This window comes from Camelus dromedarius, chromosome 18, assembly GCF_036321535.1.
Source record: "Camelus dromedarius isolate mCamDro1 chromosome 18, mCamDro1.pat, whole genome shotgun sequence".
Classification (NCBI taxonomy): Eukaryota; Metazoa; Chordata; class Mammalia; order Artiodactyla; family Camelidae; genus Camelus; species Camelus dromedarius.
The window spans coordinates 826,291-1,100,825 of record NC_087453.1 but is presented as its reverse complement, the minus strand read 5'-3'; the positions used below and the strand labels follow the sequence as shown (position 1 = coordinate 1,100,825).

General features: G+C 59.0%; 10 protein-coding genes across 21 annotated transcripts; 7 read left to right on the top strand and 3 right to left on the bottom strand.

Annotated features, from left to right (window-relative positions):
- The first annotated feature begins 6,543 nt into the window (after positions 1-6,543).
- On the top strand, positions 6,544-9,378 carry LOC135318545 (neurotensin receptor type 1-like). The gene is made up of 2 exons (XM_064475973.1): positions 6,544-7,351; positions 9,328-9,378. The coding sequence occupies exons 1-2, from the start codon at positions 6,629-6,631 to the stop codon at positions 9,376-9,378; spliced, it is 774 nt and encodes a 257-aa protein (XP_064332043.1). The 5' UTR covers positions 6,544-6,628.
- Positions 9,379-40,823: 31,445 nt separating this feature from the next.
- Positions 40,824-44,104, top strand: NTSR1 (neurotensin receptor 1). Its single transcript, XM_010987877.3, has 3 exons — positions 40,824-41,022; positions 42,639-42,729; positions 43,837-44,104. Exons 1-3 carry the CDS (start codon positions 40,833-40,835, stop codon positions 44,084-44,086), a joined length of 531 nt encoding a protein of 176 aa, XP_010986179.3. The 5' UTR covers positions 40,824-40,832; the 3' UTR covers positions 44,087-44,104.
- A 20,662-nt stretch (positions 44,105-64,766) lies between these two features.
- Positions 64,767-69,543, top strand: MRGBP (MRG domain binding protein). The gene is made up of 5 exons (XM_064496925.1): positions 64,767-64,964; positions 65,362-65,483; positions 67,561-67,642; positions 67,943-68,017; positions 68,515-69,543. Exons 1-5 carry the CDS (start codon positions 64,817-64,819, stop codon positions 68,700-68,702), a joined length of 615 nt encoding a protein of 204 aa, XP_064352995.1. The 5' UTR covers positions 64,767-64,816; the 3' UTR covers positions 68,703-69,543.
- Positions 69,544-72,819: 3,276 nt separating this feature from the next.
- Positions 72,820-80,252, top strand: OGFR (opioid growth factor receptor). Of its 3 annotated transcripts, XM_064496923.1 has the most exons (8): positions 72,889-73,018; positions 74,262-74,392; positions 74,959-75,027; positions 75,649-75,727; positions 76,592-76,670; positions 77,365-77,431; positions 78,055-78,203; positions 78,901-80,252. In XM_064496923.1, the coding sequence occupies exons 2-8, from the start codon at positions 74,309-74,311 to the stop codon at positions 79,919-79,921; spliced, it is 1,548 nt and encodes a 515-aa protein (XP_064352993.1). In that variant the 5' UTR covers positions 72,889-73,018; positions 74,262-74,308; the 3' UTR covers positions 79,922-80,252. The 3 variants fall into 3 exon arrangements, with proteins under 3 accessions (XP_031289343.1, XP_064352993.1, XP_064352994.1); XM_031433483.2 differs by lacking the exon at positions 74,262-74,392 and having other exon boundaries at positions 72,820-73,018; XM_064496924.1 differs by lacking the exons at positions 72,889-73,018; positions 74,262-74,392; positions 74,959-75,027 and adding an exon at positions 75,041-75,396.
- A 1,608-nt stretch (positions 80,253-81,860) lies between these two features.
- On the top strand, positions 81,861-103,225 carry COL9A3 (collagen type IX alpha 3 chain). Its single transcript, XM_031433485.2, has 32 exons — positions 81,861-83,099; positions 83,681-83,749; positions 84,943-84,978; positions 85,621-85,692; positions 86,384-86,437; positions 87,581-87,616; positions 87,865-87,888; positions 88,112-88,165; positions 88,471-88,524; positions 88,933-88,974; positions 90,142-90,198; positions 90,612-90,665; positions 91,257-91,310; positions 91,570-91,623; positions 92,064-92,117; positions 92,496-92,549; positions 93,330-93,383; positions 94,307-94,360; positions 94,452-94,505; positions 94,674-94,718; positions 94,834-94,887; positions 94,959-95,012; positions 95,430-95,483; positions 95,593-95,664; positions 96,857-96,892; positions 97,484-97,528; positions 98,548-98,580; positions 98,791-98,937; positions 99,091-99,145; positions 99,604-99,786; positions 101,518-101,595; positions 102,539-103,225. Exons 1-32 carry the CDS (start codon positions 82,800-82,802, stop codon positions 102,727-102,729), a joined length of 2,277 nt encoding a protein of 758 aa, XP_031289345.2. The 5' UTR covers positions 81,861-82,799; the 3' UTR covers positions 102,730-103,225.
- A 142-nt stretch (positions 103,226-103,367) lies between these two features.
- Positions 103,368-121,340, bottom strand: TCFL5 (transcription factor like 5). 2 transcript variants are annotated; one of them, XM_031433482.2, is made up of 6 exons: positions 120,682-121,340; positions 119,612-119,798; positions 119,163-119,325; positions 117,279-117,525; positions 115,480-115,621; positions 103,368-104,140 (listed from the first exon to the last, which is right to left on the bottom strand). In XM_031433482.2, exons 1-6 carry the CDS (start codon positions 121,338-121,340, stop codon positions 104,018-104,020), a joined length of 1,521 nt encoding a protein of 506 aa, XP_031289342.2. In that variant the 3' UTR covers positions 103,368-104,017. The 2 variants fall into 2 exon arrangements, with proteins under 2 accessions (XP_031289342.2, XP_064352991.1); XM_064496921.1 differs by having other exon boundaries at positions 117,279-117,522.
- An 8,746-nt stretch (positions 121,341-130,086) lies between these two features.
- On the bottom strand, positions 130,087-182,192 carry DIDO1 (death inducer-obliterator 1). Of its 7 annotated transcripts, none has more exons than XM_064496918.1 (17): positions 181,917-182,192; positions 161,865-162,052; positions 161,271-161,385; positions 159,662-160,493; positions 158,716-159,037; positions 156,643-156,855; positions 155,427-155,643; positions 146,520-146,991; positions 146,218-146,377; positions 145,225-145,341; positions 144,988-145,092; positions 144,648-144,783; positions 143,935-144,439; positions 143,472-143,625; positions 142,785-142,874; positions 141,775-141,970; positions 130,087-134,724 (listed from the first exon to the last, which is right to left on the bottom strand). In XM_064496918.1, the coding sequence occupies exons 4-17, from the start codon at positions 160,489-160,491 to the stop codon at positions 131,525-131,527; spliced, it is 6,717 nt and encodes a 2,238-aa protein (XP_064352988.1). In that variant the 5' UTR covers positions 160,492-160,493; positions 161,271-161,385; positions 161,865-162,052; positions 181,917-182,192; the 3' UTR covers positions 130,087-131,524. The 7 variants fall into 7 exon arrangements, with proteins under 7 accessions (XP_064352988.1, XP_010986161.3, XP_064352987.1 ...); XM_010987859.3 differs by having other exon boundaries at positions 146,520-146,994; positions 181,917-182,191; XM_064496917.1 differs by having other exon boundaries at positions 146,520-146,994; positions 161,271-161,355; positions 181,917-182,191.
- Positions 182,193-182,274: 82 nt separating this feature from the next.
- On the top strand, positions 182,275-188,297 carry GID8 (GID complex subunit 8 homolog). Its single transcript, XM_031433480.2, has 5 exons — positions 182,275-182,378; positions 185,105-185,234; positions 186,200-186,396; positions 186,712-186,909; positions 187,697-188,297. Exons 2-5 carry the CDS (start codon positions 185,117-185,119, stop codon positions 187,868-187,870), a joined length of 687 nt encoding a protein of 228 aa, XP_031289340.1. The 5' UTR covers positions 182,275-182,378; positions 185,105-185,116; the 3' UTR covers positions 187,871-188,297.
- Positions 188,298-194,616: 6,319 nt separating this feature from the next.
- On the top strand, positions 194,617-209,899 carry SLC17A9 (solute carrier family 17 member 9). 3 transcript variants are annotated; one of them, XM_031433469.2, is made up of 13 exons: positions 194,617-194,854; positions 200,717-200,914; positions 201,344-201,483; positions 203,384-203,483; positions 204,749-204,879; positions 205,411-205,507; positions 205,692-205,788; positions 206,325-206,412; positions 207,123-207,157; positions 207,539-207,654; positions 208,261-208,316; positions 208,475-208,622; positions 208,979-209,899. In XM_031433469.2, the coding sequence occupies exons 1-13, from the start codon at positions 194,796-194,798 to the stop codon at positions 209,229-209,231; spliced, it is 1,518 nt and encodes a 505-aa protein (XP_031289329.1). In that variant the 5' UTR covers positions 194,617-194,795; the 3' UTR covers positions 209,232-209,899. The 3 variants fall into 3 exon arrangements, with proteins under 3 accessions (XP_031289329.1, XP_031289336.1, XP_031289332.1); XM_031433472.2 differs by having other exon boundaries at positions 194,620-194,854; positions 208,475-208,504; XM_031433476.2 differs by lacking the exon at positions 208,475-208,622 and having other exon boundaries at positions 194,619-194,854.
- A 23,619-nt stretch (positions 209,900-233,518) lies between these two features.
- Positions 233,519-234,214, bottom strand: BHLHE23 (basic helix-loop-helix family member e23). The gene has a single exon (XM_031434398.2). The coding sequence runs from the start codon at positions 234,203-234,205 to the stop codon at positions 233,519-233,521; it is 687 nt and encodes a 228-aa protein (XP_031290258.2). The 5' UTR covers positions 234,206-234,214.
- Positions 234,215-274,535: the final 40,321 nt, after the last annotated feature.

Here is a 274,535-nt window from a genome sequence, read left to right as displayed (position 1 = left end):
AACACCCCCAGGCCAGCCAGGCCCCAGCCCTCCTCCCATCACGCCCCATACTCTCTGCACACACAGCTCTCCGTGTGGCGGACTGTGAGTTCCTGGAAGGCAGCCCTCATGACACTCAGTACACATTGGACAGATGGACAGCCGGACAGCAGACGGCGGGAAGCCCCAAGGAGAGGGTGGCTGTGCGTCTCTGCGGTGTTCAGCAGGGAAGCGGAGATGCCAGGATGCTAGTTCTTGCTGAGGTCCACAGTCCAGCAGGTCAGAGAAGGACCACACCTCTGGCAGCACTCCCCCCCTCCTCTGGCCCAAGTCTACCCCTGCGTCCCTCTCGCCCCACACCCCCAGGTGTCAGTCAGCTGCGGGCACTAGGACTGCGCCTCCTCCATCCGTCCCAGGCTGACCAGTCACCCGAGCCCGCCCTCTGGCCTCCTCCCACCGGAAACACCGGATAAGGAGAGGGTGCCTCTGCACCTCTCAGCCGCGCCCACTGTGGTCCTGGTGCTTTTCCCCTGGAAGCAAAGGGAAGGCCATCTCTGCAGGTCAGAACAGTCAAAGGGCTGGGGTGGGCCTGGGCCCCGGAATCTCAGCCTCACCCAGGGTTAGAAGGGAGCCGTCAGGCGGTGGAGACTCCGCGGTGGCGCATGCCATAGGCCGGACTCTGGTGCTCTCCCCCCACCTCACCAGCCCCCACCCTAACTGTAATTCATTTATTCATTCAGCAAATCAGCACTGACATTCTCTGGTTCCCCTGCTTCTGAACCGAGAGCCTCTGGCCAATGGAAACGAAATGCCTTTGTCAGGGTTTGTCCACAAAGATCCCAGGCTGAGTGGCTGCAGGGGCCCAGCAAGTGCTCCTGGGAGGGGGACGCTCCCAACCTGCCCCAGCCCAGGGGGCAGCCGGGTAGGTCCCCTGACAAGGCCTATAAACAAGACTGTCAGAGCCTGGGCACCTACTCCCAGGGCCGCCCTGGGCAGGGGGCAAGGGGACGCTTCATGGGGAAGATCTGTGCCGAGTTGCAGGTGTGACTCCCCACCCGGCAGCCCTCCAGCCTGGGATGCCTGACACCCAATTGTGTTGGAGCTGAGTCAGCGCCCCACCCACCAGCCTGCAGGCGCCTGCCTGGGGCACCCCCAGGGATGGCCAGCTTAGGGGACCTCAGATGTCTGTGTGGCCACCCTTCCTCCTGCAGGGTCCTACCCCACCTGGCCTCCTGGGATGGGCGGATTCACCAGTGCTGGAGCACACATTCCACTGTCCTCACTTGGCCCAGACAAGTGGGCCTCGGCCCCGCATGGGAGCACCCCTCCCCACACCCTTCCTCCATCAGCGACCCCTCATCGAAGCTTCATACCCCTGGTGGGCCGTCCTTCTTCAAAGAGCCACGTTTGTGGGTGCTGACCAGGCTGGGCACCACTCGGAGCACCTCACATGCTGCTGTAACGGATGACTGAAAATCCAGCAGCTAACAACCACACGGTCCTCAACTTGCACACGTCCCCCTGGGCTAAAACCCAGGTATGGGCAGAGCCGCTTCCTTCTGGAGGCTCCAGGGGAGAATCCGTTTCCTGGCCCTTCCAGCTTTCAGAGGTACCCAAATCCCCGGTGCATGGCCCCTGCCTCGTCTCCAGCGCCCACAGTGACCTGCCAGGTCTTCTCTCACTGCGATCTCTCCACCCTCCTTCCCCGTCTAAGGGCCTGTGACACCCCTGAAACTTTGGACACCCACGGAGAATCCGGGGTCATCTCCCTCCTTTAAGGCCGGCCTGCCACATAGCCAAGTGGACTCACGGGTTCTAGAAGCAGAGCATGGTCATGGCTCTCAGGACATGAGAAATTCAGGGACAAGGCTGCTTTTGCCTGCCCTTGGCAAAGCGCTCCTGGCTGATGGAGGGAGAGACGGGTGCCTCTGTGGGTTCCGGACAGACAGCAAAGATGCACATAGTGGTAACTGCCCAGTGGCTCCTTGAGTCAGACCACTGGGCAGAATCAGAGCTTGGAGGAGACACGTGGGTTACACGTGGGCCCTCAGGCAGAGCAGTCCCTCTCCTTTGAGCTAGTGTCAGGGTTTGAACTAGAAGATTCTTGGCATTTAAGCCACAGGAGGTGAAGGAACCCTCTGGTGATTGAGGATTTGGAAGGAGAGGTGGGAAACAGTCCCGGCAGGGGACCCGCCGGACCTGGGGGCAGGCAGTGGAGGCAGGAGATCAAAGCCCGGGGTCTGCTCAGGAGCTGGTTTGAGAAGAGGCAGAGGTGGTCCTCAGGCCCAGGACCCCCGCTGCCAGCACACAGTGCCGCCTCCTGCAGCCTGGGACTGAGGGGCTCCATGTCTCACATCTAAAACTGAGAGAATTCCAGGAAAACCAGGACGGTCATTGTACCCTGACCCTCCCAGCCCAGCACCCTGCTCACTTTGGGCCGGGGCAGGACCGCCCTAGTGTCTGTGCAGCTGGACGGGGCCTCCCTGTCCCTCTGGTGGCTAACCTTCCGTCCCTGGCCACATGCTCGCCACAGTCAGGCACTGTGCTGGGGACCTGTGTGCCCCATGCTGGGCCAGCCTCCTCCCTGAGCAGCCTCTGGCCCAGGACGGGGTGCGCCCAGCAGCTATGAAGCTAGTGTTTATGCTGCAGGGACCTCCACGTGGCAGGAGGCCACGCGCCTTCACATGGTGCCCACAGCAACCCAGTGATGGGGTCTCATTCCACGGGTAAGGAAACCGAGGCTGGGTCAGTTGATTTACCTTCTCCTAGAGCACGTGGTCAGGGCCTGGTGGGCCCAGGACTCAAAGCCACTCCTTCCTACACAGCCTGACACCCCAGGCCGCAAGAGGCCCTCCCGGCAGCCACACTCTCCCTTCTTCCGGCTCTTCCTTGTGAACACAGCTTCCGTTTCCAGAAAGCTGGCCAGGGCTAAGGGTCGAGGACGATCTGGGCACGTGAGGGACAAGGATGTGATGGTAGAGGCTGGTGCCCAGGCTGGAAGGAGGCCCCAGGGCTGCTGCTCGGCTGGTGACACTCGCACAAGCATTGCTCTGTGTTTAAATCCTCCCTGAGATGCTGTACGTTCTGACATGTGCAATCTCCATGCTGTGAGTGGGAAAAGCCATGGCTAAGCTCTACAAACTATGCATATTACGTGTCCCTAATGACTCTAAATAAACGTACACTTCTCCCCACCCACCTGTAGCCTCATAGGAAAAAAACAGTAATAATAGTAACACTAAAATGTTTGTTTTGCTGCTAAGTTGCTAAGTTTGGGCTTCCTTGTTACACAGCAATAGGTAAATAGATAATCGATACAGGTATTGCTGTGAACTTATTTATTTTTTAATTTGGGAAGAAGCCTTCTTCTTCTCTAGCAAGAGTGGCCTGACGGTGGTATGGGGACCACAGGAAAGAGAGGGACCATGACCTAACGACACGTCTCCAAGAGGGGAGGGACCCCATGACATGTGACTCCAAGGACTGAATTCTTGTAGCCAGGAAAGCAAAGCCCTTTTCACAGCCGCTGCCTCTCCTCCTGGCCAACCGTTCTCCTGAGATGATTAAAGGCCCCTAGTCCTCCCACAGCTCTAGGCCTGAGGGTGCAGCCCAGAGGGGTCTGTCCTGGGCTCCTCAGCGACACCCTCATGCATTTGGAAGCTTGTTGGAAAAAGACAAAGGCCGTTGCACATTCCTGTCTCACTGTCCACTAGTTCAGCAAAGGTCCACGGAGCACCAACTCCCTACTAGGCAGCCTTGCAGGGGCTTGGGAGTTGTTAGCAAGTGAAGCAAAGCAGGACCCCTGCTGCCCTCACCGTGGCAGTGGACATCCGGGCATCATCCTTCCTCTGGTGTCTCAGCGATCTTCGTCCGGGGCCCAGGAGATCACCCTGGTCAGCAGCCAGGACCCCATCCCGCCTGCATCACAGGGAGTCCCCGGAAGCCGGAGCCACCCAGGTGCCTGCCATCATCTCAGCCGTCACACCTGCTTCCCCCAGAAACGCAGGCCCCTCGTTGACGGATCTCAGCCCTTGGCCTGCAGGGACGGGCCAGCTCCCCGCCGACATGCGGCATTTGGAGTGGCGGGAGCGGGGCAGCAGGCCCCCAGGCTCTCGGGCCGGCCTGGGGCAGCTCCCGCGCAGGGCCCGGCCAAGGGTGCGGTCCTTTCCCTGGTGGACACAGCCGGACAAGCTCGGCCTCTCTCCAGCGCCTCACCGGAGCTTTCCTTAAAGGGTCCCAGCTGTTTGGGAAGCACCCGTGTCTCGGGAAATCAGAAGAGAAAGGGGCAAACATCTCAGAGCTGGAAGGTTCCGGCTGCCGCGTCGCCCGGGCTCCTCTGTGCACAGAGGGGTTCGAAGCCACCGGGGGCCCTGGACGAGGGCCTGCTGCCCACTTTGTAAAGTAAGGCCTTCTGAGTGACATTTCCTCTGTGGTTTTAAGCAAATGCCTTGTCATAATATTTGCACTAAGTTGCCTTTTATGATTTTTTAAAGCTAGACTGTCTCAAAAAGAAATCTTTGAAAAGAAGGCCAGCTTAGTGGAAAGGTCAAGGGGCTGGAAACCAAACAGCAGGCTTAAAGCGCCCCGGGGGGGGGGCACGTTTCCGCTGGCAGCGACCTAAGCGGCTTCTGCGGCTGGTCGGCAAAGAGGCCCCGGGGGACGCTGGCTGCTGCCTCCCCCTGCTGCTCCACGCGGAGGCGAGCACATGGCACGGTCCATGGTGGGACCCGCCGTTCCTGTGGGTGCAGGGATGAGCCCCTGAGGGGCCAACACAGTCCAGCGCCATCATCACTTCTTCTGAGACCTGGACACTCAGGTCCCAGTCCCAAGACCTGTTCACTGAACTGGTGGGCTTGTCTTCCAGAGAGCAAAACTGGGCTAATTTGGTGGATTTAAAGCAACTTTTGTTGCCCTGGGCTCTTGACCCCCCCACCCTCTGAAGTCCCCGCACAACCCACTCCACAGCCTTCACCGCCCAAGTCCTCACTGAGGGCCTGCGGCTGTGGCACTGACAGCGTCCGAAGCAGCCTGGCCCCCGGGAGCATCCATTCTACCTCTGTTCCCATTTTACAGACGGTTCAATCAAGTACAGAGAAGCTAAAACACTCTCCCAGATATTAGCAGCAGGTTCAAACCACGCATGTCGCTCTGAGCCTGCGTGCTGGCTTCCAGCAAAGGGACGTTGGTGTTTCCTTTGAAAGCTAAATTTTTAAGCACATACGTTCTCTGCAAGACTCCATGCGTGGTGAGAACGTGAGGTCTGGGGAGCAGGCAAGCCCAGAGCCAGCCGGGAACAGAAGAGATTAAGAAGGACTGAGCCTGAACTTCTCCCCCTGGATGGGGCCGGGGTCTGGGCAGGGCTCCTCACTCCCCACAGCAGGCTCCAGCTTCTGATGTCCCAGTATACCCCTGCAGCCAGCCAGGTCCACGGCAGGGACAGGCACAGACCCTGGGGCTGTGACCCCAGGGCCATCCCTCCCACACCCTGAGAACTGGGCTCTGCGGGTGATGTCTGATGACCACGTCCAGGAGGTGATGAGGGAGCCGGAGCATATGACACGTGCCCACAGTGGCACAAGCCACCGCTGGATGCCAGGCACAGGACCCAGCCTGCAGGGGGTTGGGCACTGCTTTGTTCTCTGCTTTCTGCTCCCCTTATCCCCCCTCCCCCCACACTCAGTTGTGCTTCCAGCAGCCTGTGGGCAGCCCAGGAATGAGAGGCGACCCAGCCATCCCCGCGGGAAGCCTCCTCTTTGGGCCCTGCCCTCCATAACCTCCTCTCCCCCACCAGAGGGGACCTGGGGGCAGCTCCCCTTGAAGGAGTGGGTAAGAAGTTGAGAAGACCAGGGAAAGGAGGCTGTGCTGCCTGAGGGTACCTGGAAAGGGCCAATATTCTCCACGCACCCCGCTGGATTTCCAGTTCCCCGGGGGCGCCCACCCCAGCCCGGATTGCTCCCCTCCCCACCCCAACCCGGGAGCGCACAAGGGCGACCGGCCAGCCCTGCTCTCTCGCGGGGCGGGGACAGCGGCTGGGGCCGCCTCCCGTCCCCTCCACCGCCCCCCACGGCTGGGCGCGCCCGCCGCCGCCGCCGGCTCAGTGGAGGCGCGGAGCCCGGGAGGGCGCGGGCGCGGCGGGCGGTGTGCGGGGCGGGTGTGCGCCGAGAGCGCGGGGAGGAGTGAGCGCGCCGGGCACCGGGCGTGCGCTCCGCGCGGCGCCGCAGGCTCGCCCCGCACAGCCGAGCCGGCGGTCGCTCTCCGGGGGAGACGGCGCTGTCGCCCCGGAGCCCGAGGAACCGCGGGGTCTGGTGTTCGGAGGCAGCCCGGCGAGCGCGCCGCCCGGAGCCGCGAGTCCGGAGGAGGAGCGGAGCCCTGAGCCCGGAGCCCGGAGCCCGGAGCCCGGAGGAGCCCGGAGGGACCCGGCATCCCCGGAGAGCGCGAGCCCCAAGCGCTGCAGGTGTCACGGTCCGCGTCGGGCGCTTCCTGGCTGGACGGCGTGCCCACCGCCCTCTCACGCCCTCCCCGCGGGCTCCCTCTACGCTGCCCCTGCCTGAGACGCGCCCACCCTCGCCCGGGGTTCCAGCCGCGGAGGCGCCAGACGGAGCCTCGGATCCCTGGGAGCGAGGCACCCCGCCCGCCCGGCGCATCCACCATGCGCCTCAACAGCTCGGCGCCGGGCCCCCGGGTCGCACAGGGCAGCGACCCCTTCTCGCTGCTGCCGCTGCCGTCGTCGGAGCTGGAGGGGGCGCTCCTGACCTCGGGCTTCGGCAACAGCTCGGGCAACGTGTCGGAGCCCGTCCAAGCAGCGCCCAGCAGCGACCTGGATGTGAACACGGACATTTACTCCAAGGTGCTGGTGACCGCCGTGTACCTGGCGCTCTTCGTGGTGGGCACAGCGGGCAACTCTGTGACGGCGTTCACGCTGGCGCGGAAGAGGTCCCTGCAGAACCTGCAGAGCACGGTGCACTACCACCTGGGCAGCCTGGCGCTCTCCGACCTGCTCATCCTCCTGCTGGCCATGCCCGTCGAGCTGTACAACTTCATCTGGGTGCACCACCCCTGGGCCTTCGGCGACTCCGTGTGCCGCGGCTACTACTTCCTGCGTGACGCCTGCACCCACGCCACGGCCCTCAACGTGGCCAGCCTGAGTGTGGAGCGCTACCTGGCCCTCTGCCACCCCTTCAAGGCCAAGACCCTCATGTCCCGCAGCCGCACCAAGAAGTTCATCAGTGCCATCTGGCTGGCCTCCGGCCTGCTGGCCGTGCCCATGCTTTTCACCATGGGCCAGCAGAACCGCAGCACCGACGGCCAGCACCCCGGCGGCCTGGTGTGCACGCCCATCGTGGGCACCGCCACCATCAAGGTCGTCATCCAGGTGAGCAGCCTCTTCAGCGGCGCGGGGCCGGGATGGGGGCGGGAGTGTGAGGGCACCAGGCTGGAGTCTGGCTTGGGGGCGAGGGTTGAGGGCACACCCTGGGAGGCCTCGGTGCTTCTCTTCCCCTCCCCCCAGAAGTAGTTTCTGGTCTGTATACACCCTGAGTGGGGGAAGTTGGGAAAATGTCACAAAGGAATTTTACTCCTGGGAAGCTGAAAGGGGCCAGGGGCAAGGGAGGAGGGGCGAGGGGCTTGAGAACAGCCTGAGTCCCACTTCTTCCCTCCTTCTGCTTCAGGGTTGCCAGGTCTCAGCTCCCCCCACCCCCGTCTCATCCCTTTCTGCCATCAGAGGGGACTGGAACCCAGATCACTGACTTCTCCAGGGGTGGGTGGGGGTCTGTGGACGGGCCTCAGGTGTGTCCACTCCCTGAGCTGGAACGTAAATGTGTGTGCTGGCTCCAGCCTCTTTCTGAAGAGAGTCCCTTCCATCAGCATCTCAGAAGGCACGTGGTCCCCCGAGGCCGGGTCCCTGTCCTCTGCAGCAGGACTGTCCCCAGGCCGCTCCCCAGAGCCTCCTGGCTGCCTGCCCCAGCCTACACATGGGAAGTGGAGCTCGACCTGAAGCTGCCTCCGGCCGGGTCCTATACTGAGTTTAGACTCCATTTTCCCGTCTGTGAACTGTGGTCATCAGAGCTCCAACCTCAGAAGGTAGAAATTCAAGAGAGAATGTTTGGGAAGGGCCCTCTGGGTTCCCCGCTTGCAGAAGCCCTCAAGGTGCTCTTACTGGTGATGGCGGTGACAACATTGTTCCTGCTGGGAGATTCTGAGGTATTTGGGCGTGGTGGCCGGCAGTGGACCTGTGTGAGGTGAACGACCCTGGAGCCGGGTGACCAGTGGCTCTCCGAGGGTCTGGTGGGAACCCAGCTGGGAGCCCTCCCTGGGAATCGGCTTGGCCGAGGCAGCCTGGCAGGGTAGGGGGCTTCTGGTCCTGGAGAGAAAGAAGTCTTATCAGGCAGGGCCCTGAAGTGGGAGGAGGGTGTCCGCCGAAGCTAGTCCTGGCAGAGATACCACTTTGAATGGCATCGTGGCTGAGGGTGTGGGCAGAGGTGGAGGCGAAGGGGCTTCCTCCATCCCAGGGTGGGAGAGGGAAGGAGCGTCTGGGCGGGACCTCCACACCCCTGCGTGGTAGGGGCGGGATGTGCCAGAGCAGCTGGCTGTCCCTGCTGGCTGTCCTTTCGTACCCCAGCCGCCAGCAGCCTCCCAGCGCAGAATTTGTGCCGCTGCCTCGGAAGCCCAAGTCTGACAGTGGTGCTGGGAAAGGGGGGGCTGGTGAGCCGGGGTGGGCAGGCCAGGGTGGGCGGCGCTGTCGCCTGCACGACCACCCTGGGCTGCAGCTGACCCTGCACAGGCCACTACCAGTGTAGACCGAGCGGGCAGAATTAGGCTCCAGGCCTCCCTTGCCTGCGCTGGAAACTCGTGCCTACAGGTGTCCCCGCTTGGAGTGGTCCCGGAAGCCGCAAGCGGCAGGGAGCTGGAGGCCGTGCCTCTGTGCTGACACCTTCCCTGCGCTGGAGGCGGAGGCAAACAGGGCGTGTGCAGTAAACAGTGGGGATTACCTTCTTGCTTCCTTTGAGGGCTTGATGGGCTGTGCCCAGGTTGGGGGCCAGCAACCACGACACCCGCCTTCAAAGGAGTGACATGGCAGGTCTGGGTCAGTGGCTCGGGGCCGGGGCACTCACTGCCCACCCAGGAGACGCCCCCGTGGGCTCAGCCAGGAGCAGCCGGGGTTGGGGTCAAGGACAACAGTGGCCGCAGAGGGGCACGACCCCTCCACAGCACCCTCGGCCTCGACCCCGTGGCCACCCCGCTGGTGCCGCAGACTCAGGCACCACCGTGACGTGGTCTGAGTCTTCTTGGTCAGAGGCTGTGACACCGGTACGGTCCAGGGCGCATCCTGGTCATTTGTCCACTTGGCAGACGTCTTTTGAGCACGCGCTGCAGAAGGTCGGCTTCTGCGCCCGCGGCTAGGGCCGCCTGAGCGTTTGCTGAGTGCTTGCTGGCTTCCGGGCGCCCTCGGAGAGCGGAGGTGCCATTTTTCTTTGAAGGTCATGGCACGTGCTTGGGAGAGACGCTTGGGAGAGACGGATAGGCTGATTATGAGAGACGCTCTTTGCTCTGTGAACCGGCTGCTCCGTGTGCCTGCAAGAACATTCCTTTTGGGCCAGCTGGGCCCTGGCCTTGCTGCCCCCCTCCCTTCTGCACCGCCATCCGCCATCCCAGGAGAGGGTTCCCAGGGGATTTTTCCTTCCCTACCCGGGCTTCTGGGCCACTTGGCAGACCTGGGTCCACTTCCACTGTTTTTAAACAGTGACATCTGTCCAGAGAGGGGCTGGGTGCCTGTATCTGTGTGTCTCCCTCTCGTGGACCATGTGTGGGAGGGTAGAGATGTTGGCCAATCAAAATGGCTGTCACTCAGGAGACGCTCATGTCCATGGTCACATGGACCCCAGGCAGCGTCCTGGACGCCCAGGCCATTAAAGTCTGACGTGCTTCCACGGAGGCAGAGGCAGCTGAGACCTGTCTCCGCAAAGTGCAAGAAAATTGGTTCCGATAAAATCAGGACATGGATCATTTCCCCAGAGTTTCTGTCCCTTGTCATCAGCCAAGCCCGGTGACCTCCTCCGCCCATCCGTCCACCGCCCACTCCCCATTCGCTGTTCCTCTTTTCCTTCCCGAGCCGGCTCAGCCTCAGTGATGCTGACACTCAGGGCTGAAGTTTAAGTCACAGGGTCCCCACAAGAGTGCTGTTACGTCGGGGAGACGTGGCAGACCCTGGAGCAGACACCCCCAGGGCTTGTGCCACCATGTGGCTCCTGCTGTATGCACCGAGGACCTGCACCCCTGCCCACCAGGTCGTAAGGCGGAGACAGGGCGGGGCTGTTCTGTATTAACGGGGATTAAAGAGCCGCAGCTGAGCGCAGGCGTGGTTTCCCAGCAGACCCCGGGCCGGAAAGGAGAACCACTGTGAGGACGTGGTCGAGACCGTGGCCGGGTTCAGCCCAAGGGTTATGTGGTGACGCTGTACCGACGCCCAGTGGGACGCCCTGATGTGGGCACCCGTGCTGTGGTTCCGTGGGAGAACGTCCTGTCTGAGGACGGAGTCCGTCCCAAGGCTCCTCGGGCGGTGAGTAGGGAAGGGACCCCTGCAAGAGGCCATCCCAGGTGACGCCCATGGGCTCGGGGACGCAGCCGTCACCTGAGTCTAGAGCCTCCGCTGCGGGAAGAAGAGGACTTCGGCCACGAGCTTTGGTGCCAGCACAGGACGCTCGCCTTCGGGCACCAGAAGGGCGGGGGCCTGTGAGGGGAGCGGGGCCAACCTGCTCTCAGTGCTGGGGCCCTCGTCCCCTCCTCCCGAGAAGCACGGCCAGACTTCCCGCCTGGTTTCCTAGTGGTTTGTGTTTCGAGGGAGGAAGGAATCGCAAGCCTTTCTTTTTCTCCATTATGATAAGACAGATACAAAATGTACCACTTCCACCGTCTTGATGGACCACCACCGCAGCCGTCTCCAGAACGCTCCTGTCGTTCCCACTGAACACCAGCTGCCCCTCCCCCCAGCCTCGGCTTTCTGTCCCATCTTTCCGTCTTTCCGTCTGACTGGCTGTCAAGCCTTCCTTGGTCGGGGGGACGCGGTGCTCACGAGTGAATGCTCTCCGCCTGGAGAAAGAAGCCAGCCCCCGAAGGCCTCCAACCGTGCGACTGCAGTGACAAGGTGTTCTGGGAAAGGAGCGTGACGGGAACAGGGGACCAGCGGCGGCCGGGCGGGAGGGTGGGGTGGGCGGTGGGTGATGGATGCTCTGCGTCTTGGCCGTGGGCTGGTTGCACGACTGAGCGTTTACCAGGACTCCCGGAACTTAGACCGAGGGTGATTTCAGGGAGTGTGAACTGTGTCTTCCTGAGTCTCAGCCGCAAAGGAGCAGGAGCCTGTGAGGCTGTGGGGTGCCAGGTCCTCCCCCTGGGGGGCTCCGGGCAGGAAAGGACCAGGCGGGCCCTGGGGATGTTCCTGGGGAGCACAAAGGCCCTGGGCAGCCCCTGAACGCCCCTCCCTGCCCCCCGACCGCTCCCACCTTGCCGCCGCCGCCGCCGGGAACCAGGCAGGTGCTCAGCAGCCAGGAGGCAGAGGGGGGAGGGCCTGAGCCCGCACCTGGGGGGGGGGACAGTGCTGCTGAGCTCACAGCTGTGGGGACCGCCTGGCCCCCGAGACCCCTGCTTTAGCCCGGCAACACCCTGGCATTTGACCTACCAACTGCTGTCCCTGGTAAAGGCACAGCCCCTGAGAGGAACCCGCCAGGGTCCTCAGGTCTGAAGAGGAAACCAAGGCCCAGAGAGCGTGGGGACACCCGAGCCAGCCCGCACCCGCCTGTCTGTCCAGTCTGTCTGTCTGTCGCTGCTCCAGCAAGGGGCTGGGATGGAGCCGCCCACCTGCCCTGAGCCCTGCCCCCTTCGGAGACTTCTCCTGTGGGGGCCACCTTGTCCCCCCAGGGCCAGTGCTGGAGAGGAAAGGGAGGCCTGGGAGCTGGGCAGAGACGGGCAGTCAGTCTGGAGTTTCCTGACGGTGGCAGCCCCAGGACCCCAAATCAAATCCCAGCCTCACCACTGGCCAGCTATGGGGCCCGGGCAAGTGATGTGACCTTCTGTGACCCAGTTTCCTCCCCTGCCAGGTGGAGGTAACAGTTCCTCTGTGGTCCACTGGCCAGGAGCCTGGAAGCTCTCAGTTACCCACACAGATCAACGGCGATTCAAGGAGAGATGGGCCCTGATCTGTTGTTTTAGGGTAACAAGAGCTGGCGCCTCCCAAGAGGGCCCCCCTCCAGATCCAGGAGCCGTTCCTGCCGCCCACGGCCCTGCCCGCTCCGGGGGTCCGCGCGACCGCGGTGGGGCCCTGTGGGAACCCCCGAGCCCGGCGCTGTTCCCATGCCTGTGGGGACAGGGGCCGCCCACAGCTGGGCAGCATCTGTCCAGCTCCTCTGAGGAACATTTGCTGCCCAGAGGCAAGGTCTCCCCAGCACCGTGTGTGTGACGAACCCTCTTCCAGTGTGATAACGCCCCTCCTTTCCGCCCTCCTCGCTGCCCGAGCACCACGTGCCAGGTGCAGTGGCACAGCAGGACGGGGCTGGCAAAGGCTTCCACCCCACGAAGCGCACATCCCAGCAGAGAAGTCCAACAATCAGCAAAACAAACACGTGCAACACACGCATGGCCTGTGGTGACAAGGGCGACAGACGGAGTCCATGGGAGGGGGCGGGGACGCAGTCTCCGGCAGGTCCCTGAGGGTCTCTCAGAGGCAGTTAAGAGTCAGGTGTGCCAGGTCTGGGGGAAGAAGATTCCAGGAGAGGGGTGGCCGGGGGAACTCGACACACGGGGCAGAGCGAGCGTGGCCGGGTGAGCACCGGGCTTGCAAGGAGTAACAGGAGGGCCTCAGAGAATACGCAGCATCTCTTCCTGGAGGAAAATGGGCACCGTGGGAGGCTTACTTTGAAGGGGTCCTGCCTGCCTTGTTGAGAGTGCATTGCGGGGGGCAGGTTGGGGAGGGTGGCTGGAGAGGTGCCATCGTGCTCCAGGTGCGCGATCGAGGTGACCCAGACTTGTGCTTATGGGGACGGTGGAAAGATGACTGGAGACTAGATACACACTTTTCTTTTTCCTTAGGTTTATTTTTAAGTTTCCATCCAGTAAAAGTCACTCTCCTTTTGTTTATATCCATGAGCTTTGACAAATCCGCAGTCCTGTAACCACCACCTCCAAAGACACAGCCCCGTCCTGTCGCCCGGTGGAGACGGTGCGCACCCCCCATCCCCCGCCCCGGCCCCTAGCAGCCGTGCTCTGCTCCCCCCACCACCGCCAGCCCTGGGCCTGACTCAGGGCCACATAAGAGGGCCCTGGCGTCCTTCGCTTACGTAATGCCTTGAGGCTCATCCGTGCTGTGGCCCGGGCCAGCAGCGTGCTCCTTTTCTGCGTGGAGTAGGAGTCCGTTGCACCGATGGCCCGCCATGTGTTTATCCGTTCACTGGCTGAAGGACACTTGGGTTGTTTCCAGTTTAGAGCGATTACGAATAAAGCAGCTGCCAGTGTTCACGCGCGGGACTGCGCGTGAGCGCACGCTTCCGTTCCTCTCGCGTGACCACTTAGGAGTTGGATCGCTGGGTCGTCCTGGAGTGTATTTAACTCGGGGGGAAATTCCAAAGTGGGTGTGCCCTTTTGACGGCCCGCCAGCAACGTGGAAGGGCCTGTTCTCTGCCTCTGGGCCAGCGCCGGGGCTTCAGTTCCTGGTCAGGTTTTTTGTTTTCATTTATCCGTCCTGGTGGGTGTGCAGTGGCATCTCGTTGTGGTTTGAGTTTGCATTTCCTGGATGGCTCACGACATGAAGCGTCTTTTCAGGCGCTTACTTGACACCTGTGTATCTTCTTCGGCAAAGCTGCCTGTTCCAGAGGTTTGCGTGTTTTTTACATTGGGTTGTTTTCATACTGTTGACTTTGGGGAGTTTTTATATTCTGCACACAAACCCTTTGCCGGATAGGTGATCAGCAAGTGTCTTCTCCCCTCGATGGCTTTCCTTTGCATTTTCCTAACACTGCGTGTCACAGAGCAAAAGTGGGAACTTTGATGAAATCCGGCTCATCAAAAAAAGTAGTGGGCCATGCTTTTGAGTTGTGCCTAACCCCAGGGCACAGGGATGTTTTCCTCTCTTCTGCTCTAGAATCGTTATAGTTCTGTGCTGTATACTCAGGCTCACGATCTGTTTTGAGTCACTTTTTGATGGGGTATGAGATACGGGCACTTTCTCTGCGTAAACACGTCCAAAGGGTCAAAGCCACTTGTGGAAAGATGGTCTTTTCTCCTTTGAAGTTTGTTTGCATCTTAATCAGAAGCCACCTGACCGTGTGTGCGGGGCTGCATCCAGACTCTCACCGGCCCCCTTTGCCCCCGTGCCTCTGCCGTCCCCAGTCCCCGCTGCCTTGATTTCTGTAGATTTGTAGGAAGTCTTCCAAGTACCATGAGTCCTTCGATTTTGTCCTTCTTTTCCAAAATCGTTTTGGCCACTCTAGGTCCTCCGCTTTCTGTGTGGATTTTGGAAATAGGTTTCCAGTATCGACAGAAGACCCTGCGTGGGTTTTGATTGGGATTGTGTTCATCTGTAGATCAACGCGGGGAGACCAAGGTGGCGTCTCAACACCGAGCCTTCCAACCCGCGCGGACACCGCGTCTCTCCGTTTACGCAGGTCTCTGGTTTCTCCCATCCGTAATTGTCTTCTGTGTGCAGACCCTACACCACGTGTTTTGATACATCTGTATCTAAGCATTCGTATTTGGGGAGTTACTGTGCATGCACTTCGAAAATTCTTTTCTGTTCCCAGTTTCTCACGGCAGCTTGTCTATCCCTGATCGATGTTTAGTTACTGACCTGGTAGCTTACAACCGCGACACACACACTTACTAACTCTAGAATTTCCTTTGTGGGTTCTCTGGGACTTTTTTACGTAGACAGTGATGTTGTCTGTGAATAGAGGAAGTTTTATTTCATCCCTTCCACGCTGCATACCTTTAATTTCCTTTTACTGTCTTATTGTATTTTTTAAAAAATGTAAGTCAGCTGTATTTCAACTTTAAAAATAGTTGATTTACAGTGTTGTGTTAGTTTTTGTTGTCCAGCGTAGTGATTCAGCTATATACGTGGATATTCCCCTTCATGTTCTTTTTCATCATAGGCTGTTGCAAGACACTGAATAGGGCTCCCTGTGCTGTACAGTAGGTCCCTGTTGTTTATCTATTTTACGTATAATAGTGTCTGCAAATCTCAAACTCCCAAGTCATCCCTCCCCACCCCCTTCCCCCCGGTAACCATAAGTTTGTTTTCTATGTCTGTGAGTCTGTTCCTGTTTTGTAAATAAGTTCATTTGTATCATTTCTGAGAGTCCACATATAAGAAATATCATATGATATTTGGCTTTCTCTGACTTCACTTAGTATGATCATCTCTAGGTCCATCCATGTTACTGCGAATGGCATTATTTCAGTCTTTTTCATGGCTGAGTAGTATTCCATCGTATAAATATACGCCACAGCTTCTTTACCCAGCCATCTGTTGATGGGCCCTCAGGTTGCTGCCGTGCCTTGGCCGTTGTAAACAGCGCTGCTGTGAGCACTGAGGTGCAGATGTCTTTTTGAATTAGAGTTTTCATCTTTTCCGGATGTACGCCCAGGAGTGGGGCTGCTGGATCACGCGGTAACTCTAGTTTTAGTTTTTTAGGGACCCTCCATACCGCTCTCCGTAGCGGCTGCCTCAGTGGACATGCCCACCAGCGCTCACACACCTGCCGCTTCTCTTGCTCGCTGCCCACCTGGAGGCCGGCTTCCCGTGTCTTTTTTTCTTATCGGTGGGTCTCATCCTAGCTCTCTGCCTCCCTAGTGCTTTTTCACTTACACCGGACCCTGTGGACGACACACTGAAGAGACTGGATACTCTTACCCCCCTTTGAAGGGTGTCAGCTCTTACTTTAGCAGGCCGCTCAGTTGCAGACTGACAACCTTTTGCGGGGGGGTAAGTATGTTTTCCTTTATTTTTAGTGGAGGTCCTGCGGGTTGAACCCAGGACCTTGTGCAGGCTGGGTGCACACTCCACCGCTGAGCTGTGCCCTCCCCGCAAGACAGATCATCTCAAACCTGTGCAGGCCCGGCTTTCGCGCCCCAGCCCTCCTACCCTAGGAGGACCCGCGTCTGGGCTGAGCCTCCTGTGGGGCTTTTGTCCGTTAGCGTTTGGTCTTAGTGAGGGCGGGCCTAGGCTCAGCCTCCCTCTAGGGTGCGGCCCTCATGCCTCAGGTGCGGGCTCGCTGGCGCCTGGGCGGGTGCTCAGAGTGTCGCGGAGGCCCCTCCTCCCCGCTCCAGCTCTGCCAGAGTGCCAGCTGCCCTCCCACAAGCCCGTCAAGGGTCCGGTCTGCGCGCACAGCCCAGGCGGCCCAGGGAGGGCCCCTCGCCGGCGTCTGAGGCCCCACCAGGCGGGCGCCCCTCCCCAGCGCCTTGTTCTGCAGCTGGAAGCCCCTCCTGCAGCTCCAGGCTCTGACTTCTGCCTCTTTAGCTGGAACAGCCACGCTCCACCCAGACCCCAGCTCCTAATGTCACGATCAGGATGGTGTCCCCAAGAAGAAAGCTGGGTGGCAGTGGGGCTCAGCTCGCGACTTCCTGTCTCTCAGAGACGGCAGTCGCCCTGTGGCTTGTCCAGTGTCTGAAAACAATGGCCTGATAAATTGTGCCCAGTTCTATGGTTGTTTATGACAAGAGAGCTAGTCCAGGACCCCAAGTGGAAGTCAGCAGTGGATTTTAAACACTGCCTACTTTCAAAAATATCTGAAGAAGCTTATGACGAAGGACTTGGTTCAAAGGGATTATTAAAACAATGTTGCAAAAGAATACATAAAAACAAACACAGCTATCCTAGAAACAAAGTTGAAGACAGCCGCCGTGTTTGAGTAAATCTCGTGCCAGCGCTTAGGGAAAATGTGCCATGTTATTTGGACTTAAACATTTTTAGCTTACTGTCTGCTACAAGGTGGGTCTATCGTAAACTTCAATAGCTCTCCCCTGACATATTTAAAGGTTAAGAGCATTCTTCAGCCAGTTCTGTGCTCTTGTAACTCAAAAGCAGTTCTGTTAAAACACAAAACAAAACAAATTCACTCCACTTCCAACCTCCTGAAGTTCGGAGAGTCTTGGGGTTATCTGGGAATATTTAAACTGTAAACCTTTTTCACACTCTTGCACACAGAAAGTCCTGTTTAGGGATTATTAAGTTGTAACTGCCCAGCGCGGGCTGCGGGGCGTGTTGTCTGGAGTGTAATGTCCCAGTTGCTGGGCAGGACCACAGACCTCCAGCTCCCGAGGGTCAGGAGGGAGGGACAGTGCATCTGGGCCGTATCACTTGGGAGCCCCGCACGTTGAGCCGTCCAGGACATGCTGGTCTGGAGCCAAAGACTCGCTCATCTGTGAACCGGTCAGCGTCGGGCCCTGTGCCCGACAGGATGTGCACCGTCGGAAGCGCCTGTCAAGGGCCACTATTTATGGCCCAGGGATGAGGCAGAAGCCGTTGCATCTGTGCCGACCCCGTCTCCCGATCTGGGCCCACGAGCCGCTCCCGTCACTACCGGTCCCTCCCAGGAACCCCTAAAAGGAAGATGCACAAGTTGGGGCAGAAGTCCTTCCCTCCCAGGGACCCTCTTGGACATACAGTCCAGAGACGGCTCCCCCCAAGACTGTCCGCAGTGCGGGAAGCCCCGTCACACCACCCCTTCGCTTTCCCCACCCCAGTGATGGGCGGGGGGAGGCAGGGCCAAGGCTCAGCAAAGCACTCTCTCCGGTGGCCTCCGTGTCTGCCCATCTCCCCATCACAGCAGGTCAGGAGCACGGGCACCACCAGCCAGGGCAGGAGGCAGGATGGAGAGGCCCGTGAGCCTGGATCAAGCAGCTGAGTCATGGCAGGTCCCGTGCTGACGTCTGCGGTGTTGCCCACGTGGACTTTGCAGGAGGTGGGAGGGAGAGCGGCCAGCCCTGAGGCCCCTTTGTCCGCAGAGGCTGGCACTATGCCTGGGTCCCCAGTTCTGCCCAGCCCCAAGGCCCATTTTGCCAAGGTGGACCTGAGCCACACCCGGGGAGACATCTGCTCTGCCCGAGGCTGGACGGTGTTTGAGGGCCTGGACGGGGCAGGTCTCCTGGGGGCTCTGAGGACAGCGGGCTCTTCTCGCCCTCAGAGACCCGGAAGATTGGGAGAAAACACCAGCCAGCCACAGCGAGCTGCCGAGACAGTCAGGCACCCCAGCCGAGGGAAGATTTCTAGAACAGCAAGGCGCCTCCGAGGCCCCCACCCTGTCACACTCGCCTGCAGACTCGACACGGATAATTGCAGGGCACTTAGACAAGGGTAACACCCGTTAGACTTCCTGCAGTTCATTTTCCTGACAGCTTGTTTAAGAGACGCCCGTCTAATGTATTAAAAATACCTACGTTTGTGTCAGATCTGGAGATCGGCTGGAAGCCGCCCAGAAAGCTTCCCGTTAAAACACCCAGGAGCAGGTGCTCGTGTTTGGAAAAGCTCTAACCCCAAACACCTCTTGTACTTCTGTTTGTCACAAAGGCCATGGGTCTCGTGAACAGATAAGTCCTGGGGTCATGGCAACAGAGGACCACAGACCAGGCCTCTCAAAATGACAGAAATCTATTCTCGCTCAGCTCTGGAGGCCAGACTCCAAAGGCAGGATGTGAGTAGGGCCAGGCTTTCTCTGGAGGCACGGGGGACGGTCCTTCCTGCCTCTTCCAGCTTACGGGGCCCCAGGCATCTCTGGCTGGTGGCCACCTGCCTCCCTCCTCTGCCTCTGTTGTCACATGGCTTCTCCCCTCTTTGGGTCTTCCTAAGGGCACTGTCATTGGATGTGGGGCCACCCCAGACCAGGACGGCGTCGTCTTAAGAGCCTTAACTGCATCCACAGAGACCCTTTTTCCAAATAAGGTCATGTTCACAGGTTCTGAGGGTCAAGACTGGACATATCTTTTGGGGACCTCCAACAACCCCGGTAGTCCATGCTGCAAGGGACCAGGGCCGGCTCTCCCTGACAGAGGGCCGCCCCTGGCGAGCTGCCTGCCTGGGCCGTCTCGCCCCGGGCACAGACACCGAGCTCTCTCCTGAGCACCAGCCGGTTCCCCGGTTCCAGACAGGAGCCAGCACGGGGGCCCCTGGAAATGCTGGAGGAGGAGCAGAAAGGGGCCGGATGCAGACCTCGCAGCCTCCAGCGAGACTGCACGGGACAGCCTCAGGGCCGGCCAAGACGAGGCCTTCCGTGTCCTCAGTCCAGGGAACGCCCCTGAACCTGCTGCCAGGATGCGGCCCGGGTAGGGGTGGGGCTGGGGGAGGAAGGGGGACGCGGGTCAGGCAGGCTGAGAAGCCCCTTTCCCACATAATCCCACTTGCCCCCGTGGTGACCCTGTGAGGCAGGAACAATGAGCCCGTCTTAGCGCCGAGGCGCAGAGGGGCTGGGGTTAGGCGGCAGCTTTCTGTCCCCTCGCCCAGATCCCCTCCGCCCTCTCTGTCCTGCCGGAGACGCCGAGCCCAACTGTCCACGTTGCTGGCCCTGCCCCAGCCGGGCGAAGCCCATGGGAGGCGCCGGAGGGGCAGAGGGCGGGGGGTGAACTCGGGGCCCGGGCTGCCCTGTCTCGGCCCTGCTGCGCGGCGGGCGCCGTCACCCTGCACGGCCGTGGGTTCCGTCCCTGCAGCTCCCTCTGCCCCTCGGGCTCCCCAGGGTGACCCTCAGAATCCTGCCTCGCCCTGGCCAGCTGTCCTGGTCAGGCTGTCCCTTGGCTGGAAGCTCTCCAGTCGCCTGTGGGAGTGTGCTGGCTGGTTCCTGCTGGCTCCTGCCCAACGCTGTGATGAGCCAAAGTTGAGCTCAGGTGGATGTGCTGACCACACGTGAGCCCCTGTGGGGGGACAGGTGCCTGTGACAGTCAAGGGGGGTCAGATGGGGGAGCAGCTGCGGCAGGGAGGGTGTGGCGAGGTCTGTGGCTCCCGGGGCCATGTTTTCTACTCCCAGCCAGAAACCTTGAGCACACCCGTGGGGTCTCTGAGCCTGGGCCAGGGTCCACGAAGGTGGCCCCCAGTGCCCCAGGAAGGCCGAGGGGACTCATGTGCAGAACAGGCCTGGGCTTCCTCCTGGGACCCGGCAGCTGAGACGGCTCTGATCTGAGGGGCTGGTGTGGATGCGGGACCCTGATCAAGGCCGCAGGATGGGCTGGGAAGGGGGTGACGGGCAGGGAGGCTGGGCTGCAGGCAGTTCCCAGGCGCATGGGTACCCTGGCCCCTGACTGGAGCTCCTTGGCCCAGGCGCAGGAGGGCTCCTGGTGGCTCTGCCTTAAGACCTCAAATCCCTGCTCCATCTGCCGGGGCCCTGGTGGTTCCGGAAAGAACCAGGAGCTCCCCTCCCTGTCCTGCCCCCAGACAGGGGCCCAGAGGAGCTGCTGGGCAGCCGCCCAGGGGCTGGGGTCACCGGCAGCCTCGTGGCAGCCCAACGGGGAGCGTCTGGTTGACATTTAAAGCATTTAGAGCCGACCCCTGCCCTGCCTGGGCCGGCTCCTGCTGAATTTTAATGGAATCCTTCCCTGACCTTTTTAACTAATTCACAAAACAGATGGGGCACCCCTGGGTCGACTCCCCGACATTCTTCCAGATGCTGTGAGCTGGGGTCATGGTGCAGGAACCACAGGTAAAACCCAAGCACTGACGTGCCAGGAATCAGACAGAAGCGGATCTCCAGGGAGGCCTTGTCTCCAGGAGCGGCCGCTCAGGCCACAGCTGCCTGGGAACTTCCACTTCTACTGCCAATAAATTAAACTTATTTTCGTTCCTGCTGCTCTGGAGAAACAGCCACTGTCAGAGAGTGGAGCCCAGGAGGGCGGGCTGTTCAGGAAGGAAACCACAGGGGTGCCAGGATTCAGCAGGCCCCAGGCACCCCCCTTCTCCACACTCCGTGGCACCTCCCGTGAGATGGAGCCGGGGGCCCCCGCCGCTGCGTGTGGGTCTGGGGGGCCCCTGACGGTTCCCTGAGGTGCTGGCTTCTAGAGCAAAGGGGAACACTGTACAAATGTCGAGGAGTTTGTTTACTGACTCGGGGCTCAAGTGGGGCTGTCTCCACAAATAAGGGGGGACCACCTACAGTGCAAAGCCAGATGTCTGCTCGTCCCTTAACCACTGAATGAGGTGACAGATGCTGGAACCTAACTACTCCCAACCCCGTATGATGCTCGTGACCCACGTGCATCCCTGCCAGGGCTCAAGGGCCACGCCATCAGCTCTGGGATTGCTTTGAAGACCAGATGCTGTGTCCAGTCGGGAGGCTGGGTCCATCAGCGGGGCTGGAGGCGTGGGCTCCAGTTCGTCAGGAGTGCCTGGTAGGGAGGAGAGGATTTCGGTGTCACCTGTGTTCATTGGTCCCAAAGGCTCCAGGTGCTCCTGGAGTCCTGGAGAGACCATCGAGTTCAACGGGGAAACATTATTTCATGAAGCCAGGTCAGGTCACGTTGGCCCCCTCCCAGGAGTCGTGCAGGCCCCATCAGCCCACGGTCAGGTGCAGGGCCTCCGTGTACACACACTGCCCCACAGACTTGTCACCGTGGGCAACCGTGCGTGTTGTGGACCCTCTCTCTGCAGCTGAAACCAGGGCTAGGAGAGAGGGGGACCCCGGGGAGTCCCAGCCAGGCGTTTGCTGGGAACAGGTGGGTCCACGTGCTGGAGCGCGGTGAGGCACGAACAGCTTGCCTCTGCCCCCGAAAATAAACAAGGCCGTCACTGCCTGGAACCACGGCGCCCTTCCCTGTGGCCGGGCCCATCCGGCAGGCCGGGTTGGAGCTTCTGCGCGAAGCAGGGCTGCCACGCTCGGCAGAAGCGGCTCTGACGAGCATCCCTGAGGCTGGCCGCTGAGCGGTGGCCTGGAGCCCCGGCTGGCGGCGGAGCGACTGTGGCAGGCAGCACAGACGGGGCAGCTGGACGTGGGTTTCCTCAAGGACATGTGTCCAGGGTGGCTGGAGGGAGCACCTCGGGTGGGAAGAAGTGGACTTTGGACTGGTGGTCATCTCTGGCTGAAAGCTTTTATGGAAAATGGCTCCTGGACCTCGGGAATCCAGGCCAACAGCCCAGGGCAGACCTCAGTCTGCAGGAGCTTCCTGAGGGCCAGTGGGGAGCTGAGGCACTGCCCCAGGGTGGGCAGGCATGGGTGCCCAAAAGCTGTCCCGAGTTACCTCTCAATGCACCTGAGTCCTTCCCAGGAGTCTGAGGGGAGAGGCTTCTGGGCAAGGGCCAGCAAAGCGGGCCAAGGGACAGAATAGCTGTGTCCTGGGCGGGACCAACCCAGCTCCCAGCTTCCTGCGTGGCTCACCTCGTGTCACAGCAGACAGTGCCAGGCGCAGCACGGCCTCAGATTGCCCAAAGCCCACAGTACACATGGGGCCAAAATAGGGCCAATCCGACTCCTGGCATCCCTGCCAGGGCTCCCCGTGAGGACAAGGAGGAGTGACATTGCCATACGAGCAGTGTCAGGCTTCTTGAAGCAGCGAAGTTTTCCTGGAGGGGGGGCTGAGAGGCTTTTAAGTCTGGGGAAGGGGCTGGTTTGCTGTCCCCCAGGCTCTCCAACCACCTGAGCTTTGATCCTATAGGAGGGAGGCTTGGCTTCTTGGTTTGATGCTCTCACCTCCCCACCATGACCACAGTCCCCTCCTGCTCCGTTAGGCCCCAGGGTTGCCTCCTCCATGAAGCCCTCCATCCCGCAACCTCACGGCTCCCGCAAAGGTATTTCCTCCCAGCCTGTCGCTTCTCATTCTCTTGGCAGTGTGTTTGCAGAGCAGAAGCTCTAATTCTGATCAAGCCAACTCATCTGCTTTTTTTCTTTCCTGGATCATGAAAGATCCAAAAACTCGTCACCAAACTCAGGGGCACCTGGATTTTTCTCGTGTGTTATTATGTAGAAGTTTCCCGGCCATTCTGAGTTAATTTTTTTAAGGTGTAAGTCCCAGCTGTTCCCGCACCGTTTGTTGAAAGGCTGTCCTCTCTGCGCTGAGCCGCTGTGCACCTCCGCCAAAGGCCGGCGGCTGTGCGTGCAAGGGCCTGGTCCAGCGCTCCCGGTCTGCTCCGCCCGCCTGTCACCTCCTTCGCCATCACGCGCTGGCTGCGCTTTACAGCGCCGTGGGTCCTGGCGTCGGCTGGCGGTCCTCCAGCTTCCTTCCCCTCAGGGCTGTGTTGGCCATTCTGGTCTTTGGCCTCCTCTCCGTGTAAACCTTAGAATCAGCTTGTCGGTATCTGCGAAGTAACTTGTTGAGATTTTGATTGCGAGTGAGTTGAACCTGTAAGTGAACTTGAAGAGAACGAAGTCGTAATGACATCGAGTCTCCCGACCCAGGAGCGCGGGCTCTCTCTCCGCTCGCTCGCCCTTTTGTTTTTTGTTAGAGCTGTGTGGCCTGCCTCCTATGCACCCTGCACGTTCTTTGTTAGATTTATACCTAAAGGACTTCATCTTGTGCTGCTGGCTGCACGTGGGGCTGGGCAGGGCGGCCCGGATGCATGCTCCCCCCTGCACTTGCTTTGCCTCCGCTTCCTGTCGGGGCCGGGTGAGCCGACGTCTGGAGGACAGGGGAAGACCCTGTGTCGGGATTTGGAAGTAAAGGCCGTGGCCCCCAGCTCTTCATGCCGAAAATTTCCAAACTTCCTTCTTCGACTGGCGTTAGCAGTTAGACCGTTTAAACAGGAAGTCTGCCTGGGGCCCAGCTCAAACCCCTTTGCTTTGGTTCAAAAGGAGTATCTTTAACTGACTCCCACATTACTGGGCTTTTGACTGGGAGCACATGAGTGTTTTTACCCCACAAGCGGGAGGGGGCTGGGACCCATCATGGGGCGGGTCACCCAAGGGCTGGCCAGGCCATTCAGCTGCCACAGAACTCCAGACGCCCCTCCTGGTGTGGACCCCAGGCTCCCTCCGATGGTCCAGCTCACAGACAGGCCACCGAGGCCCTCCGTCCGTGCCCGGGGCCCGTGGGGAGAGCTCCCGGTGCCCCCGCTCCGTGTTGGGTGATGGGCAGGTGGTGGGTGTGTGTGAGGTGTCCCGGGGGCCCGGGACCTCGTCCTGCTCCCACGGCCTGGCCGAGGCCAAGGGAGCCCTCGGTCTAGGTCCCAGCTGCACAAAGCCACCTTTGGCTCAGAAAGAGGAGGGCAATCAGACAGGACGTGGGCGGCCCTGCTCCTCCCCACCCCCGCTCCGCAGGAGTTCTCCAGCAGCTTCTCCCCTTCTCCCCGCCCGCCCGCTGGGATCACGGGGGTAGGGGTGGGGGTGGGGTGGTGGCTGGGGTCCCTGACGCTGCTGACATCTGGGCTCGTGGGCGTCTGCTGGCCCTGCCACATCCCTGCAAGAGACGTGGTGGCCCAGCCGGGCTGTGTCCCGGGAGCCGTGGAAAGGACAACCTGCAGGGGAATCACGTGCCATGAATATTCATGCCAGCATGCGACTTGCAAATCCCAAGTCATTTAAATGTCATCAACAGTGTGTGGATGTCTTTTCGGGATAAGATCTGTCAGAGAAAATGAATCTTGATTACCAGTCACAACAGGGAAACAGCCCCTACGTCCTGGTCCGCATCCCTGTCCTCGCAAGGCAGCCGCCTGGAGGCACATCGTGTGAGCATCCTTCAAAGGCTCAGCTCAGGGGGCGGGGGCTGGAAATTAGTGCCGATCTGCAGAGGGGAAGCTGTGAGTTCCCGCAGGAGCTGTGGGCTGACACACTCGCCCACACTCCTCCCCGCGGGCTGCGAGCACCCTCTGGGGACAGTGGTATCTCTCGGGCAGGGACACTCCAGGCTCCCCGCGTGGGGCCAGCCGGCGTCCACTCCAGTGCCCCAGGCTGGGAAGAGAAGTCCTAGAGCACGTGGCTGCCGCTGACCGGCCCAGAGCCTCTGCCCGGTGATGCGGGAGCTGGGGGAGGCTTGGGGAGGGCTCAGCGTGGTGGTCTAGCCTTTGAGACAGAGGGGCACGCCACCCTCCAATGGCCACTCTTGATCTGGGGATCTCAGCTGATGAGGGAGAAGGTTCTGGGCTGGGTGAGCAGGCCTCACACGCTGGGCCAGTACCGAAGATGTAATTGCTGTGTGGGCCGAGTAACCCGTGGTGACAGCCCAGACGTGCTTGCCCATGTCCCTAAGGACAGTGTTGAGAGCCAGCTCTGACCCCCACGGCCACCCTCTGGGCTGGGGACCCTCTACCGTCCCCGTTTGTGGGTGAGAAGACAGGTTCGGGTGGGGAGGCCACCAGCTCAGCACGCCCCTCCTGGTAGCCATGCGACCCTGTCCACCTCTTATCCTGGCTGCCCCCACCCATCCCAGCATCTCGTCCTCGGGGCTTAGCTGCTTGGGGTGACTCTGGTTCACTTCTGAGTCCTGGCAGGTGACAGGGCAAGAGAGGAGGGGGCCTTCCCTGGAGCCTTCCCTGTGGGGCAGCGGATCTGTTCACTCACATCTCGGTGCACCAGCATGCTTCATGGGGATGCCGAGAAGGGGAAGGTCTGCTTCCGGAAGCTGTGACCCCAAGCACGGGCTGCCCGGGGGCCCTGGCACTCCTGCGGTGTTCTTGGAGGGGCCTCCTGTATTAATCAGCCCAGCTGTTCTCACAGCTTGTTTTATTAGGAAACACCCCTCCTTGACCTCGTGCAGATTCTCATGCACCCTGTCTGGGTGACGACCTGGGGGCCCAGGGGCTGCTGACCCCTGCTGACCAGAGTGGGTACCAGGGGAGCGTGGGCACCAGGGAGCCAGCCCGATGCCTCCACGCGGGCTGTGGGATGGACGCCGCCTGGAAACCATTCTGCAGGGCTTCTCCTTAGAACTCCGGCTGCCCTGTGCGTGCGGGGGCCAGGCCGAATCCGCGGGAGCTTGTGGTGTGAGGTGTGCACCCGTGATTCAGGAGCGCTCGTAGGAAGGGACGCAGGCCCAGTCTCTCATGAATGCTTTTTATACTGGCTGCGTGTTGGAGCGACAGTATTTTGCACAGATTGAGCTCAATAAAATACATTAATGACGTTATGTTCACCTGTTTCTGCTGTTCTCCGGTGGCTAGAAGAGTTTCTCTCACCACTGGCGCAAACCACACCGCCTCCGGGGAGGCTGGGCCTGTCTGTGCGCACAGTTCTTTTGTGCATTGGGGCCGTTCTCCAGCGCCCCCCCAAGGTTTCCCCCAGGTTGGGGGCCCCTATACTGGGACAGCTCATCCGTCCATTTGCCAGCTGTTCTGGACCGAATGTGCCCCCCATTTATGTGTTGAACACCCCCGAGGCGACGGTATTAAGAGGTGGGGCCTTTGTGGGGGGTTGGGCCAGGAGGGTGGGCCCGCTTTGGGATCAGTCCTCTTGTAGGGAGAGGCCAGAGGGCCCCGCAGCCTCTTTGAGCTGCTTGAGGACAGAGGCGGCCTCAGCAGAGCCCGCCCACGCCTGGCCCGCCAACCCTCAGTGTCCAGAGCTGTGAGAAACAGGTGCTACCGTTTACCTGCCGCTCGGTCCACACAGCTGGATGTCCCTTCACTCGCTCATTCACACAGTCAGCATGTGAGTGAGTGGGGGGCACAGGCTCTGTTCCCAGGCAGCCCACGGGGTGAGGGGTGGTGGGTGGGGACAGCAACCAAGAGACAAACACACCATCACGTGTGCCAACGGAAGGGACCGGGAGCTCTCCCTCCGGCCTCACCGGCTGCGCTGGGCCCCCGGGGGTGGAGGGCAGAGGGCAGAGGGCAGCACGGCTCTAGGGGGGAGGGGGAGGGGAAGGAGGGCTGCCGCCCCCACGCGGTGCACCTGGCGCCCAGGCTGGCCCCATTCACAGTTATGCAAATCACCGTCACTGCCATTACGGGGGCGGGGCCGCCAGAAGCCGGGTGGCGGGAGGGGACCGGCGCCTCCTCGGCTCCATGCAGGCTGCTCGTGGTTCAGCGGGATCCCACTTCTGCAGCGAAAGCCCGGCGTCGGCGGCTCCACACACTCCCGGTCTAACAAATGAACACATTACGTCTTTGTGACAAACACAGTGTCAGGAGGGAGATTAAGTTCCTTTCGTGGGTGGAAAAATGATGCAGAGGAAGTGGCCCAGGACCAGATGCCCGCTGCAGGGAACGGCCCCCTCCCTCCTTTACGCCGCGGAGGACCGGATGGTGGCCACCGGTCCAGGTGCCTCCCCAGGTGGGCGGCCACTCTGCCCATGGCTCCCTGGGGGCGGATAACCCCCAGGAGCTGTCTCCGTTCCCCCTCTCCTGCCCCGGATGCTCTGGACAACCAAGCTGGGGGCATCTCACAGCCCTGGGCGGGAAGTCCAGGATCCAGGCACCAGCAATGACCGTGTCCTCACGTGTCTTGGGGGTTGGGGCAGGGGCTCCCTGGGGCCTCTGATCCCATCCTGAGACCCCACCCTCAAGACCTGATCACCTCCCAGAGGCCCCACCTCCTAACACCTCATCTTGCCATTAGGATTCGACCCGTGACTTTGGGGACACACATTCCGTGCAGGAGAGTCGCCCTCTCTGTGTTATGTGAGGCAAGTCCCCCTCCTCAGGGCAAGTGAGAGTAAAAGAGGTGACATGAAGTAAATGCATGGTGACAGGGAGCTTCACCCGGAGCCAGCGAGCCTGTGAGGCGGGGGGGCGGGGGGCTGGGAGCTCAGTTGATCTCTGTTTCTGGTTCGGAGCTTTTTTCAGAGGGGTCTGGTCTGAACGCCGAATTTGCGCTGTGTTCAACCACGCTTCCATCAGAGTCTAACTTTCAAGGCTGTAACTGTCGTCTGAACCTGCTAACGTTCATCCCAGCACAGAGACCAGTGCGTAGTGGCCACGAAGCCTGGGTGTCAGCTGAGGGGCAGTTTGTGCAGAAACACGACCCTCGGTGGCAGCAGACCCCTCAGGAGGGGTGGGGTCTGCTCTGAATCTGGGGTGTGGCAGCTGGACGGCCCGGATCCCAGCAGCCTCCTCACTGGCCACTTTGTGGGAGGCTGAGGCCCCCAGGCCTCTCTCCACATGAGGCCCTTCCCTCGTTAAAGTGACCGCCCGTGTTCTCTGTGAGCCAAGAGCAAACGGACGGGACCCGGCGCCAAGCGCGTACACACGTGGCCAGGCGCACTCACACACAAACACACACAGACACTCGGGCACACGCACACAGAGACACACAAACACACACGCACAGTAAGCCAGCCGCAGCACGGCCGACGTCTGGGGGCTCGAGGGAGGGCCCCCAGACACGTCAAACCGCAGGCCCCGTGAAGGACGCCAGGCCCCGCCTGCACCTGGGCTCGGCTGCCCAGGGCCCACTTGCGTCTGGCTTCACACCCACCTGAGTCTGAGCCAGCGGTGCAGAGCCAGCTCTTCTCTCTCCAGGTGAAACTGCACGCTGCTGGTTTTTCAAGGGGTTAGACTCACAGTCAGACTCTCTGATGGGACTCTCTTTACAGGAAAGAAAAAATAACACCGCCCGCCCCCTCCCCATGCTCCTTACCCTGCTCTGCCATCTGAGGGAGGGGTGGGCCACCAAAGTGGTGCCCAGCTGCCTTTATGACAGCAGTCGTCACACCCCCACAGCTGGCCACAGCAAACTGCCCCTAGAACCAGAGTCTATAAAGAGGTGAAGAAAAACAGTCCCCAAGTTCCAGGGGCAGGATAGCCCAGCCAGCCACACAGACTACCCCTGCCCGCCACCCCCACTGCACCCTCCTGCCTCCTCAGGGCTTCTTGTCAGTGCTTGCAGTGTGGGGGGTGTATTTTATTTAAGCAAGAGATGTTCCCCTCCAAAGAGAAAATGTAATAGTGGGACAGTTAAATTAAAAAATACAGTGCTCCGTAAGACAGTGTATCAGGTAGACTCTGCCACATAACAAAACAGCCCCAAACTTACTGGCTTAAAACAACAGCTATTTATTTGCTTGTGATCCATTGGATTGCAACTTGGGCTGGCTCAGCCAGTCTCAACTGCAGTCACTCATGTGGCTTTGGTCATCCTGTGGCTTCACTGGTCCTGGATGGGTCTGAGATGGCCTCATTCACCTGTGTGGAGGGTGGGGCTGGGCCCCTCTCTCCAGGCTAATCAAGGTTTCCTCACGTTGGGGCAGCCACATCCGAGAGTGGGGGCAGCAGGGCTGGGGCCTGGCCTGGGAGGCACACATCGACTCTTCCACTGCATTTCACTGGTCAGAGCCAGCCCGGGCAGGGGGAGGGCCCAGGCCCCACCGCTTTTTGAGAGGAATAGCCAAGTCTTGTTCAGGAGAGTTCTGGAAGGAGTTGCACCGCAATCTGAGATGTCTGGGGTTAGCACCTCGGCCCTCAGATTACACCGCACAGCTCCGGGACTCTCCATGCTGATTAGACAGGCTCAGCCCCTGGAGGTCCTGGTGACTGCGGGTCATCACGATTCTGTCCGAGGGCATGCCACTTAGTGGCATGTGGCGGCCGGTGGTGGCTGAGCCAGGGACAGAGCAGACACAAGGGGCCAGAGCCTAGCACGGTCTCAGGGGAAAGCGGCCACATTGATCGGATGTCTCCCGGCCCAAAGGGTGACCTGGAAGCTGTTTTTCCCATCACAGGAAAGCTCCATTCCCACTCAGTCCGCAGCAGCGCTGTGGGCCTCACCTTGCTCTGCGTTGCTGAGAACTTGTCTCCTTATTGCTGAGTTTGTGGGGAGGATGGCAGACGGGCCAGAAGAACCAGAGAACTCCCGGCACCGACTGAGACACCACCAACCACACTGGTGCCTGCGAGCGGCGGACGGCTGCGTCCAGCGCAGCTCGGGACTGTGTCTGAGGACGGGAGACGCGAGACTTAAGAAATAAAGAGACAAAGTAAAGAGCAAAGATGGGGCCAGGGGACTTGAGAGCTCGTGGATCGAGAGCGCCAGAAGCCTGGTCGGCATCATGTTTATTAGGAGTATACGGCTCAGAAAAGCTTGTGATGGGGCGGGGGGGGTGTCTTTAGATGTTCCCTGCAGCAAGCACTGAGTTCTGCTTGCGAAGGGATTGATTAAATCCAAGCCGATCCCCTCCAGAAACAGTCACCCTCCTCGGGGTATGTAAGATTTATGAGCGTATCGTGTTATTGCCTCTGGGACACCTCGCGATAGCAAACATCTCCTCTGGGTCAAACCGCAAGCTTTCACGCCAGAACAAAGTTCTCTTAATGGATGACCCGGCTTTCCAGGACCGTCCATCGTGTGCCCTCCCTCGTGCCCTGATGGTCAGTCTCAGGGTAGCTCACCACAGATTTTCTTTAGCGTGGTACATGCTGTAGGTCATTTCCCGTGTAAAGCATTAAAACAGAGAAAGCATGTGTGTTTGAAGCAAGCAAGTGTGATTATAGTATTTTAAGCGCACGGAAGTTTAGGTGCGGCTTGTTTCCCAGCAGCGGACCTGCCTGCCGGCTCGGTGCCGGCTCGGCCACGCAGGGACCGGGCCCACACAGGGCGGCCGAGGCCCGTAGTGCCTGCAAGCGCCCACTGCAAAGCCGTCAGAAAACTCATCTCGCCGCAGAGAGTGGGTATTGACGGGAGGAGGGGACAGAGTTAGGCTGAATGAGCCTCAGTCAGTGAAGTCACATCATCACACATCTGGGACCATCCAGACGCAGTGATTAGCGCCCAGGATGATGGTGGGAGATGCATGTTAGCACCACAGGAAGAAAGGACTAGCCTCCGGTGTGGCCAGAGCTGACAGGTGACCCCAGTTTGCGGGGACTTATGCACCCACCTCAAGGGGGAATGGGGGCCCCGAGTTCCCGCCCACCCCCACAGCAACTCCCCACAGGTCTGCATTTGGCTGGGAGGGCAGCCTGGAGATGCCCCCACCTGAGTTCACCCTGTGATTCTGCTGAAGGGGAAAAGCCCCATTTCAGGGATGCCCCATACGTGCTCCACAGGGAGTCATTGTGAGTGGGGAGGGGCTGGCAGCTCACGGTGGCTCCGGCGGAAATCAGGGTGCTGGTGACCCCAGGCAGATGGACTTGTCCGATGACTCAGGAAAGCCTCTCTGTGCAGGACATTTCCAGCGAAAAGAGCCTCAGTTGTTGGAGGAAAGACACAAGGAGGACCCTCTGACACGGGGGGTCATTAGCAGCAAAGACAGACACGCGGGGCTCCCAGGGACAGGAGCCGCGCCGCGGCCGGGAGCCACCCACACAGCCAAGGGTCTGGGGCACCTCCTCTAGGTGTCACCCTTGCCGCCTTCTGCCTGCCCTCGCCCCCACATCCTCCTATTCCCAGGCCCCCCCGGGCCCTCCCAACCCTCCACGTGTCCATCCCCGCAGGTACCACCCTAGCACAGGCTTCTTCACGTCTCCCCGGGGCCTGGGGCCTCCCTGGTCCCCCTGCCCCCAGGGCCTGCCCACCGTGCCAGCAGAGCTCTCCCTAAACGCAAATGTGCACCCCTTCCTGCTTCACCTCTGCCCCACTTCCAAAACCAGGAGGAAACTGCCTGCCCTGTGATCTGACCCTGCCTGGCCCCCCGGGCTCCCCTCCCTTCTCAGGCCCGTGGGTGCTCCTCAGCCCTCAGGTCTCCACATACAGGTCCCTCCTCCAGGAAACAGCCTCCTTCCCCCACAGGCTGCACCTCGCGTTCACCTCAGTGCCACGTTTGGGCACCTGTCCTGTGCACTCAACTCAGTGCCTGTGCAGGGAGCCCTGCACACAGCAGGTGCTCTGTAAATGCTTATGAAGTTTAGGCAAGGAGGGTCGGTGCCCAGTGCATACAGCAGATGGAGCGTGGAGGCTGGTGGGCCAGTGGCAGTGGGGATAAGCAGGAGGGAAGGTGCAGCCAGTAAGTGCAGGAACATTCCAGAAGGGACGCAGAGCCTGTCCGTGCTCAAGTCTGAGGCTCCCCGGCTGTGAGGGGAGGAAGCCAGCTGCCCTGGGCCTGTCTCCAGGGCCTGAGTCACAGGAGGCCTGCGCAGCGCAGCCTCGTTTCTGGAATTGCCTGGGCTGCCCCCAAGTTCCCGCAGGACAGGAAGGGCTAGTGAGCCTTGAGTGGAGGCTCAGGAGGCCGGTGCCTGTGAGCCGCCGTCCTGGCTCTCAAGACAGCGAGGCCTCCCCAGGCCCATCAGCCCCCTCTGGCCCTCAGCTCAGGCTGTCACAGCACGCCAGGCGCCCAGGGCCCTCAGGTGAAGGGCAGGCGGGGCGGAACCGGGCTGGGGGCCAGGATCACATCTGCCTCGGCCTCGCGAGGCCCCGGGGGTCAGGGCCTTCAAGGTGGCCCAGCCCACCCCCGCGCTGTAGGCAGAAGACAGGCCCAGCATGAGGCGAGGACACACCCTGGTCACGTGGCAAGACCCCAGCCTGGGCTGCTTTGCTCTTCTCTCCAGTTCTAGAAAGAGTTCAGCCCACAAGGCCCGCCTCTCACGCGTGTGTGGAGAACGGCAAGCCTCGTGGGCCCTGCGCCGTTCATTACACGCGCAGACCGCCCTCTCCTGCAGAGGCCCCTGCGCGGCCGGACAAGAGCGGAGGGGAGCCCCACGTGGTCCGCCGGCCGCGCTGAGGCCCGCGGTCTCGGGACAGGGCACGGATGGTCTTGAATAGATCCAGTCACTGGGGAGTGTGTTTGGGAGACGCGGGGCAGCCACCAGCGTGCCCTCTTTACTGATTGACTTTGTCTGAGAGAGAAGGGCAGCCTGGCCCCCCTCACTGGCAGGGGCTGAGCGGGGGCGGTGGTGCAGGACCCTCCCTCTCTCTAAGGCACTTGCCCATAAGCACAGCCATTCTGGGCAGAAGCCCCAGGAGGCCCAGCCGGAGGAGCACCAAGTGTCACTTCCCAGGCTCAGCCTAGAGCACAGGGTCCCCTCCAAACACAGGGCTGGTCAGCTTGGGAAGAAACTAGAGCCAAACGCTGGCCGAGCGGAATGAGTCCCATCCTGCTTGGGGGCCTGGGGCACAAGGGTGGCCGCTCCCAGCCCCCTTCCCTCACACCGGCCACTTGGCTCTGGGTCAGCCGTAATCAGATTCGCCTAAAGCAGGCAAGGAGCTCCAACTCTATTGAAAGGGGCCAAGATGCTGTGTCCAGAGCCAGAGGTCCTCAGGAGCACAGGGACCACTTTGCCAATGGACGGTCATTTGAAATTGGCAGGGAACAGGATATTTGCTTAGCCGCCCGCACAATGACATGGCAAGAAAACACTGAAAATTGTGGAGCTGGAGATTCATCTTCCAGTGGTGACAGGAACATGCGATGGGGCTGCCCCCTGCCACCCCTGGAGGTGGGGGACAGGCCCCCGGACTTCAAGCTGTGGCCGGGGGCACAGTTCTTTTCCAAGCACTTTCTGAATCACAGTCAACAATGGCTCAGACCTCTCGATCCCAAAGCATGTGGGGTCCAGTCTTGCAAGTCTCACTCTCGGGTACGGCAGGGATTCGCACAGTTCCCTGGAAATCCACACCCAATCCATGGCCCTGGGGCTCTTGATTAAGACCAGGTCCCCAGGTTTACCTGGCACGGAGCAGAGAACATTCTTTGATGGCTTGAATTCAGGGGCACAGGCAGAGCCTCCAGAACCCTGTGGTGAGTCGGCACCAGTTTTAATCCTGACTCAAATCAGTACCTACATGTTAGAAAAACAGAAACAGGAGTCGGCGACCTGACCACACGGGCTCAGGTTTGGACAGTGGGATAAGCAGTGGCCAGTTCCTACTAACCCGAAGCTGCCCTGCAAGGCAGGCTTGGCCACAAGCAAGAAGGCAGCCACTGCCGCCATGTGAGGGGCAGTTGGGGTGAGAACTAGGGGCATCGCCTGCGGGCTGTGGTCTCCAGGTTAGGTGACCACTCAGGGGGCTTCCTGCCCCAATTCTACGGGGCCCAGAGGTGGGGCCCATGCCCAGGATCGGACTTCCACTCCCATCCTGTGCCTGTCCTTGCCAACGGTTTTTAAAACCCCATTTATTGCGACTGAGCAGATGTTCCACTGATTTGAAAGTTCTCATGGGCTTTTTAGCCAGAAGATATTTGAAAACACGGCAAACAGGCCTTCAGCCCATACCCTGAGGCTTGCTGCACTCCACAGATGGCTTCAATGCAGTTTTGAGAGGGGCTGGCATGCCTGAAACATGACTCACCACCCCATTTGCCATGCCCAGGGCAGTTAACTAGCCCTCTACCTCCAACTCACGCAGAAGTCAGGCCCCCCGCACCTGCCCTGTGTGCTGCCAAGGGGAGGGGTCGCATCCTGTCCCTCTAGGAGGACAGCAACCCCAGCACAGGTGGAGGGGCAGGCGCATTGGGAAGGCCATTTCCCTAATCCAATTGAGGGTCTCCCAGCAGCCTGGCTGGTGCCAGGGCTGCAGCACAGCCGGGAGCAGACAGGATGTGGCTGCAGGGACCGGGGGGGGGCTTCTGTTTCACCAAGTTCATGCTCAGACTGCGGCCTCTGTGGCTCCAGCAGGGAAGAGGCTCCCGCGTACAGGGCTGCTGGCTGCACAGGCAGTGGGGCTGTGGGCAGGGTCCTCCTGGGGAGGCTACAGGCTGCTCACCTGCCCCTCATCAGAGGACAAGAGGGGTCTGGGGAAGAATGGAGTATTCATGACGGCCCCTGCCCCCACCTGGCTGGGGGGGTCCCCACCCCACTCCCCAACCCCAGTTCTTTCCGAGCCCAGTCTCTCTCCCCATCAGGGCAGCCCTTCCCTTCGCCGGATACTGTCCGTGGTGCTGAACTCCAGGCGCCCTGGGGCTCGTGGCTTCTCTCCACCCTGAAAGTCCCTGGTCCGTCCTCTCCCAGAAATTCCAAGCCAGAAGAGGAGCTCGGGGACCGGGGCGGGGGGCAGAAGGGAGATCAAAAGGAGGAGAGCAAGATGGACAGACGTTCGGTCTTGGGAGATCACCAAGGGGTCGTGGCCTTTGGATTAGAAGTCGTTCTCATGAATTTGCAGTCACCCAAAGTGTCCCCTCTGGGAAGATGTGGGTGGGGCACGCACCCACCGAAGCTTCACCAGTGAGGACAAGGTCCCCCTGCTCTCGCCCACAGTCAGTGGGTGCCCCACTCGTCTGCTGTCTGCTCGCGGGTGGCCCCACGACACAGGAAGTGGGAGCCGGGCTGTGGTCAGACTGGGTCTGGACTTTTCCCCCTGTAGAGCGAGAACAGCCACTACGTCGTAGATCTGACGTGGGGATTCCATGAGGTGACAGGTGCAGAGCGCTGCCCGTGGAACGTGCTCTGCCAAGAGTCAGCTAAAGGTGCGTCAACCAGAGAGTGGAAGTTAGGGGGACTTAAAATGCCCTTTTCCGTATTGAGCCAAGACCCAGCACTAACGCCACCTAATGGTGGGATGGACTGCGTTGTGAGGAGCGGAGACTGTTGTCCCAGGGCAGCAGGCTGGGCCCCCAGCCGCACACAGTCCATGGAGCCCCCTCCCCGTGGTGACCTTTCAGGCACTAAGGTGACTCACGAGGTGCCTCAGAAATGCAGGCAGTTCTGGGGGAAGTTTGGGGCCCCTCCTGGAGGCACACACTGGGTGGGCTTCTCCGCAGATGCTTGGGTCTGCAGTCAGGACTGACCCACAGCCCCCGGGGCCCTCGACGCTGGTCTGTCCTCTTTCCCAGGTGCCTGTCCGCCCTGGACCACGTGTACCCTGCTGGGTGGCAGAGCTTTGAATGCTAGACCCCAGCAGCATCCAGAGGGTTGAGGTTCTCATGAGATGGGGGTGCTGGAGGACAGAGGGTCCCTCCGGACGATGTCAGCCCTGGGGAATTCTGGGACCTGTCACCTTGAAGGACCTTTCCTGCCTCCCAGCCCTGGTGTTCCACCTCTGAAACGAGGGTGGATGCACTGAGCTCTGGTCCCAGGGCGGCAGGGTGGGGCGTGTGGCCCTCCTGTAACCGTGGGGGCAGGGACTTGGGCACTTGTCAGAGGACACACGTGTGTTCCATTCAGGTGCTCTGGCTTCAGGAGGATGCACCAGGAGCCTCCCAGCCCCCCAGCCTCTCCCTGAGTCGGCCTGTGTCGGCCTCAGCTAGGCTTCTCTTCAGAGGCCTGCCCTGGGCATAAAGCTGTCTCCTTGCTTCGCTGACCTGCCAGCTGCTCTCTGCTTGTTCTTTTCACTAGACCATGACCTTGGCCTGCCTTTCGGTCATTCTCCATGTGTGGATGCATCATAACTTATAAACCAGCCCGAGGGGTGAGTGTCAGAGCCGTTACTGGAGTTCTGGTTTTTGAGCAAGTCTGCACAGAGTGACGGCGACACTCAGGGGCTCTGGAGTGACTTACATCGCTGCTCTGTCACCAGCAGTGGCCAGGAGGGAGGGGGCTTTTCAGCTGGGGGTTAGAGGGAGGTGGCCCCTAAGGCCTGGGCCTGGCTGGGGTTGGTGGTCTGCTAGGGGGCCGGGCCAGCAGGGCTGTCCCAGTGGCTCCACAGGGGAGAGTTTGGACAGGAAGCCCCTCCTCTCAGCTGCCCCCCCTCCCCCCCGCCAGAAGCCTCTGGAGCTACTGTATAAGCCTCTGGGTTTTGCAAACACCCTGAGCGGTGTTTTGATATTTTGCACCTTCCCACTCACCAGGGGCTGGTTGTTGAGCCGAGATGCTCAGGGAGCCCGGGGGCCGTCTCTTCTCCTAAACACAATGGGATCAATTAGAGAGACAGGCCGGTACAAAACAAGCGATCGCTCCTCGGAGGAAGGGTAGATGGGACGACAGCCATGAAAGAAGGAGGCGGCAGAGCGCTATCCAGGCATGAGGACCCCTACCCCCGGCTGCGGGCTGGGGCTGGGCCAGCTGTGTGCATTCCACTGGCAGCCGCACCTGTCTGCAGGCACAGTCGAGGCCAGCCCTCCCTCCCAGGCACACCTGTGTCCCTGTTCACTCTTTTTGTTGTTCAATCATTTCACTCTCTCTCCTTCAAAACATTACAAATACTGGAGGGCAGAGACCAGGCCCTGAGTCCCCAGCAGGACTGGCCCCTGGCAGTGCCCTCAGAGCACCCACCCCAGCTCCCAGGCTGAAGTACTGATCCTGGGTGCCAGCGAGCATGAACCCTTCTCTCAGCACCATCATTGTCCCCTTGTTAGTAATGAGAACGCTGAGGCCGACAGGCCCCTCTGGAACTGCCTGAGGGCACAGCTGGTCAGCGGACAGGCCAGGGGCTCCCGTCTGTGTGAAGCCAAAGTCTCCAGGCCCCAGGCGCTAAAAGCCCCAGGTTCCTCAACCCACAGACACCCTCACCCCCAGGTTCCCCAACCCCAGGCATCCTGGAACTTCCTGGTGGTCCTACCCATCTCAGAAGTTTTCAGCTCAGGTCAGGGAGAGGGAGGGAGGCAGGGAGGCATCTAAACATGTCACCTGGCCCTCAGAAGATCTATCCTCCCCCAGGCAGGCTGCCTGGTATGGTCAGATCTTGCCGAGTGGTCAGTCCAGACAGAGATGGAGCATGCCTGGCCGCTGTCTCAGGGACAGAAAGATGGGCTCTGAGGTGAGATCTGTAGCTGCCCCATGCCAGGACCTGGATTCTCGAGGCTCCAGCTCTGGGATCTGTGTCCTCCTGGGCAACCTGGGGCCCAGGGCCGAGTCCCTGCCCTCGACATCCTACAGTCTGAGTGAATGAGACAGGAGGGCCCAGGGTCATAGTTACAGGTATATTTGGAGGGCAAGGTGGGACAGGAATTCCTCCCAGGATAGAAAGAATTTGGTTTTTTTTCCATCAATTAGTTTATAGCAAAAATTTACAGCAATGCCTAAGCCACTTCATCTTTTAAATTCCAACATACATAGTGAAAAGCAAAAGTTTTACGATTTCTTCTAGCAGTCTTAGAGCTTTTATTTCTATGTTTTCATCTTTGCTCCATTTTGTAGTGTGAGATCTCTGTGAGTTAGGAGTAAAAGTTCCAGGAACTCACTCAGATTGTCTTAAGGGGAATAAAGGAATATTTATTTTGCTCAAGAAAGACTTCAAGTCTAGGAGTGATGGCTGCAGGCATAGCTGGATCCAGGAGCTCGAATGACGTCATCAGGGAGCTTTCCTTTAGGCTGTGCTGGCTCCATTCTTAAGCAGGCCCTAGGGAAAATGGCACTAATGGACACAGAAGCAGTTTTCCAGCTCAGCGGCACCCTCCCCCCTTCCAAAGGTGGTTCTCTTTCCTGGGGCTGACCCTCACACGGCAAACATGATTAGTGCAGGGTTGAACACGTGGCCTGCATTTGTCCAATGAGAGCCCACTTGGGCCTTTTGGAATGTGCTCATTGGCCAGGTCTGCAAGGGGGCGGACAGTCCCGGAGAAGCGCAGGGGAGGTCCTGGGAAGGGGCGGGGGGTGCTGGGCGGGCAGAGACAGCAGGTCCTGAGTGTCCAGGCCCCGGGCTGTGCTGGCCGTCACCCACCTTCTCCCACTGGCTCAGACGCCACCTCTACCACGTTCCACGTTTGCCTCATCGGGAGCGATTTCTGGCCTCTCTCCTGCTCCTCTGATTTCTTCGTGCCAAACTGTTCTCATTAACGTCTTTCTGGTAGCTGGTAAGGCCAATGCCACCCCGTCCCCTACTGACCTGTCACCCTTCCTTTCCAGAAGTTTCCTGGCTAGTCTTAGATTGTTTTTTTCCACTTGAATTTTAGAGTCAGCCTGTCTGTTCACAAGTGTTCTCACCTGTAACGAGCAGACGCACAGAGGCGGCACAGCCTGCCCGCGTCCATGCGTCTCTGTCCCAGGAGGGCCCTGGCTGCCCTCCTAACCCTTCTGTCTCTCCTGCGACAACACTTGCCGTGTCTCCTGGGGACTTTGCGCAGGGGTGGGCTTCTCCCCTGTTCCCAGAAGTAGGGGACAGAGTGCGGAAAGGGGGCACAGGCTCCCTCCTCCGAGCTGTGAGCCTTGGCAAGAGAAGGCGGACCCCAGGAGAGGGGTGGGCCCCTGGCACCCCCACAATCCAGATTCACTCCTCATCTCCAGGCCGGAAGGGACAGGGTAACCAAGGGAAGTCACCCCCACTCTGGAAGCCTGTGCTGGCCCGAGCCTCTTCGGGGGGCACTCTCCCTGCTCTGGGACCACAGGATCCAGGGCCTGGACTCCTAACTGGAGGAGCCACTGGGGGCCTCAGACCAGACCCCACAACCTGCCAGCCTGGTCCACTGCTCATGGCCCCCAGAGGTGGCTGTTTTTGCTGCCTATGCACGGCGAAGTATGGTATTTTAAATGTTTTGACATTTAAAATCTGTGTTGGAGACACTCGTTCTGTTTAAATTATATCCAGCAGTAGTGACTCACAAGGAATCAGTTTGTCTCCTGGGCCGGGGCCCGGCGTCCCCCGCACCCCTGCCCAGCCCCTGGTCCAGAGCTGCCCCTCAGCCGCGCCAGCCCCTCAGTGTCCCTCGGAAGGTGGACTCCAAGCGGGGAGTGGAGAAACCGAGGGAGGTGGGGTGGGCCCCCGTCTCTGGACCTGTAGACACAGGAGAGAAGGGTGCCTGGCAGAGATGCTCCCGGGACCCAGCAGGGTCCCAAGTGTGGAAAAGGCCCCACTCGAGGGCCCAGCAGCCCATCTCCGGAGTGTTTGTCCTCTAGTTCAGTGGAGTCTTTTTCAAAGGGAGCTGCCGGCAACCCCAGCTGCTCTCTCCCGGAGGCCTGGCGTCCTCCCGAGAGGGCTCTGGAGCACCACAGGGCGGGCGGGATCTGCGGAGGCCTCGGCCAGCGCCCCAGAGAGATCGGGTGTGAGCTGCCGGACAGACACCTGACCTCAGGGGGTCCGGGGAGCAAACCCACCCACCTGCCAGAACCTCCGGCCCTTCTTGGCTGCCTTGTCCTCCATGGCCGCTGCCCATATTAGCAGGACCCAGCTGGACTGTCCTCACCCTGGTGAGACCATCACAGCTGTACCATAGAGGGGGCCTCCGTGCAGGACCTGCAGCTCTGCTCTCAGGGCTGCAGGCAAACCCGGGGGAGGAGGCGTCGTGAGGAGTCAGCGTAGGGCCCAGGGAGCCCCCAGGGCAGCACCCGAGACCTTGTGAGGAACCGCAGCTGCCAGGCCAGGCCAGCGCAGGCGTCTGCCCAGGAGCAGCCTAAAGCCTCCTCGAGTCTGAAGTTCAGAGAGTGTCAGGGCAGCGCGGCAGGGACAGAGAAGCTCCAGGCCGTGGCAGGAAGCCTCAGGCTGTGAGCGCCTGAAAGCACAGGCCTCGGAATACGCGGTGAGGGCCCACGCACTTAGCAGACGACGCGAGGCTGTTATCCCACGGCCCCGGGAGGATGCCGGTCGGGACCAGCTCCAGGGGACGCCTGTTCCCCATCACTGCTCAGGGCCACGTGCGGCCACGTGGGCTCAGTCCCGCTCCTCCACTGGCGGGTTTGCGCTCCTGTCCTGAGCAGCGGTGCCAGCTGGAGGAGGCCGTGGCCGCTCAGGCTGAGCACAAAGGGCCAGGCTCTGGCTCAAGTCCAGGTCCAGCCATCTCTGAGCCGGTGACTTTGGCAGACCCCACAGTGCCCTGAGACTCAGCTTCCCCGGAGGCAGACTGGTGCCTCAGCTAGAGGTGCCAAAAGGAAGCACTTTTCAACACTCTGAGAGGCTGTGCCGTGAGGTGGGGCGGGGGAAGGGGCTTCCCTTTGTGCCCTAACTGTCCGTGTGCGGGGGAGGGATGCTGGCCCGGCTGGCAGTCCTGGAGAGCAGTCAGGTGGAGCCGCATCCACATCCAGACCTGGGGACACGGAGCCCCAGCCCTTCACTGCAGCCAGGGCGCCCCAAGGTCTCTCTCCACCCCATCTACAGGCTGGACCCCGCACCCAGGGCCTCCCCAAGGTGGCGGAGAGTCTGCGAACCTCCTCAGAGCCAGGGTGGGAGAGCAGGCGGAGAGTCGGTCGGGGGATGGGTGGGCCAAACGCCACCCACACTCCAGGCCCTCGACCCCCATGCTGGCAAGTGTCCCATGCGCCCTTCCCCGTCCCTCTGCAGATCAACACCTTCATGTCCTTCATCTTCCCCATGGTGGTCATCTCCATCTTGAACACCATCATCGCCAACAAGCTGACTGTGATGGTCCGCCAGGCGGCCGAGCAGGGCCGGGTGTGCACGGCTGGGGACCAGCACAGCGACTTCAGCATGTCCATCGAGCCCGGCAGGGCCCAGGCCCTGCGGCACGGCGTCCAGGTCTTACGTACGTAACAGCTGGGCCCTCCAGGGGCGGGCGGTGGCCAGGGGCTGGCAAGGCAGTGAGCTCCCCACCAACAAACCAGGGAGGCTTAGAGACCTGGGCAGTGGAGCATGTCAGGGCCAAGGCCACTAGACCACGAGTCCCCTCCCCACCCCCAGCCCCTGGTAACCATCGTTCTACTTCCTGCACCTACAAATTTGACGACGCTCAGTGCCGACTGTAGGCGGAATCCCACAGTATTTGTGCTGTTTCTGACTGTTTATTCACGTGAGTAACAACGTCCTCAAGTCTCATCCATGCGGTCGCAGGTGTCAGGATGTCCTTCCTTTTCAAGACTGAATGGCATTCCACGGTAGGGATGGGCCGTGTTTTGTTTCTCCATCATCCGCCAGTGGACGCCTGGGCTGCGTCCACCGTGTGGCCTCTGCCAGGAGCTGCTGTGCTGAGGCGCTGGAGCCCGTCTGCGCTCCAGCTTTCCGTTCTTTGGGGGCATTTGCCCGGGAGTAGAGTTGCTGAATCATATGCTAATTCCATTTTTGACTTTTTGAATTAAAAAATATTTTTGAACAGCCACACTGTTTTCTGAAGTGGCTGCACCATTTTACATTCCCACCAACAGTGCACAAATGTTCCAGTGTTTCCATGCCTTCCCCCAAATTACTGTTTTCTGTTCTGTTTTTGTTCTCTTGGCGGTTGCCTTCCTACTGTGTGCGAGGCTGTATCCTGCTGCAGCTTTGACTGGCCTTTCCCTGGTGATCAGCCACGCCGAGCACCTTTTCAGGTGCTTTTAGGCCATTCGGAGATCTTCAGAGAAACGACTGCTCATTGCCCATTTTTGAACAGGGCTGTTGCCTTTTTGTTGCTGCGTTTAGCGCACTGCAAACCCAGGATGTTAGCCCCTTGTCTGAGAGCTGATGCGAATGTGCTGCCTTTTCAGTCTGTTAACTGTGTCCTCATTTTCACGTAGCCCAGGTTATTTACTTATTCTTTCATCTGTACGTTTGGTGCACTATCTAAGAAGTCACTTTCAAATTAAATATTGTGAAAATTTTGTGCTGTGTTTTCTTCTGAGTGTTTCATACGCTTAGCTATTATGTCTGGATCTTCGATCCATTTTGAGTTAATTTTTGCACATGGTGTGAGGTAAGGGTCCAGCTCCATTCTTTTGCTTGTCAGTGTCCGGTTTTCCCAGCACATTTGTTGAAAAGACAGCCTTCCCCGGTGAATGGCCTTGGTGTCCTGCAGAAGGTCATCTGACCATATGTGTCAGGGCGTCATTCCGGGTCCTCTGTTCTAGGCCGTTGGTCTGCATGTCTGTCCTGATGCCAGCACCGCACTGTTTTGATGACTGTAGCTTTGTGGTAGGTTTGAAGTCGGGAGGTGTGATTCCTCCAGCTTTGTTCTTCTTTCTCAAGATGTTTTGGCCGTTCAGGGTCCCCTTGAGATTCCAAGTGAATTCTTCTATTTCTGCCCAAGATGTCATCAGCATTTCAATCGATATTGCATTGAATCCGTAGATCGCTTTGGGCAGCCTTGTCATCCTAACAGGATTAAGTCTTTCAACCCATGGACACGGGACGTGTCTGTCCACTTTCCTGAGGCCTGTGTCTGTGTCGCAGGTGCCGTGGTCATCGCCTTCGTGGTCTGCTGGCTGCCCTACCACGTGCGGCGCCTTATGTTCTGCTACATCTCGGACGAGCAGTGGACCCCGTGAGTACCGGGAGGCTGGGGCGGGGCGTGCCCCCCAGAGTAGGAGGGTGCAGGGAGGGGCGCTGGGAGGAGCGGCTCAGCCGCGGGTCAGGTGTCCCCCAGTGGGCCCCCAGGTGGGACTGTGACTGGGCTGGGGGCAGAAGGCGGTGGAGACACAGACTCTTAAGGAAGCTGCTGCCAGAGAACAGAAGCAGATGGTAAGACAGTCCCCGAATGAGACAGTCTTGGGGGCGCCTGGGGAGTGACAAGGCAAGGATGGCTCTGCTGTGTGGGAGAAGGGACGGCGCCTGCCGGGGCTCCCAGGCCACCCTCAGACTGGAGGAGCTGCTCAGAGGACCCCCCAGGCTCCAAGAGCATCATGCCCATGCTGTGACGTGTGCCGGTGAGGCCATATGACACGTGGACACCAGCGAGGCCAGCCTGGCCAGCGGGGCCTCCCTGAGATGGCAGCCTTTCTGGATCCCACTGTGTGAGCTCTTCTGCACAGCAAGGCTGCCAGATCCAAGGGTCATGGGTTCTTCCAAGTGATGGGGAGCAAGTCTGGGAAGGAAGAGAAGTTACAGGGTGTGGAGCACAAGTTAAAATGAAGGATTTCAGAAACTCAGGGCAGCCTGGGGGTGAAGGGAGCTGCCTGGTGAGGGAGTGAGGCCCCTGTGGGTGGAGGCAAGCAAGCCGGGGATGAGGTGCACAGCTGCTGGGAGGTTTGGACTGGGTTCCTGCCCTGGCCGTTCAGTTGAGGGTAGGCTCCAGCCTAGCCCTGCAGCCCTGGCTGGGATTCTGCACAAGGAAGGGCAGGCCAGGCGGGCTGCAGGGAGAGGTGGAGACTGCAGCAAAGTAGAGAGGCCCACCCTGCCCCAGGAGGCGGCTGCAACTCGGCTCAGCAGCTCAGCTGACTGGTGCCAGGCGGGAGTGTGGTCAGGACTTCCAGCTCCTCAAGAGAAGCCAAAACCCTGGAATTTATTAGGAAATACCCCCACATCAGAAAATGTACCAGTGCTTTCGCATTATTGCCCCACGCCCCCACGCCTGCAGCCGCCATCAGCCAGGGGCTGCCGCTCGCAGGCCCCACGGCCCCGGCGGGGTCTGAGCACCCTCTCCCGGCCACAGGTTCCTCTACGACTTCTACCACTACTTCTACATGCTGACCAACGCCCTCTTCTACGTCAGCTCCACCATCAACCCCATCCTCTACAACCTCGTCTCCGCCAGCTTCCGCCAGACCTTCCTGTCCACCCTGGCCTGCCTCTGTCCCCTGTGGGGGCGCAGGAGGAAGAGGCCGACCTTCTCGAGGAAGGCTAACAGCGTGTCCAGCAACCACACCTTCTCCAGCAACGTCACCCGGGAAGCGCTGTACTAGGGCGGCAGGGCTGGGACGGGCGGGAGGGGCTGCCACTCGGCCTCCGCCCCCGACTCAGCAGGGGGGTGGCCCCAGCGAGGCTGCTCGGGGCCCCCGCACCCCAGGGGCCCCGCTTCTTCTCCACACCTCCTCTCTCCCTTTCCCTCTCCCCCGCCTCCTCTCTTCTTTGAAAGCCAGAGAGAGGTTGATCCAGATCCAAAAAGGGCCTTGAATGAAGAGGAATTAGTGTTGGGTGGAAGGCAGGCTTCTTTGTTCTCGGACTAATGGATGTCAGGGGAGAAAGAAGGAGCAGTTGGGGCCAGGCTCCCCGGCAGCCAGGCCGGCGTGGGGAGGGCGGTGACCCCGAGAGCTGGCGCTGGAAGGAGCCCTGCCGGCAGGACCACCACTGTCCTGGTGCCGCCGAGAAGACCCCCATTGCACCTCAGCTCAGAAGCGAGTCAGCCCCACGCACCGCAGGCACCTGGCCCCACACCTCTCCGAGGACGAGTCCCAGGAGGCTTTGACATCTCAAGAGGACAACGAAGGGGCCAGCCTGGTATCACCCCGACCCGGGCCTCCCCGTCTCGCCTGTGGTCAGAGGAGGCAAGGCTCTGCAGGGACACCGCGGGGCAGCTCGGCCTCGAGCCCCTCCATCCCGGCTCTGCAGAATCAAGGCCAGGTCAGTGCAGTCCCAGTGGCCCAGGCCACGACAGGGACGTCCCCGTGCCCTCTCACGGCCACTGTCCAGCTGAGCTCCTGCAGCCTGGCTCCGAGCTGCCTCCGGGTGTTCGTCCCAAGGCAGAGGGGAGTCTCAGCTGGGCTCCAAGAGATGCCAGCCCTGGGGACTGGGCCGCAGGTGAGGAGGAGGAGCCATGGGTACAGGCAGCCCACTGGCCAGCAGCCAGGCTGAGGCCCAGACCTGTCTGTCACAGCCGCCAGGCAGGCCCAGCCCCAGCTCCGGGCGCCCAGAGCACAGGCACCTCCTTGGTGTCTGGGAGCCAGTCTCCAAACAGAATGGCCTGGCCCCAGGAAGGTGCCCTGCGCCAGGGGAAAGCGGATCCCAGGGAAGCTGCCCTGGACCAGCTGGGACCTCGAGTGGCAGAAAGGCCCTGAGAGTGACACGCAGGCCCTTTGAAGCAGGTTCTCCCTGGGCCTGGGAGCAGGCAGACGGTCAGACAGGCAGATGACCCGCGGGGTCAGCCCTGACTTGGGATCAGAGTCAGGGTCAGCCAGGACTCAGCCTCCCCACCCACAAACACGGCGAGTTGGAGGCTACAGTGTCCAGTGTCACTTCGGATCTGGACACTCTGCTGTGAATCAATGTATGACTTGAGCCCCACAAAATCCTCCTCCGAGCTATTCACCAAGAACAGGGCCACCAGCCGGTCCCCAGGCCAGGCAGCCCTCCCATGACTCAGTGGCCACTGACACCAGGGGAGCCCAGTGGACAGGCCCAAGGTCATTGCAGCCCCCAGCCCGGCCTGGCAAGTGGGCATCTGAGTTCAGCAAAGATCAAGTCCAGGCCCGGGCGTCAGCCTCCAAAAGGAGGGCCTGGGCTCTGTGAACAGGTCCCCAGGCCGCCCCTGACATCCCTGGGCCTCGGGCCCCCTTCAGTCCCCAGCGAGTCCCCTGAGCCCTGGGCGTGGGCGTGGTCTTCCCACCCACCCGGCCACGACTGGATGTGACGGCCCCGGAGGCCTCAGCCTGGAGTGGACGGAGGGGACGCGGGATGAGGTGCCCACAGCCCCAGGCGCCACGGGGGGCAAGTGGGTGGGGCCTGCAGCTGAGCCCCGAGTCCCCTTTGCTGTGCCCACTTCATGGCACAGGAGGGGACCCGTGTCTGCCCCAGTTCTGGCCACGTCTCCTTTCAACCTCAGAGGCCGGTTCTGTGTGCCGTGCATGTGGTCTCAGAGCCCAGTGCCCACGTGACCGGTCAGCCCTGGTGGCAAAACCCCACGGTATGCGCTGGCCCCGCCGCATCACGTGTCCTGCAGCGACAGGGACAACCCCTGACTCTCAGTAAAGGAGTAAAGGCGACTGTGGACCCCGGGACCGGCCCCCTGAGGGGGCCGGCACTCACTCGTTCCTCATCAGACGCTCACTGGCGCGCAGACGGCCCTGAGCTGGTCTCTTTCACCGGAAACGCCTTGGCTTTGGGCCTGTCTCTCAAAGGCTGGGGGCGGGGACCAGGCCCCCAGCTCGGGTCGTGCCCCCACCCAGAGCTTTAAGACGCCGCTTGTGCAGGGGCAGGCCCCTCCTGAGCCACGGGGTCCCGGATACACACTGGCCACGTGGCAACACCCTGCCTCAGTGTCCTGATCTGTGGCCTGGGCACAGGGGAGGCCCAATGAAGAGGGGGTGCAGGGTCCTGTGACTGTTTGACTCTGGTCTCCAAGGCCCCTCAACCAGCCCAGGGAACTGGGGGACCAAGGCAGCTTCTCCCTGGGGGCCAGCAGGTGGGGACCCAGGGCAGGGCAGCACTAAGCCTGTCCCCTTGCTCAGCCACCCCGTCTGGAACCTCCCGCCCGGAGATGCCTTCTGCATCGGGGAGTCCCCCTCCGCTCTCCTCTTCCCCTGCTCCACCTTCAGCCCCCACAGCAGGGCTCCTGACGGCCCCCAGCCTCGGGGATGAGGAGGGAAGCGTCCTTCTAGACTGCAGGCCCCCGTCCTCCCCCCGTGAGCCTCCTTGGCAGTCTTCCCCACGGTCCCCCTTCACTCATTCATTCACCTGCCAGGTGCCCCTTCATCAAGTGTCTCGACGTCCCAGGGCGAGGGCTGAGGCTCCCGGCCTCTGCACTGACGAGTCACTGGCCTCATCAGCAAGGAAGTCCTAGGATTCCCACTCCAGTAGGTGCACTGACATTTTACAAGACTATCCAAAGAAATAAAACTCTAACACAGGAATTTCAGGATCATCATGGAGAAAGAAATTTGGGGTAGTGGCAGGCAGTCCCAGACCGTAGTCGCACCTCAGTGCCACAGTCCCATGAGGCCAGAGCTCTGGATGAGCCCCTCCGGCCTCCTGCAGGTTTTCTGAGCTCCGGGCCCTGTTCCAGCAGCACATGGACAGGAGAGGAATCCACTCTCCTGCAGGAAGGCACCTCTGGCTCCATCCCTGTCGCTAGGCAACAGGGGGAGGACTTGGGAGAGAATTCCATACATTTTAAAATACATTTGAAGAAAGGGAAAAAAAGCCAGTAGCTGGCTCCGGAACCTGAGTACAGAAAAAGCCCCTCCCTCCCTTCCTCTCCCCTACCCACCCCACCTTCCTCCCACTGCCCCCCACCACTTCCCACAATTATGATTTGAATTCCAGTTTTTATCAGAACACCATGGAAACCACGTCCAGGCTGAATTCACGAAGGGAATGACTCCGCGTGGAGAGAACGGGGCAAGGTGGGGCCGGGAGCCGCTGGGGAAGGGGAGACGCGGAGCTGGGGCCCGCGGACACACCCAGCCAACTCCCTGACCCTGACCCTAACCCTAACCCTAACCCAGCCTGCACCCTAACCCTCACCCTCACCCTAACCCTCCCGGCCCGCGGGCCTGCTCCCCGTGTCAGAGAGGGTGCCGGTTCTCAGCCTGCCGTCCTGCTCCCTGTGTCAGAGAGGGTGCCAGGTCTCAGCCTGCGGGCCAGCTCACGAGGGGGTCAGCCAGCCCCCGGGTGCCTGGACACTGCCCTCCTGTCTGCCTGGGCCCCGCCCTGTCCCACCTCCCCTCCTCCCTCTAGGGTGAAGAGAGAGATGTGGGGGCTTCGTCCTGCTCCCGCACCCCCCGGGAGCCCCAGCCAGGCCCAGAACCAGGGCCCAAAGCAAGAGCCCCTCCCCTCAGTTCCTGCCACCCCCAACCTGTTTCAAGAATGACGGGGTTCCTTGCGGGAGGGCTGTAGCACAGACTGGGGCTCAGGCCCCACTCTGCACCCCAGGGCCTTGGGTTCGGAGCCTGCCAGCAGCGGCCAGGTCAGGGACCCTGCAGAGAAGCGCCTGCCTCCCTCCGCCCTGAGAGCCCCCCGCCCCGGGCGCCAGGCTCCGCCAGCTCATTCAGTTCCCCACACAGGGCTCCGCTCCCCAGTCCGGGGGTGGCTGAGCTGCAGACACTGGACTGCCTGTCACGGTGCCAGTGGAACGGGGTGCAGTGAGAAGATGAGCCTCCTGACGGCTGCTTCCGAGGACCAGCCAGCCGAGCAGTCGCCCCCCCGACCCTGCAATCTGCTCGTTTTGACTGCACAGGGCCCGGCATTGAAAAGGCACTCAAAACTCTAACGAACAAGCTGACACATGTCCACCGCCCTCGCCAGTTCTTGCTGGAGGGGCAGCAGGGCCCCTGTCCTGGGGCGCACGTGGAGCTGGGCCCCAAACAGGTGACCAGGACGCTCTGGCCTAGGGCAGGCCTGCCGGCTGGTCACTGCTGCAACAGGGCGCCTGGAGAGCCGGCCAGCCTGTGGTGTCCCCTGGGATGACACTGACGTCCTCAAATGTGCAGCCACCTGCGCAGCTCAGCAGAGGGAGAGCTGACGGCAGCGCCACTGCCTGTGGGCACAGCCCGGAGCCAGGTGACCATGCCTGGCTTTCTGTGAGGAAGCGGCCCTGAGGGTTGGGATGGACAGAGCCCCAGAGGGAAGCGGCAGGTGTGGGTGCATCTCAGAGCGGGACCAGCGCCAGAAGATGGGGACATGGGACCACCTGTCCTCCTCACCCAGGGGTCTCCCCCAAGAAGTGGCACCATTTCATCGCCCCCTCTGGCCCCGCTGCCACCACTCAGGGGGCCCCGCAAGGCAGATGAAGGCCCGATGGGCTCCCAGGCCCCCTGTCTCTTGGGAGGACGGGTGTGTTCCTGGGCTCTGCCTCCTAGTGTACAATCTGAACAGAACTTCCAGAGGGACATCCTGCTCGAGCCGTGTTGCCAGCTGTTCCATCAGTTTAAAGACCCAAACCCCACCACCTCTGCCCCTGCAGGACCCACAGACGTACCTTATAAGTCACGTCACACTGGCCACTCTGGGGCTGCCGGGCAGACATCCCGGGGGGCGGCTGTGACCGGGGAGCCAGGGTGTCTGCAGGCTCCACCTGCAGTCACCGAGCTGGGAGCACGTGTTGTGGGGACTGATGCTTCCCCTAGACCTGCCCTCCACCCCCTCACAAGGGTTGGAGGATCGGTCCCCTGCCCGGCAGCTGTGGGTAACCCCGAGAGAGTGTCCTGCCCTGACCGTGTCCCCAAACCCCAGGCCAAAACTGTCCTGGCCCTTCCAGGGTCTACCTCCCAGAGAGCTGACCAGGACTCAAGTCCTCATCTCAGGGTGGTCCTGGGAAACAGCCCCCCCGGGGTGGGATATGGGGATGAGTCCCAAGGGCCCAGTTGCTGATTCTAAGTGGGGGTCCGAGCCAGAGAATAAAGAAAGACATTAACCCAGAAGCCCATACTGGCTGTGTTGGTTGTCCTTCAAGTTTTAACTTCCCTCCGAATCCACCTGCTAGGTTGTTCAGGGAGGGAATTGGGACCAGGGGTGGATGGAAGGGGAACGAGGCCCCAGGGTGGGCGGGGCTGCGGAAGGGGCGCCCGGACCTGGTCCCCACCCAGGGCCCCTGCCTGTCTAGCTTGCTGTGTGCACATTCATCTTCAAAATGCAAAACCTTCACCTTTTATTATAAAAGTGATTCATTCCCTTGTGAAAAATTTAAATAACATGAAAGAGTGCAAGGCGCAGAGCGGAGTCTCTGCGTCGTGCCCCCCCCGCCCCCCCCAGGTGAGAGCTGCCGGCAGGCAGGCGAGCAGCCTGCCCGGGGCTGTGGGCACCGCCAGCTGCTGCCATGAAAACACTCCAGCCTCAAGAGGCACACGAGCTCACGCAGGCACACGCTTACACGTGCACACACGCACACGCACACACGGCTGAGGCCGTCAGCGCACACGGGGTTCCCCACTTCCTTTGTGTGCACTTGGAAAGCCATGTTTTAGACACAAAGTTCAATTCCTGACATTCCGGTATTTCCAAAAGCAAATACCTGTCCTATGCAGTGCGAGGTCCCTGTCCCCAGAGCAGCCAACCAGAGGACGTATCGTGTCTCAACAGGCCTCAGCTGACCCCCTGGGAGCCCAGAGATGGCCCTTCAGGGGGCCTGGGGTGCGGGGCCCCTTGCTCCCCTCCCCCTTTCTTTATTCAGCCTCACGGGATGCAGCCCAGGGGAGGCGGGGAGGGGGGGCCAAAGAGGGGGCGGGGACAGGGAGGAGGGGGATGGCAGGGAAGGGACACGGAACCCCCCCTGCTGCCCTCTCTCGGGTTGTGCGACCTCATAGCAGCCCCTGGGCCCCTGGGCCCCAAACAAGGCAGGGGATGGCTCCTTTCCTGATGAGGAAAGGCTCTGCCCGCGTCACCCAGGGTCGGCGGCAAGGCAGAGGACACGTGGGTCTCACAGCTCCGGCCCAGCCCCTGACCGCACTCCTGGCCACAGGACTACCGGCCCCTGGGCAGTCGCTCAGCCCACGTGCCCCCACGCCAAGAGTCCCTTTACTGTCCCTTGTTCCTCCAAATGGGCTTTTCCCCAGAAGACTAACGAGCACATGGGTCACAGCCTCTGCAGCCTGTGGGGCCTCATCGAGGAGCCGGGGCCAGCTGAGAGCCAGCGTCATCTGAGGAGCCTGATGAAGGCGTGAAAACTTATTTCAAAGTCGCCAGCACCACCTGTGGTGCCTCAGTGGCCGCAGGGAAGGAGCCCCCCAAAAAGCGTTAGACTCTGCCCGCCTCCTGCCCAAGAAGCAGCGGAGTCCCCACCCCCCAGGCCCAAGGTGGCCGCACTCCCGGGAGGCTGCTCGGAGGAGGCAGCGAGGGGCAGCCTTGACTGCTCTCCCCCAGAGCCCACTGAGCGGGTGGAGATTCCCGCAGCAGGTGTACCTGAGCCCCCCGTGAGTGCCAGGCCTGGGCTGTTCAGGGCCCTGTGGTGAGCAGGGCAGGGCCCTGGGGCTGGAGGGGTGGGCAGCACAGACAAGTATGAGGAAAACACAGTCACAAACGGGCTCTTGGGGGGCAGATGGAGACAGTGGCTGGGAGGAGCAGGCGTCCCTCGGGGGCTGGGATGGTGACACCCGTGTGGTCGGAGCAGGGGTGCCAAGGGCAGTAGGAGGACAGGTGGCAGGGCTGGACCGCAGACCTGGCTTTATTCCCAGCTCCTTGGGGACATGAGGGTAGGCATTACAGACCCCCGAGAGTCACCCCCATCCCAGAGCTGGCCCAGCCCAGCAGTTGGGACCCTGGGCCCGGCAGAGCCGGGCCAGCAGGGAGCCAGCGCTGCTGCCTCTGTTGGTCCACATCAGTCACCTCTCCTGGACCCAGACTGCCCTTAATCTCCTAGTTCCTTCCCTGGGCAGTCAGTCCGGCTCCTCCGCGTGACCTCGTCATTCATCCACGTTACAAAGTGACGCTTCCAGCAGGGACTGGGAGAGGCGGCACCAACTGTAACGCTGCAAAGCAGGGCCCCACCTCCCATCTGCCGGCACAGACCCCACCCGCCAGAGGCGACCCCAGGGCTGAAGAAGGCCGGGAGCTGTCCACACAGTCCCCCACATCCGGCTGCAGTCCCTGCGGGCCTTCCACTCATCTGCATCTGTCTCAATCACTCAACAGGTTTAATGAGCACCTGCTGTATGCACCCAGCCAGGGGGGAGCGGCTCATCTCGGGTTCAGGGGGAGAGCACTCCACAGCCCCGTCCAGGCCCCCTCAGCGCAGCCCCCTGTGGACTGAGAATGTCGCCTGCCACGTCAGTAAACCAAGCCCTCAGCCACTGCAGCCGCCCGCAGGGTGTGCCAGAGGGGTGCCAGGAAGGAAAGAGCAGACACAGCCCCCCAGGGCTCGGGTGCTCATCGCAGGAGGGATTCCAGCGAGCCCGAACGCTCGCCTTTCCCAAACCCAGGCCCGTACAGGTAGACAGACTCCGGAAAACAGAACAAGACTCTCCCCTGCTGTGAAGAGGGAACGAGTCCCCTCCCTTTCTCTTTCAGGGTTTAGGCTAGAAAGCATGGACTACACGTCCCTTTGAGAGGAACATACATCTTTTTAAAGCCTAAATAAGCCTCCAGCTGGCTTCCAGCCCAGGCCTGTCTTTCTCAGGGACCTGGGAACTGCAGTCACCGGGGAGACGGCGCCGCCTCCAAGCCCCTGCAGGGGCAGGAGTCTGACCCCGAGCCCCTCCTGTCATTAGGGATGTGGGGGGAGACTTTCCCTTCGGGTAAAGCCGATCGGCTAACACAGATGGTCATCCCCATTGGCAGGTGGCTTTAGGATGAAATATGTGTGACGAATGGTGCCGCCAAGCCCCGAGACGTGAGGACGAGCATGTGTGCACCTGGAAGACACGTGGGCAGTGGGTGTGTCTCCTTGGCTCTTGAAAAGGTGTGATTTCCTTCTGTCTTTGCATCTCTTAGCAGATGGCCCGGGATGCACGTCCCATCCCGGTTTGTGCTCACTCGAGAGGGCACCTGTTTTCTTTCTTCTCTACCTCTGTGGAGAGTTTTCTCAGGTTGGCAGTTTCCCTCTAGTTCTTTCTCCCCAACACCCCAACTCTGCGTGACTCTGCGTGACTCCACCTGACTCCAAGGGCCACCGTGCGCCCGCTGCCATGTCCCCTTCACGTTACGTGGCTATTTTCCAGTTTGAAGCTGCTTGACTTTCATACCCAGAGATGTGGCTTCTTCTCATAGAAGAGCCCACGTGCCGGGAGAGAATGGAGCGTACTGCCGAGATGCCGGCACTCCCGAGGAGAGAAGGCAAACCCGGCCCAACCGCTGCCTCCTCCAGGACACACTCAGCCCAGCTCAGCAGACACCCTGCCGCCTCTGGGGCAGTGGGAGGCTCAAGCAGGCTGAGCCGGGGTGCAATTGCTTTGTCATCCAACCAGAAAGCCAACCCCACATCTAACGCAAGGAGCAGCTCCGACAGCCCTGCTGCTGCTGGCCGCAAACCCGGGGCTGAGCTCGGGGCTCCGTGGCGGGGCATGCCGGTGGGTGGCTTTAAATGACTTTCCACTCATTGGTTTCCAAACATACAAGTCTCTGTGCGAGCCCTGACCCAGGCCTGATTCTGCACCTTGTCTTTTTATTGTTTTTTTTTTTTAATATATCATTTTCATACGCATATATACAATTTTTCAGATGGGGAATATCAGCACACAGGGCAGCACAAAGGAGGCGCGAAACTGATGCAGAGAAGCTCCACTGCCCCTGCCCCTCCACCCCCTGGTCCTCCCCAGAGGCAGCCCCCCAGGACGTCTCTGCTCTCCCCGAGGGAGAAGTCACAGCACAGGGACACGGCTGGCGGGGCCCTTCTGTTAGCACCGAGCACTCCCCCTGTAACTGTGGTTGTGGGTCCTTCCACATCAGACTCACACACAGGTCTGCCTTGCCCTCGGGATCAGAATGCCCGCCCCAAGCCCCAGAGCTGTGTCGTGTGACAGGGCAGAGGGACCTGGCAGATGTGACTCAGGAAGGGAGCACATCCTGGATTCGCAGGTGGGCCCAACGTGGCTGCACGAGCACCACCTGGGCGAACAAGCAGCAGCCCCTCCGCGGAGCCTCCAGAAGGAGCAGAGGACTGGGCGGGCCAGCCCAGCCCAGCCCAGGGGTCTTGTCTGCTTTGCACCACGAGAGTCGAGTCGGCGAATGGTGCTGCTGGCCGCGGCTACACTGGTGATGTGTTGCGGCCCCTCAGGGAAGCTACACCCGGCCGCCCGTGCCCTGTTGGTGCCAGACTGCCTCCTTTTCAGTCTTTTGCCGTAAGAAAGCTTCATGGTAACCATCCCTGCAGGTCTGTCTGGGGCACATGCTGGGGAGGCAAGCCCGCCTGTGAGCCCTGAGTTCACCCTCTCCCCTGGGCCGTGCCCATGCGGCGCCTGCATGGATCCGGCTCACCTGCAAGCCCCTCCAGGTGTGACAGGCCTGGCCACCAACAGACTCAGCAAATATTTGTCAAGTGAGGTGAATCTGTGTGGCTGAAACGGAGTCTCTAACGCTGTCGTGTTGAAAACAAAGCAAAGAACCTGCAGCAGGCAGAGTGGGCTTCCCTTTGTTTTTAATTAGGGGAATTACAGATGGCAAACCACGCTTCTGGGCACAGGGCCTGGGTGGACCGTTTGTAGCCAGAATGTTCTTTGCCACATAGTGATCACTCGTTCAGGTTTCAGAATAAGCATCTTCATCAGCATAGAGACAGTGTTTACATTCTTCAATTTTTATTATGAAAAATGTCAAACATACAGAAAAGCTGAGCGAACAGGACAGTGGGCACCTGGCTGTCAACCTTCTAGCCTCAATGATCGTTAAGGAAAAAAACCTACGTCTTCTTTTGGGCTTTCCAGGGGGTCAAAGATGAGGGCACAGCCCGGACAGCAGGAGAGGAACCTGGGTCTGGGTGGGGTGGAGGAGACGGGGGTGAGCGGGGGTGGGAGGGAGGACTGGTGGGAATGGAGCGGGGGTGGAAGGGGGGTGACTGGGGTGGGACAGGGTGGGCGGCAGCCCCCCACACTCCGGCCTGGGGCCAGGTGAGGAGGCAGGAGGGGGCAGCTCCCTGTCTAGTGCGGCCACACCCAGCCCTGGGCAGCGGGCAGACCCCAGGTTGGCCCCTTCCTCGCTGCTGCTTCTCTGGAGCAGCTCCTAACCCAGGAAACAGAGGCGCCTCCCCGAGCCCGCATAAGCTCCTGGGGGTGAGGGCGTCTGTTGATTTCACGAGTCAGTTGCAACGTGTCAAGTTCAGTGAAACGTGCTAAGTGTTGTGATCTCATCCCAGAGGAGGGGCAGCAGGTGCACGGGACACGGCAGAGGGAAGGGGCTCGGTGTCCTCACGCACTGGGAATTTCAGGATCAGGGAGGGGGGTCCAGAGGGTCTCAGAGCGCCAAGCCCAGGAGAGCAGCCGGCCAGGAATGGCTGGCTTCTTCCCTGAGCCCTCCCCTCTGGCCCCGTGCACCACAGGGGGACTAGGAGAGGCTCCTTTGGGCTTTGGTCCGACCCGGAGACCACCCTGTCGCCAGGCTTGGACCATGGTGGGAGCACCAAGGGTCCTCTGCCCACCGAGGCCCTGCACATAAACTCCCAGCAGCTCTCCCGGGGCCTCACACAGCAGCGAAACCAGCTCAATTACCGGGAAATAGATTCTCCTTAATCACCTGGACGTTTCGGACAAAGGCCCCGCCCGCCCTTCCACAGTGCCCCAGCGAGCAGTCATCCGGACAGACGAGGGAGACTGGGTCCTGCTCCCAACACACAGGAAACAGCTCATGTCACTGCTGGGGGAGCAGACCGTACAGCCCTCCACCTGGCCTGGAACCCAGGGGACCGAGGAGAGCTCTCGACCTTGCCCGCCTGAGGCTCTGAGTGCAGTTCCAACAGCTAGGGGACGAGAGGGGTCTTTGACAGGCAGGATGGCCCGGCTCGGACAAATGGACGCCGAGAGTCACAGTGCTCCAAGCCCGGCCCTCGCCTCAGCCCCAGGAAAGGCCATCACCGCCATCTGTTCCACCTTAACCCCATTACGCACAAGCGGCCGCCACAGCGCAGCCTGACCATGTGGACCTCCGGGCATGTGCGGGCATCTCCAAGACCCAGTGACAGAATCGGAGCCCAGGCCCGAGGGCTCTCAGACAGGCGCTGCGTAGGGTGGCTTGTCTGGGTTGGGTTCCCCAAAACCACCATCTCCCCTGCCCCATGAGCCAGCACGAAGGCAGCAGGGAGACCCTCTCCCATCAACCTGCAGTCCTGTAGGTGCAGTGGGGCCCAGCAGGCGTGCCTCTTCCTGGCAGCATCTCAGCCTTCCTCGAGGGCCGCCTTCCCACCCACCGAGGCCCATCCAGCTGGGTGACAATCAGCGTGAACACCCCCTTCCCAGCATGTGGGCCAGGACTGGAGGAGCAGTCAGAGAACGGGCACCTCGTCTACCCCAGCCCTCTGGGGTTCCTGCTGCAGGCCCCGCCTCCCGGCACCCCTACACCCTGTCAGCTCTGCAGGCCCCGCCCCCGGAGCCAGCCAGGGTCCTTTATGCTACTCGCTTGCCACCCAGACCCCACTGACACAGAATGAGGGAGAACCCTCCAGAAGCGAGGAAGCCCGTGGGGGGAATACGCCTTCCAGCAGGACAGGCGTGAGGCCTCACGCTGAGGACTTTCAAAGAAGCGACTGCCATCCTTGAAAATCTATGGTCAAGTCCTGCCTCGGGTCTCCCCCGGTGTCCCCAGCCTGCCCTGGGTAAAAGCCGCCCTGGCAGATGCCCGTGGGAGCTGAGCACCCAGAGGTGGGTGGAAGTCACAGCCAGGGCCCCGGATGTGGCAGACGATGTGTGAGCATTTCCAGACAGCTCCAGCCAAACACTCCATCCCAGGACAGACCATGACCAGGACTGTGCGTCCTGGGGGACCAGTGGCCCAGGATCACGTGGGGGTTTCTGCTCGTGCCAGAAGCCCTGGGGTCCTCAGCTGTGCCCAGGACAAGGCTCAGGGCTCCTTCCCCTCCTATGCAAAACCTAGGGACAGGTGGGTCTTCATGACTGGGTTTCCTCCAACCAATGCTGGAACAGTCCAGAAGCACCAGAACCTGTTTCTACATGAGTTCCCAGGAACCTGGAGTGGCCCCTACCCCCAGGAACCCCTACTTCATCTTTGGAGCTATGCAGTCTTGTGGTCTTGTCGGATACCTCATTGTGCAAGGGTGACCCCATGAGATCTTTCCGAGGTTGGCCCTGAAAGCCATCCCCTCACCACGTGTACACTGACCAATTCCATCCCTGGACGCTGTGGACTTAGAGTGAAATAGAAACGATTTCATTTTCTGAAGCAGGTTCGGGTTATTAGTTTAATCAGAAACGCCTGCTCTGGGGCACCGAGTAAGGCCAGGATTCGGGAATCGACCGTGTATGAAATGCTACCTTAAAAAAAACCCACTGCTGTGGTAGGAGTTCTTCCCACATCTTTTTTTTTCCTTTCCAATCTCTCTATGCTTTTAAATTGTATTTTGAAATAACTTCAAATGGAACCAGAAAGGACTCACACGGGAGCCCCTCTCACCTCCCAGACCCCACAGCTCGCCTCGTCTTCCGTGTTTGCTCTGCAGTTCCTTTCTCTCTGGATCCTCTTCCTGGACCACCAGAGATAATTGCTTTTGTGGCTTTTCATTTTTTTAAAATAAAAATAGCGGGGAGAGTGTAGCTCAGTGGTAGAGCACATGCTTAGCATGCACAAGGTCCTGGCTCAATCCCCAGTGCCTCCATTTAAAAATAAATAATATAAAAAAATAAATAAACCTAATTACTTGCCCCCTCCAAAAACAAAAACAAGCAAAAACAAAAAAGTAGAAAGAGAGTTGCTTGTGGGAGGAAGTTTAAACAGTACAGAGGGGGCAGAGCAGAGGCTGACATGGTGACAGCCCCTCCTGGCAGCACCTGGCTCTGTGCCAGGCTCCATCCTGGGCAGCATGTCCTCGCAGCAGCACGGGATGCCGGTGGTCCAGGCCCTGCTCAGGTCCCCCGTCGCCCTGGCCCACTCCCCAGGGGGCTCTGTCTCAGAGCTTCCTCCTAGTTCTTCTGGGGTGCTATGGTCTGAGTGCTGTGTGTCCCCCAGAATTCATGTGCTGAAAACCTAATGCCCAAGGTGGTATGTTAGGAAGTGGGGGCTTTGGGAGGTGAGGAGGTCATGAGGGTGGGGCCCCCATGGTGGGATTAGTGCCCTGATACAAGGGACCATGAACAGCTGTGTGGCCCGGTCTGCCTTGTGAGGACACACGGAGAAGACCACTGTCTACACCCGGGAGAGGCCTCCCCAGGCCCCGACTGTGCCGGCACCCGGATCTCAGTCCTCGGCTCCCAGAGCTGTGAGGCGCCAGCCCGCAGTCTGGGGTCTCTGTTCTGCAGTGCAAGCTAAGACTCAGGGCGACTGTGAGGCCCTGGATCGGCTGGCACCTTTGCTTCTTGATGTTTCAACACCCCCAGGCTCTGAAAGATGGGAACCCTGGGGCGTCTGTGCTCCCTCCCGGCCCCAACCCCCCCGACTCCCCTCGGCTGTAGCACTGTCTGCTGTCTTTCAGTGGGTGCCTTGCTCACTTTCCGGAACACGGTGAAACCTGTTTCTTGGCCGTCCGCTCTGCCTGCCCCCACCGAGGATGGTGTGACCCCTCTTCCCTGCCTGTCATTTCATCCCTACGTGGGGTCAGATCTGGAACTTTTGCCTCCCGCTCCACAACAGTCAAGACTTCCCCTTGGGTCCATCGTGATTTTAACCTGGTAACGCTAACCAGCAGCATTTCAATGTTATGATGACAGAAGCATTATTTTTTGAGAAGCCCAGGGTTGTGTCTGGGCTCCAGGGGAGGGGACATGATTCCACCATGACACCCCCATGAGGTGTCAGTGCCCGCACTCCCTCTGGGTGTCACGTTTGCCTGTGTGTCCCGAGTGGCCTCCTTCCCGTGAGCTGATGGGCCCAGGGGAGCCCGAGCCCCACAGCACCTTGTCCTCAGGCCCAGAGGAGACGCAGGCTGGCCGGGGCTCTGACCCAGCACCGCCTTCCTCGTGAAACCTGCTGATCCGAGGCAGCTGTCTCGCTGGCTGTGAGTGTCTACAGGCCGAATTCCTCTCCCTAAGCTCTGGGGTGTTCCCCTCACCCCAGGTTCTGAGATGTCACCGGGGAGCCCTCTGGTGTCAGTCCTAGTGGTACACATGAGCCCAGTGCCCAGTTCTTTGTCCCCTTTCCTTGTGTCCATACCTGAGCCCCAGTCTGTACGCACCTGGGGCACGTGCTGACGACCCTCAGAGCCCACGTCTTCCCTCCTGCCGAGGCCCCCATGTCGCGGAGCCTGGCTCCAGGGAAGGGCAGGGCAGAGGGGACTTTAATTCAGAAGGACTTTTCTTGCCTGTGAAAAGACTTGCTCCTTTCTCACAAAGGCGACGACAGCCAGTCTCCACGTTGACCCAAAGAATCGTTTCCTTCTGTCCCTTGTGCACAAGGAAGCAGAGCTAGCCTTCGGAAGCTGGATTAATGGGGGCAGATTCCATCTTTTTAAATAAATTCAGCCCTGGTGAGTCCCGCTGAAACTGACTTGAGAGCCAGAATGATTGGTAACCCAGGCGCATTTCCAGACTGTCACATCAGCATCCTGCGGCGTTTCTGAGGTCGTCATTGTCCCAGGTCTCTAGGAGATCCCAGGAGATGAGAATAACAGTGGGAAATGATGCATGACTCGCCATCAGACGGCCTGTAAAAGCCTCATTAAAAAAAAAATAGAATGGGGCATGGGGCAGGGGGCAGGGCAGGGCCCCTCTGGGATGGGCGGGCACCCAGTCATCCCGGGGACAGGGGTCTTCAAAGCAGACGTCAACAAAACTCCAGCCTCTCGAGATCGAGGGTCTGCTCCTTGCCCCTGCTTCCTCCCTCTCCGAAGCAGGGTCACACCACACTGAGAAGCTGAGAGCATTGTCCAAGGTCAAACCCCAGAGCTGTTTTCTTGCTGAGGGCAGGACATCCTGCCCATGGCAGGGCACTTTCCCACATCTCAAACCCCACTCTCCACTGCTCCCCTTGAAGGGCACTCCTGCAAAGGGGTCCACAGGCTCCCCGGGGCCACAGGAGAAGAGGGAGAGTCTGGTCCAGGGGCGGGGCCAAGGTGGGACAGCTCAAAGCAGCATCCAATCAAGGCCGCCAGCACCGCCATGCCACGCCCACCCGTGCAAACCCTGGCCCCACACTTGGTAGAGCAAACCAGTTACCCAGCGTTTCCGTGCCTCGGTTGTAGGTGCACAAAGAGTCCGTCCATCAAGGCAAGAGGTAATGGACCGACTGCTGTGCACCCTCCTTGGGGTCCCCCTGCACCCACAGAACCAGGGCTGGAGAGCCAGAGCCTGGGCTCCCCTGGACCACCACAGCCCAAGCCCCTCAGTCCCTCCGCACGTCCTAGTCAGCCTCCGGCAGTGACAGGACCACCCTGCCCCTCGGGCACCCAGCTCACCTCAGCGGGAGGCAGACGGGATGCCAGGGATTCGGCAGGGCCCACGTTTCAAGACAAATCAAGCTGTTGACGGTGATTCGAGCAGAAGGAGTAGGATGGTCAGATTAAATGCAGGACGCCCAGTTAAACTTGAACTTCAAACAAACACTGAGTAGTTTTGGGTATAAGTATGTGCGATATTTGGGACATACTTATACTGCAAAATCGTTCATTGTTTTTCTGAAACTCAAATTTAACGGAGCATCCTCTATTTTTACATGTTAAATCTGGCAACTCCCCGAAAGGAGCCAAACCCCTCAAGGAGTCAGGGGTGGCCAGCCGCTGAGCCTGTCTCCCCGGGGCTCCCCACTTTCCCTGAGCCCGGCTTAGTCCTGTAGGTGATGTGATGGGGACGGTAACGGCACCAGGACAGGTGCGGCCCACAGAGTCTCACCCAGCGGGCAGGACCAACATCCCTAGGGTCACCACAGCTGTTCCTCATGTGTCCGGTCTGGTGAATCAAACTTTCTTTTCAAAACGCCGTGACTGGTCCCTTCGTGGTGGGCCAGCTACCAAGGAACAGGAAACACCTTCGCTTGGTTTCTGCCTGCAGCTTTCTGAGACAGGCGCCCCATTTGGGTCCAAACAGTGGGTGGGATGCGCCCCCTAGAGGTGTGATATGAGGGCTGCAAGCCGAGGAAGGCGCCAGATGGGAAATCACCTTCCCGCCCGCCCCAGCCCTCAGCTGTCCTCCACGTTCAGCTGTCCAGGCGAGGCCCGAGGACAGGCCCTGGTTGAGCAGGTGGACGTGGGCGAGTGGGACCCAGAGCCGGCCTCCCAGCGCCAAAGGCGGCATCTCCCTCCCGAGTCAGTGATTCCCTCCCACGTCTTGGCGTGTGCACTGGAGAGGAGCAGCCCGCAGGGCGGTGCCAGTCATGCAGGGGCGGAGTGCACCTCCATGCCAGAGACTCAGTCAGAGGGGAAGACAGTGTGTCCAAGGGCAGGGGGACACACGGGGCAGTTGTACACATGGGGACGAAGGACACGCAGGGGCAGTTGTATATACAGGGATGGGGGACAGACTGGGACAGTTGTTTGTATATGCAGAGACAGGTCCTTCCACTGGACCTGATGCTCATGACCAAGAACCAAGTGTCCCCCCAGGGGTGGGGAATACGTGCCCTCTGATGAGTGGTGGATACCACCTTCCAGAGATGGCATCTGTTCCCCAGGCAAGAAACTCCAGTTGGTCAGAACACAGACCTGATCTGGGGAATGATTCACACTGGCCCAACTCATACAAGACTGATGTATAAACCAGAGGCTTACCCCTTTATTGACCATAAGAGAGATCCCTTTCCAGGGCCTAGGTGTTTCCTATCTGGGATCCAAGCCCCCATTCCTGGGATCAAGACACTTGGGAGGCCAAGTGCATCTTTTGAAGAAGATTTGGGCAACACAGATTGGGGTGGTTAATCCACCCCAGTGACTAAGGGAGTGCCTAGGTCAGTGCTTGGTCAGTTCACCAACAAACAGCCCTGTCAAGCTGCTGGGTGCTGGGCCCTGCTGTGTACTGGGTGGGGTCAATGCTGCAAAAGCAGACCAGCTCTGGCCCCCTGGAGCCGACTGATGGCCTGGCAGGGAAGGTGGACATTGAATGAGTGGTCACCAGTGACTTGGGACAACAAGCAGGTGATGTGGGTGCCACAAAGCACTTGATTGTTGGGGACCAAATGGACCCTCTTGTCCAAGAGTCAGAGGAGTCCCTGGGGTGGTGATTGTAGACCCAAGAGCTGAGATCTGGGCAGGGGAGACACAGGCAAAGGTAGGGGCAGGTATCTGTGGCCCCGGGGGCTGGAGGGTGCTTGCAAGAGGAAATCCAGGTGAGGGCACGTAGGGCCCAGAACAGGCCAGGCCTGGTGGGCTGGGGGGCAGGGTCACAGGCAGGTGGCTTCTGGAGGTCAGTTGCTGGCCCTGTCCCTGACTGTGGACCACGGCAAGGTTGCTTAGAAGGAGACTTTGTAGCATGTATGGGGCTGTAGTGGCAAAGTGGTTTATTCGTGACAAGAGCTTAGCACAGAGCCCAGGTTTCTGCCCAGCCTGGGTCTCAGTGTGGGCCAGGGGACACCTGGGGTTCCGCCCTCCACAGGTCTCCTCTCCCCAGCGCCCTTCCCCTGGCCTTTCGCCTCCTTCTTTTACGAATGAGGAATACACCATCTTTTCTCAAGAAGCAGACAATCTCACAATGTATGTGAATATCAAACCATTATGCTGTTCACCTGAAGTTAACAGAATGTTATAGGTTATAGCTCATAAAAAGTAATTAGATTTATGATTTCTCAATGATTGCAAATAATATATCGCATGTTAGATTTTTTCATTTAAGTTTTTGAATAGGCGGCTCACTTCCTGTAGGTCAAAAACCCTTGTGTACAAAAGGACACATGGGGAAGGGTCTCTCCACACCCGTGCCCCATCTGCCACTAGTATTGTCTCTTACCTCCCCAGACAGAGAGGTACATGATAGTTTGATTGCAAAGTTTTTGTTTTTGTTTTTTTAATACAAGGCACTTTTAGCTCTTTATTCATTATCTGTCAATTCTTATTTCCCTCTCCCGGGGCTTACTCCCTCCTCACCACACACGTGTGCACACACGATTGCACATGCGCACACACACACCCCTCCCCCACCACGCACATTATGCCGACTTCTCTCCCCAGGAGCCTCTCTGGACGCTTCCTCACTCAACCCACAGGGTGTGCCCACCTAGCCCCTCCCTCATTTTACACGGGAAGGGCAGTGAAGCCACCAGGTCTGCTATGCACCCAGCATCTCACACACATGGGCCAGAGGGATTTGGCCATGACACTTGTCCCATTACTCTCCTTGCTCTATGCAGGTGGGATCTGGCTCCGAGCACCCGCTGTCAGATGGAATGGAAACTCAACGTCTTTTCTACTGGGAGAGGGGCTGCCCATCCCCCACCCCTCCCAGGGCCCTGAGCTCTAGGTGCCCAGAACATCCAGGGAAGCCCTGGGTCTTAGCCTGCCCCTGCCAGTGCGTGTCCAGGCCTTCGAGGACCCAGGGTGGGTCGGGGAGTAGTGTCTGAGCCACTGGGTGGTGCACTGAGATCAGGAGCAGGGTCTCAGAGTCAGCACCCTCCTCCACTGGCACCAATTCATCCAACCTGTCTGTCTGCATCAAGTCTGACTGCCAGATACACATTCCAGGATATGCCTGGAAGGAAAGGAACCCTGTCTCTGTAGACCACAGCCCCGGGCTGAACCGCTGCAGGTGCAGCAGCCACCAGAGAGGACTGAGGCTCAGCCCAGCCGCCACGCCTCCCGGCAAGGGCATAAACAGGGACAGGTGACCCCGGGCTGGGTGGACGAGGCTGAGTGCAGTGAGAGAGGCACAAAGAAGGGCCAAAACTGCCCTGTGGGGCTTGGGAGGGGGGCTTCCTGGGGGACGAGGCTCTCCAGATTGCAGAAGGCAGGGCTGGGGTGGGGGATGAGAAGGCGAACCTGGTGGAGCAGCAGGGACCATGAGGTGCCTGAGGGGTGGGGGCGCCGTCAGTTAGCAGGTACTGTGTGACGGAGCTTGTGTTGAGTGGCTGTGGGCCATGCTTCTTTCCGGCCTGAGGCGAGCCCCTCTCGTGGGTCCGAGAGAGGAAAGGTGCACAGCCCAGCCGGAATCACAACGTCCAGCCACGTTGTGGCTCACATGACGTCTGGTGGCCCTGGGCCGCTGTGGAATCCTCTCTGGGCCATGCCTCCTCGCTTTGTGGGGACCCGCATCGCCAGCAGCCCCCTTCACAGACAGGAAGCTCTGGGTCCACCGAGCCGCCCCAGGGGGTGAGGCTGGCAGGAGGCTGCACGGCCAAGGGGCATCGCTCACCAGTGTGGGTCCAAAGGTTTGCTGTATGAAGCCGGGGAAACCCAGCCCCGGTAGCACCCCCGGGAAAGGTCCCACTGCACGGAGGAGGAAACTGCGGCCTGAAAAGGCGCAGCGCCTTGCCCGGCTCGCACAGCTGGCAGGTCGCAAAGCCGGAAGGGGAGCCGGAAGCCCGAGGGGAGAGTCTACGGCCGGCGGGAGGCGAAGATCGCTCCGGGAGTTGGGTATCCGCCCGGGCACCGGGCGGGCGTGGTCTGGTGGGAAGGGGCGGAGATAGGGCGTGGTGGGGCGGAACCTGAGGCCTTGATTGGGCGCCGCTTTGAGCTCATCGGGTCCCTCCCCCAGGCCGGCTGCCCCGCCTTGGCCCCGCCCCCGGGCCAGACTCCGCCCAGGCGTGACCCGGGTTAGCACCCCAGGGTCCACCTGCCGGTCACCCTGGAGGCCCGCAGGCTGGGCGGCTGGGCCAGGACGGTCAGCCCCGAGCCAGGGGTCAGCCTCGAGCAGTTGAAGCCCTTGGAGCCCACACTCGCAGGCATTGTCAGTTGCCCGTTCTTTTTCTTCTTAGCTGCTTTATTGAGGTGTAACTTGCAATTCTGCCATTTAAAGCGTACAGTTCAGCGGGGTCTACCCAGAGCTGCGCAGCCATCGCCACAATCTAATTTAGGGCATTTCCATCCCCTCCCCAAACACTCTTTCCGGTCATCCGCGGGCTTTGACGGCGCTGCGCTGCGGGACCGGGCCGCCAGGGGGCGCCGCGACCCAGCCCTCAGCTGCGCTTGCGCCGGCACCCCGCGCGAGCCCGAGAGCGAGCCCCCTGAGCGCGCGCGCCCGCCCCGCCAGTGCGCCTGCGTGGAGCCCGTGGCCGCGCCCGCTCCCGCCGGGGGCTCGTCGCTGGGCGGCCGGGCCATGGGGGAGGCCGAGGTGGGCGGCGGCGGCGCGGCGGGCGACAAGGGGCCGGGGGAGGCGGCCACCAGCCCGGCCGAGGAGACGGTGGTGTGGAGCCCCGAGGTGGAGGTGTGCCTCTTCCACGCCATGCTGGGCCACAAGCCCGTCGGTGAGCGGAGCGCCGCGCCGAGGCCGCGCACCCGCGTGGGGGCGGGGCGGCCGGCAACGGCCGGGGGCGCGCGGGCCGGGCGGGGCGGGGCCACCTGCGCCCGCACCCCGCCGACCCCTGCTCCCACCTGCGCCCCCCCACCCCGCCCCTCCTGCAGCCCCGCCCCCACCCCCTCTTTAGTCTCCCCCTTCTGACCGCTTCCTCTTCCTCTCTCCACCTCTCCCCCTCCTCCCTCCCCGCCCTCCTCCCCGGCCCCCCCACACCCCACCCCTCCCCCTCCAACCTCAGCTCCCTCTCTCCCGCTCCCTCTCTCCCTTCTGTCGCCCTTCTCTCCCCTGCCCCCCACCCTGCCTGCTGGCCCAGCCCTCGCCCACAAGCTGACCCCTTCCTTTTGCAGGTGTGAACCGACACTTCCACATGATCTGTATCCGAGACAAGTTCAGCCAGAACATCGGTCGACAGGTCCCATCCAAGGTCATCTGGGACCATCTGAGCACCATGTACGACATGCAGGCGCTGGTGAGCTGGATCCCTCCTCCCCAATCCTCCCGAGGCCAGAGCTCCTCCCTCCCCCAGACAGAGCCCCCTCCATGCCTCCTTTTCAGGTCTGTGCCAGGCCCTGTCCTCTGGGAGGTTGATGGCTGGGGTGTCCTTAGGGAGGTTAGTCGTTAAACAAGGTAGCTCTGAATAGTTTTACAGAAAACGCAAGCCTAGTGCTGGTAGGTGAGTATTACATGGGCCCTACTTGAGACTGGGTGGCCAGTTAGTTAAGATCTAGCTGGGTTTAGCCAGGGAGCTGAGGCCTGTGGGAGGGGCTCTTAGGCCATTGTCAACCTTATGGGAGGTCCCCACATGCTGCAAGCAGGAAGGTGACCAGATCTGAGTCACGTTAAGATGAATATGATGGCTTCTGTGAGAACCAGACATCCCAGGCTTCACGGAATCCCCAGCTAGCCGTGTCTGAGGGCGAGCAGGTTAACTTGGTCACCAGGATGGCCTGAAGAGACAGGCGGTCACCCCTGGCAGAAGAACAGCAGGTGTCAAGGCCCTGTGGCAGCAGGCGCTGGGGTGCAGAGGAGGCCAGAGTGTCCGGAGAGTGGGTGGGAGTGGGGGTGTCAGGTGACCAGCAGGTGGGCGTCTGTGCTGGGCTTAGGGAAGCTCCTGCCTCCCTGCTGGACTGGGGGCTCCACCAGCACCCCCAGCCAAGACCTGGTGCATATCACTGTGGCAGGGAGTGAAGCCCTAGCTCTCCTCCGTCCAGTCTTTTGCAGCTCCTTGTCAGAGCATAGAAAGGAGATAAAGATGACAGCTGTGCCCTGGAGCTGACTGCCTGGACCCCAGTCAGCACCCTGGCAACTCGAGGACAAGCCACTTAACTAAAGCAGGCCTCCAGAGGGGTTGTGCTCACCAGTCAGGCCTCACTCCACGTCTAGCTGCTTGACTGGCTCCCACGTCTGTCATGTTGTGGGCTCACCTGGTCCCCAAGCACTTCGTGTGTGTAGACCCCAGGTTGGGAGTCAGAAGCTGGATACAGAGATGAGTGTCACAGGGTCCTGTCCTGGGGGAGCCCCTGGTGCAGTAGGAGAGACAGACAGACAGCACGGAGGCTGGCTCAGAGGAGCCCGGGGGCCTGCACAGGACCCTTGTGACGCTCAGGGAGCTGCAAGGTGCCCCCTTTGCCGGGGTATCAGCCCAGGAAAAGCGGCCCTTCCTTCTTTTCCTTAGACCCCTGCACTGCTGCGGGGCTGATGCCAGAGTCACCTGGGGTCTTGCAAATACGAGTCCCTGGGCCCTACCCACAAGGTGACCAGCAGGCCCACGAGCTCTCAGGGTTTTTGAAGTTCCCAGATGTTGGTCAGCACGTTTACACACTGACCACCTGGCTTATAAATGCAGCTCCCAGGTAGCCAACTGGAAGCCCCATCTTCGGAATCTCCCTCCCAACTCCGGGACCCTTCCCACCAGGTCACCTTTCCCTTTGTCCAGTGTTCGGATTTCCAGGGCTCTGTCCCCTGCATGTGTGACCTGCAGGACCGGTGGAACCCCCCCTGATAGGCGTTCAGTGGTGCCTTCCTCCGTTTTGCTTTGCTTATCTGGTTTCCACGGGAGTGGCTCTCCCTCCCGACACCCTGGCTCCTGTCCTTGCAGACAGGACCAGAGGCACCGTGGCCTTCCCTCAGGGCTGTCCCAGCCTCTGAATGCACTCTCCTGGAGCGAGAGCACACGTGGCCAGGCCGGGCCAGCAAGACAGCTGCTGCCTGATTCTGCCCCTGGGGGCGGGGCCAGCAGGTGGAGCTGCCCAGTGTCACCTCAGATGACACGAAGCCCATCTTCTTCCCTCATGACCCTTGCCTGTGGCTCGTGCTGTAGTTTTGCCTTGTCTGGTCTGTGTGACAAACCCAGCCCCTCGTAGACCTTACCAGAGAAAAAGCAGACAGTCTCCCCCACCCCCAGCACGTACCTACCCCTGCAGCCCCTGAGACACTCACCTGTGTCGCTGGGTGCTTCTGAGTTGGCTCTTATACATCTTGAGTGACTTGCTAAAATCGCTTCTTCTTTGCTCCCTAAAAAAACAAAATGCCCTGTTTGCCATCAGCACGAGTCTGAGATTCTTCCATTCCCAAATCCAGAGAGGAACTTCGTCCTTCCAGAAGAAATCATCCAAGAAGTCCGAGAAGGTGAGATTGGGCGAGGTCAGATTTGGGAGCTGGGTGAGGCCGAGGGCAGTGGTGCTGGGGGTGGTAAGGGTCACTGGCTGGGTGGCGCTGGGTCCTCGGACTGGGAGGCCTGGGGAGCTTCTGGGATTCGGGAGGACTTGTTCGAGAACAGTTGGCCTTCTTTTAAAAGCATCCTGGTGGCAGCTGAGACCCGTACACGCCCCCCAAGTCGGGAGCAGTCCCTGGCCTGAGCCACCGCGGGCCGGGCGGGGCCGCTTTCCCACCACCGCGGGCTTTAGGTCACAGCCGTCTCCCCCACAGGAAAAGTGATCATTGAGGAGGAAATGAAAGAAGAAATGAAGGAAGACGTGGACCCCCACAACGGGGCCGATGATGGTAAGTGCGGAGCTCTCCCCTCCCTGGGGCCCCGGGAGGCACAGCACCCCACCTGGCAAGGCCTCCCCGCGGGGCACAGCCACACGCCCGTGCACACGCAGCCAGGGCCCCCCCCCCCCCGTCTGGCTCAGCAGCTGAGAGGGCAGCTTCTGTCTGCAGAGCCTCACGCGGGGAAGGCACGCACGTGGCCAGCAGGTGGAGGGACCAGGGCGGCCCTGGGCCTGGGGCCTGGGAGGTGGACGTGCAGTGAGGGGTGAAGGGAGCGCCGCATCTCGGCGCCGGTGAGCTCTGGAGAGCAGACGGCGCGGCCGGGCCTCGTTCCTTGCGGGGGCAGGCACGTTGGCGGCCAGTCCTGCAGGCCACACGGGCGCCCTCAGCTCAGGAGAAGCCTTTTGGGGTCAGTGTCATGTGTGTAGGTGCCGATTTTTTTAACCGAACAGGAAGATGAAATAAAATTTTGGATATTCTGTTTTCAGCCAAATGATTTTGTCTCCCAGTTTTTTCATCTTCAGGAAGCTTGGGGAAAGCAACAGAAAAGTCCAGCAAAGACAAAGACAAGAACAACTCAGACTTGGGGTCCAAAGAGGGGTCGGACAAGCGGAAGCGCAGCCGGGTCACCGACAAAGTCCTGACCGCCAACAGCAACCCCTCCAGCCCCAGCGCAGCCAAGCGGCGCCGGACGTAGACGCTCGCAGCGGGCGGCAGGGGAGGGCGGGTGGGCACCCTGGTCACCAGCGGTCAGTGGGGCCACGTGCCGCCGGCCCTGCTGCCTGCCTTCGGGTGCCAGAGGCCCCCGTGGTGCCGTTCAGACTATCTGGGCTCGGAGGCCCCAGCGACCGGGATGGGCCTGCTCAGATGCCCGGAGCCAAGGGGGTGAGCCCGGGCCATGTCTTCTCTGGACACATGTGGCTCCCGTGACATCGGCTTGGCCACGCCTGTGCCCACACACTGGCACAGCCTGAGGACCAGGCAGAGTGCAGGCGGGGAGGCAGAGACCTGGCACAGCAAGCAATAAAACATCGACCTCCCCCTGCTCTGAGGGGCACTGGCCTTCCCGTCTGTCCGTCTGTCCGCAACGCTCTCTCAACTGACTGCGATCTCGGGAGAGCATCAGGCCGCAGGCCACGGCCCCTCCACCACCCAAGAGACTGAGAACTGGATATTTTGCCTCATTCACTTGTACTGTAACGATGTATATAATTTGGTTGGTATTTCACTATTTAATTTTTAAGGAGCCTATTTTACTAGTGTTTTATATGAAAAAAATACTGCAAAAGTTAAACTCGTGTTGTATTTTTTCTGAGCTGTTTTGTTTTAATGTAACGACTACTGAGATCCTTTCTGCTCAGTTTTTATATGCCAGATACAGAGAATTTGTAGCGGTTATTTTTGTATTAACGAGTAACTTGCAAACAGACCAAATGAGTGGGGGGCGGGCAGGACGGTGGGGCTGTCGCAGCCCGGGCCAGGAGTTGACTGAAATCCACTTTTGTTTGACTGAAGGATATTAAAGCACAAAAAAGCAACTTGGAGTTGTGTGATTTTGATACCAAACTAAGTTAACTTTTTCTATAATGAGTTTTATTTTTCCAAGATTTATAACTGGAGCTGTACTTCGCTGTACTTGGCTCACTTGATACAATGTGCATACAAACTAGGAACAGGTCCGGGCGTTACATTGTTGCCTGTGGCCACCCCTCCACGTGGAGACGAGGCGGAGCTGGCGTCTCCTCCCGACTGGACGCGAGGCTTCGGCCTGTGATCGTCTTCACAAAGGAGGGACCGGACCTGCCAAGTGAGAGGAGGCACTCTCCCTTCAGCCAGACACCGCGCCAGCTCAATCTGAGGAACCAAGGAGACTGAAGACAGCTGCCCCCCCACCACTGGGAGCAGGAGGTCAGAACTCGCTGAGCCCATGAGGCCAGGCCAGGAGCCCACCTCGGGGCCCTGAGCACATGGCTGGCGTCCTGATTCCCCAGCCGGGCCTCCGACAGCTGGCACAGCACGTCTCGTTGGAGCTGCTGATCCTGCACGGCCGCCGGCCTTCCTGCTCCGCCATCCTGTGCTGGAACCTAGGGCAGAAGCTTGCACCCCATGGTTAGACCCACTGCTCGGGGGCCCCAGGGAGTGAGTCTTCAACAGAAGATCACACCCTCAACGGTCACCTCCTGCTGCATGGAGGAGAATCTGGATGGCACCCAGGAAGGAGTCCGTGGCCACCACTGCCCCTGCACACCCTGGCCTCTCCTCTCCATTCCTAGATGGAGCCCATGAGCTCTGCCGCCAGACAAGCTCAGGGGACACCACGCTCACCCCAGGTGCCCAGACACAGGGTTCTGTCACCTTTCCCCGCTGCGTGGCAGGCACCGTGGCCTGAGTGCATCAGAAGGAAGAGGAGCGAAAGTCGGCAGCGTCGCAGAGAGAACGCACCCCCACCCCAGGCCTCCCTCTCACTGCCCTCACCCTCCACCCCCTGCCCAGCGCAGCAGCGAGCCGTCCGGAGTGCAGAGCCCACAGCTGGCGTCCCAGGCTGCAGAGGGAAGACCTGGGCTAAGCCCCAAAGATGAGCTCTGGGCAGACCATGCACAGAAGCAGCTAAAGGTGTGGTTGGGTGTGACTGTCGCTTGTAAGGCTGGGCGATGTCTCAGAAAACCCTGGTGGAGGAGGGGCTGGTGGTCCTGGCCCTGGCAGCAGGCAGCAGTGGGAAACCTGTGCTCTGAGCGCGGCCAGGCTGGGGCTGTGGCAGCCTCACCTATACCGCACACGTGTCTGTTTCCTGGGGCAGAGGCGGGCAGGGCCTGCCCACCCAAACGCTCTGGGGGTGGCTTAACCCTGCAGAGTGCCCCCAGAGCCCATCAACGCCTCCCTCAGAGGCTCCCAGCCCCCTGGATGTCACTGCGGGTTCTCCAAGGCTGGCTGCAAATCGGCCCGGGAGCAGGCCAGGCCCACGGCGCAGTCTGCAGAGGGCCAGCCCCGCTGGCTGCCCACAGCTACTCTGTTCCTCGCTCCTCAGGAAACCTACCCTGGCCACAACTGGCAAAAATGCCCAGAACTCCGTACCTTTGGGGGAGTCACCACTGTCCTTTCACAAAGCGAGATAGCAGGACACGCAGTTTCCACCCAGGTGAGACTGTGCCCAGGGCGGTGCTGGAGGTGGATGAGCCCACAGGGAGTGAGCGTCAGCACGAAGAAAGGTCTTCAGCCGCACCCACGGCCAAGGTGGGAGGGTTCCCGTCAGCTCTGGGCTGCCGACAGCTGCACAGCTCGAGGAAAGCCACGTCCCCGGGGAATGGGCAGCCTGAGGCCTGTTCGCTGGCTTGCCGGGCTGGGAGAGGGCAGCGTCCTGCGGGGAGGGCCGGGCCGTCTCCCTCTTCTCACTCATCACCCCGCAGGGGGCTCGCCCATCACCCCGCAGGCGGCTCTCCCAGGAGCCATCCTCGTGGCCCAATTTGAAAGCCAGACCTAGATTCCAGATATGCTTTTTTGAAACAAAGCGGTATAGTAGTTACAGAAGAAGAATTTTAGCTGGAGTGGCCACTCTCAACTTTCGTTTCCAGTGGTGGGGCACCAGCTTTGCTGGCTTCCTATCGCCACCCAGCAGGCGTCAAAGGCAGAGGGTGAGTACGAGACCCACAGTTGCTGGGGAACATGCAGCTGAAGTGTGTCTGAAGTGGGTCCCTGTACGTGAAGAGGGAGTGCCAGCAGCCACTTCACAGGCCCAGAGAGAGCCCCTCGGGGGTGTTTAACTGGCCTGGGTCACCTGAAGAGGACGTCCAGGCATTTCTGTCTCCATGTTTGGCCTTTGTGAGGGGCCTCACCCTCCGTGCAGGTGACTCCTGCTTTCTTGTAACCGTTAGAATGCGACCAAGGGGCAGGAGGTCAGGCCCGCGGAGATGTGGCACTGCGGGACTCTCAGTCCGGAAGAGACTGCTGCTGGCCTTGAAGAAACAAAGTGCCCGGCTGTGAGCCTTTGGGGGGACACGGACCTCCGTCCTGCTGCCTCAGGAAGAGGAGTTCTGCCGACAGTCCGAGGGAGCTTGGAGGCAGGTGGCTCCCCCAAGGAAATCTGAGGAGACAGCAGCCCCAGGCGACAGCTGGAGGGCATCCTGCTGGGGGCGGTCCTTAGTGGGGGACATCTGCTATGGACAACATCCGGGGGGCACCCTTCAGAGGGACGTCCTCGCTGAGCTCATCCTGGGTGGGGGGCATCGTGGTAGGTGATATTGTGGGGTGTTCTCCTGGGGGCAGGGGTCCTCCAGAAGCATCCTCCAGAGGGCATCCGGGGCTACATTCTTCTGAGGAGGACCCCCTCCAGAGGAGGGCCTTCTTCAGGCAACAGTTCTGGCCATGGAGGGGGCAGGCATCCTCCGAGAGAGAGCCCTGCAGGGTGGGGACCTTGGGGCAGAGAGGAGTCCTCCAGGGGGAGGTTCTGGGGCAAGGGGAGAGAGATTTTCTGGTTGGTGGGTTTGCGGGGGCACAGACATCCTCCAGGGGGACATCCTATTCTAGGGGATCCTCGCAGGAACATCCTTCAGGCGAGCATCTTTGGGGGGCCCCTCTCCAGGGAGAAGTCGCCAAGGTGGCATGGGGGCAGGCTCGGGGGGCAGAGGCGAGCATCCTCCGGAGGGACTTTCAGGGGAGAAGGGGTATTCTCAGAGGGGACAGGTATCCTCCAGGGGGTCATCCTTCCGGAGGGACAGCCTGGGGACGGGCATCCTCCGGGCAGGGCGGGCGCCAGCCCCAGGCCCGCCCCTCGGCCCGCCCCCGGCCCGCCCCCGCGCTTCCTCCCTCTTTCACTTTCGCTTCCGCCTGAGCGGGTCCCGCAGCCGCGCGAGCATGGACGACCCGGACTGCGACTCGACCTGGGAGGAGGACGAGGAGGAGGACGGCGAGGGCTCGAGCGCCGCGGCCACCGAGGATGGCGAGGCCGGCGCTCCGGGGGACGCGGAGGACCAGGCCAAGGCCAAGGCCGAGGAAGAAGCGCGGCCTAGCGCGCTCCAGGTGCCGCCCCCGCGCGCTGGGGACCCCGCGCCCCTGGGGAAGCCGGCCCGGCGCCGCGGCGGAAGAGAGGGCGAGGCCTTGCTCTGGGGAGCCGTCCCCCTCCACCCTGCGGCCGGGTGCAGAGGCACCTCTCGGAGACCCGGCTGGGGGCCCGGCTCTCCCTCCCCAGCTGTGGACCTCTTCCCGGTCACCTCCTCCTCCTGCTCCGGTGATGATCCCCAGGACACCCTGAGATCTGTCCCAACCCGCGCCCCACCCCCAACCAGGGCATCTTGCAGGGATTCCAGGGCCACCCTCAGACCCGCGTCCCCAGGACCAGATCTGCATGATGACACTTCCTCAAGAGGATGGCCCGGGCTCATCCATGTGTGTCACATGCCATTCTCAGCCCCTTGACTGTGTCCTCTAAACAGATCCCAGCCCTCCTCGCTGGCCACCTCCACTGCTCTCGCCAGCCTCTCAGAGGCCTCCTGGCGCTCCCTTCTCCACCCTGACCCCACCCAAGGCTCCAGGCTGGCTCAGGCCAAGGAGCCCCCAGTCTGCCCCACCCCCGCTGACCCGCACTGGGTGCAGTTCCCACCCACTCTTGCTGGAGCTGAGCTCATGTTGTCTTGGAGGTGGCCTACCTGAGCCAGGGGGGCTGGCCATGCCCACCAGTTACTCTTGTCACCACTGGTTACGCGCTGTTACCACTGGTTACTTGTCATTATTAGCCATTATTTTGTTACCTCTGATTACTTGTAACCAGTGGTTACTTTTGTCACCACTAGTTACTTGTCATGACCATGGTTATTCATCATTACCAGCTGTTACTAAAACTCTCTGGGCATTGCATTCCTGCTGTGATTCCAGGTGAGAGGGAGGGACCTGAGTGATAGCTGTCACCCTGTGTCCCACTTGCTTTGGGACAAAGGTGTCTTGGCACCATGTCTAGCTAGAGAGGCTTGGATTCCAGCCTGTGGTGTCCAGTATGGATCCTCCCTGAAGTAGAGGAGAGCTCTGGTTTTCAGGTTTCTCTCTGTCTTGGAGTGGCCAGCAAGGGGGACCCCAAGGGGCTCCTGGGCCTGCCTGGAAGGCCTGCGGCCTTGGCACATCTACAGTGTTTCAGGCGGGCACAGGTTCCTCCAGGAGGTAGGGTGGGCAGTGGGCAGGGTCACAGTGCAGGAATCTGACCTCTTCCTATCTCCCTCCTGCTGTGGCTTCTGTACCTCTACAAAGTCTCAATCCCTTCCCCTTCCCCCAGGAACCCTGTGGTCCTCTCTGCCTGCCCCACACTGGGTCCTAGTGAGGATGTTCGGCGCTTCATCCAGGCTGTGTCACATGTGCACCTGTGGGGCTGGTCTTGCTCTGAGTCGTGCCCATGGGCAGCATCTGGTCAGGACCTGTAGCCTTGAGCTGAGGGAGGTGCCTGGCCGGCCCCGGGGTGGAGCAGAGGTGGAAACTGATGGAGGGGCGGGGTCTGCTTCTGCCGAGTTCGGTTTCATCTGCTGGCCCAGCTGGCATCTTGCTGAGAAACGCCCCTGTGGGAAGCATATGGGACTCCTCCTGGGGCTATAAGTGACAGTGCCACTGCCCTTGGGGACACAGCCTGGTGGTGACCACTTAGAGCACACAGAGTGCAAGGAGGAAATACTGGGGAAGGCGGTTCCCAGAGGAAGGTCCGGGGGTGTGCTCCAGCCAGGGTGACCAGCAAACACGGGAGGAAGAAGTGAAATGAGTTTGGGGGCACTGCACCCCAAGGATGCACATTGGCCTAGGGGTCCTGAGGGCTGGAGTGGGTGGCAGGGGGCCAGCCTCACTCCAGCTGCTCCGGCCCCCTCTGATTTTGCTGACAGCTGGCCCAGAATGGGGGTTCCCTAGGGTGGGTCCTGCTTGCTGGCTGCCTCAAGAAGTGGGGAGGGTCTCCCCTGGGGGTCTCATCCAGTCTCCTCTCTTCCCAGTTTGGGGTGACGGGGTCCAGAAACTGGCGAGCTGTGCGGGACACGCGCAGGTACCGGCACCACTACCCGGTACGTAGCTGCCTGCAGCACCCTCACACCCCGCAGCCCACCCAGGACCAGGTCCTCCCAGAAAAGGCCAGCTGGACGATGTCCCATCGGCCCCTCTTCTCAGGCAAACAAAAACCCCGCCTGGGCTACTGCTCTGTCTCCACATTGTGGGGTGACAGCGTGGTGCCCTAACTCCGACCTCAGTACTCTTGCCTTTAGAATGCATTGCAGGGCCAGCTGGCAGTGCGTCCACCCGAGGCCGGCACCCCTAACCCATCTCATGGTCTCCTGGCCCTCAGCCCCTGTCCTCTGTACCCAGGAGTCCCAGGCAACCCCAGGGCTCTCTTCGGGGTGCAGATGAAGGGGACCTCCCAGCCCTGGCCCACATTGGTGAGGAGGGGAAGGTAGTTGCTGACGGTTAGAGGAGGCTGCTGTCCCCCACGGGTGGATGCTGGTCCTCACCTGTGGGGTGAGGGGCCCAGGCTGGGCACTCGGGGTCCTCACCAGACTTCAGGATGTCTGGAGGTTTGCAGGCTGAGAGCAGAGGCCCCCCTCACCCCCCGGGAATGCTTTGGTCTGAGGGGCCCTTGGAGGCAGCCTGGTTTTGATGGTGTCCTGACTGTTGCCTCTCTGGCTCTTCAGGATTTGGTGGAACAAGATGGCAATGGTGACATGCCCAACCTGAGTTTCTACAGAAATGAGATCCGGTTCCTGCCCAACGGTGAGTGCCTGCTGGCAGCTCCGTCCTGGGGGCGCTCCGCTCCATCCTCTGCCTGGCTGGGACCTAGTTTGGACGCGTGGCTTTTTGATCACCCCATGGTGCCCCCTGGAAGCTGCTGAGGGGCCGCCCAGGCCCCGGCCCTCGTCCTGGACCCCTTGGGCAATGTGCTCCAAAGGGCCAGGCAGTGAATGTTGGTGGCTCTGCAGGCCCCACGGTCTCTGTCACAACTACTCAGCCCTCCCGCTGTACTGGGAAAGCCCCACGTGTGAACTGACAAGAGAGAATGGCTTTTACATTTTTAAATGCTTGGGGAAAACTAAAGGTATATTTTTTGACATGTGAAAATCATGTGAAATTCAGATTTCTGTGTTCATAAGTGAGCTTTTATTGGAACCCTTCCTCACCCGTCCACTTACACATTGTCTGTGGCTGTGTTCCCACCACAGCACCGGCCACATGGCTGCACAGTCTTAAATATCCCCCTCCTGGCCCTTTGCAGAAACAGGGGCTACCCTGCAGGAGACCAGACTGCAGAGTGGGGCTTGGCTGCAGGTTCTGTTTGAGGGCAGAGTTCCAGGTAGCAGGCTGTGGTTTGGGGAGTGCAGTCAGGCCCCACTTCTGCAAAGACAGGTGTGGATCTGGGCTCACTTGTTCTTCTCCCGGGCCCTCCCGCCCAGAGTGCCCAGCGTGCTCTGCCCACTCGGGTCTGCCCTCAGTCAGCAGAGAGGGTCCGCTTTTCAGATTGCAGAGGGACGGGCGGCCTAAACTGGGCCGTCCTGAAGCTACCAAACCCCGAGGTCCTAAAGAAAGCGGAGGGAGGGGCTTTCGGCAGCCCCCGCTGACTTGTCCCCATGCGGCTCACAGGCTGTTTCATTGAAGACATTCTTCAGAACTGGAGGGAGGAGTACGAACTCCTGGAGGACAATCACCACTACATCCAGTGGTGAGTGGGCGTGGCCGGTGGGCGTGGCTCTGGGAGGGGCTCGAGGCCCCGCCCAGGAGCCCGCTTTCTGAGCATGCGCACGCTGAGCTCAGGGCCCAGTGCCGGGAACTGCGGGGCGGGGGCGGGGAGACCCCGTCTCGCAGTCAGGGTTCTTCAGCTGTAAACAGCCTCTGTCGCCGAGAACCGGAACTGGACTTGCCGGTCAGGGAGAGCAGCAGACAAGCTGGTTCTCTGGAGGCGAGTGTGCGGCCTCGGTGCAAGGGGCCCCAGGGGCCTGTCCGCGGAGCCACTCTGACCACATAGGGTTCGCAGCCCCACAAATGCATCATCCTTGAGGACGGCTCGCAGGGGGATAATTCTGCAGCACTGATGATGGGAGGGAAAGGCGTGCAGAATAACAAAAAGGCACACAGGGCCGCATGGTGGCTGGCAGGTGCCCTTAACAGCTGAGCGCGCAGGCTGGGGCTTCTGTCCCCTCGCCTGCTCTGGGGCCTTGTCGGGGCCCTCCCTGGAGCTCTCCTGCCCTCACCCCTTGGCTTTATTGACTCATGAAAGCCCGCAGTGCGTGTGGCACGTGTGGTCCAGACAGCCCAAGTTGCGGAGGGCTGCCCTAGGTCGCTCAGCCAGTGAGTATGGAGTGGCTGGGCGCCCACGTCTGCCACTGACTGGGCCTCTGTCATCTCTTCCCTCGCAGGCTGTTTCCCCTGCGGGAGCCAGGGGTGAACTGGCATGCCAAGCCCCTCACAGTCCAGGAGGCTGAGGTGAGCTCTGAAGGCAGGAGGCCGCCGCCCAGGGAGGGGTCACAGCAGGACACAGGTGTTTGCTTGGAGTGCAGGAGCCAGAGGAGCCCCTAGTGTAATGACCTTCCCTCCCAAGTGGTCCTTGCCTCTGGCCCCCAGTGCTCCTTGCAGAGAGATCTGACTGTGCGAGGGTTGCCCACGTCCAGGGGTACAGGACAGGGACCGCGAGCCGAGCCAGCATGAGTGGGCTTTACCTTGGTCAGCCCTGGTTTGGGTTGGAGCAGGGATGCCCTCAAGGGTCAGGAGGGGCTCCAGGAGCCAGGAACACACAAAGGAGGCAGAGCAGGTGCACCAAGGGGACAGGGTGGGTGCTTCCTGCCCCATGCCCAGTCCTGGGAGTCCCTGAGCTTTTCCCTTGGCTCAAGGAATTCCTCCCCAGGATACAGCAGAGGGAGGCCTCGGCCCCGGGGTTACCTTGCAGCGGCTCGGAGTAAAGAGAGAAATACATCAACGCGTCCCTGCATCCCTGGGGTCACTTTCCGCTGAGAGTCTGAGCTGAGGCCTTGGGATGACCCGGGGCCTGAGGGAGGCGTCTTGGCTGTGCTGGCTGCTGAGCTCTCAGCCACTCTCGGGGTGTTTTTCAGGCATTTCAAAACTGCGAGGAGGTCAGGGAGCGGCTGGTTCAGGCCTACGAGCTCATGCTGGGTTTCTATGGGATCCAGCTCCAGGACCGAGCCACGGGCAGAGTGTGCCGGGCACAGAACTACCAGAAACGCTTCCAGAACCTCAGCTGGTGAGGACGCCCCTCCCGCGCTGGGCCCCACCTCACCTGGCAGCGTGGCGGTCGGCACAGCCTGTCTCAGGTTCAGGCAGGTGCAGGGCAGGGAGCACTTCCAGGGAAAAGGACTCTAGGGCTGGTGCCTGTGGCTCTGAGCATCTTCCTGGGGGTGGTCCCTGCCTGATGAAGAAAGGCTTCTTGGCCGTGCCCACCTGCCACGTAAGCATGGGTCAGATTGCCAGTGGGGCTCCATCAGCTTTCCAGCGGCTCTGAGCCTCACTCCTGACTGGCTGGGAGGAGGCACAGGGCACGAATCCACAGACGGCACAACCGCCCTTGCCTGTGGATAACTGAGGCCCCTGTGCTGGGCCCCCTCCTCTAGAGGGTCCCCCTGTGGACCTCCCCCAGTGATGCTGGAGGTGGGTGTTCCGTGGGGCCAGAGGACAGTCACCCTTCTAGAGGGTGCATCACAGCCTCACCTACACAGTTCAGGCCCGTGGGCCCTTGCCTTGGGGACTGGGGCGAGGCCCTGGGGGTGAGCAGGGGTGGGTGGAGACTGGCTCTTTGGGCCAATGTCTGTGTTAGTGGCCATGAGGATCCTGGGGCAAGGATGGCGATGCGTGGCATGGCGCAGGGGAGGAGGGTGGGCTTTGGCTGAGAACTGCCCACCCTGACGTACAGCCCCGCCGGCACCCCTCTGTGCCCCCGCCAGGCACAGCCACAACAACCTGCGCATCACTCGCATCCTCAAGTCCCTGGGTGAGCTGGGCCTAGAGCACTACAAGGCGCCTCTGGCCCGCTTCTTCCTGGAGGAGACACTGGTGCGCCAGCAGCTGCCGGGCGTGCGGCAGAGCGCCCTGGATTACTTCGTGTTCACCGTGCGCTGCCGCCACCAGCGCCGCGAGCTGCTGCACTTCGCCTGGGAGCACTTCCAGCCCCGCTGCAAGTTCGTCTGGGGGCCCCATGACAAGCTGCAGAAGTTCAGGCCATGTTCTCCGCCCTGCTCACCCCTGCCAGCTGGCCGCCGACAGGCCAAGGGGGAGGACAGCCCGGGGGACCCCCTCCCCGAGGCCAATGCCCAAGGGCAGATCTGTGGGCCAAAGAGGGATGAAGAGGGGGATCATGTGGCTGAGGGCCCCCAGCCGCCCAGCACAGAGTCCCAGGAGGCCGGAGCCTTGGAGAGGGACCAGGTAGATGAGGCCGGCGTGGAGGAGGGGCCCGAGTCTCCAAATCTCAAGGAGAGCAAGAAGAGGAAGTTGGAGGTGAACCTGCGGGAGCAGGCCCCAGTGCAGCCGGGCCCGAGCGCCTCGGAGGTGGAGAAGATCGCCCTGAACCTGGAGGGCTGTGCCCTCAGCCCGGGCAGCCTCAGTGCGGGGACCCAGGAATTGGACAGCCAGGCCCCGAGGGAGGCCGAGCAGCCCTGCCCGCAGCCCGAGGGGGCCAAGGTAGCCGACGATGTGAGGAAGCGAAGGAAGGTGGACCAGGGTGCCAGGGATGGCACTGGAGTGGCAGCCAGTGATGGTCCCCTTACTCTGTCCCCCACCTGGCCCCCTGCCTCCCCAGGGTGCCCTGAGGCCGAAGAGGGTGAGAATGGGGTCAGAGAGGAAGCAGAAGGCCCAGCAGGGCCAGAGCAGGGTGCCCCCGGGAGCCCCACCCCTGCAGGACCCCCGATGGGCAAGGGGGCTGAGCTGGCAGCAGAGGCGGGGCCTTCTGTGCAACCTGGGAAGCCTTAAGGAGATGGGACATGCACAGGCGACTCAGCTCGGCCCTGCGCCGGGCCCGGGCGCCAGGTTGCCGGCTGTCCCCTGCTCCCAGCTGTGCTGGCTTCTCCCAGGTGGTCACTGCAGCAGCTGCGGCAGTGCTGGAAGGACGGACCCCGCCCTCGGGGAAGGCCAAGGACTTCAGGGTCCTTCTTACCTTGACTGCACTCCCCGCCTTCTCCGTCTTGTGCCACTGCTCCCCATCTTTATAAATAGGCCCCTAATGGTCGGGAGTGGGGAGTGGGGGCTCATTTTCTTAGTCTGGTGCCGAGGTCTTTTGTGAATAAAACTTGTTTGACTTTGAGTGTTCAGGCGTGGACAGTGGCCCTGGGAGGCCGGGGCGGAAGAGGGCTGGTTCCGTGAGTGATGCTGTCTGGACTCCCTTCCAGTGGCCCAGCTGTGGCACCGCTTTGCCCCTGTAGGCGCCGGGATGCAGCCCTCCCGGGCACACGTATGCCCCTGGAGGAATGCACCCTGCCCCCATGGTCTCCCAGAGCCTCTGGGGCTGGACATTTGGTCCCTTGGCTACCTTTTGTCACCGACTTAAGAGTCTGGGGATTTGCGTACTGGTCCCTCGGGGGCTGGGTAGGGAAGCAGTGTTTGGGTGTGCCCTGACTTGGGGTTCAGTGATGTGCCTCTGGGAGCAAGCTCAGCTGTGCTCCGTCCCCTCTGTCCCTGGCCTGGCAGCCACAGCTGCCCGTCACCCCATCAGCCCTCCACACCAAGGCGCAGCCTTCCCAGTATCCCCGGGGCCCTCAGACTTGGTGACCTGGTGTGGGAACGGTGCTCCGCCCTCCCTGCAGCCCCCTCCCTGCAGGCCATGTTGACTGTCAGCATGACCTTGTCCCCTGAGCCAGCAGGGGGAAGAGACTTGGGGGAGCTGGAGGTCACACCTCCCCAGGGGAAGGAGGGGGGAGTGGAGTTCATTCTGGGGGTTCGGGGCTGTGACGAGGTTGATGGTCGGTTAGCTCCTGTCCTGCGGGGAGAGGGATGGGTACGCTGGGAGTCACTTTGGAAGGAGAGACCCTGAGTTAATTTTCATCAGTACTGGCATGGGTGGGGGTCTGCCCTTTGCCGCCAGCTCACCTTCCCCACTGCCCACCCCAGGCCGGCTGGAAGGGGTGGGACCCCAGGTGTCTGAACTCGGGTTTGGCCCAGGGGTGGAGTTTCCGCCACAGAAGAGAAATCCAGACACTGGGATGAGTGCTGGGTGTCCAGCACTGAGTCTCCAGCAGGTCCCAGTGACCCCAGTGGTCAGGGTCCTTGTCCAGACCGTTATGGGGCTCAGGTTCAGATGGAGAAGCTTGGCGCCTGAAGTGAGAAGTAGACCCCATTGGCATAACCCTGGGGGAGGGGGGCCTGTGCCCAGCAGCGGGGACTTGAGGAGCCTCAGGCAGCTTGGGTGCTCCTGACCCCCAAGCTTTGGGGAGACTGATGGCCCAAAGCAGGTGGGCAGTGACACCGGCCTCTGACAGGTAGGTGTGAGCCCCCTCCCCCCCATGCCACTGTGGCTGCTCTCCAGAGGGAGGGCGTTTCCTGGCAGCAGGTGGGAGAGTCTGCATGGAGCTGGGAGAGGGCTCCCAGGGCCGAGGGAGCGGGCTCCCAGGCACCAGGTCGCTCCCCTGAGCAACGCGAAGGCCGGCTAGGCTCCCGCCGCCGAGTCCGGTCCAGCAGGAGCTCTGTCCACGTGGGAGACGTGTGAGCACAGAAGGCAAGAGGGGCAGGGCTGCGCTGTGTGACCAGGCAGGAGGCCTCGGGGGGGGGGGGGGCAACTCGCCCGCCCCCAGCCCCACCCTGCTGCCTCTGAGGTTGTCCTGGGATGACTCAGACGGGAGTGGGGACACTCTGAGACGCTCTTGGCCCTTCCTGATTTAGTTCACCTTTCTGCTGGAGGGAGTGGCTGGGCCTGCGGAGTCGCCCACAGCCTCACCCAGCAGAGCAGGGAGGTTTTGCTCCCTGCACATCCCTGTCATCCACTCCCTCATGGTTAAGTCACATCGTGTCAGAAGTCTTGAGTTCCAGCCTGCAGAAGTGAAGCTCAGATAAGTGCTGTGGAGCTGAAGGCAGCGTTTCTCTGGGAGTTCTGAAGGTTCAGGTCCTGGGGCAGGGCCGGGCTCTGAGCACTCAGTGGACTCTGTAGGTGGCCTGGATGTTTGAGTGTCCCCTAGGTCTCCCGGGCCCAGGAGTTGCCCCCGACCCTGCTGTTCCCGTGCCTTTCCAGGGTGAAGCGACCTTGCCCAAGTCTTCAGACCCCTGAGCTGTCAAGGCTCATGAGACACGGGAACAGCCAACACCGGCCTCTGAGCCCTGTTCATCCCAGGTTCCCTCAGGCCCCCGGGGGCACGGCCGTACATTCTTCCTCTGCCACCACTTTGCTCCTGGGGTCGGGGGTGCCACTGAGAGCCTGGCCTTCTCCAGTGCTGGTTCATGTGGACAGATCACTCAGTACAAGGTTAGGCGTAAGGGTGGAGGGAGGGGCAGACCTTCCAACCCTGCAGGGCCTGGGCTGTGTCCCACGGCAGGGCCCGCAGTGGGAACCAGGGTCGCGGTGGGCCCTGTCTGGCCCCTGGCACCGGCGTGCTCATGCTCTCCGGGGTTCTCCTGGGCCTTGGGTAGCCAGGGCCCCTCCCTCTCAGGGCGCTGGGGAGGAGAACGAGACTCGCCCACCCCAGCTACAGGACGGACGAGGACGGCCCCTTCTCCAAAGGAGCCCTTCAGCGCAGACTTCTCCCTCTCCGCAACCTGGTTGAGGACCAAGAAGGGAAAAGAGTCTTTTTCTTCTTGCTAAAAGGTGTATGTGTGTAGCTCAGCAGTCCCAGGATAATTTTAAACTCAGAAGCTGGCCAAAAAAATGCCACTGGGTTTCTTTTTCTTCCCCCTGGCTGGCTCGGCAGGGAGGCACGCCGAGGCGCCGAAGCCCCCGCCCCTCAAGGTGGCCCCGGCTGAATGGGGGGCTTGTGTGAGGGCCGCTGGGGCGGGAACTGGCATGCGGCCCACCGCCCGCCCCGCCCGCCCCGCCGAGCTCGAGGCTGGCCGGGCCGCCGCCAGCGCCGCTCAGAGCGTGAGTGCAGCGATGGCCGGAGCCCCCGCCCTGGCCCTGCTCCTGCTCGGGCCGCTCCTGGCCGCCACCGTAACCGTGACCGAGGCGCAGGTGAGCGCGGGGCTGCAGGCGCACCAGGCTCGCGAGCGAGCGCAGCTTGGGCTGGGGGTGCTGTAGCTCTGCAGTCCGACGTCGAGCAGCGCTGCTGCCGGGGACAAGTCCCCCACCCCAGCTTCCTGAGGGAGCCAGGAAGCCCAGGGAGCTTGGGGACAGCCTTATCGCCCCACAGCCACCCCCCAAGCTGGACACAGGCTGGCCGTTGCCCAGCTGAGCCCCACGGATGCTTGGACACCTCAGAGTTGAGCCCAGGGGGCCTCCCGGCCTCGCCAGGTGGAGTCCAGCCTCTGCTAGCACTGCACCTCCACCGGAGAGGCACAATGTTGCCTTTGTTCCTGGCGGGACTCAGTCCGGGGCGCAGCCCTCCTGGCCAAGAGAGGATAGGCCAAGGCAGGGGACAGAGCCGAGGCCCTGGGGTCTCTGAGGGGGGCCGGGGGGCCTGGGGCACCGGCTGCAGCATTTCTCCAGACTGGGACGAGGGGACGCTCTTCAGGCTGACCAAATGGCCAACCAGGGGGCCCCATCCCATGCGAGACAGTGGGGTGCAGCTGTCTGATGACATTTCTCTCTTTCAGAAAATGGGGCTTCGAGGCCCTCCCGGGCCCCAAGGGCCACCTGGGAAGCCGGGGAAGGACGGCATTGACGTGAGTTCAGGGGTGGGGAGGGCAGGGGTCCTGGGGGTTCTTGCTGTGGCCCCAGCCTCCCTGAGGCCCAGTGAGGAAGTGAACTGCACCTCCCAGGGCTGGGGGGTGTCTCTGTGGGCTGTGAAGCAGGACACGGCCAATCCTTGCTCCTCCTTGGGGAAGGCCCCCCACCCCCGCCCCAGGGACGGCCCCCCAAAGCCGGTGGGGGGGGGGCTCTGCAGTGCTCTTTGGAATGGAAATGTGGGCACTGTGGTGTGTGTCTCTGGGTCCCTGGAGGGGACCGTGCTCCTGTTTTCTGGGGATGAAGACGTGGGGCCTGCCCCCCAGGGGGTCTTGTTGGGGGCTGCCAGGGGCTGGAGCCAGCCTTGGAGGGAGCGTGGGGGCTAGCTCTGCCCCAGAAATGGCGTCCTCCAAGGGTGCCCAGGCTCAGTGTGGCCCAGGCAGCATGGGAGACAGATGAAGTCCGGTAGCTCCCACCCGACTTGGGTGAGAGCCGCCAGCCGAGCCACCTCCACGAAAGCCAGGCCCTCCAGGCCTCTCCCCCGGGTACCGTCCCCGGGTGGAGCCCCCCTTGGCCAGCCCTCGGCTGCCTCCTCAGTCCCCAGGGCCCCTGCCTGGCCCCTGATGGCCTTGAGTCTCCGTCCCGCCACCCCCTCCACAGGGCTGTTGCTCAGTGCCGCCATGTCGAACCCTGGACCCAGGTGGCCTCCCCACGCCCCTCCCTACTCCTGGTGGGGCTGGGCATCCGGTAGTTTCTTCTGGGGACACTTCTACTTGAAACCTGGCCTGGAAGCCTTGGTTAAAAGGTCTCAGACCTAGTGGTCATCGAGGGTGGAGGGGGTGCTGGGGTGCCTTCCTGGTTCTCTGCGTGTCTGGGGGTCTGCCACCTCCGGCCAGGGTTCTGAAGTTTCTCAGGCAGGTGGAGGGGTGGGGGCTTCATGACGGGTCCCATCATCTCTGGGGTGTTGTCTTCCTGGGCCCCCAAAGCTGTGTGAGCCCCAGTGCAGCTCATCCCTCCCCCGGCCCCTGCCTCTGCGCCTGGCCCTAGAGTGGAGGTGCCCCCAGGTGTGGGTGACGGGATGAGGGGCTCCCGTCTCGCCTCCTGGGGCCAGCCTCCAGGGCCCAGCTCTGCTCCCCTGGGGTGGAGTTTCCAGGGGACACTTGGTCACGTGTGGACGTCTCCCCTTCTGCAGGGAGAAGTTGGTCCTCCGGGTCTGCCTGGGCCCTCGGTGAGTGTCCCTGGCTGAGATGGGGGGCGGGGGTGGCGATCTACTTCCAGTCTGGAGGGCGGGGGGTGGGCCCAGAACAGAGGGCTCATTGACACTGCTTCACAGCACGCTGGGCCCTGGGTCACCAAAGGGGAGGCCTCCGAGCAGAGGCAGAAGGGACGGGGCGGGAGAGGGTGCGTGGGACTGTGTCTCTGGGCAGGGTCTGGCCTTGAAGCTTCTTTGGGCCAGTGTCCCAGCAGGCCAGGGGAGGGGTCTGTTTCCCTGCCTGTCCGTCCCACGAGGGAGCCCTAACGAAGCTGTTCAGGCCCAGCTAGGAGCTGAGGGTTCTGGGCTCACTGAAGGTCCCACAGAGTGACCCACTGGCCCTTCGCTGGGGAGGCTGAAGTGACCAGGGGGGCATCATACAGAATAAGGGTGGGAGGCAGCTGGAGAGGGCAGCCCTTACCCCGGGCCAGCAAGGGGTGGGCAGGTGAGCCCTAGCTGGGTCAGGGGCCACGGGGCAGCAGGGAGGGCCAGGCCTCCGGCGGAGAGGGGCCCATCTCGGATTGCTGGGTGCTTCCCGGCTGGAAAACACTTTTCTTCTTGGTGAAGGTCAAGGCTCTGGCCAGAGCTTTCCTCACGCCTCTGCCTTTCCCCTTACAGGGACTGAAAGGGGCCCCAGGCAAGCCTGGGAAACCAGGAGAGTCCGGGCTCCCGGGGCTTCCTGGTGTGGACGTGAGTGTGGCGGCCCCTCTCCTGGGCCTCCTTCCCCTCCCCCTCCCATTTGTGCTCCCTCGGCCGCCTCCTCCTCCTCCCATGAGCCCCGCTCAGCCTGGAGGGGCTCCATCCCAGCGCCCAGGAGTCAGGTTTAATTGCTGTTCTCCAGCTGGGCTTGCTCAAGCAGGAAACAAGAGGTCCCAAGCAGTCCCAGGAGGGTCTCCGGACGTCCCCCAGCAGGAGTCCCCTGGCCGTTGTCCCAGACTGTTAGTGTCTAGTCAGCCAGCAGACAGAGCCAGTGCACAGCAGAGGTGAAGGTCCCGCCAGCTCCTGATTATCTGGGAACAAACGCCCATTATCCGTCCCGTCTGAGCCTGGCCAGCCGCGTCGGTCTGTCATCAGGGACTCAAGGCCTGGCCCCAGGACATGGAGCTTTGCTCACACTGGGGGGGGGGGGGGGACCTGAGAGGTGGCTCTTCTGCCTGCTGGGCTTGCCAGCTCCAGCAGGTGTTCCCCTTGCTGGCTTCCCACGTATGTCCCCACCTCCCCGCTCCCCCAGCACACCAAGTGGACAGCGGATGGGGCCAGGAGAGGAAGGTGCCAGCCCGAGGGTCTTTGTGATCTCTGGACCGCTTTTAGTTAGGGAAGGGCCTATGGCTGGCCCTTCCCACGTGGCCTCACCAAGCCGACCTGCCTCCTCCTTTCCCAGGGTCTGACTGGGCAGGATGGACCTCCTGGACCCAAGGGCGCCCCTGGAGAACGGGTAAGGCAGGCACCACGTCCAGTGGCTTCGGTTCAGGGGCGAGGTCCCTGCCAGGGGTGGCCAGGCTGAGCACCATCTGTCCACAAGGTGTGGGTCTGGTGGTCCTGAGGGCAGCTGCCATGACTGGACTGGCCAGGCCTGGGGCCCCCCCCCACCGTGGGGGGGGTGGGCAGGAGGGCAGGTGGGCACAGGGTGGCTGGTGCCCTCTCCTGTCCCACGCCCCTTGCTGGTCAGAGCTGTCGAAGCGTTCAGACCTTGTAGGGCAGGCTGGTGTGGTTGGGGAGTGACTGCCCCACATGCTCTCCTCCTCCAGGTAAACTGCTGCTTCTCCCTCTGTGCCCACCCGAGGGGCCCGCGGTCACCCAGCCTGTCCCCTAATTCTGACCATTGTCCTTTGGTGCACCCCCTCTTCCTGATGCACCGACTCCTCTTCAGGAAAGCTTTCCCCTCTCTGGCTTCCAAGTGCAAAGCTGAGCCCAACGTTCCCTCTCCTTCCCCCTTTGGAGAAGTGACTGTCCCCCAGCCCTGGGGTGCACAGGGTGGGGGGCCAGGCGGGAGTCGGGGGAGCCAGGACGTAGCCCTGCTTTGGGGAACTCGGCTGTAGGAGTCGGAGACAAGGGAGAGAGTGGCCACCTGTGGCTGCAGGTCCTTTGGTGGTGCCGTGGGGGTGGGGGGCTGGGGGAGGTGGGGCAGCCTGGGGTAGGGGGTGGGGCCTCCCGTACAAGGACCTCTTCCTGGGGATGCAAGGCAGCAAGAGGACCAGAAGGGCCCTGGGTGGACAAGGCAGCTGCTGGAGGTTCAGGGCTCCCCACTGTGGGCCGAGGAGGCTGGAGGGCTTCCTAGCGGAGATGGGCGTCGGGCTCTTCTGTGTGGCTCAGGTCACCTGGTGTGGGCCTTCCTGGTGGCCCATCCAGACACAGCACTCTCAAGAAGAGACCTTTTCTGGCTTTTCCTCAGCAGGATTGTTGGCAAAGGACTGGTCCCAGGCCACTGGGGCATCAGAGATCCCCCCTTCCAGTCTTCTGTAAAATGGGGATCCCTTCCTCTAAGGAGATGGACTTGCGAGGGAAGGGAATAGGTCTGCAAACCTAGGCGAGGGTGCCTGGGCCCAGCCCACTCCTGACACGCTGTTTCCTTCTTCAGGGAAGTCTGGGACCCCCAGGGCCACCTGGGCTGGGGGTGAGTATTGTCTGCTCCCCGTGGAGCTGGAGTTGCCGCAGGAGGTCGTGCACAGCCCTCTGTCTGTGGTCCCCTCTGCAGCTTCTCCTGGGGACTGTCCCTGGGGCTGCGGTCTGGGGTGCTCCTGGGCACCTCTCCCCAAGCATTCCTCCCCCATGACACACCTGATCAGCTCAGGGGGAAGTGGTGGGTGGTGGGCAGCCCCCTCCCATCCCCAGCAAGTTCTGACCCCATGCGTGGTGTTGCAGGGCAAAGGCCTCCCTGGACCCCCCGTGAGTACCGACAACCCTTGCGGCCCCCACCCGAGTGGGCACACCATACCCAGAGCCAACATGGCCGCCAGGTCCCAAACCATGGCTGGGGGTGGGGCTTCTGGGGGTGACAGTGACCTGACCCCCCACCCTGTGTGGGGACATGGGAGCTGGGTCTGAACTCCCCCTGGATCCTCAGAGCTCCTTGGGTGCAGACCCCCCATCTCTCACTTACCTCCCTCAGGGAGAGGCAGGAGTGAGCGGCCCCCCCGGTGGAATTGGCCTCCGGGGCGCTCCGGTAAGTGGCTGTCAGGATTCCCCCAAATTCAACCGTCAGGGGGCTTTCCTTCCCTTTTCCCTGCCCCTCCCCCTCCCACTTCCTTTTCTGGTGAACCTTGCTGGCTGACTTTCTGGGACAGGGCAGACCCGCTCTCCGGACACACAGAGGACTCAGAGCAAGGCCAGGGCAGGGGAGGTGGGCAGGGGAGGTGGGCGGTGCTGGGAGTGTCCCTATGAAGGCACCTTCGGGGCAGGAGAAGGAGCTGGTCACCGCACTCAGGTGGGGGCTGGTCTTGCTCTGTCTAAGTCATAATTCCCCCACAGGGACCCTCTGGACTCCCAGGCCTCCCTGGTCCCCCGGGACCTCCTGGACCCCCTGTGAGTACCGGGCAGGGGCCCCAGAGCTTCTCGGAGGAAGTCTCAGGCATAAATGACTGCATGGTGGGCTTGACTCCCTGCCCCCTGGCCCCTCAGCCCCAGGACCCACGCCCACCTGCGGATTCCCAGCCACACACCAGGCAGTGGCCGAGCCCAAGGCTGCAGCAGGGGCTGAGTCCACCGACCTGAGGCTGGTCCAGGGCTCGGGACTAGTGGCCACCCCACCCCAAGGGCAGGTGGTTTCTGTCATTGTCACGTGCCCTGCAGGTTGGCCAGCAGCATCTAGCACTGACCACTGAGGGAGGAAGGGCCCCCGAGTCCCCTGGTGGTCCTGAGTGGTGGGTGGTGGGAAGTGAGGGGTAGGAGGGGTGGGCGGGCCATGTCAAAGTTGGTGTCTCTGTGTTCCAGGGTCACCCAGGGGTCCTCCCCGAAGGCGCTACTGACCTTCAGGTGGGCACATGCACCTTTTGTGAAGCCTTTTGTAGAGGTGCCTTTCTTGGTAGGAGGGGGCTCTGGCCCGATCCACCACCTTGGGGCCCCTCTTGGCAGCGCAGGAAGGCAGGGGTGTGGGGGCTCCATGCAGGTAGCACAGCTCTGGGTGCAGCTTCCCCTGCATCCTCCTCCCCCTCTGCTGGTCTAGCCCTGCACCGGCGCCCCCACCCCCACCCCACATGCGCAGTAGAGTGAAGCTAAATTAAGCAGAATCAAATGCTACACAGCCCCGCTCCTCTTGGGCACAGCTGCACTTGGAGCGATGTCAGCCACACGGGGTGAGTTGGGCAGCACTAGGGGACAGACAGAATACCTTCCCCATCATGGAAGGTTCCAGACTAGAGTTTGGGACCCACTTTATCTTGGTTGTTGAGCTTTACCGCTCGTGTGAAAAGAGAAACTGACTTCGGAGTGCTGGAGTTCACGGGCCTCGTGGGCACAGCTGTTCGCAGGCCGGGCCAGCCCCTGCCTCCACTGAGGAGCGGCTGTGAGCCCTTAAATGCAGAGCCCGGCCCCGCCCAGCCACCGTGCACCTGCCGGCTCTTCCCGCCCCCAGCCCGCATCCAAGCGCCTGATTGTTGGTGTCCCTGAGGGAGGGTTTGGGGATCTTCTGGAAAGAGGAGGGTGGCTAGGCCCCTGAAGCTGGTGGAGAGGGCGGAGTGGAGGTTGATGGCACCAGCTCTGCGCCAGGCCAGTCGTGGAATAATCCAGAAACCCTGACGCTGCGCCATCCCTGGGTTTGCAGAGACCCAGGTGTGGCGCATCCTGCCCTTCCCAGTGGGCCCCTGTGCGCCCGAGGGAACCCGGCACAGCTGAGCCGCCGCTGGGGGCGGGCACGTGATGAAGGCCTCTTTGTGAGCCGGCGGCCCGCCACGCTGAATAAACAGCTGCTTTGAACCCTGGTCAGAGCCGGGGCTGAGAAACTGGAGCCGGGCTGGGAGGAGGCAGCCCGTGGCCTGGCAGTGCAGCGCCTCCCCGCACTCCGGGGCCAGCCCTGAATGAGGCCCTTTCTGGGCTCCCCAGGAGGCCCCCATGTAGCCCGAGGTCCCTCTCACCCATGTGGGATGGCCCATCTCAGGGCCCCTGTTTGTCCGGGAGGGGTCTGACCACTCTGTTTCCCAACAGTGCCCAGCCGTCTGCCCACCAGGCCCCCCAGGGCCCCCAGGAATGCCCGGGTTCAAGGTGAGCGACCCCCAAGGGTTGACTCAGACCCCAGCAGGAGGGAGTGGGCCCCCCATGGGGGGGTTGGAGGGGATTAGGAGTTGGGGGGACTCAGAAAGCCCGGTTCTAGGGTTGTTGCAGGAAGGAAGGGGGATCAGTGTCCTGCCCTGCCTGGGGGCCTTGCTCTGTCCCTGTCCCTCCGCAGCACTGGTGAGCTGCTAGGTGCTAGCCTGGCTGCCAGGACCAGGGGGCACTGAGAGATGGTATGGGGGCAAGCTGGCCTGGGGCCCCCAACTCCCTTCCCTGGCTCAGCCCTGCTCCTCTCAGCTGGGCCTCAGTTTCCCCACTTGGGCTGGTGGGCCGTGCAGGCCTTCATTAGTGTGGGGCTGCTTGTGGGGTGGGTCTGTGACTGTTCACCCACCACTGACTTTCAGGGACCCACTGGCTACAAAGGGGAGCAAGGAGAAGTCGGCAAGGATGGCGAGAAGGTGAAGGCTGGAGGCTGGGCAGCGCCCCTGGGGTGGCACAAGAGGGGAGCAGGCATGTGGGGGGGCCTGGGACTCTGGCCTAGTTGGGCGGGAGGCGTGAGGAGGTGCTGGCCGCTCCGGGGGCACGCCCTGATGGAGCAGCGACGTGTCACGCCTCCCACGGGGCCTGGCTGGCAGAGCCAGGTGACCTGGGGCAGGGTCTCTGTCCAGACTCCCTATCTGGCCTTACGTGGAAGCTCCCTGAGCTCGGGAGCCACACTGCGGGCTGCAGAAGATGGGCTTCAGCCCAGTAGCCTCTGCCACCCTCCCCCCAGGGCTCCTGCCTGCAGAGGGCATCTGTCGGTCCTTACTCACAGGCTGGGTGTGCCCTAGCAAGGATGGAGGGGCCGCCCCAGCCAGGAGGAGGGGTCTGGGAAGGGCCGGAGTCCTCGCTGGGGTGCAGGACACAGTGCATCCTCTGTGGAGGAGGGCCAGTGCTCTCTTAGCCTTGGGGGTTCAGCTGTGAAGGGGACAACGCCCCCCACAGCAAGGGCTCGGGCGGGAGGTGGGGGGCAGTGGGCATCACCTCCACTTTCTCCTTCTCTCTCGTAGGGTGACCCTGGGCCTCCTGGGCCCCCTGGCATCCCGGGCACCGTGGGGCTGCAGGTGAGCAGAGGAGGGGTGGGATGGGTGGGGATGTGGGATGGGAGCCCCTTGGGCAGATCAGGGCTGTAAGGGACGGTCCACCAAGTCCCACAATGGGAACCAGGTTGGGGTCCCGCCTCTGCCATGTTGCTGGTCCCAGGTGTTGTGGTCCTCTGGCCGCTTCAGGGCCTGAGCTGGGCCCAGTGTTGGTAGGGAAGATCCCAGGGCCCTCGGAGGGGCTGCTGGCCCAGGTCTTACAGCTCCAGCTCTCTCCCTGCAGGGTCTGCGGGGGCTGCAGGGACTTCCAGGGCCGCTGGGACCCCCCGGGGACCGGGTAAGTCTGCAGCCCACAAGCACCTGGCCCTTGAGGGGCTGTGGGCCAGTCTGAGGTCAGGTGGTTGGGGGGCCACCTCCAGACGTCACATGGGCCCCACGAGCGTGAGTCCTCAGCAAGGGCCGTGGGTGGGCTGTGCGACGTCAGCAAGGCTGCCTCTGGTCCTCCATTCACTTGACCGTCCCCCAGACTGGGGCCTGTGAAGGCTTCAGTGCCTTAGGCCCAGGGGGATGGGGGGCAAATGGGGGCCAGTGGGGGGGTGGGGCTTGGCAAATGTGGGAGGGGGAAGTGACTTGGGGACCACTGGGTGGGTAATTAGGGAGGGGCCTGCTGGGGGCTCCGGTGGGGGGCTCCCAGGAGGGCCTCGACAGATTGCGCCAGCTACTCTGGGGGCCAGAGTGTCAGACGAGAGGCCTCAGATGTCCTTTTCTCCTCCACAGGGTCCCATTGGGCTCCGAGGGCCCCCCGGGATCCCAGGAGCCCCTGGGAAAGTGGTGCGTGTGTGTCTGGGAGTAGCGGGGTGGCCCTGGGAGGGCCCAGGCTCTCCAATCCCTTCCCCCCTCCCTCACTCAGACACTTCCCCCAGCCCCACTGGGCTGTGCCAGCCCTTCCCGGGGCGAAACCGTCCCTTCCCGTCCCATGGGCACACCTGTGGGTCAAGTCGGCCAAAACAGTCAGTATGTCCTTCGTGGGAGATGTGCATTCTTTCTTTTTCCAGACGTGAAGGGAGGTGTGGTGAGCGCCCCTCTGGCTTCTGCGGCCCTCAGCACTGTCAGTCCTGCCCTTCTGACGCTGACCCCTGCCAGCACCCTCGGTCCAGCTCTCCCACCTTCTTGAGTTAACTCTCTCCCTGTCCCCCCTTGTCATTTCAGGGTGACAGAGGCGAGAGGGGCCCAGAGGGGTTCCGCGGCCCCAAGGGCGACCTTGTAAGTGAGAGAACCTGGCTGCTCTGGGTCCTTCCTCAGGAGGCCCTGGTCACGGGGATGGGGAGGGCATGTGGATGGCGTGTCCAGGGACGTGGGCAGCTGCCTTTCCCTGAGTGGGGGCAGTGAGCCTGGACAGTGCCAGGCAGGTTGGGGGCCCAGGCAGCCCCTCCGGGAGCCCTCCAGCCTCGTGGCCCCTGTAGCTCCTTGAAGCCACTGTCACCTAGCAAGCTCCTCTCTGGAGTGGCCGGGCCAGGGCCAGAGGACCACACTCCCAGGTGTGGCCTCTGACACCGCTGTCAAGGGGCCCTGGGCGGTAGGGCCTGACCTTGTGCCAAGGTTGCCCACCTGTGAAACGGAGAAATAGGGAGAATGGCTGGGATTAAGGGAGCATAAGTGAAGCTGAGATGGTTAAAGCATCTCCTGAAATGAAGTGACGTCTCCAAGCTGGCACTTGGCTATGGATGCCTCCAAGCCAGCCTCATCTCTTCTCCCCACATGAGCCTAGCGGCTGGAGGCCCAGGAGGTGGCCACGAGATGCCACAGCGTCCACAGGAGCCTAAGATAGCTCCCGGTTGATGGGCCTTTTCCCTGGAGGTCGGGATTGGCCATCGCAGCTGTCCCTGCCCTGCCCCAAACTCAACAGCCCGTGTCTAGAAAGTGGGGTGGGGCGCTCCACACATCAATGGCTCGAGTCTGATCTCCATTCCCCAGGACCTAGTGAGGTAAGCTGGGGGGTGCAGTCCCCACGGTCCTGACTGTGGACACTTGTGTGTCTTTTAGGGCAGACCTGGTCCTAAAGGTGTCCCAGGCATGTCTGGGCCAGGCGGAGAGCCGGTGAGTGCCCGTGGCCACTCCCTTTGCTTCCTGCCCTCTGTGATTGCTCCCCCTACCCCCGAGAATCCCTGGCCTCCCCCTTGGTGGGGGGGGCACTACGTGCAGGCGGCTGGCCCTCACTTGTCTCACGGCCCCACTGCGCGTCTGCAACGGCCCCTACCCACGTTTCCGTCTTGCCTGAGGCTGCAGGGCCTTTTGCTGTCCAGTCTGCGCAGAGGTAGAGGGTCTTGGTTGGAGCTCATCTGTATTCCAGGGGCACACAAGGGAGAGCTGGGGGGCATTCTGGGGGTCCTGGGTCCTGGCCCTTTGCACCTGTGTCCCCTCGTCTCTGCTACATGTCCCTGCCATTTGTCCCTGCTCAGCCCAGATCCACACTTCCTCCTGGACCCTCGATTCCCTCCCCACCTCAGCCCTAGGGGCACCCCCCTTGCTGTGGCAGCAGGGAGGCAGGGCAGAAGGCAGGGGATGAGGGAACCTGGCTGCTCTGCTGCCTTCCCTGCACGTGGCTTTGTCCCCAGTTCCAAAATCAGTGGAGACTGGGATTAGGTAGCCCTGAGCTGGAATCCTGGTTCCCAAGCCTGTTTCCCCAACTGTAAAGTGGGCACAACAGAACTCCCCTGGGGCACTGTGAAAAATCTGGGTGGATGTAGAGGGCAGCGTGTGGTCTGGATGCATCTCACCACCCTCCCCTGCGCTGTCTGAGGGCACACAGGTTACCACCTGCCTGCTAAGCCATGAGGCCACAGACACCCCACAGGACCACGCAGGGTCCGCTGGCCTGGGAGGAGGGGCAGAGCCAGTTCAGGGAGACAGAGCAGGGAGCTGCCTGGAGGAGGTGGCCTGGAGGAGGTGGCCTGGAGGGCGACCAGACTGGGCGGAGGGGCACACATTGCCTGCCAGGCCTCACCCCATCCCACCCCCAGGGCATGCCGGGCAAGGACGGCCGGGACGGCATGCCAGGACTCGACGGCGAGAAGGTTGGTATTGGCTGGCAGGCTGCAGAGAAGGGGTCTGAGGAGCGTTCAGCCTTGGGCCCTCAGCCTCCCATTTCCCCCCAATCTCACACAGGGAGAAGCTGGGCGCAATGGTGCCCCAGGCGAGAAGGGTCCCAGTGGGCTGCCGGTGAGTGCACATGGCCCAGGGACTCCCTGCCCATGGCGGTCTCCCGTGGGTCCCTGAGCGGGGGTGTGTGCAGGGCTCTGCACCCAGGCCAGGGAAGCTGTAGGTGCCCCTCACCCTCAAAGGGTGCCCGGCAGCGCGTACCCCTGTCCTCTGTCCCCTGTCCTGCAGGGTCTCCCTGGACGAGCAGGGTCCAAGGGTGAGAAAGGAGAACTGGTACGTGGCTTCTTTCTCCCAAGGGAGCGGGAGGAGGGTGGCCACAGCCTGGCGCCTGGCTCCCGACTGAAGGGGGCACGCGGGCAGACACTCAGGGCTCTCCCTTCCCCTGTAGGGCAGAGCTGGAGAGCTGGGTGAGGCTGGCCCTACAGGAGAGCCTGGTGTCCCTGTAAGTATCCACAGCCCTCGTCCCCAGCCCGAGTGTGTGGGCCCCGCTGACACGTCTGTCCCCACGTGCAGGGAGACGTCGGCGTGCCCGGGGAGCGTGGCGAGGCTGGCCACAGGGGCTCAGCGGTGAGTGGGGAGTGGAGTCTGGGGGTCGGTGGGCACAGGGCCATGGCTGAGGGGCCCGTTTCTGTGCGGGCAGGGGTGGTTTTGGATGCGGGAAGGACCGAACCCACGAAAGCTGGGACACGGTGCCAGCCACCCTGAGTGTCCTGCCCTGGAGACCTTCGTGCTGAGGGAGCAGCCTCAGCCCCGGGAGGCGCAGTGGAGAAGCCCCAAGCCTCATGGCCCCGGGTAGCCCCAGAGCCTTGGGAGGCCCAGGGCACTGGTGCCTGGCACCAAGTCTGGCTGACGCATGGGGTCTGAGGAGGTGCCCTCACCTCTCTCCCCAGCAGCGGGGCCGATGGCCGAGGACCAGCTCCCGTGTCTGCCCAGCCCCCTGCGGGGGAGGCAGACCTGGACTCATGCTCTCCTTCTGTCTTTCAGGGGGCTCTGGGCCCACAAGGCCCTCCGGGCGCCCCTGGAGTCCGAGGTTTCCAGGTGGGTGAGGTTTGGGGCTGGGGTATGTGCCCCGGTGGGCCAGCGGGGCTGGGAGGGGTCTCCGCTGGGTTCCCTTGTGGGTGCCGACGAGCTGCATCCTTGTCCGTAGGGCCGGAAAGGCAGCATGGGAGACCTCGGCCTGCCAGGCCCTCAAGGCCTGCGAGGCGACGTGGGCGACCGGGTAAGTGGCTGTCCCAGCGGGAGTGTCCTGCCCCCACACCCCGCACCCCACCGCCCACAGCCCTGGGGGCCACGCAGGGACACCGCGCCCTGTAGGTGCCCTGTGGGCAGACACTGCATCTGCCGGTTTCAGCTGGGGGCTGACTTGGCACAGGTTACCTCGCTCAGAACTACCGTCACTGTCACTGCTTCTCACCTTCTGAGACTCTCCTTGCGGTCTTCCCACAGCCGGCAGGTTCACTGTGGGGCCCTGTTGCCCTGTAACGTTCAGGACGTGGTGGGCCTGGGCCGGGGGGTGGTCGCCGTGTGACCAGGCAGCCGAGGGGCCTCCAGGAGGAGGCCATGGGCCTGCATCTCTGCTCCCGCCCAGCCACATGGCACCAGGCCCCTGGGAACCCAAGAGTCCGGCTTGGCTGCCTGCCTGTCCACCCCGTCAGCAGTGACAGGGGCCCAGGCACCCCTTCATCCAGGGCACTGTCGAGGCCACGGAAACCACCGGCCTGGGGCTGGGACAGTGGGCCCTTCATTAGCCTCCAGCCAGGAAATTCCAGGGGTCGGGGACATGCCAATGACACCAGGGCCTCCAAAAGGTGGAGAGGGAGGCCCCAGGCACTGTGCCTGGCCCCGTGGGGGTGCGGGGCCAGGTACTGGATCCCCCAACCCCCACCCTCACCCACGTTTTGAGATCACAGGAGAGTTCCACACCTTTTGCCCTTTGGGTGGGTTCTTACTTGCGCTGCTATCTGAGCAACAGACGATTTTTAACATTTCAGGGGCGACCCTGGCAGTACCCAGCCACGTCCCTAATCCCACAATCCACGGGGAAGATGACTCACAGGAACTCTTGGCCCTGACTCAGCAGCTCCCCTGCTTACCCCGAGGTCACCCCAAGGCCGTGTGAGTGACAGGGCCACACAATGACCACTGTCGCCAACACGGCCGAGCTTAGAGGCCTCGCTGCCCCCGGCAGGGCCCATGAACCACTGTGGTGCTGCACGCGGGCAGTGCTAGGAGCCCCTAGGAAGACAGGGCTTCTACCAGGAGATCCTGCAGCACTCGGGACAGGCCCCAGGCAGCATCCTGGTGGGAAGCTGTGTCCACGGGAGCCTGGCCCCGTCCTGGGTCCAAACCGGGCTGCAGGTCACCTCAGGGACACCTTGTGACCTCTCTAATGCTGACCTTTCTCTGCTCAGGGCCCTGGAGGAGCCGCAGGCCCTAAGGGAGACCAGGTGAGCGGGTGGTCAGGTCAGGTGTGGGGCGGCTGTGTCTGCTGGGGTCTCCCTCCCGTATGTCCCCCCAAATCCCCCTCCCCCACCGCCCCCCTCCCCCCTCATCCCTCTCCCCTCTCCCTCCTTCTGACTTTGTCGTTGGCTCCCTCCTGCTCCCTCCAAGTTGACAACTCTGGGCACCCAGCCCCGGACACTGCGTGCAGCCTTCCTGGGTGTAAACGGCAGGGCCACCAGCCTGATGTCACTGATTGGCTCCTGGGTGCGAGAGTGGCTGCCTCGCCTGGGTGGCGCATCGGGGACCCTCAGAGGTGGGGGGTGGGAGTGTATCACCTGCTGATCGGTCTGGGTTCCAGGCCCCTGTTTGCAGGAACAGATTAAAAATTCGTTTCTCTCTCTGGAAAGGCCCAGGGGTGGGGGCCTGCACTGTTGCAGCTCTGCGTCTGACTCCCGGTAGCGCCCAGTCTCTAGAACAATCTACACCCACCAAGGCTCTGCTCTGTGCCCACCTGGGCCTGGGTCTCAGGCACCAGCTCCCACCAAGACTGGCGACGGTGGCGTGGACGGTTCTTCAACGTTCGGGTGTCGTTTCAGGGCATTGCGGGCTCGGACGGTCTTCCTGGGGAGAAAGGAGAGCCGGTAAGTGTGACTGAGCTGACCTCACTTTTGTTAACGGCAGAACGAACCGCTGTGTTGGGAGGTGGGGGAGACGGGCAGACTGCAGATCCAGGCAGCAGAACCAGAGGCTCCGCAGAGGGTGGGAGTGGCAAGCTCAGTGTCCGGGGCCAGCCAAGGCCCTGGCCGCTGACCGGCCCCCGAGGCAGAGGGCGGGGCCCGCGCCGTCCTCAGGAGAGGCAGCCCCGGCCTGCGGCGGGGTGTCTCCCTCTCCTCCTCCTCGGGGGAAAGACCTGGCTCCCACGTGGCCCGGGTTTCTAGTTCTGTCACTGAGCCTTTCCTCAAGTCTGGACGAGACGGAGATGACTCGGCCCCAGGGACCCTCGTCTGCGGCAGGACTGTAATCCAGTGCGGACTTTCACATCTCTAGCCAAGACCATCACAGTCATGTGTGTGTGCTTTATTTCGGTGATTCCCAGACAGCCCTGACACACGGGACCCAGGGAACCCACCTCCCGCTGATCTGCTGTGGGGCGGGCCGTGCAGAGACCTGGGAGCGACTTACCCCTCAGGCCCTGCGAGATGGAAAGCCGGGGCAGCCTGGGCTCTCCCACCAGGCAGTGACTGCGACACGGACTGTCGGGCTGGGGCCGTGTCCCCGTTTACCTCCCACCAGGCAGCTTCCTGAGGACACAGCTGGAGGAGGGGGCCTTAGGCACAGGTGCTGGCAGTGCCGCCTTGTGTGTGACAGCAAGACATGGTGAACGTGGACAGAAGGCACCACACAGCTGCGGCTCACGCTCCTTAGAGGAGAGAAATCTAAAGAGTCGGTAGCCACACCACAACCTCAGAACCTAAGACCCAGACCTCGGGCACGGGAAGCACCCCTGGGGGTGCTGGATGCCGTCAAGGAGCAGCTGCACGGGCCACTTGGTTTTTCCCTCATCCCCGGCTGACAATGTGCTAGACTGGTACCTTGGGAACCAGTGCCCACCTGACTAATGATGTGCGAGCAATTAAAACGAGCAACTTCTCTTTTGCAGGGTCCCAGTGGCCCTGTTGGACCCAAAGGAGAGGTGAGTGCCCGGCAGACATTCCAACGACAAAATCCCAAGGAGCCCGTTGGCTTCTCGGGCGCCTCTGGCCGCTGGGCCGGCCTCGGGCCTGATAGATGTGCACATCACAGAGGCCTGCTCTGCCCAGAAGTCGGACATCCCTGGCCTGGGGGGTGCGGCCCGTGGGGGTGGCTCGGCCCCCACCCATCTCTCCCCGCGTTTTCTCCCCAGTCTGGCAGTCGAGGGGAGCCGGGCCCCAAAGGCATCCAAGGTCCCAACGGCACCAGCGGCACAGAAGGTGTCCCAGGCCCTCCCGGCCCCGTGGGCTTCCAGGGCGTTCGAGGCGTGCCTGGCATCACGGGGAAACCGGGCGTCCCGGTACGTCTCTCCTTCCCTCTCCTGAGCCCGTGCCACCGGCCTCGGGCTTTTACTGGGTTTAGGTCGTGCTTTTTGCTGGACGATCAGGTTACTTTTCAGAGTTGACAGTGGGGGCGCCCCCCATAGGCTGACGCGCTTTGGGGTGAATTTCAGGGGAAAGTAGCCAGTGAGCAGCACATCCGGGAGCTGTGCGCGGGCGTCGTCAGCGGTAAGTGCTCCCGTCCTGGGCGTGGGCGGCCCCTGCCCGGCCCCCTGCCCCCCCCCCCTTTCCGGACCAGCTGAGCCCTGGGCTGACTCACACTTGTGGTTCTCGGGGGTCTGTCCACACCGGGTAAGGCTCCCTCCCCGCAGGGTTATCACGGTGCTGGTGCCCGGTGGACTTCTCAGGGTCCCCTGGGTGCAGTCACAAGGGGCAAATAATCGTGCCCTTTGGACTCTGGCTGACCAGGTGGGCAGCTCCTGGCCTCCGAGTCACAAGCCTTTAAAGAGCTCCTTCTGGGCCTGTGGTTCACTCTGATACACCAAGCCCTAAGCGCATTTATTATGCACCTGAATCAGTCAAAGCCTTTTTGAATCGATAGACAAACTTCCTTTGAAAGGCAGTACCTTTGTGCTGCACAGAACGTTCTTCTGCTGAAAAATGCTTTATCTTCCTTTTCCCAAAAGAGCAAATTGCACAGCTGGCTGCTCACCTGAGGAAGCCCTTAGCACCGGGCTCCATCGGTCGGCCTGGTCCCGCTGGTCCCCCTGGCCCCCCCGGCCCTCCTGGCTCCATTGGTCACCCTGGTGCTCGAGGGCCCCCTGGATATCGGGGTCCCACCGGAGAGCTGGGAGACCCCGGCCCCAGAGGTGAGTGCCATTGGCCCCCCCAAGTGGCTAATCCACTGGGGGCAGCCCCCAGGCCACATCATGAAACCCACCCCCTCCACATAGAGATGCTGCCCCCCTCGGGGACAAGGGACGGAAGAGGACCTGAGGGGAAACTGGCTTGAAGTCACCTGGACACGAGCCAGGGGCCTTCCGTCCTTGACCATCTGTGTCTGACCCGCGTCTGAGTGGCCTCGGTGCTCCCCTTGTCCCCGCGGCTCCCCTAGAAAAGTGGGGGGTCAAGCTACTGCAAGAAGCCACCTCGGGTTGAAGCCCTTCGTGCACGGGGCCCGCTCCGTTCATTCCTTGCCAGGCCCCAGGGATGACAGCACCTTTCGAAATGTGACATTTTCCTCAAACACCACTAGAACACCATTCAGGGGAGGCAGGGTGGATAAAACTGTGAGGGATAAGTCAGCAGGAGCCCTATTTATACGGAGCAGCACGCACCTTGATGAAGACTGGCATATAGGAATATTTGTGGCAAAAGGCAAAAATTGTAAACTTCAGAAGGCCACGGTGAGGACCATGCACAACTAGGGGAAGTAACTTAGAAACGAGGCGGAGGTCTCGACCCACGTGCGGCGCTGTCCGTGCGGCTGTCCAGACAGCACAGCTGGGAACCGCTGGCCACGAACCGCTTCCCAAATGGCTAACGTTTACTTCGTTTTCAAATTCTAAGTTGGCCACCATCGTCAGCCTGCGTTCAGTCAGCTAGACTCAGGGCCCAAGTGAAGGATTTAAAGCTCATGCTTCCAGTTCATCCCAAACTGCTGACCAAATAATTTTCTGTTTCTCAAAAATAGCTTAAGCAAAAAGCTCCCAAGGGAAACTGACTTCTGTGGGCTTCTTTCTTCATCTGTGAGGTTAAATTCAAACACTTCGGCAGGTGGGAGTCCTTCCGTAACTAGGGGCTCCGTTTCATTACTCTGAAGACACTTAGAGACGCATCAGTACCAGGGGCAAAGGTGTCAAACACACCTTCTCATCCCAGATGCGACGTTCACCCCCAATTGACCATCAGGCAGCCTCCTGTTTCCTTGGAGAGTCTGAGTCCCAAGTGTCTCCAGCCGTCTGTGCCAGTACACAGCATGTCAGCGAGGGCGGCCTTCAAGGGACCAAACAGGGCAAGTTTTCCCTAAGTAGGGATCTGAATGCCTTTAAGACTTTTGAAAATAAAATCCAAAAATAGCATTAATCAACTTTACTGGCTCTCAGAAAAACTGCAGGTCGGCATTAAGTGCAGCCACACTCCAGCCCGGGGTCAGGTGTGTCCCCTGGGGCACTTGCCCCCACGGTCGGTCCTTCCATCAGTCCAGCGGCCCAGGGACGCCCAAGGGCCTTGTCTGAATTGGAAGCCACCGTCACCGCTGGGCATCCCTCTCCCCCGGGGCCAAGGCAGGTCAGGGACCTGCTCCCAGCCCGGCCCAGGGCCTGGGCTCCTGACCCTGTGTAGAGGGTGTGCTACCTCAGGCATAAATACTTCCAACAAACTAGAAATCCGTCAGAAGTGCTGCTCTGACACCCCGAGTCTGGGGGAGGGTCATGGTCAACCTCCATTGAGCCCACACTCTGCTGTGTCTTCTTCTAAGAGTCTCAATTCAGCAAAAAGCAGGCGCCCTACCTGTGAAAAGCTGGGAGGGCGCTCCCCGCAGAAGTCCTTCTGGAAAGTTGAATTGGGTCTTCTAAGTGTGTGTCCTGTGCCTTTGACAGGAAGCCCAGGGGACAGAGGAGACAAAGGCTCGGCTGGCGAGGGCCTGGACGGGCCCGACGGAGAGCAAGGGCTCCGAGGTACGAGGCCCTGGCCACGCGCGTGCCTCCGTCCTGACACCCCCCCCCCCGCCACGCGCGCGCTTCTGTCCTGACCCCCCCCCCCGCCCCGGCCCGGCCACGCGCGCTTTTCCGTCCTGACACTTTGTCGCTAAGCGCGTCTCGCCGACCGAGGCACAGCCGCTTCCTCCTGGCAAGGCACTCTTAGAGGCGAGGTTAGGACCTGCTTTCATAGCCGCTTGAATATGTAGTTTCACCCATGAACAGATCGACCCGTGTCGGCTGCAGTTAAGTAGATTCAGTTCAATTCTAGCCAAGTAAAGCCATTTAGTATCTATTTCAGCTAAATTCTAACCAAATTTTCTCTTAATTGACCAACACGTGCCTTGATGTTTAAATTTTTAACGTGGAATAGAAATGCTCTGCCGAGAGGGAGGAGGCCAGGCCCAGCGGGGTCCCTCCCTCCCGTCAGCCCAGCGCCTTCCCCGCCCCGCTCCACCTCCTCGGCCCCAAACACCTGGGCCCTGAGGCTGTTCCCCAGGTTCTCGGCTTCTCCTGCCGTCTATCTGCTCAGGGCCACCACCTCGCAGGGGCCTCCTGCCTCACTCACACTCAGTGCTCCCCTGTGGTGGCCACCGTCATCGTCACCACGCCACCCCCAGGCACCCCCTCTCGCTCACCCCAGACCCACACTTCACACGGCACCGCCAGGCGGCCGTACTCAGGACCGATCCCGACTCCCGCACCCTGCAGCTCGCCCACGTGGCCTCTCGCCGCAGCTGCCACGTCGCCCCCGTCAGGCCTCTGTCCTCACTGATGTCCTAGCCCAAGCGTGCCGCCCCTGGGCCACCCCCAGAGTTAAGGGACAAGCTAGGGAAACCCAAGGGTTGGGATGGCATGCTGAAGGGACGGGCCACTCCCTCCTCCTCCCATGTCTACACTCACCTCCCTGGTCTGTCTCAAGGACCACAAGGCGTGCCTGGCATCAGCAAGGACGGCCGGGACGGGGCCCCCGGCGAGCCTGGCCTCCCCGGCGATCCCGGGCTCCCCGGAGCTGTTGGTGCTCAGGGGACCCCCGGAATATGCGACACCTCTGCCTGCCAAGGAGCCGTTATGGCAGGGGGCGTGGAGAAATCCGGTCCCCGGAGTTCCTGAGACACAGCTTAAGGACGAGAGTGAGAAAGTGATGTCAGCTGAAGCAGCGAGCTCTGGACGGGTGCCACGGGGGTCCTCTCTGGGGTTAAGGAGCAGGCGACGCAAGGCCCTGCCGCCCAGCCAGGCCTTCCCGCTGCTCCTCCACATCCTTGGTGGCTGCCACCAGACACCTGGTCCCCGAGAGCACCCCCATTGAGCCGTGGTCGAGAGTGTTCTGACTACGTGTGTCCACGACGGTCCATTCGGCTGTAACATCGTACCTCAGACACAGGCCTGTGTAATAAATCATCAGCCCAGAGTTTGAGAGGAACGCAGTGTGTACACACAGGAAGTTCTGTACAATTCCACGAGAGAAAAATATCCAACTTGTTTACGAGCATTTGTGTAAAGACTAAGATATAATCCCAGTAAATCGATGTATGAGGTTTTCAGATTAAGACTGGCCACAGTATTATAAAAAATAAAGAATTTAATGTCTGACGCCCTTCCATACAAAGGTCTAGTCTGATTTGCCTGCTTCTTCTGTGTACAAACTTTTAATCATCTCCTGTTGACAGTATTTATTGAAGGCGACTGTATTGCACTAAAGGCTGTTGGTATTATCTGTTATAATAAATAAAGCCACTCATTTGAAAAACTCCGTTCCAAACACTACAGTTTATTACACAGAAAGTAATGCCTCAATATGGAACGAGGGCATTGAAGCAGCCCCTGTGACAGTGTTTCACTTATGGACAAAAGCACCTTTAAAGGAAGTCTCTGGAAAATTTCCAGCAAAATGGTTTAACATAGGACTGCGTTTTGCAATGCAGCTCTGTGTGGCTGGAAATCATTGCAAGGGGAAGCGATAAACAAGTGAAATAAAAATTCCAAACTACTTATAGTTAAGAACAACTAATTTGTTCCAGTTGCTAAGGGGCATATTTAAAATGTAAATGAAATAAGTAAAAAGCTATGTACCTTTTAAGACCAAAGCAATTACAAAGGATGTTAATTTCTTTACGTTATCATGTTAAGAAAACATGATAGAATCAGACAGATAATTGAAAAATTACTTACAAATTGTCAAGATGTCTTCGTCCCCAAAAGGTCTAAGAGGACATTAATGGATATTTTGTCTTAAATATTTTTACAAAATGTGCTTTCAAAGTCCCCACCGAAGTCCCATCAGCTGAGCCGTGTCCCTGGAGCGTTAGACTGTCGAGCGGAGTCCCAGGTCTGGAGGAGAGCGTTTATGGGTCACGAAGGGACGGCCACGTACTTCCCCAGGTTTCCCGTTCACGTCTGGTCACTTGATCTCCATAGTGGGGCTGCTCTGTAGGCTCTCCTGTGCGGGACACGTCACCAAGGAGTCTGGTCTGGTCAGCTTTAGCCTTCTACCAGTTTTACCGCAAAACACACTCTCAAATTCCTAAAGTCAAGAAATGGTCATCAATGTACCATGTTCACAGACATGGAAACAGCTGGCATCAAAAACAAAACGCTGAAATTAAGAGCCAAACTACTTCATGAGTCAGAAAGAGAAAGACATACTATATGATATCACTCATTAAGATGTGGAATCTTAAGAGAAAAAAAGAGGACAATAATGGACTCATTTACAAAACAGAAACAGACTCGCATGGTAAACAATCTGACGGGGAAAAGGGGGTGGGGAAGGGATAAACTGGGAGTTCAAGATCTGCAAATATTAACCACTATATATAAAAGCAGATAAAAAACAAAATACCTTCTGTACATCACAGGGAACTACATTCAACATCTTGTAATTACCTTTAATGAAAAAGAACATGAAAACGAGTATGTGTCTATGTATGCATGACTGGGACACTGTGCTGGACACCAGGAATGGACACATTGTAGCTGACTGCACTTCAGTAAAAAATATAAAACAAGAGCTAAACTACTTCAAAATCTATGGTTAAATTAAGGTGTCACCATTCACAAACACACGTCACATCTGGTAAGGGGAAACAGATGATAAAAATGAGGCTTCAGACATTTTACTCAGATAGTTACATCTGCATGTATTTTCATTTCCAACAGCTTCTCAGATGCCCGACCATCCTGTACACCCTTCTTGTATTGAAAGACAGCCATGTATTTTATTTTTACATACATCACCTTTACCATTTTGACCATTTGTAAGCGTGCAGTTCAGTGGCATTAAGTATGTTCATGCTGCTGTGCAACCGTCACCACCATCCACTTCCAGAACATTCCACCACCCCACACAGACACTGGATCACTTACACAACATGTCCACCATGGGCACCTGCAGGCTATGGGTCCAGTTCAGGCCACTTCATCTCTACAGACTTCTCAAAAGGCCTCAGTTCTACCAGCTGGGTCAGACTGACAGGCTCTGAGCATGTGGGTCAGGCCCAGCCTCACAAAGGAGAAGGCAGGTGTGGGTGCAGGAGGTGTGGGTGTGGATGCAGGTATGGGTGTAGGTGCGGGTGTGGGTGTCATTGTGGGTGTGGGTGCAGGAGTAGGTGCGGGTGTGGGTGTGGGTGTCATTGTGAGTGTGGGTGAAGGTGTGGGTGTGGGTGTCATTGTGGGTGTCGGTGCAGGTGCGGGTGTGGGTGTCATTGTGGGTGTGGGTGCAGGTGTAGGTGCGGGTGTTGGTGTGGGTGTCATTGTGGGTGTGGGTGTAGGTGTGGGTGTCATTGTGGGTGTGGGTGCAGGTGTGGGTGTGGGTGTCATTGTGGGTGTGGGTGCAGGAGTAGGTGTGGGTGTGGGTGTCATTGTGGGTGTGGGTGCAGGTGTGGGTGTCATTGTGGGTGTGGGTGCAGGTGTGGGTGTGGGTGTCATTGTGGGTGTGGGTGCAGGAGTAGGTGCGGGTGTGGGTGTGGGTGTCATTGTGGGTGTGGGTACAGGTGTAGGTGCAGGTGTGGGTGTCGTGTGTGTGGGTGCAGGTGTAGGTGTGGGTGTGGGTGTCATTGTGGGTGTGGGTGCGGGTGTGGGTGTGGGTGTCATTGTGGGTGTCGGTGCAGGTGCGGGTGTGGGTGTCATTGTGGGTGTGGGTGCAGGTGTAGGTGCGGGTGTTGGTGTGGGTGTCATTGTGGGTGTGGGTGTAGGTGTGGGTGTCATTGTGGGTGTGGGTGCAGGTGTGGGTGTGGGTGTCATTGTGGGTGTGGGTGCAGGAGTAGGTGTGGGTGTGGGTGTCATTGTGGGTGTGGGTGCAGGTGTGGGTGTCATTGTGGGTGTGGGTGCAGGTGTGGGTGTGGGTGTCATTGTGGGTGTGGGTGCAGGAGTAGGTGCGGGTGTGGGTGTGGGTGTCATTGTGGGTGTGGGTACAGGTGTAGGTGCAGGTGTGGGTGTGGGTGTCGTGTGTGTGGGTGCAGGTGTAGGTGCGGGTGTGGGTGTCATTGTGGGTGTGGGTGCAGGTGTGGGTGTGGGTGTCATTGTGGGTGTGGGTGCAGGTGTGGGTGTGGGTGTCATTGTGGGTGTGCGTGCGGGTGTAGGTGTGGGTGTGGGTGCAGGTGTGGGTGTCATTGTGGGTGTGGGTGTGGGTGTCACTGTGGGTGTGGGTGCAGGTGTAGGTGTGGGTATGGCTGTAGGTGTGGGTGTGGGTGTCATTGTGGGTGTGGGTGCAGGTGTGGGTGTCATTGTGGGTGTGGGTGCAGGTGTGGGTGAGGGTGTCATTGTGGGTGTGGGTGTCATTGTGGGTGTGGGTGCAGGTTTGGGTGTGGGTGTAGATGCAGCTGCAGGTATGGGTGTAGGTGCGGGTGCAGGTGCAGGCAGGCTCCTGGAGCTCGTTGGCATCTTTTGAGAGAGAGACAAAGCTAAAGATGTCTCAGTTTATTAGACACATGTCTTGTAGCACACTAAAGAGAAAAGCCGTGCTATAGGAAAACGTGTTTTTAGAGTTAGAGAATGTGTTCATAAGTTTGCCAATCAAAATGCCGATATGAAAAACGGTTCAATTACTTGTTCCTTGGTTTTTGCCAGAGATTAAAGTTTTTAAGGGTAAAAACTGTACACATATGTAATTAAGCTACTAAATAGTACCCAAGCAATAGAAATAAAAGCAAGAATAAACAAATGGGACCTAATGAAACTTACAAGCTTCTGCACAGCAAAGGAAACCATAAGTAAAACAAAATGACAACCTACAGAATGGGAGAAAATTTTGCAAAAGAAACCGACAAAGGCTTGATCTCCAGAATATGTAAGCAGCTCATACGACTTAATAAGAAAAAAACAAACAACCCAATCCAAAAATGGGCAAAAGACCTAAACAAGCAATTCTCCAAGGAAGACATACAAATGATCAAAAAGCACATGAAGAAATGCTCCATACTACCAATTATCAGAGAAATGCAAATCAAAACTACAGTGAGGTATCACCTCACACCAGCCAGAATGGCCATCATTCAAAGGTCCACAAATAACAAATGCTGGAGAGGCTGTGGAGAAAAGGGAACCCTCCTTCACTGCTGGTGGGGATGCAGTTTGGTGCAGCCACTATGGAAAACAGTGTGGAGATTCCTCAGAAGACTAGGAACAGAGTTACCGTATGACACAGGAATCCCGCTCCTGGGCTTGTATCCAGAAGGAAATCTACTTCAAAAAGACACATGCACCCCATGTTCATAGCAGCACTATTTACAATAGCCAAGACATGGAGACAGCCTAAATGTCCATCAACAGATGACCGGATAAAGAAGCTGTGGTATATTTCTATAATGGAATAGTATTCAGCCATAAAAACCGACAATATAACACCATGTGCAGCAACATGGATGTTCCTGGAGAATGTCATTCTAAGTGAGGTAAGCCAGAAAGAGAAAGAAAAATACCATATGAGATCGCTTATATGTGGAATCTAAAAAAAAAAAAAGAACATAAATACAAAATAGAAACAGACTCATAGACATAGAATACAACCTTGTGGTTGCCAAGGGGGTGGGGAGTGGGAAGGTACAGACTGGGAGTTCAAAATCTGTAGATACTGACCGGCATATGCAGAATAGATAAGCAAGATTACACTGTATAGCACAGCGAAATATATACAAGATCTTGTGGTAGCTCACAGAGAAAAAAAATGTGACAATGAATGTATGTATGCTCATGTATAACTGAAAAATTGTGCTCTACACTGGAATTTGACACAACGTTGTAAAATGACTGTAACTCAATTTAAAAAGTTAAAAAAAAAAAGCTACTAAGTGTAGCGAAGGAAGCATTTCAGAGTGGCAACAAGCAGGACCCGTGCTGTCTGTGAGAGGAGGCATAAAAAATGGAAGTATCTTTGTGAAGGGGAAAAAAAGAATGATTTTGTCCTAGAGCTGGTTGTTTCTGGACGGGAAAAAAATGGACACAGAAAGTGCTGGAAGGTTTGTGTAAAAGGAACCTTGAGAAAAGAGTCTTGTGTGTGGTTAAGACCAGCCAAGATTAGATTGAATTTAATTAAGTAAATGAATTCTGCTATTAAAAATAAGGAGGTGTAAGACAGGGCTTGGTTTTCTCTCTCTATTAAGAGAACAAAGTTTTCCTGGAATGTTGAGTTGCTTTTGATAACAAATTGTAAGTTTATTTCTCTAGGTAACTCTGAGTTTTCCAGAGGGCTCCTGAGGCATCTCAGAAAGAAATATTAGACTAATTAAGATTATTTAGTATGTTAATTTACTCGAGAAACATACATGTAAAGTTATTAGAGAGCATAACTGCTCACGACACGTAACAGTGCGCGCAGGCGAGCGGATCCCAGTTCAGTTTGGTAACAATTCTGGCAGCCTAGATGGGATGGGAGTCCCACCAGGGTTGCCAAAAATTGTTACCAAATCGAACCTGGGGCTGCCTGCCCCTGCGCGGTAAAGTCAATCTACTGACACCAGGTTGTGGTGAAGGAAAGCGCGGTGTTTATCACAGGTGCCGGCGAGGAGTTTGAGTCTTCTGAGCAACAGCCACTCGAGGCTCCTTGTTGGGTGCCTGCAAGACACACTGCGCTCTTCTGCGCCACAACCAGGTGTCAGCGATGGCTCTGCTGCATGCAGACAAGTGGACCCACATTTGGCTCAGTAACATTCAGCCTTGTCGATACATCGCAAGGAAAATAGGACGGGGGAGCTAATGCAGATTAACAACTATTTAAAAGCCATCAACCGGGGGATGGGTATAGCTCCGGGGCAGAGCACCTGCTTAGCATGCATGAGGGCCTGGATTCGATCCCTAGTACTTTCATTAAATAAATAAACCTAATTACCTCCCGATCTAAATTTTTTTTAATAAAAAAATTAAAGCTATCAGTGAAATGCACTGTTTGCATACTGATTCACCTAAGTCAACTGTCAAAAGAGAAACCCAGGCAGGGGTGGAGGTGGAGGAGGAGGATGCCACTGCTGGGGCTGTGCTTTCGAACGGCCCTTTTCTTTTTAGAGATTCACGTGCGAGTGAAATGATGAGATGATGAGACGTCTGGAAGTGCTTTAAAACAATTCACTGATGGTGGGAGGGTGAGGAGGTAGAGATGAAACAGAGAGACGCCTGAAGCTGTGAGAGACACGGGACCCAGGAGGTCATCATTCCAGTCTCTGGTTTTGTGCGCGCATACGTTTCTGTAAGTTGTTTTTATAAGCACAGCAGCCTCACACAATTAAGTCTAGGTTTACGTGTTTTTTTTTAATGATAAAATACATACAACATAAAATTTGCCACTTTTATCGTTCGTTTGTAAATGTGCAATTCAGTGGCTTAGGTACATTCACGATGTTGTGTAATCACCACCACCATCTGTCTCCAGGACATTTTCATCTTCCCAAACTCAGACTCCGTCCCCGTTAAAGACTAACTGCATCTGCCGCCCCAGCCGCTGGACCCACTGTGCTAGTTTCTGACTCTGTGAGTCTCATGACTCCGAGGACTTCAGGTAAGCGGAATCACACAGTGTTTGTCCTTTCGTGTCTGCCTTTCTCGCTCAGGATCCTGCTTGTTTTGTTGTTAGGTATTTATTTACTAACATTGCAAAGTGGGCTTTATTATTATTCCAGTTAAATTTTTTTAATTTTTATACAATTTTAAAGGGTTATTTTCCATTTACAGTTATTACAAAGTATTGGCCAAATTCCCTGTGTTGTGCAGTACATCCTTGAGCCGGTCTTACAGCCAACAGTTTGTCCTCGCCCGCGCACCCCCACACGGCCTCCTCTCCCACTGCTAACCACTTGTTTATTCTCTGTATCTGAGTCTACTTTTTTGTTTTTGTTTTTTGGGTTTGTTTTGTTTTGTTTTAGCTTACTTGAAAATTTTATTTTGGACGTTTTTTGGAGGGGAGGGAATTAGGTTTATTTGTTTATTTATTTAATGGCGGTGGTGAGGACTGAACCCAGGTCCTCATGCAGCAAAGCACATGCTCCGCACTGAGCTGTACCCGCCCCGCGGCTTCTGCTATGTTCGCTAGTTTGTTGTATCTTTTAGATTCCACATATAAGTGATATCACACAGCATTTGTCTTTCTCAGCCTGACTTACAAACTTTCATTCTTTTTTATGGCTGAGTAATATTCCACTACGTATGTGGTGTGTGTGTGTATATATATATATGTATATATATATATATATATGCCACCTTTTCCTTATCCAGTCATCGGTTGATGGTCACTTAGGTTGCTTCCATGTCTTGGCCATTGTAAATAATGTTGCTGTGAACACTGGGGTGCATGTATCTTTCTGATTAGTGTTTTTGTTTTTTCAGATATTTACCCAGAAGTGGAACTGCTGGGTCATATGGTAGTTCCAATTTTATTTTTTTCGAAAAACCTGCATACTGTTTTGCACAGTGGCTGCACCAATTTATATTCCCACCAACAGTGTGGGAGGGTTCCCTTTTCTCCACATTCTTGCCAATATTTGTTATTTGTGCTCTTTTGATGGTGGCCAGTCTGACAGGTGTGAGGTGCTGCCTCACAGTGGTTCTGATTTGCTTTTCCCTGATGCCTAGTGGCACTGGGCATCTTCCCCGTGCCTCTCGGCCAGCTGCACTTCCTCTCTGGAAAAATGTCTATTCAGTTCTTTTGTCCAGTTTTTAATCGGGTTGTTTGTTTTTTTGATGTTGAGTTGTATGAGCTGTTCATATATTTTGGGTATTAACCCCTCATCAGTCAAAGCAGAACCATCAACAAAACGAAAGACAACAGATGATGCAGCTGATGTGACCGATCTGCGTCCTGCTTTGAGGTCCATCCACGTCGTGCAGCAGGTGCCAGAACTTCATTCCCTTTGATGGTGAAACACAGTCCGCTGTCTGAGCGTCAGTGACGTTGAGCATCTTTCCGTGTGCTTATCGGGCATTTGTTTACCTTCTTTGGAGAAATGTCTATTCAAGTCCTTTGCTCATTTCTGAATTGTGTTGTTTGTCCTTCTGTTGCTGGACTTCAGTAGGTTTCTATTCAATTCGAGTCCAGGAAGGGCAGTAAATGCGCCCTGCCGTCTCTGCTCTGACTTCCGAGTCTCCTGGGGAGGCTGGGGCGCTCCCCCTGCTTGCACTCAAGGCGCCGTCTGCCCGAGGCCGCCTGTCCTCTGCTCGGAAGCGGGGCCTGCATGTAACATGAGCTACTTTCCTCCCGAACATTAAAGGTTTTCAGTGGGTCTCAAGCAACATAAGATGAACTCTGGTTTGACCACTCCCCATATTCTGACACCCAAAGCCCAAATAGAAAATATCCGGCTACATTTGAGAAGCAGAATTTACCTCTGAGAATAACTAAGAAGAAGCCAGAGAGAAGAAACTCATTTCTCAGACGTAAGAAAGTGCTTTGAGAGTTTCTAAACCATCTTCGGACGAGAAGGACAGCCCTGGGCGCCTGGCTTCACTTGGAACGGCTCTGCCAGAGGTGGGGCGAAGTGGTGGCGTGAGGGGTGGGGGCAGAGCTCAGGGGCGGAGCACGTGCCCAGCAAGCACAAGGTCCTGGGTTCAATCCCCGGTACAATGAACAGCAACAAAAAAGCTGTAGCTCAATCTAGACTCTCACGAGGTCCCTGGAACTCAATTCACAGGGACTTGGGGTGACCATGGAAGGGGGGGACACGCGGACGCCAGCCCTCAGCTGTGCCAAGGTGAGGCGGTCTCTGTCACTCTACTCTCCCAACCAGCATCTATTTCAATAAGACCCAAGAAAAATAATCGATTTTTAGGGGATTTTTACAACTCATCAAACACCTTGAGATGCTGGCTGGCCAAAGTTGGTATTCACCTTAGATTTGTAAATATGAGAATGCCAATAATAAAAATTACATTTTCAGTAGGAAAAAGAAAGACGGTTCTTTTTTGAAAGAGACTATCAAGAAATTACATGTGTCAAAAAATACCCATTAAGAAATTAATCAGGAAATTAGGAAGAGGAAGAAGCCTGGTGTTGTCTGGACAGAGAAGAGAGAATTACAGGCAGCGGGTTAACGGAACCGAGAGGGACGGCAAACCGCGGGCACGGGTGCAGGCGCAGGCGCGCGCAGCCGACACCCGGCCGGCGCTGGGGCAGCCCTGAGCAGCCGCGGCAAGTCCAGCGGCAGTGGGAGGCGCCACGTGGGGTCTCGGAACAACGGGTCTGACACACAAGAGACAGAGAGGAAAGGCCTGAATCACAACTCGTGATCTCCACCTAATGAACAGAACTCGCCAGAGGACGCGCACTCCTTCCACATCAACACAGAACTTGAGAGCGCTGACCACACCAGAGGTCACGACAGGCATCTCAACAAACTGTTAAAAACTACCATCTTCTTTGATCACCCGGGGGCCGGGCTGGGGACAGGCAGGGAGGGGGAGGCACGGGGGACTGGGGCTCAAGGTCACCACCCTGAAATGTCACCTGGCAACAACTGCATGTAACCAGCGATCCTGGGTTGGATCTGGACTGGGAAAACGCTGCAGAGACTATTACTGGGAAAAGAGACAAAATCTGAATGTCAAACTTGAATGAGGTAATAATATGACAGCAGCGTCAAGGGCCCCGATGCTGACCGCTGTGTAAGCACGCTGTAAGATTAACGTGCTGCTCTCAGGATCGCAGGCCGAAGTGCTCGGGCACGAAGCGGCATGGTGCCTGCAGGTTACAGGCAAACGGCTCAGACCACTGAGACGGAGCAAGCAGGGCAAGACGTTCACAACTGGAGGTTCATGCAGAGCTGGGTGGGGGTACGAGGGGCTCTTGGAACTATTCTTGGAATCTTTCTGCCAGTTCAAATTACATACGATTTTTAAATTACCATAATTACATACGATGAGTCATCTAAATCCAAGATTCTACAGACACCTGGCCTGATCCCTTCAGTCTCACAGCCGTAAGAAAAGCCGTCGGGCGGGGTGGTGGGACTGTAACAGCGTGTTACTGAAAAACGTAACTGAATGCCGTGCGTGACCAAGGCCGCATGCTGGTTTGCGGAAAAGCAGCCGCAAGAGTCAACTTTGTGGGGAACGTGAATATGGACTGGGTATCAGATGATGTTCAAGAACCACCGTCAACCCTGCGAGGCATGGAAGGGGCCCCGGGGCTACGTGGGAGGTGCACACAGGAATACGCAGGAGTGAAGGTTCACGGCGTCTGTCACGTCTCTGAAACTGAGCAGGAAGTGTGTGCACGTTCTACACGGTCAATGTCAATGGATGAGACTAGGTGAGGGTTGGACAGGTGCTCACAGACTCTGTGCAGGAGAAAAATTACACGAAGGGGGAAGCACCCACTTGCTGACAACAACCCGCAGTCGCCCAGGCAGGTCTCCCTCCCGAGCTGCTCCACCCGGGCTCCAGGCCACAGAAAACCTAGCCTGTCACTCGGCGGGGGGGGGTCCTGCCCGCCCTGTTTCTCCCCACGCCTCCCCGCACCATCCACTCAGATGCCGGAGCCAGAACCCCGAGGGCCCCACTTCCTCTTCCCAGACATTCCACATCTGGTACCGCTGGCCAGTAGGCCCCTGGCCAGTCTCAGCAGAGAGGCCACGGCCTCTGACCAGGGTCCACGCCTCCATTCCTGCCCCCTCCCCAGCCTCTCCCTCCTGGAGCCCGGTCTCCACACACAGCAGCAAGAGCGGTCCTCGCCAAGCACCGAGCAGACCCGCACGGCGGGAGGGAGGCGGCCTGTGCACCCTCCGCCCCGGGGTCTGTCTTATCCAAAGTGCCCCCAGCGTCCAGGACAGAAGCCCGGTCAGAGGCGGAAAGACCTGCGGGATGAAATGTGTACTAAAATATTTTGGGAAAACCACGTAAGACTTGCGTGTATCGTATCTTTAAGAACCAAACTGCTCAGGCAGCTAAGAGAGGGCCGTAGCTCCGGAAGCAGCAAGCACACAGGGCTGAGGCCGCGCGCGCCCCAGCGCCCCGGCGGACCGCTGCTCACGTCACCTCAGCCCATTGCCTGGGGGGTCCTAGAACCCGGCCCAGAAACAATCTATAAATTCAATGTAATCAAATTTCAGAAATATCTAGGAAGTATAGTACATGAATATTAGTATCCCTAAGTTTTTAATCTGTTTAATCTTTGGGTTTATATGGAGACAGTAAGTTTTTCAGTTGTTGGAAACACCTTCAACACATTTGAATGAATTACATAAATAGTAATTTTCCACTGCTAGGTACACAGAGCCAAACACTGTATCATTTTTTCGAATAGTAAAGCTTTATTTTATTAAAATAAACCAAGTCTACCGCTAAAAATGAACGTTCAAGAGGAACCACACTATACATCACCGTAAATGATCCAATGAGAACAAGTCTGACACAGGTATTGCTCTAAAACGCAATAAAATGGACAGCGAAAACCAGGAACTCAGTGAAACTGTGTCACTAACAAGATGGAAATGCACGTGGGCCCAGAAAAGGGACCAGAAGACAGACTCTCAGCCCTCAGCCCGGGAGGGCCGGGCGCAGGCTCCAGACATAGGAGGCTCTTTCTGAAGTGGTTCCAGGCTTACTCTGCCAACGCCAGCTCGGGGCTCTGATCAGACTCGAGCTGTGGCCAACAGCAGCGACTGCACGACAGCTCGGACGAGGGACAAAACCAGACCCTCTTCACTAAGGCCTCACCACCGCTCATCCTGACCACCCGAACCCGGAGGCCGGGACCTGGAGCCGAGGGGCCCCCAAGGCTGAGCACAGGAGCCGGTGCTAGGAAGGCCTCTGCTCTCACCTCTGAGCCCCAAGGAAGGGACGACTGGACTCTCTCGCTCACACCGAGCGTCCGGTCCCACCGGGAGCCAGCCTGGCTCCCAGGAACCGTGCCCTGGACCAGACAGCGGGGTCAAGCAGGCAGCTGTACTAAGGAACCGAGGAGCGCGGGCCCGGCCCCAGTCGCCGCAGTTGCCCAGTCGCCCAGTCTGCACACGCTCTTCTCTGCCTTCTGAACACGTGTGTGTGAAGTCCAGACTATTTCTTTGACATTCACCTGCCTCTTTTTTTTTTTTTTTTCCTATTCATGCTTTATCCCTTTCACAAAATTTTCTGAGGGCAAGAAACCCACACCCTACAGGTCTCTTCAAGCCCAGGACAACCCACTACTTACAGCAGGTGCCTCACCTGTCCCCTGACAGCTTCGGCCTTCACACTCGGCGGTCAGTGAGCAGAGCCAGGCTGCGGCTGGCGCCCCGGTGAGTCCGAGGCGCAGCACGAGGAGCAGAGCCGGGCTCACAGCGGACTCAGCTCTGACGCGAGGTTCCAGGGGCCACAGGGCAGTTTGGGGGATCTCAGGGGGGAAAAGATAAAAGCAACACTGATAGGCTTACAGACTCCGAAAATCTACGTGGCCCGAATACTGACCTTTTTCAGAGAATCTCCGTGTCTTTCCTGAATGTACTTCAGGAATGCCGTGGTCCACTGCAGAGTTGTGGCCTTGTCTGTCTCGGCGTTGCAGAACGGGACCAAAAGGTTCAACTCGTCACAGCAAATGCGGATTCTGCGCCTACAGTCAAACCCAAGGGCATCACATGGAGAAGCCGAGGCAGCCCAGAGGAATACAGCAGGCGGCCGAGAGCTCAGACAGGGCCCTCCTGCCCTGGGACCCCCCTCCCGCCACACAGCGGCCCCCAGGTCAAGTCTCCAGACCAAGGAGGATTCTCAGCTTTGATTCTCCAAGGGGCCCCAGTTCAGAAAGGACCACAGACCACTCGCATGTCAGTATCTCAGAACCTGGTCTTTTTAGAGATGATTTAAATCACAGCAGGAGTCTTTTTATTAGGCCCTTTTTAACTTTTACATACGACACTCGGTGACACGCACAGCCCCACGTGAGCTGACCCTGAACAGCTTATACAACGTGGCCCTTGCTTCTCATCTGCCCGGCTGTACACCCAGAATTTCAGGGCAACTTTTAAGGTAACGACGACACGGGCGTCGCCTGGACCCTCTGTAACCGCAGGCTCTGGGCCCCACGGGCACCCGCCCATTCGTCCTCGTCCCCAGCCCCAGCCTGTGCAGGATGTGATGCCCTACTTCACAGATGAGACACTCAGGAGGAGGCAGAGAATCTGTGGAAGGCATCAAACTAAGAAGCGGCAGAGTGAGAATACACACTCTTACCATAACCGCATACAAGGCTTCTTTTGTTCAGATAGTGGGTATTCAGTAAACATCTCTTAAATAAATGGCAGAGTAGGAACAGTGGCTATTACAGTTCACGGTGAGTTCAGTTAGAATGTGTGCAGACGCGTGTCTAGGAAAGGTATGTGGCCGGCTGGCTCTAATACAGCCCTTTGAAAAGAAATAAATTGCTTGGGGGAGGGCACAGCCCAGCGGCAGAGGGCAGCCCAGCAGGCACGAGCGAGGCCCTGGGTTCAATCCCCAGTCCCGCCGTTAAAAACAACTAAATAGACAGACCTAAATCCGTCCCTCCCTGAGAGAAGAAAGAGGTGCTTTAGTTCAACACTGCAGCTGCAGAGATGAGATCAGTCTCGCTCAACGTTACATTTCCTGAGCCTCAAATACAAGCCAGCACAAAGTCCTCAATAAATGATTAAGTCAGCCAGCTCTACGTCAGGGGAGCCTCGCGTGGACACCCAGCTGCACTAGGACCACCAACCACCTTCGGACTCTGCAAGAACGGCGCAGATAAAACAACTCGTCCTTCGCCAGCATCCGTAAGAGGACCCAGCACAGCTGGGCGCCCCGGCTGGCGGGCAGGCCCCTCCTCGGGAGGCTGTCCTGACCTGCACCCAAGAACCGGGGCTTTGGGAGGGCTCCCCTCGCCGGCAGTTGGGGGCTCCGGCGCCTCAGCCCTTTGTGCACAGAACGCTGTCAGACACCAGCTTCCCCCCGGGCTCTGGATTTGGCTGTGTGCCAGGGCGGGAACCACCACGACTGTGTCATCAGTCCTGTGAGGTCCCGGGGGGCCGGGTCTCTGAGGGGCCTGGTCCCCTGGACTCCTCCCCACGCACCTCTGCTGACCCTGCTGGGCCACAGATCAGAGCCACGAGTCCTCCTAACGGGTCATCAGACCTGGGGGAGGCCTCGGGTCCCCCAGTCACTTAGCAAAACCAAGTGACTGCTGACTCTCGCCAGCTGGCCTCCCTCTGAACGTGGAAGCCGGCCTGCGCGGCGGCTCAGGGCTGCGGCCGCCCTACCTTCTGTCTCTCTCCATGCGGTTGTGCCTCTCCCGCCGCTGCGACCGCCCGCCCTGGGGCCCGCCCGGGGCCTGCTCGCCGAGGTGGGGCTGGGAGGACTCCGCGGCCTGCCAGGTGCCCGGGGCCGCCGTGGGGCCCTCGCCCACGTTCTGGATCTCCCCAAGGGCTCTCCGCTCCACGCTGGTGTCCGGCTGACGCATCCGACTCCGATTCCTCTTATTTATCGCTTGTTTACATAGCGCTTCTTCTTTGCAAAAGAAGAGAAAAGTGGTATTTTAGTTCTTCTATTTTTCTTAACTTGCCCCATTATATTTCTTGGTATTTCCAATCTCAGATACAAACATTAACAGGCAAGGAGCACACGGAACAGAGCAGGAAACAGGCAGTAACTCCATGTGGGCGTCAGCACAAAGCTCTAGGTCAAACAACACAACTGAACAGAAACCAAATTTTAATGCCCAAGTACCACGAAATCAACCCGTCTTGTCGACAGTCCCGCTCTTAAATCAACCTGCATTTTAACTCTCATCAATGAACAGAGGAACCAAGAAGCTGTTTGATTATTCTGATACACAGAACGAAAACGAAAGCTGGAAACACCTTCTCCAAAAGATCTTTACACACAATGACTCTAATACAACAACTGCTGTTCTAACCATGACGCTCAGAAGAGGGTAAAACCTCAGTGGCTCAGGATTAAATCTGCTCTCACCTCACAAGTGAGATTCTCCCCGCAAAAGGAGGAGTCACGTCATCGCTTGACTTACGCTACAGAAATACGTCAGATTTCCAGCAAAGCACAGAAGGCCTCTAATTAGCACGTGCGGTGACGTGCAGCCCCAAGGTGCCACTCGAAGCCAGATTCTCTACAGCAAAAGATTGCGCAACACAAATCTCAGAATGGGGACAACTTTGCAAGAGACGCTGAGGGGAATTCACAAGTATTGGTAATATTTTATTTCCTAAGCTGAGTAGTCTGTACGGGGACTACTTCAATATTAACCTTTACAAACCTTTTACAAACGGTTACATGTACTTCTGCACACGTCACTGTTGTGTAACAAGGAAAAATTAATTTCTGACGTGGGAGAAAGCAGAGGCACTCCATCCGTATCCTGTCTTCACTAGCTCTTGAGAAGCTTAGCGTAAGCTGTGTTACTTTGTTGGATAACTTGAAAAAGAATGTTTTCAGGGACAAAGGGATTGAGAGTTGATCTTTTAGAAGTAAGCAAAGTTTGCCTTCAGCAGTTTCTTTACCTCTAAAACTTTCTGAATCACCTTATGGCCTCTTGCTACCAACTCAATCCTCTGCTTGTCTGCAGACTGTCCCCTAAAGCTTTTTGCAGAGTTCAGACTCCTGCCCCATTCACAACATATTAAAAAAAAAGAAGGTAAGTGCTCTCAGTAACTTGAAGGCAACTGAAAACGTATGGAAATCCACCATTTTCCTGTTTCCGGAGCGGACTGTAAAGAAAAAGCAGCCCCTAAACTCAACATTTTCATGCCGAGTATAAATATGATGTTCGAGAACTACATTCAGTATCTTGTAATAGCCTTTAATGAAAAAGAATATGAAAACGAGTGTATGTATCTGCATGACTGGGACATTGTGCTGCGCACCAGAAAGTGGCACACTGTAACGGACTGCACTTCAACCAAAAATGAATAAATAACTATGACGTTCCCCATTCCTAAGAGTGTTCAAGATGAGGTGACCGGGCGGGCGGGACGAAGGGTCCCCAAGATGTAAAAGGCCTCCCGAGACATTCGCATGTGTTTACAAACCACCTCGCCCTCTCCACCAGCGGCCAGAAGCACCCCGAGGGCATAACTCAGGCGGGGGAGGAGGAAGCGCCGGCTGGCTCCCGCTGTATCGCCGCTTACCTCCTACTTTAATCCAGACCTGCTCCGGCAAAGCTTTGTTTCTACCGCCCAAAGTCTGTTTAGTGGATTCAATTTCTTGCTGGTAACAGAAAGAAAACGCCCGGGGCAATCCAACATCCTGATGCTTGGCAGCTTCAAGTACGGAACAGGAGTTACCAGAACTCTGGAAAAAATGAAGCGACAGGAACTTCATCAACACTCGACTTCATCTCCTCTTTTTCGCACAAGTAAAATGCACGTGAACAGAAGTAATGTCAAAGCTATTACTATGAATCTGCAGAACTTTGGGTGCACTGAGGATTTTACAACATCGCCAAACCACACATTCTCGGTTTTAAAAAGTTACTGAGCTCAATGAATGAAAAAAAAATCCTTGAGAGGGACCTACCTAAAAGAAAATTCATCCATTTAATAAAAAAGAGCAAAGCTTCGCTGATCATCTTCCCTACCTGTGTTTGTGAGAGGTTAGAGTTCCCACCAGCAGAGCACGCGCTCGTGGTAAACAGTGGGCACGTAAACTGCAGAGCAGTCGTCGCAGCAGCAGTTTTATTTTTCACTAAGGTCGTACATTTGTTTTGTTGCTGATGAAGAGGAACATTCACTAATTCAGACGGATGTCGAATAAGAGTTACCAAACTGCCAAGACAAAAGAGACCCAGAAATACGTGACGCGTGTGTGGCAGGTAAGTTCCCCTGAAACACCGCAGTCACTATCACACGCTAATGCTGACATTCGATTTTCTAGCTAGGACCTCCAATCTGCCCGATGAGCACGCCCTCATCATGGGAACCTCGCAAAACAAAACTCAACCACGGTTGCAGGGGACGAGTTCAAACTTTCTTCTTCCTCACCCTGGAAGCGGGGGCTGTGTCCCCTCTTGGTTACCTCCCTTCCCATCACACCTCTGACACCAATCTTTCTCTGGCCAGCCTCCAAAATCTGCTGACTACGGACAAAATGGGAAACTACAGAGTGGGGACAGACAGAAAACTGAGGCGGCATCCCAGCCGACAGGCTTCTCCCAGCAGCTGTTGCAGAGAGATCACTTGTGGGCTGGCGGGCTGGCTGCAGAATGAAGCTGTGTTACACACTCAAAGCCTCACAATATGGCATCTTTCGCTCCTGCATCTGTGCGTGCGCAGGGAGGTCAGCCCTAACCCCAGTCAATGGGGGGGGGGGGGCAAACCTCTGGTCCTCAGGAGCACCTGTACAGCTATCTTAATGCATCTGTTCCACACGCAGGTGCTGACGCAGAGTGCAAACCACAAAAGGTGATGCTCTGGGTTATGCACTTAACCCTGCTCGCTCGCTGTGCCTGCACGGAGCACACAAACTTTCAGGTCGGCCGCCCCCAGACCCAGCGGGGCCCGCTCCCTGTTAGGATGCAGGCTGCGGTGAGGCCGCTGCTTCTCTGCGCAAGATCCTGGTCTACACTCAGACGGAGGCTAACGCTTCTCTGTAGGACCCCAGGCCCACACCCAGACCCCGCGGGGCCTGCTCCCTGGGAGATGCACCCACTTGTTGAGCGCCACGCCGGGCTCGGGGGGCTCGGCGCCTCGCGGGGCAGGTGGGGGCTCGGCGGGGATGCTGTTGAAGCGGTCCTCCAGGCGGACGCGCACGGCCGACTTGGCCCGCGCCTCGGACGCGCCCTCCGCGCTCTCCTTGCCGGCGCCGTCGGGCGCCTTGGGCCGGGGCGCGCCGGGGCCCGGGCCGTCGGCGCCCGGCGTCTTCTCGGCGGCGGGGGGCGCGCCCGCCTCGCTCAGCAGAAGCATGCGCAGCTCCTGGAAGTCGATGTGGCCCAGGCACGGGTTGGCGCCCGCGAAGCCGCCGTCGGCCAGCGCGGGCGGGCACAGCACCGGGTACACGGGCGCCGCGCCTCCTGCCGCCGCCGCGCCCCCCGCCGCCGCGAAGCCCCCCGCCGCCGCCGCCGCGCCCGGCGCCGCCGCCGCCAGGAAGGCCGAGTTGAGGCGCGTCTCGAGCTCGCCGTCGGCCGCCGCCGCCTCCATGTGCGAGTAGAGGATGTGCTGCAGCTGCGTGTACTCGATCTCCGTCATCTCCACCAGGCTCAGGTCGGTGGTCGTGAAGCTCAGCCCCGCCTCGCCCAGCGCCGCGTCCGCGCCCTCGGGGCCCGCCGGCCCGCCCGCCTGCGGCGGCTCCCGCGGCCCGGGGCCCGACATGCCGGCGCCAACGGCGGGGGGCGCGCGGGCGGGCGGGCCGGCGGGGCCAGGCCGGGCGGGGCGGGGGCGCGGAAACCGCCGGCCACAGCGCGCCTGCGCCGCCCGCCCGCAACGGCAGCCCCACCCCGGCGCGGCCCCGCCCCGGCCCGCGGCCCCGCCCCGCGGGCCGGCCGCGCTAACCGCCCGCCCCGCCCCCGGCCCCGCCCCGGCCTGCGCGCAGCCTGCGCGCGCAGGTCGGGGCGCGGGGGGGGGGTGGCGCGGGGGTCCGCGGGGCTAGGCCTTCCCGGGCCTAGCTGGGAGTCGGGGCGCAGGCAGGAGGCCCCATGGGAGTGACTCCACCACGAGTTCACGCAGCCACGGGGCGCAGTGCCGTCCGCCTTCTCCGCGCGTGGGGCCATGAGGGCTGCGTGCGCCCCGACAGTAGACAGGTGAGACAGCTGCCCCCAGCACAGGTGCGACCAGGCCGTCTGTGCGCAGGTGAAAGCTCAGTCAGGTAAACACGTGGTGCACGAGTTCATCCTAGAACGGGCCAGGGCGGGTGTGATCGATGCACCCGACAAGCACTGGCCAGTGACCTGAGAGATTTTTAGAAGCTTTTTGAGCTATAACGCACATGCCATGTGGGTTCGTCCGTTTAAAGCGTGCCCTTCGGCGGTAGCATATTCACATCCCAAAGCCACAGTCAGTTCAGAACATCTTCACCCCAAAGAGAATCCCACGCCACTAGCACTCCACTCTCTCTGTGCCCGTGGGTTTGCTAACCCCCGGCACTGCACAGAAATGGTACCATACAATACGTGGTCTTTAAAAGAATTACTCTCGCAGGCTCAAAATACTTACTGTACCCCTCTCACCAGTACCCCGGTCTCAACCAGTGGTTGTTTTCTGTAGAGGAACCAGGTCATTTAAAGAAAGGCTTGTGATTCAGGCACAGTTTTCTAACAAGCAGGCTCTGAACCTCCTCTTGCTCATTCTGTCACAGCTCAGACGTTTATCTTTGCAGTGCCGTTTGTTTATTTTGCAGTGTCTTTTCTTTGAACAATATAAGATCACACTATGATTTTATAATTTGCTTTTCTTTTTTTCCCACTTAATACGTCCCCGGGAGGGAAATGACGGACTACTCGCAAAAAGATAACAGGACAAATGATCAATCTTTTAGAAAAAAAAATAAGGGTATTTTCCCCCCACACACCTGAGGCAAAAATTAGTTTCAGATCATTGAAATACCTAAATTTAAAAAGCAAAATTATACAACCACCGAATGTATAGGATAGTGATAGAATCTTTGAGACGATTCTAAGCATGATGCCAACACGGACGGTGAACTGCAGATTCGCACCTGGGATCTTGTTTACAAGCAGATTCTAACTCGGCCCGCCTGGGTGGTCGGCCCGCCTGGGTGGTCGGCCCGCCTGGGTGGTGGGCCCAGACTCCCCCCTTTCTACGGAGCCCCCGCTGATGTGTGTGCTGATTGGTGGACCCCACTGTGGGCAGCAAAATCACAGAGTGAAATTTACAGTGTTTAAAAGAGAAAATAAAATCAAGATTATATCTGATCTGGCTTTTTGTTCATTGGAAATAAAGACCATTGGCACCTGCACTGTTTTTGTGTTTCTTGATTTGGGTGGAGTTTGCAGGTATTAATTTCTGAGACCTCTTTTAGTTAGATATGACACACGAGGATGATCTGGCTTCAGTGGGGTCTGCTTTATAAATAAAACGTGAAGAAAATATCAAACAAGCTTTTTTCAAACTCTGAACACGGCTCCCTATAGTTCTGGTCTAGCCCTAGGGAGGCAGCCCCCCTTGCTGGGGAACCGTGCTGAGGGGTCAGGGAGAGCCCCAGGGAGCAGGGCAGGCAAAGAGCAGCCCCTGCCCCAAACCTGCAAGAAAAAACAATAAAGAGCATCGTGGACGGATGGCAGATTTGAGAGGGCCCTGAAGTGGGGCCAGCTTTCAAGGACCGGGAGGAGCCACAGGGGAGACCCCGCGGGGGCAGGTTCAGCTCTGGACCAACAGCTGGGTCCCCAAGCACAGCATCCCTGGGAACCTGGTGTCCCGAGAACACGTGTGTTGGGCGTGACACTGTAGCAACACGTGCACCCTGCGAAACCGGCAGGACAGGAAAGCAAAACTGCAGAGCGATGACGCGGAGAGATGCGCACAGATTCTGAACCACATCTTGGCACGTGGAATCCAACAAGGTTTCTTTGAAAAAAATTACTCATCACAACCCAGGGGGGTTTATTCCAGGGACGCACGTTTTGTTTACATTTGAAAATCAACAAATGTGAATGACTCTATTCACAGACCAGAGAGAAAAGCGGTATGATTACCTCAAAAATGCAGAACAAAAGCCAATCCAACATCCATTCCTGATAAATCTCTGTAAACCAAGGGCAGGGGGAGCCCACACCTGATAAAGGGCAGAGCGAAGTAACTACGGCTGCACGTCCTTTATGGTGAAAGACAGGCAGCTTTCCCTCGACGAGGAAGAAAGGGAAGACACCCCCTCCCGCTGCTCCGGCTCAGCACTGCCCCGAGGCCCTGCTCAGCGCGACACAGCGAGGGCAGGAAGGGCCGTCAGACGGCGAGGCAGGAAGCAGGCCTGTCTTGGCTTGCAGACAGCACGGTACTCTGGGCAGAAAATCCTAGGACTCTATAAACAAGCCAGGAAGCGAGCTCAGCAAGACCACAGCATACGAACACCAACCGTGAGCGCTGGACACGTGGACACTGCGGCTGAAGCATAAACACCACGTACAATCACTCAGAAACACGCTTACGAGCAGGCTTCACGGGACACGCACAGAAGGCGCACGTCGGAGGCCGTCCGGCCTAGGTGCCCGGCCTGCCCCCCGCCCTGCCTTCTCCATGGGAGCCACTCATCCTTTCCCCATCTCCATAGTTTTGCCTTTTCCAGAAAGTCATAGAGTTGGCATCACACAATACGTAGGCTTTTCCAGATTGGCTTTTTCACTAGTAACATGCATTTAAGTTTCCTTGACGTCTTTTCATGACTTGACAGCTTATTTCTTTTTGGCGCTGAATAATATGCCACGACTGGACGGACTCCAGTATATTTACCTATTCACCTGCTGAAGGACATCATGGTTGCTTCCAAGTTTTGACAATTATGAATTGAGCTGCTGCAAATGTCTGTGTGCAGGTTTTTGTGTGGATGTGAGCTTTCAGTTCCTCTGGGTAAATGCCAAGATGACTGCTGGAGCGTATGGTCAGAGTACATTTAGTTTCGGAAGAAACCGCCAACTGTCTTCCAATGTGGCTGCACCGCTGTGCCGTCCCAGCAGCCGAGAGAGTTCCCATTGCTCCACACCCTCGCCATTGCTGTCAGTGCCGCACGTTTCGGACAGTCTAAGAAGTGTGCTTGGTGGCGCTTTGGAGCCTCGGTTACAATGCCAGCTAGGCGGCAACACCACGCAGGGCTGCGACAATGTCTTCGGGGACGTGGCGGGGGGGGCTCTGAGTCAGCCACCAGTGGGGCTATTTCTCCAGCATTTGTGGGACTGGAATCAAGGGATGGAAATGGGTGGCTGCTGTTACCTCCACTGAGCTGCCAGCAAAATCTGTGCTTCCTGTTCCTGCAACTTTTGGTTCTGGAGGGCTCAGTCCCAGGGGAGCAGTGCTCCCTCTCGGGGACATAGTGACAGTGTCACTGGGCCACCAGTCGATACTCCTGTCCAGCCACTTTGGGCTCTTCAGGCCAGTGAATCAGCGGGCAAAGCAGGAGTGATGGGGCCGGAGGCCCAGGGGGAGCAGCACTCAGGCAGGGCAGCCGCAGTTCAGACCTGTCAGGATGAAAGTTTGGGTCACCCACAGGCGAGGAGCCTCCAAGGGGTCCTGGACTGGGTAGCAGAGGAAGGTTATTCTAAACACCAGCAACACTACTGTGACTGGGGCAGCGGGGAGGCCTGAGATAGCTGAGTCCTGTGTGTTTATTACCCACGAACGTCCGTTTTCTTCTCTTCTCTTGTCCCCGATCATCTAAGGTGAGACCGGTCCAGGGTGGCTGACCCCCTTCCCAGAGTTTGCAGTACTGGGCAGCACCTGGAAGTGCGAGTCGGCCAGAAGACTGAGCATCACTGGGGGTGAAAGAAGGGACTGTCTCCTCTGCCAGGGGACAGGGTGGTGGTGTCATGTCAGGTGGGGACCCGAGTTGGTGCCTATGTTTGGGAATTATGGCTCAAAGGGCAGCTGTAGGCAAGGTTGGAAGTGCGCTGGGGCCACCATGACAGGGCTGGTGCTGGTGACTGGCGCTGGCCGGGCCCCTTTTCTTAGAAGCCCCTCCCCTGCATGTTCCTGGTGAAGGGCACCAGAAGGGACAGTTCTGCCTGAGATCTGAAGGCCAGGAGAGAAGTGACAGCCATTCCACTTTTCCTACTCAGAGGGCTGGGCCAGGGTCTCACACGTGAAAGTCATCTCCCCAGGATCCGCTCAGTCTGTTTTGGGCCAGGGTTGCACCTACCTTTATGACAAAGTACGCCAGCTTCTCAGGCCGGACACCCACCCCCTCGAGGTGGCAGGCAGACAGGGCCACGTGAGGCTAGTCCACCCTCGAGGGCCCAGCCTGTCCTCCCTCCCCTTCCGGCCCCTTCCCGCCCCTCCCCTCTGCCCGACCTGGCCCTCCAGCCCCCCGCCTCCAGCAGGGACTACCACTGGCTCCCGCAACAGCCGGGCCAACTCTGTCCCCAAAGTCCTGATGCCTCTCCCCAGCCCCGTCTGTCTGCCTTTCTGTGTCTCCCTGTCTCTCTCTGACCCCAGTAAGGAGAGGGGTAGAGAGGCGTGAAACCCATGCCCTGGCCTCAGGAGACCGTTCTCCACACGTCTTGCTAGCGCTGTGACTTCTGAGTTTCGTCTGCTCCTTAAGGAGGAAGAGAATTGGGCCCACCTTTGTCAGAGATGGGATCTCAATTAGCTGCTTAGGAGAATTTGAGTACCTTTGTGACTGATTTCAAAATATTTGGAAAAATGAAATTTGTTAAATGCTTAATTGGGTGTTGAAGTGTCTGATAGTCGGTATTTGAATATTTTTTAAAAACATTGTTTAATAGATTTATGGGACTAAGAAATAGGACACAGCAAACTACGAGTCTCCCCCTGCTTGCTCAGAAGTTCCTCGGCTATTAAAGTACTAATTAATCACACACACACACACACACACACAAAGAAAAGTGGGGGCAACTGATTTGAACTCCCAAGGAAACCCCAGCGGGGGGCACGCTCACAAGCGTGAGACCAACACTCCCCTGGTGCGTGGTGAGGGGACCTGGGGGATCAGAAGCGGGCGGAGGCTGCAAACTGGTAAAAGGCAACACCTGAGAAGCAGAAAAGTGGTCGACCCAGAGCTGAAGAGACTGGGTCAGAGCGCCCAGGGCGGGCGGGGCGTTCCAGGACAGGCCTGGGAACAGGCGGTGCGGGGAAGCCAGAGGACAGGGCGGCAGGGGACCTGCAGGGCGTGACCTGGAGCAGAGAGAACGACGGGGAGACCCCAGCAGAAGGGCCCGTAGCCCCTCAGCGCGGTTTCCCTCCCTCCCTCCGGCCCACCTCCTGCCTCCGGGATCTTGATTTTTAAACCAAAGTGAAGTGTTCACCTGTTACTCATGCACATGTAATCTCAGATGTCCCTGAGGGTCTTTGAAACGAAGAGTCTGTCACTGCTGTGGTCCAGGGCAGACAAGTGTGACTGCAGCCGAGTCACCTTCTGACTTGAGCTGGTTTCTCTTTGTTCCTGACGTGTGTGTGCTTGCGTGCGTGCGTACCTGTGAGTGTGCGTGCATGTGCCCGTGTGGGAGGTAGGACTCCCCTTAGGGAGCTCCAGCATAATCCGCCGTCTCCCCATCCTGGGTGTCTGGGGGACTGGTTGTCACTCACATGCAGTTGAAGTCACGAGCGCAAAAGCCGGCAGACCCTGGGCAGACCACTCCTGCCCCCAAAACTGCCTCCCTTGTGCGGCCCTTAGAGGTGCCCCACTCCCACCTGGTCTGCTGCCTGTCCCCCGGGTTTGCCTTATCCAGCCTGTCCCGTGTGGGGCCCTGCCGCCGGTGGCCGTGGTCTGGCGCCTGTCCCCGCTGGACACCCCGAGCCCCCTCCCCACCAGGGTCTGCACCTGCGCTTGCCTGCTCCAGGTGGTCAGCGTGGTCCGTCTGGGCATCGCCTGGAGGGCATCTGGGTGGTTTTGTGGTTTGGGCAGTGGTGCAGAAAGCACTGTAAGTATTTGCTTACAGATTTTTGTGTGAGCATGAATCGTTGTTGTTGTTTTTAACTTAACCTATTTCTCTTAGGGAGGAGGTAGCTAGGTTTATTTATTTATTTTAATGGAGGTACTGGGGACTGAACCCAGGACCTGTGCGTGCCACGCAGGCACGTCACCCCTGAGCTGTGCCCCCCCTCCGCATCTTTGTTTGGGGAGTTTCGCCACCATCTGACAGTCTGTCCCCCAGGGAGCCCGTTAGACTCACTTCCCAGGAGGACCCTCCTCTGCGTCTCTGCGTCTTCCGTGCTGCCTCTAGGCTTGCTGGGCTCTCTGGAGACCCTGAACCATCCCGGCACCTAAGACCTGCCCCCAAACCCATCCCTGCCCCTGGGGTGACACTGTCCTCAGTGCAGTGCTGGTGCATACCTTGGGGTAATGTCTCGCAGGGTAGTGGGGGTTCTGGGTGGTGTGGAGTTGACCCTGACATGTCACTGATTGGAACCCGGAAGCTCTTCTCCAGACGGTGCCACCGTCCCACCCACCCCTGGGCCGTGCCAGCTGCCCCGCGCCCTTGCCTGTACTTGTCATGGCCAGTTTTCTGACCCGCGGGGTGTGATGTACCCTGCGGTGGTTCTCACGGTGGCTCCACCGTGCCTTCTGTTTTGCTAGCAGACCCTGATCCCTGATTCGCTCCCTTGCAGCCTGGGCGGCCAGGAGCCAATCTGGCCCAAGGGGTGACACCACACGCTTTGAAGGGGGATGGGCGTGGACAGCCCTGCAGGCTCCGTGAGCGGTGAGGTGATGAGGGTGTGCGTGCAAGGGCAGCCTTCTTACAAACCTGAGGACAGAAGTCACAAGCTGGGGATGGCAGGGCGGGGGGCCCTCTGTGACATCAGGCTGGGGCTGCCTTGTGAAGCTCGCGAGAAAAGGGGGCCAGAAATGCCATTAGGAACGCCTGTCTCTGGATGGCAGCATCTGGGGGAGCCTGATTTCCTTACTACCCTTCCTTCTTCTCCCACATTCTCCACGGTGGACATGGAGGCCCCCTCAGATCCACAGGGAGCACGTGTTCTCTTGACAGAAGATAAAAACCTTTTGAGCAACATGAAAAACGTAAATGCTTCTGATGAATTCCTGACAGCTTTGGGAGTGCTTCTGATGAATTCCTGACAGCTTTGGGAGTCGCCCAGGAGACAGAAGTGAAATATACCAGAATGCGTAGCATCCCGACTTCGTAAAAGAAGAATAGAGGGGAAAAGAGATTAAGAGAAACTGATGTACAAAACATTACCAGCAGTAACTGCTGGGTGCAACAGGTGGCCTCGGGACCCTCTCCTTTCCCGAATGTCCTACAGGAAGTACACAGCACAGCCATTCGAAGCCCTGAGACCCAGTAGCTACCAGCTCCGACCCCTGCCTCCGAGGGGCTCATACACCCATCCCCTGCCTCTCCTCCCCTCCCGCTCAGGCCCCTTTCACGCACAGCCAGTCCGGACCCGTGCTGTGACCCGCCCCGGGGCTGGTATGGGTGGGGGCGGGAGAGCGACTGGCCCGCCGCCCTGGGAGGCCCTTTCATCCTCCCTCACAGCTGCCCCATGGAAACGGATGGGGCATCTGGACCAGGAGTTGAAGCCACACGGCAGCCAAGCACTGCGGCCCTCGAGCCCCAGGGATGTCTCAGAGGCATGCATGGCTGCTGGGGGCTCAAGTGGGACTCCCCACTGTCAGGTCTCCGGGGAGCCCAGCGCAGGACAGTGGGTGACGTCGGCGAAGGGGGTCATGGGTGGAGCCGTCGGGGCTAGTCCTGAAGGAGTGGGGGTGGGGGTGACGGGGGAGCCTGGCCGGGCGAGGGTTTTGTGGCGCGTGTACAGGATGGGCTCTGGGAGGACAGAGGATGTCTAGTCGCGGGCACACTTTCCCCGACTTTTTGGGGAAACTGCTGGAACAGCAGCCTGCAGCCAAAGGGCTCCCGCCTTTTGGGGCCGGCCCAGTGCCCAGCACTGCTTAGCGTCTGTCCTGCAGGATTCGGGCTTTGCTCCTTGAAGGAACTTCGGCTCCCAGCAGCTCTTGGTAGAGCGGTCTTCTCCGAGGTCAGGCTGGTGCGGGGTGACCACAGACAAGTGGCCGCCTCCTGGGACCCTTGCAGGTCACGGGGCACCCCCGACCTGACGCCTTCCTGAGACGCAGGGGCAGCGGCGGCCCCAGGCCAGGTCCCCCCCCGTGGAGCCTCCACTGTGTGACACGCACATCCTGGGTTCTCCCCCGGTTTGCCGTGTGTGCAGCCAGGAAACCAGACGGTCGGTTTCGAACTCTCCACTGCCCAGGGGTCGAGCCTGTCTTGCCTGAGGAACATGTTTCTTGGCAGTTTCGGCTCACAGCACCAGTACCGGGGGAGCCTGAGGTTGTCCTGAGGTGAAATGCTGGCACAAGGGTCACCAGGTGAGGGCCAGGTGCGCGGCTGACTTTCAAGGGCAAGGCCCACGCCCACCTTCCCCTCCAGCCGCCTAGTGAGGACACACGAGACAGAAAACCCTTGTAGACGTTTATTCTACTTCAAGTAACAAACCTATGAAGTCCATGTTTTAATGTACAGTGATATAATACTCTGCAATATAAAATACAATTTACAGAAATTTCTATCAAGTAAACCTAAAGAAACACACTTGATTTTTACATTTGTTGTGTTTAAATTAGAAAAATTTGTTTTACGTGTAAAAAAACCTTCACATCACATCAGCTGTTGGGACTTGACGCCACTTTGATGCAATTTAACCCACTGACTCTGATCTGTAACCAATTACCCCAAGTGGCTAATACGTTCTCCCTGCTCTCGTAACTCAAAATGTTTGTGCTAGAAAGTGAAAAATCTGTAGTGACGTACAATGGAACAGACTCCAAAGAGCAAATAAAATTCTCTAATTTTATATTTGCAAAAGTAAGTTTATGAAAATATAAAAAAATTATCAAAGTGAATTTGTACAGTCAAATAAATTAGCAAGGTTTTCTCTATTTCACACCCCAGAAGTACTTGGCAAACAGGACGAGCGGTGCGCTGCATTTCACAGCGAGCAGCTTTTCCGCCTGCCGTTCTTGAGCTGACAGCACTACCTCCCACTTCAGGCTTTATGCAGCTACCGTTCCACCTCAGTGCCGGACGCTGAAGTTTATCCCCTGACAAACACGACAGTCCGGAGCTAGGGCGCTCTCCCTGGGACACAGAGAGAAATGCTCAGACGGTGAAGTTCAGCAAACAGCATGTTCCTGATCATTCAAATCAAAGAACTCCCCCCTCCCCCACCGTTTAAAGTACACTTAATTGGTTTATTTTCTCACTTTCTTTAGGCTGGTAAAATTTAAACCTTTTTAAAATAAACTTATTTAAAATGTAACAATTTCTACTCAGATGTTGCTTTTAATTATGTTTTTGAAACCAAATGTGTAAGGCGATATATAAAAACTGAGCTTTTGCTCAGAAACGCGTTTGTTTCCTAGCTGAAATTTGTAATTCAAATTTCTTGACGACGAAAGACGTATGAGCGAGCTCTGCGTTTCTCGACCTTCCAGAGATGAGCTAACACCGCGCCCGCAGCCGGGCCCAGGCATGCAGCGCGCCCGCCGGGAGGCTGACAGCGGCCTCTGGGAGCAGAAACGCGGGTGAGGCGTCAGGAAAGGTATGGCTCTGAGGTCCATTCAAGTTCCCTTAAAATTTACAGGAGTCAAGTTATTAGAAAAGATAACTTTATAATCTGAAAAAGCAATATGCTTTTTGTAGACACTTTCCATTTCAGTAATTTTAAACGGAAAGGTTAAAAGTTCTTAGTTCTTTTTTTAAAAAAGCGTCTGAATTGCAAAGGTGTGAAATTTTGTAAGAAACCATTATACACAAAAGTACAGTCATTTCTGGGGTCCAGAGCGTTCTGTTCTGCGCGAGTTGCGAGCGCTCTCGGCGCCCGCGCTGAGCCCGGGCCTAGGTCTGCGCGGCGGGCTCAGCGGCCCGCGGGGCCTCGGCGCGGGGGTCGCGGGCGCGCTCCTGGCTGCGGCTGCGGCCCCTGCGCTCGCGGCCGCGCTCCCGATCACGGGCCTTGTCGCGGTCGCGCTCCCGGCTGCGGGACCTGTCCCGGTCGCGTCTGCGGTCGCGCTCTCGGTTCCGGCTCCGCTCGCGGCCGCGGTCCCACTCGCGCCCCTTGTCCCTGCCCGCGCTGCGCTCGCGGCCGCGGTCCCACTCGCGGCCGGCGTCCTTGTCACGACCCCGGTCCCACTCGCGGCCGCGGTCCCAGTCCCGCTCGCGGCTCCAGGTCCGGCCGCGCTCCCGCTCCCAGGGCTTCCCGCGCTCGCGCTCCCGCCTGCGGTCCTCGAGGGCCCGGCCCGGCCGACTGTCCGGCAGCGGAGCCTCGGGCTCCTCCTGGGGCTTCTCCTTGGGCCCGGCCTCGAACCGCTCCCTCGGCCGCCCTTCGAACGCCTGGCCCCGGTACTCGTGGCCCTTGCCCTCGCGGAAGTCGGCCGCGGCCCACGGGCCGTCGGCCTCGGGGCCCGGCCCCGGCGCACCAGCGGGCAGGGCGGGGGGCGGCCCGGCCTCGTCCCACCTGTCCTTCCGGTGCTGCGGCGGGTGGCTGGGCAGCTCCAGCAGCGGCCGGGGCCCGGGCTTCACGCCGGGGGCGGCCTGGCCCTGGAAGTGGAACCGCGGGGGCGCCGACTCACTCTTCTCAGGAAAAGGGGCGGACCCCCGTGGCCCCCCAAACTGGAGGGGTGCTGGTGCCCTCTGGTTGGCAAACCTGGGCGGTGAACTGACCCTCTGCTCCTCAAACTGCTGCGGCTGCATGCCTCTGGGTCCTGGCATGAAATTCGGTGCTTGGCCTCTGGGCCCTTCAAACTGATTGGGATGGGGACCCCGGGCAGCTTCGAACTGGCTCGGATGTGGCCCCCTTGGGCCCACAAAGTGGCCGGGGGGTGGTCCTCTCTGGCCTCCGAACTGAGAGGGAGGAGGGCCGCCCCGGGGTCCTTTAAACTGAGACAGCAGAGGTCTTCTTTGGCCTCCAAACTGGAAAGGGGCTGCGCCCCTGTTCCCCACAAACTGGGCTTGCTCTGGCCCTTCAAACTGAGCAGGAGGGCCTGCGGCCTCGCTGTACGGGGGGTCCTGGAGTTCCCTTTTCTCCCCGTGGGGGTCTTTGCGTTCTTCAAATTGAGGTGGTGCCGCCCCTCTGGGCCCACCAAGGTGAGAGGGGGAGGGGCCCCTGCTGTCCCCGTAGGGAGGTGGCCCATGTGGCCCTGAGAACAAGGAAGGGATGGGCCCCTTCTGGGGCCCGAATCTGGCTGGTGGGGGCCCTCCTCTTGGCCCGTCGTTACCAGAAATGATAGCCTCTTCTGAAAATGGAGGGGCTGGCCCCCGTGGTCCTGGGAAGCCGGGGCCATGAAGGCCCGACAGCCCGAAAGCGCGCGGTGCGGGCTCCCGCTGGCCCTGGAACTGGGGCAGAGGCGGCCCTCCTTTCGGGGCAGGTGTGGGGAACGCGCCGGCCCCCTCGCCAGGCCTGGGCTGTGGCTCTCTGTCTCCCTCAGAGTCAGCTGCCGGCGGGTCACTTTTCTCAGCAAACTGAGCGTTTCTTAGATCCTCATACGGGGAGGAGCCAAGAGGCCTTTCCTGAGAGTGTACTGAACTCGAGAAAGGATCCCTTCCCCCGGGGGGGTGGAAGCTCTGGCCCTCGCTCTGCGGGGGGAAGTGAGGCTGGAAGGAGGCGCCCGGGGGCGTGGGCAGCAGCACCTTGCGGGCCGGCCGGGCCACGCTGTCGCCCCCAGCCGTGGGCTGCGCGCTCTCGGTGGGCTGCGGGCCCGGACTGTCTGAGTGCTCGCACGTGGGGCCGTCCTGCTTGGCTGGCAGCGGGGCCTCTCCGCCTGGAGCCCACGGCAGAGGGGCCGACTCCGGTTGCTCCTGGGCCGGCTCGGCCCCTCCGGGCGTTTCTCTGGCTGGTGGGGTGGCGGTGGGCTTCGGGGCAGCCTCGCTCTCGCTGTTCTCTGCGGCCAGCCGTCGGGCCTGCCGGGGGTCCCGGCTCTGCCGCGCCTCGGTGCTCGGGCCGGGCCCCTGGCTGGTGGAGGGGGGTGCGGCTGGCCGGCCCGCAGTCTGCTGCTCCTGCGCAAACAGCTGGGCCCTGGGCAGCGAGGCCTTCGGGGGCGGCGACATGAGGGCGTCCGACACGGAGAAGTGGGCCATGGAGGCCCCGACGGCGGCCCTCTGCTGCCGGAGAGCGGCCTCCTGCTCCTCCACTTGCCTTTTCTGCTCCTCGATCTGCTTGTTGAGCTCCTCTATCATCTTCTGCTGCTCAACCAGGGAGGGCGCCGAGGCATTCGCAGTGAAGCCCGCGGGCCTCTCCGCGCACCCGCCGTGTGCGTCCACACACATTCTGTTGGGCAGGTCGTCGATGGTCACTTTGGCTTCTTCTAAAATGGTCTCATCCTCTGGGTCGTAGGCCACCTCCTCCCGCTCCGCTGACTCCGAGGCCTTCTCCGTGCCCAGCTGAGTGTCGAAGGCCCTCTCGGGACCATACTCCTCCTCGGGGTCGTACGGTCTGTCGTCCTCCTCTTCCTCCAGAGCTTTGTCTTTAGAGAACTGACCAAACTGCTGTACGATCGGATCCAGCAGAGGCGCTGCTGGCAGCCCCTCGGCCTTGGCCCTGGAGTCTTGGTGGGAGGCCGGGGCGGACTCGGCAGGCTCCTTGGTGGGCGGGTCAAACGACTTCTTCTTCCCAAAGAGAGTCTGCAGGATGTGTTCCAAAGGTGACGCCGTTTTTGAAGCAGAGGAAGCCACAGAGGAGGCGGCTGAGGTGACCGCCGCCGACGCAGGCGATGCTGTCAAGGAGCTGGTGGCTCCTGGTTTGAGGGATGACAGTACTTTTAACACCGAAGATGAAGCTGGCGCCCCTGATGCTTCTGGAAGAGGGGGCGGGGGTGGGGGAGACCCCGGGGGTGTGGTGCTGACAGCCGTGTCCCCAGAGCAGAGCTGGTACTTGGGGGGTTTCTTCTCAGGCAGCAGGGCCGCGGGCACCTTGGGGTAGATGGGAACGTCTGTTTCCTCTTGTGTCTGGGGCCTCTTGTCTGCTTCGCCAGCACTTGTGGGACGTTTGATCTTCTGACAGATCACTAACCCAAGGATGATGTTTGGACGTGGTGTCTCAAGACCTGGAAAACAAAATGTTTGTGCAAATTTTAGTCTCAAGATTCAGCCTTTGTTCTTCAGAGGCAAACTTAATTAAGGGCAGCCTGGGGAATGTTTTCCTGGGGAGGAGGAAATTCTGTGGCAAAATAAGATAAAGTGCTTGAAGAGCTTATTGCAAAAGACTCAGACTGCACCACGCGCCTGCCCAGCCTGATGGGGTCGCAGACCAGGAAACCCAGGGCCCAGTGCGGGCGTCAGCTCGCCCCGGCGGCTACAGTGGTTACAGAGTTTAAGTCACACACGACGCTGACACAGACGTGCGGCGGCGGAGGTGGGGACGGCCGCTAGGCAAGTGCTCCAGAGGGAGGTCTGGACTTAACAAGATCCAAGTGCGTTCTTTCATTTGCCTCTTGCTACAAACCAGGAAGGAAATACCCTCTTCTGATTTTACCTTATGAGCTGCGATACGTAAGTTTAGCTATTTATACTCATATTAATCGTTTGGGACCAATCCCACAACTCAACTGTAATAATCAGTAAAATTACAGTGATCAATAGAGCACACACACCACCAGGTACGTTCCTTAGTCACTACTGTCACAATTACAATTAATGGGAAAAATGATGCTAACATGGTTAAAATAAATGTTCTTTTCGGTCTAGAAAGAAATCCAGTGATCATTTCCTTATCAAGAGCTATGTAATGCTCAGGTCTTTGTAAACAGAAGACATGGTCCTTAAAGAAAGCGCTAAGATGTTCAGAAGAGTGGCAGCAAAGAGCAGGCCACGTGGAGAACACGTTGGGAATTCCAGAGCATCGCACAGGCCTTAAAAATAATTCCTTATAAAAGCCTTAGTCAAAATATTCTGAATTATGGTATATCATACCAGGAATGTCGCTACCCCACCCCGACACTCAACACAAATCCAGAATACCAAAAGGGAAACAGGAAAACCCGTCACAAAACTGTAATTTAGGGAGAAATGATAAACACAGGACAGAAATTTTGTTTCAATAGCAGAAGATATTTAAAATTAATCAAATTGCATAAACTCAATTTACAGGTTATTTAACACTACTGTGCATAAAGACAGCCACGTGTTCTTCTCACTAAGAGAGAAAAGCAGCGCTGTTTTCCGTATTCTTTCTCTGGTTTTAAGCTGATCACAAATCACTTCGAATAGCTGTTTCTGGACACTGTTAACGTAGTTCTGAAACACGCCACCCTTCCTAAATTCCAGCAGAGAGAGGATGCTGAGCTGTGTGTGAGCGTGGTGGGTGTCCCATCCCACCGGAGGCCCAGGCACGCCAGGTTGGGCTGGCCCGGCCCAGCGCCTGCACACACATCGAGTGTCCCGCTACCCTCCCAACAGTGTCCGAAGGGCCCCCGTCTCACGGAAGGCGTCACAGCCCTGACGTTCGAAGGGCGAGATGACCACTGAGGCCGTCCTCTCCCTGCCCTCATGGTGCTAGCTAGCCATGCCGCAGGGAAGGAAGTGCTGGGCAGAGGAGGGAACAAAGACCGGAGGCCGGGCAGACTAGACTGAGCAGCGCATCCAAATGTTTCTGCTCAGCAGGCGTGAAAGGTAGCCTATCGAGTTCACTTTCTAATCAACACAAACTAGGATTGTTCTAACTTAAAATAGTATGTCTCTCTACAGCAGCTATCTACTGAGTCCCTTACAGCTTATTCAGAGCTACGTGGGTGCAGTCAATTGTTAAATCGGCTCTTGTGACCCTTCTGGACCAAGTGTCCCAGAGCTCGCAGAACAGGTTTGCGAGCCGAGACACAAGGCTCTCCCTGAGGAAGTGGGCGTCCTGGAAGAGAGAACGAATGTGCGGTCGGGGAGGGCTGGGAGCCTTGGTGAAGGGGCCCTCGAGCAGCCCAGTGCCCACTTGTCCTCAACGCAGAAGGGCCAGGCCATCTCCTAAGAGCTAAACTTCTAAAGTGCCACCATTAGGGCTGGTGGCATGGCCCAAGCTTCACTGAATCACGGTCGAGTACACTGTATGTGACGGGTAAGTTGCTGGGTTAAATCCGGGGACACATGGTCTCTGGTCCTCGTGAGGTGTGCCACTCCAGCCACAACCCCCAACAGCTCAGCACGCTTACTGACGGCAACAACCCAGTCCAGGCTTGGCAGGCTTCCTCCGACTCTGCCCTTTGTCCTGTTCATTGCAGGTAAGGCTCCAAGTTACTTAATATGCACGTTTGTCCTGAAAACAGCACTCTCGGGGGACGGCCATCTAATCAAGCAGCTAGTTTTCTTAAACGCCCTCAGCTCTCCGCTGCCTTACCTGCACACTAGTCTCAAACTTCCAACTCCTCTTCCCCAAGACTGTCCATTTAAATCGGGCAGTTTCAAAATGCATGCCCATTTTGAAGCAGTTAAATCTCATCGGTTCACATATTCATGCTACGGTTGCATGAGTATCTGAAACTAACTAGCACCCTGGAAATAACCTGCACTCGTGGAAGAAACATCGCAACTCACTGAGCTACCCTGGTGGGGCCCTAGGCTCCACAAGGCCACAGGCAGACGTCTGGCAAGGCCACCCTGGGGCGGTGGCAGTGGGCCAGCCTGGGGCCTCTGCGGGCTCCCACTGTTGAGCAGGGCCCCAAAGAGGGACGCAGAAGCCGTGAACACACTAGCTGCGCGTGGAGACTCAGGGCTCCGGCCAAGGGCATGGGGGCGGCTCTGGACTTGCTAAGTCCCCCCTTCTCCAGCTGCTAGAAGCGGGGCGCCCACTTACCCACCTCCCTGTGGGGGTTGCGGTGAGGCTTACAATTCACAAAGTCGATGAAAACTATGTGGGCTGGGTGTTGAAATGTCAGCGGCAGCTCAACGTGCCAGCCTCCATTTCCAGACAAGGAGTGTCGACAAGACAGCACAAGGTAGCTGGGGCCCCTGCCGGCCCCACCACTTGTGAGCGCAGACGTGTCCAATGTCCCGTATGGGTGAAATGAGCCTTTTCAGCTGCATGCAGGCCCCGAGTTTTCCCAGTGGTTACCACCAGACCACCCCTACAGAGGAAGAAAGGGATGAACCCCAGGACCAGGGCATCTGGGAAAGTGTGCTGATTTCCTGGGCCAAGACTGCAACCAGGATCTGTATCCAGGCATCAGCACAGGGCTGGAGAAATGGCCGAGCAGCAGCACCCAGGGGCTCCCCATGCACCTCCAAAGTGACGCAGTGCGGGGGAAGGTTTAGTTTTCATTAATTTAAATAAACCAGCTGAAACCCAAAACTATCCAAATGATGCTCCTACCCCTAAATCTACCTGCACGCTCCACTATTCGTTATTTAAAATGAGAACCTTCTTATGGTCTGAACCGACAAACTTCTGCACCTGCGGGAACAGAACTGTGTTGGAGTTAGCAGCGACAGCCCTCAAGTATGATCTGGGGAGAGAGACTTGGGGGAGACAGGGAAGCACCTCCCACCCCCGCACGCATGCCCGCACACGCAGACCTCGCCCCTCCTGCCCCGAGACCTGCATACGGCACGGGGTCCACGCCTCTCAGGGGAAGGACAGCGGCGTCCACCTCCGTCCAGGAGCCAGGGCAGTGCCCACTGGCCTTCACAGCCAGAAGCACAAGGCGTCGGCTTATGAAAAGCAAAGTGGGAGACGGTCCTCCATCACAGTGGACCTGGGACAGGGACCAAAACCTACCAAATGGTTCAGATTCAAACAAACAATGACCAGTTTCCATGAAATAATTTTATTGATTTCAAAGAAGAAAGACAAGCACATTCGATACCATTTTGACTTTGATGACAACACCTACACACAGGTCCACATGCACACGGGGACCGAAGACATGCTTACCTGACATTTCAAGTCACAGCAATTTCCAGCTAATCTGGAAAGCAGGTAACAGTGAGTGCAGAAAGAATACGCCACGGATTTAAGCTCTTCTAAGAAGATGGTCCCTGCACAGCAGCGCCTCAGAAGGCAGTGACCCTGCCCCCTGCGCAGCGCGGCCTACGCCTTAGACTTTGAGGGCATTCAGCAGGCTTTCCAGTCGGAGAAGCAGAGCCCCACCGATTCACTAGGGAGGGGTGGGGTGCTCAGGTCCAGCGTCCAGCCCGACGGGTCTTCCTTCCATGAGTAAGGCCCTAGGACATCGGACCAGCTGAGACCCCAAGTCCCCAGCAGTGCAGCTATCAGCCCCCACGGCCCTGTGCTGAGCTCACGTCCAAAGTGGAAAAGACGGTCAGCTGGGTCAGGGGACCCAGGCTTTCCCCTGGCCTCTGAAGTAACACTGCCAGGCCTGTGACAGGACAGTGCCCTAGCCTTTCTGGGGGCAAGTCATAAAGACACAAGGACAGAAGGTCCCCTGAGCCTGAGCGGCTCTGGACGTGCGCTGAGCACAGAAGGGGACTGGGCTGGGGCTGGGGCTCCGCCTGGACATGGCTCCCTGCACTGACCCGTGACAGCGCTGTGGAGACACTGACCGAGGGCAGCCCACGGGGGCTCCCTGGCTCAGGGCACGGTTTAAACACCTGTGTCTTCACCTGCTTCTCAAGTGTGACCCATTCTGTCCAATGTTCAGGAGGTGAGAGACACCTGTGAGATCTCACAGGTATAAAACGGTTTCCAGGCCCGGGGTGTGCTGGTCTCTCGCCTCTACGATCCGCTCTCTACTCCAGCGTGAGCATCTTCTCCTCCACACACTCCCACAGCGGCCAACCCGTCAGCCCCTCCAGTGGACTGCCAGCCCCTTGAAGCCAGAGCTCCATGCCCACTCAGGCCTGTGCCTTGTGCGCTGCACAGAGAACTGAGGGGAACAGAGGGTGTGGACCCTGGCAACACTTACTGGGCACGTGACCTCGGGCGAGAGACCGCCTTGGGCAGGGCAGGCTGCTCCCTCCTGCAGGGCTGCCGTGGGGGCAGGGCACTCCTGCCGGGCTGTGGGGCCAGTGCTTGCCGGGCAGCACGTGCTCAAACCCGCTGGCCACCTGGCCGAGGGATCCACCACCCTCAGGCTGGGCCAGTGCCTTCAAGGGTGCTGTGTGGAGATGGGAGACACACTCCCTGGCTCACCTTCCCCACGCACGCACACCACGAATCCAGGACACACGCCCAGCCTTGCACACGCTCATGCACGCACACGACACACACCCCACCCGGCCCAGGCACCCAACACTTGTACCCAGGGGGCACCAAGTCACGCTGTAAGTATGTGAAGTGGTTCAGGCAGGTAACCTGGGTGGGGTCAAGGCTGGCGTACAAGTGTATAGAGAATACAGGTGTCAGCGTCAAACCCTGACAGCAAGAGGAGCAAACACACACCCACCAAGTCACACAAGCGCAGACTTGGAAACCCCTAAATTGGAAAACGTCTTTTAAAAGCTTATGGGAAAATTTCTGTATAATTGTGTATCTAAAACCCTTCTTCCTACTTTATTTTAATGAAACCCATCTGTTCCTGATGGTGGATGAAAATTCGCAGGCTTTTGGAAGTGTCAGGCTCAGGAATGTGGGGGACGAAAGTGACGTCCACTCCACTGGTCACCGAGTGTGTCCAGGTGGTCAGCGCCCATCACGCCTGGCGGATGAGGCGAGTGTCCCTGCGCAGCCCTCTGTGTCACCCGGGGAGTGCCCCATGCGGCCCCTCCCCCACCAGCCGGGCCATCGCCCAGCAGTGCACCCACAACACGCCAGCTCCTGCTGCGGCTCCAGTGGGGGGATCTCCCTGGGTGGCCCCCTGGTCCCTCCTGTCCCCGCCTCATCAGGCCTGACCTTGTCTGCCCCTCTCCCTGCAGGGCCTGGCGGGCCCCTGCTCACCTGGCAGGCTGCACCAGGATGGAGTCTGCAGGTGCAGTGATGAAGGCACAGACAAGCTCAAGGTGCTCTCATCACCTCCCAGTTCCCGTCTCTGGACATCACAGTGTGTGCGTCCCAGGGGACCTACGCTCACCCTGGGTCTCCACACTGGCCGCTGCCCTCGTGACTGACCGGACGCTCTTCGCGGTGTCGGGAGGCGGCTCCGTCCTCACCGCTGGTGCCGTCAGGAGCAGGTGTCCAGGGGGCTGCCCGCCCAGAGCCTCCGCTGAGGCCCCTCTGTCACCCATTGGGTGGCACCTCCTGGCTGGGGTGTGGGGCATAGCGGTGCGCTTGGCTCCCAGGGCACTGGCATTAAAGTAACTGCGTGTGTCGCATGGTGAACACCGGACGTCGCGGGCATGAAGAGCGCAGCCCCACACATGTTAAGAGTGTGTCGTGGTCGGGACCCAGGGGGGCACCTAGCTGGTCCAGGTGCCGTGTGCCTGAGCACATGCAGAGGACACGGAGCCGCTGGGCGTTGGCAGCGTGGGCGATGCTCTGGGCGGCAGCCCCTCTGCTAGAAGAACAGAACGCCTCCGAGAGCATCGCCCGCGAGTCAGACGCGCCTTCAGGGGTCGTCAGTCCTTGGGGCCGTGGAGACGCTTCCGCCTGGGCAGCTTTCCACGCAACTTAAATCGCATCGGCCTCTCCTGAGGGGCTGAGAGGAACTGGGCCCCCGGAGACCGCGTTCCCCCGGAGTCTCCCCCAGCCCCGGACAAGCCTGCGTGTGCTTTCAGGCTGACCCCTGAGTAAACCTTCGGAGTCAGTGCTTTCTAAGGAATGCGCAACTAGAAAGAGGCCTGCCAGAGAGAAGCTCTCGGGGGCAGGTGCAAGCGTGACTGTTGCTAGAACTCCTTTCTATTTCACTGCTGTTTCTTGCATCTCCTTGAAATGAACCCCCATGAAGAGGAGGAGGGAAGGCGGGGACCCGCCAGGCCTCACCTGTCCCTGCTCTGCTGTGTGTGAACTGAGGCTCCGACAGGCAGCTGGCCTGGATGCTGCGAGTCCTCCTGCCGCAGGGCACTTCTCTAAGACAGTCTATGCTGACAATGCGGGTGCTCTGGTGCCAGCCTCCAACACCCCTGAAGCTGAGTTCTGTGGCTAACGCTGCTGCCCCCGAGCCCCAGTCCTGCCCCGAGTGCCGCGGCCGGGCCAGGCAGCAGGTCTGCCTGGTGGCACGATCTGAGGACCCGGTGTCGCGGTAGGGGGGGACGTGAGGGACCAGAAAGTCAGTGCTTACCTGGCCCCTCAAAAGGCAAGAGCTTGGATGGGACGGGGTCCCTGGCGCTCAGCGGGATCAGGTAGAGGTCCTTGACGTGCCTGCTGTTGTTGGCGACCACGCCGAAGCGGCCGCGGCTGCTGAAATAGGAGTACAGAGAGATGTAGGCCACCTCCTCCTCCTCCGTCGCGGGGTGAAAGCGGATCAGACACAGCTCCTGCGGCAGACAGGACAGAGGGGCGCTGACTCGTGGCCGCTCTGCAGGCCCGGCTGGCACTCTGCGCTGAGCCCCAAAAGCAGCCCGGGGCGAGCGCGCCGGCGGGGCTTCTGGCTCTGGCTTTCACAGTCCTGCTGTTCAGCGCGTCCGAGTGACGGAGCGGTAAAGAGGACGCAGGCCCCAGTCTCTGGCCTGCGGGGTCTGGTCTTGGCCTTGGCAGGAACCCCTTTAAAATCACTTCTACTTATGGCCCCAGTGTCTTCAAAACCGAGCCTGCCTCGCAGAGTTCTCGCACGACCAGATGATCTATAAGGGTGTCTGATACAGAGCGAGTATGCGCCAGAGGCGTGGTGACCGACCCATGAGAGCCGTCTGCGACTCTAAACGGGAGGGCTGACCTCGAGGGGGAGGGTCATCGCCCTCCCGTGACCCCTGCGAAAACCGCAGCCCCACCCCCAAAGAGCACCGCACACATAGGCACAGCTGCGTGGAAGCCAGCAGGGTCACAGGAGCCCGAGGCCATCGGGAGCCCAGTCCCGCGCCCCAGCCAGGCTGTCTCCCGCCCCACCTCCACTTCAGCAGTCAGACACCACCAAGCGACAGTACTTCTACTAGCGCTGAACTGCACGGACATCACCAAACACACTCTCACACGGCTAGCCAGCGCTACACTCAATTTTAAACGTTCACCAGGAAATACCTCAAAAGCTATAGACCTTTCAAGTACTGACGCATCAAGATGAGAAGGGAGAGAGAGAGCTGTGTGAACAGACCCCTCTTCCACGGGTGCAGAGGTTAGACTGTGAGCAGGTACCTTAGACACAGAGGACTTGAGTTTGCCGACATAATCCCAAACTGTCCTCGGGGCGATCCTTCCACCGATGTGAATCGTGTCGGGCAGGTCCTAAACAAAACGCACTTTTGAGCAAATGACCAATAAAACCGTGGCGTTCAGAGAGAGACTGACGCAGTCACTTCCAGGCACCAAGCTCCCCATGACTCACAAGCACTCACTCAGGAAACTACGGCTACTCCAGAAAGAACAGCAGTGGCCGCACTAACGCCACTGAGCTGGCGAGCACCAGGGCACAAGCGACCGGCCACAAGGCTGCTGCGATGCGCACCACCTGCTAGGCAGGACTGACGGCAGCCTTCTAGACCACGCACACCACGCAGGTCCTCTTGCCTGGTCACAGCGACGGCCGGGCCCTCGACACCCGGGGTGCGCAAGAGCCCCCGGGCAACAGAGGTAGGAGGAAGCCGAGCTTCAGCTTTTCAGGAAAGTCGAAAGGTCTGATTTCTCATCTGAATTTCTGCCACCGTCCTAACTGCTGGACCTGCCCACTCGGTCCCGCAGTCTCGACTCTGGCCTCTAGGGGCGCTCGTGCGTCCGCTCAGCGGGACGCTGGCACAAGGCCGACTCCGGCACCCAGATCAGAGTGTCTGTGAGAGACAGGTGCGCGCACACACATGCACACACGCACACACACTCGGTTCTAACCTCACTGAGATAATCAAAACATCCAGAGACAGGATACGCCTTTGTGACAAATTTTGCTACACTCTGCATGTTAATAAATCCTTTCCAAATGGTGCTGAGTCGAGACAAGAAGAGGCTTGTATCTCCTTCTGGAGGGGACCGTGACTCTGAGGTGCTGTAAAACAAAGCCAAGCAAATGAGCGAGTCTTTCTCTCTGCACAAAGGACTTCCAAAAGACTACATATTTATAAAGCAAAGTGAATTCCTGCAAGGTTTGATAGATCACTTTATCAAATTAACTACTTTAATCGTGATGACTGAGATAACTAGGTATCCTAAAACTGAAGCTTTAAAAAAAGCCTGTATAAAACAGGAACACTGTATCTCTGGGGAGATCTCAGAGCTGAACCGCTCGTCAGCATGTCTTCTGTTCACCAGATATGGGACGCTGCCCAGCTCGCCAGGCCACACCCAGAGGCCGCACCTGACGCTCGGGGACGGAGTGACTGACAAGAGGTATCTGGGCTCCGGGGACGCGGACGGCTTGGCCAGGATGGACTTGGGCACTGTCACGGAGGCCACTGCAGGCTTCAGGATGTCTTGCCGGGGTTCCACCGGGGGGGCGCTGTCTGGGCGGGCTGCTGCAGGAGCTGAGACCGCGCACGGCCCGCCCGGGGCGGTTCTGGGGTCTCTGCCGGATACCGTGACCGTGGTGAGCACACCGCCACCACAGGAGGCAGGGCAGGGGGTGTCTCCCAGGGTGGAGGCCTCGGGGTGGCCGTCCCCTGGAGGCGCTGGGAGCCACTCTCCCTGCAGGCCCGGCTCCGAGGTGCTGTCAGGCAGGGCCTCTGGAGCCGCCTCGCCAGCCGAGCTGAGGGCCGGCTCGGACGGAGCGCTGGCGTGCTTGGGCTTGGGCTCCTCCTTCCCAGCAGAAGCGGACAGCCTTTGCTTCTTAGGGGCCGGCTCATCCTCGGCCACTGGAGCCTGGCCTGGAAAAAGAGGAGAGCTTTGGTGAGAAGTCCAACCCCTTCAAGGGCAAAGCCTGCCCGCGGGCAGACGACCTCTCCTAAAAAGCAGCACTGCAGAGGTGGGGGCTGACTCCATCAACTTCAGAAAACTAAATTAATTTTTAAAAATCGGCTCGGACACAACTGTCATAAGAAGACTCTCCAAAGTCTCACCCCAGGTCACACTCACCTGTGCAGATCTTACAGTTCAGGTCAAAGAGGTGCGCCCGGTGCTGGCTGGTCGTGTCCTTCAACATGCTGCTGAAGACGTCCAGGGGGGGCGCCGGGCTCCTCTCGGGGGCTGCCCGCGCCGACTCCTGCTGCTCCTAGAGCACCAGAGACAAGGCGGGTCACCCCGCCGCCGAGCCGGCAGCACATCGCGCAACACCGCGTGATGCGGGGGAGGGCTCTGAGCACACGTGCTCCGGAGTGCGACCGCGTGTGCTTGAGCTCAGGGTCTGCCCAGTAAAGATGTGGAATGGATTTGTTTTAGCCAATTCCTGTGAGCACTGGAAACCCCAAAGGCTCACCTCTGAGTCTGACACGGGTGGAGAATCCTCCAGGTCAGGGGCAGCCTCCTGTTTCGCAGCAGGCTTCTTACTTTCATTATGCAACTTAGTTCTGGACTCCATCACCTAAGAGGAAAAAGACAGACCCGAGCCCTAAGCCTTCTCTCGCAGGAGGACTTGCTCCCGCCACAGTCCACTGAGTCGCTTGCTTCCGGGGCCGCACATCCCACGCCTCGAGCCGCCGCCACCAGCACTCACAGATTTTGTCGGCCTCTCCTTCCACACAGAGAGCTCTTTAGATACGAGTTCCTCTGGCTTCATCCTCACAAGTTTTGCCAAGGAGATTTCTTCACGCAGAACACGGTGGAAGAGCCCCTACAAACAAGCATCTTTCGTTCAAAACGCTTCTCTGCAAGTTGGACCCTAAGCTACCAGAGACGACATGGAGAGAGACGACACGAGTCCTGGCCCGAAGGCCAGGGTGGGGGCCCGACCCCCTGTGAGTCAGCAGGGGCCCGGGGACCCAGGCTTGCAGGAACACGGTCAGCAGACATAGACACAGGGCCAGGGATGAAGGTGGGGGGCCAAAAGAGCCAACGTTAAGTCTGGGTGCGACCAGCTCCTAAGCACAGGTGGAGGCCAGGCCACACCGGGGTGGGGGATGGGGGCAGGAGGCAGAGCAGCCTCACTGGGCAAGTGGCTAATCTTTTCGAGCCTTTATATTCAGTGATGCCACTGGAACACACTGCTCGGCCACAGTGCCAGGGGACGTGGTGCGGGGTGAGGCCCTGCGGTGAGCACTTCTCATCACTCGCTGCTTGGCCAAGGAAGCCCAAACTGGCAGGCTCGCTCGGCTGACGGGGACCACAAGGAGGAAAAGGCTGTCAGAAGCCCAAGTGGGGCAATGCCCACACGCTAGGCAGAGACATTCCTGGGGCCCACGAAACGACGGGAAAGTGATTTACAGCCATGTTTGACGAGACTGATCCAGTGGGATGACAAAGGACGTCAGGGAGCCGGCAAGGCCCCGGGGCTCCTGGGGAGGGCGGGCAGGATAAACGACCAGCCTCCACACCAATGACATGCAGCCCCTGGCACCCAGCAGAGGACAAACAGCTCTCAGCTTTCGCAGAAAGGACACAAATGCTTCTGCTTCCAACTGCTGCGTTTGGCTTATGACCGTGAGACGCAGCTCCGAGGAGCGAGGCCGCAGCCCGGCCAGGCCAGCAGCGCCCCAACAACCGCACACACCTGGTTCTTGGGGTCCTTGAGGTTGAACATGATGCTGCGGTACTTGCTCTTGTACCGGTTGTCTGTCACTCGGAACAAGTTAAACATCTCCTTCTCGATGTGCAGTGCAATTTTCCCAACCTCGTTTTCGGTCATGACTAGGTCATCACTGTCGCTGACTCTGGAGGAACAAGAGGCCCTGCGTGAGCTGCTGCACACAAGTGTGGTGTTTTTAAATAGGACAAAGGACAGCTGAGAAGCAGCCATAACTTAAATGGAAAACCTTCCACTTTAACAGGTAAGAACGGAGTAGAACAGCCCACCTTTTCCACAAAATCTCCTTCAAGGAGCGTCGTATGTTTTGCCGAATCTGTGAATTTGGCTGTGATGGGGCGGCGCTCGACGTGCCTAGACGTCCAGGGGCCGGGGAGGCCAGGGGGACAGCAGCGGCCCCAGGCTTCCTGGCTGCCCCCGCTGAAGCAGCAGAGCCGGGGAACTGTCTGGGGGCAGATGTGGCAGTGCTGGGCGCCAGCCCTGCAGGCTTGGTGGCAGGAGCACTGCCAGCAGGGGCGGCTGAGAGCCACCGCCTCTTGGGGCTGGCGCCCTTGAGGCCCAAGGGAAGCTTTCTGATGGCTGCTTTGCCCACTGCTGTGCCAGCAAAAGGAGGGGACTTCTTTGGGACGAGGTTTCTGGGTGAGGGCTGTTTGCCGCCCCCCAAGGAGCCCAGAGGACCCGTTCTCTTCGGCACCGCAGCCGCCACCACCGTCTTCTCCTCCGTGCGCCTGTCCTCCTTCCCTGCTGCAAAGGAGACAAGAAGGCTTGGTGAGGGCGCGGGGACCCCACACAGCACGCGCCCCAGACCAGCAAAGGCATCCCAGGCATCGCTTAGACAGGTTTGGAAGATTGTTAAAATAACCGCCAAATCCAGAAAAGGAGTGTGTGTAAAAAGGGCTACCAGCAACATTCATGATCGTGACCATACTTTGTTTCAGGAAGAAATGCTTTATTATTAAAACTTTTATTTCAACCAAATAACTCTTAATTATCAAAGGCTTGACTGAAATCATTAGCTAAGCTTGAAAACTGAAGGGATGAATTTCACATCTGCAATTTTTGGTAAACAGGAACTTAGAAAACCTTACCAAGATGGACCAAACAGACGCATTCTCTTTAAATGCACATTCACCCGCCTTGGGGACCCTGGGGTGTGAAAGGAGAAGCAACAGTCCACTCTCGGGGGGACCCCACAGGCCCTCGTTCTTTCAGATAAAAGCCAACTGGATGTGATGATGTCAGTAAAACAGAGGAAGCCGGTGGGGACCTGCAGCACCAGCGGTCAGGTACCCTACACTTTGGGGGAAAGTGGGTGACAGGAGTACAAAATGCTGTCCCCAGAGTTCCCGTTTACATCCCGTTAGTTGATCACTGGGTAAGACAGGCAGTCCGTTTAATCCCGACAAGGACTGGAGTCCAGAACTAAAACAAAACAGCACCACCGCCTCTCGCCCTGGGGCAGCCGGTGCTCTGCGGAGTGTGCGCCTCCCCGGGTCAGTCTGCTTCACTCTAAAACGGCAGACACAGTATCAAAACCCCGGCTTGCACAGGTTTTTAATGCCATGCCGGTACCTCCCACTGACAGACCGGATCACACTTGGTCCTGTACAGACCTTCAGAATGACGCTCTCAGAAGCAGGGAAGCTCTAAGGCCAGTGTTGCGACCCTCAGCCCCAAGGCTTGGCCCGAGCTGCTGGGGGCCGCGGGCAGCATGTGCACTGGTGGCCCCTGCTGACACACTGCACAGAAAGGCAGGGGTCCAGAGGGGTGAAACAGAGGAATTGGGGGTCCAGTCATGAGCGAGGGCAAGGAGGTTCAGTCCCACAGGACCAACAGAGAAACTGCCTCCCTAGAGCCAGCTTTTCTCACTAAGCCTCAAAATCCCCCAAAACCTAAACGGGAAACTTGACAGGTGCTCCAGCGGCCTTCGAACCTCCCGAGCTCAAAGCCAGTCAGTGCTAGGGCTTCCTGTAATCGTCCCAGCAGGCCAGGGATGGAGCCTGAAATCCTGGAGGTGGGGGGGGGGGGAGCTGAGCCCCGGCCAACAGGTATGGCCTGACCCCAAAACAGCTCCCCCGTGTTCACAGCCTGGGGCCCCGCGCTGCCAACGGCTGGCATGGCCATGCTGGCAGAAGGCCAGAGCAGCCGCCGAGGCACGGGTACTGGAAGGCCAGGGGCCTCACGCTTTTCCCAGCTTTACAGTCTGCACCAGCACCATACACATCCAGAGCTCGGGACGGCACTGCAAGCACTTCACCACCAGCTGACCCTGCGTCTCCTATTTCCACTTCACAGAGACCCCAAGATCAAGTCCCCTTGCCCACGGTATCCCAACACTGGACCCCAGTGCTCGCAGGCATCCCCTGGGCCTGTGCTACCCCGTCCCCCTGCTGAGTGGCCCTGCCGATCAATATCCCCAGTCACCAACAGTCATGGCTCTAAAGGCCTCCTTCCCTTGGGAGCTGAATGTCTGAATAAAGCACAGAATGAGGATATGACAAAGTCCGACAAAGCAAAAACTAGGGACGTAACAGGAACTGAGACTAAGAACTACATTTCTACATGAATCATTTCGTCAGATCAATTTTGTAAACCTGAGGCACCGTCCTTCAGTGTATGTAGATTTATTTTTACCAACTTGGATCTGGCTAACGAGGTCCGCAGCATCGAACCCACGGGACCGCCAGAGTTCAGGTTATGTCAGATGGACAGAGGCCCCTTTCCTTGGGGAAGGGACGAGCGCAGGGGCACGGCAGGACGTGGTGCGAGACATGATCTCCAGCAGGGGATGAGGAGCAAACTTGTCCGGACTGCGATCAAGACCTAAAGCCAACCCAGTCAGTGTCTTATAGACACAAATCCTGCTGAGATGATTTTCATGGCGCGCTTTTAAATAACTCTGCTTCCAGAATCCTCATCGAGGTGCCTGAGCATAAACACAAGATCTGTGATGGGCCACAGACCTTGCCATGCGACATCTACATGGTTTCAGGTGACATCCGCTCCCTAAGATCAATACTCCCGCAGGTCCAACTGGTGTGTGCTCACTCACTCCGGGACAACCCAAACCAGGAGATCACTTTTAGGACACTTCCAGTATATGTGATTAAAACGACCTAATCCGAAACAGTGGTAACAGGAAATGGACGTCATCTCCTTAAAAAGCAGAGGATGGCTTTCCTTAAAAACTCAGTGCCTTTTTTAAAATATAAAATTAGTTTCTTCTAGCTTTTTAGTCAACTTTCCTTAACCCTTACCTACACCTCTGAGAGTATTTAAGTGTAATTAGGTAAATTAAAAAATCATTGGTAAAATGTTGAAACTGGTGGACAGCAACAGCAAGTTGGCCATGTCCCTCTTCTACTCTGAAGGAAAATGCTTAAAAACGGAAGTTACATTTGGTCCCATGGTGAGCTGGACGTGGGTTAGCTGCTGTGGAATGACAGTGACCACTGTGCAGGGCCAGTGTCTGACAGGGAGACAAATGTTGAGTAGAGCTAAAATCAAAACCACAAATTCTTCATCCAAATTCACTTGTTGTGTACAAATTCACAGAAGAGCAAGGGATAACTAACCAACCAGAAAAAAACGGTCCTAGGGAAGCAGCAGGCCAGCACGTTCGAGTGGCTTCAGGGTATAGCAGACTCCCCCAGGGATGCCGAACCCCTCGCTGGTCAGCAACCCCTAAGCTGCACACACGAAGCCCAGGAACTGCATGGTGGTCTCCCACCTGCACCTGCCCACCGGGCTGGACGCTGACTGCTTTCGGGAGTGTGTACCAATCTGCCCCTCCGGTGGCACAGCCTCCTTCAGTGTCTGCATCCTGGGGGCCTACTTGTGAGGAGGAAGAGGTGCCTGAGTTCCAGGCCCAGAGTTGTCCCGGGGCTCCAGAGGACCAGACCACTGCCACAGATGGAGATTTTCTGCTGAGTCTGGCAGTCTGTCCAGCTGCGGTGAAGCCTGGTGGAGCACTGAGCTGGCTCGTGTGCTCAGGGACCAGCAACACTCTAATTGGCCAATTTCCCAGTAAGCATGAAGCTCGGGGCCCTGTCACGCTGCAAAGAGCTGTGGCGCTGGGGCATCGCCGACCACTGGGTGGCACTGGTGGGCCTAAGCGGAGACGGGAGGACACGGGATGGGGGCCATGATGCTCGGGGAAGACAGCAGCTGTGCAGCCAGCGGCCCACGGGAAGTCACCCCAGGATGAGCAGCCCGCCCAGCGCCATGCTGCCCCTGCCAAGATGGTCCATGCAGATGGCTCCTCATGGGGGCTGGTGAGAAACCCTGAGTGACTGCAGACTGCTCTGCCTCTCGTCCTGCCCAGTTCACTCCCAAAATGCCCAGGCAGGCAGCTCTCTGTCACACTGACACCTGGGGTGGGCCCACTGCTTAAGAACGATCAGCTGTTGAAGGTAGAAAAGTCAGTGAGCCCCTGGAGAGGCAGCGAGCCCTCCACGGGGTGCAGGGAGGCATCCTGCAGGTCGCAGGTCAGAGTGGCCCCATGGGTCACCCTCTCTGGAGCCACCCCACTGCCACTGGGTCCCCAACCCACTCGGCACTAAGACCAGGCAGCTACTGCGGCAAGGACAGTGTCACGGGGACCGAGGGCTCAGAAGACGCACGTGGAGTGGCTGGGGGTGCTGCTGTGACATCAGCTATTGCCAGCTCAGCGGGACAGGGGCAGAGTGAAGCTCCCCATTTCAGCTGTTCCTTGACTGTCAAGATTTTTCTCAGTGTGAAAAATCAAGTAGCAAGAGAAAACCATTTTGCTCTTGTGCCTTTGCTTAAATATCCTGAAGTCAATCATTCTTCTAGAAGTAAAGCACTGCTTGCTTTCACTTCAGAAAACACAGGCACTCCCCAAACGAGACTGGGGGTGGCCTGGGCTGCTCTTCAGCACTGGGGGGCTTTACGTAGGTCCACAGCAGACTGTCCTGCTTTGGGGCTACAAGTTTTTCAAGACTGATTTTTTTTCTTACTGGTGTCCAGTATTTGAGTGACCTACACCTTTTGAGAGAGGGGCAGAGAACTGTCCATAATAAACTTGCAAAAAGCAAGTACACACCTGGAGGCAAATTACCCTTCCTAGTTTTAACAGTGTGACATACAGTATTTTGAAAATTAAACCCAAACCTGATTTATGTTGGATTGGTAATACATGAAATGGTCAAGCCATCCTTCCACGGGAGCCCGAGAACGCAGCAGGACAGGATGGAGGCCACACAGGGAGGCAGGCATTTCGCCCTTCCTGTCTAGGCTACTGGGACCACGGGGACCAGGCCAGACTCCTTTGGGAGGAGAGATCTCTTGAGACCTGTCAACAGGCAGCCTCACCAGTTTGATGAGGCTACATTTTAACTGTTATTTGTGCCCAAATTGTCTACTTCAAGCAACATGATGGGGCGAGGGTGTGTTAAGATTTCGTTTACCACCCCCCAGGCCGCAGTCCCAAAGGGCCAGGCTCAGCGGAGGGGCCTGTGGCTGGCGGCAGCCCGGGGCCCGGTGGGCTACGCAGCAGTTACCTGTGTGCGCTCCGTGCTGGCCGCCTCCGAGTGTGCGGCGATGCAAGTCGCCCAGCCTTCACTTACATGAGTCAAAGTGTAAAATGTCTTATCAATCTTCTACGTCTACTTCTTTAATTCTCAGAAGAATAGAACTACGTGCGTGGTGATGTGCAGCACACACAGGCAAGACTGTCCCCTCACAACTTCGCACAGCCCTGGAGCTCAGGAGCCGTGCGGGGGGCACACAGCAGCGTCTTCAGAGGGGACCCTGGGCCCAACAATGCCTCGGGGACTCTCCGTAAGCCCCGCTACAGCAGGTGCGGAGCCCCACAGGCTGCACGAAGGCACAGAGCGGCAGGAGGCGAGCAGGACCAGTGCTGTGGGGACCTCTAGCCCCACCCCCCGCAGTGGCTGCAGCTCTGAGTTAGGAGGTTAAAGTGCATGTACATGTGAAGCCTTTCCTGCCCTCATTTACTCAACAGCTGGATATTCTTTTTTAAGGTGTAGAAAGTAAACACTTAAAAATATCAAAGAACACCAGTGACAACCAAGGGAACTGCAGCCACGTGGGTAATAGTAAAGTCAGCTGCCACGGTGAATCCTTTACCGGGACAAGTTCCGGTCTTCCCTCCAACTGGGGGTAGGAAACCGGTTCAGATGTACAAAGGCTGCTTTGTCTCCCACATTTTTTTTGCCACTGACAATTCAGGAAGAGCAGATAAAAATGGCTCACACGACTGATAAAGTGCAACTCCCCCAAGCTGTGCCCTTCCCCTCCAACGTCCCTCACATCCCCGCGTGACTCTAGGAGACTTGTCTCCTCCCATGACGGCCTGTGGAATGTGCTCCTGGAGCCCACACCAGCTGTCCCCATGGAACCCGTGCCCCGGGACCCGCTTCACATGGCATGGGGACCAGTCTGCGTGGCACACACACGAGCCACTGGGAAATGCTTTTATCTGGGTAAGATGCTCAACACATTGCAGGATTTGGGTGTACAGTTCTGTCAAGGTTCCATTTTAATTCTCAAAACTAGATGAAACTGTTGAAGTCTCATTTTCCAGTCAAAATCCAGTGTTTTAAGTCACTTATGAGTCATTTAGGGAGTCCAAATACTAGTAGCTGTGCCTGACTCAGAATTCCACTTCTGAATTCTAATAAACCAGGGACAATTTAGAAAAATATTTTCAGCCCTCTTTATGCCTTGACAGTAATGAGAAATGAACAGTGAAACGAAGAATAAGTAGTAAGACTATAAAAACACAAAGGAACATACTGTGATGAGAAATAAATAAAACAATTACAAGGTAAAGAAACTATACAGAAATTCTCAAAAACAGTTTTTAAAAACTCACCAGAGAACAAGTGTAAGTTAACCCCTCACCCCGGGAACACAAAGGAGTCACCGACACTTTCATGGGAAAAGCAGGGAAGAGCTTCCATGCACAGCAAGGCCTTGCCTGCCATGGTCACTGAAAAGCAGCCCCTCCCCTTCCTGCAACCCAAGGCCAGTGCCAGGCCTGGGAGGAGCAAGGTCCAGAGCACCTCCCGGAGCAGGGAGCTGGCTGCCCAAGGATCCAACGCCTGACTGGACCCAGGTCAGTGCAGAGCGTCTCCTCCTGAGAACCGTCCCCAGCATGACCTGCACCCAGATCTCATCCCTGCCCCCCCCCACATTATGCTCTGCAGCCAGGGGTCCTGGTGGGGATGCAGGGCTCTGCCGAGTGTGCGCAAAGTGCCCCCTCCCACTGGCCTGTGGGGAGGGGCCCCTGCACCTGCGAGGTGACGGCTTGGGGCAGAGGGAGAGGCACTGCTACTCACCAAGGCTGCAGTCGGCGCTTTACCAGCGACCTTTACTCTCCTCCCAATCATCTTTTGGGAAGATGACATTTCTGGGATAACAAAAAATGATCAGAAGCAACTAGCTCAAAAGTATGTTCCTGACGTACGCTATGAATTGTGGCTATCCACTCATTTACTTCTGAGCGGCGACCGTGCTGGGAAGGGCAGTCATTAATTTGTCCCAACTTCCCATCAACAGACCCATCCCCAGCTTCAGTGAGGAGCTGACTGCAGGGGAGAGGAGGGAAAGCCAGCCTGTGAGCAAAGCCCCCACCTTCCCCCCGTATCACGCGCCAGCCCAGTGCACCTAGACTAACCCCACCCTGGGGGTCTCTGGGCAGGTTCCCAGGTCCGGTCGACAGGGATGGAGGATAACTGAGCTGAGATCAGTCGCTCAGGGCGCTGTGGCTATACCCCAGTTGTCCTTTTATTCTGACATGTGCCTATAACCAATTTAGAGCACTTCTGCACAATCTTCCAAAGTGACTGCTCCCCACCTGTGCACAGCTGGGTGATGCCCATTTTCAGGCCTGTTCATAGCCCCCGTTAGCTAAAATGGAGAGGTGCTGCAATTTGATGGAAATTTGAGACATGTCGTTAGCACGCAGTTCTTAGCTCAAACCTAAGTGTATCAAGACTCATTCTAACACAGCAATTGCTTAATTCTGTACTTAGCTCACTCCTAAAATCCAAAATTAAAAAAGTATATATACATATACAGTAATGCTTTGCAAATTATTTGCAACTCCATTTCTTGGGTCTTGGGCCTCTACATTCTTAGAATGAGTATTTAGTTACGCATTTTTCTAACCACTCTGCATTTACCATTATCCATGAGGCCTTCCCTCAGGCGACTGCTTAAAAAGCTGGCTGAAAGAAGGCAGCCCACTTCTGTAATTTTGAGATTTAGGCCTACTTTTTGGTGCTTTTTAAAAAGTCACAAGAGTATAAAACGTAGCACAAACAAAAACTGAATAAAAATAATAAGATGTGGGTTATGGATCAATTTAAATTTCCAAAATTCAATTTTGGCAAATGAAGCTGAGAAACAAGAACAAAGAGGAAAAATTCAAGTTGCATGACCTCATCTAGGCTCTCAAAGTTCTCTCTGAATTATCTGGATCCTGCTCACCTGCAATCTGGAGTGAGGGGACCCAGCAGGGCCACACTCCAGTGTGGAGCTGGGACACGGGGTCCCCCGTCTGGGTGCTGCAGAGTGGAGAGACACCGTACTCACTTACCTTCGTGCTTATGAAGCGGCGGTCAACGGCCATTCAAACTGGCTTGTGTGTCTATGTGGTGTGTGGTGTGTGAATTGGACATGGAAAGAAAATCCCTGTCTGGCCGAAAGCAGCTTAACTCCTGAGAATCATACTTCAGTGGAACATGAGACACAGCACTACTGTGTGAGAGCCCCCACGACAGAGAAGCGAGGCTCGCGGGCACTCGTGCGGCTCCGAGGCTGGGCCCACAGTGCGTGTCTGGACGACGGGCGCTCGTGCTGGGCAGTGCGCCTACTCAACCAGGCACTGTGAGGTCACGCGAATACTTACCAGAGCCTAAGAATAAAAAAGAGATTAAAGACAGCAACTTTCAGAGGTGAAACATTCAGCAATGAGGCTGGTACAGCTGTTTGGAAAACAGACAGAAGTCCCGACAGACTAAGGGCGGGCACACGGGGCTCTGAGGTGGCTTGGGTCGGGCGTGCGCGTCCATCTTTGGAAGGGCAGCACGAAACACAGCTACAACTCCCAGCTCTGGACAGGCCTGAGCAGACGGCTGTCCAGAGAGCCCGGGAAGGGTCCAGAGCTCCCCCTGGGTGATACATACATTTACACAACAGAGGCGGCCAGGGGGCAGCAGTCCTTTCTGGCTTTACTGCATTGTAATTGTGGTCACTCGCCCAGGATGGTGTGCCGCTGCTCTCGCAAGTGGCCTCCTGGGTGAGGCCCTCACTCCTGGGAGGGGCAGCCACCGCCTTCTTCAACGTGTCTTCCTTCTTGTCTGCGGCTGGCCTCTTGTGCACAGAAGAGATTTTAATGCCTGCCTGGATAATCAGTAAAACCCCAATCATTAATGAGGTCAGAATTACCTTCCTTCATTTCACTTTCCAATCAAAGTCGGGCGATGCCCTATTCCCGGGGTCCAGTCAAGCCCCCACAGCGCCCTGAGCATGTGCGTGCACGGCATCTGCTCAGCGCGAGGGCCTGGCCCACCTCCCACATCATGCCCAGGACTTCAACGTTGGAGCGACGTGACAGCACAGCGCACGATCCTGCGGTACAGGCAGGCCTCCATGTGAGAAGACGACAACCAACGCGAGGGGCAGTGGAGACAGGCAGGCAGACAGGCAGGCAGACAGACACACACACACCAGGGGCACCAAGGACAGCTCCGAGCCCGTCCCCTACTTCCCCCGCACTCGTGCCGGCACCCCTTAACCATGGAAGCAACAACTACTTCTTTGGGAGTTCCATGATTCAAACTTATCAGCCTTGAAGAGTAAGCCACCTAATCCTAAATAAGCATTTTAAGTATCAAAAAAACTCCCAGAAAAGCAGTAGTTACGCTTTGATGTGAGGCTGCGACACAGCCACATCAAACTGAGACAAAACTCGAGTCAGCAAGAGCCTGTGATCTTGAAAACATCCCGGCTCTTCCAAAAGCACAAGCAGTGCAGGGGGCCGAGGCTAAGTCCCAGAGGGGGCAGAGCACGGGGCCCCGCCCGAGATCCCACCCCTGCCCCCGCTGCCCCGTGTTTCCACACAACTGCTGCCAGCGCTTCTCCCAAGAAGGCCGGCCTGTGGACGAGAAGCTGCTTCTGCGCAGCAGCCGGCTCCTGAGTTTATGCCGATGACGCCCTGGCCAGAGCCGGAGCAACACTGGAACAGACGCTTCTTTGTAATTCTGACAGAAAACTGGAGGCGGTGGGGGCCAGGGCACGGGTGGCAGTGCAGCACACAGCCGGGCCGCCGCGCCCGCAGTGCCTGCCCAGCCTGTGGCGCCCCCAGCTCCCTCCTCAGATGGCTGGTCTCGCTCAGCTTACCTGGGCGCTGCATTTCTGAAGAACGAGCTTCTCGGGCTTTGCCTTGGCTTTCTCTCTAGGCTTCGGCTTCTGCTCTTTCCCCGCACTCAGAAACCTCATGGTGGCGGCAGCATGCTTCAGGATGCAGTCGTTGCTGCAGTAAACCGAGTCGGGCTGCGCCACGCTAGAGCACCCAGGCCCGATGCACCTGGAGGCGCCAGGAGCCTCCACCACCTGCAGGAAAAAAACAGGACTTCGAACAACCTACTTCCACCTTCAGCAGGCATGGCGCTTTGTAAAACCACGCCTCACAGTACTGAGACCGCTTCTTAACGGTGGACGACCATGAGTAAAGGAGCGCCTCTGGTCATCCAGAGCACACAGCCCGCCTCCCCCCAACCCCCGCCGTGTGCGTGCGGCCCTCACGTCAGGCGTAGGGGGCAGAGGTCTCAGGGGACTTCAGGACTCACTTCTGAATAGAATGGGATTTCACACCCACAATTAGGTTCCATCATTGGGCACAGGGGCAGGGATTTTGCACATGTAATTAAGATCCCAAATAAAAGGATTCCCAGGAGGCTCAAAGGGTCTGATTTAATCCAATGAAAGCCCTTGAGAGGGCCTGGCTGGGAGAGGGCCGTGGCAGGGCACTGAAGGCAAGACTGCCAGACAGCATCCAGGATGGCCAACTCAATCTGTCTCAGAAAAAGGTAACTTTGTAGCCATGTGCGCCACAAACATCACACAGGACATAATTATTTGCTGAATCACGTGAGAGCTTTGGAAAGTGGCTCTTTCCCCAGCCCCCACCTACCCCCGGTGTGCAGCCCGAGAGACCCAGAGCAGAGGGCCTTGCTAAGCCAGGCCCAGGCTTCTGACCCACAGAAAGCAGCTCATGACTTTGTTTTAAGCTGCTAAGTCTGTGGCGCCCTGTCACGCCGTGGCAGGGATGGAGGGCACTGCAAGAACCAAGTGCAGCCGCTGCTGTTTACGACGGAAGCACGTTCTGACGGTCACGACACACGTGCAAGCACAGACCCCTCCGACGTACTGGAGCCAAGCCTTACTTCTCAAGGGAGGTACTTAACTGTCTTTCTTCCAAAGAATCCAAGTTTTACTCAAAAATATTTAAGCTACATAGTCTCAAACACATCAGCAATAGGAAGACTTTCCCCACTAATTCAATTCCATTAATTAAAAAAAAATTACCATTTACTGTCACACTTCCATGGTAGTATGGTACAATTTACACGGTCCAGCCCTCGAGGCCAACACAGCGCACAGGGTTATGGCAGGGGTGCCGACACGGCCACCTCAGAGCCTCCTGTGTGCCCAACACCTGCTGAAGGACGGGCGGTGGGGTGCCCCCCACCAGAGGCCTGGGGTGAAAACATGCCCTGAGTGGGCCGACCAGGAGAGTAAGATGCATGGAAACCGTGACAAAGAACCACGGACTGAAAGGGGCCTAAAAACCAGCCGGCAGGAGACACAGGTAAACAGAGCCGGGAAGGGAGCAAAGAGCCCGCGCGAGCACTGGTGGGCACCCGGGAGCACAGCAAGGGTGTCCCCTCAGCAGAGGGCACCCCTGAAGCGCCCACCGCGCGGAGGAGGGAGCCGAGCCAGGAAGGCACCAGCAGCCGCAGCTTCTTGGTGGGGTGGGTGGAAGACCACCGGCTCTCTCAGGGTGGTGGCGGGTGGTTCAGGTGCACACGTACTTTGATGATGAAAAATAATTTCCTTACTTAACATATGAACTTTAAACTCAAGATCCCATTCATAAGAACACTTATTAAATTTTTAAAAAGTGAGTCCATTTAAGGAAAACGTTAAGCCAGTAAAAACAGCACAGAAGGAAGATAGTTAAAAAAAAAAAAAAAGAAAAAAGAAAAAAAGAACGGCAGTGCCGGCATCACACAGGGGCACGGAGCCCACGGGGAGGCCGCTGCCCTGCCCTGGGCCCAGCCTCGCACGGCGCCGCTCCAGGGAGATTAACTCATCTCAGAAGAAACGACTGCTGGTCTGGACGGTTCTGCCAACAGCAGTCTGAGATCTCTAAGGCGACCCCACCACTGACCTTGAGAGACAGGTACTTACGGGCTGGAATATCTTGAGTTTTTTCTTGCCACTTGGGTTTGCAGCTTTCTCAATTCTGCCCTTTATTCCTTGGTCTTCACTTGATTTCTGCTCTATGGTTCCTATACTGGTAAAGTCGGTGCCGTCAGCATCAGCAGCTCTCACCCGCACGTCCTGCGGGTCTACAGTCTCTGAGCTGTTCTCGTCCTGCACCTGCAGGATGGTGCAATTTGGGCAGATATAGTCTTCCCCATTCCTCTCCAAGAGCCTCCCTCGAGCCTCAGAAATGCCCACACAGTCGCCATGAAACCATTCTTCGCATCGGTCACAGCAAATCATAAACCTGAGATTATAAAATATTAAGAACAGAAAATGAGAAACAAATCAAATGGGTTTCAACATTCTATTATGAAAAATGTGCAAACACACAGAACATCCACGTGGCCTTCTCTTGACTTTACTAACATTCAACTAAATTTGCTTCAACCATCTTTGTGGGGGGCGTCCTGCCCTGAACACCACAGTGCTTGCCCATGAAATGGCAACAATGCCTTTACCACCACTCTCCTGACGAACTAAAACTAGTCACCAAACACTCTGGACACCCAGTCAAAGCCACACTCTGAGCTGGCCCTACATCCATGCCACCGTCCAGGACAGCTCAGAGTGTTAACCAAAAGAGCTCTCCCAGACCACACCGCCCGGCACACTGACCTCTGGCTGCACATGGCTGGTGTGAGCGAGGCACAGACACCCAAGGCCAGCTGCCACCACTGGACAGTCCCCACCCGCTCCACTTGCTTCTTCTTTGACAAGGACTGGTTTGTCTATTTAAACTGAACAAGTGGCTCCTCCAGGCCAGCCAAGGGCTCTTTACATTCAGACAGTGGCAAATCTCAGCGGTGTCCAGGGCCTGGACTTTCTGGACAGCTCGGGCACCAAACCCCGGGGCTACACCTCAACCCACCTGTTGTTGTGAGGCTGCCGGCAGATGCAGTACAGGGCACTGGGGTCGTAGCCCTCACACTCGGGCTTGGGCCTGACCGCGTCCCCAGCCTCTTCGTCCTTAAGCCCCGGGGCCGCCCTCCCCTCTGGCCGGCTCTCCCTGGCCTCTCTTGCCACCTGGGGCGTGGACCCCTGCTCGGCCTCGGGCTCCTGCTGGCCTGGCAGTGAGCCCTCCGCGGGGCCGCCCGCCTGGCCGTCCACAGCCTCGGGCGGCTCGTCGCCCCGGCGCTTCTTCCTCAGCCGGCTCTGCGGGCCCTTGGCGGGCCCGTCGGCTGGCTCCTGCGCTCGCTTCCTCCGCAGCCGGTTCTGAAGCTCCTTCAAGGTCAAGCCGTCGCTGTCGCTGTCGGAGGTGTCGTCCTCACCGCCGCCCCCTCTGGCCTTTGCGGGGGCCGGGCGGCCCCTGGCGCCCACAGAGCTGGCCTTGGGCCCGCTCTTCACGTCGGAGGCGCTCTCCACACTCCCTTCAGAGGCGGTTTCGGCGTCTGTGACGGGGCACGACGTGGGCTCGCCGGGGTCCTCCAGGGAGACGGGGGCACTCCTCCTGCCTCTGCGGCGGACAGTGGTGAGGAACTCCTCCACCCGCTCCGTCCGCTTTGGCTGCCGCCCGCTGCGCCGCAGGGAGAGGCTCTGCTGCTGCGGCTGCGGCTCCAGGGGGTCCAACTCCACCTCCCCCGCGCCCTCGCGCTTGGCGATGGTGGTTCTCCGGAACCCCCACGTCTTCCTGAACTCTTTGCTGGTGGGCTTGACGGCCCTGGGCGCATCCTCCCCGCTCGGATCACCCTTCTCGTCCATACCTGCCGGGCAGACACAAGCAGACCACGACGGCGTCAGCCAGGGCCCTGCTCCCTCCAAGGACCAGGAGCCACTGGTGACAGGAGCACCCACAAGGGAGCAGCACCCACGCGGGAAACATGGTGACCCAACACTCCTCCACCTACGCAAGTGAAGGGGCTTCCTAAAGTGCAGTACATGAGACCATTCAAGGTAATTCTTGAAGAAAATTTTAACTGTCATGTATCTAATGTTCAGATTTAGTTTTGCTGGCTAACTGCTCGGGACAAGGATTTCTAAAACAGGTCGTGGGGAAGGAGTCGAGGAGCAGCATGTGCGTGAGGACAGGATGGGGTCCACCTCCCTCCCCTGGAGTCAGGCTGGCCTTCGACACTCTGGTCTTGGGCTCTGAGGCCCTGAGCTGCGTGAGACGTGCAGCCACCCTGTGCACACCTTACACAGAGCAACCATGGGGAGATGGTGTGGTGTTGGCCCGAACCCCAGCCCTGCTGTGGGCTGAGTGGTGAGTGAGCCCTGTGGTCGCACCGCAGGGGAACCCTGCCCAGACTCGGGAGCCACGACCATGTGGACACGAGATGGGTGCTGCTTGGGTCCAGTGGGCTCCAGGGACAGGCGTTAACACCGGGACAGAGGAAATATACAACCAGACGGTACCTTGAATGTGGACTTCTTCTCTCTCTCCTTACCTTTTCACTTTCTTTCTAATAGATTATTAAAGGGTCACGTTTGGGAAAACTTTATTCTTACTTAAAGTGAAGAAGACTTGAAACAGTATATACCTTGAGAATTTTCTTCCCCAAGCTGTGCAGGCTTTAATCACATTTAACTGCTAACGATGACTCAGACTTTACGCCACGTTCCATCCTAGAGGAATGACTGGTATGGAATGAAAACCTTCAAAACATAAACAAAATTCAAATCACACACAACCTAATCCTTTGCTTCCCAATGAGTGCTGTCACTCCCCATTCACCTGCCCAATTCTGCAGCTCCTCCACCCTGTGTCAGCCTGTGACACTCCCAGGTCACTCAGAAGCCTGCAGGAGTAGCTGTGACATCAGCTGTGCCACCATACCACACTTTTCTTGTCTCCCAAGTTCTTCTGCAGGAAAAATTCTCTACAAAACCCAGTTCTCACCAAAGGGACTAGACAACATCATCGTTAATGCACCACTAAAACCACGACAGTAAAAATAAAGGGGACAATCGAGGTCAACCCCTCAGCACACGATTAACATTCATCTAAAAACTTGGGCTAAAGGCTAGAGTATTTCAGGGAAATATTAATGTTGTATCAGTTTCTTTACACATAATGCCACTTTAGACACAGAAAACACGTTATCAAAACCTAAGATTTTGTGGTTGACTTTTACCTTATTGACGTGTCACCTGTCCCAAATGGAAGCTTGGATACGAAGTTCCTGACTTGCTGAACACACCACCCGGCTGAGGCAACCACGGGGTGCGAGGACGGCGCCAGGCCAGAAACACTGCTGCTGCTGGTCACTGTTCACAAGTAACAGCACAGGGTATCTCGAGACTGCGCCCATGGAGTAAGCTCCTAAAATGAAGAAAATAGTTTATAGGTCTTAAAGTAAATATAGCTAAAACCATGTTTAAAAAGGCATCAAACTTTCCAAGCAATATCTTATTTGAGTGTAGGTCGTGTGACCTGCAAAGACATCCAGGGAGTGGAAAAACCAACCAACTAGCCTCCGAAACACGGTTCCCTTCCCTAAGGACTTCTAAAAGAAGGGCAGATACTCTGTCCACACTCTGAAAGCAGGGGTCTGGGACAGGCCAAGGCCAGGGCACTGGTGGGAAGAGCCCAGGGGCCTCGGGGACAGAGGGTTTCACGACCAGTCATCGGGTGTCAGCTGCTTTCCAATCTACCATCCTCCTTTGGAGATGGACACAGCTCAATAAAACCTCAGAGAGAAATACGAACACAATGTGCAAAGATGAACAACAAAACTACACACGAGAGTAAACTATTCAGGAATTCTTACCACTGTAGCTATGTCATCGTTCTAGTTAAAAACCCAAGAAAGGTTTCAGAAGACAGATGTTAGGATGACTGAACAGGACGTGGTACCGCGTCCACGTGCATTTAAACACCACTTCTGCTCCCTCCTTCAAACCACCTTAGTTTATCAGCGAACATGTCTTTGGTCCTGAGTATCAGGCATTCAACACGTTTCACATTCTAGACCCAAGACCCTCTGCCTGCACCTCACCTCCTTCTCTGACTCAGGCCAACTGCCTCTCCTTAGAGGAGAGAACTTAGTAACTGAGGTCTCCTTAGCAACAGAACAAACATTCCGCGGCACCTCCTTTTAAAGAGACAGTGACCACTTCACCCCAACCAGCCACCCACATCATCGCGAACCCATGTCAAAACAAGAAACTGCTTCTCAGAAGGGTCTTGAAATAAACTTTCACATTCCACAACAGTGAACATCGACAAAAGCAAAGGAATTCGGATGTTTTCAGGAATGAAGTTTTTAAAGTTTACATCTGGAAAAAGTTTTTGGATTTGAGTTTTGAATAATCAGTCAGAATAGGAGAATCCAGTTATTTCTGTTACATGTAATGAGGTAAGTACTTCATTCAAAATAGATCAGATCACTTAAAATAATTTGGTTCATTTATCTTGACTTTGTATTTACAAAATTGATTTCGTAATTTCTAACACAGAAATTCTAATATAAAATTTCAGCTCATGAAACAAAAGCAGGTATATCAAGACAAAAGACAAAACATCTATGATCAAGGCGAAAGTTAAAAAAAAGTGTGTTATGTTCCAAACACAACTTAGAGTGTACAGGGCCACACACGACAGCCAGCCAACACACCTGATCGCACCATGCTGGGAGCAAACGCTCCCCAGGAGAAGGACAACGGAAAAGAGAAAAACTGGAGGTGAACACCGAACATACTGAAATAATTCACTATTACTGTCCTAAGTTTCTAAGTGCAAATTTTTCCATTTCCTACTAATGACAAGTAGGAATAATACCATGAAATCTTGCTTTTCCACAAGCCAACAGTTCTCATCTGCAGTGCCAAAGGCCATTCTTGAACAGGCCACAGCCCACCTTCCAAGTTCTTGAAAGGCACTCTCCAACTTTTGCTGTCAGGGCCCCTTTATACTCTTAAAATTTGAGGACCCCCAAAGAGCTGTTTTTATGTGGGATATATCGGTATTTTCAAAATTAAAGCTGAGGATTTTCAGAATTACGCACATTTGCTGACATTACAGCAAATCCTGACGAGTAGCAGTTCCATAAAAATCAGTCACAAAATGAATCTGAAACCGTGCTTGTGAACTTTCCATAGCTCCTTACGTGACAACCCACTCTGAATGCACCCTCTGCTCCCGTGCCTGGTGGTCACTTGGAAGCCTGGTCCGGACACAGTGGAGCCCACGTGCCAGCAGAGCGCGTAGTGGACAAGGACCCGCTGGTTAATGTTGGCGCCCACCTCCCGAAACGTCTTTAGTCACTGCCAACATTCTAATTTTCGCTTACATCTTGAATTTTATCATAAGTAACAAATACGGTCAGCTGCTTTCCTTGAGACTCATGCCACTTCTCTTCAAGAAAATGCCTGCCAAACCAAACCCCACCTGGAAAACAGAGTCTGTCAGTGGTGCCTCCACCCCGCACACTGTAAACACAACCGCGTGTGTGATGCTCCGTGTGGGGTGGAGAACGCTCACCAGGCCAACGATGACTGGGGACAGAGTTCTGACCTCTTAGCCCCCAAAAGGGTTTGGGGACCCACATGAAACAGACTGAGAACTTCTGTAACGTGCCATTCCTACCTAGTAGTTTAAGAACACGATGAATACGTGCAAAGCAATCACACACATGGAGTCTTTAGCATCAGAAGAGATTAAACATTTCCTTCCACAAAACTGTTATCAACCGCTAAATGCTCCCTTCAACTCCGAAAAAATATTAAGCTGCCAGAAGTGGTTTTCTTAAACACAAGATCAAAAATACCCTCCCCAAGTAATGTTAGCGATGCCTGACTCTATGACCATTGTAAATTTGAATGCTTGACCTCCACAAAGCTGGAGACAGGTAGAGGTAACTGCATCTTGCCCATTTAAAGATGTTTAGTTCTATACACTAGAGACTAATTCTGCTAAGACACTTTAAAATACAATATATAACCACAATTAAGGTCCTATTTTCACAGCACGGGAACTGTGAGAAAACAGCTCCAGCTTCTCAAAAAGATAACACACAGATGCGTATCTGTCCCACCTGGTGGCAAAACAGTGTGGTTCTCTGAACCTCATACCCACCTCCCAAAGCAAAAATCAAAATTAACATTAATTGTGCAACAATGGTAACCTGCCAATCTCAAATTATACCCAGTGCTATAACATAATCTCATTATGTTGGCCTCTGCTAACTTATTTCTGAAAGACTAGGCCAAAGTTTACAGTTACTTGTACTTTTTATTAAGGGTCTTCCCGTCTCACAACTAATCCTCTGCTGTGGAAGAGGAGGGACTGAGAAGATGCTAGCTAAAAGTTTTTTAAGTAACCCCCTCCCCCAAAAAAGACAAGCTTTCCCAATTACTCTTTCACAATTGTTTTTATTAATGGGATGGTCACTCATGAGAGTGCCCAGAGACTTGAGACAGCTCTCTACATCCTGAAGGCACCAGTGTTCTCTGAATACCAGCCCACAGTAGCCGGACGGCCCCACACGTCTGCAGCAGCAAACACCACACCTGTCCACTAAACACCTTGTCCCCCAGACACGGAGGGGCGGCGGGCCTGGGCTTGCGGGGCAGAGGGAGAAGCCCCGCCTTCGTTTACCTGAATTTCCACAGAGAACCTGACTCAGATGTATAAGTTACATTTAAGTCCCTCAGATGCTAACGCAAAGTTTGCTGCTTTCCCAACAACACTGTCATTATTAAAATTAACCTGAAGCAAAGGCACTCACAACACAGTAAGGTTCTCAAGAGGTAAACACAGAGACAAACCTAGGAACAATCCTGCTGTTTAAAACTTCTTATATACTTCTGCTCTACAATACTTGGGAATAAAAAGCAAACTTGCTGCGTAACCTGCTGAGGGCCGGTGCTCAGCTGGGCCGCGGTGGGCTCCAGCCTCCCCCACCCCTGCTCCTCGTAGTGGGTGGGCAGGGGGTGCACCGGCCCCCCATAGGGTTTCTAGTGCATAACAGGCTTGTGCCCTCAATGGGCAACTCTCCAAACCAGCTTCAGGGACCACAAGAGCCACCTGAACGTATCAAGATTAGGGAGGGGGTAATGAGGCTTTCCCGATTCTGTCCTGAGCGCTGTGTAGTCTCCTGCACAGGTTCTGTGAGGATATTCAGGTGAACAGAAGTGGGGCTTCTCCCTCTGCCCCGCGAGTCCAGGCCCGCCGCCCCTCCGTGTCTGGGGGAAGAGGTGTTTAGTGGACAGGTGTGGTGTTTGCTGCTGCAGACGTGTGGGGCCATCCGGCTACTGTGGGCTGGTATTCAGAGAACACTGGTGCCCTCGGGATGTAGAGAGCTGTCACAAGTCTGGGCACTCTCACGAGTGACCATCTGGAACGGGCTCCTGCTGTGGTCTGCCTGCCTGCGCCCCTGGCCCAAACTCAGTTTGAAACCCAGTTCTGAGGTGATGGTGATAGGAGGTGGGGGCCCTTGGGTGGTACTTAGTCCACGATGTTGGAGCCCTCAGGAATGGGCTCACTGCCCTTAAAAGTAGGCGCCAGAGCTCACTCGGCCCCTGCAGCCAGGGAGAGGCATCCGCAGGGTCTGCCGGCACCCTGGCCTTGGGCCCCAAGCCCTCAGCGCTGTGGGGAACCGTCTACTGCATACGAGGCCTGCAAGTCTGCGGTCTGGTGCAGCAGCCCGAGTGGACTCCCGGTGAGCAACCAAACACTGTGCAAGGGGCTGCTGGAATCCTGCCCCTGAGGACTGGTGCTCTTAAGGCTGCTGCCTGGGGCTTAGCGACCCTCTGAACCGTGCAGGCTCTCGTCCTCAGTGAGTGCTGTGTGGGACAAGCCTGGCTGCCGCTGAACTCCCAAGGGCAGCGCTGGGATGGGTTCCAAAACGTAGCCTCCCCTCTCCTTCGTCGACCAAGACAGAGAGAGCGAGAGAGAGCCCGCACGACAGACAGACAACCTGCAGGCAGTGAGTCACTGCTCAGGACAGTCACCCCTGCTGCGCACTCCAGGGGCTGCTTCCCCTCGGAGCCTCTAGGTCCCGTAGCTGTGAATTAAAAACCCTGATTCTCCAGGGACCACTCCTGCGATAAGCCACTTGATTGCCTTATAGCCGCAGCGGTCTGTTTGGCCCAAGTTCTCCTGTGCGGGCTACTCCCGTCCAGCACCCCGGGGACATGGTTGCTGATCCCCGCACCCTCCTGTGGTCTCCCGGGGCCAGGCCCCTGTACAGGCCACTCTCACCTTGTTTCACTGCAGCAAGAGCTGTTAAGGACCCAGCGAGAGGCTGTAGATAAGGAAAGGACACCCTATAACAAATGCAAAATGCCACTGTGCCCTAAAGCCAACAGAAGCCTTGAGGCTTCCTCACCCAGCAGGCACCCTGGCTGTGCTTGGGCCTCTGGTTCCAGGTGGTCCTCTTCAAGGGAGAGATACGCACTGACACCTCTTAACTGGGGACAACACACATTTTCCACACGTTTCCCAAAAAGCAAGGACATGGCTGATTCAAAAAAAAAGTTCAAAGACATTGCCTATCTTCTTAAAAGTAATCCATTTTCCCAGTTGTTCAAGTTTAGAGTCAACTATTTTTCTTTTTTTAATCTCATTTCTCAACAAAAGAGCATTTCTAACTATGACCCAGAGCAGAGGTTCTCAAAGTATGTTGCGGGGACGGGGGGTGTGGTCTTTCAGGAGGTCCCCAAGGTCAAACTATTTGCACAACACTCCTCTTTCAGGAGCACGTGGTATTTTTCAGATGCTAAACGACCATGCTATTACAACAGCTGGAATTCAGAAGCAGACAGGAGAATCTGACGACTGTTGCTTAAGCCAGACATTAAAGAGATTTGCCAAACTGTAAAGCAATGCCACCTCTCATCCAGCTGTTTTCCTCTTGGAACAGTTTTCATAAAGTGTTAATATGCAAGTGTTAATTATTATTTTTAAGTGAAAAAGTATATTTAAATGTCAATTTTTAATGCCAAAAGTGGGAAATACCAACAGCTACAACATAAACAAACAAAAGCTGTCTGTGGTCCAGGTTAATTTCTGTAGCGGTATCAGTTTGAGAACAGCCGGCAGCATACACCTGACACTGAAGGGCAACTTTAAAGGGCTGCTCTTGACGGGTCAGAAGCAACCCGGAACTTCCCAGTCGGCAGGACCGAAGGACTGTGGCAGTGATGCTTCAGGACTCAGCTCTCCCAGCCCCTCTGGCCCTCTCCTCACCGCAGTTTCACATGGTGACTGAGAAAGCACCGATTTCCAATCATGAAATTGCAGCATTCAGAGTGCCTACCGCTCCAGTTCAAAGGGAAAGTGGTTGGAGAAAACAACACAGGCCTTCTCTCTCACAAGGATCTGCTTCCCGAGTGGAGCTGCATCTTATAAAGGAATTAGAATCTCAAACCACAGGTCAAGGTGCAAAAAGAATGGCTGGAGAAATGTGCGTAAATACAAAACACAAGAACTAAACTGTGTATCTCAGCTGGAGTCCTTCCTTTCCCTGAGATTAGCGGAGGCCAATGTCTAGTTTTAGGGGCGGTGTGGAAAGTCCAAGCTTACACTAAAAAGCTATGAGATAGGGAGCAGACTCTGTGTGTCAGCTCTGCAGAACCACCAGAGCTGGGCTTGGTGCAGCTCTCGGGCTCGTCACTGCTGCACAGGCGGGGCACGCGCAGACGGGAGCCACCTTACTGCCAAACACACGTCCTTAGGGGGAAAACACTTTCAATTACAATCTAACAAACCTGAAGAGTCAGCAGCTAGTGTCCACCCAGCCCTGTCTTGATGGAGTGCTGGGGGCATCTCGGGGTGGGGGGTCAACTCCTCCAGCATCCCACGACCTGATCAAGGCAGCCAGCAGCCACCCCTCCCCTGCCGGGCAAATTAATAAGTCAGGTAAGTCCTCTGATAAGTAGACTCGGGGCTGGGAGGTTCAAGGGGCAGCACCGTGGAAGAAGGCAGGCATTGTGCCAGGATGTTCCTGGCTTCAACCCCAGCTGCAAACCTAACAGCTAGGCGTGCTGCTCAGGAAACGGGGACAACTGTAACCTCAGTTTCCTAAAAGGATATCTGAAACTACACCATGGCAAGTGCCAGTCAGCACTTATACACAGCAAACGTGTAATAAACGGCACACGTCACTTGACAGAGTGGCAATGTCAGACATGACCAGTTGGGGAAACAGGACCCCATAGGAGAGACTGCAAACATTTACCAAGAGCCCTTTACGTCGGTACAGAGCAGGCAGTATCTCTGTCCCCAGCCAGGTGGGGCTGCTTCATCTTGACCCTGGAGGTAACTGGGAAAGTGCAAGTGCATTTATAAGGGTGCTCCCAGCAGGCTTTTTTTTTTTTTTTAAACTAACGGACACAAACCAATGTTCATCACCGAGGGACTGGGTTGAAACAATAGTCAAGAAACATCCATACGATGAAATCATTTAAGGATGTAACTAGGGGGTGACAAGCTCCACCCTCTGAAAGAGTCTCACATGGGAGCGGGGAGACAAGTCAGCCGTGCACAGTGGCCCCACCTCCTAACACCCTCTGCCCCACACATGCAACCAGGCTCACAAACAGGACAACAGCTCTAACGTTGGGCTTCCACACAGTGCCGTTTCTGGGGTTTCTGCTTCCTTCTTTATATTTTTACATTGTCTTGATTTTCTACATATATATTTATCTTTGCAAAACAAACACAGTAATCTTTGTATTGGGGGGGAACCTCTTTTACCTTCTTGTAAAGGTTTACTAAATACCACATTAAGAGTCTGTATTAGCATAAGAAAAGCAAAACCACAGCAGCAAAGTTTGATACTCAAGCATCTGCTTTACAAATGACAAACTTGACAATCCCACTGCTGACTGAACAGGTTTACAGGGACTGCTGCAAAAACAGGATCATCATCCATTCAACTTCGTATCACTTACCCTCAGAATCGGAGCTGACCCTTGAGACACACAGGAGTTAGGCTTCAAGCCTGCCCGGTGGAAAGCCTGCACACACCTCACACCCGGGCTCTGCACGCTGTGGCCTGTGCAGCACTGCAGTGTTTACTCCTGAACAGGGCCCTGTGTAAGTGGGCCCGGGCAGCTCAAAGCCATGCCGTTCAAGGGCCAGCTGCACTGCTCAGAAAACGGAGTGAGGCCTAAGCAAGGGGGTGCGGGCACTCAGACCACGTGCGCTCCATGCAGGCAGTGTGTGACCTCCCCTCAAGTCACTGTTAATCACAGAACCTCTGGAAAGGAACTCACGCACATCCCTCGGTGCTGGCCATAAAGAGGGCAGTGTCAGATATCCACTGGGAGGGGCTCCACCGTTTACACAAGGAACGCAAAAAGGAGATTCTGTTTCAGGAAATTTTCCTTAATGTACTTTCTGAGTCCACCAGGTATACAAGAAATCAGGTCTCTATCGGACATGGTGCCAACAGCGCAGACTCAAGGACAACAGGGAGCTGGCCTGTAAACATTCAATCTTGGCTCCCCAAGGGCCAAATGGAAGTCACCTGGTATCATGGGACAGGTGTATAAAAAAGGTAAAACATCAGCACTTAGCAGAAATAGAAAACAATCAGGACCTGGAACATCTAGAAAACATACTAAAAAGAACCAGTCTGTGGGCTGCCCAGGAAGGGGCCCCTAATCAATGAGGACTTACAGTGTCAACAGCAGGACCCACAAACTCCTCCGCCAAAAAGAAAATGGGAGCCAAAGCCCCCACTCCAATCCCTCTCCTCCCACCATGAAGACTAACCCCACCCTCATGAAGGCCCACTTGAAGCACCGGGCGCCCTGTGTCCAAGCTCCAGTGACACAGCTCCTCAGCAAGCCATTGTGATGCTCACACATGCACACGCTGTGAGGAGCACTGGTCGCCGTGGGAACGAGCAGACATCCAGGGGAGGCATCAACCTCACAACCTTTAATGTGTCCTTTCTTATCAGAGTCCAGAGTGCTAACCATTACACATAGGGCCTATTATAATGTCTTTTCTTATCAAAGCATAACTCACTTTGCTTGAAATAGCCCGAATTCAATCAAAAACTAATAAAAGACAACTCTTGGTGGAAAATCAGAAATAAATTAAAAATACATATTATTCCTACTCATTATTAAAATAAGTCTACAAGAACACAGGCAAGGAGGAAACAGCACTTAGGAAATGCGTTAGGCAGAAAGTTTCACCACAGGGTTGGGGCTGGGTCCTCTCAGGTGACATTTGGGTTGTCTATGCTGTGTTAAAAATGGCAAAATAATGGGCTAGTCATAGAGATGGTGTGTGTGTATGCCAAACCCAAGTGCCAGTAAGGGCTCTAGGTTCCAGGGTACAAGGCTGCCAACACTGGATTTCAATGAAGGAGCTAGGAGGCCCTCACAAGTCCCCACTACACTTGTCTCCAGGACTGAGAAGGCCACCTTTCTGGTATTCACTGAGTAAACTGAGAAATCTTTTTAAAGGTCCTTGATTTTATTTCCTTAAAACAGACGCCTAAAGCACCTTCTTGGAAGCGTGTTTAAGCCAGGGACTACATCACGCCAGGAAAATCATGGGACATTTGTCTGGGGTTGGCCCAACAGCCCAGTTAGAACTCAGCTGTGTGTTCCTGGACAAGTTCCTTACAGGTGCTTCACCTTCCTGGAGGCTAGAATGGTACCGATCACCCTACTGGTCGAAACGAATTTGCACTCATCAACTGCTCAGAACAGGGTCCACCTTGGTGGAACGCCCACTGGAGGCTCTGCTTCCCCCAACCCAACCCCTGTACCAATCTACGGCTGCTCTGAGGTTTGTAAACATACTTGGGAAAAAGTCTTACTATTCGCCTTTTCGCCTTCAAAATGCCCGACAGGCTCAAATTGCGCTCCACCAGCGCGCAAAGGACACGGATGCTGCCATCTACGGCTAACCGCCAATTACAGAGCACCCTCAACCTGCCTCGTGTGCTGCTGTCTCAAGGCCCCAACTCTAGGCCCACTGTCTGAGGGGTCAGATCTAGGGAGGAAAACCTGTCCTGACCCCCAGGGTCTCCCAAGCGGGCGGGGGAGCGGGAGACGCCGAGAACAGAGCGCGAAACGTGGGGCGGGAATGCCACAGCGGACGGCAGGGCCGGCACGCCTCCCGTCGAAGGTGAGAGTTGCCCCTTCCCTCTTTCAGGATGACCAGCGGGCAACACAGCACAAATCGGTATCATGTCACACATCGAGTTGACAAGTCACGCAATAAACCCCAAAATTCTGTATTTTGCGGCTGGGCACACAGTCTTAAAAAAAAACCGAAACCGACTTTCCAAACTTCTTTTTTGCTTCCTATTGCATCGAATACCACACAACTAACGTAATGTTCGCCTTTACAAGAGCAGTCGATCAGAAGCCTGAAATTACCTGAAAGCGAACAGAACCACACCTTAAAGAAAACCTCTAAGACGAAACTTCACCTCCTGCAAGATGTCTAGAGAAACTCACCGGACTAAAGAGAGAATTCAACTCTACGTTACTCCGTTACTTGAAACAGAATCACTTCCGCGCCCATGCAGCCAGACTCGGAACTTCCAGGAAAAAGCGCTTCCCTCCCCCTCTCCGGTCGCGCGCCGCCGCCGCGGGGCACCGGGCCGCGCTGTGCCCGCTCTCCCTTCGGCCCGTCCAGGCTGAGACGCGACGGCGAGCACCGCCCGCGGCGGCCCGGCCCGGCCCGGCCGGACCCGGGAGTGGGCCCCGCGCCCCCACGCCGCCCGCCCCTCCCCCCGGCCCGCGGCCGCCGCCATCTTCTCCGCTCGGCGGAGCGCGGCCCGGCGCGGCCCCGGCGGCTCCGGGCGGGCTCGGTCCGGGCGCCGCCGCCCCCGCCCGTCCGGATGCGGCCCCACGGCGGCCGGCCCCTCCGCCCCGGCCGCCACTCACCGCGGGCAGCAGGCCTCTAGAGTTTCGCAGCCATTCCCTCGAAGCGCCGCGGAGCGAGGGGACAGGAGAGCGGGCGGGCACGGCGCCGGCACCGAGATGGGGGGCTAGAAGGGCCGCCCGCGCTGCGAGCGGAAGACGTCGGCCACCGAGACGTGGAGCTAGACGGACCGGCCGCGCGCCGCGCAGCGCCCCCTCACGGCGGGCGGAGGAAGGAGACTGGCCCAGGCCCCGCCCCTGCCCTGCGCCGCGCGCCCCTGTGGGTACGGCCATCCCGAGGGAGCGCACAGTGCCTGGGCTTCCGTTGGCTGGTCGCCCTGGGCCCACTTTGTGGCAGAAGGGGCCGGGACGAGGATAGGAGCAAGGCACAGCGCTCCTTTCCCACCAGACCGCGTTCCCAGCTTCTCTGGGAGTCGAGCCCGGCCTCCGCGGAAGCACGGCTACAAAGAGGCGAGCTCACACAACTGGGCACACTGGGCCACCAGGGTTGCAAGGAAAGGGCTATGGCCGATGATAACCCTCCCCCTGGATTTTCTTCACTCAGTGCTGACGAGTGACACCCCAGCACCTGCCTGCCCCCAAATACTCAGCAAATGGACCTCAGAGGGGAATCACCTGCTTCCTTGGGACACTAACCAGCCCTGAGGACACTAACTCCTTGACCAAGGGCCGGCCTCTGTCCCCATCACTGCCTCTACAGCTCCCTGCTCTCACGTTCCTTAGAAGCAGGAACCCTGGGCAAAAAGCAGAAAACTGCCCTGTGTGCAGTAAAGCTGCACTCCTGCCCTGCCAGCTGCTTCCACGCAGGAGAACCAGGGCCTGGGAGCAGGTGTGTGTGAGTGAAAAAGATTGCAGCCGTATCAGTAAACAAAGAATGCTGAGGCCGTGGAGTCATCAGCCGCTACTGCCACCCCCACCCCTCCACCTCCGGCCCCAGTGAGCTGGAGGGAACTCAGGATGAGAAAGAACAGCATACAGGCCCTGGACAGCTAGGTGCATATCAAAGGAATGATTTCAAGGAGCCCAGACCTTTGCACCTTCCCATACATAGAGAAAAGTGATAAATTCCTTAACTTGAGGTGTCTGGTTTTCTTTGATTAACAGTAATCTTTTGATGTTCTGACTACCTGGGGGTCTTTGTTGGAAAGACATATATCCTGGCTTCTACCTTGCTGCTTTGGAATAGCCTTTTAGAGTGATCTGAGATGCTGTGTCCTGGACTTGAGTCCTAAGAAAATCTACTGAATAAAACGTAACTCTCAGCTTGATTCAGGCTGTGCTTTTAGACAAACATCTTAAAGACCCCATAGCCTGCTAGGTTCTGAAAGAGACTCTCCTTCAAAGGAACATAGCACGGCTTGTCTCTGCTGGTGGGATTCCATGAGGACCACCTTCATCAAATCTTGCAGGGATGAATACTGCTCTTCCACCTTGACTGTCTTCAGGTTTGCCCCAGATAGGTGTAGTGAGAAGTCTAGAAACCAGACAGAAGTAGCTGAAACCGGCTTGAACAAGCAGTGTGATCTCGGGCAAGTGGTCTGTAAAATGGGACTCACATGCTGGGCTGTAGGGGAAAGCTCACATGGGGACCCCCTGCAAAGGGCTCCGTAAATGGGAGCTGGAGTGAGGACACCCGACTCAGCCCCTTCAGCTGAAAATCCTTCAAAGAAGCGAAACCAGTAGCAATGCCCTTCTGCAAAGTGAGATTTTCACTGAGATGCGGCTCCAGGTGGGTGCTCGGAGGGATGAAAGGCACCAAAGGCAGAGCTGCCGGGAGGAGGAAGCAGGAGACAGCTCGGGGTGGAAAAGCAAGTGGGCAGAAGGGAAAGGAGCTGCAGGAAGCCCCACCTGCAGTCATTACAGCACTCAGTGACCCTCAGGATGGCTCTTACGCAGTAAAAGGAAATTGCTCACCCCCTCAACAACTGTGCCTCCCGCTTGCAACCTCTCAGCAGCAGCTGGCTATGACCCTGGGCCTGCGGGCTGAGGGGTCCCTGCCACCCTCTCCCTACTCCGGCCTCCTCGGCCTCCTCAGGTAATTCCAGTTCACCTGTCTGCACTCCTCACGGGAGCCACTCTCACTTGCTGAAAAAGGCATTTCTGGAAGCGCAGTTTGGGTACATTTCACCTGAACTCTACTAGCTAAGAAATATTCCCTCCTAATAAACTTACTTTTCATAGCTGAACTCAGAGGAGCAAACAGACTAAAAAGGAATCTCCGGTTGTCTCAGATTCTTTCCTAAATACACCAGGTGTGCAAGCCAAATCCCAAAGGTCAGAGGGCTGACAACAGGAGGGAGCAGGAAGCCGCACAGGCTTCCACCCTCGGGGATTTCAGTCTCTGACAAAAGCGCGTCACCAGCAGGTGTAGACACCAGGTCCCGCTGCCCCACCTCACAGACACATTTGGGAACTTTATCAAAGCAGAAAAGCACATCAGAAAACTCAGTGATCCTTTTAAAAAACTGCCTTCCTGTGTTCAGCCTCCTCTCCTTGAGTTAAAGCCCATTGGAAAGCAGGGTCCTGAGCAGAGTACCTGACCCAACAAGAAACCCCCGAAGCAGGGCACCAGCTCCTGGAGGCCTGAGAGGTGAGGCAGGACCCAACAGGCTCCACCCTTTGCAGGGACAATGTAAAACCTTTATTGTTCCTCTCATTTGGAATTCAAAGGCAGGCAGGCAGGCAGAGAAGTGGCCTGCTGGTCAAAGTCGAGGGTGGGTCTGATGCCTGGCCCCGACAAGGTTCCTAGGGAACCTGGACTCAAACTCAGACCCAGGCCAGAGGTGGAGGGCAGAGGCAGAGCAGGAGAGACAAGAGGGGAAGGGGAGGCCAAGGGGCAAGGTCAACGTGGGACCCTCTTAGCTCCTCCTCCCTGGCCTCTGTCAGCAGTTTGGAGGAAAACCACAGGATTCTTCCAGAATGGCTACTGCAGGGGCCCCGACCCAGTGGTCAGGGGCTGGAGGGTTCCTGGCGTAGAGCAAAGACACAGGCATCCTTGAGGCCAGAAAACCACAGGCTGCGGGCTCACCAGGCTGGAGCCGCCCTCTCAGGACAACCAGCTGTCCCCTCAGTTTTGCTCTTGCCCTGTTCCAGGGCCCCAGGGTGCCTGGCGCCCAGAGGCTGCACTCTTAACCATCAAGGTGAATGAAAAGATTATTACAAAATACACCCCCCATCACTCCCTGGGGACAGAATGCAGGTTCCCAACACAGATAAACCTAGCGTTTTTTTATTATCACTAACACAAGCATCAACCACTGTATTTTCTTTTTTTTTTTTCTGAGCAACGAATGAATTGGCATCACTCTTACACTATGTACAGCCAGCTAGCAGCCAACTGGAGGTGCGTCCACACGCACAGTCCTGTCATCTGACCAGTGCTGAAAGGTCTCGCCATAAGCTGGAGACCACCCCCAGCAGAGCAGAGCTAAGTCCCAGGCTTTGGCCCCTCGCTAAAGAAAGTGTGAAGCCAAAACCGGCTGCTGCTCTCGGAAGCTGCTTTCAAGTTAGAGAACCCCCACCCCAGGGCCCTCGGTGCCCCACTCCCCTCTGCAGGACCACCCCGCATACCTGCATTTCTGCAGGATTAAATAAAAGACATCTCTTGACCTGTGTTTACCCTAACAAAACCCACTGCAGCAGGAAACAGCCCGCCTCCCAACACCCTAGGTAGACAAGTCTCCGTCCTGTCCTTACCAGTCAGGAAGCCTGTTACAGGTCTCACAACCAGTCAGACACCTGTGCGTGTCTGACCACACCGCCCCCACTCCTCGTGTGCACAGCCCCCTCCTCCCAATGACAGACCCTGCCCGCCCGCCCTTGCGGCTCACCCAAGCCCCTCTCATCCGTGGGGCCCGCTGCTGTCTTTGGCAGTGTAACCTAGTAACTACTTTCCTGTCCTCCTTTGCCTTTGGTAAAGTCACTGGCCCACCAGTGCTGCCCACGATGGGAGACAGGTCCCCATTCCTAAGCAGACCTTTGTTTGTCCACCACGAGGGCCATCCCACACCTGTGCGTCACTGCTGGAAAGGCAACTTCGTGGACTACGTGGATCCTGCTGGGCGCTGCTCTGAGGCAGGGCAGGGGGACTAACAGGCAGGATGGAAAAGGGGCCACCAAACAAACAAAAAAACAAAAAAGTGGGGGGGGGGAGTGAAAATTAGGAGTTAACCTTTGCATCCAACCCCAAAGACCTACTGAAAGTCAGCTGTGGAACGTGACGGGCTCCTTAGTCAAAGGAGCAAATGAGAACCATACTAATCTTCTGTCTTTTATACAAAAGAATACGTAAACGGGAAAATGCGAAAGATTAGGAGAGGGAACAGGGTGGGAGGAGGGGGTCACCCAGGCACGCTGTGCCCAGCAACCCTCTACGCGGGTGCTGCAGCTGGCCCTGCGGACGGAGTGCCACCGCTCGCCAGCAGCAGCAGGGCCTGGTGCTGTGACCGGCGGGAGCGGAGCGGCAGCGCTGTGGCTCCGAGGCCGCCCCACCTCTGGGAGGCCCGGATCGTCGGCAAGAAGCGGGGCTAGATGCGTCCTTCCCACGTCCACCACTTCCCAGAGCCCTTCAGACAGAAACGCAAATCCAAGGAGCCGCCTCTCCTGTAAGAAAGCCCCAGCTTGTCACCTACACCAGAGGGACCACGCTCATGGAGCACAGTGTGTCATTCATGCCTCTTAGGATGGTCCTGCTACTCTGAGACGTCTTCTGTCCCCTGCGAGTTTAGTGAAAAAAGTAAATGCAGTTAATTTCAGAAGAAATTTTAACACATACAAGGCATAAAAACTGTATTCCCTTTCTAGTTGACTTCATCTCCTAACCATCTCCAAAGGAACACACCAAATAAAAAGGGCAGGAAAATCAATGCCTTCACAGCTTTTGACAGAAAAGCAGTTGAGGAGTAACATAGTTGTGCCTGAACACACCGTTCACCTGCACACGCTCCTCACAGAGCGGTGCCAGGACGAGGGCGAGGCCCGCAGACCTGTCCCCATTCTGAGGCCAGCTGGGAGCAGGGGCCGCGGGGCCGCAGGGGCAGGGGGCAGCTACGACCGTACCAGCTACAATTTAATAGATTATTTTTCCCAAAATGCAATACTTGAAAAGTAAGAGACTGCTGAAAGTCAGGTCTAATGGTAGCTTTCTGGATTTGTCCAAAATAGAAAAAAACGTAACGTATAAATTCCTGTTCTTGCCTGACTCACAAAAACAGAATGGCGAAAGTGAGAAAGAACGCATCCGAAGGAACTGCCAACCAGGACAGCAGAGGCTGAGCAACCAGGAGCTTCCACAGGGCGCCCAAAAGCCTCTACTCCGGACCTCAGCAAAACGAACGCCCAGAAAACACCCTTCCAATGCCAAAACAGTCTTGAGGTCCCAACTGGACCAGGTGCTTCTCAACTGCAGAAATCCAAGGAGAAACAAGAGCCCCCAAACCTGTCCACAGAAGGCAGGAGCCCAAGAGAGCTGCCCTTTCCGATGGTACGGAGGAATGCAAAATCCTGGGAGCTGGTCAGACAGACAGAAGTTCCTTTTGTTCCAACGGAAAGTAAAAGCACTTAGAGAGTAAACACAAGGTTTTAAAGTTAAAAACGCAAAAACAAAATTTTGAGAGTGTGTTTTTAAAAAGGAACATGTGGTTACCAATTGAAAAGGATGCCTCATTTTCACTCAACGCTTCTACCTCCCAAATTGACATCTGATCAGAATAGCCGGGCTCAGGCAAAAAAAAAAAAAAAAAAAAAAAAAAAAAAACCTCAAAGCGCACACAGACACACAGCTACACAGTATGGGCTCTTTGTTTACGTGTGAGCACATCTGTCTGTACCTGTGTCTACAGCAACATATGTATCAGGTCCCCACCAGCCAGGCCTGAAGGGAACCACCATCTCAACAGGAAGTGGTTGCGAACAGTGCACTGACTGGGCCCGGAACGGCCAGGCAGGCCTGCTGCCTGTGCTCCCCCGGCCGGCCCCCACACCACCCCACTTTATGTCACAACTTCTGCGGGAGTTGAAAGATAAGAAAAACATCACTCTTGCTTTTATCCATCCAAAGAAACCTGTGACACACCAGTGCGTCCTGACTTTGCGGTAGAGCCTAGAAAGGCAAGGGGGGCGGGGGAGGGAGGCCATCTCCAACCCCAGTGCGCGGGCTTCGCAGGCCAAGACTCATGGCACCTGAATATACGCGGCAGAACTAAATAGTAATAAAAGTCTCCCTACTCCCTTTAACATCTTCACGCAGAATTTCAAGACAGAATACTGTGAAAAACTAAGGCTATGGAAATTGGCTTTTTGGAGTTTATTGCCTACTCGTGGTAATGATTCTGAGCAGTTTATACATTAACCCCAAGAATCAGGTTTGATTTTGCCAAAACTCCCCTTGAAAGCAGGGCTCCAATGGGTATGGGTTTGATTTTATGCTTTTGGGGTTTGAAAGATAGAAACACCACCCCAAATACTGTGGTTCTGTGAAACACGGGTGGTAGCCTGCTTGTTGAGCAGTCCAGGATTTGTTTAAAAGAAGCACTGTGTATTTTATTCTCAAAATGCATTTCCCTTTTAAAAAACTCTTTTATGCTCTTTTAAAACTAATAAGCCTTTAACATCTCTCTTTACAGAACTGCTAACTTGTGAATCACTATGTTGTTCACCAGAAACTCATATAATATTGTACCTCTACTATACCTCAATTAAAAAAAAAAATAACAAAGAGAGAAAAACGTGCTAATCTGTCAAGATGAAACTCCCCCTGGGCTTGGAGAACAGCAGAAGCTCTGGCCACCTGGCTGCTCCCCCTGCCCCAGGCCCACCTCTTTCCCTTCCAGAAGCCAGTTCACGACCCCACAGGCTGAAATCTTGTCAACCCGCTCACTGTCCCAGATGAAGAGCGACACATGCCCCAAACACCTCGCTGTGCGCTGGGGTCTTCAGGGCTCGGGCCCAGGGTCCTCCTGCACTCGTGCTGTGCTCGCCTCTACCACCTTTCCACCTGCTCCCCTAACCTCCCCACCCAATGCCTCAAATGCACCTGGAAACCTGACATGCAAAAGGAGCTCTTGACTGCTGAACCTCCCCATCCATCCAGGCCTCCTCTGGCCATGGTCCCACCCTGTAAACCCAACTGCCCCCAGATATTCCCCTTGACATGCCTCCCTCCGCCTCAGCCACCAGCCCCTGTGCTTCAGTGCTGCCTGTAATCATCCCAGCCGCTGACTCCTCCCACGGCGGCCGCTAGCCCAGTCACAGCCCGGTCCCCTCTGTCAGGCACCTCGCCCCTCTGGGCTCACTGCCCTATGATGACCAGACGCTGCCCAAGTTCACCAGGTGCCCCGCCTGCTGGCCCCGACACTGCTGATCACATCTGCTAGAAACTGCCCCGGGGCTTCCCCGGTGGATCCCCTCAGTGGATTCTGGACCTGGTCCACTCCTCCTCTCAACGGACTTTCTTTGAGTGCTCATCAACCCTCACAAGGTGTTACCACAAAACCTTCACTCCCAGCCTCACCTTTCCCACCAGCTTTAGACAGTCCCACGGGTGCCTCAAACTCCAAGAGGCCGACCTGAACTCTTCCCCGTTCCTCCCCCTCCTCTCACCCATCATCCTCATGGTTCTTCTGCCGTTGGTGCCACCACCGCGACCTCGCCAACCAGGCTGCACCATTGAGCTCATCTTCCACTTCTTTCTCTTCTGTTGCCCTACAAACTGTCAGCCCACCAAGGGCTGCTAACTTCCCCCTTTGTCCATTTCTGCTGAAACTGCTTCTAGTCAAGTCCCCATCACCACTCAGTCATCTACTCCTCCATCTTCTCAACAAGTGTCTGTGGAACTCGTGCCACGTCCCAGATATCCACGTCTGGGGTGAGCTGTGCCACACTGTTCAGCATCAGGGACGTAATGTGCTGCGAAAGGGCAGTTTAGGGTACCACGTGAGCAAAAGGAGAGGCACTACCTCCTGCTTCGTCAGGGAAGGTCTCCCCGCTCCTGGGAGTTAGCCCAGGCAGTGCTGCGAACCCAGAGGGGAGAGAATCTGAGACCTGGGTTGGAGAGAGAAAGAGTAGGAGCGATGAGGCTCTCAGCCGTGCTCACTTTGGGAGGGTGTCCTCCGACGGGTGTGAAGAGGGCAGGGACCGGGAGAGATCACCCTGCCTACTGGGTGGGTTTCAGAAAGGAGCTGGCAGGACCCCTGGGAGGGGCAACTCAAGAAGCAGAGAGGACAGCCTCAACGTTCTCAGGGAGGAGCTGGGAACAAAACAGCAGCCAGTCTTCAGACAGGATTAAGGATGGGCAGGACCAGGTGACTAGCGGCTTTCTGGGGGAGAGGCCTCAACCTCCGACCCGCAGAGAAGGCACAGCCGCAGCCCCTTCAGACGCGAGCATTCTAGCGCCTTAGGGCACCGGAACTCTGCTTTCTGCTCGCTCACCCTTGAAAAGAATTTTTAAAATCTGCACCTCCACGGGCACTATGAAGTTGGCATCTAAAGTTGTTTATGGGATTAAGTCCTTGATCAGGATGTTACAGACAAGTACCACACTGGCATCTGCATTTTAAGTAGATTTGTGCCCAAACTTCGGACCTGCAGATTTAACTCACTCCACTAACGGAAAATGTCGGTAATCAGTCGTCGTTGTCAAACCCATTTGCCGAGTTGCACTTAACTTTCTGCCGGAAGTCCAACACCACTTTCACGTTATTTAGTTCGCTTTTGAGCAATCACAGGAAGCCATCTAACCCCTGACTTCCAATTCAGGAGGACGTCGGATTTCATCCGATAAAGGGCTCAATTTCCTGCCTGAAAAGCTCTAAAATCTTTTAACTCTACTCTCCAGCAGCGGGAAAACGAAACCCTGCTCTGAGTCTGCATTCCACTCCAACAAACGGACAATAAGAACCATGTGAAAGCACAAATGTGTATACTGCGCCTCTGCGGCCGCACGCAGCACCTCGGGGCCCCGGCGCATAAGGCTGCAGCCCCTGCCCAACGCCGGCGCGGCTTAGGAACCACGGGCGGAAAGACCACCGGGCCCCGGGCCGCGGGGAGCTCGCGCGCGAAGGACCACCGGGCTCCCGGCGGGGGGCTCCCCGAGGGCAGGCCCGTCCCTGTTGACTCATCTGACAGCGAGCGAGGGCGCGTTCTGCGACCCGATCGCGTAGCCCCGGAGCCGCCCCAACGATCGGAACAGAGAGCTCCCGGCCGCCGCTCCCTGGCGGATCCTCCCAGGCTTGCGCGAAGGCAGGCGCTGGGTCGGGAGGGACCCCGCCTTGGGGCTGCGAGGAGCACCGGCGCCTGACCCCGCACGCGCCCCCTGCCCTCAGACTCACACAAACGACAGAAAGGACGCTGGGACCTCCGCCTCCGACTCAGTCCAGATGTCGCCGTCCTGGCGCGAAGTTCCCCCACAACGACGCCTCCACGGCGGCCATCTTACCCAGAGGCGGCCGACGCCTTTTGACTCTCGCGCCAATCCGTAGAGCGAGGGCGCCGCGAGGGTACGCAAGGACGGAAGCTAGAGTTCCGCGCTTCCGGGCGGCCGCCGCGCCCCGCCCCCTCGTGGGAGCAGTTGATTGGCTGCCGGCTTGCGATCTCACGATCTCGCGGGAAGTGGCTGAGGGGGCGGCCGCCGGTGCGTCTGCCCTCCCGTTCCCCGCCCCCGCCCCCGCCTCCGCCGCGGCCCCCGCCGCCGCCTCCCCCTCCCCGGCGCCGCCGCCCCCTCCCCGCCCGGCCCGGCCCCCAGAGCGGCCGCGGAGACCCCAGACCCGAGCGCGGCAGGCGGAGTCCGCACGGTAAGATGGCCGCGGCGGGCCCAGGCGGCCGGGCCGAGCGGCCCCGCGGGAGCGCGGCAGGCGGGGGCGGCGAGACGGAGGGCCCGCGGGGGGAGGGCCCGGGCAGGAGTCGGGACCGGGGAGCGGGGGGGAGCGGGTAGGGGGTGGAGGCGAGCCAGAGATGGGGCCGGGCCGGGTCGCCGCGCCGCCGCCGAGTGCGCCGGGCCGGCCGGGCCCGCGCTGGGAGCCTTCCGGGGTCGAAGGTCCAAGTGGGTGTCAGAGTCGGGCCGCGTCCTCGGTGCAGGCGGCGCCCTCGAGTTTTGCAAGTCAAACTGCCCCCTTTCCTCCGGCAGGAGTAGACTCCTAACGTGGTGGTGCCCGGGCTGTGTAATTCGGTGTTTGCTCTTAACGGGAGCACGTTTCGAGTGAAGGCTGCAGTGTTCAGAGGTGGTCGCCAGCTAGAACAGTGACAGTTACAGAAACACGGCACAGGTGTCTCTGGGAAGGGAGCTATTTTAATACAGAACCGCTTCAGAGCAGACTGAGCTGGTGAGGACGTACTTGCTGCTTGGCAAGCAAGTGTTCCTCGGCTTCAGAATTGGGACATTTAATTATGTCTGTTGAGTATTTAACTGCTGAATCCGTCTTGCGCAGAACAACGGGCCAGTTCTCCGAAGTTGTTACTTTCAAATATCGCCCTGTTGCCTCAGAATAAGAGCTTGATCTGAGCGAGTTATGCAGTTGGTCGTAGCTCTGAGAGAGGGTGTTTGTATGAGCGACACACCTCGATTTTGTCTTGCCGCCAGTTTTTTTCTGCTACACCTCCGGTCTGCTGATCTCGGAGTTTGGCATCCGCCAAGTACCCAGGACTTTGTCCTGCACCGCTTTGCTTCCCTGCCCACACTCTCTCCCTTTGCCATCTTTGGCAAACTCTTGGCTTTCAGTATCATTTTGTGGCGGATATTTCCCTAATTAATGTTTCCAGTGCTGATCTGGGGACCTATAATCCAGGTGCCTGCTTGACTTCTGTGGCTGCGTGTCTAATAGCCCAGACTTGCCCAGCTCCTCAAACCTGTTCCACTCCCAGCCCTTCCTCCTCACTTCTGGCTCCATCTTCCAAGGTCTCAAGCTTGAAACCTCCCATGGTCCTGGAGTCTTGTTCTTTTACCTTCCACACTGGGTCCAGCAGCAGGGCCCCTTGGCTCTCTGTCCACAGAACCTTGAGGGACTGTGCCCTCAGGCTCTTCTGCTGCTACTGCTCTCTGGACTGGGCAGCTCTTCGGTGGTCTTCCTGCTCAGCTGTCACCAACCACCCCGTGGTCTTCCCATGTCCACTGGGAAACCAGAGCCATCTTTTAATTGCTTTTATTCATTGAAGCACTTTAGCATGTACTTTGCTACGTATAAACTAATATCAAGAATGTCTGTCAGTTACAGAAGGTAAAACTGAAGTGGACAGTGGTGGGCTCACCACCCATCTTGAGAGCCCAACAGATGCTCCCAGGGCCCCCTTTTCCATGGTAACCACCTCCTGAGTTTCCTGTTTCATGCCCTTACTTAAAACAATAACAGAACAGTTTTGTTACATATGTTGTTTACTGCTAAACAAATATTATAGACCTTGTCTTGGTTTTTGTTTTTTACAAAACTGTCCCACTTGGGCCTGTGCTGTGGTTTGCTTTATTCGTCCAGCTGGTTTCTGAGTCATCCATACGGTTGTGTTCATTTATTTTAACTACTTTAGCAAATTCTGTGACGTGAACATGATCACAGTCATTTCCTAGCTACCCTCAAATCCAGATAACTCTGAAAACCAAGTTTTTGTTTTTGTTTTTATCCTATTTGTTGGCAAAACCTAACCTAGCAAAGCCTGTTTAATGGCTTCTATTCCACTTAGTATGAATACTCATACATTTCACTGAAGAAATAATATTTGATTATGGGGTGCTGCCCCAGACTCCAGTGAGACTGTCATACAACACACGGTAAATTATGCCAGATAGTCTTTGTACGATCTGAACAGTTCTGAATTATGAAACCAATCTGCCCAAGGGCTTTGGGCCAGGGATTGTGGTCCTGTAAACCACATTTCGTTTGTCCGTGCTGTTGATGAATGAACATGGTGGGGACGCCTCCGTATCTTTGCCATTTTGAACGCTGTTTCTGTGAGCAGGCTTATCTGTGTCTAGCACGCTGTGGTGAGTCTTCGAGGGTCTCAATCTAGCAGTAGAACTGGCTGCAAGGAGCACACATGTGCAGCTGCCAAATGCTTTTGCAGTGCAGTATTTTCTGACAGCAGTGTAGGGGAGTTCAGGAGAATGCGATGTCCCTGTTAACACACGATTTTGTGAGTCTGGTGGGTGTGTGATTGTGGCATTTTTTTAGCACATACGTTATAGCATGAAATTCTGTAGCTTGTACCCCGTGGCTGTCCTTTGTCCTTAGAGAACACATCTAAGCTTCTCCGTCACCTGAAGGCCTTAATCTGACCCCAGCTGCCCTCCTGCCTCTGAGTCCCGTGGCTCTTCCTTGCGTTCATCCTGCCTCCTAAACACCCCACCTTCCTTCTGGTCCCTGAACCTGTGTTTGAGTCTCAGACCCTTTGCACTAGCTGGTTCCCACATTTTAAGTATCTTCTCACTCATTCCCTTTTACTTCCTGCTATGTCGCTGTATTTTTTTCTGAAGTGATCACAATTGTCATAGCATTCCTCACCAATTCTTAAAATATAATTCTTTTTCCTGTAGAAGTAAATCAGAATGAGTTACACAGAAAAACCCGATGAAATCACGAAAGATGAGTGGATGGAAAAACTCAATAACTTACACGTCCAGCGAGCAGACATGAACCGCCTCATCATGAACTACCTGGTCACAGGTAACCGCCTGCGCCAGGGATACTGCCCCTGGGCAGAGTTCTCCCTGTGTGCGCACAGTCAGACTTCACCACTAACGTTCCGTGGGGAAGTTGGGTTGTGCTCAGCTGTCATTAAAACACAGTGCTGGTTTAGCAAACTTGTAATTCTCCTTTGAAAGAGGTATCTCTTCTGGAGGCGAGCTCATGATTCCAGGTATCCGAGACCTAAGGCATAATCCTGTTTCTTGGCCTTTGACGTTTTTACAGTTGATGAAGATAATTAAGAGTGCTCTGAAGTACGTGTAAGGCCTGGGTAATTGCTGTCTTCTGGCCAGCCCGGTAACTCTGGTCCTGGACTGTTTCTAAAGGGGTGCCCACCTCAGAAGAGGGGTGGGGCAGAAGCGTGTGGAAGGGAGAGCATTCTCTGCGGCTGACACGCAGCCCTCTTTGGTTCTAGAAAGGAAGAGGGTAGCTCTGGGGTGAAAAAACCGCCTTGTTTCCAAAAGGTGTGGCTCTCTTTCCTGCTAGTTCCCAGCACCCCGATCCTCTGCCTCACGTTAGTCTTTTTTAAGATTTTTTTTTTGAAAGGTGGCGAGGAAATGGCGGCCTATAGCTGTGTGCACACGTGTTGGGGGGTGTATGTGTGTGCGAGAATGCTGCTTTGATGTTGAGAGCTGTCAACTCGCTAAGAGTGGGCGTGGCCAGGTCCCCAGGCCCTCTACTGGGAGCCACAGCGCACGTCCTCGCCTCGGGCAGGGGGAGTCAGAGTGTTTGAGTGGGTTGGGCGGTGAAGACGTGCAGCCTTTCGGATGTCTGCACCTCAGGGGCATAGCTAGCAAGTCGCAGAGGCGTTAACACCAAATCCCTGAAGAAGGGCAGCTCGTACCTGAGGTTACTCTCCAGGCCAGTGGGCTTTCAAGAGTGAAAAAGGCTTCATGTCACGTCCTGCTGACTCTCCGAGCAATGACGATGGTTTTCATTTTCAGAGGGCTTTAAGGAAGCAGCAGAGAAATTTCGAATGGAATCTGGGATTGAACCTAGTGTTGATCTCGAAACACTTGATGAGCGAATCAAAATCCGGGAGATGATCCTGAAAGGCCAGATTCAGGAGGCCATCGCGCTGATCAACAGCCTCCACCCAGAGCTCCTGGACACAAACCGGCACCTTTACTTCCACCTGCAAGTGAGTTTTGCCGGAGGGGCGTCTGGTTTGCAGACACTCAATAATAAGTTAAGGTGATTCACGGTGATTCCCAAGGAACGAGACTAATTTGCGTTGATAGAATATTGTTTTGATTTACGTGGGGAAGGGGTTTGTGTTAGCTGTTGTCTTATGTATTTCAGAAGCTATTCCTCGCTTGAAAAATGCACATTTAATAGCTCAGAGATGCTAGGGAACTCTGCCCCTTGGATGCCCTTCTGACTAGAAGCTAGCGCGGCCACGCTGGGCGGTGCTGGCCGCTGCGCACTCACGCCCGGCCACCTTGTCGCTGAGCAGCAGCAGCACCTGATCGAGCTGATCCGCCAGCGGGAGACGGAGGCGGCGCTGGAGTTCGCGCAGACGCAGCTGGCTGAGCAGGGCGAGGAGAGCCGGGAGTGCCTGACGGAGATGGAGCGCACACTGGCACTGCTGGCCTTCGACAACCCGGAGGAGTCGCCCTTCGGAGACCTCCTGAACATGATGCAGAGGCAGAAGGTGGGGCCCGGGCTGGCCTTCCCCCGCTGCTGCGGTGGGCGCTCACGGTGGGTGGGGGCCTCCGGACAGAGGGGGACGTGGCTTATGGCTGTGACAGTGTGTGGGGATGGCCCCAGCTCCTCCCTCATTTGATACTGATTTTTTCCGCCTGATTTTTAAACTCTCATCCTGTCAAACTAGGAGCGCAAAGCGTCCTAAATTTCTCTACTACGTGGTAATTGAGGCGCTTCGCCGATTTTTGTCTTTTATTTCAACCTTCCTCCTGTTTGAAGATGTTTAGAAACAGGCGTCTCATAGATTTTTAATTCAGGTCCCATATTTGCTTCCCAAATGTTTGCTCTCCTTATTGCTTCTCTTGAGTTACAGCCACGGGACAGCTGGTCACCTCCTGGCCACAGCCCCCTTCTCCGGTGGCCTCCGTGGTGTTGGAAGGGGCGCAGCCCTGGGGCCAACCTCAGGTGTTCTCTTGAGGCTGGTGAGGATGGAACCAGGACCACCCCCTGGGCTCTTCTCTCTGCCGGACTCTTATGCCAGGCTCCTGGCATGTAACCGCCACCTGGGCCAGACGTGACACCTGCTGACCGCACCGTGAGCACCTCTGGGCAAGGAATGTGTTTCACATCCTCCAGAGTGCGTCATGGTCACGGGCTTCGATGTCTTTAAGTAAACAAGACGCTTCTCGTGTGAAGATGGTCTCCTAGGGGAGTGAAGTGAACGCTGTGACCACACCCTCTCTGCTGGTGCTCCGCGTGTGCACTTGCCTTTATTAGATGTGTTTACTTTCCAGGTGTGGAGTGAGGTTAACCAAGCTGTCCTGGATTATGAAAACCGTGAGTCAACACCCAAGCTGGCAAAATTACTGAAACTCCTCCTTTGGGCTCAGAATGAGCTGGACCAGAAGAAAGTAAAATACCCCAAAATGACAGACCTGAGCAAAGGTGTGATCGAGGAGCCCAAGTAGAGTCTGCAGCGAGCCCCGCACGGGGCTCGTGACGGCGCCGTCTGGGCCCAGGACCTTCCCGCAGCAGAGAACTCTTACCCCCTCACTCCTCTCTGACCCAGCACCGTCTCTAAAGGGGAAACCGGCCCTTGGAAGCGCAGGAAAGCGCGTGGTGAAAGACGCTGTCTCCCCGGAAGGCTGGCGCCTGCCCTGCGCCGCGGGTGCGTGGGGCGCCTGGCTCCTGCAGGGCTTCTCCGGCCCCCAGGGCCCGGCCGCTGGGGCAGGAGCAGCACCGCTGGGGGTCTTGCTTCCTGGGGGCGCATAGGCAGACAGTGCGCTTTCTTCGTTCTCCCAAGTCTCGTCAGGCCTTCGTGTAGAGGTTTTTCCTTACCCGCTTGGTTTTTCGTTTGTTTCTGTTTTTTCATAGGAAAGACTGTAAGTTTGTAAATCCTGACTCACAGACTCCTTTTGTGCGAGGGCACTGGGTTGATCTGTTCACCCTGTTGGTCTGGGATGCGTGGCTTTTGGGGAAATGCGTGTGTGTGAGGAGCGGGCTGTGTGTTTTTAATTTTTTAAATACATATTTTGGTGCTGTATGTGGTGAGAGATTCTTTCCTAGTGGATCAATGAACCATCTCTTCTAGGCAGTTTTGTTGAAAATAAAGGTTTCTCTTTAATTTCAAGAATGACCAAAATGGTCTCTAGAAAGTTTAATCACCTCCAACACACCTTTTGTTTGGGGGCTGGCATCCCCGCGGTGATGGCAGCAATGTCCTCTCGTACCTGTGGCTGGAGGCCACTTTGCCTGGTGGTGCACGTGGGCCTCCGAGGGGGCGGGTGGAGCGCCCACGCAGTTGGTCCCAGGTGCCCTTCTCTCCAGCATCTCTGGCGGTGTCAGCCAGTCCTGGAGGTGTCCCCTGCCCGGTGCAGTCGGTGAGACGCGAGCGCAGACTCGTGTGTGGGGTTCGTTGCAGGTGCCGCTGGGCGCTGGTGCTAGAAGTCGGTCCTTAGGGAGCTGCTGGCCCCTGGGTGAGTCCTGTGGAGGGGGGTGACAGCGTCTCAGAGCGCGGGGCTCTTCTTGGGCCGGCTGGCTCCTGTGCGGCCTCTGGTGGGAGCTTCTGCTCCTGGTGGGGGACTCGGTTCTCCCTCGCCGATTCCTGGCACAGGCCCAGTGGGGAGAAAGTCCGCTAGCACCTGGGTTGGGAGGAGCCTGTTTGCTGAGATGACCCAGGTTGGGCAGGTTCACAGACAGGTCAGGGGTCCGCCTCTGGCCACTGGGGCTGTCGGTCGCGCCCCTGCTAACCTTGAGTGTTTGTCGCTAAGTGTCTGGGCCACCAGCTGTTCTCTCCACTCAGCAGTCACTTTCTGCTTCTGCTCAGAGTGTGAGCTCAGTGTTTTCTGGGGGGGAGCGCTTTGGGCCGTGTTTTCTTCCCCAGGTGGTTCCTGTAATTCAGTCACAGTAGAACCGCTGTGGCCCCTGTGGACCGTCCAGGCCCTCGACCGGCCCTTCTGACCCTGTGAGGGTGCGGGCCCTCTCCTTACCCCCAGAAGTCATGAGTGTCGAGTGTATCTCCATAGTCATCCCCAGACGTGACCTCTCTTGAGAACCGTTTTCCCTGAGGTTTGAGGCTAAAAGTAAGGTAGCCAGAAGGGGGTTTTCGTCTTCAAGTAGTTAATAGTTAAATACAGCAGAAGCTGGAAGGAAAGCACTAGGGAAGCAGAGCTAAAGCTGCGTTTCTAGAAAAGTGCTAGGCAGTTCGGCATATTCCTAATCACCGTCACTGTCAGGCCCCGTCAGGTCGCTTACGCGCGTGATTAGCATGAGACGGGGTGAGAGGAACGGGGGTCCCGAGCGCGGGTGCGCCCGTAAAGTTGGGCGGCTGCGCGCGGTGCGTCACGGGCGTGGAGCGTTGCCGCGCACTGGTGGAAGTGTCGGTGCTCTATTCACCAGCTCAACCGGTGAGTGGCTTAGACGAGCCAGCGCTGCGAGCCCGTGGGGGCTGGGTGACGGTGCGACGCGGAGGATTCAGAGGTCCTCTCAGGTTCTTTACCTTCGTCCCCCCAGGGCTGGAAGCCTCCGGAGGAGGCTTTGCGGACTTCGCTGCTCCTCCTTGTTGCAGCCGTGTTTCCAGCAGGCGAGCTGCAGTGGCTGTTAGGAGGTAGTGCCCGTTAAGTGTGTTGGTTTTTCTGTGTCGTCTCGTTTTTGTCTGTTACGATGCAGTGTTTTGCAGGGATAGTTGTTTCTTCTTTTTGTGCTTTCTTGTGAAAAGTGTCTTGAAATAAAATGTGAGAATGTTCTGGTTCTCTGTGTTCCTGATACCACAAAGCCATATGAAGAAATTGCACCCCTAGTTTGGAATCTTCTGAAGCACAGGGATTATTGCAGACTAATGTGTCTTGCGAAGGTTTCCAGGTTCTAGAAGAGGCAGCTGTCTGCTGGGACTGGTGTTGGCGTGACCCGGACCCCGTGCACCCAGGTACGCAGGGCTGGTGCTGCTGCGGCCCAGGCGCGCTCTGAAGACAGACGTGTGGAGGGCGGCTCTTCTGAAGCTGTGCGATGTCTGTGTTTTCCTGCTGCCTTTGCTGTTAGTCTGGGGGAGAGGCAGAGCCGGGGGCTCAGAGAGAACCGTGTACCTTTTATGTCAGAGACCGTGCTGTCCGTCCTCAGATGATGGAGGGCCTCCCTTCCGGGTTGCTGTTGCCAAGCCTCAGTCTGAGCAAAAGACCAGATCAGAAGCCCCGGTGAACGCAGGGTGTCTGCTGTCCCGCCGACCCAAGACGCTGAGCTGTGGCCGCGGGACGCCCCGTCAGGGCTGCAGCCGTGGGCCAGGTGCGTGTCGTCGGGGCCTGGAGCAGGGCTCTCTGGCGCCTTCACTCAGATGCCGTGGGCGCTGTTTCCTGCTGCGGGGGTGCTTTTGTTCCAGAGGCATGTGTTGCTGCTTTGGGTTTATGGGCAGCTGCCTGGTGAGCGCCGGCCGCGTGGGGCCGGGTGTGAGCGCTGCCCCTCCGGAGCGCCAGCGCCTGTGGCCTGTCCTTCCACTCGGCTCCCGAGGGGCGAGCTGCAGCCCCGCGTCGTCTGGGGTTGCAGAACAGGTTGCTTTCGCTGCCTGTTCTTGATTTCCTGGTAAAGGTTTTCATATTTTTCTTGGAGTGGTCATCTGAACGCTCTTTTTTTCCTTCCCAAAAAGTCACTCTAATTAAAGAACAAAATTCAGTACCGTGCTAGCACATTCCTGTCAGAAGCGGGCGAGCAGGCGGGAGCCCTGCTCAGGTACCTCTGTGCTTTGCTGTTGCCCCGCCCCCCTCTGAAATCGCCCTCTGCCCTTGGGAGGTGCGCACGCAGGTGTCATGCTTGGGAAGGAAACAGAGCGAGTTGGGCTGCCCGCCCACGGCTGTAAGCTGGGTTGGAATATCCTAATTGTTTTTCACTTATGAAAATCTCCCAATCTTCAGAGTCGAGGAGCTGCTACTCTGAGGAACCCCTGGACTCCCACCATGGTGCTCGTGCGGGTCCAGCTGGGGACGGGGTTCTTGAGCTCTCAGGGCTGTGAGCACCTTCACTGTGGAAGGGGGTGCAGGCCCTGGGCAGAGGCTGAGAGGATGGGGGGACAGAAATGAGGGTGCCTCACGCCGGGAGAGCGCAGGAAGGAGTGTGGGTGCCGCTGGTGTGGGAAACAGAAGGTGGCCCCTCCTTCGCTGTCCCGCCACTCTCCTCTCTCCGTGCTGGCTGGCAAGGGGACCTTGGTGACGTCCCTGAGCTGAATGGGGCGGTGGGACCGTGCAGGAGTGCTTGGCTTCACTGAGGTGTCCGGCACGTGGGGCCTGCCTGTCCGGGAGGTTGTGCCTTCCCCCTGAGAGGGCTGTGGGGCTGGCCTGGACCCTTGGCATCCCTTGCTGTGCCGGCGCCTCTGTGTCCCCGGTGCTGCGGCAGCAGGGCCTCCTGAGCTGCCCGCCTCCGCCGGGTGCTGCTGGGGGCTGGGTGGGTCGGTTGTCAGTGCGGAGGTTTCCTCGTGGCGGGGGCTGTGGAGCCAAATAGGAATGTGGGGCTTGGGCTTATCTGCAGTTTAGTCTCCTAGCTAGAAGGCCGGGCGTCTGGGTCCTGTCCGGCGTGGCACCGAGGAAGGTGTGTCCGGCCCCTTCATACCCAGCCCTCACCAAGAGTTAGCAGAGAGCTGAGAGCGGGCCTGAGGGGCTTTGTCCACGCGCACCTCCGAGTGGCCGGCGTTCCCGCTGCACGGCCCGCCCTGCCGGCCGTGCACACAGCAGCAGGCTCGGCGCAGCGCCTGTGAGACCCCGACGCATGCTTGGAGCCCGGGGAGGAAGATGTTGGGCAAGGATGCCACCGTGCCCAGACTGCGCCCGGCTGCCTGGGCCCGGGGCGGGGCGCTGCCCTGCGGGAGCCGAGCCACCGGAGAGGAGAGACGGACACGGCCTCCCCCGGCTGGAGCTTCCCGCTCTGCAGGCTCGGCAGCAGGCTTGTGCCGCGAGGTTTTCTCTCCTCCAAACCGAGCTCTTCCGGCCACGGAGACCTCATCAGCTGCCGCTGGAACGTGTGCAAGCCTGGCCATCACCGAGGGCCCCACACCCGGGCTGGGGCGTTGGCCGGCCGCATGGAAGACCGCTGACCTTGCTGCCCGGGGGAGAGGCCGGCCTCGTGGGACTGGCGAGTCCTTAGTCTCTGGGTGTCTGGTTGTATTCTTGGTATAGAGCAGAAAGGGTGAGCAGCGACATTCGTGGGGTTCAGACGCTGAGCTCACCAGCACTTTGAGAAGGAGCCGTTCAGGGCCCTGAGGGTTCCACGTGTAGCCCCGCACTGTGCTCACTCCACTCGGCGTCACAGCTTCCTTCTTCTGGTTCCCTGTGTCCTTGTCCTCGTCCTCTGCCACTTGAAGTATGAGCCCACCTCTCCCTGGCCGCGGCGTGCGCTGTTGCTGGGGCTGAGACCGCTCCCGGCCTGCCAGCAGCAGCGGGGAGCTGTGGTGGGCCGTCCTGCTCGCAGAGTCTCCAGCTTTAGGGGCTGCACAGAGTCCAGAGGTGGCGTGGGTGCCGGAGGACACAGCTGTGATCCGGCCGGTCTGCGCTGCACAGTGGGGGGTGGCTCTGGCGGCTGCGGACTGTGGGGTCATGACGTGGCAGGAAGGCCAGAATTAGCTTTAAAAAGCCATCCCGGCAGGTCTCCCCCCCAGAAGTGGAACAGATGGTGGTGGACAGGCCGGATAGGGCGGAACCAAGGCCTTGAAGGCAGTGGGCGAGGCTGGCAGCTGTCACCAGCATCGCCCTCTGCCTCTTAAAAGTGGTGCTCTGTCCACCGCCCCGTTGTTTTCCCTCGAACCTCAAGGGCAGCTGGTTGGTTGGGCGTGAGGTGGGGGCTCGGGATGTGTCACACGGTCCGGCTGCTCTGGCTGCCACCCTCACCTTCCACCTTCGTGAGGACTGGAGGCCTGCCCAGCTCAGTGTCTCGGGATGGTGGCAGATGCTCGCCCTCCCATCGGTCTCCTCACACAGCCCGTGCTCTGGGCACTTCTCTGCCCCACTTCTACCTGGAGGGAGTGCCCGTCACCTTGAGCCCAGAGTGTTTCAGGGGCCTTGTCCTCCCTGCCTCTGCCCTGGCCACCCTGCACTGTCCACTCAGCGCCAGGGTGACCCTGTGACCCTCTGCACGCTTCCACCTCAGAGCCCTGGCTGGCCTCTGCCTGCTCTGTGGCCTGTGGGGCCTCCCCTGCCCTGCTGCTTTGTCCTGTTTCCCACCTCCCCACAGCCCCACTGGGCCTGTGGTCTGGAGCAGACCTCCAGCCGCGCACCTGAGCTGTTAGCCCTCCTGCCCCCACCTGTGTGGCCTGCTCCCTCCCTGCGCTCAGACTTGACTCACACATCTTTTCAGGAACACGGCCCAGCCCATCCTGTTGCAGAAACCACCCTTCCCTGCCCCTTAGTCTCCTTTTTGTTTTGTTCATGTGCCCCAGAACATCAGCTCCAGGAGGAGCGGGACTTCGGGTGGTCAACTGACAGATTTCCACTAAAGTGTGGTTCTAGGTCTTCATAAAAAATCATCAAAGAGCCTCGTGCAGCGAGTGAGAGTGAACTGCTGGGAAGAGAATGGGATACAGGTGGCAGCGCTGAGTTGAGCAACAATTCTCAAGCTTTTCTTAGTTGGGGTCTGTTTGGGGGGGATAAACGTCTCTACCACCATCCTCCTGTCCCATTGGACGTCCATGTGGATGGCAGAATGGCGACTTGACAAGCAAGCATGGAACTCGGCCCGTGGAACCCTGGGAAGGCCCTGAGGTGGACACGGCTGCCGAGGCTTCAAGGTCACGTGGAGCCCCAGAGAGTGAAGGTCCCTCAGGCACCTTCAGCTTTCCCAGGCTGGTCCCAGCTCCAGGGCTGGAGCCCACCTTCAAAGATCTGTTTTAGAAAGGGGTTGCCCTTGAGTCTCGCTGCCCCTGCACCCCGCGAGACTGCCTCTGACTCATGTGGGGAGCACATAGCCCCGTGAGGTGAGGACTGCCATCATCCCCCAATTTGTGGACAGGGACACGCAGGCCCCTTCCCCCTGCAGGCCCCCTGCACACCCAGGGCTCGGATCTCCCACCTTGCCTGCGGGCTGCAGGGGAAGACCCATGCGGTTTCCGGATGTCTGCACTGGGCACGTCCTTGGAGCAGCGGAGGCGGCCCCAGGCGTGAGGGTCTGACCTGCCCTGCCCCCAGGCGCGTCAGGCCCGGCCTCCCCGAAGGAGGTTAGAAGGGCGGGGACCCGAGTTGCTCGCCCCGCCCACCCGCCCGCCCGCCGGCCGCCGCGGTGGCCGTCCGGGGGCGACACATCCTGGGCGCGCGCCGGACGGAAGCGCCACTGGGACTGACACGTGGACTTGGGCGGCGCTGCCCGGTGGGTCGGCCGGGCGGGAGCGGACTCCGGACACACTGCCCCTGCGGCTGTCGGTGCCCAATGCAGCCGCCCCCGGACGAGACCCGCAGGGACGCGGCCGAGGATGTCCAGTGGTCCAGGTGGGGCCGCGCGGGACGGGAGCACAGTCGGGAGGGAGCGATGCGTCCTGTGGCGGAGACAGCTCCCTGCCGCCTGCCCCGCCACCTTTACTTCGCTGGGTGCACTCACCTCTGCGGGCAGCCTCTGCCCGCCCACTGGCTGGCGTAGAGATCTGGGACCCTCCTCCCTTCCATCCAGTCCCAGGGCCCCCTGCGCTGTCTCTGGGCGGGCGGGCCGGGGTCCTGGGGGTGGTGAGGTGGAGCTGCGTCCTGGGAGACCCGCCTGGTGGGGCCTCTTCCCGGGCAGCAAGGAGGGACTGCTCACAGGCATGGCCTCCTGGGCTGGAAGTGACCCTGCTGGGTGGGAACACACACTTGCAGGCCTGAGTCCCCACCTGTGACCACCCACCTGAGGGCCACCTGTAGCGGGACAGGCAGACCTTAGGCTGGTTGGGGGGCACACACGAACCTGCAGCAGATGGCTGAGCCCTGGCACTGCGTGCCAGCTGTGTGATGGGAACCAGGTCCCCAAGGAAGGGGCTCAGTGATGGGGGAGGAACAGCCCAGGGAGGTCACCGTGCTGTCTCGGGTTGTTTTCCCACCATCTGCTGTGCCTCCAGAAGGGCCTGGGACAGTGGCTCTGCTCAGGAATGGGACCAGTCGAGCCCCCAGACCCCCCGGGCCTCTGCGCTCCCTTGGGTTCTGTGGGCTGAGGGCCCTGCCAAGCCAGCCGGACCCAAGGCCCAAAGTCAGGCCCTGTGATTCCAGGGCTAGTCCACCTCCAGCTCCGAGTCCCCGGGGAGCCTGCTCTCAGGGCCTGCCCTGCCTCCAGCACAAGGGACAGGCCCTGAGTCTGGGTCCGAGATGAAGGCAGAGCTAGAAGGGAAGGCGGAAAGAGGCTGCCCTGCACCACAGAAACTCCGGCGGGGTGGGCAAGGAGGAGAGCCCCAGAGCCCCAGAGCCCGCGTCACAGCCGGCGTCCCCACACGCTGGGTGTGCCCGGACCAGGGAGCGCCCGCGGCTGCCCACTCTCTGCCTCCCTCCACACCCTGCCGGCTCTAAAGGCGAGGCCCAGGTGGCAGGCCGGCTTTGCAGCCTGCTGGGCGGAGGGTTGTGGCCTCTGGGAGTCTCTGCAAACTTCCCTCTCAGGCTGTGCTTCAGTGGGTCCACCTGGCTTTCCCTGAACTCCCTTCCACACCCAGTTTCGAGAGGAGCACCTGCGGGCGAGGCGGCCGGGTCATGGGGGGGCCTGCAGGGCCCTGGGTGGCGTGGGGCTCCGTGGGAAGAGGTTGTCTAGCCCCCGAGTGGCTGGTGGTCTTGAGGACCATAAGGAGGGATGCCGTGTGTGGCCGCCGACCCCGCGGCCTCCGTGTGGACGACCCCGGAGGTTCGGCTGCCAGCAGCTGTGGGCCTGCGTGTTCTCTCTGGCTGTTGCCATCCGCCTTCCGTGCAGGCTCAGTTCCCTTTTCTGAATCGAGGGGCCATGTGACCACGAGTTTGCCCAGCCGTGGATGCTTCTCATGCACAAGGACCATTTTCAGGAAGCAGGAGTTTCCAGAAGGTTCTTAGGAAGCATCCAGAATAGCTGCGGGCAGAGGCTTAGGGCTGGCCAAGCGGGCGGGGTGAGGCCCTCCAGGCCTCTGGTGTCTGTCCTGCTGGAACCTCTGTGTCCTAAGCAGCCGCCTGCAGGTCCGGGACCCTGCGTCTGCGTCCCCATCAGTCCCAGAGCAGCTGGGGGCCTGGGCAGCCCCCTCCGGCCACACTTGCCTGTTCTGTGTCCCCTGCGGCTGTGGAGGACGTCCCTTTGCCCCCCTGCTGGCACTGCCTGTCAACTCAGGGACAGCACCGCGGGGGCCTCCAGGGCCCAGGGAGGAGGCAGCCAGCAACTGGCCCCTCGCAGCATCCCAAGGAGCTCCCTTAGCCAGTGCCTTCAGCTCAGAGCGGACTGGTTGCCTGTAAGCCGTGGGCCTTTCTTGACCTCCCGTGCCCCCATGGAGGCGGGGGGGCCACGCTGTGTCCGGTACCCGGCCAACCTTCCAGAGCGGGTCAGCCTCAGCTGGCCTCCCCCTACTTCTCAGTGGACTCCCCACCCAGAGAGCAAACAGAGCCAGGCCCTCAGGGGCGCTGGCAAGGCGCACCCAAGGGAGGGCAGGTGTGCTGGGGCACGGTCCGGCCCGCACACTGGTCACCCTTCCGGGCTTTGAGCCCATAAAGGAATAAAGCTGCCTTTTATGGATTGATTAATTGGTTGCTTTAATTGAGTGAAAGATCTTTACTGCTATAGAGCTTTACAACTTTCAGAGCCGAACGCACACGGTTTTGTGTAATCCCCTAATTACCTTTTGACCTCCTCCCCCGGCTCCCCGCACCCCCGCCCGCTGGGAACCACTCGTTTGTCTCTAAATGTGTCGAGCATGTAAAGCTCCCTCCTGAGGGCACTGTCAGACCAGGGTGTCGGGGTTGGGGGGGTGACAGCGTTACCCCCAGCCCCTGCTGCTCCCCTGGAGCCCCAGGCAGCACAGACCTAGCTGTGCCCGTGTGTCTGCAGAGGGCTCACTGGCCGGCCCGCTCCTCTGCCAGCCCACTCCAGGGGCCCAGGTGGCCGGCTGGACGGATTTTACTGGGCAGTTTGGACTGTGCCGCCTCAGTAGGCCCAGTGGGATTGTCTGCTCAGCGGAAGAGTGTCCCCACGAGGCCTGCAGCTCTTGGCCGGGGATCCAGGGGCAGGAGGGTGGGCTGGGGGCATCCCCACGGTCGGAACTCTGCAGGGGCCAGGTTCCCGAGCCCGTAGCAGCCTCAGCCCAGGGGTCCCATGTCACGAACACAGGCTCAGGCTCTGAGCAGGCGCCACTCGGGGGCTCTCCTCCCCACCCCCACCTCACAGTCTGATTCTGAGAAAAAACTAGTATTCAGGGCCACCAGGCCCCAGGAGGACCGGTGAGCTGCGCCGTGGGGCTCCACTCCCTCCGCTTGGCCTCTCAAGTGGGGGGTGGGGGGTGGGCGGGGCCACTGAGACCTGTCCTGTCTGCTGCCTGGCTGATGGTCCCATCGTCTTGGCTTCTGAGTCATTCCAGTAGCATTTTAAGAAGCAGGAAGTAGGGTGCAGGCATGATGACGGGTCCCTCCGCTGGTCACTGAGGGGGTCCCTGGGCATTTTCCAAGTAGAGCGCCCTCCCCCAGCTTCAGCCAAGCTTGCTTGAGCGGCCAGCTCCTGGAATTGCAGAACTCAGGGTCTGTTTCTAGCACTGGACCCTGTTTCCCATCGGAAGTTCCAGTATAAAAAGCAAATACAGAGGGGTGCCCTGGAGCTCCACCCCGGCACCCCTCTGAACACCCAGAGACGCAGCCTGAGGTCTGGTCAGTACAGCCTCTTCACTGGCTCACAGGGGCAGTGGTGCCCAGGGAAGGGACGGGGCTCCCCCGAGTCATGCAAGGGCCCACACCAGCACCCAAGTCTCTTCCCTGGGAAGAGTCGGTCAACGCATGAGACGCGCACTTCATCAAGTTGCCTGGACTGTCATTCCTGAACTCCGAGCCAGGCACCGGCCTGCCAACACGGATCTGTTCTCATCCGCCCCCAAACCCACAAGTGATGGTCTCAGCTGTCTCTGCCAGTGGGATTGCTGGGCCCCACACCTCCTTGGGGGTGCAGCCCTGGGACACCCCCACGAGGGCCTCTGCAGCCTGAGAAAAGGGGCAAGCTGTATCCTCCTCGCCTCGCTTCCCCGACTGTGGAAAAGTACACTGTGGTTTGCAAGGGGGTAGTGGACCGTGCGGAGGTGCTGGCCAGAGCACAGGCCAGTCACAACGGTTCCCTGTTGGGCACCAGGCACCAGCAGGTCATCTTGCTGTTTGCTGACCATGAAGCAGGCAGGTGTCAGGGCCACAAGCCTTTCTTCACTGAGGAAACTGAAGCTCGGGGAGGCCAGGTGATTCATCCCATGTGCCCCCGGCATGGCTGGCCTTGTGGCTGCAGCTGCCCCAGGATGACAGTGGCCATGACAAGGTCTAGGGCAGCAGCACCTTCCCCAACACGTCCAGCCAGCGCCAGGCCTCGGTGGTCCATGCTGCGGGAGGAGGGTGCTGGGCGACGGGCTCACTGCTGGCACCCTGCTCTTGCCCTGGAGATAATGGACACTTGTTGTGGCACCCACTTATCAGGTTCCTGACCAGCGTGCCACCTGCTGGCTCCGGCCCAGCTGGCAAAACCTTCAGGCGTGAAGTTGCCCTCAGGGCTTCTGAGGTCTCGCCCCTGGGAGGCATCCAGACGAGGGCTCTAGCCCTGCCAGGGGTGGTCCTGGCCTCCCCCTGAACTGTCCCCGCCAAGTCGGCCTCGCAGCCTGAGCCTGGAGGGGTCTGGCCGGTGGGAAATTTGCCCCTGTGTCCGCAGATGGTGTCCAAGCTTCCACCGCCCTTGGCCCCACTCACTGTTCTCTGACAGCCAGGGGAGCCCCCCACCACATCCAGGCAGGGGTGCGAAAGGGGTTTGGGGAGCAAGGGTGAAACTCCAGTGTCCTGGCTCGTCCTCCGGGTGAGACGCGCCCTTCCCTGCTCTGTTCTGAGAACTGCCCACGAGGCTCCAGCCGGCCTCACCTCCTAGACACCTGCCTGGTGACCTCCCGGAGGCTCTGTGGCACTAACACCTCGGCCCCCTTCGGCTAGGCGTCGGGGCCCCCAGGCCCGGAGCCCCTGACCCCGCAGCCTGAGCTTCCTCCCTTTGTGCATGTCACCCCCCACCCGCCCAGGGAGAACCCCCGCCCCAGCCAGGCAGGTGAGCCTAGGTGCCTGCGGGACTCCTGAGACCCCCGCTGAGGCTGCTTCAAGGGCTCTCCACTCTCCTGACCCACTGCCCTCCGGTCGTGGCCCCCCCAGGGGATGTCCCCGCCCTGCACAAAGACCTGGCAAGACACCAGTGTGCCCCTCCCCCAGGCCATCCCCCACTGGTGCCCACCTCATCCCCCCCGCCCCCAAAAAGGCAGTGAGGCTCCTCTCTCTTTCATTAAAACAAAGCCGAATACATCTGGGTAGAGGGCACAGCTCGGTGGGAGTGCACGTGCCGAGCATGTGCGAGGCCCTGGCTTCAAGGCCCAGCACCTCCACTGAAAGAAAAGGAAAGAGAACACACACACACACCCCCTCCAGAACTTTCTTTCAGAGCAGCTCAGCTTCACACAGTTCCATCCGCGCCACACTGGGCTCCCCTGTTCCCGCCGCAGGCTAGGGCCCCTGTCGCCGTGCGGGACCCAGCCCGTGCGGCACTGCTGACCAGAGCGGGGCTTTGCTCCGATCTCGGCAGCTTCACCTGGTGCCGGGACCCCAGCCAGGACCCCACAGGCACTGAGTCGGACGGCGCTCGGACTCCTCCCGTTTTTGGCGGTTTCTGGCTTTCCTTGGTTTAGGGACTGACTGCAGAGGGTTGCTGGCCAGGAGTTCTGTGCACTGTCCCCATGTGGACGTTTGTCTGGCCGACTGCCCCCCAGGCATGGTGTTCGGTTGCCCGCCGCCCAGCACAGCCTGCCTCAGGGGCAGGGGCCCAGGGTGCTGCCCCCACCGCCGCCGCGGGACTCCCTCCCCGCCATCTGCCTCAGCAGGGGTCCTCCTGCCTGGCCCTCCGCCCCCCGGATGGGTGACTAGCTGCCAGCTTCTGCCTGGCTGCCTTCCTAGGCCCTGGGTCCTGAGGAGCAGCGCCCCCGACTGCCTTCGCCCCATCCGTGTTCCCACCTCCGCTGTCTGAGGGACAGTGGGTGTCGTTTCTAGGGCCTGCCGCGTTCTCCTGGGAGTCAGGAGGCACAGTCTGAGAGGTGGCCAAGCTGCTTCCTTCCGACGCTGGTGGAGAAGGTCTCCGCCCCTCCCAGGCCTGACAGAGCCCCTTCTCTCCTGCAGGCCCGAGTGCCAGCTGTGGACGGGGACCCTGCTGCTGGGCACGTGCCTGCTGTACTGCGCCCGCGTCAGCATGCCCATCTGTGCCGTCTCCATGAGCCAAGACTTCGGCTGGAACAAGAAGGAGGCTGGCCTCGTGCTCAGCAGCTTCTTTTGGGGCTACTGCCTGACCCAGGTGGTGGGCGGCCACCTGGGGGACCGGTAACCCCCTCCCCCACTCCCTGTGCTGGGCTGGGGCTGCTCTTGGGGGAGGGGGCTGTGCTGCTACGGCGAGGAGGTGGCTCCTCGGAGTTGCGTGTACGGCGGGGAGGTGGCTCCTTGGAGATGAATGTGGGGAGAGGCCCCACACATAGGAAGCCGGGAGCAGAGACCCGAAGTCCACACGGGGGCTGGGCCAGGGCCGCACGCAGCTGTCTTAGGGTGCTGGATGCCCTGGGGAGCACCGGCTCCCAGTGAGGCAGATGGACCCGCTCATCCTCGGCCGCCTCTGCAGAGGGGAAGTGGCGGAGGCCTGCCCCAGAGGGCTGCCCCAGGCGAGGGATGGTGCAGGCCCCCTCCCGCCCCTCCCTGGCGGGGCCTCCTGGCCTCCTGGCCTCCTAGCCCCCATGGCTGACCTCCTGTTTCCTGCAGGATCGGGGGTGAGAAGGTCATCTTGCTGTCGGCCTCCGCCTGGGGCTGCATCACCGCCGCCACCCCGCTGCTCGCCCAGCTGGGCAGCGCCCACCTGGCCTTCATGACCTTCTCGCGCATCCTCACGGGCCTGCTGCAAGGTAGGGAGGGCCGCGGCAGCTGCCCTCACGCCGCCAGCACTCCCCCTCCAGCCCAGGCGTGCGGAGCAAGGGGAGGGTGTGCACACGCGTGTTCACGTGTGCACGGTGCCTGTTCAGGTGGCTGCTCATGTGCGTGCACACATGTCCTCCCATGTGCTCCTGCGTGTGCTGTGCCCCAGACTCTGCCTCAGACCAGAGCGAGGGCGCCAGCACCTCAGCGCTGTTGGCGGTGAGGCGGCGGGACCCTCCGGCTGGCTGGGCCGCTGCCCCCGGCTGCGTGGCCTGGCTGAGTGGGAGGACAGTCCCCGCCGGCGGGCTGCCCGCTGGCCTGTTGGTGCGCCGATGCCTTGGCACCTGAGGCTCTTTCCGTTTTTCCCTTCAGAGTCTGGCTCTGTCTAACGTCACATGTGCTCCTCTGCCAGAAAGTTTGCTCCGGGACCTGGGTGACAGCCAGGTTGCCACGTGGTAACCGTCGGCTCCACTGGCCACATGGTGGGGACCTGCCAAATTTCTGTGTGCTGCCAGTCAGGGCCACACCTGCCGCTGGCCGGGCCAGCAGGCTGAGGGGATGCCAAGTTCCCAAGACCTCTGGCTCCCGTGCGTGGGGATATTAGACTTCCAGAGAGAGCCCCCCAAAGGACCCCGGTGGCTGGGGTGCATGGCCCACCCTCCAAGGAATGGAATGGCCTGAGCTCCTGCCCTGCCCCAGCGTGGAACCCAACAGCCTCCAGACCTGGGTGTGAGCCCTTCCTCCCTGCCTCTCCCTCTCCCCCTTCCCAGAGCCCAGTGCAGGACATGGGCCTGCCTCCAGCCGAAGCCCCTGGGACCCCAGATACCCTGCAACTGACCCCTGCCTGTTTCCTGATCAGCCCCACCAGCCCCGCCAGCCCCACCCACAGCTGGTCCTGGTGGTCCAGGCGTCCTGCTCCTGTGCTCCCACGTGGCCGTGGCTGGTGCACTCTGTCCTGCAGGTGAAGTTACCAGGACTGAGCTGTGCGAGGCCCAGGCATTCCTGAGCGGGGAGCTGATCACTGGGCCCCCAGCAGGTTGGCCCTCACCCTGCTGGGAGGCAAAAGGACTTCTCTCTGTGGCTGACCTGTGCCCATTATTGCAGACAGTCTGGGGCTCAAGGGGCAACTTTCGCCCTGGGTGGCTGGCACTCGGGGTGGGCAGGGACCCACCTGGGGCCCCAGTGGGAGGGCAGGGACCAAGACCTGCCCCGGAGCCCTGGCCTCTGAGCTTCCCAAGTGCTTTTGGAGAAAAGCGCAATGAAACCGGCAAAAGCCGCAGTCCCCGGTGCAGATGTTTTAATGCTAGATTTTGAAATAATTATAGATTCAGAGAAAGCTGCAGTGAAAGGTGCAGGGAGGTCCTGCGCGCCCTCCCCCCCACCCCACGGGGGCACCTCGTGTAGCTGCAGGACGATGTCAGATTCAGGACCTGGTACTGGGGCTCCGCGGGGCCATTCAGGTCTCACCTGATGCACATGCCCTGTGTGGGTCAGTGCGTGTGCGCTACTGTGACCCGTGTGTGAGTGTGAGTCAGTGTGTGTGCGTGTATGCAGGTCGCAGGCGTGCGCTCGAGCCCGCACCTGCCAGGACCCTGGAGCTGTGCGCTCTGGGAGCCCGCGTAATGGTGGTAGGAGCACCAACGTGGACCCAGGAGCCGTCCTGGTGGAAGGACGCCCCCACCAAGCTGAGTGTCCAGGAAAAGCCCAGCCCTGCTGGTCCCCTGGTCCCTGGGGTGAGGCAGGCAGGAAGGACATGCGGACTTGAATAACCACTGATGGCCCAGCAGAGCTTCAGGGCCTGGCTGTCACCTCCCACTGGCCCCCTGGCTGGGCCCGTGTGCCGGCTCAGGTCTTAGCTCCAGGGGGCCTCTGCCTTCTCTGCCACTCCAGGGGTCTACTTCCCTGCGCTGACCAGCCTGCTGTCGCAGAAGGTGCGGGAGAGCGAGCGGGCCTTCACCTACAGCACCGTGGGGGCCGGCTCCCAGTTCGGGTGAGTCCCAGCCTGGGGGCAGTCGGGGGAAGGCAAAGGGCGTGCACCTGGCACAGCGGCCCTGAGGAGTCTGGGCGGGGACAGGCGACGCACGTCCAGGGACGCACCGCGGGCTCTGTGCCCCAGGAGGCACTCGCCACCCCCCGTCCCCGTGCAAAGTGCTGCTCCCTGTGCATGCTCCAGCCCCCAGGGCCAGCGGCAGGTGGCATGGGCTTTGGGGCTCGGACACACGGACTGGGCGTCAAGCTCCCAAGCGTCCATCTGTGCTGACAGAACAGGGTGTCCACCCGATGGTGGGCAGATGGCCTGTATTTGGGCTCGAAGGGACCTGCCACCGTTCAGATGTGAAAGCTGTGCCCCTTCTCCCTGCGTCACCCTCGGAGCTCCAGAGCCTCCTTGGGGAGGCCTGTGGGGCCTCACGACCCCCCTTCACTTCACTGCTGCCCGGGTCTAGGCGGGAATTCAGAGGGCCGAGGGGTGCCTGTGGGTGGGCCGGGAGCAGCCCAAATAGAAACCCCCAGGTTCTCGGTGAAATGTGAACTTCAGATAAGCAGTTTGGGGCACACTTGCACTGAGAAAGGGTGTCTGTTCTTCTGAAATCCTGTTTGCCCAGGCGTCCTGGGCCCACAGGGCAGGAGGCCCATCGAGAGACTGTGCCCGCCTCCCAGACTGGGAAATGGAGGCTGGGAGGGGCAAGCGGCCTTTCACAGGCCCCCTGGCCTTGGTGGGGGGCTTCCTCCTTTTCTCCTCCTTTCACTGTCTCCTGGCCAGACGTCAGCAGATGGGGGGCTGCAGGCGGACCCCTGAACAGACAGGCCAACTGGTGGGCCGGGAGGGAGGGCCCCGGGGAGTGCCTGGGACAGTGGGGCCAGCAGGGCCGGGGGCGGGTGGGGGCTGGGTTTCCTGGCTGTTTGCACTGAGATACCTTCCTGAACGGTCCCCACTCCGTCAGTGACGCTGAGCCGCCTGGAGGTTTTACGCCAGTGTGCTCTGGGCGCCGTTTTCTTTCCGCTGCCGTTTCCACTCAGAGAGGCTCCGCACCACAGCTGTCGGCCAGCGTGGAGGCCTGGCGACCCGGGCCGCTGTGCCTCGCCGCGGCCCCGCGGCCCCGGGGGTCTCTCGTGGAAGCCTGCGTCCCTAGCAGCCTGCGAGGAGACTGGGGCTCCCGAGCCCTTGCTTTACGGGCGACGAAAGCGCCCTCTTTACGGGGAGTCGGCTCGTGCCGGGTGGGGTCTCCTCCCAGCGAAGCCCCTCTGTCGGAACAGGACGCTGCTGACGGGGGCCGCGGGCTCCCTGCTCCTGGACTGGTGCGGCTGGCAGAGCGTCTTCTATTTCTCCGGCGGGCTCACCCTGCTGTGGGTGTGTTACGTGTACAGGTGCCTGTTGAGTGAGAAAGGTACGTGCGGCTGCTGGGAAGGGCCAGGGCCCGGCGCCTCGTCCCCTCCGGCGAGGGGCCACCGACCGCCCGCAGAGCAGGCCAGCTCAGCGGGACCCCGGGGCTGTGGCCTCCCCCTTTAGAGAAGGATCCCCCAGACAGAGCCTCACAGAAGGTGCTGCTCCCGGAGCTCTCAGCCCGGTTGTGGCCACGACCAGTCCGACAGCCGTGTTGGATGAGAGGTGTGCTGGGAGCTGCCCGGCCGGCAGAGGCAGTTGGCAGGACCAGTGGTGGCTTCTAGTGGCTGGAGCCTGGGGGTTGAGAGCTAGGGGTGTAGGCAGGATAGATGAACAAACAGAAAGTTTGTTCAAACTGGACACTGGTGTTGGCCCCCAAGGGCAAACGCTGCCGACCCCGGGCACTGACGGAGAGGAAGGGGTGGCCCCACGGAGAGCCAGGGTGCCCACGAGCTGCCCCAGTGCTGGCCTCTGGGAGCAGAGCCGTTGGCCTGACTTGAATGGCGCTCACGGGGAAATGCCTTGCTCCCTTCAGATCTCCTCCTGGCCTTGGGCGTCCTGGCACAGGGCCTGCGGGTGACTAGGCACACCAAAGTGCCCTGGAGACGGCTCTTCTGGAAGTCTTCCGTCTGGTGAGCCTGGCTGCCATGAGTCACAGTCACAGTGGGTGTGCCGGGATGGATGGGGTTTGGGGCCCTGGGGACACTGACCACAGGGCGAGCGGCCGCGCAAGGCACCCTCAGGCCCCTGGCCGCCCTGGTGTGGGACGGGGCTTGGGTGGAGGCGAGGACCCTGAGCCTGGCGCCCGCCCCCCAGGGCAGCCATCATCTCCCAGCTCTCGGCGGCTTGTTCCTTCTTCATCCTCCTCTCCTGGCTGCCGACCTTCTTTAAGGAGACCTTCCCCAACTCCAAGGTGGGTTGGCCACCCGGCGGCTGGCGGCTCACAGGGTGGGGGCGCCACAAAGCACATGCCAGGTGTGCATAGGGGTCCTGGGTTCCTCGGACTGGGACTCTTGTCGTCCTGACCCCATGCGGCTCGATGCCGGCGCCAAGGTGCGCACTGGAGGGGCGCAGCTGCTGCCCCGTCTGCCCGGCCCAGCCGGGACAGCCCTTCCCAGCGAGGGCCACGCGGGGGCCGTGATGTGGACGTGGACGTCACCTGCCGGTCAGCTAGGCTGACTCCACCCCACCTTGGCCACCTGCCGGGTTCTGTGACCAGGGGACGGGGTGCGTCCCCCCAGGTCTGCCTGGCGGGATGTGGGGAGCCCTGAGGGAGGTTCTGCCCATGGGAGATACTGCACTAGTGGGCCCAGAGCTCTGCCAGAGGGATGAGTTAGGGTCTAGAGGGGCCCGGCCTGTGGGCTGAGCGCCCCTCTGGGCTGCGGTGGGCATGGCTGCTCGTCCTGTCCCGGGTGGCCGCCTCATGGCTCTCCACCCTCCTTCCTGCAGGGCTGGGTCTTCAACGTGGTGCCCTGGCTGGTGGCCATTCCTGCTGGTCTGTTCAGCGGGCTTCTCTCTGACCGTCTCATCAGTCAGGGTGAGCTCTGGGGGCGGGGCTGGGTGGGGGGACATGCCTGGGCTTTGCCTCCCCTGGGGGGTAGGGAGGCACCCCTCCTGGGCTGCAGCTGTAGTGACGGGAAGAGGCCACGCCCCCGGAGGACCAGGCTGTGAGTGGGACCCCCGGCATTAGGACACAGTCGTGCTGTGACCATGCAGTTCCCCAACCTGGGGCCTAGATGCAGCACCACCCCCTTTAGAGGAGGAAAGGACACCTGGGGAGGTTAGAAGTCGCAGGCCTGGGTGGGCTATGTGTGTCAGGTGCTGGCCTGGGACCTGAGGGCACATGCCCCGAGGATGACCATCTCGCACACACGCACACTCCCTACGACCCTGCATTACACGTGCGGTCCTTCTTAGATGTCTTGTCCTAATTACAAAAGGGCCACCCACACACTGTGGAAAAATTAGAAAATTTGCAGAAACGCAAAGAAAGCACTTCGTCACTGTCGAGTGGCCTCGGCCCTGGGGACCCTTCGAGTGCACACATCCTGCAGGGCAGACGCCCTCACAAGCATTCACACGTGTGCTCACACTTCACCACGACACAGGGAGCCCCACCTCTAGCTGGGCCTGTCCCTCCTCTCCCCGCCCCCTCCCCCGAGTTGTGCCTAGAGGGACCCATTCCCGGGGCGTCGGTGGGGGAACAAATGGGCCAACGGGATGTCTCCTGGCTTCCCTTCTGTTCAGGTTACAGGACCATTACCGTGCGGAAGTTCATGCAGGTAGGAGGGTCCTGCATGGCACTCTCTGGATGCCCTTGCTCTGTTCCCGGGACCCGAGGGTCGTGTCCCCAAATCACCTGACCTAGCGGTGGCTGGTGCACCATGGTGACCAGAGGGCACCCTGGGTCAGTGCTGGGGTCTGGTTTGGCTGACCTGAGGCCCTTGTCTGAGCCCCGGTCTTCTGGGCCTGGGTCTGCTCATGTTGAATGGGGCCTCCTCCCTTCAGCTCCCACCAGCAGGGCCAGCTTAGTAGCGCAGCCTCGTCTCACGTGTCCTCTGGGCAAGCCCAGGCCCATGAGGGGTTGCCCACTGACCCGTGCCCAGGCCGCCGGGGAAGGGGGAAGGGGGAAGGGGCCCCGTCCCCACTCGTCTTTCCTGCAGGTGATGGGCCTCGGCCTGTCCGGTGTTTTCGTCCTGTGTTTGGGTCACACCTCGAGCTTTTGTACGTCTGTGGTCTTTGCGTCGGCCTCCATCGGCCTCCAGACCTTCAACCACAGGTGAGGGCCGGGTGCCACGTCCACTAGAGCTGCCCACACTGCCTTTGGGCTCCAGGTCCTGGGCACACGGGAAAAGCCGCCTGGCTCAGGACACATGTGGATGGTGGGCACGCGGCATGTCCCCAAAAGTGAGGTTGTCGGGGTTTCAGGCTGGCGTGGACCTGGGCCATTTGGAAAAACAAAGCCGGTGCCTCAGGAGGGGCCAGGAGGGGAGGTGCTGGCCTGCAGTCCAAGCAGCATCTTCTGACCAGACGTGGGCCTGTCCTCGTCCTCGTCCTCCGTCTAGTCTGCCATCCTCCTGACCTGCGCAGCAGCTCAGTGTTTAACCAGCACTGCGCTGACGTTGTTTTGGGAATCGGCGACTTGACGTTGTTTTCCAGTTAGTGGACAGCAGACACATGTGTGTTGGCACAAACTTGCCTTCCCGTTGTTTGCTGCATCCTGGGAGTGGGCTCCTGTGCCGTGGCACCACTGGGCGGGGGCCGAGCTCCTGGCCTGGCAGGCGGCCGGTCTCCGGGATCCAGGTGCTCAGAGGACTGACCGCGGGCTCAGTGGGTGGCGGCCGCCCTGTGGTCACTCGCCTGCCTCCTTTCCTCTTTCCCACAGTGGCATTTCCGTCAACATCCAGGACCTGGCCCCGTCCTGTGCCGGCTTTCTGTTTGGTGAGGCCCAAGGCCCCTGTTTGAATAGGAAGTGGCTGCCCCCACCCCGGGCCGTGCTCACCCCTTCACCCCTCCTGGGCCCCCAGGCAGGTGGCCGTGGGAGGGTCACAGCTGGCCTCCTCTGACCTGTCCTTGCTCTCTCTCTGTCCTGTTCACAGGTGTGGCCAACACAGCTGGGGCCTTGGCAGGTGAGAGGTGGGCCAGGGCCCCCTGCCTGCAGGTTTCAAGCCCAGAGTTCCCTGGGGAGCTGCCTGGCTACCCCACTTCATGTCCTCCCACCCGCTCCGGCTGCTTCAGCCTTGCAGGGTGGGGCGTGGTGCCCTTTGGGGGGGTCTCACTGTCAGACTAGTGCGGGGGGGTTGGGTGGCCTAGGCCCCAGAGCTGGCCCCCAGAGAGAGCAGAGCAGCCTTCCCCAGGGTCTCTCTCCTGATGTCACGTAATGACCACCCCCACCAGCCTGATCCATAGACGTGACTGAGAGCCCTGAGTTCCGGGGTCCCCACAGGTCGAGGGCTCCCATGGAAATGAGGGGTTTCACTCCCTCAGGTCCCACCGGCCTTCCTGCAGGTCTCCAGCCCCAGCTCCTCTCCTGCACTGTCCTCAGGGTTCGGGTGGGGGAGCTGCCTGTGACTCAGCCTGCCTGTCCCCTCTCTCGGACACAGGTGTTGTGGGCGTGTGCCTGGGCGGCTACCTCATCGAGACCACGGGCTCCTGGACGTCCGTGTTCAACCTGGTGGCCGCCATCAGCAGCCTGGGGCTGTGCACCTTCCTGGTGTTCGGGAAGGCCCAGCGGGTGGACCTGAGCCCCACCCACGAAGACCTCTAGCTGCCCTGGGCCACCGCCCCCTGAGGACCCGGCGCCACCAGCCTTGGGGAGCAGGGCCAGTTCAAGAGCCTCTTCTTCCTGGTGTATGAGCCTCGGAGCGAGCCTCGGTCAGGCGGGAAGGTGGGGCCGTCGCTGGCCCTGGGCCGCCCAGGTGGGGCCTGTTCCTTGCCCGTGGGGGGCTGTGCCCCCCTCTCAGGGTTGGTGGGACTGCGGGGTGTTTAGCAGCACCCCCGGCTCCCACCCACTAGACGAACCCCCAGTCATGACAGCCAACAGTGTCTCCTGACGTCACCAAGTGTCCCTGGGGACCGGCCCCCGGTGGGAACCACAGCTCCCGAGGAAGGCCGTGGAGGGTGGGGAGGCGTTTCTGCTTCTCCAGACGGTCCAGGCTGAGGCTCCCAGTTCAACGGGTTGTGAGGTCTTGAGGCCTTTGCCCATCCTTGGCGACCCCACCCCCGGTGACCCCCTCCCGTGAATCCCTGGGCCCTGGCCATTCATTCTGCTTCCCTGGTGCCTGGTGCCTCCGGCCCTGAGGGGAGGGTGGGCACCCCTCCAGGCTAGGACGCACCCCGGAGCCTGGGCAGAGCCACCTTTCCACACTGTCTCTCACCCTTCCTGTTCACAGTAGAGAAGCTGTCGTCTCGTGAATTAATAATAGATTTTGCCAGATGTTTACGTAGAGAAAAGAAACTATGGGAATGTGGAAAATTACACCAGAGCCTCATTTAAATGCTGACTATTAAAGTATTTAAAGAGACGATGATGATACTGTTTAACACTCTTTTTATAAAAAGAATAAATGCATGTTAAAGATTTATTTCACTCATTCGAGGAAACCAGCAAAGGGTTACAAACAGGTCAAAAGGAAATCCCAAGAGCAGACTCCGGGGGCTGGTGCCCTGAGCACGCAGCCGCAGCGAAGCTGCCGGGTCTCGCTGCCGCTTGGGACGGACTCTGGCTGCGTGTCTCAGGTCAGAGTGGCTCGGCGTTGCTGTCAGCTGTGCGCAGGGCTGTGCAGCTTCCAGGGTCAGCCAGCTCGTAATTTTCCATGTAAGCCCAGATTTCCCCCTCCAGTCCCCCCACTTTGGATCACAAAGAATCTGAAAGAAGGCTTCTTGATTACAGAGTGAGTCTGGCCCCTGTGGGTTTCGCCTGGTTGTTTACGGAGGTGCGGCAAGAATGTTAATTTATCATAAAGGCCGATGTGTTTTCATGGGAAGCCTGGGGTGAGGGGATGGGGGACTTCTGCGCTGTCCTGGGCCCTGGGCTGGGAACCCAGCCAGGAAACCCCCCATGTGGGGTGGGGGCGGCCGTCCCCACCATCATCTCCATGACTCATCTTCCCAAACTGAGACTGTCCCGGCTAAACACTCACTCCTGTTTCCCACCCCCAGCCCCAGACAGCCACCATCTACTTTTTCGGTCTCTATGACAATGACTCCATGGGGAACTTCGCGGAAGTGTTGGTCCTTTTGTGACTGGCTCGATTCGCTAAGCAAAGTGTTCTCAAGGCTCATCCACACAGCCGTGTGCATGACGCTCTGTTAAAGGGTGGACCACTCCTCCTTTGTCCATTCGTCCAGGACTCCTGGGCTGCTGTGAATTTGCTGCTGTGGGCCTGAGTGTGAGAGTAACACCTGTCTCTTTAACCCACAGCAAACTGTGAACTCTTGGTGAGAGTCAGAGAAGAGAGCACTCTCCCACGGGAACCCAGTCATCTGGGGTCTCGGTGCCTTGAGCCCGGAAGGGGTGTGGGACCCAGGAGGTGCTGGTGGGCCCTGCTCAGAAGGGGAGGCTAGGGCACGTGTGTACACTGGGATCCCAGGCCTCCGGGAGGTGGAGTCTGGTCACACTTTTGCCTCCGCCTCACAGAGCCACAGAGGGAGGAGCTGGGATTTGGGGGCACTGGGCCTGCTGTGGGGCGGCTGGGCCCAGCCTTCTCCCATCACTGCTGGTCCTGATCCCCAGTGTCACGAGGAGCTGGGTATAACCCCCTAACCCTTCCCAGGGCCAATGTTGGGAGGGGCTCCCCAGACTCCTGGCAGAAGTGTTCCCTGGTGGGGAGGGTGCTGTCAGCAGGGAGAGGCGGGGAGGGCAGCCCTGGCCCGTGTTTTTATCTGGTGCAGCCAGGCTCAAACACGTCCCCACCCCCGGGCAGCCCTGGCACGATCCCAGGGCCAGCGCCTACCCTGAGCCCAGGCAGCCGCGTCCATGAAGCAGCGGAGGGGGGAGAGAGGGGCAGGGGTCTGGAGGGTCACCACCACCAGACACCAAACCTGCTGTTCCTTCACCCCCAGGAGGAGGGGCTCTGGCCACTTGTGTGTACGTTTGTGTATGGCATGTGTGTATTTGTGTACGGTGTGTGTGTGTATTTGTGTACTGTGTGTTTATGTGTCTGGTGTGTGTGTATTTGTGTACGGCGTGTGTGTGCACGTGTCTGCTGTGTCTGCATTGCCCACAACCAGGAGGTGCCTCAGGAGGGCGAGGGCGCTGTCTCCCTGCAGCTGGCCGACAGAGGGCGCCATCCGACAGGGCTTTGCCCCCTAGCCCCGAGCAGCTGTCCCAGATCCTCCCTGGGATGCCACATGGGGAGCTACGGGGTTCGGCCACCAGGGCTCATGTCCGCCGGGTTCCTGCCCCTCAGCTCCACAGAAGGGGAGAGGTTGGAAGGACGTTCCAGGCAGGGAGGGCACGGGCGATGGTGGGGAGGGAGGGCACGAGGCTGGACACAGTGGAGGGTGGGAGTGGGACCTGGGGAGTGGCCGGGTCTGGGGGTCTTGTGTGTTGGGGCAACTTTCAAGGGCAAGGACCCCCTCCCACCCATCCCTTCCCCAGTCTGGATCACACTGCAGGTCCCTCCCACTGGCCGCTGGGCCTGCACACGTGGGGCTTCCTGTGTCCCCCTCCAAGGAGAAGCCCAGGGGCCTGTGGCCAGGACATCTTGGTTCGAGGCTGCAGGGTTCCTCCCTGCATTCCCTCCCAAGGGCACAGGGGCAGGGCTGTCCTGTGGCAGCCTCCCTGGATGCCCTCTCCCCATCTCTGGCTCACATGTGGAGTTGTCCCCTGCTGGTCACCGTAAGTGACACTTTTCTGTCATTTCTTTAAAACAGCCCACTTAACACTCATAATTAGTATGCTAATGGCCCCGCCACCTCTCTGGGCTGCCTGCCCCCCATTTCTGGCTTTGTCCTTCAGCTGTAGGCCAGCAATGGCCTGGGGGTCCCCACTTGCCCCCTCGGGGACTGCCACTCATCTGTCCCAGGGGCCTTGCAGGGGCCATGCTGGGTGGTTGAGGCACCTCCCGGGGCCATGGGCCACTTCCTGTCACGTCTACAGTGGCGCCACCTACCCTGCCACAGGCTCCCACATAAGGAGGGGCGGGCTGCGCACTGGAGTGCACTTCTGACACGGATTTACTTTATTGTGTTTAATTGAACAGCGCTGAAGCTGTGGCATGAATATTCAGCGAGGAGGCTCGGAGCCTTGCCTGATGGGGGACGCGCCCCAGCACGGGGCCTGTCAAAGGAGGAGCGAGGTGGGGAAGCTATTAATTGAAATAGCTTCATTAATTAGTAATTAACAGCAAGAAAATGACTGTGTCACATGTCGTATTTCAGTGGATGCCCTTCACGTGTTACGGGGCCTTTAATTAAAGGATGTGCATTTTAATTAAAGGCAAGCTCGGCCCTTTGACCTTTGGAATACAAAAGACTCTCCCAACTTCCAAAGAAGCTGGTGGGGAGGCTGGTGCAGGCGGCGGGGGGAGTGGCCACCAGGGCCCACCAGACCGGAGCCTCTTCCCAGTGCGGACCCCTTGCCTTTATGCTCTCAGGGCAGGGGGCCCTGGCTGCTCCTCCCTGAGCCCAGAGGCGGTGGTCACACGGGGTCACAGGCCAGCACAGGGGGGACCCCGGGCGGGAGAGCCCCTAGGGTCGCTGGCCCTGAGCTGGCACCATGATGCCCACACAGCCCTGCTGGCCCCGCGTCCTGTGGTAAGGCACCCTGGGGCTGTGAGGACACCCAGGCGAGCCTCGTGGGAGGAACGGGGTGGAGCTGCCTTCTGGCTGACCGTGAGAGATCCCCCAGACAGAGCAGACAAGCTGTCCCCAAATGCCCGACCCACAGACACAGGCGGAGAGCACATGGTGACGGGTGGAAAATGGCAGGTTTCAGGGCGGTTCGCTGGGCAGAATAGCCACCCGATCAGAGGCGGAGAGAAGACCCCGCTGGAGGCTCAAGGAGGGGCGCCCGTCCAGGTGGGGCGCAGGGGCAGGTGTGTTTGGGCAGGGTCTGGAGCAAGCTGAGGTAGGGGGGCGTTGGCTTGGAGAGAGCAGCCCCAGGGAAGACCCCTGAGCAGCAGGGGTGTCGCCAGGTGGTGGGGATGCCTGCGTGCTGGCTCTGGTGAGGGTCCCCGACGGCTCTGTGGCTCTCGAGATGTTCTGAGAGAATCTGACCCCCTCCTGATGGGGGGGCGGGGGGGGGGGCTGGGAGGGCTGGGAGGGCTGGGAGGCGAGGCCCTTCCCGGGAGGAGGAAGCCTGTGACACCCGCTCCCCGCGCAGGTCACATCCAGCGGGACCCCTCCCCTCGTTTGGCCCTTCTCCTCCCATCTCGTGCTTCCACTCCTGCCTGTGACAGAACCAGGCGCCTCCCCTCGGAGCAGCTCTAGCAGGCTGGATCTGATGCTGGTGTCCTCACGCGGTCATCCCTCCGCATCTGTCTGGGTCCTAATCACCTCTTCTTATAAGGATACAGTCAGGTTGGATTAGGGCCCAACCTAAGGACCTCATTTTAACTTAGTCACCCCTGTAAAGGCCCTATTTCCAAATGCAGTCGCATCCTGAGGTCCTGGGGGTTAGGACTTCGACGTATGAATTTGGGGAACATAGTTCAACTCCAACAGTGTGGCTCCCCTGCTTCTACCTGCCCTGAGCCCAGGAGAGGCTGCCCTGGAGACCACAGTGGATGCTGGGGGCCACTCAGACCCCCCGAGGGAGGCCCTGCCCCCGCCTCAGCTGGGACAACCCCAAAGGCCATCAGGCCCCAGAGCTCCCCGAGGGGCGATGGAGGGCCCTGTGGGGACCACACTGCACCCCACGTCCTCCCTGCCCTGTCCTGCCCCCCAGGCTGGGGCCAAGACACCCCCACCTTGTGACCTCCTGCAGCAAATCTCCACCCTGCTGTCATCTGCAGGGACATGGCCTGGGACAAGCCCGCATCCATGGCTGGGGGCTCCCAGCAGCGCCCCCGAGCTCGGGAGGGACCCGTGTCTTCTGTGTCTGAGACTGTCCATAGGTTACAAAAGGGAGATGTGCCGAAGGCAGGATGGGAGACCGCCGCACGGAGGAAGCGCTCTCAACTCCCCAACGAACGGTGGTCAGTAATGACAGCTCCCAAAGGGAGGCCACAGGACCAAACCCTGGGGACATCAGTAGCTGACAGGGACATGCACACCAAACCACAGAGAGGTGCCACTCCGTGCCCTGCGCCCAGAGACTTAGCTGAGTGGCCCCTGTCCAGGGCAGTGACCATGTCACCCCCTATTTGCTTGGGTCCCTCACAGGTACCTCCCTGGCCCCCTACCTGTGGATACTCCCCAAGGGGCCGCTCCAGTCCGTTCCAGCCCCAGGGTCCAGCCCTAGGTGCCCCGCCCCAGTTCCAGGTGACTGAGGATGGGTCTGCCCTCCTCTTTTGGGGTCCCTCCTCCCGTTTGTAGACACCCCAACGGCCTCCTCTTTCCTCCCCCCCCGATAGCGGTCCTGTCTTAGAGACTGGGGTTAGAGGCCTGTTCAACAGCGCAAGGTCCGAAAGTCATTCCTGAAGCTATTTGGGCCCTTTGGGGCCGGGATGTCCTCTCCACCGTCAGAGCGTCGGGAACAGGAAGACTCACCCCTCCACGCCGCCCACTGCCCCGTGTGTTCCCACACCTCTGCGCAGTTGGCTCCTCCATCCCCTCAGGGTCACTCAGCCTCCACGGCCGCGCCCCCAGGCAGCCCTGGGCCCCCTCGGCCACGGGACTGTCGGGCTGGGCACAGGCAGCACCTCTTCCCCGCTCTGCTGGCGGGGTGGGGGGCTGCAGAGGCGGGAGACGCAGGGGCAGCGCTGCAGGGCCTCGGGCCCCCTGTGGACCCTCAGCATCATGGCTCCCTGGAGCTTTTCCCCAGGCTGATGAGACCTCAAGGTGTGTCCGTGCCTCCTCCCCCTCCAGCACCTTCGCCCTGAACGCAGACAGATCCCAAGGCACCAGCCCGCGAGGGCACCGGAGCTGCAGATCCCCCGCGCCCTCCCCGACTCCAGGACAGTCTCCACAAACTGGGGGCTTTTCCGAATTCCTCAGTCATCTTTCCTCGTGGCCACACACACTATTTTCATCATTCCCGTTGCCACGTTTCCTTTGCTGAAATGGTTTTCACCAGGGTTGATTCTTTCACGTGAAAAACACACAACAAGGCTTGGCTACGTGGTCTGTGTCAAAACTGGCCTGTTATGACGTCTGGTCTCTTTGGGGCCTGTGTCCACCTCACCCGCTTGTCCGGGGCAGGTCTGAAGGCCTAACTGTTGCCAGGCAGAACTTTTCCTTCCATCAACCCTAGGTCAACACCAAATGCAGCCTTGAACTGAGCCCAGAAGCACGGCACAGGCCCTGGGCAAAGAACGGCCACGTCTAGGGCAAGATGGACGTCCTGGGGCCAAAAGAGCTGGACCAAAGTCCCCAGAGCCAGCTGGTCACTGCGCCTGACCCAAGTCTGATGCCCCAGCCCCGTCCTCCTGCTCCATGCGGCTCTGGTCAGGGATGCAGCTCCTGCAAGCCAGGGCCTCATTAACCCCGAGTCCAGTGGTGCTGGGGTGCTGGTGGGCTTCCCGTTCCTGCCACTCTGATGCAAACTCCTCCTCATCTTCAGCGATCCATCCACGTTGAGTCGTAACTGTGGGCAGCAAGATGCCTCAGGCCAGATGTCTGTTGTTCGGAAACAGTGGGACTTGGGAAGGGGGCAGCCAGTTGTCTTAACCTGCCAGCACGGAGACCCCGTCAGAGCAACCCCAGCCCTGCTCTGGCTTCCAAATTAGCACCCTGAGGGCCTCGCCCCTGCTCAGACCCCATCCTGGGCCTGGGACCCTGGGCTGGAGTCGCCTCCAGAATTGGCCCTAATTGGCAGCTCTGGGCAAGATGAGAGGCAGGGGCCTGCAGCTGCGTCTTGGTGCATGGAGGTCCCTCTTCCATGGTCAGCGTGGGGTGACGACTCTGCCAGGGGTGGTGGGGACAGTCAGGGCAGCCCGGGCCCTGGAGCCTCATCTGGGGCCCCGAGCGATGCTCCGCCTCTCGTGGCCCATTCCGAGGCTGTGGCCGTTCTGGGGACACGCCTGCCTGTTTACAAACCCGTGTCTTTGTCCTGGGCAGAAACAATCCTGTCTCGGGCTCACAAGCAAGATTCAAAAGGGTTTGAAGAATAAATGTTTTCCTAAGTTTTAGCTGACATTCAATTTTAATGACTTTTTAAACAAAGTAACTATTAAACGAGTGCATTTTATGGCCTCCTGACGTCTGCCAGGTGCTTGTGCCCACATGGGGAGCAGCTGCTGTCTGCGCCCCGCTAACAGCTCTTGAAGCACAAGCCCTTGGCGTCCCCCTTTGTATGTGGCACTGCCAATGGCCAATTTGTTCTTCAGAAGTGGCCGCGTTGGCCTGTCAATCAGCTCTTGCCTTAGGCACTCTTTTGGTGATTAGAAGCCCCTCGGAGAGCGAGAACTCCAAATTAGTTTTAAATAAAAAATAAGAATATTCATGCTGCTGAACATCTAAAGGTAAGAGAGACAACAGAACCCAAACAGGCCAGCTCGGGCTGGGTGCTGCCGGCAGAGGGGCCCGCGGGCCCGGACCTGCGGGGGGCCCCCAGGGATGGGGATGGGGTGCAGGTGCCCCGGGGTCAGCCTGAGATGCACGGACACAGGAGAGCAAGACTGGCGGACCGTTTCATGTTTACTCGGTGCCTTTGCCAGGACATGAAAGCTCACCCGGAGGAGGAGGAGGGAAGAGCCGATCTCCTTGAGAGGAGGACAGCGTCCCCTTGGAAGAAGTGATGAGGACACGGTGTCTCCAGTGGGGGCCGCATGGGCACCCCGGCCACCATGCAATGCGATGTGATGCCCACACTCCCCTCCTCCTTCCTCCGCCTCCCAGGGCCCCCGAGTCTCTCCCGGGGTCAAGCCGAGCAGGTTCAGCCCCTGCTGCCACCCTCACGCCTGCTGTCGTCCCTTCTTGGGCTCGGGGTGATCACTGTGTGAACCCCTTCCAGAGTCCTGGCTGGGCTCCCGGCCCCCAGCCCTGTCCAAGGTGCTGACTTGAGGCATCAACCCTGCCTTCTAACCAGTTCAGCAAACAGGCCTGGATTGCTTGTGGGCCAAGGAAAGTCAGGGCGGCTTCCCTGAAGAGGTGGCATCCAGCTGGGATCTGGTGGATGAGACAGGCTCCGGAAACAGGCATGCAAAGTTCTGGTGGGCTCAGAGCGGGCAGGCTAAGGCCTCGCTCTGCCAGCTTGGGAAACTGCTGTTTGCAGAGCGATTGTCGGGGTGACTTGGCTGCCTGGAAGCCTCCGGAATCTCCTCTGCTGTCCGGAATGTCCTGGCACAAGGGTTGAGGTTGGATCCAGGGATGCAGAGGTGCCCAGGCCAACCTGCCGTGGGTTCTCTTGGGGGCTGTCTCGGTCCTCACCCGCCAAGAGCCTGCAGACGGGGGTGCAGGTGAGAGACTGGGGGAGCAGGCAGGCTGAGAGAGGGCGGGGGTCCTGGGGGTGGGCAGGTGCCATGACTGCACTCAGGGTGGGGGTAGCGGAGGGCCCTGGGTGTCATGGGAATGGAGGGGCCAAGAGCGGAGGCAGTGGGGCTGGGGAGAGCAGGGTGGCCCATCCAAGGCCAGCGGGGTCTGGGTGCAGGGGCACTGCCCACTGACCTCCAGCCTCTCTGAGGACAGGACATGTGACCCACAGCCACCTTGATCGTCTGCTCAGACTGTGCTCTACAGCACCCGCCTCCAGCCTCCTCCCCTGTCTCCTTCCAGGTGTGTCCTTCTGGAGGCTAGGTGGCTGCTCCAGGCCTGAAAGGTCTGTTTCCCCTTGGCATCCAGGATCTGTCCCTCCACACTGTGTCCATCTCAGCATCTCCTGTTGGCCTGGCCCTGGGCTGGGCATTCCAGGATGGGGTCGCCAGACTGTGTGTAGCCCCGGAGCTGGGTGCCCTTCTCCGCTGGAGGCTGGACACTGGGAGCCTGAGGACCCAAGGGTTGGGGCAGCCCCAAGGGGTGTGGTCGGAACACCCCCTTGATCTCTGACCTGAGGCTGGGTCCTGGCACCCGGCGTCCTCCCCGCTGGTCCAGGTGCAGTAGGATGAGCCTGGAGAAAGAATTATGTTTAGGTCAGAAAACAAGTGATGTCCTCCCTTGCCCACCCCTCCCAGCCCCCTCAGCCCAAGGTCACAGCCCCCAGGACCACATCTAGGGCTGTAGCTCTCACCTTCCCAGGGCTCCTGGGTAACATGTCCTTAATAGACAAACATAAATCCATTCTACGGCCCCTTCATCCTGGAGTTGGTGCTCAGGATTTTGGGGAGAGAGACCAGTGGGCAGGAGAAGCGGGTCTGGTCTGCACAGCAGAGGCGGCGCCTCGCTGGACACACCGGCTGGTTTTGGCTGCTCCTGTGAAAACTGGAGGTGGCTGGGGAGAGGGTGTGGGACCCTCTGCCCCCCACTGCGAGCCCTCGCTGCTGGAGCCAGGCTGCCACGCCCCAGCCCTCTGGCCACCTCCTGGGACTCCTTAGGAGTTTCCGTGCCTGGGGTCCAGCTGGAGCTGGCAGGCCCTGCCGCCCTCTGCTGGCACCCAGAGGACTTGCTGCAGCCCCGGCAGGAGCTCTGGACCCAGACCTGGGCTGAGGCCTTGCCTGGAAGCTGCATGACCTCCGCCAGTGACGCTAGGGTCACCCTCTGAGAAGTGTGAGGGACCATGGCTAAAACTGGGCCACTGTGGGAGGAGGGGCGTGGGGAGGGGCTCAGGGAATGGGGTGATCACAGGCAGGCGAGCTGCCCTAGAACCCGCCTTCTTTCTACAGCAATGCCCCACTGCTTTGGGCAGAAAGCAGACTCCCCAGCCCCACACTGGTCCTCCCTCCGCTGCCCTGACCTCTGCTCAGCCAGGCACCAGGCACTGCTCCTGACTTCGCTCTCCGCCAGGTCATCCTTCGCTCATCCCTGGGGCCATGCTGCTGCCTCAGGGCCTCTGCACATGCTGTTCCCCTGCCTGGATCCCCCCACCCCCATTCTCCCAAGCCCAGCCTAACGTCACCTCCTCTGAGAAGCTCTTCTCCATCTCAAGCTAACTCACCTGGTTGTGGTCTGTGCGTCCTGCCAGGGCTGAGGCCAGCAGTGCTTGCTCATTGACGTCCTCCGCAGACAGCTGTGCCCAGTGCACAGGGGACCCTTGATCACGAGCGACCTTTGGTGATCAGTCAGGGTTACGGCCATTACAATCAGCACCAGGATCAGCGCGTCTTCTACAGATTTACCCCTTTAACCATTTTTAATGCTGTGCAATCAACACCTCCCTCTAGTTGCAGAACATTTTCATCACCCCCAAAAGATACCTTGTACCCACGGGCAGTCACCCCTAGACGCTCTCACCCCCAGCTCCGGGCAACCACAATCCACTTTCTGTCTCCCTGGATTTGCCTATTCTGGGCATTTCATACAAGTGGAATTGGACACTGTGTAGCCTTTGTGTCTGGCTTCTCTCGCTGATCATAATGTCCTCAAGGTGCATCCACGTTGCAGCGTGTGGTGGTGTGATAGCCCACGTCTAGCGCCCCTTTGGCTGGTGGGCACGTGGTGAGTCCCCGTTTTGGCTCCTTTTTCGTACTGACTGGCGCCGGCTATCACGGCCGCCCGGGTGACGGCCGAGTGGGGTCTGTGGTTCTCTGCTGGAGTGGCTGGAGTCCACAAATGCCTGGCAGCCCAGGTCCCTGGTGAAACCCCTGCCACACTATTAAATATTTTAGCAAATAAAAAAATGTTTAAACAAGCGGCCAGATGTCCAAGTTGACAAAGTGCTTAAGGCGTTTGACTGACAAAAAGCTGGAGCCCCTGGTAAGTGGGATTTAAAACAAGCCCTGAGGCAAGTGTGCGACACTGGAAACATCCCGGGCCCTCTGCGCAGGGCTCAGGTGCGGGGGTCTGAAGGCGAGTGTCCATCTGTCGCACCGAGACACTCAACAAAGCTGGATGGGTCTCAGTGGTGGCCGTGCCGCGGCAGCTCAGGCAGGACGTTCGGCACAAAGGAAGAGCCATCAATATTCACGGTCCGGTCGGCGGCAGCCTCTCCGTGGCAGGGGCTCTTGGCTTTGGCTGAGGAAGAGTAACCCTGCCTCCCAAGTCTGTGAGCCTGCGGAGAGGTCGGGACCCACGGAAGCTACGGCCCTCTCCTGGGAGAGGGAGAGCTCAGCCCAGGCCCCATGTGAATGCTGACCTCTCCCCAGACTGAGGGGAAGAGAGGGAGAAGGGCGCGCCTGGGGGGAGGGGAGGCCCCGGGGGAGGGGAGGTCCTGGGGGGGATGGGGGTCCTGGGAGGAGGTCCTGGGGGGAGGGGAGGCCCCGGGGGAGGGGAGGTCCTGGGGGGGATGGGGGTCCTGGGGGGAGGTCCTGGGGGGAGGGGAGGCCCCGGGGGAGGGGAGGTCCTGGGGGGGATGGGGGTCCTGGGGGGAGGGGAGGCCCCGGGGGAGGGGAGGCCCCGGGGGAGGGGAGGTCCTGGGGGGGATGGGGGTCCTGGGGGGAGGGGAGGCCCCGGGGGAGGGGAGGTCCTGGGGGGGATGGGGGTCCTGGGAGGAGGTCCTGGGGGGAGGGGAGGCCCCGGGGGAGGGGAGGTCCTGGGGGGGATGGGGGTCCTGGGGGGAGGGGAGGCCCCGGGGGAGGGGAGGTCCTGGGGGGGATGGGGGTCCTGGGAGGAGGTCCTGGGGGGAGGGGAGGCCCCGGGGGAGGGGAGGTCCTGGGGGGGATGGGGGTCCTGGGGGGAGGGGAGGCCCCGGGGGAGGGGAGGTCCTGGGGGGGATGGGGGTCCTGGGAGGAGGTCCTGGGGGGAGGGGAGGCCCCGGGGGAGGGGAGGTCCTGGGGGGGATGGGGGTCCTGGGAGGAGGTCCTGGGGGGAGGGGAGGCCCCGGGGGAGAGGAGGTCCTGGGAGGAGGTCCTGGGGGGAGGGGAGGCCCCGGGGGAGGGGAGGTCCTGGGGGGGATGGGGGTCCTGGGAGGAGGTCCTGGGGGGAGGGGAGGCCCCGGGGGAGGGGAGGTCCTGGGGGGGGATGGGGGTCCTGGGGGGAGGTCCTGGGGGGACGGGAGGCCCCGGGGGAGGGGAGGTCCTGGGGGGGATGGGGGTCCTGGGAGGAGGTCCTGGGGGGACGGGAGGCCCCGGGGGAGGGGAGGTCCTGGGGGGGATGGGGGTCCTGGGAGGAGGTCCTGGGGGGACGGGAGGCCCCGGGGGAGGGGAGGTCCTGGGGGGGATGGGGGTCCTGGGGGGAGGGGAGGCCCCGGGGGAGGGGAGGTCCTGGGGGGGATGGGGGTCCTGGGAGGAGGTCCTGGGGGGACGGGAGGCCCTGGGGGAGGGGATGTAGCTGAGAGCACGTTGAATCAGCAGAAGGCCTGATCCTGGTTGTTTTTCTTCAATCTGGCACTTGGTTTCCAGCACTGCGCTCCTAGAGTTGCATGTCCGTTTCTGGAAGGACTGGTCGAGTGAGTCTGGGACAGTTGGGGCAGTTGGCTCCACTGATGGGGTATATAGGGGAGCAGACCCTGCTCTCCCAGGTGCGACTTGTCCATCCTGGTCTCGTTTGCACCACTGATGTGCTGGCTCTGACCTGGTGACAATTGTTGGTCCCCATCCCTCACCTGTTCACCTCCAGGTCACCTCCAGGTCAGGAGGGTCAGGGGCTGGGCCCAGGCCTCTTGGAGGGTGGGTTCTGGTTCGGGCCAGCGTGTCCTGGTTCAGCTTCCTTGCCCGGCATCTGAGAAGTTTGGCCACCATGTGGCCTCCCCGCTGTGGCATGGAGTCAGACGGCACAGTCATCGCCTGGGGTCTGGCCACCAGGTGAGGGTCCCAGTGAATCCCTTTCAGGGAGAAAATGGGTCATGTCCTGGAGAACAGCGCTACTGTTCCGAAGGTTGTGCATGGGCTGGTTTCAGGGGACCCGGGTGGGCCGGTTGTAAGAGGGTGACGCCCACCTGGGTGTCTGCAGTCCTGTCTGCTCGGCCCAGGAGCCGCAGGGGTACATCTCTTACCCCCATTTCACAGAGCAGGATGCTGGGGCTCTGGGCGGCCAGCAGAGGGTCCAGGCCTTGGTGAAATGGCGGTTCAGCCCCGCCGGCTGTTTGCAGCCCTCCCAGAGCGTCGCGGGGGGGAGAGCCTGCAGGCAGGCGTGTGCTCGTCCTGGGACCCCTTCTGCGTCCCAGCAGAACATAGGTGTGAGGCCCCGGCACTCCTTCCAGAATGTTCTAGCATAGCCGCTGCTTCACTGAAACGGACAATGGAAACTTAATGAAAATACAACAGAGGAAATTTTATTAATGCGGTTTTTATATCAGACCCAGGGTGGCCCCTCCTGTGATACAAAGTCATTACTGCAGTTAAACTCATTCTGCTAGTTAGCACAGGCATTTATTCCTGCCAGTAAAAGACAGTATCGGGAGATCGATGGAGCCGGTGTATCTGCACGTCTCCCTCCTGAGCGTTCGGGCAGGGCACTGGGGGGCGGGGGCGGGGGACTCAGGGAAGATGCCTGGGGACCCTGTTGGGGTCCAAGGCAAGATGTCCTGCCGAAGCTGAAAAGTGCAACCATGTCTGCCTCTTGTTTCTGAGAACGACCCAGGGACCAAATACGGGGCTGGGGGACAACAGAGGTGACCCAGAGGATGGTCAGCCAAGACCCCCAGGAAGAGGATAGCAGTTTGTCCCTGAGAGGAACTGAGGAAAGAGGGTCCTCATGTGGGACCCCTTGTTGAGACACTCACATCCAACTACAGGACCTGGAGACTCGACGCTTAACTCAAAGAAGTGAGCTTCTAAAGGCTGAATTCAGGCCCTGTGATTGTTTGTGGGAACATTTTCTTTCAGTCCCAAGTGAACTGTGCTAATGTGGTGGTTTTAAAATACATCTCCACTTCTTTGACAATCCTCTCCTCAAGAGGAGGTTTCATCCCCTCTTCCTGAGTGTGGGCTGGACTTAATGACGTGCTTTTCATGACAAAGCGTGGCAGAAGGGACAGTGGTGATTGCTAAGACGAGGTTATAAGTCATCGCGGTCCCGGGGACCACGCCGCACGCTCGGGCAGCCCTGTGGGCGGTCCAAGGGGCGAGGAGCTGAGGGTTCCAACCAAGGGCCTTGTGAGCCAGCAACTTGGAAGGGGACCCTCCAGCCCCAGTCCAGCCTTCAGATGACCAGAGCCGCCACTGACACCTGGACTGCCCCTCATCAGACACCCTGAGTGAGAACCACCTGGCCAGGCCATGCTTGAATTCCTGGTTCTCACAAACTGTGCGAGAACGAATGTGTGTTGTGGTTTTAGGCTGTGAAGTTTGGGCTAATTTGTTATGCAGCAACAGATACCGAATGCACCCAGTGAGGACCCAGGCTGATCTCCAGGTGAGAAGAAAATGTTAAGGTCGTGGTGGAGAGAACCCCCCGGCCCCCAGCCCTCAGTCTCTGCCCCGGGGCTTCTCCCCTTGCCCCATGTCCCCAGCCAGCTCTACTCACTGGATTTCTGGATTTTTTTTTTTTAACAGAGGTACTGGGAACCCAGGACCTCGTGCATGCTAAGCACACGCTCGACCACTGAGCTGTACCCTTCCCCTGTAATTCATAATCATTTTGGAACTAGGGCCCCGTATTTCCATTTTGCACTGGGACTGCACATTTGTAGTCCACCCACCTTGTCCCAGAAAACCCACTGAGTCTTCGGAGGAAGGGCTGTCTGGCGGGGTCTGCAGCCGTCTGAGTGAACCTGGTCAGTGCTTTGGGGAGGCTCAGGGCTAAGTGTACAGGAGCTGGGAAAGTGGCCAGAGCAGCAAGTGTCAGTCCAGGACGCCCACTGAAATCTGGATTTCAGATCACCAACAAACACATTTTCAGTGTAAGTCCATGCCGGGCAGTTATCTGGGGCAAAATCTTACGTCTGCCGGTCTCATTTAATGAGTGATTTTGGATTAAAATGGGAGCCAACAACAGGGCCCTGGTCTGTCGTAAATCTCCACAAAATGAAAATTGCAAAGATTTACTTAGGGTCGTTACAGGAGGAAATTTAATCACTGCCCCATCTATAACGTCGTCCCCTCGCCGCGGACGGGTAACTGAGCTGCCACGTGGGGATTACGGATGCCTCCCGTTTATGAGGTCAGCTTCCCGCTGATGTCTGGGGCCTGGGCGCACGGAGGTCGGGGTCACACGCGGCCGTGGTTCACCGTGCCGTCAGCGATTCACCCTGGCCACAGCCCTTACAGCTCACTTCGCTTACTGAAGACGTCTCCAGATTTTTCTCTGTCAAAAAAGTATGACAGGAGGCAAAAGCTGAGATGAGACGAGTAGAAAACTGTCTACCGTGTCCTGATTTTGCAGCGACAACGCCCCGTCCCGGCCCCAGTGCATCTCCCAGCGATGAACCGACTGCACCCACCACTCTGGGACCCTTCTCATTTGTAGAAGCGCCTCCTGTTTCCCTAGGCGCTCCACGGTTTCCCTTGGCTGGTTCCCATCCCCTGGTTCCCAGGGAGGGGCTGGGCATCTCCAGGTTAACAGTAACTGACAGGCGGCTCAGCGGCAGCCCCGGGCGCTGCGCTTATGGGAAAGTGATATCACGCGGCACCTGCCCGCCAGGCCCTGCCGCGGCCCCGCCCCGACCACGGCTGTCACCTTCATTTAATCAGTGCTTACAGGGCGCCCGCTGCACACCCGTGCTGTCCCGGGTGCCTCAGTGCCTCCTCGTCCAAACTCTCACAGCCCTTCCTGTCGGGGAAACCGCTGTGGACGGCGGGGGTGCGGTGCTGCGGCTTTAATTGAGAGGATGTGTTTGTGGAAAGAGGAAGAAATGAGGGGGACAGTCACGGAGCAATCGGCATCCTCAGCGTTGTGGGCTGCCCGGAATTGCAGCCAGGAGCCTTCTTTGGAAATCTCGACACCAATGGGCTATTCCCAGAAAGAGCAAGGTTGGACCACTTGTTTCATCCCCCGAAGCCACAGCAGTTCACGCAGGACCACTGGTGCAAAAATCAAGGTGCTTGAGCATTTAATCAGTGCTTAAAGGGCGTGACAACGTTCAGAGATTGTGTGCCCCCATGGTGGGCACAGGGGACAATGGTGACAGCAACACACAGTCTGTGGGGGCAGGCACAGTGCTGAGGTTCAGGGGACCTCACACAGCGCCCCCAAGTCTCCTGTGCTCCTGAGCTCACTACCCCGTCTCGCAGATGGCACGATCGAGGCAGAGCAGGAACCCTGGTGAGCTCACTAGGCTGATGAGAGAGGCCAGGCCCCAGACCTCCACGCCCTGTGCACCCATTTAGAAGACATCCCCGAAAAGGCAAAACTACAGGCCGGAGAGCAGGCAGCAGCTCCAGGGTCAGGCGAGCACCCGAGGGCTTCTTGCACGAAGGAGATTCCGCGTCCCGACTGCCAGGGGCTTGCGCTGCAGGCGCTTACCAGCGTTCAAGGAACTGCATGTGGGGGGTGTGTGTGTGTGTGTTTTTCTGTGTAAATTACCCATCAATAAGCCTGACTTGAAAAAAGTCCAATTACAGGTGATAACAAAGTTCTGGAAGTAGAAGGTGGGGATGGTTGCAAGACACTGTGAATGTGTTTAACGCCCCTGAACTGTACAGTTAAAAACGGTTAAAATGGCAAATTTTATGTGAAGCATGTTTCCGCACAGAGAAAACAAAGAGGAAGCAGTGGCTCTGGGAAGAATGAACGGACGGCCCCTCTGGTCGGCTGCCCCGCGGCTGCTCCACCTGCAGGCTTGTCAGGCGGCCCCAGGGGGCCTGGGATGCAGGGCAAAGTGCCACCGAGCTTGTGGTCCCGGACACGGAGCCGTGCAGCCGCTGACCTCGCCTGGCCCCAAGCATAGCTGGCGCTGATGAGGCACCGTCCCTAAGCCCGTGCTGGGACCGCCGGCTCAGTCCTTGGGGCAGCTCGGTGCCCGCGGCTGCATCACCAGGGTCCCTGGGCGGAGGGGGACCGGGGGAGCCGGCTCTGCCATCCTGGCCCTGCTGGGGCCCCTGGCCTGGTTGTTCATTAGTAATTATTTTGGAAACATTGTTGGTTCACCTTCGCGGTGGGCGACAAGAAGGGGGAGCAGTTGGAAGCTGAGCAATTCCTTTTAAACGATGTGTTTAGCGGCTCCGCGGGCTGTAATGAGGCTGCTTAGTGAAGTCGGTATCCTTGAAAGTTCGTCTGTGTCCCTCGTCTGTCAGCACAGCCACTTCCCGACGCCGTGGTAATTAATCACACGGCCCCTGCAGCGGAGAGAGGCCGTCATGATAACGAACAGGTTCCGGGGATGCGCGGCCCCACCAAGTCGCTTTTTAAACCAGCCCTATTAAGCAGAAAATTAGAGCGAGGCCACCCTGACAACACACTCATCAGGAGGTGCTGGTCCCTGCCCACTTCTCGTTCCTACGTCTTCAATTAGCAGCCGCTGGCTGCCCTCCCTCTGCGGCCAGCTCCTGCCACTCCTGGGGCGACTCTCCCAGGGGGGCCCTCCCCTCTGCCTCTGGTAAATCAGGATGGGCTGCGGGCTGAGTGGGGAGGGGCCGGCGCTGGGGACAACCAGGCTGCGCGACCTAGGAAGTGCCTACAGCGCGGGGAGTGCCGCCCCGCCCCCCCCGTGGTGCCCTCTCTGCAGAGTCACTCCTGACTGTGGCCACACTCAGCAGTGCAGGCTCCCTGGAGCTCTCAGCGTGAGGACATCCTCTGAGACCGCGTGAACACCACCCCTCTCGGGTTCTGCCCGCTGCCCGCATAGAGCCATCTCACCCACCTTCCAGAACAGCTGCGCACAGCAAGGAGCCCCACCCCTACCTGCAGCAGGCCCGACATGGCCTCGGCAGGGGGTGAACCTGTTTACAGCGTGACACGCATGTATAGGCACACACGTGCTCACACACGCTCACACGCATGTGAGTTCAGGTGACTCCGGCAGAGAGCGCGCTTGCCTGGCGTCCACCTGCCTCCAGGCTGTGCCGAAGGCGGCCGGTCAGCTGTCCTCCTGGATCGGCCTTCCCAGACCAGCCAGGCCTTCCCTGAGCCACATGCAACCAGCACGGCACTAGGGGCAGTGACCAGGGTCTTGATACCCCAGATTTGTGATATTTTAAGGAACACGTGTGACGGTTAGGGGAAGAGGGCTGCAGGAGAGAGAGCGGCAGAGGTGCGGGGCGGGGCTGGGCTGGGGGCGTCGTCTGTCCCCCCCTCGGGACAGCGCTTTTCACCCCTCCGGCAGGTCCCTCAGGTAGAGGAGGCGCTGACACAACGCTCTGGAGGAACCAGCTGGTTCTGAGCGTCACCAAGGACCCCACAGCCCGAGGAATGATTCCAGGGGAGAGGAGAGCAGTTACTTTCAAGTAGCAGCAGAAGGTAAAGGTTCTACATTTCTTTTGGGAACCCAGACTCCTGAATATAAAATAAACAACTTCCCATTTGCCTGTGATGTTTGAAAGGAAGGTACTGCCTTCCTAGAATCCTCAGCGCGTTGAGAGTCAGCGAGGACACTCGGCAGCCGGGCTGGTCAGTGATGGGCTAGGGGGAGGAAGGGTTGTGAGACCAGTCTCCTCCCTTTGCAGTCTGGGTGCCACGGGCCCACTGGCACCGGTGACTCACAGCCAGTGGAGTTTCTGCATCCCCGTTACTAGAACCCGTGGGTGGGTCCACTCCTGAGCGATGAGCTGGCCCTTCACCAGCTTGCGGTCAGTGGACGGTATCCAGGCTGCTCTGCACAAGCCATCCTGGGACCTGGCGTGACCTTGGCGGAGGGGACCTGGCTCCTGCCTGCAGGGTGACAACGTGGGTTGGGGTCACGTGAGCCCCTCTCTGGGCAACTGGTTCCCGTCAGACCCCCAGGCAGATGTGGGCTAGGACCCGCCCTCGCTCTTGGCCCCGGTGCCCACCGCTCTGTCTGTGCGCACAAGGTGCAGAGGTCGCTTGTCCCAGGGACCTGGTAATGCTGGTGCCGTCTGTGGTCAAACGCAGGGAAGCGCTGAGAGGGCCAGGACACAGCTCTGGGCTGCGAGCCAGCCGGGCCCCGAGTGACAAAGGCGACAAAAACGCATCCTGTCAGATGCTTCGTGGCCGTCAGAGAGCCTCGCGGGTCCTGCTTGTGTCTCAGGGTTTGAAGCCAGGTTCCCAGGCTGGCTGTGGCCTCATTAGGGCAGCAAGAGCCGCCCACGTGGAACTGGGGAGACTGGGCTCCCGTCAGGCCGAATCAGGGCCCCCAGGACAGCAACTGACTGTGGGCTCATCGCTGTAGACAAAACGTGACTCAGAGGCGGAGCGAGGCCGGCAGGGCAGGCTGGGCTGTTTCCGACGCCCAGGCAGCTGCGCCCGAGAGTCCCCTGAGCCGGGGCCGGGCTCCCCTCCCGGGGCACCACCATGCATGCGAGCCGGCTGCACCAGGTGGGGCCGACGCCCCATGCCCGCGAGTGTCGTGGGGGACAGAGGCCACTGGCCAGGCCCATGTGTGGCTCTGCACTGTGTCTGAGAGTTGTGCCCCCAGGAGACGCAGAGGAGGCCCTGGGGTCAGGGCAGGCCATAGCCACAGGTCTGCAAGGTGGGCCACAGAGCAGGAATGCCAGTTTATTCAGAGACGCCTGCATCTTATGGGCCCAGCCCCTCCACGGTGACCTCTCAGATAATTCTGGCTGTCTTCCCACTCGGACAGCCACACTTAAAAGCAGCTTTTAAGCTGTTATATGAATAATCATGCCTCGGGCACTTGAGATTGGGAAGAAAACAGCATAGATCACTTTTCAAAACAGAGAAAATACTCGATCAAAGGTAACTTGGCTAAGTAGTTCAGCCTTTCTGCACTTATGGTAATGTGGGCTTGGCTCCTCTGGGGTTAAATTTGCAAATGTGTCCGAACTTCCTGATTTCATGGGCCAGACTGCAGATGGGGAGTTGGAACACGACGTCCAGAGTTATGAGCCCAAAGAGGTAATTGTTGGAGGAATAATTTAATACATTGTAAATCCCTCTATTTCCATCCCTTCAAATGGGATGCCAAAAGCGATTAAAGACTAAAAACATATCACAAGCAAATTCACATGATAAAATGGCTGTAATCACTCTCCGCGGGATTAACCAGGGCTCAGGAGCCTCGGCCCTGAGGCTGCAGGAGGAGTCCTGCCTGGCGGCCGGGGGAGAGGCACGGCCAGCTGCGCCGGTCGGAGCGATGGTTCTGCATTTCCCGTTTTAGGAAAACGGTACCTCTCCTTTTTGAGGAGGTATCTCTTCTTTTAACGTTTCCAACCTGCAAGGAGACAGACAGACGTGTTTGGCAAAGCCAGTGTCTGCAGCGGGACACTCACAGGTAAAACCAGGCTCCCCGAGCCTTCTGTGGCATCTGCATAAGTGAAAAAGAAATCCCATCTTTGGGGATGAAATAAACAGAACGAAACAGTGGAAGCCACGTGCCCGGCACGTGGGCGGATGGCCTCTGCGTGGTCCGTGCTCCCGGTCCTTGAGGGCAGATCTGGGTCTGGGAAGGGCTCTGTCCTGGCGGCTTGGGTGCCACCACCTACTACTGAAAACAGGATGCTGTTTTAGGTGCATGAATTTCCAAACAGGGAAAACGAAGACCTGTCGGCGTCAAGATTTCAGGCACCTTCAGAACCGAGAGCGCTGGGGCCGTGCCGGTCACGCAGGTCAGTGACGAAGATGGGGTGCAGGACCCTGGCTGAGCAACTTGCCTCTTCTGACCCTGGCCAGGGATCCCTATGGAGCCTGCCCAAGCCCCCACAAGCCGGGCTTCACAGGCTCCTAACCTGAGTTGGCAGGAGTCCTGGTCTGCAAGCTGTTGGGGCAGCAGCCAGTGTGGCCGAGCCCTTCATCTGTGGGGTCAACAGAGGAAGAGGCTCTGTTGGCTCAAGACAAACCCCTCGGCCGCAGTGGGGAGGACCCCACTGTCGCTATGCTGCCACGAGGCTGGCTCCCAGGTGTGGGTGTGGTTGGCCCGAGCCAGGCTGACGCACTGGGACCAGCGACTGGGGGGACACACAGCCTCCACTCCAGGTGGAGAACTCCCGGGGGCTCCTCTCGGCCCCCACTCTGCCCCGGCTAGACTTGGTGAGCCCGGACTGAGAGCATGACTAGGGCCACGTGCTTCCTGTCTTGTCTAGCCTGCAAATGTATCCCCTGAACCGGTGGAGGTTACCTGCCTGGCGTGAAGGCCCGTGGCGAACGCTCGGCTTCTCTATGACCTAGAGCAGTTTTCTCCACTGTGGCAGCCACGAGTCACACGTGGCCACCGGGCACTTGGCACAGGGCTGCTCTGAACTGAGACAGGCTCTGAGTGCAAGACACACTGATTCTGAAGATTTGGAAAAAAAGGGAATATAAACTATTTCCCTAATAGTTTTAAAAGATTGATCACATGCTGAAATGATAATAGGTAAGGCCACACTGGGATAAATTAGTTAACACTAAATTGATCTGCTTCTATTTCCTTTCCGTACGTGGCCATGAGAACATGTAAAAGTTCCACACATGGCCTGCACGCTGTCTGGGGGGCAGTCCCGGTTTCCAGGGCTCGTGTTAATATCTTGGTCCTGCGTGGAGCCCACGTGCTCTACCTCATCACAGCAGGTGCATCTTCCGTGCCTGAGAGGGATCTTGAAAAGGCTGTCCAGTCTGAGCAACAAGGAAAGCCCTTTCCTATTTCATTCTTCTCCCAGTGCCGGAGAAAGGAGAGCTCTGGGTTAGGTGCGGGGTGATGGGTTTTTTCAAGCTGATCCCCAGCAATTCCTGCCACCCCTGTAGCAGAGCAACCTTTCAGGGAAGACACAAGGACCCCCATCAGAAGTTTCCAGAGAGTCTCCTGCTTGCAAACAGGCAGCGCCAACAGACATCTTGGTTATACTGGGGGCACATGGGCCCCAGGGAATCAGACCTTTTGTGCTGGGAAAGTTCCTCCAATGTTCAGGTTGTCTGAGAATGAGGAGTTTGCGGCCCAAGCTTGGGAGAGGCCAAATGACTGATTCTGACAGACCGCATGGTATGATCAACGGCTGCTGTAGGGAAACGCACCTAATTTCACTTTGAAAAACGACCCCAATCAACACCAGGGACCAGCACGCTGACATTTTGGAGAACAACTGATAAACAGCTTTGTAATTAAAAAAAAAAAGTGCTTAAATTTAATTTAACTTTTACTTAAATAAAGTTACCAGGGAGATTTATGAGTATTTAAAGTACTACTTTAAATGGAGCAGTAAACAATGTTTTAATTGTTGCTTTTCACCTACAAGGGGCAAAGAGATTTTTTCCTTCACCTTTTTCTTACTATTTTGTATATTTGATGAGTGGCTGTTTACAGATTAGTTACCTGCATCTTAGAAATTTTTTTAGACTCTGTGATTTAGAAGCATGTGGCCCAAGTTGACACTATTTGAAAATTGAAATTATCAGTTCAAGGCACAAATGAACATGATTTAAGTTGATAGTAAAACTTTATCATATTATTTATAAAAATTAGCTGAAATCAAATACTTTATTCTGAATATAATTGACGTACTAACCATGCATGATTTTCACCAGTAAGAAACTGTTTCAGATTATGGCAAGTGATTTATAAAGCTGATCTGGTATCACTTTGAAATGACCCTAGAAGTTGGTGACACGGGTACACAGCTATCTAAAAGAGACCGAAACATAGTTTCCAGCACTCACTTTTTGAATGTGCAAAACTGATAAACTAATCTGTTATGGGGAAAAAAGGACAAGAAATAAACATGGAAATTAGCAAAAACCAGTATTAAGCATATGTCTTTATGAGTGAGACTTAATCACACACTTCATTTTGCAAATACAAAAGGGGCTTTTGAAATGTATTAATTAAAGTTAACTGCTGCAGACAGGCCGCTTTGTAGGGCCGCGGTCTTCTCCCTATTAGCATAGCATTAAGGACAGCCGAGGAAATTGGGTTAATAAAGCTGGATATTGTAGCAGAGCTGCACCGGCACAAACCGGCGTGGACAGCTCGGTCCCCAGGGCACTGGCTCGGCTATGCGCGGCGCCTGGACCCCGGGGTGATGGCAGAGTTCTGAGCTGCGCACTCACACAGACCCCATCATCACACCGACTTCAAAAGAGACCCCATCACCGTTGGTACCGGCCAGGGCACAGCCCCCACCAGCGTACTCACCGTGTCCTGGTCTCCTCTCCTGGAAAAGTTCGGGGTTGGTGGGGAGGGGGTTTGGCCGGTCAGCAGGGCTAGACAGGGCCCTCCCCTGCCACCCCAGGATCTCTCCTCTGCAGCCGCCTTCAAGCAGAGGACGCACCACTGTCTCCATCCAGCTCCGCCCAGGTCTCACTAGGGTGTAAAGGATCCGGTCTGGGCGGTGGGGGGTGGGGAGTTCAGGGGCTGTCTAGGGGACAAATTATGCAGACTTGGAGGCAGCCGGCTTTGGCGTCCGCTTACCTCTAGAGGTTAGCACCTCTAGGCGGGCAAGAACATAAACAGCAAACTCAGACTTGGGAAAGCCGAAAAGCTACTGGCCTGGGGTCTTCTCGGGTCCACAGTACCAGCTCCTTTGCAAACGACCGTTGCCGGGTGGGTCGGGGCATCCCGCATCTCGGCTTCTGCGGTGCGGGGGTTGTGGGCCCGCAGAGGCGGAAGGTGCCGGGGGAGCGGCGCGATCTCGGGAACTCGCCCACCCAGAGCTCCAGTGTGAGGTCCACGACTCGCCAAGCCGGGCTACGCTGTCCCTCGGGTGGCTCGGGGTAGGAACACCCGCCCGGGGTCGCGCCAGTCCCCGCTCTCGCTGCGGCCCTGCTTTACTTTTGGTGAGTGAGCGGCGGGGCCCGGACGAGCACCGGTGGTCACCCCCGCCCGGTTCCTAAGGCCGACGGCTGGGGGAGTCGGGAGGGTGCCCAGTGGGCATTGAGGGCTCCAGGATTCCAGCACGGATTCTGGCGCCCCGCTGTCCGGCCCAATCCCGCGCCCAAACGGGGTTTGAGCTTCCCGCGGGCCCAAACTGTTCAGTGGGCCGCTTTCTCCCGGTGGGCGGGGTCCGGTTGGGGCAGGGTGACACAGTCACTGGGGACAAGGCAAAATGGAGGACGCGTGCGGAGGAGGGGTCGGCCCAGGGCCCTTACGGCTTCTCGTTACAGTGTTTGCAAAGCGCCGAGGGCGTCCCGGAGAAGGCGGCGCACTTGTCGGGGCAGGGCAGCGCGGCGCCGGCAGAGAAGGGGTACACGGCGGCCTGGCTGAAGTGCGTCAAGGGCGCGGCGGCTACGGGCGCGGCCAGGCCTTGGCCCTGGTTGAGGTAGGCCACGAGGCGCCGCATCTCGTCCAGGGCCTGCGCCTGCATGAGGATGTAGTTCTTGGCGAGCAGCAGCGTGGCGATCTTGGAGAGCTTGCGCACCGACGGGCTGTGCGCGTAGGGGATGACGGCCCGCAGCCCGTCCAGCGCGTCGTTCAGGTCGTGCATGCGTCGCCGCTCGCGCGCGTTGATGCTCAGGCGCAGCGAGCGCTGCTCCCGGGGCCGCCGCCGCCCGTCCGACGCGCCCCCGGGCCCCCGCCGCCGCCGCCGCTGCTGCTCGAAGGCGTCGTCCTCGTCGCCGCTCTGCTCGCCGCTGCTCTCGGTCGCCGCGGCCGGGGCTCGGGGCGCGGGCGCCGCTGGGAGGTCTCCGCCCTGGCCCGGCGCGCCGTAGCCACGGGCCGCCTCGGGCCCCCGGGCCGCCCCGTAGGCGAAGCCCGCCGTCGCCGCCGCCGCCGCCGCGTAGCCATGGCTCAGCGCCAGGTACGCGTCCCCCGACAGCGACTTGAGCTCTGCCATGGCCACGCCGCCGGGGCCTGAGAGCTCGCCAGGAGCGCAGGTGCTCATTCGGCCGGGCCCGCGCCGCCCCGAGGTCCTCCGAGGTGCGGCTCCCGGCTCGCGCGTCCGTCCGGCAGTCTGTCGGTCCCCGAGCCTCCCCGCGCGGGGCCTCTCTGTCCCGCCTCGGCCCCGCCTCCTGCTCGTCTCCTCCTCCTCCCCTCTTCCTCCGCTCCCTTCTCTCCTCTTTCCTCTCCCCCGCCCACTCTCCCACCGCGCGCAGGGCTGCGCTGGGGAGGGCGCTACCTCCCGCTCGCGCCGCTCCTGTTTTAAGGTGCGGAGGCGTCCGCTGGGACTTCGCGGCCGTCCAATCAGAGAGGACCTGGTGACCTCCTCTCCCCGGAGCCCGGCTTCACCAGGGCGCAGACCGACGGCCAGGGATGGGGGGCACCGCCGGAATGGAGGGAGCTGAAGGTCTGGCTGGAGACAGGGTGGAGGCAGAGGGACGTGAGAGAGCTTTTCCTGTTTCTCGGCGTCTCCGGCTGCTGCCTCCTGTTACCCCCGGGGGCCGCCACAACACGCTCTCGACCCTTTGGGGCACCCGCCTCAGCCCGTCTGGTCCTCGCCTTGGATACCCCTTGCAGGAGTCACCTCCAGCGTCGCGCGGGCAGGCGTCAGAGCAGGGAGCGCGCAGCAGCCCCGGGCGCTTTGACCGCCCAGAGGCCGGAGCAGGTGCGGAGAGCACGCCGGGGGCCTCCTCCCGGGTGAGGGCGCGCAGCTCTGCGGGGACGCCCTCGCGGAGCGGCTGCACGGCCGCACGGCCCGAGGTGCTCCGGGCGCCCTGCGGCCCCACTGGGCTGGGACTTGCCGGCAGCCGGCCCTTTCCTGGGCCGCCAGCCCCGGCCGCACCGTTTCCAGGGACAAGTGCGTCCTGAGGTTGCTTCCACGCTCCACAGAGTCATAGTCATTTGAAGCAGGGCTCGGGTTTCAAGGACAAAACCCTCTCGTTTAGGCTAAAACTCTTGGTTCAATTAGTTGCTACTTCACGCAAAAAGCTTTCCCCACTGCTTGTCTTACCTTAGAGGGAGAATGTTCTCAGTTTCCTACTGGGGAAGGGGGGCGAGGGCTCCACCGTGGAGTTGGGGAGAATGGCCGCTCTGCTGGAGGAAGACAGTGGGGAGTTTGGGGCCAATGAGAGACCAGGGTGGGGGCGGATCTTGTGTCCTGGCCTGAGTCTCCATCAAGAAACCCCTCCAGGACTCTGTGGTGGTGCCCCCAGGGGGGCGTCAGACCAGGGAGGTGTGGCCTGAGCTTCTGCAGGGGTGGCAGCTGGGATGCACCGTGCGTGATTGTGGGGGTGAGTGGGGGGTGCTGCTCATTGGGCACAGCTGTCCTCAGGGTGAGGGGCTGGCCAACTGGGGTGGCCAGCCAGGAGAGTCCCCGTGGAGATTAGGGACGAGGATTAAGGCCAGACCTGTCTGAAGGTTGGGAGGGGTGGGGTGACCACGGAGTTTCTAACACAGGTTGAAAGGCCTTAGGAGGGCAGCCTTGCTCCTTTTCAAACCCTGGGTCCCTGTTTAGCACGATGGCTATGAGGTGGTTCAGGGCGTCACCTCACCGCCAGCGCTCTGCCACCTAACCTTCCTCCGTATTCCGAGTGTGGCGAGCGCACGCTGGCTTGCAGGGCTTTGGCCGGAGTTTCCAGAGCTGCTTCCTGCTCCCCGATCCAGCACCATCTGATAGGAATCCTGTCAGCCTCAGGACCCACCTTCCAGCAGGGGATGAAGGACCCCAAACTTTCTCCCAGGTGGGAAGCTGCTGGAGGCCCGTGAGCTGATGAGGGATGGGTGCTCCCCACTCCGCTGGGAGATGGGTGTCACCCTGGCCTCCAGCTGCATACTGCCTGGGAACCTCTCATCAGGCCCTGCTGTGTGACCTTGGCAGAGTCGCTTAACCTCTCTGTACCCCAGGTTCCGCCAGGGAGAGGAATCACAGAGATGACCTGTGTGTTGTTGGGTGCTTGGGGAAAGTGAGTGGGTGCCAGGTGCTTTTGTGGAGTGAATGGATGAGAGCTGTGTGCACTCGGAAGGTTCTAGAAATCCCCCAGTGACGGGATCCTAGCTCTCGAGGGCTTCCAGGCTGGATGTGAGCTTCTGAGGCAGGAACAAGCATGTGGGTAATCAGTCATGGGAAACATCAGGCCCCCCGTGCTCTGAGCCCTGCAGATTGGGGGGGTGGGGTGGCGGCTGATGCCTCCGCCCTGCTGTGTGCACCCGAGGGCCGGCCTCACCCACCAGCATGTCCTGGCTGGGATTGAAGATGGACTCAGGGACTAGAAGGGTCTGGGGGAGGCCCTTTCCAAGGAGCCCCTGGACAGCCCCTGGGCTGAGGTCAGACACAGGCAGGGCGGCAGGGGCAGCCTGCTGAGGTCTGAAGGGTGAGTGGGTGTCAATTAGGCCAACAATGGGGGCGGGGGAGCACCCTGGGGGCAATAGGCACATAGGAGGGGCGTCAGGGGGCCAGGGCGGGGCCCAGGGACTCCTCTGGGGTGGCAGGCACAGTGGAGAGGTTGGTCTTTGGTGGTAGAGCAGAGGTGGTCACGGAGGGAGCTCAGGGAAGGGTTTTCTGCAGAGCAGTGCGCCCGCTGCGGTTAGGGGGGTTGGAGGTGTCCCTCCAGGCCTGGCAGAGCTGCCGGGGTGAAAGAGGACGTGGAGAGAGGCGGGCCAACTCCACAGTTACCCCAAGGCTAGCGTCACTGGTGGGGACGGGTAGCCCATCCTGCCTCTGGACTCAGCGCTGGCTCGGGGGAGGGCTGGGTAGAGGGGGAGGGTATGCTGTGGACAAACTGAGAGTGGAGGCATTTTAACCACCCAGGGCGTGTCTGGCAGGCACGCGTGAGGACACGGAAATGTTAGGTGGGGCCAGTGGAATATGCGGTAGTTGGAGCCACAGGCATGGAGGAGACTGGCTTTGAGAACAAGGGCTGTGGCGGGCGCCCGGCTGTGGCCGCAGGTCGGCATAGCCGGGAGATTACGTTAAAGCCAAGGTCCAGCCCCGCCCAGGGACCTGACACCCGCAGCCCGGGTCCCGGCTGCCCACTGGGATGTCTGTACTCCAGGCCAGAAGCCCAAGGTTCTGGATCAGTTTCTGAATGGCCAGGTAACCCAGAAACTTTAACTCAGAGAAGAGCTGGAGGCAGCGGTGGGCGTGGGGCCAGGGGGCGGGCCTTGGTCTGGGGTTGGAGGCCCTTAAGCGGCCTCCGTGGGGGGCCCACCTGGGCGGGCCTCAGCCACAAGTGCGGACAGCTCAGGGAGAGGAGTGGTTTTTGGTCAGATGCCGCCACCTGCTGGCCGCATGGGAGATTGCGCTCCCCGGGGCCCCCTGCTGGTTAAGAACGTTCTCAGGCGCCAGGTGGGGAGTGGAGAAACCTCCCATGCCCTGTCCTGGGGGTCCACCCGGTCCCCAGTGTACCAGGCCGCCAGGGCATCACCCAGAGTTCCAGCTGACGCAGCAGACTTGCCACCTCTGGGCCCCTTCAATCTCGGGGGTGTGATGATCAGATGACATGGCCCATGTGGATGTCACCGGCTGCCCCTGCTGCTAGGCTGTGGTGTTAGGGTCCGGGAAGGCGTCTGACGTGGAGCAGAGGGGACTCACCTGGGGAGCCCAGCTGGAAGGCTGGGTTGGGGATGGGGAGGACACAGCTCTGGGGTCCACGGAGCTCCCTGCTGTGTGGCCTTGGGGACAGCAGGGAAGCACCACTGGCAACGGGGGAAGCCCAGCCTCTCCCCTCTGGTGGGTGGAGGCTCCGGAGACCAGCACGTCACCCCCTGCACCTGCTACAGAGTCGAGACTGGATAAAGGGAAGATGCCCAGGCAGGGCCGCTGTGCCAGACCTGGACGGAGACCAGCTGGCTTCTTTGGGGCCACGCCAGCCTTAGGGTGGAAGACCCCACTTTTCCAGGGTCAGAAGTGAGCACTGGGCCTCCCACCTGGTACTCGGGGATATTCCTGGTTCCTTACATCATTTCTGGCATCTCAGCAGTTCCCTTTCAAACATCAGTGACCAGCAGCGTCCTTTACATAAGAGGCAGGGCCAGTCCTGGGAGCTGGCTGACAGACGCCTATGGAATATTGATCCCAAACCTCTCTGTGCTTTTACTGATTTTGTTTTACAACAGCAAGCTTGCTTTTGGCTTGTGATTTCTGCAATATTTCCTAAGTGCAGAGGGTTAAATGAGGTCACAGCTCTTTGCTGTTTGGTGTGGATAACTCCTCCGGGGCGAGGTCCCTGAGGGGAGGCCGAGGGCAGCGTGCTGAGGCAGCCGGGATGGCTCCGGCCACGCCAGGCAGGGAAGAGGCTTGGCGATTCCTTTGGGGCCGCATCCTTCCTGGATTTCGGGTGAGGCTCTGCCCCTGCCCCAGTGGTTTCCGTGGGTCTCTGGTGATGGGGGGCGGTCCCAAGGCCCCGCCTCTGGGGGCTGCTGGTCAGCTCACTTTAGGTGGCGCGTGTCACCAGGTACTGCTTACCGAGTTCCTCTGGGCAGCGCTTGGTAATTGCCCTCAAAGTCTTCTGGGTCATGTGGCAGAGCCTCCGGGTGGTGGCTCTGGGGTCCGACTGTGCACCGTCTCCCCGTCCTTTCACTCCCCTTGGGGAGGGTAAGGAAGACAGCCCCCAGTCCACTTACAAGATCCTGCTTTTGTTCAAGCTGTTGTTTGAAGCTCCACAAAACCACCACCTCCTACATTTGCACAGGACTCGACAGTTTACAAAGGCCTCCATTCCTCCTCCCCTCTCTCCCCCCACCCAGCTAGTGGGCACCGTGCCAGGCGATTCCAGGGTGGTGAGAAGTTTTATTTATTTATTTTTAAAAAACTAGCTTTGTTGAGATATAATTCACTTACCACACAATTAGCCCACTTAAAGCGTACAATGCAGAGGTTTTTGGTGTATTCAGTATCATGCATCCTTCCAGTCTATTTCAGGACACCATCGTCCCCCCAAAGCCCAGATGCACTAGCCATCACTGCCCCTCCTCCCTTGGTGATGCCCTTGGCAACCAGCAGTCTGCTTTCTGTCTCTCTGGGTTTGCTTGTTCTGGACGTTTCACATAAACGGACTCAAGACAGTCTTTTGTGGCCGGCTTCTCTCGCTGAGTGAGGGGTTCCAAGGTTCATCCACATTGTGGGAGAGGAGGCTTCAGTGAAAGATGAGCTACTGGTTTGTAGCCTCTGGATGGGGTACATATGGGACAGTCCCCTGGTACTGACCATCTCCCGAATGTTGCTTATGACCCCGTCGGTTTCACCAGCCGGCCCTTCGGGTCCCCGTGGAGGCGGTACCTGCTGGGAGTCCAGGCAGATTTCTTGGAGACAAACGTGGGGTGTATCAGCATGCATGTACCCCCCAAACTGAAATTCTGACAAACATTTAAAGAAGAATTAACACCAATTCTTCTCAAAATCTCCCCAAAACTTGAAGAGGTGGGAACACTCCCAAACTCATTTCACAAGGCCAGCATTGCCCGCTACCGAAGCCAGGCAAGGACACCAAGCAGAAGACAGTTGCAGGCCAATATCCCTGGTGATAAAGGAGCAGAGTCCCCCAGGCCAGAAAGGGGAGCTGAACCGCCTCTACTGCAGATAACATGATCTTATACACACAAAACCCTACAGACTCCACCAAAAACCTGTCAGAACTAAGAAAGAATTCAGGAAACACGCAGGAGACAAAATTAGCACACTAGCAACAAATCGTCAGAAAGAGAAATTAAGGAACCAATCTCACAATTGCACCCAAAGAATAAAACCCCCAGAAATATATTAAACCAAGGAGGTGAAGGAACTGTGCACCAAAACCTGCAAGACACTGATGGAAGACATCAAAGAAGACACCGAGAAGTGGAGACACTTCATGCTCCCAGACTGCAAGAATTACTGTGGTTAAAATGTCCCTGCTGCCCAAAGCCACCTATAGATGCAGCGCGGTCCCAACCAAGATTCTGGTGGCACTTTTCACAGAAATAGGAAAAAATCCTAAAATTCATGTGGAACTGCAAAATACCCTGAATACCCAAAGCAATCCCGAGAGATAAGGACAAAGCTGGAGACATCACGTTTCCTGACTTGAAACTGCTGCAAAGCTCTGGTAACCGAACAGCGCGGTATCGGCGTAACAACAGACACCCAGATCAATGCAACGGAGCAGAGTGTCCAGAAATAAGCCCATGCTCTTTGGGTCAATTAATTTATGACAAAGGAGACAAGCATATTCAGCGAGGAAGGGGCGGTCTCTTCAATGAATGGTGTTGGGAACACTGGACAGCCCAGTGCAAAAGGTTGACACGGGACCCCTGTCTTACACCACACACACAGCCCAACTCACGGTGAATCAAAGACGTGACCGTGAGACCCAAAACCGGAGAACCCTAGAAGAAGAAACAAGCCGTCTGCTCCTTGTCGTGGGTCTTGGGGGTGAGCTTTCGGATTTGACACTGAAAGCAAAGGCAACAAAAGCAAAAATAAGCAAATGGGACCACATCACACTGAAGAGCTTCTGTGCAGGACAGGAAGCCATCAACCAAGTGAGAAGGCAGCCCACTGAGTGGGAGGGCACATTGGTAAATCATGTGTCTGATAAGGGGTTACTAGTCAAGGTATATGAAGAACTCATATAGCTCAACAAACAAAACAAAACCCAAAAAAGCAAAAAAAAAAAAAAAAAAAAAAAAAAACCCAAAACAACAACAACAAAAAAAACCCACCAGAAAAGAAAAAAACAAAACCCAAACAAACCAATTAAAACTTGAGCAGAGGACCTGAATAGGTGTTTTTCAAAATTAAAAACACAAACGGCCAGCAGGCACATGAAATGCGGCTCAGCACCACTGATCGTCAGGGAAAGGCAGATCACAAGCACCGGAGACCCCGACACCTGTCCGAATGGCTGTCGCCAGGAAAACAAGGGACAGGAGTGTCAGTGAGGGGCGGGGAAGGGCAGCCCTGGGTACTTTCTTGTGAGAGCGCAGCTACTGCTCGGACCTTCCTGGTCAGCCCCTTCGGCTGAGGACCTTCCCCTCAGCCCCTTCGGCTCCTTCTTTTCCTGATGATCTTGTCTCAGAGGAATCAGGATTGGGTCCTTCACCTGCTCTCTGCCTGCGCCTGCTCCCTTGGGGATCCCCTCCCGCACCATTTCTGTGCCCGTGACTCCCATGGTCCTGCCCAGACCCCAACTCCAGACTCACGAGTCCAGCTGCCTGCTGGTCTGGTGGGTCACCTCAAACTCGGCACAGTCGTGACCAGGCTCTGGTCTTCCCCCCACACCTGCGCACCCGTCACCTCCCCCACTTCTGCTGACGACAGTCCTGCCTGGTGAGGAGCCCGAGGCCGCCCCCGCCCCCAGCCCTCTCCGGTCCCAGCCCCCAGGACCACGACCCCTGAAACCACAGTTGTTTCGAACAGCAAGTTTCTGGGGTTTGCCAGGGGCAGTCATGACCGAGGCAGCGTCTCCTGCTTCTGTCCTTGCTCCCCTGCAGTTTACCCCCCACCCCACGTCAAACACATGCCGGACAGCGGCCCTTCTGTGGGCCCCTCGCTCGGGGGCAGGAGTGGCCGACGTGGCCCTCGTGACGCCGCCAGCAGGGGCCAGTGAGCTCCGCACGCTCCAGCCGGCCCCCCCGCCGCTCCCCAGCACCCTCCAGCCTTGCGTGCCCTGTCCCCTTGCCTCGCCTCGGGGACACCTGCAGGCGAAGCGTTTCCTGCCAGGCCCGCATCCCTCCTGTGTCTCTCCAGGCTGCTCCTCTCTGTTGGCTTCGGGTACTGGTCCACCCCACCCACCGTCCGTGCCCTCGGCCTCCACCATCTTTGCAGGCGACAGAGCAGGTCAGAGTGACCTCCCAGCCCCGCTGAGGTCGCCTGAGTTCCCTGCTGAGCACTGAATAGGCATGGGTGTGAGTGGGGGGCTCTGTGTGGGCTGCAGGCCTGCACGGGGGAGGGGTTATAGCGAGCTCTGCCCTGGCTCCTCAGTGCTGCCAGTCAGGGGGCAGCTTGGGTGTCCAGGGCCTAAGGCAGAGAGCAGGACCCCCACCCCCGTGCCGCTCCCCCCAAGCAGGGGTGTCGTGGGGGGGGAGGGGAGGGGAGGGTGGCCCCTTAGGGGCAGTTTGCCTTTTGGCCTCCAGGGGGCAGTAAGCTCCTAGGTTTGTGTGGCCAGAGGAAGGTTTGGGGGCAGCAGGAGCCTGGTGTCCAAGTGTGTCCTTGGTTGCCCTTGGGCCAGACTACAGGGACACAGCCAGGAGGGTGACCAGTGCCGGGCCCTGCACGGTGGGCCAGAAAGAGGGGCGACGGGTGCCTCCTGGGCTTGGGGGTGGGTCTGCTGTCCTACCCCGGCCCCCAGGGTCCCCAGTCCTGCTCTGGATGCAGGAGCCTGTCCCCTGCCCTCCCCAGCTCTGGGTCAGGGGAGCTCCGGAGCGAGGGCTGCAGACACCAGCAGCTGGTCTGGGCCTGGGAAGGGCAGGGGCGTTCGTGCAATGCCAGCTGGGGGCCTGGCCTGGAGCCAGAAGGAAGGTGGCTCTGGCCTCAGGGAGGGTCTAGGCCCAGGAAGGACAGTGATCAGGGCCCAGGTCCCAGAGCCAGGCTGCTGGCAGCCCACGCTGGACCCCTGACTCTCTCCTCACCTGTAAAATGGGTAAACCGAGGCCTGGCTGTGGCACCTACCTCTTGGGGGCTGTGCACTTAAGCGAGTCCAGGGACAGGCCTTTGCATGCTCTGACCAGGCACCACACACACTCGGGTGGGTCAGCCCTGCTGGGATGACCACGAGCAGCGTGGACCCAGCCTGGCTCTTCCATGGGACCTCCTGAGTGGGAGACCCAGGGTTTCCGAGTCTGTGAAATGGGGAGCAAGGCCAAGAGGTTGCCTGGGAGACCATGGGGGGTCAGTCTCCCACCCTGGGTGCCCCTCTCCTTGGTCCCTCAGCCCTGGACACACATCTGAGCCCCGATGCCGTGGCACACATCCAGATGCGGGGACCCGACACTGGGCCGGAGGTCAGGATGGTCCTCGCACCCGGACCTACAGTTGGGCGCCATGCTGGCTTCCAAGAGCCCACCTCGAGACGCACGGTCCTGGTCCCTGGCGGTCTGAATTCCCTGTCCAGAGCTGCCCTGGCGAGTCGTGGCCGCAGGCTGCCAGCTGGCTGTGTGGTCGCCAGCGCCTGCTGCAGTGTTTGCATTAAACCCTGCGCCGACGCCTGGACGTGGCTTCTTGGCCTCCACTGGGCCATTGCGGGTCAGCTGTGCTACGAGAGCGTCGGTCCAGCTCTGCCCCTGAGCCACACCGTCTGCTTCCCGCACCGAGGACTCTGGCTGGTGCCCCGACGTCCTTCGGGGGCTGGAGCGCTTCCCGATGGGGTGCAGGTCAGTGGGGGAGCACGGGTCTTACCTTCTCAAGGGTCCTGAACCGTCGCCTTTCCATCTACGAGGGTCTTGAGGTATCTCCGTGTTTACCTACGTCTTGGCTTTTCTTGTCGGTGTTTCTTGGTTTTCAGAACACACCTCTTCCACAGACGCCGCCAGCTCCTCCTGCCTGTCCCATCTCTTGTTCCCCTTCCCTCTTTTCCTGTGCCTTTTTTTATATTTAAATATTTTAAAATACACAAAAAAGAACATACTATATTCAGTCCAATATACCCAACACCCAGATTCACCAGTTACGAAGATTTCCCCACATTTTCTTTATTCATCACTTTTTCTTCTCTGTTACTCTTTGCTGAAATGTTTTAGGAGTTCATTCCAGACATCATGTCATTGCACTCCTGTGCACGTCTTAAAAATAAGACCACTTTTACAACTGCGATGCATTGTCCCACCTTACAAAATTGGCACTCATTCCCTTGACTTACCTAATACAGATTACCAAATATTTCTAAACAGAAGTTACATCCATAGACTTGATCGTATTCCTATCTGGCAAAAACATGGTGTCAGCCTTGTCTGCTCGCTAGAACCACCAGGGAAAATGGAAACCCTGCTCCCCAAGCTTGGGACCCACCTCCAGGGGTCTGACGTAAATGGTCTGAGGTGTAGGCCAGGCATGCTTTTTATTTTTTTAATTTAATTTTTTAATTGAAGTAGAGCTGATTTACAATGTTGTGTTAGTTTCAGGGGTACAGCAAGGTGATTCAGTTGTACATGTACTTTTTTTCAGATTCTTTTCAATTACAGGTTATTATAAGATATATATTATAAGATATAGCTCCCTGGGCTCTGCAGTAGGCCCTTCCTTTATCATTTTGGATTGAGTTTTCTAGCAACTCCGTTTTCACCTTCACTGTTGGTGTCTCAGACATTCCTCTGGGTTTTACATTTTTGGAGGTTGCTTCTTCACCACCGGCAGGTTTGGCACCCACCCCCCAAGTGCCCACGGCGTCCTTTAAACAGCCACGTTTGAGTCTCATCCCGTGACCACGTACGTTTCCCTCCCTCACTGGACTGCGTGTCACACCTTTTGTCACATCTACAGCTGCTGTAAACCCCACACTGCATCAGTAACATTTTTGCTCTCAACTGTGAATTATCTTTCAAGAATCAAAACTTATCATAACACTGGTTCACATTATGCGTGTATTTTCCACATCTGCTTACTTTCCCCTTGTGCAGACCCAGATGGCACCGCCTTCCTTCTGCCTGAAAAGCCTCAGTGCGTCTTGTGCTGGCCCACGGGGAGGTCAGTCCCCTGCCTTTGCTTCTGTTGGCTGGTTTAGAGAAACTTCATCTGTGGGGATGTGTTTGCCGGGCGGAGAGGTTTCGCAGGGCAGATCTCCTTTTTCTGTCGGCACTTAAACACGTCAACTCACAGATATTTTTTAATCTTTTTTTGATATTGTATTTATTCATTTTTTTTAAACTTAAAAAAAGGTTTTAGTTTGTTTATTTGCTTGGGGGAGGCAATTTGGTTTATTTATTTATCTGTCTTAATGGAACTGCTGGGGACTGAACCCAGCACCTCGTGCCGGCTGAGCACACGCCCCACCCCTGAGCTGTGCCCGCCTGCCTTGCCAGCTCAGTCTTCCACCTGTGCGGTTTCACAAGAATTCTGCTCTAGTTCACAACTCTGTCCATCTTTACGTCATTTGTCTGTTTTCTTCGACGGCTTAAGGTTTTTCCTTATTGTTGGTTTTCAGGTTTTACTAGGCTCGTGGGGCAGTGGTTGTGTTGTGTCACCTCCACTTGGGGTTCCTGGAGCTCCTTCAGTCTCTGGATTTTCTACCGATTCAGAAAATCAACCATTGCCTTTTAAGGTCTCTTTTTCTGTCTTCTGCCACGTGCCACTGACATCCTGGTTTTTTTGTTCAGTTTTTTTTTTTCCTGCTGTCTGGGCTTCCTTTTGGATATTTGGATTGCTAGGTCTTTAAATTCCCTTTTTTCCTTTGCAAAGGCTAACGCGCTGTTAATTCTGCCCACCGTGCTCCTGGCTGCGGACGCGGCGTTTTTCTCCCTGGAGCTGACTGCGGGCTGTTGGAGGCGCACGCGCCTCCCCGCGTCCGCCCCCCACCCTCCCGCCCCGCACGCTGGGGGGCTGGGTCTGGGTGACAGCGTGTCAGTGCCGCCCCCTCTGCATTCTGGGGCCATTTCTGTCGGTTTGTGTTCCTTCCGGCTTCGGGTTGTACGCTCCCCTCCCCGGGAGCCCTTCCCAACCGCAGCGTCCGGGGACCTGGAGACGCAGTGAGAGCAGAATGAATTCATCTGTGGCTGGTTCTCCTTCCCGCGCCTCCCACGTTATTGCACAAATGATTTTGTACTTGGTTGAGATTAAATATGAATACATAGAAAATGAAAAAAGGTGATATTCAGGCCCCTAAACACTTAAACGGCACAATTAAAAGCAAATAAACGGAATCTGTCGGAGCAAGTTTGTTGGCTGGAGTCTGGGGGTCCGCCGAGGGCTGCTGTCTTGCTGGGACTGGCCTGGTGGGCACTGCGAGCTGCCCGCCCTCTCCACACACCACCCTCCTTTCCAGCCCCCCTGCTCCCTGGGGCCGGGGCTGGAGAGGCCCTGCTTCTTGGTGCCCCCCCACCCCCCACCCCGGGGCGGGTGGGCTCGCACAGTCACTTCCTGTTCCCAGGGAGGGACGGTCTCCCCGGCCGACTGCCTTCGTCAGCACGGCTTGGACTTCGCTCTGCTCAGCGTCTGGACTCAGCGCGGTCCCTCTCGCCCCAGCCCAGCTGGCACTTGGACTTTTCTGTCCCCTCCCTGGGCCCATCCCAGCGGAAGGGACGCCGTCAGCCCGAACTCGGCTTAGTCAGGAGCGGAGGGGCAGCAGGGAGGGAGCGAGGGCTGCGCGCCGGGGCGGCGGGAGCCTGCCAGCGCCCGGCGGCAGCAGAGCGCCCGCTGTCCCGGGTGCCGCCCCGCCGCAGACGCGCGGGATGCCGCCGGGCCCCGCCCCCACCGGCGTCCGCCTCCGCGGCCCCAGAGGCCAGATCCGCTCACCGCGGCGGCGCCACCTGGTGGGGATGGAAGACAGTTACAGCCGACCTGCCTCCAAGTTTTGGTATCAGGCAAACGTGAGCGACTTTTCAACACCGGACGGGAGCTCAGAATTATTCCACATTGTCTGGATAAGGTGAGCCTCTAGAATGATGTGAAAATTAGAGTGTGCAGCATAAAGACGTTAATTAGCAAAAAAATACTGCCACACGCACGCACACAGCATCTCCCGACGAGATAGAAATGGCTTTGGGTCTGTCCGAGGTGGGGTGGGGACCCCCGGGGATCACGCCCCTGGGACTGGCGCTGTGGCTCTGGAGTCCCCAGGCTGCTGGAATGCTGGCCAGCGCCAGCCACGGTGTCGTCCTGGCGTCACTGGCGGCAGGGCCCCTGCCCCGTGGGAAGAAAACCCCCGCTGGGGGGCACAGTTCGGCTCATAACCGGGAGGCCTGCACCACAGTGGGGTGCGCACCCCTCCCCTTAACAGGGGTGGCTGGTGTGGCTGCACAGAGACAGACTGAGTTAATTCGATGTCATTGGATCAGGCATACGGTTAGCAGAGGGCGCTGGTGGCGGGGGGTGGGGGGGCAGGTGAGCCAGTGCCCCGAGGCTGGCGCGCACACCCACTCTCTGGGGCTCCGCTGGAGTCCCGTTTTCCTGTGTCCTCCTCTCCCAGCACCGTGTCCTCTGATGAGGAGGGAGTCGGGCACCTCCCCTCCTCTCTCCCTCCTGACACTCCGGAAAGTGCTGTGAGGCACAGCCACCATCCTTTCCCTGGACCAGGGTGTGGGGTGTTGGCATGGAGGTGTCAACGTGCAGCTTGTGACCCCCTGCCTCCCGCAGCCCCACCTCCAGGACCTCTGCTCTGGCCACCCCCCTCTCCCAAGGGCCTCTGATGCCCACCGGGTGCAGGAATCGGGGCAGCAGCTCGCCTAGTCTGGCGCCGGAGACGCAGGGCCGGCAGGCTGGCCAGGTGGAGCTGGCTCCATGGAGCCTCGCCCTGGGGTGTGGGGTGTGGGGTGCGGCCCCCTGTGGCTGGGCCCTGCCCTGAGGGATCTGGCCCTGCCGCTGAGCTTCCTGAAAACGGGCCTAGCTCCCCTGCCTGCTCTGCGGGCTGCTCCGGGGTGGGGGTGGGGAGAGCTGGGATGCCCTCCTTTCAAAAATGACTTCTGCGTTTTTAAGAAGCTTGACTCTCAGAATAAACGGGGGGAACCGGATCCCACAGAAGCAGCCGCCCTAGTCTGAGCATCTGAGCGGGAGGCGTGGGGGCTGCTTCTCTGTCCGTGATGGTTTCCATCCTCTCTGGTGAAGGTTCTGGACGCTTCCCACTCTCCGAGCCTTTCGCATTTTTTCTGCGGTTCAAGCTCACAGACCTGCCCGCACAGGCCACCTCCCCATCCTGGCTGGATGGCAGGGCCGCTGGGCACATTTAGATTCCGCCCCTGCGCACCCCGCCGGACGTGGCGCCCGAGGGGCAGCGTCCAAGAGCTCGCTGTGCATGGGGCCGCCCCAGGCCGGGGACGCGGGCGGCCGGTGGGGCCTGTCCCTCTGCCAAGCTCCCCCTGGCCCAGGTTCCCCTGCAGCCACCGGCCGCATTGTCTGTGCACCCTGGTTGAGATACTGCCGATTTTCTCTGGTCCAGCAGGGAGCCAGTCAGAGGCTGTTTGAGCACAGAGGCAATGAGGGAAATAAATATTTCATGGTCTGGACCAGTCAGTGCGGGAGGAGGTAAACAGCGGCATCGTGATTAAGTGCAGGCTTTCCCGCCATGGGGCCCCGTCCGCTTTCTGCTTCCTTGTTTTCCTCATCCTTTTAGGGCAAGATTGCAAACTGCCAAGCTGCAGCTGGGGGCAGAGTCGGTGAGCTTGCGAGGGCCTCTGGGGGGGGGGGGGGGCTGGGGGCTGTCCGTGGCGGGGGAGGGAGCTGGACCCGAGGCAAGGCCTGGGCTGGGTCAAGGCTGCAGCCTGGGACCCGGAGACCCTGCAGGGCCAACGCTTGGTCCTCTGCTTGGGGGCCGGCCCACAGGCGATGCCCTGAGCAGGTGAGCGGGCTCCCCGGCCTGGCCCAGCCTCCAGCCCCTTGCCGACTGCTCTGAGCGGAAGAACCTTCTAGGAGGTTCAGTCAGGACCACTGCTCCCTGGTAAGTTCTAAGGCCATGTACTGTCTGGCCAAGTCACTGGCATCTGCCCTGTCCCCCTTCTCCAGGGTCACAGCCCCAATGACCAGCAGGAATCCTATAGCCAGCAGCACCTTCCACTGTGACCAGTGCTGGGAAGACGCCGGAGGTGGGTGGGTGGAGCCTGAGCAGCTGGGGAGGCCGGGGGCTCCCACAGGAGGCACTGCTTAAACTGGACGTGAGAGGTCAGGAGGGCTGACGGGCTTTGGGAGCCAAGCTGAGCCTGGGCCCCTCCAGCTCCGTCCATGCTCACCTGGGCAGGTGATGCCTTGCTGAGCCTGGGCCACCCCAAGGGGTGGATCTGCAGAATGAACCCCTGCACATGGGGGCTCGTGGTGGGCGCCCAGTGTGTGTGTGAGGTCTGTGCGGCATCACCGAGACTCCAGGACCAGGGACAGTAGTCAGATGTGAGGCCACCTGGCTCCCCTCTCAGTAAACTGCACGTGGAGCTCCCCACACAGGCTGCTCAGAGGTGCTGGGGGCCTCGGAGCCTGGACGGCCCAGGCAGTGGAGGGCAAGGGCTGTCGAGGGGCCTGGGTTTGCTTCTGGGCAGCTGGTTTGTGTGGAGCAGCACGGGGCGCCCTGAGCCACCCTCATGGAGTCCATCCCAGCCTTTGTGGGGGGGGTCCTCTGCCCCTCTCAGGGAAGAGGTGGACCGGCTCTCTCCTGGAGAAGAGGGGAGGATGTGGCAGCCCCTCCTGGCCCCCCAGGTGGCTCTGAGGCTGTCCTTAAGGTGCAGGCGGGGCACATGGTGTGGTCGGGTGGGGCTCCCCACGCCCAAGCCTGGGGCACTTTCCTCGTCCGTGGAGAGGGCCAGGAGCACTGAGCATCCGGCGCTGTGGGGAGGAGAGAGAAATCCCCGTTTCCACCGATGCTGCAGGTAGTGTGTCTCTGTGGGGGTCAGGCCTCCACAGCGCCCGATCTCCCCTGCAGCCTCTCCTTCCACCCGCCACAGACAAGGGGTATACAATCAGGAAGCAATGCGGGGAGGGGCCTCAGCAGACCTGGCAGGAGTTTGGGGGAGCAGGGACCCCGGTCCCTTCCTGGGGACACGAGTTTATAAGATGATGTAGGTGAGGGGAGGCTAACCAGCAAAAAGGAAATGTTGATGGTGAGAAGATGCTGTGTGTGCATGCGTGTGTGTCACGTGGCTTCTCACCCCCAGGGGCTGCCTCTTCCTGCATTGCCGGCCTCCTGGTCCTGACTCCCCTCCAGGGTGTGGGTGCCCTTCCCCAGGGTGGGGGGGTCACATCCGTCTTCGTGGGGGCTAAGGCCAGCCTCACGGGCTGTGACCTGTGCAGCGAGAGGCCCTGGTTCAACACTCTGCTGGAATCTTGAAATTCTTAATAATTTTGTCTTTGAACTTGTGCTTCGTAAGTGACGTCAGCCATCTGCGCTGCCCACAGTCTCAGACTGCAGAGAACAGCTACTTAATCAGACGTCCAATCGGAAGGTGCCACGTGATTATTCATGACGTGTTTAATAATCCAGCACAGCCATTGCAGGCAGTGGCGTGGAAAGCGCGGACGTGGTGTTTAGACTGAACGTTTGCATCTGGTCATTGGCAGGAAAAAAGCAAAAACAAATACGCCCCCCAACCTCTGTCTCTCGATGGGCAGGGAGCCGGCGGCAGTGGGGAGGCTGCGCCGGCGGTGCCTTGCAGCTGGGCCCGCCACTCACCCGGAGCCCAGGCGCCGAGCATCCTGCAGCTGGAGCCAGATGCGGCCTGTCTGGTCTTCACCGTCTTTGCTGCAAACCCCGCAGAGGGCTTGAAATTAGACGATGGATGTTCCTTCAGACCCAGAAAGCAGTGCGCAGTCGGGACCAAGGGCATTTCTGTGTGCGGATTCTGAAAACTCAAGGAGGCATAAACAAACTCAGAAATGCAATCCTCAGACAAGGACTGTGCAGCGTGGCTGGGGCAAAGCCCCAAATTTTATGCAAACATCTTTAACCACAGGCCAGCCCAGACGTGCCCTTTGCCAGGAGCCTGCTTGGCCGCGAGGTCGCTGGTAGGGGGGTGTGCTCATCAGGGGAGCCAGTGTCCTGGGCCCCCAGCCCTCAGGGCGGCGATGGCTCCTGTGGCCGCCCCCACCCCACAGCACCCTGTCCCCTGCCTGGCGCCCAGCTCTCCCAGCTCCTCTGAAGCTGGGGCCCGAGTTACACATCCAGGGAGATGCTGCCCTCTTCACTGGAGCCCGATTGACCCAGGCGCCTCCACTCACTGCAGCCCCAACCCTCACCTGCCCCTGACACCCTCAAGCGGCATTTGGGGGCTTCCATTGGGGATGGATTAAGCGACGGCCCATCTTTACCATCTGAGCATTCCTGGGGAGGGTCTCCTCTGGCCTCCTGGGCTTTCCTCAGCCCCCTCCCCTTCTTCTTTTTGGAGAAAAGCTCACGAACGGGGACTTGCTGCCGGGAGACAGGAGGGCCAGCAGAGACTCGGCCACGAAGGGAAAGAGAGTGAGAGTAAGGTGGGGGTGCTGCCCCCCCACCGTCGTAGCCCTGGGAGGGCCGTCGGCCAGCGCCCCGTGTTCCTGGTCGTGGCCCCCCGCCGTGGCTCCCCCAGGACGACCCTGATGAGGGGAAGGATGCGCAGTGCATCTGCCCCGTGGGAGGAGAGCGTCTCTTTCGTGAGCCAGCATCCGGAGCCGCCGCACAGGGGTTCCCAGCCCGGGCGTCATTCGGCCTTGGTCTGGGCCACTTTCCCCTTGTACTACCCATGTCCTCGTGGCATCTGTAGGTGGCGGGGAGTGGGGCACATCCTCACCTGCATTTACTGAATGACTCCCCAACTCCAAAGGCAGCAGGGTGGGCTGCGGAGCACGGCCAGGGGCTTGGGCAAGCCACAGCCTGCAGAGGCAGGCACCGGGGCTGCCGTGCCTGCTGGGGCAGGACATCGTGGACGTGGGGGCGCCATCCCCGGAGGTCCGGGTTACAGGTCACTCAGGATGCGTGTGAGAACCCGCAGTTCTCTAGCGTGCTGTCTGTACCGCTTACGGCACCCTGCGGGGCAGGCTGTAGGTCCTCGCCTCCCCCAGACGTGGGCTGCAAGGATGCACACATGTAACCAAGGAGCCCGTGAAACCTGCAGTTTCTCCCCCAAGCCGTGGGGGGGGGGGGCACGGTCACCGCAGATCAGTGTTCCACATCTTCCCGATGCTGCAGAAGCCAGTGGAGAGTCGAGCCCAGAAGCAGAAGGAAGCAGTGTCGCACTCAGAGCTGGCACCCGGTCTCAGCAGGGGTTCACCTGGAGAGAAACGAGGCCACACTCCACGAATACTGCTTCCTTGGAAGTTCAGGTCCTAAAAACGCCACATTAACCGAGAACCTGAACGCCTCTTCAAACAGCCAGAGCACGCAGCCCTGCTGTCGTTGGGCGCGTTTTCAGGAAGAGGGGGTGGGGGGGCCTGGGGGGCGGTGAGGCGGCCGCGGGTGTCCCCTGGTCCTGTGCCCAAGCTGCTCTGTAGTTTTGCTGCGCTCGGAACCTCCGTGGGGACAGAGCCCTCGGTTTGCCGTGGGGACAGCTCTGTAAGTGTGTGTCCATCTTAACAGCAGCAAGCCCACCACTCTCCTGGCAGTGATGCCCCAGAAGGAGCGGGGAGGCCTCGAAGCACAGCTCACACCAAGCCCTGCTTTTCCTGACCCAAACACCCAGAGGCTGCTGGGCCTGATCCCTAGACAAGTGCCCTGGATGGTTGATCTGCTGGGGTGGGTGGAAGTGGGCCCGGCACAGCCCTGGGGCCACCTCCTGGCACCAGATCTTTGGTGCCACAGGCAGCTCTCCGAGGCAGTTTCCACAAAGATGAGGCCAACTGGGCATGTCAGAGGGAGAGGGAAGTTCTTTGCCAGTCTATCATTTTACAGCTAATTATTTAATTACCCTAATTTAAAGTTTTACTGAATTTAGGATCAAAACAAAAATCTTGATTGCCGAATCAGAAAGTAATAAAATAATTAACTTATGTAGGGATAACATATTAACTTGGTTGATTGCAAAGCATGATCCCAGAGGGAACCCATGCTTGGAATGTGTGGGCCGGTGACAGGGATCCCGGGGCACCCCACACACCAGGAGCAGGGTTTAGGACGGGGCTTCTCCAAACTGAGTCGCAGCCTCAGGATGCTCACATGTGCGGGTGATACAAATCCTCCCTGACTTCGAAGCCCCCTTCTGTAGACGCTGATCAGGGAGCTGCCCCGTGCGTGTTCCAACCTGCCCACATGGACGGCTCTCTCCTCCCAGCTCTGGGAGGGACACACAGGGGCCATCATCCAGGGCACCCTCAGCTGGCCCTTGCCTGTCCTGCCCACTCCTCTAGGACCAGAGCATCTTTGAGGCTACTCGGTCCCTGGGTGTGGTGTCACTGCCATCATCACCACTATCCTTACCACCACCATCACCATTACCATCACCATCATCACCACCATCACCATTACCATCACCACCATCATCACCACCACCATCACCACCACCACCACCATCACCACCACCACCATCACCATCATCACCACCACCACCATCACCACCATCATCACCACCACCACCACCATCACCACCACCACCACCATCACCACCACCGCCATCACCATCATCACCACCACCACCATCATCACCATCATCACCATCACCGTCACTGACCAGTGCACACAACACCATACTCTGAGAACTGTCATCTTGCTGCCCCTGTTTTATGTGGAGGGACCGTCGATGACCGTTTCTCACAACCACCCTGAGGTCCAGGCCTGAGGTCACCAGGCTCCAGCCCAGCCACCGGGCCCCAGAGTCTGTGCTTCTGACCAGGGCTGCCTCTTGGCAGGAGCGCCTCAGGGAGCGGTGGGGACACAGACGTGGAGGAGTGGGGTGGGAAAGAGGTTGGGAGGTGAGGAGGGGGCAGCACAGGAATGAGGAAATGCCTGGGGGGCCATGTGTGATGGGCCGGCTGATGGGAGGGTCACGGGGAGAGGGGAAACTTGAAAGAACAGCTGCAGGGCAGCGTCCTGGCGGGGAGGGCTGTGGACCCACTGTCCGGGTGTCCAGGCTGGAGACGGACACCTCGGTGAAGACACCACAGCTGGGAGGGGTTGCTCAATCTGTGGATTAACGCGTGGTGCACACGTGTCTGTGTGCCTGTGAGGGCAGGAAGCCCGAGGTGTTTGGCCCGTGGTGGACTGGTGACCGTGGAGGAGGTGGGCCTGGGCCCTTCTCTCGTGCCCCCCAACAGGTGGGGCTCCCGGAGGCCGTGCCCCCAGACCTTGTCCGGGCCATGGGTGACGGGCACTGTCCCCTCCGGCAGGTGCCCTCCCTGCCCGCCTTGCTGAGTTGACGCCGTCTATGGCCTGATTCTGCTGTCAGGGACAGGAGCGCTCCCGTCCTGGACTAGGAGCTGGGACAGGGGAGGGCACTGGGGTCCTGCACTCAGCAGGGGCTCATGTGTCGTTGTCGGGACACTCGATCCAGCACTTGTCTATCGGGACTCTCACCTGAGCCCCTCCTTCTGTGGTGCTGACTCAAATGTTGTGAATTGCTTGGAATAACGAGGTCAGCTATAAGAGAAGAAGCAGGAGAGACAGTTTACTGAGAGAGCTGGGACCCACATCAGGGGAGAACATCTTTGGAACGCAGTCACCTGCAGAGAAGCCTGCCCGCTTGTCCCCTATGTCGTGGGCTTAACTGCAGGCTTTGGGAAGGTGGCGCCAGCCTCTTCCCACCACTGACCCACAGAACCCGGAGCCTCTGCGCTCCAGTCTGGTCCCCTGACCCCCCCCCCCCCACAGCCGGCCCTGCCCCTGTCACAAGCACCTCCCATCAGAAGCTCTGACACCCTCCCAGATGGTCCCCCATTCCCTTGTCCCCTTGTCCCCTGCTTTGGCTGTCTTCCCCTGGAGATGGACTTGGGAATTGGGATGGGTCCCTCCCCTGCAGGAGGCCTTCGGTGGGTCCTCGTCTTCCTGAGCCCAGGAGGCCACGTTTTCCCCAGCAGCGACCTTATGCATCCCTGCCCTGCGTCCCCTGCTCCTGCACCACCTCTACCTGGGTCTCCATGTCCAACAGCCACACACTCGCTCCCTCCAGGCCTCCAAGTGCCACCTTCTCAGGAGGCTACCCTTGGCCACCCATTTAAAGCTGCAGCCCCGCCCAAGTGCTGGCACCCCGGGCGTCAGCAGCATCCTGGCCCTGTCCCACCTTCCCCTCTGCCGTGTCTCTAGTGTTTAGGGGCTCAGAAAGTGTTTGAGACAGAGCGAGTTCACCAACAAGCAAATAAGCCAGCTGGGCCCCGCCCGCAGACGGGCCTCGGCCGGAGCACTGGGGGGCCCTGCCGAGAGGGGCCCTGGAGAGGGGGCCGGGGAGGGGGTGTGGCTGCCCAGAGTCCAGGGCACAGGGCAGAGCCGCTGGCAGAGCTTGGGCTTCTGGGCCCCCGGCCCTCGGAGAGGCACAGCCAACATCAGAGACACAGGGAGGTCCAGACCTACCCCTCCTCCTCCTCTGTTGGGCCCTGTTGGCCAAACCCACCCAGAAGCCAGAGCAGGGGCACCTGCGATGCCCCCAGAGGCTGGCGCCCCCGGGGACCTCAAGGGCACTGGGTGCTGCTTTGGTCCCTCTTCTGGGCCCTGGACCTGTTTCTTTTCTTCCGCTCATGGGTGGCGGCTCTTCTCCGTGTTCTGGACCCTGAGAGGAGGGGGAGCCGGAGGTTCACGAGGGTCTCTCCTGTAGGAGAGGCGGCTGACCCCTCACCCCCGCGGGGACCCCGCTGGTGGCTGCCCTCAGGTCCTGAACTGCTTTATCACATCAGCACTATTTTAAGTGCCTTTCGGATGCCAGGCCTAATTAATGAGAGGTTCTGAAAACAGGATTCTGAGGGGCGTCCCCTGACACAGCCGCAGGTCGGCTCAGAAAATAAGAATAGGGCGAAGGCCAGGTGGGACGGGGCCACAGCCGCAAAGAGACACTCACGTCCCTGAGCTCTGGGAAGTGAGGACGCTTGGTGCCAGACTGCCTCCTGGTTAGGTCTGCATCAACGCCTGGGGGCCTGGTGGGGCAGTGTCAGTTTAAAGAAGCCTCAGCCATCAGAAGGAGAGAGGCCGGCCTTGTGAACAGAGACAGGGTGCCTGGAGCCGCCGCGGCCCCGCCGGCCCCTCCGTGCGCGCCGCTCCCCTCTCCTCCCCGCCTCCCCTGGGCCATCTCCTCCGTCCCCCCCTCCCCCCCGAGGGACAGCATCTGGGGGCAGGGCTGCCTCGTCACAGGAGGCTCCCTGGACCAGCTCGCATTAATGACGTGCTGCTGGGCTGAGGAAACTTGGTGTTTCATCTTTTCCAAATAAAGACTTTAACTGCCCCCAGATGGATGGCTCTGACAAGGTGTCTGGAAGGGGAAGAAAGCGAGAGCGCACTGGTTTGTGGTGTGTGGACGCCGTCTCTGCGTCCCCGGGAGCCCTGCGGGTGGCCCCGGCCCTCCCGGCGTGGACGCCGCACCTGTGCCCGGACACGGCCGTGCTGGCCGTGGTCTTGCTGGGTGCAGGCCCAAGGGCAGCTCTCCTGTCCAGAGCTTAGTTCTTTCTGTGCTCCTAGGCGTCTATGCCCCCCACCCACGGGCCTGGCACACAGCAGGCTTACGGTAGGAAGGCAGCCCTGAGGGGTGCGAGGCAAGGAGGCCGGGGTCTCAGAGAACCTGAGCTTTGAGCTGAGCCCCGACAGCCCTGCTCATGGAGGGGTGGAGGTGCTTCTGCTGCTCCCTCTGCCTGGAACGAGGTGGAGAAGCTTGGTGTGGGGACTTCTTCCTGGCCCAGTGCACCTGGAGCAGGGTAAGCGGGGAGAGGTCCGAGAGCGTCTCGGGCAGTGTTTCCGAAGCAGACCCCAGACAGTGACTCGGGGACATGGGGTCGTTGAGGTGAACTCAGGAGGGCCTGCTGGGAGGGAGTGTGAGGAGGGCTCTCGGCCGGATCCCAGTGTGCCTCTGGGACTTGAACTGCATCAGGGTGGTCCTGCTTTGAGGTAGGGGGCGGGGCTGTGCACCCCCATCTCAAGAAGCCAGTGCCACCTGAGTCCAGGGGCATAACTTCCATGAATGTCCAGGCTGGTGGCCCCGTCAGCCAGGGCACTGCCGCCAGGAATGGGTCTGGGGAGACCTGCAGCATCCCCCCACCTGGCGGTCCATGCTCCCTGAGGGCCTCCCCCACCCACTGAAGGCAGCTACAGGGAGCTCCAGGCCAAAAGAGGGTGCATGTGTCCCCAGCAGGTGTCTGGTAGGAAGGACTCACTGCCCGGAAACGCCAGCCTTCAGGGGCACTCAGCTGGGCCCCTGAAGCGGAAGCGCCAGTCTCCTCCTGTCCCCAGCTGCAGATGGAGCCACACCCCGATCCCGCCTGCCTGAGGCCACGCCCACGCCCCTAGAACTCCGAGGGGCTGCAGTACCCTCCCCGCCACCCCCCACCCTGGGCCTTGACTGTCCTTGCCCCTCCCACTGTCTTGTCCCCCTGCCGGATCTGCTGCCTTCAGGTCCCAGCGACACCCCGTCCCCCGGCCTGAGGCAGCACTTCAGGTCCTGCAAGGTGGTCTTGAAAATGCACTTGCAGAAAATCGTCATGTTTTGGATTCTCTAGAGACACGGCTCTTGAAAGGCATTCTAAGGTGGGTCGTTTTGAAGCTGGACCCCCTCCCCACCTGGCAAGAGCGGAGGCACCCGAGACCCGGCAGGCGCTGGCGGCGGCGGCTGGATTCCCCAGCATCACGAGCACCCTCGGCATCGCACGTGTTTATTCTGAGTTTTGGAAAAGTTAAGCTCAGATAGCAGGCCTATGTGTTCACAGGTCTTTGTGCCCCGGTCAGAGGCTAACAGAGGGATTCGCATCAGTCCACGCGTTTAGCCTAAAACCCCCGCCGCAGGCCCGGGCTGGGCTGCCCTGGAAGCAGACCTCGAAACAAGGCTGCTGCAACACGTGACTCCAAACTGGGCCGCTTAAAACACCGGAGGCGAACTCCCCCGCAGTTCTGGAGGCCAGGAGTCGGAGATCAAGGTGCCTCAGGGCTGGCTCCTCCTGGGCTCCCGAGAAAGTGTTCCAGGCCCCTCCCCCAGCTCCTGGTGTCGCTGGAGACCCTTGGGGTCCCTGGGCTTTAGAAACTCACCCCATCTCTGTCTCTGCCTTTAAGCGGCCCTTTTTCTGTGTCTGTTTCTGCTTCTCTTTGTCTTAGAAGGACACACGTCACTGGATTTAGATTCAGAGCCAGGAAGATCTGTCTGGAGATCCTTACTTTAACTACACCTGCAAAGACCCTTATGACAAAGGAGGTCATGTTCTGAGGTTCTGGGTAGACGTACTTTGGGGGGGCTGCTATCCAACCCATTACAGGAGGACAACTTGTTTCTTTTGGAGTCAACCCCTAGGGTGCCAGGACCCAAGTAGACAGTGAGGATGGTGAACTCTGAACAGTGTGGTCAGTGAGCAGGTCACTGCCACGGCCGCAGGACCGACAGCAGAACATGGCCCGCAGCCATGGTCACTCTCCTGCCCTGTGATGACGCTGGTGGATGGCACTTGTGTCCCGAGCATCCCTGCAGGCCCTCCCCTTCCCTCCCCGAGGGGACACACCTGCCTTTCCTTTCCAGGGACAGAGTGCCTCCTCCATCAGCCTGCGCTCCGCTGTCCTGCACTCAGGACCCCGTGGGTCTGCACTCAGGACTTCGCTGTCCTGCACTCAGGACCCCGCGGGTCTGCGCTCAGGACCCCGCTGGTCTGCACTCAGGACCCCACGGGTCTGCACTCAGGACCCCTCGGGTCTGCGCTCAGGACCGTCCAGACAGGCGGCCTTCTCCCTCCAGCGCTGGGGCGCCTCCAGGCAGGTCTTCCCACGTCCAGCTGCGTTAGTGCACCACTTCCCGGAGATGCGAAGGGGGATCTATTTTGTTTGTTAAAAGCTGATTATCATAGATAAATGTATCTAATTAGTCTCATTTGCTGACACCAAGCCTTTAATTGTAAGTTGAGTAATTAGACATATCTGCATATGCACATGGCACAGTGCTCCCCTATGTCAGTCTTGAACCTGATTCCTCCAGAGACAAATAGTTCTCTCCATTTCAGGAGAGAATGTGATATATTAATTTACATCGACAAATGACTTTATTGAGAGCCAGTGACTCTCTTGTTTGTTTGCATAAAGCGGTAACAGGAGAACCAGGAGCCATGACGCGGTGAGGGAGCATCTGGGGGACACTGATGCTCAGGGTGGGGGGGCCCAGGAAGCCTCCCAGGGGGTAGCCCCCCAGCAGGGGCTTCCTGGGCCCCCTCCCGACTCTGCCCCAAGCTCAGCTGCCCACTCCCGCTGGGTGACGGGGGTATGGGGGTTAGGGTGCTTGAGGGCTGCAGCCTGGCCCCATGCAAGTGGTGGTGGGGTCCCCCCCCAAGGCTGTGAGCCGCACACTAATGGGGCTGCTGGCTGTGGGTCTGGGGCCCTGGCTTCAAACAGCTCTGTGGCCTGCCCTCCCCATCCAGGCTGGGCCAGCTGCCACCCTCCCCAAGGGGTGTGAGCACAGCGGACCCAGGAGGAGCTGGGGGCCCAGGGTCGGATGAGGACCTGGGGTACCCCCTCTGTGTCAGGGCCCCCTGGCCCCCCTCTTTTGGCTGAGCCCACTGACTCCTCCATGACTGGATGGGGGAGCCCCAGGTGGCCACTCCCAGGTGACCACCCCCAGTGCCCTCCAGGTCCATTTGAGGATGTGGCCTGCAGAGCATTCAGGGCACTGGCCTGTGGCGAGGAGGGAGCAGTCCTGCAGACAGCGTCCAAGCAGAGTCAAGCCTCCTCCCCTCCCCCTCGCCCCCTCCCCAGGCCTGGTGGCACATGGGCTTCGCAGGGGAGGCCGAGCGTGAGGAATTTGGCTCAGCGGAAGGAGGAATGCACATTCCCTGCCTTCCAGAAGGCCCTCGCCGCAGCCCCTCCACCCCACCCTCTGGTTGCCATGGTGACCAGCTCGGTAATGCTGACTGGAGCTGACACTGTCCCAATTCGCCTGTGGTCCCCTCCCTCTCCTGCCCCCAGCCTGGGGCGCGGGGGCCTGCAGGGCCAGCAGAGGGCAGTGGTGGGCCGGCCACTCCGTGGCGGGGGTGGTGGGGGTATCTGGCTGGAAGTTAACCCTACCTTTTGAGGTCTCCATGTCTCCACCCAAATGCGGAGGCCAGCACCCTGTGGAAAGCAGCAGGCAGGTGACAGCCTCTCACAGCGTGTCTACCTGGTGTGTCCACAGGGTGTGTCCATCTCTATAGCCAGTGTGGTCCTTGGCCCGTCGGGGGATTTGCCTTCTGCCCAGCTGTAGGGATGGACGGGGGGTCCGGGCCACTCCCAGCCCAGCACCTGGGACAGCACTGAGGGGAGCCTGGCGGGTGTGGCCCCACTGGGACTCCAGGGACTCGCTCACTCATTTGCACACGTGTGCATTCACTCACTCATTCAACTCGGAAGGACGCGGGCGGTGGGGAGGCACCTTTCCGCTCTGCTCACACCTCTGCCAGAAGCAGCGTCTGGCCTGCTGGTCTGGCGGGGGCTCGGGCCCTGCGGCGGGCCTCGGTCCGCTGTTCCTTCAGGTGGGGGCCTAACCGCCTGTCTTTCCTTGTCTGAAGTTTTCCTCCGCCCTTGCAGTCAGTCTGACGTCTTAACTGCAAGGAAGACAAAATATTCCTTTCAATCCAAGGACTTCATCCGGTGGAGAAAGAAAAAAAGCACGGGGAGAATGGGGGAGGGGGACGTGGCGTCCAAAGCAGGGAGGAGGAGCCTGGCGGGGCGGAGCCCTCAGTCAGGCTGCAGCTGGATTTAGGGGGAAAGGCCTGTACAGCTTTGCTGAGACCTGGAAACCCAGCCGAGGTCAGGGCTGGGGGACGATGGGTTAAATGCCCTCCTTCCCTGGAGGCTGCAGTTCAGAGACCCCCTCCAGCCCTGCCCTGGGGATCTGGTGGCCAGAGGGAGGCCAACTTGGACACAGCTTCAGAAAGGGGGGCTCTGCCAGAGGAGAGAAGGGCCTGCGCCCCAAAGGAGGTGCCTGCCGCCCAGCCACCACCTGCCCCGTGTGCTGCGTCATAAAGCGGGAGTGCTCTCGTGCATGCGTGTTTGTGTTGTGTGCTCTGTGTGCACACACGAGCGCATGTGATCTCTGTGCACGCACACGTGTGATCTGCATGCGTGGGGGTGCGTGTCTGGGAGTGTGCGTTTGTGTACGTGCACCTGTCCTCCTGTCGTGCATGTACGCCTGAGTGTGCTCAGCACACTGACCCTGGGTCCTGCAGGCGGGACCCGCTCCAGCAACAAGGGGACCCTCAGAGGTGGAGTGAGGAGGCTGCCTGTCCCTTGTTCCCTCCTCTTCCTGGTAAGGAGGCCACGCGAGGATCCCTTCAGCGCTACTCAGGTCAGCTGGACAGGAGGGAGGCCAGTAGCTGGCAGGGGAGGGCCGGTCGCCCACCTCAGGGAAGGGCCGCTCCTCGGGGGAGGGGCAACTGTCTCCTCCGGGGATGAGCGTGATCTCGGCCAGGGTGTTGGAAGCCCCGGCCCCAGCGGCAGGCAGGCGTGAGCACACATGTGCAGACAGACGGGGAGGGAACACGCCCCCAGCCTCACTGTCCCGGGTCCTTCTTTCTCCTGCTGGGGTCCTTGTGGTAAGCAGTGTTGGTGTCAGGGCGGCCACCCAGACCTGGTTCTCGGCGCCAGGTTTTAAGGGTGGATTAGTGGCCAGGCTGTGTGTGCCGGCTCCGCGGAACCTCTGAACACTCCTGACTCGATGGCAGCTGTGTCTTCAGCCACCCCTGGGGAGGCACCTGGCTTCTCATGTGGTCTCTGGCTCACTTGGGCTGGGTGGTTTGACCCCAGGCTGCTTCCACAGCGTCCTGTCACCCACCCAGCCAGGGGCCCACATCTGTCACAGTGCCCTGGGTTGGGGGTGCGCCTGGCTTCTGAACCCTGTTTGAGGGGGGGTCCTGGACCCAAGAGGGCTCAGTGGGTCACCTGAGGTCACAGTGTCCTGGGCAGGTGGCTCAAAGTGGGGCCCCTGGGCGCGGGGTTGAAGCTTAGATGGAAAGCTGCTTCCTGGGGCTGGGGGAAATGATATCTGCATATCAGACAGCTGTGCTGACCGTGGCCCATTGACTGGCCTCCTCCTGCTCAGCTGACACTGGGTCTCCACCAAGCCGGTCCTCCGAGGAGAGTGAATTATTCTGGGGCCTCTTCTGCAGCTGAGCATCCGACCATGACCTCCATGGCCGTCGGCTGGCTTCCCTCCGTGGGCTTCCTGGGAACTTGCTCCATCGACAGGTGGCTGGATAAAGAAGCTGCGGTGTATGTATACAATGGAACACTACTCAGCCATAAAGAAGAATGAAATAACGCCATTTGTAGCAACATGGACGGACCTGGAGATCGTCATTCTGAGTGAAGTCAGTCAGACAGAGCAAGAAAAATACCAGATGAGATCACTTATATGTGGAATCGAAAAAAATAAAAAGGACAAACGAGCTTATTTACAGAACAGAAACAGGCTCACAGACATAGAAGAACTTGCGGCGACCAGGCAGGGAATAGCGTGGGAAGGGCCGAACTGGGAGTCTGAGGTTTGCAGACACTTGCTCGTATGCATGAAACAGATAAGCAGCAGGTTCATACCGTGCAGCACGGGGAACTACAGTCAACGTCTCGTGGAAACTTACGGTGAAAAGGAATATGAAGACGGATGTACGTGTGCTCACGTGCGGCTGAAGCGTGTGCTGTGCGCCATAGACTGACACAGCATTGTGGACTGGCTGCTCTTCAGTAAGACACACACGCGGGAGCTTGCTGGGAAGCTGTGCCCTTCCTGGCTGGCCCGAGGGGCTTCCTGCTGGACCTCCCTCTCCCTCCAGCAGCGGCAGGGTCTGCCCCTCTCCCCACAGGTAAGAGCAAAGGGGGCATTTCCTCCATCGTGACAAACATACCCTCCAGGCCAGTCTGGACCTGGACAGGGCTAGGCACTTGCACAGGGGTCAGTGCTGGGGTGGGGGGCCTCGGATCGCGAGGAAGACCCTGTGTTGTGGTGGAGGCATCAGCTTCAACCTAACGGGTCGGTGAATCTGCCTCGGAGATGGGAATGTGGTGGCCAGCTCTTCAGAGCAGAGCGGATGGCTGGGAGGGCGAGGCTGGACGTCACCGCGGCCACGCTCAGGGTGCTGGGGCCAGGCAGGAGCTTCTGGAAGAAGCACAGAGCAGGGCTGATTTTAGGCGCTGCATGGCCCTGCCCCCGGGAGACCAGCACCTCTCGGGGATACTTGCCCTCCTCAGCTGTGAACCCACGGTGGCTTCCCACGAGGATGGGCAGGATCCCGGGCAGGCCCCGCTTTCCTGACAAGGGTGCATCCTGTGCGGATTTCCTGCAGCCGAGGGAGGGGCTGAGCAGACACCACCCACCTGCTGTGCGTCTTGTTGAAGCCGAAGCCGATCACGCGTGCCCTCCACTCCCATTTTGGTTTCCCTAACAGTGATTCCGAGAACGGTTTTAAATTCTTCCTTTGGTGCAGGTTCCCTGAATGTGGGGCTGCCTCCTCATGGGGCCCAAGGCGTCTCACCATCAGGGTCTGTCCAGAAACCGTTTCTGGATCATGCTTGGTTTTTAAAAACGGGGCCCGCGGCCTCTTATCTGCTCCAGTGTTTGCAGTGTCCACCCAGTGAAGCAGGGCCTCCCTTCCTGCGGTCACAGGGGAGCCACAGGCAAATTACAGGAATTAAAAGTCCTTCAGAGAGGATGCTTCGAGGGCATGCAGTGTCGCCATCTGGGTGGAAAACTGGCCTGCAACAAGGGTCTGCGGAGGAGGAAGGGCCCCCTGCAGGCTCCGGGCTCGGCAGGACCCCTGGGCTGGCGGGAGGACGCAGGCGGCTTTGCAGCCTGCCTCACATTCCCGTCCATCTCTGGTGGAGGTGAGGCCCCTTCCAGCTGTCTATGTCCACCCATGGCCACTGTGTTTGCTTCTGGTCAGGGCGCCGCCACCCAGCGTGTCCCGGCCCAACCCCTGGGAGGGACTGTGCTCCGGCCCTGGCTCCGGCCCCGTGGGTGCCGTGGGTGTCTCCGGGAGCTGTCTGATTGCCCTCCTTGTCCAGGATCAGCTGAGGCTGGCATCGGCTCGGACGGAAGATGGGAAAAATGAGAATCTTTGTATCTTCTGCCAAGGCGTTAATTCTTCCCCAGGCTGTCAGAACCGAAATAATTTTAGAAGCTATTGTTCATCACAAGCTCTGTTTTTCATGGTTAAAAACAAGCCTTAAACAGTCATCAGAGGATGCTAAATGAGCACACCAGCCGGGAGGAGGGCCGGCAGAACGGACAGAAATAGAGACCTCGCGCTGGAGGGAGTGCAGCGCGTCCCCGCAGGGCAGGCTCCCGCTCCCCCAGCAGCTGTTGCAGCCACGGCTGTGCACCCTTGGCGTTTGCTTTGGGCGCTGGCAGACAGTCGTGCCTGCAAACCCACTGGGCTGCTGGGCGGTGGGCTGGGTTGTCATCGGCCTGGCCGCCCGCAAGGTGGGACACGGGACCCTGCCTGATGGCTGGGATGCGTGCTCCGTTCCTCCGCATCCAAGGCCTTCTCTTTCTGGCTGGTTTTGTCCCGGGTGGACGTGCGCCCTGTGACTCTGGGTCTAGGCTGGGTGGTCCTCCCAGACCTCAGGGAGATCACAGGCTGCGGCCGGGATCAGATGTACCTGCCGGCTCCCCCATTCCTTGCCAGGAGAGCCAGCCGCTGATGGACACACAACGCCGGGCAGTGTTCTTTTCATCCCTGTAGTTGGTTTTTTGCCTCGAAAGTCCCTTGCTTCCCATCCTCGCTCAGTAGCACATTTCAGGAGAATCTCAAGAGATTAAAGCAGCTTTGCTCCCACGTGCTTATGCTGGGCTGGGAGAGGTCTCCCCGCAGGGGCCAAAGCACCGTAACATCACGAGGATGGGCTTCATTTGCCAGGCTGCTCCCCTGGGCGGCTGGCCCTGGGTGGCTCCTGGACACTGCCCATCTCGGACTTCGGACCTCGCGGGTGCTGATGCCAGCGTCTGCACCGGGCAGGGTGACGGCCACCTCGCTGGCTGTCCGCCACTGGTGGGTGCTGTACTTCTCTGGGAAAGGGGCTCCAGTCCAGACCCTTCTGAGGCCTGACATCCCCTCCCCGGGGCCGGAAGTCTCTCCCAGTCGCTAGGGGCTGGGTCAGAAGCAGCCCTCCAGGGGACCACACGTGATGTGGCACACAGGCCGTGGAACATTCTGGGGGGCCTGGGGGCTGCTCTCTTCTCCTAGGTGGGATGACACCTGCTTCGCATCAGGGTGGTTTTCAGCTAATGTTTTGCTCAGGTTGGATAATACGAAATGCTCTTTTCAGTGTTGGAACAGAGGTGGAATCACGACACTTGCAAGCTCTCTGCTCACCCAGGTCGTGTTCTGATTCTCCTCCTCACTCGCTGGCACCGCCCAGGCTGAGGTCTCTATTTTGGTGCAGATGGAACCTTCCTTCATCTCGATTTGGGGACACCGGGGCCCTGGATGTCCTTTAGGTGAGGGAAAGCTTTGATCTAATGGTGCTGTGACCTTGTGGGGATCACAAAATACAGTATTTAAGGTTTCCACAGTTTGCTTACAATGTTAATAAAGACGATTTGTTGTCCGGGAAGACCACGTGGAGCCAGAGTGCTGACAACAGATCACTGGGTCAGAAGTGCATCCGTAGGGGCAGGGCCACCACGACGATGGAGGGCGGTCCCTCTTCGTGCTCGAGTGAGCAGGCTTGTTTCCGGGAGGGTTCGTGCACTGTCCCAGACCCTCACCTACCCCATCAGACAGGCCTTGAACAAGTAGGCTCTGCCATGAAGGAGACACTTCTCATGGGACCACGTGTCCAGCTCTGACCCCAGCCAGCACTAGCACTGCAGCCAAGACGGTCCCCTCTGTTCCGGTTCCACGAAACCAGGACTCCCAGCTGAAGCACACAAGTGAGGGAGTCTGGCCCTGTAGAACCTAGGAATTCCCACCAGGTACTGACGAGGACGTGTCAGGTGCCAAGAGACAGTGGGAGGGGGTGGCCAGAAACCCCCTCCCTGTAGAGCTTAAGAAGGGCTGCGGGGGGGGGGGGAGGGACGTGCAAGGGAATGACCACGGTGCCCGATGGTGATGAGGACTGGGGGGGCGTGGAGGGGATGAGGGTGGCAGCTCTGAGCAGGGGACCAGGAAGAGCTCCTGAGACAGTGACAGCAGGGCCCAGACTTGACGGAGGTGGGGGACCGTGGCCCTAGGGGACAGAGGGGGCCCTGGGTGTCCGACCACCCAAGTCAGACCATCACCAGCTCCTGGCCCCAGACTCCAGTCTAGAAAAATCCTGGGGCAGGTGCAGGGGGCGGCAGCTCCACTCACACTGACTCCCCAGTGCCCGGCGGCACTCCCTGACTTTCCCTAGCACCTGGTCTCTCCTTCAGTCACTCACACACTCACTCATCCACTCATTCGGACACTCACTTGTTCACTCCCTCCCTCCTTGAACAGCCTGACCTGCTGTTTGTTTGGGTGGGTGGGTGGGAGAGATGGGGGTGCAGGCTCCCTACTTCCCTGTGAAGCGTTGATCAGCTTCCTTGACCAGCTGGGAACCGGTTGCCAGAGGCACGGGTGAGGGGTTGGTGTGCTCAGAGCCGGGGGCAGAGGTGGGAACCCGGGTCTAGTGCTGACTCACCGTCTTGCCTCCTCCACCCACCCCGAGTGGGTTCCTTTCTTCACCTGTCCCCTCCCCACAGCCCAGCCCCCACTCCATGCAGCAGTGAAGGCCCCAGACAAAGAGACACAACAAAGAAGTGTCCACAGCGAAAGCCTGGCCTTCCCTCCTCTCCAGCCCCTTGCCCCCAGCTCCCTCCCGATGCCCAGGAGGGGAAAGGGCAGTGGCCAGGACCTGCAGTGGCCAGGCCAGGAGGCAGATGCCCAGCTCCAGAGATCTGGGCCCCACGCCCCACCTCACTGAAACCATCTGCCTTCCTGGAGCCCAGAGACACCTAGGCCTCCTGGGGCAGGTAGCATGGGAAGAAAGGCAAAACGGAACATTTCCCCAGAAATAGCGGGTCTGGGCGTAAGATGGCACTGGATCCTCAGCCCTTTCCTGCCCTAAAGGGTCTGCACACCCCTCCCCTCCTAGGGGTGTTCAGCATCTCTGGCCTTCACACCTACTGGCTAGGGGCCAGTCAAACTGCCTGGCCCAGAGAGGCTCTCGCGGCCCTGAGGGAGCTGAGCTGTCGTCACGCGTTAGGGGCACACGTCAGAGCCCCGTGGAGGACAGCCAACTCGCAGGAGGACAGGCGACAGGCCTGGCTGTTGGCAGGGCCATGGCAGCCGTCCGGCCCTACCTCGGCCTGGAGAGGGCCGGGCCCTGTGCCCACCAGTCCCCTGTGCGCCGAGCTGGTCTTGCCTGCCCTCCGCAGTGCTGGGACCCAGCCAGGACTCAGCTCTGGGCCTGGCGGCACTCTCCAAGGTGCTGAAGATACCACGTTCCGACCTCGGAGAGCTTGGAGCAGCCTTGACAAACACCAGCTGGACTGGGCCTTGCTTTAACACATCGTGAGTTAGGGTTCTGCCTGCGTGTCTTTGGGAACGTGTCTTTTTATTAACCTTGGTCAGACCTTGAGTCTTCCCGCCACATTCCTTGATCTGATCCCTCCTCCCCTCCCCCTTCCTTCCTCCTCTCTTCCCTCCCTCCTCCCCTCCCCCTCTCCCCACAGCAATTCCCCAAAGAGACAGAGAAGGACACACTTCCTCTTCTTGGTCCCTTTAGAAAGTAATTTGGAAATGTTCAAGTTTCTCCTAACCCTGAGGGTTGGGGCTCAGGCAGATCGGCAGTCTTCTCAAGGTCCCCTCAGTCCTGTCCCCTGCAGAACCCAAGTGCAGGGGAGGGTGGTGAGAACCAGAGCCCCTTCTCTGGGGAGGGGGCAGTATTCTGTCAAGAAAGCAGGGGCTGTCCTGTCACCTTTGCAGTGGCAGGTGGGGAAGCTAGTGGATAAGAGAGGGACGGTGTGGAGAGGCCCCAGTGGTGTTTCCTGAGGCGTGTGTGGTGGTGGGGGCACACAGCATGGAAGCCTTTGGCTTCCCCTTGGGCCAGACCACCATAGATGAGCCCCCAGGGCCTGTGCTGATGCAGGCAACACTGATGCAGTACCAGACAAGCAGGACGGAGCATTCTCTCTCGCAGAGTGCCGGGGGGGCTCCCCCACCGGCCCCTGCACGAGGGGTTAGGACTCAGGGCCCCACAGGGGCCGGAAACATCACCAGGGCAGACCCTGGGGATCTGGAATCTGGAACTGACACCCGCTGGCCTGCAGCCAAGAGGGCCCTGTAACAACATGGGCTGTTACTGAGTTTGGGGTGAAGCTCCTATTTTTCATAAAACAGTGCTGTTGACACATTTGGATCTTGGTGCCCTTACACCGAGAGACTGTGGCACACAGGTGCATGCAGCAGGTCCAGACCCTGGGCTGGGCCCCGGGGAGGACTCCTGGGAGGCTCCAGATTACCCCTGTGTGGGCTGGTCAGCCGAGCTGCTGGGCAGCTGGCTCTGTGTCACCCCCCTCCACCGCCCCTCCCCCCTTCTCCATCCCGTATCTCCCATCTTGGCTGCCGTTGAGCAAGAGAGCTCCTGCATCCATCCCTGCCTCCTTGCCCCAGCTCCCCTCCCTGCAAGCCCACCATCCTCATGTGCTGTCCCTGTCCAGCTCCAGGCCCTTCACAGCAGTACTGGGCTGGACAGATGCCTGGGCTGGGACATCACTGTAGGGAGAGGTAGACTGAGTCAGAGCCTGGCTGAGCCTGAGCAAAACCATGATTTGCCCCCAAGTTCCGTTTCCCTATGGAATGATCCCAGGAGAGTGCTGGCTCTGCCACGAGGGGGACCGGTGCAGGTGTGTCCAGGACAGGTGTGGGCACTGGACCTCAGAACGCAAGTCGTTTCCTTCTGCTGAGGCCCCGCCCACACCAAGGCCCCACCCCCTCCCACCCTCACCTCTTCCTGGCCCCGCCCCTTCCTGTTCTGTAGGCCCACTGCACTCCCATCTCACCGCCGTTGGTCAGCACAGACCTGGCCCCTCCACGCTTGTGCCGGGTGTGTCCACTGTCCCGCCGGGGCCATCACGCAGGCATCCCTGGGCTACACTCATCCTGGAGCATTTCATCCAAGCAGCAAAGGCTGGTGTGCCCGTCTCCAGGGAGGCCCGGGTTGGAGGCTGGTCCCGGACCTGTGGAGCAGGGTCCACAACATCCCTGATCCCTGACCCTGTGGGGGCCGACCTGTGCCCACCGACGCTCTCCCACCACCAGCCCCGCTGGTTGGACCTGATGCAGTCCAGGGTGGCTTGCTACAAGTGCTCTGCCCGAGCGGGTGGGTTGGGGGTCCCCGCTGCCCTTCCAGCCCGGGGGCCTCAGAGGGAGGAGGAAGGGGAAGCCCCAGAGGAGAGGGAGGGGCAGCCCTGGGGAGCAGGGCCCCCAAAGGGAGAGAGAAGGAGGCCAGTCAGCAGCAGAAGAGAAGCAAAGGCTGAGTTAGGAGACCTGGACCGGACCAGGAGTGAGCCAGTCTGGAGGAAGTGGGGCTGAGAGCCAGCTCAGGGCCCTGGGCCTGGGAGAGGGGCCACCGGTTTCCGAGAGGCCGGGGCAGGCAGGAAGCAGCCGTTTCACTCCGCTCTCCAGAGGCCAGGCCCAGCCCAGGATACTGCAGCCCGGGCGGTGCTGGGAGGGGCCCCGTGGAGCAGCACCTTCAGGGGCTCCACCAGGAGGGGCCTGGGCACCGGGGGGCTGCAAGACCCCAGGACACAGGCCCACCAGGCGTGAGGACAAGTGGAGGCGGGTGAGGGCCCTGCCACTGGCTCCCGTGCGCGCATGCATGCTGGGGGCGGGGCGGTGCTCACACAGTGGCTGGAGGGGCCTGTGAGGTGGGGGGGGACTGGGGTTAAATGAGGTCAAGATGAGGTTGGTTTAGGGAAGTAGCATGGTTCCTGGTCACCCTGCTGCTCAGGGTTGGGGGGATTCGACAGATGGTGTTCGCCCTGTCCCCAGAAACGCAGCTGCTGGTCAGCAGAGAGGAGCGCGGACACCACAGCACCTGGGAAGGCAGGGAGGGGGCCCTGCCCAGGTGGGCTGAGACGGGGTGCAGACCCCATGCTGGGCTGGGCCTGAGGATCACCAGGCAGAGGGACAGCCTGCAGGAAGTGCCTGACCCCACGATCCTTTCCACAAACTTACAAACCAGCCAGGAATTAATTCAGGTGCTGCAATTTCTCCGATAAACGTCAAAATATGTAAATATAGAGCCCTTTTCCTTCAGCCACTAAAACAAATGGAAAACACATTTATTAGCATAGAGATGAGTTTAATCAAATCAGCCCAAGTACAAATTAGCCACAGGGAATGTAATGAGCTGGGAATTAATTAGCAGCATAATGATAATGCCGTTGCCTGCTGATTACCTCGGGCCACGCCGCTCTCCCGGAAGCTGACGTGGGGCTCCCGGCAGCTGATCTTTTCCTTTGCAAGAGGCTCTGAGCAGTGACCATCAGACAGTCCGTCAGCCCCCGGGAGCCAGGAGGAGCGGCTATGCGGGCGGGCATGCGGGCGTCTCCGGGGCAGGGTGCAAGCCCACAAAATCTGGGGGAGCCCGGCTTGCTCTCCCTAGCTGCTTAGGGAGCCACTTCTGCTGGGGGCCCAGGGATGGGGAGCTGAGACCCTTGGACAGCATGGGGCATTGTGGCTTCAGGGAGGCTCAGGAAGGGCCCCTTCCAACCAGGGCCAGCTCCAACGCAGCTCTCCTGGAAAGGGCTGAGAGGGCCTGGCCCTGGGGTGGCTCGGCCTGGTGGCTGCCCTGCCCTGGGGAACCTCCCAGGGGAGAGGCCCCTGCCGCCCAGTCCCAGCTGAGTCTGGGACTTGGTGGTATACTGTCCCCATCTGAACTAGGGGTGTCTTAGGGTCCCAAATAACTCCACATGCAATTCAAGTTTTGGGGGGAGGCTCAGGCCTCTGGCTTCCTGCACGGGAGGGAGGCCCCCAAACCAGCCACATCATTTCCAGGTTAGAGAGTGGACATCTCGGGGTTTGCGGAGTTGTGGCTGGTATTTGAGGTCACCTAGCTCAAACCGAAATAAAAGCACTGTGTTTCATATTTGCACCACTGGCAAAAGCATTGTGGGCGGTTTGAAGTCAGAGCTCATCCTGCCTGGGCCGATCATGGGCCAATCCTTTTTCCAAGGGTTTCACCTGGGGGATGATGGAGAGGACTGATTGATCAGAGAAAGCACTGAATGTCAATTAGCGGGCTGACCACGAAAGTCCACGCCTGCAAGTGTCCAGCGCCAGGTCAGGGACAGCCCACTTGGCGTAGCCCGGAGACACCCGTTCCATATTCACACCCCGAACAATGGCCACATCACATTTTCTCAATTTACAAGCCCGAACAACATGTTTCTAACATCACCTCTGCCCGCAGCCAGGCCGCTGGACGCCGAATGTGCTGTGGCACCTGCTTGGGCCTCGACGTCCACAATCGGCAGGGCTGCAGGGGAGGCTGCCACGCGCCGGGTCAGTCCCTGGCCCGGTGCCTCCCCGGGCCTGTTGGTAACGCAGCAGACATGGCTCAGACCCGCCAGCAGCAACCTGTCCCGTCACGTGTGCACACTGTCCCGAGTGGCTGCCGAGGCCTCCCAGGTTCATGTCCTCTTCCCACGGCCCTCTCACCCCAGGCGCAGGGGGTGTTTGGGAAAGTTGCCCTCTAGTCAGTGCATCCCAGAGGGTAGAATCCTGCCCTTCTAGCCACAAAGTAGACACAGCCACTGCCTCCAGGGAGCTCATGTAGCAGGGAAGACAGACACATAGACGCAAACTCCTGAGCGGCGCCAGCAGCTCGAGGAGCAGTGAGGCCAGGTGAGGACCAGGCAGAGGGCAGGGGGCCCCCTAGCTGGGGAGAGGGAGGCCCGGGCCAGGCGGCATCTGAGTGGAGACCTAAGGGTGGAGAAGGAAAAGTCACGAGAGATTTGGGGGAAGAAACTGTCCCTGGAAGGTAGCTGCACATGCCAAGGTCCTGAGGCAGGGCTGAGAGGAGACGCAGAGAGGAGAGGGGCCGGGCGACGTGGGGCCCGAGCCACAGAGCCCTGTGGAGTTTGCTCCAAATTGACAGGACCCTGCTGGAGGCCTCTGGGCAGAGCAGGGGTAAAAAGGCCCATTTGTCCACTTTCCGGAGAGCAGACCAAAGGCCGGAAGCCCGATGGGAGCTTGGCAGCAGGTGAGCAGCGAGGCTGGCCTGGACCACACAGTGGAGGTGGAGCTGAGGCCTGGCAGTGTGCTCCTCGGCTTTGGAAGGATTTGCTGATCCTTGAGGTTTGAGGGGAAATGGAGGGCCGGCTTTGACTGTGGGGTTTTGGATGCTGTACAGTGTCCAGGTGCGGCTCCAAGAACCCGCATCCTGCCCTGGGCGATCTGCAGGGGAGGTTTGAGGAAGGAGCCTGAGGCCGTCCAGGGTTAGCAGGTCAGGGAAGTGGGGAGAAGGGGGCCGGGGAGGGTCACAGAGAGCAGGGGCCTCGGGGCTGCTGGCAGCTCTCAGCTAAGTCTCTCTCCCAGGGTTGCCCCTCTCCAGGGTCAGCCTGAATCTGATGACTTTTCAGCCTGGGGGCTGGGACAACCCCAAAGACTGTCAGGTTCCAGAGATCCCCGTGGGGTGACAGAGGCCTCTGTGGGGACTGCACTGCCCCCCGACTTCTTGCTTGCTCCGTCCTGCCCCCCACAGGCTGGTGCTAAGAGGCCCCTGTACTGGCCTGGACAGTGACCCCCCCAGACCGGTGTCCCTCCTCGAACATCGGAGTGTACCCTTCAGGGGAGTATGGCTGTTGCAGAGGTAAGTAGTTAAGATGAGGTCACACTGGAGTGGGGTGGACGCTTCATCCAATGACCAGTGTCCTTGTGGGAAGAGGAGAGAGACAGGCACACAGAGAGGAGGAGCCGTGGGATGACAGAGGCCCAGATGCGGTGACACACCTACAAGCCCAGGACCCCAGGACCGCGGGCCCCACCCGACAGACCCTCCCGCAGAACCTCCAGAGGAACCGACCCTGTGGCCCCTGATCTCAGCGTTTGGCCCCCAGAACTGGTTGAGAATCAAGTCCCCTTGTCTAAGCCCCAGGCCGTGGTGCCAGGAGACTGAGGCCGACCCCAGGCAGCCTCTGGCAGCAAAGCTCCGTCTCAGCACCCAGGCTGGGCCAACCTCAGAGCAAAGGCGGACAGTCAGCCCCGAGGCTGACAGAAGAGGAGCCCGGAGAGACAGGGTGGCAGCCAGAGCGAGCATGAGGTGGCAGGGTGGGGATACTATGTCCTCCTGGGTGACGAAAGGAGAGGGTTGCCGCCCCCCAAGCGGGGGACCTGGGCTCAGAGCACCGCGCTCCTGGGTGCGGCTGCAGGAAGGCCGAGGGTGGGGTGCAGATGTGGTCCTGGGAGCAGGTGCAGCCCCTTCACCCCAACTCTGGGGCAGGCACCCCACAAGGGAGAGACGGGAAGTGTCACGTGAACTTGACCTTCAGGCTCCCAGTGCTTTACCCGGATCCCCTCCTCTGCTTGGTCCAGGAGTACATGGGGACAGACTGGACGGAGGCCACGAGGAACGGAAGGGCAGCGTCAAGGCACGTCTGCGCCTGCCTTTACCCCCAGGTGTCCATGTGCAAGGCTGCTTGAGCGGCCACTGTGGCTAAAACCTGGATTCTGGGTGAGACCCTTGGTGAAGGGCAGGCAGCTCCACCATATTCCGACTCAGGTCCCCGTCCCCAGGGCCACTCTCCCATTGGAGTGTCCACAGGCTGGATTCTGGGGCCTCTGAGGGGGCAGAGGATCTGGGGCCTGTGCTAAAGCTGTGGCAGGTGCCCCCTCCCCCCACCCCCAGCAGAGTGTCCCCTGCTCCCCCTGTTCTCAGCTGGCAAAGCCCCTTGAGGCTGTCAGCAAAGGGGCCAGGCCGGGGTCTGGGTTCCTGTGTGGTGTGTGGCCCTGCCGCCACGCCATGGACACTGAAACAGCCCCACCACCCATGCCCGCCTCGGGTGGCACCTAGTCTCCTGTCCCCGCGGCCTCTGACGACTCCGCTTCCGCACCGCGACACCACGGTCGCCGGCTGCCCTGCGCTCCCAGCTGAGGGGCCCGTCATCTGGAGACGCCTGTTTCTTCCAAGCCAGGGCTTTAGGGCTCTGAGGACTAGACGCTGTCGCCCGGCCTTCCCTGCAGCAGGCTCTGTCTGGGCTGTATGGAAGCTTCGCTAATAAACCCTTCAAAGCACATGCTAATGGTGCCTGTTGCATTCTTTCATTGTCGTTCGTATCATTAAGGACGGGCTTCCCCTTGGAATCTCAGGGCCTCCTAGGCTCCGTCAGCCTTGAGTGTGTCCCTGTGTCCCTGCGTCCCTGTGTGTACCTGTGCAGCTCCATGTCTCTCTGTCCCCCGTGAGCGCCTGTATTTCTGCCTCGGTAGATGTGTGTGTTCCAGCTGCACAGAACCACACCTGCCTTCTCAGAACAGGAAGAGACGCCCTGGCCTGTGGGCGCCCAAGGCGGGATTGCAGAGGTCTCTGAGCTTGGCGCCAGTGGAAACACAGGAGGGAAATGACCCCTGGCGGTCCAGCCTGTGATCTGCATTGAGTCTGCTACAGGCGGGTCACTACTCTTGGCCG

Coding starts and splice junctions, on each gene's coding strand:
- TCFL5 (XM_031433482.2), bottom strand. CDS start 121,340: ATGTCGGGCCCCGGGCCGCGGGAGCCGCCGCAGGCGGGCGGGCCGGCG. Junction 115,622..117,278: donor CGCATGGAGAGAGACAGAAG/GTAGGGCGGCCG, acceptor GTTTGACTGTAG/GCGCAGAATCCGCATTTGCT. Junction 104,141..115,479: donor ACGGAGATTCTCTGAAAAAG/GTCAGTATTCGG, acceptor TCTTGACTTTAG/GAATTTGAGAGTGTGTTTTG.
- BHLHE23 (XM_031434398.2), bottom strand. CDS start 234,205: ATGGCAGAGCTCAAGTCGCTGTCGGGGGACGCGTACCTGGCGCTGAGC.
- DIDO1 (XM_010987859.3), bottom strand. CDS start 160,491: ATGGACGAGAAGGGTGATCCGAGCGGGGAGGATGCGCCCAGGGCCGTC. Junction 155,644..156,642: donor TTCAGAAATGCAGCGCCCAG/GTAAGCTGAGCG, acceptor CTGATTATCCAG/GCAGGCATTAAAATCTCTTC. Junction 145,093..145,224: donor AGGAGAGGCCGACAAAATCT/GTGAGTGCTGGT, acceptor TTTTCCTCTTAG/GTGATGGAGTCCAGAACTAA.
- OGFR (XM_031433483.2), top strand. CDS start 72,854: ATGGACGACCCGGACTGCGACTCGACCTGGGAGGAGGACGAGGAGGAG. Junction 73,019..74,958: donor CGCGGCCTAGCGCGCTCCAG/GTGCCGCCCCCG, acceptor CTCTCTTCCCAG/TTTGGGGTGACGGGGTCCAG. Junction 75,728..76,591: donor GATCCGGTTCCTGCCCAACG/GTGAGTGCCTGC, acceptor TGCGGCTCACAG/GCTGTTTCATTGAAGACATT.
- GID8 (XM_031433480.2), top strand. CDS start 185,117: ATGAGTTACACAGAAAAACCCGATGAAATCACGAAAGATGAGTGGATG. Junction 185,235..186,199: donor CATGAACTACCTGGTCACAG/GTAACCGCCTGC, acceptor TTTCATTTTCAG/AGGGCTTTAAGGAAGCAGCA. Junction 186,910..187,696: donor ACATGATGCAGAGGCAGAAG/GTGGGGCCCGGG, acceptor TTTACTTTCCAG/GTGTGGAGTGAGGTTAACCA.
- NTSR1 (XM_010987877.3), top strand. CDS start 40,833: ATGTCCTTCATCTTCCCCATGGTGGTCATCTCCATCTTGAACACCATC. Junction 41,023..42,638: donor GCACGGCGTCCAGGTCTTAC/GTACGTAACAGC, acceptor TCTGTGTCGCAG/GTGCCGTGGTCATCGCCTTC. Junction 42,730..43,836: donor TCGGACGAGCAGTGGACCCC/GTGAGTACCGGG, acceptor TCCCGGCCACAG/GTTCCTCTACGACTTCTACC.
- COL9A3 (XM_031433485.2), top strand. CDS start 82,800: ATGCCACTGGGTTTCTTTTTCTTCCCCCTGGCTGGCTCGGCAGGGAGG. Junction 87,617..87,864: donor CAGGGCCACCTGGGCTGGGG/GTGAGTATTGTC, acceptor GTGGTGTTGCAG/GGCAAAGGCCTCCCTGGACC. Junction 93,384..94,306: donor CTGGGCCAGGCGGAGAGCCG/GTGAGTGCCCGT, acceptor TCCCACCCCCAG/GGCATGCCGGGCAAGGACGG.
- MRGBP (XM_064496925.1), top strand. CDS start 64,817: ATGGGGGAGGCCGAGGTGGGCGGCGGCGGCGCGGCGGGCGACAAGGGG. Junction 67,643..67,942: donor CATCCAAGAAGTCCGAGAAG/GTGAGATTGGGC, acceptor TCTCCCCCACAG/GAAAAGTGATCATTGAGGAG. Junction 68,018..68,514: donor CCACAACGGGGCCGATGATG/GTAAGTGCGGAG, acceptor TTTGTCTCCCAG/TTTTTTCATCTTCAGGAAGC.
- LOC135318545 (XM_064475973.1), top strand. CDS start 6,629: ATGCGCCTCAACAGCTCGGCGCCGGGCCCCCGGGTCGCACAGGGCAGC. Junction 7,352..9,327: donor CCATCAAGGTCGTCATCCAG/GTGAGCAGCCTC, acceptor TCCACTTGGCAG/ACGTCTTTTGAGCACGCGCT.
- SLC17A9 (XM_031433469.2), top strand. CDS start 194,796: ATGCAGCCGCCCCCGGACGAGACCCGCAGGGACGCGGCCGAGGATGTC. Junction 200,915..201,343: donor GGCGGCCACCTGGGGGACCG/GTAACCCCCTCC, acceptor TGTTTCCTGCAG/GATCGGGGGTGAGAAGGTCA. Junction 205,508..205,691: donor TTCTGGAAGTCTTCCGTCTG/GTGAGCCTGGCT, acceptor CCCGCCCCCCAG/GGCAGCCATCATCTCCCAGC.